The following is a 222,510-nucleotide window of genomic DNA, read 5'->3' on the forward strand; positions in this document are numbered from 1 at the left end:
GGTGCCCATGACAACTCTAGGATCTGAAATGGCTTATCCAGCTCTGCCATTTTCAGGTTTCTTACCTAATTGTGCCTCAGTTTACCTGCCTGCAAATTGGAAATTAGATTTACATCTAGCTGTGTAGGTGAGATAGATAAGTGACACATTGCGGGGACCTCCGCTTGGAGTGGGCCGGGGAAGATGCTGGGTAATGGTGGAACAAGTAGAGGTGACTGAGCTGGGCCACCCCATAATCCTGGGGTCTACCCTCCAGTCAACCCTGGTGGGAAGTGCACTACGGTCACCTGACCCTCTACCCACAGTACTACTGCTGCAAGAAGGATGAATCCGAGGAAGACGAGGAGGAGCCCGACTTTGCTGTGCACTCACACCTGCCGCCCCTGCATTCCAATCGCAACCTTGTGCTGACCAACGGGCCTGCTCTCTACCCAGCTGCCGCCACCTCTTTCAGCCAGAAGTCCCCACAGGCTCGCCCTCTGTGCCGCAGCTGCTCCCAGTACGAGCCGCCCACCTTCTTCCTGCAGGAGCCGGAGGACGAGGACTTTGAGGGTGTGCGCAACGGTGGGGGCCGCGTGGCCTACAAAACCATCAGCCAGGAGGACGTGGATCTGCCCCCAACGAGCTTCGGGGGCCTGCAGGCACTCAACCCCAACCGCCTCTCTGCCATGCGGGAGGCCTTTTCCCGAAGCCGCAGCGTTAGCACCGACGTGTGACAGGCCTCCATAGTGCCTAGGCATCCAACCCCAGAAGGTTCTCAGATCATGGCAAGATCCCCTGGCATGCCCTGGCCCCATGCCCAGACCTCGGCTCAGCCAAGTCTTCCCTGTATCCCTGTCCTAGGGCCTCTAGGCATGGGGAACCCCCGGGCCCTCTGCAAGGATAAAGCCCAGTGAACCAAGTGTGGTAGCTGTGGGTAGGGACAGCTGGCCCAAGAGGGGAGGCAGGGGTCAGGAGGGTAAGGTCAGGCTCTGTTGGGGCACAGGAGCCAGGTCCTGTTCCCAGGAAATGAGAAGATGGCTAATGTCCACCCCAGCAACCTGTCAGTCTCTGGCTTCATGGCCTTAGCCTGTCATTCCCTCACCAGGCCTTGGGCTTCCTCCCCGCTCAAGGGAGCAGAGGTCTCACTGGTTGTCAGTGGCCCTACAAGCATGAACCTTCTATAGAGACCATGGACCAAATAAATATTTGTCCCTTCACCCTGTCTCCCTTTTCCCATCCTTCTCTCCACCCTCTATCCTTCTCCAGCCTTTGTCTCACACTCCTGAACCTAGGTGCCAAGCATCTGCCCCAAGCTTGAATACCCATTGCTCTGGCAGTAGAAGGGAGAATGTAGAAGACAGCAGTGTCCTTGGGACACTTGTTCTACCCCAATCTGCTTTTCTGAGAGAAGAGGCACAGGCGTGGGGACATTACTCTGGGAGGGTTGACACCAAAATGTACACATCCTGTACTCATCCCTAAGCCCAGTCAACTGACAGACACATCCAGCGAGGCTGCTGATGCACTGGAGATGGCCCAGCTATGCACTAAGGGTCTCAGCTGTGACTCTTGGGCAAGCCATCCCATTCATGGGCTTGAATCCTCATACATGTAGTGGCGCGGGGGGGGGGGGGGGGGGGGCGGCGCTGGCTGCAGAAAGCCCTTTGGACTCTGGTTCTCAGTGGGAACTGAGAACCCTGGGGGAAGCCGAGCAATAGATCATCCACTTCTTGTTTTGTGCTTGGAATGAGGTCACAGGCCCAGCCAGCTAGAGCTGGCTGCCTGTGCGTGGAAGCCTCATCTCTACCCATGCTGCTCCAAGCCCTCCACTGGATGAGGAATTGGTGTCAGGTGGCCACCCCTTGAAGGTGCCCCAAGGCCAGAACCCCAGCCATCAGGCTCTGAAAGAGGCACCATTCTTGGCAGCGTAGCCTCAAGAGTCCCTCCTCCTTGGGGCCCTATTGCATCCCCAGGCCCTGCTGTGGAGCCCTAGGGGAACAAGTGCCCCGCCCCCTGTGAAGGTGCCTTCCTTTAGGACAGTGGCCACTTCTGAGCCAGGTACCACAGCAGGGCCCTCCACACTTACTATAGGCAGCTGAACCATGCCAGTGAGGATCTGCTGTCTTTGGCATTCTGAATTTTTTTTCTCCTTTTCTTTTTCCTGCCTCAGTTTGGCCTTGCTAACAGAATCCACCCCTAGAATCACAGAAGTCCCCAAATTACCCCTTTCCTCTCTGCTTCTTTGTCCCAGTCTATCCCATGGCATCTGTCCCTTGCATTACTTGGGGTATGGGTGAGGTAGGGAGGGGTGGGTGCTCTGGGCTGTTCTGTCTTTGTGTCCTATCTTTCCCTCCTTTTTTTAACCTCCATCATCTCTGTATAGACCCATTGACATCTTCAAAGTGAATTAAGCATCCATCCCTACCAGCTCACTCAACACCACCATGGGACCTGCCAGCACTCTGAGAAAAAGCAAAAGCCAATAAATTTGTTTCCCACACCATGGCACTAGGCTGCTTATCTCTCCATCCACTGGGCACCTTCAGGCACAGACCTTCTCTGGAACCAGATGGAGTCCTCCTTCCTAGTCTAGCTGGTGAGTTCCAGCTCTACCCAGAGGGTCTGAGAACAGCTCTCGGGCAAAGGGGGCATCATCACAAGCCACCTTTGTTTACCAGTGCCCCCAGTAGCTTTCAAGATTGTTGTTAACCAGTCTGAAGAGCAGATTGAACATGATGGGCTATGTTTCTTGAGGACAAGTGGCTGGCTGTCCCTGGGCTGGCTGGCATCAGCATAGTGGGGCACTCATGCTACCCACCTCAAAAAGAGATGAAACTAGCCAGTGATGGCATGTGTGACACAGCCTGGCATAGTTAGGTGCACAATAAAGGCCAACAGAAAGGAGTGTGGGATGAGGTAGAGAGGGAGGAAATCAGGAGGGGGAGGAGCCTGGAAGAGAGGTAATGATGGGACTCAGATGTGGCAGAGGTCCCAGCCCCTGAGACACAAGGAAACTGCTCTGTCTGAGCCCAGTTGGTGACCTGATACACAACCATCTCCAAACCACTAACTTCTGCATTTGGGGGACAGAAATAAAATTCTAGGAGCAGCTATCTTGATTCAGTCCCCGTGGTACAAGCACACAGAGAAGCAGTAACTCACTGGGCTGTGTGGCTGCCTCAGTTCCTCCCCAACCCCAAAACCCTGAGCCCTTCAGGAACAGAGCTATATGGCAAACCTGTTGGGGCAGACTGACCTCAAAGCACAGGAGACAGCCACCAGCCTCCCTACTACCTGGGCCCAGAGGACTCCTCCAGGGTCTTGAGACTGACTAGCCATGACCATCTGAGACTCAGCCCTGTCCTCCCTGCCTCACTGGGAGGTGTGTGTGTGTGTGTGTGTGTGTGTGTGTGTGTGTGTGTGTGTGTGTGTGCGCGCGCGCGCACGCGCACATACGTATGCTATTGTCTTTTCCACTGTCCTCCACTCAAGAAAAGCCAGGCTGAAGCAGCACCCAATAGCTGCTTTGTGTCTCTGCACCCACAAGGAGCCACCCTGATGTGGGAAGCTGTGCATACGGCCCCATGGACGGTCCTCAGAGAATGGTAGATGGCCTTACACGAAACCTGAGCCCACAGCTACAAGTACTCATGGTGGCCATATCCTGTGTCTTCTAGCCTCCCTGTTCCCAGTGCTCCTGCAGTGCTCCTATAGCCCTGTGTTCCATCCTGGCATAAGCTCCAGACCAAAGGCAGCTAAAGATGGCTGGAGATTCACACTAGCTTCTACCTCAACACTGTCCTGCTGTCCACAGCGCCCATCCTTGTACACCACCTGCTCTTCTGGTTGCCTTTTGTCTGCTTTCTGTATCAGACTGCCCTGTTCTCACCCATCTCTGCACCCACTGTCCAGCAAAGGACCCTGTACAGCATCACTAAAGCTCCCAAGGCTGCCCACCATCTCTACCCATAGTGAGTGAAACCCCAGCACGCCGCCATAAATACAGCCACTTTATTAACATGCACCAGTGAGTAGTGAGGAGGGTGGCAGGGACACCATGAACAAAGGTTGTCCCTTCCATCCATCACAGGAACTCCAGGAGGGGAGGCAGTGTGGCACTAATGCCTTAGGATGGGGTACCTTCACTACTTCCAGAGACAGGGCAGCCTGGGCTCCTCAGCTGACCCAAGACCCCTCCTTTCTCAAGGCAGCCAAAGAAGGGAGACTCTCTCCTTCCTGGGTCATCTGCAAGTCACCTTTAGAGGGTTCTACCACCTCAGAGAAGGGCCTGGAAATGGGCAGGTACTGCCCACTTTGGGTTCTGGACTCTGGGCCCTCTAGGGTGGGCACAGACACAGGATCCTGGGAGAGCATGTACAGCTTCCTGCAGCAGGGTGGCTCCATCTGAGCAGGGGCCTGTGGGCACTGGAGGCTCTCCCCCAAGGCAGAGACAGTGCCACAGGGTCAAAAATCCCTTCTTGTCAGTTGTGCTCTGTGTCACATCTTCACAGCCCAGGGCCTCCTGCAAGGTGGGTGTCCAGTGGGAGCCCCAGGATGTGGTGCTCGGGTCTCAGGGGCTACAGCACCAGCTAGGAATGGGGAGGCCTGCAGGAGCGACAGCAGGCTTTGCTGTAGTACCAGTGGCCACAGAGGTTCACTTTGATGGCCAGTGCGCAGTTGGTGCCCGGCTGGTCCTGGCAGCTGTCATCTGGGGGTGGGACACAATACGAAAGGAAGGATGAAATGCCAGGAGGCCCAAGGGGAACAGCTCCCAGGGTCGCCAACTCTTGCCATAGTATCTTCTCAAAGGCAGGAGCTCACTAAGGGTTCCCAGAGTCACACTATGAACAGGTCAACAGATGAGCCCCCCAGCCTTGGTCCAGAGTACCCCACCTACTACAGATCTCCAGTTCTATGTCCCAGCTAGCCCTTTCCTAATGCAAGTCCCTCTACAGGAAAATGTGGATCCTACTAGGTAGTTTGATCTGATCACTTGGGTGGTAAAACCCCAGGATTTGGAAGAGGTCTCCGATCTCCTCTGAAAAGTCCAAACCCTTCCAAGGCCTGTGGGTCCCTCTCTCCTTGCCTCAGTATTCCCAAAATAGAATTTACCTTCCCTTACATTTGGCATCCACTTTGGAGACTGGATCTTGTCTATCTGCCCAGGCCAGAGACCATGCCTAACTCCTACCTCCCTGCCTCCTGAGAGTCAGCACCTGCTGCTCAGGCAAGGTCATCTTGGTCCCTGGTCCCACAGCTTCCCCCAACCACATTTTAGGTCAGTGCTTTTTCCATGACATAGGTGTCTGCATGGATTCCCTGAGCCCCAGCTAGGCCCGCCCCCTTAGAGAAGACCTCTTCTGAAGACACGACTGGGTGTCTCTCTAGCTGCTTTCCTTGATGAATGCCTGTTGGTCCTCCAGACCCTGGCTCTGCCCAAAACTCCCACTAGTCTCCGCCCTGTGCCCAGCCTCTTTCTTCTCACCTGGGGGCTCTGTGGGACATGGCTGCAGGTCACAGGCCTGTCTGCCGACAGGCTTCACCAATGGGTCACATCCTCGGACAATGTCAGTTCCCTGATAACACTTCACATCTCGCATCCTCACACCTACCCCACACGTCTTGGTGCACTGGTGTGGGACAGACAGACAGACAAACAGGTACATAACAAGGCTCTCTGTAGTGATTGTGACTGGGACTCTGATCACTCAGCACTCTCTCTTCTGCACCATACCCATCCACATGCTGGCCCAGGACACACCTGCTCCTTGGAATCTAGAGCCTGAGCTAGGTAACTGGAGGAAAGGCATTGTCTGGTTTCTCTACCTCAGTTTTCCCAACTTCACATGAGAGGGTGGCCCCTCCTGTGCCAACTATGACCTGCTGGGTGCTCAGGTTCCATCTGTCCCAGATTAGTGACACAGAGAGTTTGCCATGGGCCAATCAATGTAACTTCCAGAGCCATCACACTGAGTCCAGATGTTCCCCTCAGAAAGCCTGCTGAGCTACCCAGAATACCAGGGACATCTGCTGACCCCAATTACCCTGCTATTCCCCTGCCAAGATCCTGCAGGCAGTGGTTCCCTGATGTGGTGACCCCACATCACCCAGGCATGCCTTGGACCTGAGGTATGGGGAGGCCCCCGCCCCAGGCTCACCCTAGTCTGATTACCAGACACAGAGGAACTGATGAAGGCTGGCATAAGGCCACCCGCCCGTTCACCCGCCCTGAGGAGAGGGGAGGCTGGCTTGGCGCAGGCGACCAGAGGACACTGCCTTTGCAGATGCCCCTGAAGACAAGTAGGCTCCCAATATGTCCTGGCACCTGCTCCTCTGTCCCTGCAGGTGAACGGGACAGAACAATTGGCTGAACAAACACTGAACTGATGCATCATGATGGGGCAGCCATAAAGAAGGGCACTGCCCCAGCCAGGAGCAGAAAGGGCAGACTCCCACATGTCCACTGCTCCTGTGTTCCCTCTGCTCCTGCTATCTCATCAGGGCACTATGGGAGGCACCCCTCCCTCATGGCTGCTTTGGGGATCCTCCTTATTCAAACTCCCCCTTTCTTATTGCCCAACATGGTCTTTGACTTACTAGGCTCTGGCCACACAGCTACCCTAAGACCAGTGTTCCAGCTAGGCTCAATCAGTTCAGAGGGGATCTTCACTCCAGAGACACTTTTATGTCTCTCTGCCTGCTTCCCCTAATGATATTTGCTGGTCCTCAAGCTCTGCCATGCACCCTCTAGGCAATCACAGCTCTACTCCTTCCTTCTTGCCTTCAGGGTGATGGGTATTGGTGGGCATCACTCTGTGTGTGTGTGTGTGTGTGTGTGTGTGTGTGTGTGTGTGTGTGTGTGTGTGTGTGTGTGTGTGTGTATGTGTGTGTGTGTGTGTGGTGTATACAGAAGAACTCCAGAGTTCCTAAGCCTATGTACAAGAAGGGCAGCACCTGGGGCCTCACCCCACAGAGCCCTTGGACTTTCAAGTCTTGGATTTGTAACCCACCCATCCCAGCAGCTGAGCCCAGGGAGAACCTATGTGTTGGGGTATTGAACACTAGAGAATGCCATAATGAAGGCTCTCGACTCCGGGCCCCATCTGTCACTCCACTACTATCCCTAAACATTCAGAGTTGACCTATGTGGGAACCAAAACCATAGATATCTTGAAACCCTATGTTACTCAGCTTGGCCACGGAAGTCCTGTCCTCAGCCTGCCCAGGGATGTTTAAAGATGGCTCTGGACTCCCCTTGTCCTTGCATAGGACAGATGTTGTTGCTATGGGATGCTGTTGCTATGGGATGACATGGAGGAGGAAATGGCATATAGATGTTGATGTGAGTTAATAAAAGCTGACATCTAGGTATGATTGCCTCTGTGGTGTTAGGAAGGCTCAGGATGCTGACAAGCCTCAAGGCGTGGTATGACATCTCAGGCAGGGTGAAGAGCAGCTGAGGTGCAGTTACCTTGCTGTGCCAATCAGAGACTAGACAGGAAGTCCCTCCCACCCTGTGGGTAGGGGACCCTCCCATCCTTCTACTTACTGCTTCTCTGCCTGCCCATCACTTGCCTGTGAGTTGAGGCTACTCATACCCTAGGCTCCTTGCCCCGGACTCCTGGGATGGACTGGTTTGCACCTCCTTCCCTTTGCAGAGTCCTCAGCCCCATGTCTAACACACCTTAAACTCTGGCCCCTGGTTGGAAAGTTCCTCAACTTCAGTTTCTTTCTCTCGGTAAGTGACAATTGGAAAAGAGATCTGGGGACAAGTGCTGGACCACAGCTGCCCCCAGTGACCTCTATGGTGACAACACATGATGGCTCCACTCTTGCTTCAGAGATAAGAGCTCAGCTCTATCCTACCTAGCATGGGAAGGATCCTGTAGACCTGAACAGGGAGTCAGGCTTGGGTCAGGACAACTTGCTGCTCTGCCCACTGACCTAGGGCTCACTTTCTGCCACTTGTATGCCCAAGTCTCATGCCTCTGTCTTAGCCATGCCTCAGCCAATCTTACCCTCTGTATCCATCAGGTTTGGACTACCCTTTGGAGAATATCAGGTACACTTGTTACCAAACACAACACTTAAAAACCTCATCTTTAAGCCAGAAATGACCAGACCCAGACAGGCCCACAAAAAGAGTTGCAGGACACCAGAGTAAGATCAGCAAAGGCTTCTGGGTAGTGGTGGCTCTCCACTAGTTGATCTAGAAGCATCTGGGGACAAGCACCCTGGCTGACTGAGGATTGGAGGAAGGCTTGATGGACATAGGCCAAGATGGATGTTCTGTGGCAGGATCAGAGCCCAGGCCTAGTTTAAAGCAGTTGGGGGGAGGGGGGTTGCTGAGTGCTCACCTCTGACCAGGGGCTGGTGTACCACTTGAAGCAAGGTCTTTCAAAGCACGTGCTCTCCTCAGGGGGCTTCCTGGATAACCCACACTCAGGGCCACTGCGCATCTGAGGCTTCCCATTGGCCAGCTCCATGCAGAGAACCAACCGCTTTTTCACACCACGCCCACAGGTAGTGTTGCACTGTGGGGCCAGACAGAAAGGGTCAGTGGCCAGAAGCCCAGAGAACCAGAACCCTGACCACAGCAGCTCTGGTGGCCAAGGTTTGGTCAATGATATTTGGGTAAAAGTGTAAACAGTTTCAACTGGGAGATTGGCTCTTTGTTCGTAACCGTTTGTGGCCCCATCCAGATTTGATCAAAAGCAATTAGGCCTCAAACCATCTGTTTTGAAACAAATTGGCTAATGTAATTTGGCCAAGGATGATCAGGCCAAAATCAATTCTGCAGAAAGCAATTTGGCCCAAGATTATTTAGTTAGCAGTGGCCTGCCTGAAACCATTGACTGAAAACAATTGTCTGAAATGGCAAGTTGGTGACAAGGGCAGGTTGGGACAGAAGACAAATGGGTTGTGGCAGCAAAAGTCATCACGGCCCTATGGCCTGAAAGTGTGTGCAGCCAACCTGTCTCTGGCTTTGTGTCCACCAGAACAGGGCCCAGTGAGAAGACACTGGGGGCCTGCAGACACCCCTGAAAGAGGAGGTGGGAAGTGGTTTACTACCTTTTTAGCTTTGTCCCAAATTAATCGTTAGTCAGTTGTTCTTCATAGCTTGTCATGAATTCCTCCTTGTGACCAGCCATTGGCACTCAGGCCAACTCTCCCCTATCCCCTCTGTGATCCAGAGAGAGGCTCTGTGCAGGCTCCTGGGTACTCACCCGCTCCCAGTCTTGAGCCAGCCAGTGGGCTGGGCAGTTCTTGTCCCCACAGGGGTGAATGGCCAGAGGCTTTGTCTCCATTTGGCACTGAGACTCTGGGACTACCCGTCCATCGCTGGTCTTACAGTACACATGCCTGATCGTACGGCCCTGCCCACAGCTTCCGCTGCACTGTGAGAGGGGACAACAAGGGCTGGTAAAATAACACGGGCCATTCCACAAGCCCCCGACCAGCATCATCCCCAAGTGAGAGAAACAGCTCCCAGGGCAGTGAAAGGGAAGCGGTTTCCACGGTAACCACTTTTTAAATAACATTTCTGTTCTAATTACAGACATAACACGCTCAGTGCAAAACACGCACAGAGAAAGCACAGCTCAAAAGGTCACTGAGAGCCCCCACCACCAGAGAGGACCTTACCTAGCATATGAGCAGCTCTGTTCCAGGTGAGAGAGACGGATGGAGACAGACAGGGAAAGGCATGCAGACACAAAGAGACAAGGAGAGATGTAGTCAGGAGAGGTGGAAACAGAGGTCGGTAATGGGATGGTTATGTCGACTTTTGTTTCTGGCCAGGGGTTTGAGTCCATGAAAGAGCAGAAGGGAGGTCTTTGTACTTTTCTTCTCCTGTCTTTATTACAGGTAGGTGAGAAAACGATGCACAGCAAAGCAGAGTCCTCAGGATCAGGGTCCTGTCACTAGCCCCATGCCCCAAATCTGCCCTCACCGGTCCCCAGTCTGAGACAGTCCATTGGCGGTCACAGGGAGGCCCTGTGCAGTTCTTCTCTCCCACAGGCCTGGTGCTGGGGTCACACAGCTTCTCGTCCTCAGAACAACGGATGTCTCTGGTCACTACACTGCGTTCCCCACACTTGGCCGTGCACTGCAAGGAAGCCGGTGTGAGAAGCATCATGATACATCTGTTCTCAAGCATGGGCCACCACCCCAGCATCTGCAGACTCTCACCTCCGACCACTCAGACATCTCCCACTGTGGCCCACAGGCCGGGTTACGGCATGTCTTGCGCTCCTCGGGCCGTACGGCCTCGGTGGCCTCACACAGGTCACTGTACACGGAGCTGTCAAAGCCAGGGGACAGCATCTTCCAGCAGCGCACGATGCGGAACTGATGGCCCTCACCACAGGTGCGTGAGCACTCACTCCAGCTGCTGGTCTCCCACCTGCCTCGGGAGCGAGGACAGCCCTCAGTGGCCCCAAATCACACAGGCCAAACCAGACTGGAAGGAGGTGAGACCAACCAGTGGGGACTGTGCCCATGGTAACCCTGTGTTAGGTGGGTGAGTGTTCTGCAAGTGCCCACGGCCTTCAGGGACCTGGCCATCTTCACCTACCCTCATCTCCAGGCCTTCTTCCTTTGCCCTTTCTGTCTGTTCCCATTCCTTCTGCACCTGCCACCTTCCATACTTCAGTGTCCCAGGGCCCCAGGCCTCACTTTCCCTGTTGGGTCACACAGGGGACTGTGGCTCCTTCTGGACTCTGATTCCTCAGGGGCATCAGTGAAAGTGAACCAAAGGTGTGAGTCCAGCTGAATACCCAGAGAAGGGCATCGCCAGTGTGCAGGATGACCACCCATCTCCATCCTGTGCTGTGTGGGGTTATAAAAGGCCGGGCTCCTCCGTGAAGGCCCTCTGAGAAGACATACTTGGGGAAGAATCTCAGTCAAGTGCAGGCCAGCTCTGTGGCCTTTTCCTCCAGAAAAGAACAAATGCTCAGATGTAGCAGCCAGAAGAAAAGAAGGAATGTGACATGTTGGGGAGCCAGAGATTCATGGCTCCTTGGAAGCAACACCAAGGCTCTGCTTCTGCCTTGAAGACAAGATAAGATACACGGGGCTCCCTTCACCTCCCAGGGAGTACTCTTCCCTAGCTTATAGAAATCCTAGCTTTGCAGGTCAGCCCAGGCACAAAGATAGCCCTCTAGTATAGAGTAATATGGAAAAACCCCTGTGGTGGAAAGTGTCTAGTGACCATCCCATGTGCTCTGCTCTGCTCCCCACACAGCCCTTCAGCTCACAGCAGAGGCAAAGCAGAGCCATGGTATGAGCATGGGTGTGTATGCACACACACACACACACACACACACACACACACACACTCATTCTGACACCCAGCTGGGTGCTCAAGGACAGGTACCTGGGCTGGCACTCCCTCCCAGCGCAGAATTCGTGGACAGGCTCAGGACGGGTCAGGGCATCACAGTAGCTGTCATCCACCTCAACACCATCATAGCGAACACACATGGCATATGTGGACATGACTCCTAGGTTTGGGGCAATGCAAGGGTCTGTAAACTGTATGGTTAACAGCAAGAACCTTGGATACCAGCAGATGGGTGAGCCTGTGAGCTTGGATGGGTCACAAGACAACTCAGAGCTCTGTTTCTTGGATTGGGGAGGGTAAAAGCCTAGAGCTGGAGGTGGGAAAGCTCTGTGGGCCAGAGTCCCAGGGTCTGACCTATGACCTCTCTCTTTGCCCAGCCTAGGCATCTAGCTCACCTGCCACAAACCTTGAGGAGCCTTACAGAGGCAGAATAAGTACAGCCAGGTACCCTGGTGTGCATTTGTCTGACAAACCCCACTGTAGGAAATGAGCAGGCAGGCAGAAAAAACAAACCAGCCGGGCAGTGGTGGCACACGCCTTTAATCCCAGCACTCGGGAGGCAGAGGCAGGTGGATCTTTGAGTTCGAGACCAGCCTGGTTTACAGAGAGAGTTCCAGGACAGCCAGGGATACATAGAGAAACTCTGTCTCAAAGAAAAAGAAAGAAAGAATGAATGAATGAAAGAAAGAAAGAGAGAGAGAGAGAGAGAAAGAAAAAGGAAAGGAAAGGAAAGGAAAGGAAAGGAAAGGAAAGGAAAGGAAAGGAAAGGAAAGGAAAGAAAAGGAAAGGAAGAGAGAAAGAGAAAAAGAAAAGAAAAAACACACCATTGCAGCCCTTGACAGCCCTGTCCCCAGATATCAGATTAGGTGCCCCAGCTTTTACTGAAGGTCTCCTAACCAGCACCTCTATGTCTTTAACTATCTGTGTGGCTTTTTCTGGAATTTCTGAATTCTAAAATCACTTGTGGATAGGGAGGGTTACACACATAAAAGACCAGCCTTCTCTTAACCATATGGATTCCCAGGCTACACCACCTCTCCTTTTTCCCTGGACCTAAAAGAGCAAGCCTGCATGTGCGCTTTCTAAAGGGTGAGCATCCCCTGCCCCAGAGCAAGGTATGCCAGGATTGTGCTTAGCTGGGGAAAGCCAATGTGGAGCTGTATGTGGAAAAGCCTCCTGAGGATTTTAGTGTATCTACCTTCCCAGGAGTATCTGAGACCCAGCAGCCTTTGCTGCTCCAAAAACCAGCCCTAGACAGAACCATGGAGTCTGGGCAGAAACTCTGTGTGTGTGTGTGTGTGTGTGTGTGTGTGTGTGTGTGTGTGTGTGTGTGTGTTCCATGAGAGCCAAGCCAGGCGGCAATTACTGGTTCCTCCCCTGCCAGCACTGGGCTGTGTAGCCTTCAGCCTGCTGGTGGAGGAGGCGGCTGCCTGGCCAGGTCTACTTGCAAGATTTCAGGCCTCTGAGACACTAGCTCTGGGACCCAGGGATATACAAACAGGGCTGGGGACTTGTGCAGTTGCCCTAAGTACCTGTTTATGCATTGGCTTGTTGTCATGGAATGGAAACACACAGAAGAGAATCCAAGTCTCACCTAGCAGGGCCACCAGACTCGTCACAGCCCCAGATTGCTCATCTCCAGAATGGGAATTTTCCAGAAAGGCTACAAGATCAAGATGTCACTTTTCTGGGCACCTTTTCCTTACACCTATCTTGAGAAGGGAGCTTCTCAAAACTTCTTAACCTCAGAGCCCTTGCCTTGAGCTGAAGTGAACTTTGCACTCTGATTTACCAAACAGACAAGACCAGATGTCCATCCTCAGTAATGGTCCTACCAACTACCTTGATCCTGGGATGTTTTGCTATGCCCTGGGAGACTGAGAGACAGTCTAGAAACCATACCCCAAGTCCCAAGACCACTTGACAGTACTGTTGTTCCAAAAGAACAAACTTAAGATCCTTACCGTGGTTGGGGGTTCAGGGTACAGAGAAGGCAGGCCCCATAACCTAGCATAGCCTCAAGAACAGATCTCAGCATGAAGGAGAAAGGAGAAAAGTCGGTGCACCCATGATTCTCTACAGAACATCTGCAGACATTGTGTGCATCCACAGCTGGCAAAACCCACATACTGTGGCCTGTCTTCTTCAGCATGGTTGCAATTGTGCACATCAAATTTAAGCCCTGGCAACAGTAGGGCTTTCCAAACAACTAATGAGGCTCTGCCAGAAGGGGCCGAGGCAGTGAATTGTCCATAGTGTGGGCCCTTCTCTGTCCTTTTTGCTGGTGCCACTCAGTGGGGTCAGTGCCTCCAGAGGTGACAGGAGCCTCTCTACTTCTGACATCTTTGTCTAAGGCAGAGGTCATCCCTTCCCTAGTATCCCTATTTCCTCTCTTCCTGTGTCCTGCTCTGTACTGTGGGCAACACCGAACAGCCCTGCTCCCTGGCCTGGCCACTGTCTAAGTGTTGAAAGACAATAGTGTCATGCTCTCCCTGGAGACATCATCTAGCAGGCTCATTCATCAGGCCCCTTGCCACCAAGGCTGCCTCAACCTGGAAACATCTCAAGTGATGTCACCTCCCCAGCCTCCAGAAAGTTTCCACTGTCAGAACACATGGGAAGTTCCACAGCCACAATGGCTAGACAGATCCATAGTATGCCCACACCCAGCTTCAACAGGCTCTGAGAAGCTGAGGCCACAGCACCTGCCCCAAAGTTTGGTCCTGACAGTCCATCCCTATGAAAGGCATGTCACAGGACCCATTTATCTGTTGGAACCAGTGGACAGGCTGCTTCCCGGTTAGGGCTAGCTTCAGCCTTGCCTTGGAACACCATAGTAGCAATACTGCTCATTGGCTGAATTTAGACCAGGCAAGTAGTTTCTTCTCATTTATCCCACAAACACCTTGGCCACGGTACATCCCATTTCACAGGTAAAACTCAGTAGTAGTACTTTGCTGTGAGCCTGGGGTGTGATACAGTGCGCAGTGTGGTTTAAATGCAACCCCACCCCAAGTTGTTTGTTAGCTTCCGAATTGTTAGGTACAGGGCAGCATTGTGTGTTTGGGGGCAGGGCAAGCATGAGCAGACCCTCAAAGCTGACGGTCCCCATCTTTACTCTGAAGAGCCCCTCTGCTGAGATATCAGAGAATAATTAGGGCTGACAGATGGGCCCGTACCTGACTGTCATCCTGCATGCCATGGGAACAAGGATGCTTTGGGGACCCTCCAACCACTGCCATCCCACTCTACCTCCCAGGTGAAGGAGCCAGGCAAGTTCCCCGGGGCTGGCTTGGGGCAGCAAGTACAGGTGAGTCTCCAGCTAAGGCCCAGTCACTGCAAAGGTAGGCTCAGAGAAGGTGGCCCAGTGGTTCCAGGCCCATTACCTGTGGTGCATGTGGCACTGCAGGGCTCATGGGATGAGAGCTTCCACCTGTACATGTCAGCTGGGCTCACACCTTGCTTGCGTGCCTTGGGTCTGGTCCTGAAACAAGGTCAGAGAGTGTGTGTGAGAGAGCTAAGTGCTTAAGGCTTCATTCTCAGACAGATGACTCTCCCTCTGAGGCTACACTCTCCTTAAAAACACACCTTCCTGGGCTTCAGCCAGTACCCTCTGTGAAGACCAGGGCTCCCACCCTCTGGAACAAAAAAATGAGACACACATGTTGGCACTGAGCAGACATGGGCATTTCCCTTCTCAGGAACTGGACAGACTGTGTGGAGGCATTCTGTTCTTTCAGAGGTTCACTGAACAATGTGGGACTCACCAACATTGCACCTGCTCCTTCAACACTCATGGGCTTCTCACTACATCTCTCATTGGTCAGCAGAGTCCTTCTTCCCACCCCTTAGGGACTGAGATGTTCCAGAATTTTCCCCAGCTGCCTCTCTTAGCTGGGGTTCTGATGAATGGGGACACCAGCCATTCAGCTTCCAATTTTCAAACTCACAAAGCCCAGCTGCAGGAGGCAGAGTGGCCTAGCCCCACACTGCAATTCAGGTCAGTGATGGCGGCACAAGCCAGCTGACGGGAAGAGGCACGCTGGGGGCCGGCCAGCCAACAGCTATGATTCTTGGCCAGAACTCTGGTGGCCACAGCCAAGTATTGTTAGGACTGTTAGCTTCTTTGAACTAGCCTCAACACCCCCTGTGCAGGCTATTTGGGACTCTGCAGGGGGAGGAAGCGGCTGCTGCAGCATTACCTCCACCCAGGGTGTCTGCTCCAAGACCTAGCCACTCAAGTAAGAACACAGCCCCTGAGTCTCAAGACCCCCAAAGCAAGAAGAGCAGTTGAAGGACCAGCCCCGTCGATAGCAGCTCCCTTGGGCCACATAGTCCAACTTCACCTTCCTTGGAACTAAGAGGGGGCTAGCTAAGGGCTGTGCACTGATGCCTTTCACAGGACTTAAATGGACCACTCTCTTTCCTGGGGACTATAGTCACTGGAGGATTGTGGGTGTTATAGGCCATTACATTCTAACAGCCATTCTGTGTTGGAGACATCTGTGGGGCCTGCTAGTCAAGTGGGTGAGAACTGCGTCTGTGTTTGCTCCGATTGGCTCATGTTTCCCAAGAGGGTGCTTGGGGCTGAGCGCTGCTCTGATGGCACGTCATGCTCTGAGAACCCAGGAAATGATCTGCCAACGGGAGCTTCACTGTTGTGATTCTGTGAATTTTCAGGAGAGGGTGCCTGCAGAAAGAAGGGAGGCAGGGGCATGGACCACCTCTTCTGGGGCTCAGACCAACTCTTGAGTCAGGCTCTATGCAGGGGAAGCTCTGTCCTCCTCTCTTGTTATGAAGGAAACTTTAACATGGAGGGAGGGCATCCAAGACCCTTCATCTCAAAGCAAAGGATCCTGGACCTGAGTTCCCAGTGGGACCCAATTAGAGCACCAACCAAGGGTGGGTCAAACCTCTCAGCGAGGAAAAACTAGGGAAAAGAAACAGTCCCTAAGGCTTGACCCAGACAACACCGGAGCAGTCTGGGCCCCCCACACTGATTTCAGCAGCCTTAAATTCCTTCCAAGAACAAAAAGAGAGGAGAAGATGCACTTGGTGAGAAGCTCCTCCATCTTTATATAATTACACACTTCCCAGCCGCAGCCCGAATGACTCATCCCTGAGTCAAGAGCTAGCCGCCAGGTTCAAAATAACCCTTTGGATTTTAAGCCCTAAAGGTATTTCTGGAGGGACTGCCTACACCCACTCTCTAGCACGTGTGGGGTGCTGGGTGCCGCCTGAATCGCAGTGCAGCACCTGGACCACGTACCAAGAAGCACCACACCCTGGAAACCATCACTACCCCAATCTGAAAGGGCCCTGCCCTCAGCAATGATGGTTTCCAAGATACCAGTGGCCACCGCTTTTGGGTTTTTGCCCAGTGCCTGGCGGGACACGGGCTCCTGAAATCCCCAGAGAGCAGAAGCTCTGAAATGACTGTTTGTTTATAAGTGAACCAGAAATTCTCTTCCTACCCCGCTCCAGGCTTCAGAGAGGGATGTGTGCCTCTGCATCCCAGACGCCTGTTCCCAAAGAGTCTGGTGACAGCTCCTCCCTGGATTGTTTGAAGCCTTTCTAGAAGATGAAAATAGCCCTTCCTTTCTGGGCTGCCCCTTTGATTTCACCCGCTCCCAGAGCAGACTCGACTTCCTGTGTTTGGACAACATGCCGAGACATGGCTATTTCGGCTTGGTAGTTTCCCCCACGGCCTCTCTCAGCCCATTATCTCCCCAGACCATCTTTGGTCCCCACCAGCAGCATCCTTTGATGGCAGCTGGTTGGGCATCTCACTGAGCTGCGCTTTTCCAAGTGCTGACAACCTGTTTTAATGACTGGCTCTGGGAATCCAGCAAGTCCCACGGGGCTAAGGGGACAGAATAAGAAAAGACGGGCACTTTCAAATGTGGCTTAGGGATTCCAGTGGGACCCGCTTTGAGCACCTACTCAGAGTAATCCAAACCTCTCAGAGGGAAAAAAACAGTCCCTAAGGCTTGACCCTTGAGACTCCTGATTGGGCTACCCTGCTCTCAACAGCTTGTATGTGACTTTGACTTTGGCCTGTGAGGCTTTGCATTGCTGAGCCTCCAGGCCTCTGACAGACAGAGAAGCTGAGGCCTGGAAAAGAATGGAGATGTATCCAGCTCCCATGGAGTGACCTGCTCTTTCACTATTCCACACAACCACCACCCACACAGCCCATATCACAGCCGAATAAAGGACAGAGACTTTGAGCTACCTGATAAGCCTATATAGAGCACTGGTTTGCTGTCACCAATTGGACTGTGGGATCCTGGGAGGTCTCTTCCCCAAGCCTTGGAGGCTCAATGACTAACTAGGAGCATCCATACCTAGGGCCTTTGTTGTGCATCATATATGAAATATATAAAATCCCTGTTGTCCCAAAGGAAGATACAAAGAGAGCCGGCAGCCCAGAGAGACTGGCTGGGTCACAAAGCAGGTGCTTTCTGACTTAGAACTGCCCTGTCCATCACCACTGCCTGTGACTTCTCTCAGTCTCTGATCCTGTGCCCCCAGGGTAAAGGCTGTCATTCATTGCCAGCCACTGGTTCCCCAAAACTAGGCAGAGGCCCCTAGAAGCTTTGATGGTGCCAAGGTCAGAGTAAGTGGCCAGCCCAGAATCCCATCTGGCCAGAGCTCATCAGCAGAGTCCCTGGTGTGCACCAGCCCTTGGAAATAAGGCTTCAGAAGGCGGGCGGTGTGAGAGAAGAGGCACAGCTCCCAGCTTTACTGCTCCCAAACCTAGAAAAGTGGAAGAGGTGACCTAAGCCCTGCCACCTTGAGAGCGACTGTCAAATCTTCCACCAAACCCCAACCTCAGCCTCCCTTAATCCAGGTAGAGTTCATCTCAAGATTTTGAGTGGGTTCCCAGAGAACAAAACAAAAGCCAGTGGGCTGGTTTTCATCTACAGTCCTCATCACCACCAGTGGCTACAATTCCAATCCCAGCTGTTTACACAAGCCTTGCTGCACACCCAGGCACCTGAGAAACAATGTTAGTAACTAGAGAGGTTCTCTAGTACTGCTATGTAAGGGTTACCTGATCCCAAACAACACGAGCCCAGGAGGATGACACCTCAGGCCCCTCTATCCCAGCCCTGGTTGTCCACGCATCCCCAGGCTCGCCTCTTTGTGGATCTCTAGCTTCATTCTCCAAGCAGGTGTCCCCAGCCAGGATTCTATAGGCCTCCCTAGACATAGCTGCTGTCTGCTATGGTGCTGGCTTAATGCATAGGCCCACTATGCTAGTAGCCTATTCTTAACTTTGATTCAGGGTCTCCTTGTTAGGGTGGGGGAACCCCAGGTTCTGCTGTCATCTTCTGTTTGGTTGGGGTGAAGGCTGCTGTTGAGGCTCCACATTCACCTGAGGGGCTGCAGGCAGAGCAGCCATGTTTTAACGGCTGTCCAAACATAGAACCCAGGACCCCAAATCCTTAGGCTCTGTGCATGCAGCAAGGCTTCCCCTTCTGAGTTCCCAGGAGCCTAACACTAAGGGTAGTTGTGATCACTTCCTGATCTATGCATATAAAAGAGTGAGTTCATCCCAGCATCAGTAGGTTGTTAGCAGCACACATCCAGCATTCTTCAACTCATGGTCAGCACTATGAGTTGAAGCAATCATAGCTGGGACACTTAGACCCATAAACCTACCCTTCAAAAAGACATGTTACAGTCCAGGCCCATAAACTCATGTCAGATTCACAGGGTGGTTGAAAGTATGGCTCTCTCCCACTTACCTCCAGGTCCCTGGACCTTCTGCCAGACCCCCTTGTAATGACCCCTAACTAAGATAGGGCAAGGAGAAGTGTCTCTTACCTAGGCTTGTGAGTCCTGTTCCCAGCCAAGGTGGGGAGGCTGGCACTGGTGTTGGGGAATGGGGCTTCAGAGGAGGTGGTGTTGATCCTGTCACTGCTCAGCTCCAGGTAAGACCCGTTGACCAAGTAGGCAGCAGGCCCCTCATTCTCCTCATAATCAACATAGAAGCTCTCAGCTGGGGAGCTTCTTGAGGCACCCTGGGCAAAGATGCTGTTCATGGTCTCGTTGAGAGAGAACTCTTCGGAGTCTGAGCCCTTGCCCAAGAGCTGATCGGAGATGGCATTGGCTGACAGAAGCTCCTGGGAGGTGAAACGTGCATCGACCTCCTGGTCATCCTTGTCCCCTGAGAGAGCTGTCCCAGTGGCGTTGAGGTCTGCAGAGAGACAGGTGTTTCAACATCCATGGCTGGTACTCTGTTGATTTTTGTTGCCCCTCCTCCTCTATTCCTATGTGACAGCTGAGTTACATAATGGGGATGACTTGTTGGGGCAAGGAAAAAAATAGGTACTCCCAGGTTCTACTCCATCAGACACAGTGGGCCAACATCATCAAGCGATAGGAAATCCAGTGGCCACAGCAGACAGCTGGGCAGTGTCCCCAGGGCCCAGGCTCAGCTGGAATTTCAGCCTAAGATCTAGTTTGGAAAGAGGATATTTATAAGCTCATGAAATAATATAACCTGAATTTAGTGTGAGCCCTAAATTTATGACTAGTGTCTGCCTAAGAAGAGAGAACACAGACACATAAACCTCAAGAAGCCCAGCACAGGAGTGAGGCATATATGAGCCTACACATCTGAGGCCACCAGCAACATCCATGTCCTGGGGCCCAGGGCTATCCAAGTGAGCCATGGGGCAGATGAGCTGCCCTTGACTTCCAGTTCCACTGGATGGAAGAATTGTCAAGTTATGTCCTCTCTAAGCCCATCTCTCTGTCAGACTCAGACAACCATATATGGTTTACCCTCTATAGATGTTGGGTCTACATCCTAAGAATCAGATCGTGAAGGATCAAAATACTTTGGAAAAAGGATTGCCTGCTGGCTGGGTCTGGTGGTGCACACCTTTAATCCCAGCACTGGGGAGGCCGAGGCAGATGGATCTCTATAGCCTGGTCTACATAGCACATCCCATCGAGATCCTAGCTCGAGGAGGAAGAGAAGGAAGAGGAGGAGCAGGGAGGAGGAGGAAAAAGAATTACATCTATGTTAAGCCAATTTTGACAGTTAATGCTGTTGTCAATTGACAGGATCTAGAGATACCAAGGAGATAGGCTTCTGCACTTGTCTATGAGGAATTATCTAGATTAGGCCGACTGAGTTAGGAAGACCCACCAGAACTGTGGGCAGTACCATCCCGTGTAAAAGGAGACAGTGAACACCAGCTTCCATCTCTCTCTGCTTCCTGACTGCGGATGCAATGTGAGCAGCTGCCTCATGCTCCTGTCGCCATGATGGACTGTATCTCCTGTAATTGTGAGCTGGAATAAAACCTTCCTTCCTGAAGTTGCTTTCATCAACCATTTTGTCACAGTCACAAGACAAATGACTAATCCACTGATGTATAGGACCTGTCACATGTCACCTTGCCATGATTTAGTGTCATCACTACCCACAGCACACACACACTGCATCTAGTACTGTGGGTCAGCTGTGGTGATCACTGGTACATGGAGAAGAGCTTGGGTTCTTTGCAAACACACCACTATATACAAGGATTTGAGAAGCTGAGAATTTCAGTGTCCAAGAAGAGTCTATTATCGATCTGCAGATCCTGAGCTATGACTGTATACCTCAGACTTCACACTGCCCAGATCTCTTTAGCCTCTTCTGAAGACTTCAAAGGGGACCAACACTCCTCACTTGAAGCCTCTGTACCTGGGGAGCCCTGGCCTTTCCCATATCCACTATTCCTCTTTCTCACCTTGGAAGCCCTTGCCCCTAGGAGGTCCCTCACAGACCCCACCGCTGGCTCTCTCGCACACCTCGTTGGTCTCCTGGCCTCTGCTGGGACCCCGCTCAACTTGAGGGCCTGGAGGCTGAAAGAGCTGGTTGTTCAGGCCCAGCCTGTCTGCGGAGGCTTGGTGGTAGAGGGAGCCATTATGCTGCATGAAGCCCAGCAGCCTGGCACTGTCCAGCCCCTGGCCCTCGGTGCCCTCGGTGCTCTCGGAGGCTGGCTCGGAGAAGCTGTAATAAACAGGCTGCAGGTGGTGCATGTGTGCTGGCTGGAGCAACGTGTACTCAAAGGTGATGGAAGGGCTTTTGCCATTCTGGTTCCATACCTGTGGAAGGAGAAGAAGTGAGACCTGGCTCTTTTCCTAGCCCCCACTTAGCACCAAAAGCCTCTTGAGACAAAAGCGGCCCTGGTCACAGTCGAGTCTTTCCCAGGGAATCACACTTGATCCAAGAATGTGGCCTCATTCAAATGTCTTAGGGCAGCTGTGCCCAGGGATGGTGAATGAGGCACACCACAAGGGGCAGAGGCCAGGTCCCCTTGAGAACGGGGAATTGGGGACATACTGGGACATACTGCAGGTTACTGCCGTCCTAATAGCACTGCATCTACCCAGGACTCCTGGGGTAGCTGACGAGGTACTAAAATCCAGACCATGCGTCCATTCAGGACTGCATTGAAGGATCAGCTGGTCATGGAGCTCCTGGGGGATAGTCAAGGCCTCTGAAGAGACCACAAGCCAATGTGACCTATCCCCTAGGCAGACTTCAAAGCCTTTGACCTGGAGGCCGGCAGGAGTGGATTTGGCAGTGGGATTGGCTGCTCCCGGGGCCACAGCTCTGAACCACCAGCACTGAGCTCAAGCACTGCCCGGCTGCAGCACGCAGCACACCAGGGCCCTGGAAGGGTGGCACCGAGCAAACCACAGGAAGCCAAGAAGTGCCAAGAAAAGCCATTGCAGGATGCCAGGGGAAGAATGACCACCACTGGGATGGCATCTCGAGGGTGCCTGGGGACAGGAGCAGGGACTGTGGAAGGCACGCCATTGGAGCAAGATGACAAGAAGAGCCAGCCAGCATCGTTTCAAGTTAACCAGGTGGCTGCAGGTGTGGTCAAGAGACTCTGATGCCTAAAGCTTCAGGGCAGAAAGGGGGAATCCAGGTCAAGTTCTCACCCTGCTGGGTCTGCTGCACCACACAGAGTCAGGCTGGGTCAGTAGGACCCCGCCACAAAGAGAGATCTGGGTCAAGATGGTGAAATCTCAATTGTCCTGAATGCTCTGGGACTGGGAAGGGACTGCTCTTCCCTCAGCAGTTAATGCTGTCTTAGGAGAGATGGCGTGAGAAGCCCCCCTTCCTAACCTTGTCTTTCCTCTGGGCCTTGCCTGGTCTCTCCCGAGCACCAGACCAAAGGGTCTGGGAACGTCATCTCCTTCACTCACCAGGGAAGTCTTAGAGAATAGACTGTTTCTCCTGGGCCTTCAGGACCAGCACAGCCCTCTAGGAGTATTCTTACCCTCCGGAATAACACGCTGGCCTGCTAACAGGGAGGGTAGAGTGAGTGAGGCCCACACAGTGCAGATGCAAGGGCAAGAGGAGAGACTCGAGGGCAGGCAATTCCCTGGGTGACCACTTCTCCTGGAAAGTCCAGAGTATTCTGCTCACTCAGGGGTGGCCAAGTGACACCAATGTCATTTAGAGGGACAGTGTGGGACACTCTTACATGACAGGGCTGGTGGCAAGATGTGGTGGCAGGCTCTGGACTCCCCCAGCAGCTGCAGATATGAGAAGGCCCTGAATTAATAAAGGTGAGCAGCAAAAAAACAGTGACAGAGAGGTTGGATAGATGGCTTGGTAGGTAAGTGTACTTGCTGGAAAGTGTGAGGACATGAGTTAAAACCCCCAACACCCATGTAAGAGCTGGGCACTTCTGTACCACTACCACTGAAGAACAGAGAGAGGCAGGTCCCTGGAGCTTGCTTGCCAACCAGCCTAATGGAAGTAATGGGCTTCAGGCTCAGTGAGAACCCTGTCTCAAGAGAACACGATGAATGAAGAAGACACCTGAAGTCCTCCTGTGACCTTCCAATGCATTCATGCCCCCTTCTCTCTCTCTCTCTCTCTCTCTCTCTCTCTCTCTCTCTCTCTCTCTCTCTCACACACACACACACACACACACACACACACACACACACACACACACATACACCTTGGGAATAGACAAATGGGCCAAAAAAGACCCTTCTTAATTGGCACTGGCCAAGCTAGAGGAGGAGGTAGAAGTAGCTGTCTAGGCAAGGTTATGACCCTTGCCTCCATTTCTTAAACAAGTTTCTAGACTCAGAATCCACTGAACAAGGGGGGACCCACAGTTCTCCCCTAAAAAGCTGGCAGCTGTCTACTCACTCAACTGTTGCCTAGAGAGAAGGCAGGACATTCTGGAAGCAGGTCTGAGTTATCAGTGTTGACTGTGGGCCCTAACCACCATTGATTGATGTCCTCATTGCAAACATTTGGATAAGTAATGACCAAAGGGGTGGCCTAGATCTGGCTAGTAGTGTGTCTATAGAGTCCCTCATCTCCAAATGTGTAAGTGATGGTCACAGTCCTCTATTGACAATGCTAAGTGGACACAGCTGACATATCCAAGCGAGCAAATCTGAGATACCATTGCTTCCTGGGACCATAAGTGTCAGTGCCATGCATCGTGACCTCGGGGACAAAGGAGTAGGAAATATAGCCTACATTCAGTCCCATAGCTCATGTTGCCCTGAGAGAACTAAAGTGACTTCAGTGATGTGTCATCAGAGTAGAACTGAGTGCTGTAAGCCCAACCAAGCAGTTACCCTTACTGAGGCTTGTGACAAGTGTGGTGACTTTTCTAAAGCAAATTAACATGACCTCGGGTTGAACATATTTGGCCCAGATGTGATAAATAGTCTCCTTCTATTCCTCCAAAAGCAGTTTCCATCCACCTGGGTGAATCATAGCAAATGTACATGGCCATGACCCAGTCACTATATAATAAAACAGCAGGACCATTCTAGAGGACATTGTGCTGGTACTACAGCTTGCAGCCTCTACCATGAGCAGGAATTCTTGGAATGACTCATTCCATATCCAGTAACATCAGTCTAGTCTACAAAGCAGGTAACCTAAAATGTTGCCTATGCTTCGTGGAACACGGCAGAGAAGGTTCTATGCAGACCCAGCTGCCCCCTGGGCAGCAGTAGCAGCAGAGATGCCTGTGTGGGTGGGCTGTGAAAGATGTCATGGAATTTCTGCATGTCCCAGAGATGTCTCCCACACAACAAGGAAGCAGACAAGTGGACCCTGCCCGGGTAGACCTGCCTTCAATATTCTGCAACTTATAGGTGAGTAACTACACAACCCCCTCCAGGTTCTGCACCTACAATAGAGCTCACTGTGGTGGGTTCTAGAAGTCCAGAAGACAACTGGCAGGTCTCAGAGAATGTCACAACTGCTCATTGTGATGACCTTGTGATGGACAACCATTTTGTGTGTCCATGCATCTGGGGTGAGATGCTGGCTGTGAAAAAACACTAGCCACAGAACAGGTCCCAACCCTGCCCTGCCAGCTGCTCACAGCACTGAGAAGCCAGGGGAGGAAGGGGCTACAAGCTATGAAAACACTGCAGTACCACTGGAGGCAGTATGGACCTAAGGGACATAAAGACCCATCTGAAACATGGGCAGTGGGTCCAGCCACCTCTCCTTAGCTTCCCATGAGGTTCCCGATGATCGCAGAATGGGCTGACATAGAACAGTGGTACTGATTGAATGAAAATATGAATGAGAGAAAGGAAGCAAGTGAATGGATAGATGAATTAACAAATCAATGGGAAATGAAGTTAATGAACTAAAACCTGAGTGAATAAATGAATGAGAAAGTGACCAGTGAATAGACAATGAACAAGCCCTCCCCACCCCACCTCCACACACACTACCACCACCCCAGACTACAACAATACTGCTGTGTATTCAGGGCCCTCGAGTCCCAACCTGTAGCTGGATTCTGGGAAGCCAGTGCCCACAACCCTTATTGTCCCCAAATCCTGTGGCACACGCACCATGACATTCAGGCCCTGGTTGGTGGGTCCTTGTGCCACAATGTACTCAATGCCAGTCTCATAGACATCCATAGGCCGGCGGTACTTGACCACTGTACCAGCAATGTTGAAGTTCTTGGGGCTGTCCACCTTGTAGTTGCCATTGAAGAAGTAGAAGCCAGCTTCATCAGCAAGAGCTGAAAGAGTAACAATCACCGAGTCACATGGGCTAGACAGGCTGAGCAGAAAGGAGAGACACAGGGAGGAGCCAGCACACAGGTTCCAAGAATGGTGGCCAGCCTTCCCTCTCCAAAATGACCCAAAGACAGGAAATTCAGTGTCACAGGGAATCAGACAGACACCGTGCCTGGGGCCAGCATGTGGCCCTGGCCAGTGAGGGCCTAAGAGACACAAACACACTTTCCTATCAGTCTAAAACAAACAACCACAGGCCAGTCTGGGTGGTTGGAAGAGCCAACAGGGAAGGCTGGCCCTGCCCTTCTGGCTGCCTCAGATGGGCCAAAGGGATTGCGAGGTAATGAGCTAGCGCCATAGCCAAATAGCCAGTCTGGACCAGGAGGGTCTGTAGCTGTGAACAACAGGTACCAGCCAGATACTAGACTAGACAGAACAACCTGATGTGACCCTGGTTGTGGTACCAGCTCCGTTTCCCCAGCTGAGGAAGGGGCCTCAGTGTCTCATCCAGGGCCCTCAGTGAGTGATACTGTAGCTTAGCCCAGCTGGTGTGGAGTGCTATCCAGAAGAGTTTTCCTGGGACCACCCTAAGATGACCAGCTCTGCCCTTCTTATTAGAATCAATGGCATTCAGTCGTCTGACTTCAGTTACCCAATTAATCTGTCCATCCTGCTGGGCTTAACACCTACTGGGGACCCAATCAGGCAAGAGCAGAGTCTGGACTCACCTATCACCATTTCCCTTGTCTGGATACTTTGAGGACTTGGCTGGAGGCAATTGAAAGCCAGGATCAGAAAGGAATATGCCCATGGCACCCCAATAGCCCATCTCCCAGCTGCCCAGGGCCAAACACCAGCCTGGAAGCTGGCCTTTCCAGAAGCTATGGGGACTAAGCAAAGGTCCTCTGAGCCTCCAGGGCTGGGGAAGAAAGGGAGGAGGCGGTCTCAGCACTGGGGGACATTTTGTCTTCCAGAGGGTGTCCTTAAAGCCGGTTCCAGGAACTGGCCCGCCAGAGGAGTGAGTGCCGTTTCCAAAGGACCTGATGCAATCCAAGCAGAGGAGCCGGGGCAATTAATTTATTATCAGACAGACGCAACAGCAGGATGTGTCTGAAAAATACCCTTAACGTAATAACGTCAGAACACAGCGTCAAGTCCAAGTCAGGCTGGGGCCTGGTTGTCCCAGCTCAGCTTCCAGATCTGCGCCCAGGGCTCAGCTCAAGGCCCACATCCAAAACCTGTTTCCTGACAGCGAGGACCTTCCTTCCTGCGGCTTTCCCAGCCCTTGGTATTTCCAGTGTCTGCTTCAAGAATGAGGGCTTTGCAGCCAGCTCAGAGAACACAACGTCTCCCGGCCTCCCTGCAGCCCAAGTAAGCGAGCAGACGGCAGAGCCACCGGCCTGGCTGGAGGCCCGGCTCTCCATGCTCAATCCACAGATGTCCCCAGCAGTGTAGGCCTGGGGCCAGCCATGTGCAAACTTGCTGGGGTTGGGCCTTCAAATGCTCTGGGAGCCTGGCAGGGGACAGGAGAGTCTGGTGCTGGGCTCAAACTGAGGATCTTCAGTACACACCCTCCTCTTTTCTACATCCCTAGAGTAGAGCTCTGCCACGCTCAACAACCTGAGGAGTGAGATGGGAAGTCAGGTGGGTGATGGGACATGGTGTCAAGACTGAGTTCGAGTTTTGGAGAGCTGCTCCTTAACCTAGCCTAGACCCTGGGTCTGTCCCACACAGGGCAGAGCCGAGGGCAGAATGGCTCATAGGTATTGGTACCTGCCCTTATGGAGCTTCTATCACCAGGTCAGTCAACTCTCCGGCTTCACATACTACCCATCCAAAGACTGTCAAGATGGAGGCTCACCACTGAGTCATCTCCAGGATGTCCGAGGTAGCCATTTCTACTCTAGAGTGCCACCTCCCACAGGAAACTGGACATGGTCAGCATGGCATCACAGATAGACCTGTGACCAAATCCTTCCTCAGCAGCTCATGACCTTGGACTTGCCACCCACCTCTCAGCTCTGTGGCTCATCCTTGCATAGACCCTACCTCTGGCTCCCTGGATTCTGCCTGTCCAGATTCTCTAGTGATGGGAGCTCACTACCCGATGTCAAAACCCTGTCTCTTGTTCAGTACCTCTAAGGACAAGGGGGTGAAGTCAGCATCCTCCTCCCCAATGGTTAGGTACATCTCTGGCTTCCACAGCTGTGCCCTGTCACCTGCCTTATCCCATTTCTCAAAATATAGATCAAAGTTCAGGTGCCCTTTTCCATCCATACACACACTCCCATTTCCACATACCCAGCACGTCTGCTGACTTCTTCCTCTCCACAATCTGGATGTCTCGGGCACCAGCTGGGATATGGGTCACCAAAGAGTAACCTAGAGAATAGGAACATCTGTGAGCAAAGCCAGGGAAGGCAGGACACAGAAGGGACTGCCATTTGTCCCCTGAAAAGCCACTCCTGGGTGTCAATGCCATCTCTGAGCTCCAGATAGGTAAGGGGCACCTGCCTAGAGGTTGTCCAGGATGTCATGTGTGATTTCACCTAGTCCTGTTGAATGACTCATGTTGTCCAGGAAGCTGACCCTCTTCCAGGGACCTTGCCCAGGTACATACACCCTTTCTCATCAAGAACATTGGCCTGCCCCAGCCCCCCACAAGGGACACAGTGGATGGACTACAGGGACTTCACATGCTGAAGTCCACAGATTTAGATTATGTCCTGGCTTTATCCCTTGAGAGACCTTGGGTCTCAGTTTTCTCATCTAGTCCAAAGACATCAATGCCAGCACTATGTTGACACATGTTATTCTCAAATTCCATCTTATCAGAACATCCTGCTGGTGGCCAAGGCTTGATGCTTCCACACAAAGAGAGCGGATGTCGACTCTTCAAATAGAAGCTGACCACCCTACAAGGGCTACTATCTACATGCCTGGACTGTGAGAGGTATTGCCTGTCATTTCTGACCCCATGACCCAGGCCTTGGTATAGTGGGGAGATAGCCACAGACAATTCCAAACACAACAGGGAGCCGGAATTGGGGCAGGGAAAAAAAGAGCCACTAGCTGCTAGTGGAGAGGCTCTGGCAGGAAAGAGTTAATAATAACAGAGTCATCTCCTAGGACAAGAGAGGGGTCTCAGGAAAGGGTTTGGTAGAGTTGGTGTTTCTGTCTTGAATTCTCTGTATGTAGAAGGCAGCAGGGTCCACACTCAGGCCAGATGTTCCTGCCTTGTCCCTGACCCGCCCTCACCTTACAGGTCCTTGAATAGCCTGCCCTGACTGTGTCTCACACTGGGCTCCTTGAGAAGCAGGGGTGAGGGGCTCTGATTTGTAGCACTGAGCTATTTATGTGGTGTACACTGCCCCACTGCAGCTGACTGAGGGCAAGTTGTCCATGTGGTTGGTGTCTCTGGGCAGAAAGCAGGGAAGAGATTCATGATAGCATGGTCATAAGATGAAATACTGATTGAGGCTTAAAGACTGGGAAATGGTCACTTTGCTGAGACATGCTCTCTCTGTGTAAAACCCTGGCTGGTCTAGAATTTGCTGTGTAGATCAAGGTGGCTTCAAACTTGCAGTGATCTTCCTGCCTCTGCCTTGCAAGGGCTAGGATTAAAAGCATGCACCACCACAGCCGGCTTTAATTTTCAAACTAGCAAGTGGTTCACAAAACTCCTGAGCAGTTAACACTTGACTCCCATGAGCTTCAGGATATGGCCTGGTTTTGAGCATAGTTAGGGAGCACAGATCTTTCTGGGCAGATACGTAGCTCTGCAGCTACGACTCAGGGCCTGCTGCCCAGGTTGAGATCCAAGGCCTTAGAAGCTCAGGTCTCCTTAACCTTCTGCTCTCTCTGCAGCTTTGGGCAACAGTAGCAGCCACTGCCGTAATAGCAACGTCCCCAGATGTGGATGAGTTAATACTGGCCAGACCTGGCTCTGTGCCTGGTTGGGAAACACTCAACAGAATTAGAGGGATCGTCTCACTTCAGCCTCAGCCTGCCCAGAGTGGGCATCACCAAGAGCACAGGCCCTGTCTGGTGGGCCTGGCTATAGCATGTGGCATCTGACACGAGCTGAGTGCTCTAAAGGAGAGGCACTGCCTGACCTCTGACCTCTGACTCCTGACCCCTGACTCTAGCTCCACCCTGAATCCAGCGGAAAGTTGTGCAGGCAGGTGTGTGGAAGAAGGGAGGGACAAGCAAACAGACCAGCTTTGCCTCATCCCACCTTTGGCAGGCCTCCAAAGAAAGAGCCTCTGCCCACCACATGCGAGAGACACAGCATGCAGATTCAACCCCCTACACACAAGCCGCTGCTGTGCCCACTCCTCCTTGTCAGCCTCCTCCCTAGGCCCTACCTCAGTGCTTCATTCTCGGCGGCTTCCTGCAGGGACTTTTAGAGCCCACACTAATTCTGTGATCCCCTCTCCTGTGAGCGCAAGCAAGATTTCTTGGCTTTCTGGGCCCTCCCGTGGTCTCAGTAGGACTCCCTTGCCTCCCTAGGAGAACTGGAGCCTTCAAATCCCACACTGGGCCTCAGTTTCATCATCTGCTAAGAGGATTTCAAGTTGCCCACCCCCTTCCTCTATAATGACACAGTTCTTGGGACACAGCAATGTATTTGGTTGAGCATTGGCTGTCACAAGTGATGTATGAAGGTCTGTCTCATGCACGGATCCCAAACATGAGAGCACTAGAGAGGATGAGCCCAGAATTCAGTATGTCCAGAGTCAAGTCTCACACACTCTAAGACTCATGTCTCAGTTTCCCCATTCAGCCCTCCCTGAAGACTGCCTCAAAGGCCAAATGTGATCCCCATGCTGTGTCCTCTGGTGTGCAGGTGATATGAAGGACCCCTTTTATTGCCAGTAGGAAGGAGCCTTACACCTCTGCCTGGGCCTGGGCAGAGAAGGAGAGGGCCTATGACAGGAAGCAGCTGATCCTGGACACCTACCTGGCAGGTGAGATGGAGGGACACGCCCACCCAGCCAAGCCGCCCTTACCCAGATGATTGTTGCCCTTTCGGTAGTTCCCTGTCACGTGGGTGCAGCTGCTCCCGTCCCCCTGGCAGACGCCGCACTTGTCCAGGGTGTGGGTGGAGAAGAGTACTCCGTCACAGCCAATGGGCTGCAAGAAGCAAGGAGAGAGGCTGCTGAGGCGCTGTGGCTGGCACCTGGGCGCCACTGCCTCTGGCAGGCGGGTGGCCAGCACAGTGAGAACGGCTATACTTTTGGTACAATGTTTAACAACCTCACATTTTCCAGACACGCAAACCCCTCTCAGGTCGGTGAGCTTGCAGGAAGTGCCATCACGGGCGGGCACCATGAGCTGCCTCTGGCCATCCACAGTGGTGCAGTGCAGATCACATGGTTTACTGGAGATGTGCACATAGTCATCTGGGGGATGAGGCAGAGAGTCTCAGGGGACAGGGTGGTGGATTCATCCCCCTCCTACTGAGATAGCACCCTTCCCGTTACAAAGATGGGGAAACTGAGGCTTGAAAAGAAGGGACCTGACAAAGTGTTGGTAGCAGGAATGAAGTGAGCCCGGTCCAAGCTCTGAATTCCAAATTCTGCCTCCTTGTGAGAGGGCATCACACCTGAGATCCACAGAAGGGTTTTCCGTGGCAGGGCCACTGGACACCTCAGCACTTCCACAGGGTGGAGGAAGAAGAGAAGCTCATTTACACTGTGCCTAAACAATCTGTTTCTTCTCCCATGGGGACAGGGGGGTGAGAACGGTGGACATGGAACAGAAAGCATGTCCCCAGTCCCATGAGACCTTGGCCAGTCCCCATTTGGGGTTGTCTGGGCTGGTTCCTGTCTAAGCCCTGGGGACAGTGGGAGAGTCCTGATCTCAGAGGGCAGCCCTGCAGGAAACTCAGCTCTATAATCTGTTACCGGTGATGTCATGGGTCATGGGGGAGGGAAGGAGGAAACAGAGCTCCAGGCCCCCTTCTAGAGAAGTGGGATCTGCTCCAGCCTCTGTAGATGACCACCACAGCCCTCAGCAAGACCTGGCTCTAAGCCTCAGTTTCCCCACATGCCCACCCGTAGAGCTTATTCCTAAGGCTCAGGTACCCGGGTAGAGAGGCTTCCATTGGTATGCTCGGCCATCGTACACACGGGAGTTGAAGGAGACACACTGCTCTTCACGGAAGCTCCTCCCATCCGGTGGACACTCCTGAAAGAAGAAGGGCAGAAGCTGAGCATGAAGTGGCTACAACCAGATGATCCTTGGGGGCCATGGTCCATGTTGCCCCTGCTCCCAGCCTCCGCTCCCCTCACTTTCAACTACTCAGAAGGGCCAGTGACTATTCTTCCAATACCGCTGGATATCAGCCTTCCTAATACACTGGATATCACCCTGAACTCTTCAGCCATTTGTGGAGTAGATGGGACACTGGTGGCTCTGCCCATACCCCCATCCTCAGGCAGACCCTGTCCGCATGTGTATATCTCCACATGTGTACACACATGTGCACAAAGTGCCTGCAACTAATCCAGTGCGCTTGATAGCTCTGCATAGGGACTGAATCAGAAGGAGGGCACTCTGTAAGAAGAACCTTGCCGGTACAGGAGGCAATTGCCCATGGTGGAGCTGGAGTCCAAACTAGGTTAGTGTCTGCCTCCTTCAGGAGCTCCCACATGTCCACCAAATCCCGACGCCATGACTGGCTGTGGCCGCTAACTTCCCTTCAGCTTTCACACCCCACATGGGCACTCACAAAGACAGACTTCCAACAGCTCAGCTGGACAAGCCAAGTAAGACTGGCAGAGCTGGCACCTCCAGCACCACACCCTGGTGACTCTTGGATAGGCAGCCAGGTTTCAGACAGACTTTGGTCCCATAGAGGGTGCTCCTGGGAGCCCTGTGCAGAGTCAACGCCTCCTCCCAAGCCTCTGCCACCTTGGTGTCCAGCCAAGGCTAATGAAACAGTGTACACAGGCGCACCTAAGAGCTGAGGCGAGAGGCCTGGGGTGGCCGCCCAGCAAGACTGCTTCATAGGTGGGAAGAAGGAATAGCTGTTGTGGCTTCCTGGTGTGCAAATGTTCAAGGCAGATTGGACTGTGATTTCCAGGATCAGGTGGGAATCCAAGCCATCCTACCACATCCCACATGCAGGGAACAGAACATGCAGCATCTGAGGCATGAAGGGCTCCGTGTGGGCCTGGGCATCAGCCAGCCTATGCTGGACTCTCCCTGAGAGCATAGTGTCAGCCACAGGATCAAGGGGCAAGATCAAGACCTGGGAGCTTTGGGCATCTGGCCTCACCTGCACTCTGCAGAGCTGGTATCGTTTGGATGTGCCCACACAGGTCCTGTTCCCTGCTCCTGGAACAGACTTCCTCCTAGTGGGAAAATGTTGTACCAAGCCAGGGTTGGAATGATAGCTATGGGTCCTGACATCTGTTCTGTCATGCATGTATTAGCTTCCAGTAGCTTCCCAGACTCCTAGGATAGCATCTGATTCTCCTCTATATTCCCAGCACCAGCAGCAGAGCTGTACTGTACAGAACCGATGAGTAACAACCATGTTTGCTGAGGCCTGTGCTAACATGCAAACACATGTGGTATCATGTATGCCCAGAAACATGAGCTGGTTTCATCATGCTTTCCCCAATGATGCCACAGATGAGGAAATTGATGCTCAAAGATTAAGTGCCCTGTCCAAGGTCACACAGCTTAGAAGTAGCAGAGACAAGACTCAAACCCAGGTTCCTCTGAGAGCAAAGGCTCTTAATAACTTGCCTGTGCTCTTCCCTGCTTCTGTAGCTCATGCTTCAGAAGACAAGGGGGTCTCACTCCTCAGTGGCAGAGCCCTAAAAAAACAAGCTTTGCTTTTTGACACTCCCTCTCTGGCACCCCAGAATACTGTTGCCAAGGATCTCTCAGAAGCTCCATGCCCAGTGGAAGTCAATGGGAAGAAGAGACCACATACATCAAATGCAAGCCCGGAAGAAAAGCCACCAAGCCATGGACCAGGCTGCCCCTGCCCACCCACCCTTGGAGGTTTTAACAAACTCACCTCTGTTGCAGGCAGTGGCGTTCCTGGGATGTCACCCCGCCCCCACAGCTTCGGGAGCAGGCTGTCCACTTGGTCCACTCCCCCCACCAGTAGGCAGTGGCATCAGCAACCCCCTCCAGGCTGTTGGATGTGGGGCTGTTGTCCTGGGTGAAAAGTCCCCCAATAATGAGCAGAAGGCTCAATCACAACACAGGAGAACCTGCACCCCAAATACCACAGGGCGTCACTGGTCAGAGACTACAGAATGGTGAGATTCCCAGATCAGCAACTAGTCTAAATGGCTCTCTGAGCAAGTTTCTGGAGCCTAAGGGAACACCAAGACCCCTGGGCTTGCCCACTCTTACTACACAATCCTCCAAAGTCAGCCCACTTGAGAGTGAGCCCAACACCTGGCTGAGAAGCTGGAGTTGGGGGGCACTGGACAATGCTACTCACCGAGGCCTCAGTAGATGCTGTACCCCCAGCCACAACTGCCATGGCCAGCAAAGACCAAGCCCAGTGTGAATTTTGCCATCTGCTGTCCATCCTATGAAGCAAGACCACAGTCACTACCAGATCAGGCCCTGCTGTGGAGAAAAACTCTTAAGGTCCTCCCAGTGCCCCAGGTGGTAAGGTTATCTGGGATCCTATGTTAGTGACTGACATCTGAGAGAAACCGAGCCATCCATCTGGGCTCAGCAAGCAGCTTGGTAAGTGATTACAGATGTCTGCCCGGCTTAGGCACAAAGGGATGGTATGAGTGCCAAGGCTGAGCCACCCTTCATCTGAGATCTTCTGCCAAGCTTTGCCCCTGGAGAACGGCTGTGGAGAACAGAGACGGACAGCTTAGGAGGTTGGAGGCCCAGCCTGGTAGAGAGCTCATTATGAAGAGGGATAGCAACCTGGCTCAGCCCACTGCCTTGTCCAGAGCACCTTGGGAGTTTTACCTGCTTAACATCTGCAGGCCTACTTGAGTGAATGGCCACCCGTAGAGTTCATGAGCTGTAGAAAGGAGTGTCCTCCCTTTCCTCCCTGCCTTCACTTGTCCCCTGCCCTGTGGTCCTCAGAAAATGGCAGCCTCCCCTTGTCAGAGGAACATCCTCATAGCTGGGTATTCTGCAATCTGGCCCTCAGGTGGGGGCACAAATCAGGAGTCTGGACCCTGCTCTCCAGAGAGAACACGGAATTGCAGGAAGTGCAGTAGGAGGCCTGTGTGTGTGTAAACGGCCCACTGTTCCTGACTCCTTCTCAACAAGCTAGCACCTGAAGCCCAAACACCCACCAAGGGTTAAGGTGAAGTAAATGAGGGAGAGTGTCCAGCTCTGCTGCTTCAGCTCGCAGAATCGCTTCCCTGAGTCTCTGCATAAACCTTGTCTTAGAAAGGGAGCTAATGGCCTCTAGCTAGAGCTGGTCTCTCAGGTGGGTATCATCAGCCAGTGAGTTAGACAATGGGCTTCAGGAAACACCAAGCCCAGAGAGAAAAGTCAACTTGCCCAAAGCCACACAGCAAGGCAGCTTATTGTCCCCACACCCCACAGCAAACTTAGGGGCCCAGTCCAGCACCCGATAATTCCAGAGGAAGAAAGTCTGGAGACTGTCTGCACCCTTGAAACACTGACACCAACTTCTCTCTCTCTCTCTCTCTCTCTCTCTCTCTCTCTCTCTCTCTCTCCCTCCCTCCCTCCCTCCCTCCCTCCTCCATTTCTCTTCATCCCTCCCTCCACAAGCACCTGCAGGTGTGTGGGAGCTAACCCAGCAACACCCTTGCACCCAGACGCACCCAGACAGACTATGCAATGATACTGTAAATCCTGAAATGTGGAGCTTCATCCTTGAGACCCCTGCATCCTGCCAGCTGCCCACCACTTCCCCTATCCCATCTGCCTGTTCCTCCACTGCAGGTCTCCATCAACATCCCCATTTTAACTCTAGCACAGAGCCCCATCCCACATAGTCCCATTGGCCTCCATGGTTCCCCAGGCCCTGCCGCCCGCCAAAGACAGGTGCCCAGTCAGCCTCACACTTGGTTTTCATTAAGGCTCCCAGACACTACTGGATTCCAGCCAAGTCCAGCTCAAACAGGATCCATCTCTCCCTAGGGTCCAAAACCTTCAATAGGCCCACAGCAGGGGTTTGCATCACAGACAGCAACTGCTAGTACAAAGGCTGTAGCCAGCCTCAGGGCCACCCAAGCCACAGTGTGGTGCAGGTTGCTCCCCCTTCCCCTAGGGTTGAATACCCTCCCCAGGGGCTAGGATATCCCCCAGCCCCATTCTGAATAGCTGTCTGGCCTGGAGTGGGCTGCATCTCACACCTCCCAGAGAGCACAGCATGAGCTGGGACAAGTATGTGGTGGCCTACCTCACCCAGGGTCAGCAGGTTGTCCTCCCAGGGAAAAGGGTGAGAGCTAGCTGCCAGGTGCACAGGGCGGGCAGATGAGGGCAGAGATGTGCGGGCTCTGCCTGTCTCTCGTCCTGCTTCCCAGCTGCCTCCCTCTCCCACTTCAAAGAGCATTCAAGGGAGGGGGTTCCCAGGAGGGGCGCTCAGCCCAGTGGCTGCTCTGTGGCCGCAGCTGCCTTTATAGCTGTCAGGCAGACGGGGAGGAACTCACACTTCCCACCGCTGCTCCCCCGCCCAGCCTGCTGGCGGCTGGCCGGGCGCACACTTTAACCCGCTCTGCGCCTCTGGAGCATGGCCAGGCTGTCCAGCTGCCTGCTGGCTGCGGCCGCCACAGTCCAGAAGCAGTGAGTGAGCCTGAGACTGGCTTCTCTGGGTCCGGAGTGACTGACCCTAGTGGAGAAGCTAGCCTGAGGTCACGTGGAGAGACATTGGCAGTAGCGGAGCAGAGCCCCCTGCCCCACCCATCTAACTTCAGCTACCATAGGAGGCTGGAAACCATGTGTTGTCCAGGCTGCCAACTCCTGTTCACCCGGAGGCACAGAGGTCTGGAGGTTGTGTGTGTCCAGGCCACCCCCCACCCTCGGAAAACAGATCTGAACAACTGAGGAACTGGGGGACATCAAAGATCAACAACCAACGGCTCCAGGGAGAAGGAGAGGCGGCTACAGCCTGCTGACCAGATGCCTAGGTTGAGGGTAGGCATGGGGTATTCTGCAGATGTTTGGTATCAGTTTGGCTGGATCCCACACCAGCTGGGCAGCTACTGGCAAGCAAGCTGGACTCCAGGGTTCTGGTGCTGCTGAGCTGGAGCTTCAGTCCCACCTGTGGATTCTAGCAGACTTGGAATGATGGGATGTCTGCTCTGACATATCTGGCCCTCCAGAGCACTCCATCCTGGAAAACAGGCGCCTTCAAAGGGCAAATGATACTGAAATATCTCATATGAGCCATTTCATCCATGCTCCTGCCTCCAACTGTATAGACCGGAAGTCCTCTTCCTCCCCCTCTTCCTTCTCTCTCCCTCCCTCTGTGCTGGATGGTGAACTTCTTCAGCTGCCTCTTTGGGCTGCTAAGCATTGTACCCTGTGGACATACTGTGTCTGACCACCAGACAGAGTCCAGAAACAAAGCAATCAATGGTAACAACAAACACCCAGCCTTGTAAGGCTTGTGTTAGGTAACAATCATCTTCGTTATCTGTACTTTACAGATGAGAAACAGAGGCTGGGAAATGGAGTGACCTGCCTAAGGCCACACATCAAAGTTAGGACAAATATAGCTTGCACTACTTCTCTGTCACACACCCTCTCTTTCTGCCTGATTCTTCAAAGTTGCTGGCTGGCTCTTCCAACTTAGACCCTGATGGAGGCCAAGCGATCAGGTCTTACTCTCTGTATGTTCTGTGGCAGCTGACCTTAGGGTATTCAGTTTCTGCTCTTTGGTACCCTGACCTCCCCTGACCCTTACCCAGGCCCACACTGCCCCCTGGGGCCAGTGAGTTGAAGCACAGACATTCTATTACCTGCCATAAAGCACACACACATGAATGCATGTGTACACAGGATCTTACAGACACAGATCTCTCTTATTCTGGAAGCCTCTACTATGATTCTCCTCCATTCTGGCTGACTATTAGGCCCTGCACACCCTGGAACAGAATCAAGCTCTCCTGGCACTTCTGGCTCCACATGCCCCAGTGCCAGGGTGACTAACAGTTTCCCTTGGGAGGGACCCCGCAGTCAACTGACACAGTCACCTAGCATCTTCCCTTGGCCTGGCAATGCACAGGCCACAGCCTGGCCACCTGGAAGACAGACCCATGGGGCCAATATCCTGCTGGCTTTGTGATCTCCACCAGTGTGTGACCCTCTAGACCCTGGCTCCCTGCATTAGCTGTGCCTCCATTTCCCTACACCTGACTCTTTGGAGCTTCTAGATTCAAGACTCTATGGCAGCCATAACATAACTACCTGGTCCACAATGGGCTGAGAATTTCAGAGACAGAAACAGATTCAAAGCGCCACCCCACTCCCAAGTTCTTCCTCCACACAATGATGGCTGCTACTCTCTATCCTCAGTGCGTTCCCTCATACCTGTGAGGGTGGCCTACTTAACTTGTAAGTGCCCTGAGCCAAAGAAGTACAGTGTTAACAAGTGGTAGAAATGTCATGATGTGCCAGGAGAGGTGCACTGAGTCCCACGTAGTCCAGGGAGCCGCTGTATCCACGTTCTCGATTCCACCTACCAAGTTTCTGGGGCCTGAGGTAGCCAAAGTCACCACAGGAGCCAGCGGCTCCAGACCGCTGGTCTGACTCCTGTCTGGCTGCCTCAAGGCCTCACCTCATCACTCTTCCCCACATGCTGAGACCCTCGATGTGCTCCTCTAAGGCTTCTTGCTCTGGAGAGCTCCCGCAAGAACCCACAACTTTATTTGGCTGGAATGGCTTCTCTGATTCGAGGCTGCGACTCCCTCTGAGGTACAGCTCAAAGCTGAAGGAAGGACAGTCTTGAGTCACTGCCCCTCCACCCACTGCGGGCTGCCCAAGAAGGGGGCTCCAGACTTCGGGATGACAAGAAGGTGAGAATGTCCTGGGATAGACCACCACACAGACTTCTGGGTTCCCTGCCTATCTCATCCAGGAATACCGGCTTTTCTGCGAAGTCTACACAGGAAGTTCAAGTTGAGGAACCCAGGCCTATGGCTAGGGAAGACTCCTCAGGCTACTGTGGTCTGAGATTCCACAAGAAGAGGGGTTCCTTTCTCCCTAAATCTAAGCAAGGACAAGGTTAGAAGTCATAAGGTGGCTGGAAGTAAGCTGCCGCTGGAACTCCACAAACAGAAAGCTGAGGAGCTGAACACCCAGGCTAATGCTAGCCAGGGAATGTTGGTACTGCACCTTCACTGCTCCTGGGACATCACAGCTTGTCCACGGTTGGTCTGTACACAGAAGCAAAAGCCAGGGACATCCCAGTAGACCAGCAAATCCAGGAGAAGGCCTCCTGCCCAAGGAAGGGACCATGGGCATCCCAACCAACTTCTCTACCACTAGCCTGTATCTTCTAATCCAGGGATCAAGGGAAGTATACTAAATAATGATAAAGAATTTGATCAGGCCTTCTTGGGTAGTTAGGGTTTTTGAGGTCAAAACGTGAATGGTTGAAAGGGTTTTTGGAATAGCTTTTTCAAGCCAGATTACATCTAGAAGCTTGAGTGCTATATTAAAACCTAGAGTTAGATTTTTTTTTTGGAAGGGAAGATTTACACAGCTATGGGCAAGTTCCTGGGTCCACAGAAAAACCTGGCATGTGGCTGTCTCCTCTGGCCACATACAGTGAATGTCATTTGCCAGCTAGTCTGGGGGTTAGGTAACAGCAGGGAATCTGGAGTTGAAACCCAGCTCAGCTCCAGCACCCAGCTCCAGAAGGTAGCCAGGGTCTTCCCAGGGTGAGAACCCACCAATGTATGGAGCAGACCACACAGTTCTTACTAGGGGGATTGCCTGCCCTGAGCCACTTGGCCTTACACAGTTGCCAGCAGAAGTTTGCGGGGACATAAAGCAGCTAAAGTCTCCATGCTAGGAATGGCAGGCCTTTGCATGATCTTCTGGCACGTTAAGGGGCCACAGTGTCCTGAGGTACTTGTACTTGGTGACAGCTGCCAATCACAATCCTTGTGTTGCACCCAGACCCAGCTCCAAATGGCTGCCTCCGCACAGACCTCAAAGGTAGAATTAGAGAGGCTTGAAGCTTGTTCCTTTCCTCCAGGTGACTTCAGTAGACCCCAGACAGGAACAAGGCCTCTGTGCTCTGGGGTGACCCACTCCTGTGGACCGGGTGTTCAAAGTTTGGAGGAGGCCAGTATAGCAGCTGGCACAGCGCTCCTGAGCTGGGCAGACAGACAGCTGTCCTGAAGGCTGAGAGCTCAGCATTCCATGCATGTCAGCACCTCTATAAAACCCAGCCACTCCCTCAGCTGAGGGGCTAGGGAAGGGGGGACCAACTGGTCAGCCCTCACTCCAGGCTTTGTGGCCTAGAAGCTGACCCTTACATGGTCCCACTGGGACCATGCCACCTGCTGGACAGAGAGGGGATGCCACCTGGGACCCTTGGGCACTGAAGCCTGGACATGCCAAGAGTCCACTGGGCCCACTCATGAACCAAGACATGAAGGCAACAGCTCTGGCCCCTCTGACCTCACAGGACAAAGGAAAAGAAGTGGCAAGACCAGGCAGTCTGATATGGCTGGGTAACATTGAGCGAGACCTTATTCTTTCCTGGGTCTCAGTCTTCTCCTTGTAAAAATGGAGAAGGCAGAGGTTTGCGCTTGCTGGGTGCCAAAAGACCTATGAGGCACAGCATGAAGACCTCTCTGCATATGGCTAGCTCTGGACAAACCCTGAATGTATGTGATTTTCAAGACTTATGTGCACATGCAGTGCCGTGGGGAAACAGCCACACTCCGAACCAGGCTGTGTCTTGAAGGACACTCATGGTTTAGTGGCACAGCTGTTGGGGTCTGTTGGGCGGAAGCACAGAGCTGGTAGGGGGCTGGCAGGTGGGGGCTTCAAAGGTGGGAAGGGCCAGGGTAGCTAGCTCCTCTATCTGCTGGCCTTGAACCTGCCCAGGGGGACCCTTGACCCTTGTCCCTGTGTCTCCAGGGGAACACCTACTCCCAGAGCAGCATCCTGTCTGTTCCACTCTACTTACCTCAACCCCAGCCCCCAGGCAAATAACTTCCCTTGCTACAGAGAGACCCAAGGGTCATTTCAGTCCTGTTCAAGACTGGATGCCTTCTCCAGAGTCAGCTGGTCTGTGGCCAGGCAGCCAGGCTGGGACGGGAGCCACACACGTCCACCCCCTCGGAGGGCAGCTCACAGTCCAGCCTTTATGTGGGGGCTCTCCTGCTGCCCAGGCCCAGCCACCTGTCTCCCTGCTTTGGGACATCTTCTCCTCAGCACCTTCCTCTTTAATGGCTATAACATATGTACAGCTCCACTTCCTTCTCCCCCCCCCCCCCCCCCTCTCTCTCTTCCTGAAGCTTACAGCCAGGCTTGGAGTTCATAGCTGCAACACACACACACACACACACACACACACACACACACACACACACTCATGCACATACCCACACATGTGCGCACACACAGCTGTGGAATGTTTTCCTGCTTCTGGGGTTTATGGCTCTGGGGCATGTGCTCCTTGCCACCTCCCTAAGTACCTGACATCTAGTCTATTCCTTCCCTCCCTTTGAACTCTTGTGGGAGCTGAGGCTGAGTTAGAATGGTGGACCAGTCGGGGGAGAAGTGAGAGTCATGAGAGACCCCACCTGAGTTGCTCAGGGGCAACCATGAACCTCCCCAGCCCCCATCACCAGCGTTCATATAGCAGGGACTGGTTTTCCCATTTGGAAAGAGAACTGGCCCCTAGAAAGCCAGACTGAAACCAGCCCCGCCTCCCTGGATTTTCATTCATTCTTTTAACAGCCATTCATTTCTCTGGTATTTGTTGAAGACCCACAAAATACTAGGTTGGGCCTGAAGGGGTTGTGGCAGAGAGCCAGGCAGACAGATCCCATACTCAAGACCCAAGCAATTCAAAACCGGCATCTCTATCAGATTGGTGAGTGCCAGGATAGGAAGGATGTGGAGTTGGGGGAGGGGCAGAGGAAGAGTGAAGGAACCTCTTGTCTCACTGTCTGTCAATCACAGAAGCCTTCATTTCAGACACACTGTCCAGGCTGGGAGTAAACCAGGCCTTAGCCGGAACAAGGGACAGGAAGTACTGTCCTGCAGCGGAAGCTGGGGGAGAAGCTGTATCTGAGACAGGAGAGTCTAGCATGTGCAAGGGCTGGGGTGTGCATCTAGGTATGGATATGGACAGCTTGGGAATCTCTTTGAGTAGTTAAGCTTCCTCCAGGGACTGAGAGAACCTTGGAAAAGTCTTAAGCAGAAGAATGACAGAACCAGGTGTCTCGAGTTGGCTATTTCATTGTGAGCTGGAGAAATGGACCTCAGATATCAGACAAGGGGCTTCCAGAAAGGCCTCACAGAGACGGGAAGCCCACAACCTCTCCTAGAGGAGACCACTGAGGGTGTATTGGTCCTTTTTTTTTTTTTTTTTTTCTGAGACAGGATTTCTCTATGTAGCTTTGGTACCTGTCCTGGATCTCACTCTGTAGACCAGGCTGGCCTCGAACTCACAGAGATCTGCCTGGCTCTGCCTCCCTAGTGCTGGGATTAAAGGTGTGCACCACCACCGCCCTGTGAGTGTATGGGTCCTTGAGCCTACTACACCCCAAGGTCTAGGGGGAAGGGAAGTAGTATCCGGATAGCTTTCTGGCCCATCCAGCCACCTGAGGCACTGGAGTGAACAGTATGGACAGAGCTCAAGGTCACTGTGCAGGTGAAGCAAAAGGAGCCAAACTCTGAAGAACGCACACTGTGCAGTCCACTATTAAGTTCTAATGAAGTCAGGCCCAGGCAGAAATCAGTAATAGTGGCTGCCCCTGACAGGGAGCAGGGAGCAGCTTACCAGAAAGGGCATAAAGGAATGTCCTCTCCCGGAGCCCTGGGAGTGAACACTGAGGGTCACACAGGTGTGTGCACCTGCCAGAACCCTTTAGCCTATGGGATTAAACCCCACGCACAGTGACAACTGGCAATAGAAGCTGATCGCAAATAAACCAAGAAAGAGCTGGCCTGAGAAGCTCAGACCACACACCCGTTGTTCCTTGGCTGGGGGCTGAGGGGTCCCTGCCAGACAGTTCCCCTAAGACATTTTGCAACAGGAGAAGGTGATTTCCTGAAGTCAGGCCAAGGAGCTGTTGTTAAAAGAGGGAACAAGAACTTAAAAGGCCAGACAACAGCTTTAGAATGGAGAGGGTTCTGTCTGCTAACTTAAGGAACAATGTAACTAAGCAGAGAAGGCGGAGTAAACCATTGAGTAAAAAGGGCCCGTAGGCTGGTGAACCGTGGTGCTTCTCTGTTGGTCCTTTGACTGAAGACAATTGGCTACATTTTAAGTTTTCTCACCCTCTTGCACCCCTTGTGACCCAAATAGCAGCACCCTTGACATGTTCATCCTGGGACAAAGACCTGGATGGAAAATAACAAGAAGTGGAGGATCTCAGTTATAGGAACTTGCCGCCCAAAAGCATTACCTCCAAGGGAAGAAATACGACTTTATTGAGAGACAGAGAGAGAGACAGAGAGAGAGACAGAGAGAGAGAGAGAGAGAGAGAGAGAGAGAGAGAGAGAGAGAGAGAGAGAGAGAGAGAGGTGCATACCACATGGTGCGGTGCATCAGCTGTTGGACCTTCTCCATGTGTCACTGGACACATGCTGGGGCCTGGAGCACTTGATCCCTCCTTGTGGACGCTGCCACAGCTGCTGTCAGGGCTGCTGATGAAGTAAAGAAGTGGGCTCTTTTTCTTCCTGCCCTAGAGACCAAGAAGGCCTTCACTACCTTCTCCCCAGGCAGTGCCTTCCTCCTGGTCCATGGGGGCAGTTGTGGCCAAATTGCTCCTGCCTACCCTCAGCAGCCTGGCCTTCCTCCCCACAGTGAGCATCGCTGCCAAGAGGCAGTTTTACATGGAGTCCATGGTCTACCTCTTCACCATGTTCTTTGTGGCGGTAAGTGGGAACCTAGGAGGAAGACCTCCTGGGGAGGGCCACCACCCCTGATGGAGAAACATGATTTGGAAGAGAAAGGTGTGTGTGAGGGTGTCCTGGTGACTGGAAAGAGAGGGTTTGGAGTCTGTCTTCCTCTACAGACCTCAGTTTCTCCATCTGTGCCATGAATTTGGGAGGGGGCAGTGGCTGACACATGTGACTGAAGCCAAGCCCATGATGGCCCCATGTCAGTTAGTTAAGGACAACCTTTGCAGGTTGCTTCTTATTCTGCTCCCACACCCTCCTCTCTACCAACTTTGTCCCGGGAGTTGCCGAGCCAGGGAGGAAAGGGGGTGAGTGAGCAGTCTAATGGACCCACTAGGTTCAGGGAAGGAAGAGGGCCTGGGTGGATCTGACTCCAGAATTCAGAACTACCGTCGTTGAGAAGGGCCAGCCTCTCTCTGAATCCTTTCTTTCTCTTCCATTATGTGTCTGGCTGGCCAGCGGCCTCTGAGTTCCCTCTCCCGCTCTGTTCCCAGGTAACGTCCTGGAGTGTGTCCTCTGTCTTTCAGGGGCATGTCCGGCACTGCCGGCTTTGCTGAAGCCTTGTGTCAGGGCCTCTGCACCTCCTCACTCCCTCTGCTTCCCTCACTAGTCCTACGTCTAGTTTTGTTCTCTGCTTGTCTCTCCCTTCTTTCTGTCTGTATCCAGCTCTTTTGATTTCTAGAATTACACCCCCATGGAGTTCACTCTCCTCTCTGCTCTGTCTATCTAATTTATCATCTATGTATATATTTATCTACCATCTTCTCACTTATCATTTGTCTTGTTCTAGTGTATCTATTCATCATCTGTCTAGCCAACCATCTCACCCTGTCCATTCACCTACCCATCTCTCTTCCCTCTGTCTTACAGGTTTCCTATCACTGTGCCCCTGAGTCCTGAGTCCCCCTCACACTGGCCCTCACTGCTGTCCTCTAACGAGGGGTCACACCATCTCCCTCACTGCTCTATAACCTGTGTTTCTCTCCCATCACACCTATCCCTCAACAGTTTGTGTGGTGTGTGACCCACACATTGGTAGGATACATGCTCAGGGCTGGCAAGCAGCCTGTTAGTCTCCTTCTTAAGGCAGAGCCAAACCTTTGGAAAATAGTATCCTGTCCCTAGGCCTGACTCTCCCAGCAGCAGGGCCTCAGTGGACAAAAGCATGGAGTATAGAGGGTACTTACTCAGCTGGCACTGAGTGAGGCCATGAGCACACACGTGTGTGCCCACATACTGCTCCATAGCCTGAGTAAACCAGAGTGGTTTCTAGTGGCGGGAGAAGCCACCAGTGCTTGTGGGCTGACAACAGTCGGGCGGGGGGCGGGGGGTGTTGGCACATGTCTACCTCCTGGTTGTGGTGGTCGCATGGATACAGTGAGTTTCTCCAAGGAACTGGAAGCTTTAGGTATCTGAGTTCATGTTAGGAGAGGAGGTCATTAGGCCAATAACAAGCCACAGGCAGCAAGTGGGGTGTGAGGGGCTCAGTATCACCCCTGAGCCCAGGGTAGCGATTTGCATTTGATTGAAGAGGAAGCTGAGTCTCAGAGAAGCTGGGCCACTGATGTCACCATGAACAGCACTCTGAGATCCTGGCCTACCTACAGTGCTTTCCCACACTGTTATTTGTTCCTCGTGAAACCTCGCTAAGGTCAGAGCCAAGATGAGACCCCATGGTCAGGGACAAAAACCAGGTTCTTGTGCCCAAGGCCCATGTTAGACATAGCCCAGCAACTCACAGGCCCCAGTTAGGTCACCCCTGCCTGCCCTCGGCCTGGGCTGGTCTACAGCTGCCTCTGCACCAGCCTCAGAGACCCACCCTGCCCCACCCCACCCAGAGTGGCAGGGCCAGCTGTCTCCTATGACAAATGTCCCCTGGCCTCAAAGCCACAGTCTGTGCCTCTTCTGCCTTCCACGTGGCTCCTCTAGGACCCTCCATGGCAACCACCAGTTGTGTGGTGTGCTGATGCCGAAATACAAGAATGACTCTCGGTGTCAGCTACCCAAGAGTGGGCCTGATTTATCCCAAAGAGTTCTGCTTTCCCTGGTTCTAGCTAATCTTATAGCCATCTAATCTAACAGCAGATTTTAATCTAAGAATCTTGGACAACTGCATCCTTTCCACATGCTGGACAGTACAGCAAACAGGCTAAAAAGAATGGGGGATCTGAGTCTTAATCTTCTGCAGGAGTCTCACAAGGGAGACAGCTGTTTCTCTGGCCCTATTGACTCAACAGCATACAAAGCCACATGCAGATATTCTCAGCCTATACCCATATGTTGCTTTCAACATGCGGTATTTTTTTTTTTTTTTTTGAGGGGAGGAGCACATGTTTTCAATGCCTTGCTGATTTTAACACATGGTCTTAGCCCTGGTCACCACATCTTACACAAACATACTATTCTGAGTCAGGGGCATAAAAAAGTCACAAAGGACAGATGGAGATTACAGAACAATCAAAAGCTTATGCATGCATCTGAGCCTGTAGGACTTGGTTACACTAGAAATTCAAAGATTGATTGCATTGTTTCTCTCGGAGGTAAATTAATTCTGACCAGGGTGAGTACAGAGTTTAAATGATCTCAAAGGACAATATTAATTTGGTTTCAGTTTGGGTGAAAGTTTGATTTGTAAAGGCAAACATTAAACAGCATTTTCCAGAAAAATCATTCCCATGATAACGCTATGGAGTTATCATGAAGGGTCCCCTTGCAAGCCCCACAGAACAGGTGCTCTCACTCAAATGGACAGAGGAGGCCCTGAGAGACCAGCCTCTTTTGTGGACCCCTCTGCCAGATCTGCTGGGCCAAAAAGCAGGGCTGGAGCTCCTGCCACACCCAGCTATGTCCTAGCCCAGCCTCAGTTGGGTCAAATCCACCTGCCTCTGGGGAGGAAGTGTACTCATCACTGCCTTGCCCTTGCCTCCTTGCCATCCTAGGGGATGCCCCAGGGAAGTTCACAGTCACACAGATCCCAAATGAACCTCAGGGCCTGGGGACAGTTAGATCTGCTGTAAAGCCTCCTCCTCTGGCCCTCACACACAGGCGAGTACTCCATGCTGGGATACAGCCTAATGAGGCTCTGCCGCTCCTCATTCCTCCTCGTGGGGAAGGTACTGATGTTTCAGAATCTCACAGCGAGTGAGTTTTACTCATTCTCTCGGGCCTGTACACCAAAAGGGAGCACAGATGTTACAGACGGTGGGCCCAAGTGGGGATGAGTGAGGTGGCTTTATTATAAGGACTAGAAGATCAGGAGCCCCTCCCAGAGCTGAGTCCCCTCCCTTCTCTGCTTGAGAGCCTTGATCTGACCCCACCTGAAGCTTGTCCTCCCCTAAGCTAAACAGTTAGAGCTCACACCTGGTTGGCTAGCCTCCTCTTCGCCCTTTAAAAGGTCCAGGTACCTAAAGCTCAAGGCAGCATCAAAGCTCTGGGTGGGGGCTGGCTGATCCAACACAGAAGCTGGACCACCCCTCCCTTCCCCTGGATGCTCTCAGTTGACTGACAGTCCACATGCAACTGTGATCAGCAGGAGGTCTCTAAGCTTCTAAGTCAGGCCCCACGTGCTTGACTGACACATCCATCATGCAGGGTCCTGGCCCCCTATGGTGCCCCTGCTGCCTCCAGACAGGGCTGTTTTCCAGCTTGCCTGCTCCCTCCTGCTGAGCTGGGTTTACCAAGAGCCGATTGTGCTGGCTCCTGGGCTTGTTTGTGCCAGTTTCACTTGTCAAAATAATTATGTCATGTAATTAAATATTACTTAAAATGATGAAATGTGAAGCAAAGGGAGAGAGAGTTGTTTTCTGTAAGAAATAAGTTGACTACTTGGAAATATTTCATATAGGGCCTTTCGCTTAAACGTAAATCTGTTCAGCTACACGTCAGGAACACGCCTGCTGGAATATGGGGGAGAGGTGTAGAAAAGAGGGTGGCAGGATCAGCCCCTGCATGGAGGAGTCTGAAGTCTTCCTCCTTTGTGAAGAGCAGGGGGTCCAGGATAAGACTCACATCCAAAGATTGACGCGGGAACATGTGTGCCCTTGCAATCAGCCCAGGGACAAAGGGTGTGTGTGAGTGGTATTTTAGGGTCCCCTTCTCAACAGGCTTCATCTACCTGTTGAGATGACTACCAGCCCTGGGCCAGTGGTAAGAGTCTGAAAGTGATATTTACTTCCAGTCCTGATGGTCTCACCTGCTTAATCTCCACAACACCTCCTCAGGGGGAGTATCCAACCCCGTGCCCTGATGACATGGGGAAACTGACCTACAAAGCCATTAAGGCCTCACGCTAGTGAGGGGCCTGTGGCTTGGGACCAGTTCTCACCCATCACCGATGCCCACGGCCTGCTGACCTCATGTGTTTTCCCACAGTTCTCCCATGCCTGTGATGGGCCTGGCTTGTCCATGCTGTGTTTCATGCGCCGTGACACCCTGGAGTACTTCAGCATCTATGGGACAGCCCTGAGCATGTGGGTCTCACTAATGGGTGAGTGGCTATCTCTGCCAGTTTGGGGGAGCCATTCCCCAACACCAGCCAGCACCCAGCCCGTCTCTGAGATCCTCTCCCTCCTTTCTGCTTTGCAGAGCCAGCGGCTTAATCTACTAAAAGAAACATGCACATTTCTTCGATGCCTGTGCTCTGAGTTTTCACATCCTTAAGTAATTCCTGTAATAAGCACTTGTGACATTTAAAAAGCAAAGGCACACAAAGGAGAGGACAAAAGTGTTCCCACACTCAGCCCTACAGAGACCACCATTGCCCTCAAGTCAGGGACTTAGCCTCCCAGAACATACCCCAGGCTCAAGGGAACATTTGCTCTTATGGGTCATCTTCAGCTCTGGGTTTTAGGAAGGTAGGCCATTCAAAATCCTCCCTTTGGACCTGGAGTACAGCTCAGTAGTCAAGCGCTGGCCTGGTGAGCAATAGGGTTCATCCATTGGTTCCATCTCCAGCACTGTGAAAATTTGAAAGAGAAAGAAAGAAAGAAGGAAGGTGTCTTAGTTAGAGTTTCTATGGCTGTGAAGAGACACCATGACCTCAGCAACTCTTACAAAGGAAAACATTTAGTTGGGGTGGCTTTCAGTTCAGAGTTTTAGTCCATTATCGTCATGGTGGGAAGCATTGGCGGCATGCAGGAGGACATGGTGCTGGAGCAGTAGCTGAGAGTTCTACATCTGAATCCACAGGCAGCGGGAAGAGAATGGGACACACTAGGCCTGGCTTGAGCTTCCGAGACCTCAAAGCCCACCCTCAGTGACACACTTCCTCCAACAAGGCCACACCTTCCAATAGTGCCACTCCCTGTGAGACTGTGGGGAACATTTTCTTTCAAAGCACCACAGAAAGGATGGAGGTAGTAAGAAAGCAGGAAGGATGAAGGAAAGAAGAAAAGAAAGGAAGGGAGGGAGGGAGAGAGGGAGGGACAGGGAAAGAAAATAAAGAAAAGGGAGAAACCAAATCAACTCAACCTTGTTTCTCAGGGGTGTTGTCACAGGTGGGCCATGTTACCTGAGGGTCCCTCCTGAGACTCAGCCCTATGCACCACTCACCTGCTCACAAATCTCTAGTCTTAAGTCTTTCATCTGAGGATTCCCAGGAAATACTGATCACTCAGTCTACATTTAATTACAGCCACGCTGATCCGGGGAAGCAGCATCCCCTGTTTCCTCCAAATAACTAAAATTCAGATCCTGTGGGGACCAAGTTGGGCCTTTGGGTCCTACAGACTGAGAGGACATCCCAATGGGTTCCCAAGGGTAGGGGCACAGCCAAGGGGAGGGAAGCAACTCACCATTCCTGTGCCTCTCTCCAGCACTGGCTGATTTTGATGAACCCCAGAGGTCAACCTTCACGATGCTCGGTGTGCTTACCATCGCTGTTCGGACTTTCCATGACCGCTGGGGCTATGGGGTATACTCAGGCCCCATAGGTACAGCCATCCTCATCATTGCTATGAAATGGGTGAGTACTATGTGTATCTCAGCTGAAAGGGCCCAGGGAATCTGCAGTTCTCCCCTGACCTTGGTTCTCCTATCTGGGGGTCCTATACCTCCTACCCTTACATGCAGACAAACTAACATAAGAATTGAGCCCAAACTCCTAGAATCCTTAGAAATGGTGACTCATGCTTGAACCCTATTTGCTGCTGGCTCATCAGTAATTACTGGTCCTGGGTAAAGTCAAAACTCCTTTTTTTTCCCCTGCTATGTGTCCAAATACTCATAAAGAATGCTTCTAAGCATGGGTACATACATGGCTTTTAATGTAACCAGAGATGAGGAGACCACTCATCATCATGACCATCACTGTCATTATCACCGTCGTTATCACCATCATTATCACCGTCATTATCATTCTGAGAGATAATGGCTGCTTACAGCACCGGTTATCTGGAGAGCAGCCTGAAGGAGGCAAGCTTTGGATATAGTTCTCGTGAAGAAGGAAGGTTTGAGGTGTGGGTGAAGAGGGTTTTCAGTAAGACTACCCCAGAGGAGGGCCTGGTACCTGACACTTACTCTGCCCTCTACAGTCCCAAGAACCTCCTGGCTGCAAGGTCTAGAGCCCACCTAAGCTAGCCAACATGAACGGGGTCCTGATAGCAGACTAGAACCAGGGATGTCTCCTGGACCCCTCTCAGAGCAGTCAGGCCCAAAACACAGACCTGGACGGCCAGCAGGCTTCATTCATGCCAAGCAGGTGGCAGCCCAGGCCCCAAGTTCACACCATTCCTCTGCATTTTGCATGTGGCACCACTTTGGATCTTGGGGTTCCCCCTGAGTAGAACCTCAGCAGTGCAGAGCAGGCCAGTCAGTGGTTTGACAGGGAGTGGGAGGGGGAGGCTCTGATCCATCCACAGCAAAGGGAGAACAGGTAAAAGCAGGCAGGAAGCTTCCAAGCACCTCCTACTCCTGCGGGCTCCCAGGAACCCAAGTGTATTTTGCTTTTTAATTAAGGGTGAAGCTAGGGTGCACAGGGGTCAGTAGGCAAACCTGCAGCCCCAGTAGGCAGTGGTTGCTGGACTTGGCTTTTCAGGGGACAATGATTAGATTCTGTCTCGCTCTAATTGGGGTGAAGCTGGCCCTAGCTGACCCTGAAGACCAAAGCCTCTTTGTGGCAGAGGTGCTAGGGTTCTGCACGGTTAATTAGCAAGCTGGAATGCATAAACATGAAGGCTCCTTCTGATGTTGCTTCCTCATCCTGCCCATCATGGCCCCTGTGCTGCCCTTGGTTGGATCTGGATCTGACTGAATCTTTTTTTTTTAAAGATAGTGTCTCGCTTTGTATCTCTGGCTGACCTCCAACTCACAGAGCTCCTCCTGCCTCTGCCTCCTGCATGCTGGGATTAAAGTCCAGCACTCCCATACTGACTGGACTTCAGCTAACCAGGATAGCGTACATGTGTCAGCATCCCTCAGTAAATGCCAGGCTTCCCAGGTCTCTGGAGAGAATGGGAGTGTGAGAGGCTGCAGCACCCACAGATCCCGTCTCCTAGACCACTAAATATGCAGGTGGTTTGGACCTGCTTCTGAGAATGGGGACAGCATTCTTTCCCATGGCTCACCCTTTGGGGGAGGAAGTATGGAAACAACACTTGGAGAGCAGAAACTGAGTTAAACGGAAGATAGGGGTTCCTGGGACAAAGAAGACCCATGGGTGACCTTGGATATTCGTTCCCTCTCTGGGACCCCAGTGTGACAATTGTGAAACTGGCCACATGAGGGCTTCCCAGGCCACCAGCACCTGCACCCAGGCTAATCAGCTGTACCCAGAGCACTGACACCATTCCCCGGGTCCTCAATTCCTGTTAACAATGGCAAGTTTTAGAAGACTGGAAACAGCACCATATCACCACTCATTTGGTGGTAAAGCCAGCTGTGACCAGCTGTTGATGGCCTTGGTGTTTCCAATGTTAGTGATGTGTGCAGTCAGGGCTGCTGTGCCGTGCCCACAGCGTGCATTTGACAGTGGTATGTATAATAGTCCACCCCACTGAAGCCTGAACCATCCTGAGTCTAAAATACCCCTGGGACCCAAGGGTCTGCATTCCACTGAGGAACCACAGCTATTTCATCTCTTCTATGTCATATCTCATCTTACCAAGCTTGAACACACACCAGACACTTGTGTAAGACATCAGGGCCTGAGAAATCAATGTCAATGGAAAAGCACCACTTGGCTGGTAAAGCTGATTATATTCATCTGTATGCCACAGAAGTCCCACAGAAGCCACCTGGAGAGGAAGGAGTGCAGGGCTCATAGGTCCCAAACAAGCTGATATCCTTTCACTGTTAACAATCTCTGTGGGCATGCCCTCTATCTAGTTAGGAGATAGGAGTGCATCAGTGGCCTTGCTACTTCCCAGAGAGGCAACAAGGGCAGTGGGGACCCAGGGAAAACTGGCCCAGAGATTCCCAACCCTATCACTCAGGCAAAGATCTCTGCCAGTTTTGCTTCAGGGGAGCCCAGTCTTTGCAGAACTGACAGAGGTGCTTGGGCATGCAGAGGAAGGGGTTTGGGGCACTTCTCCTACCTGAAGATGGCAGGGTGGTAGGGGATGGCAGTGGGATCATGCCCAGACAACTCAGGAAGGGGCTCTAACCTGTACTGCACCCCAAAAACCTTAATGTTACCACATTGCCCCCACAGCTGAAGAAGATGAAAGAGAAGAAGGGTCTGTACCCTGACAAGAGCATCTACACTCAGCAGATAGGTCCTGGCCTCTGCTTTGGGGCACTGGCCCTGATGCTTCGCTTCTTCTTTGAGGTATCAGGCCTGTGGGGAGGGGATTGAGCCCTCCAGAGCCCTCTGGAAATGGCTTGACTTAACAGACAGGAGAGCAGCTTGTTTTCACAGGGAGGCTCCAAGTCATGCATTCTGTTGTAGTGGGACTTGAAGTTGGTACTCTCCACCCCCAGTGTGCCACATCACAGCCTGCATGGACCCGAGGGTCACAGGGAGTCAATCAGGCTGACTTCAGGAAGCTTGATGCATGTCCTGGAAGAGGCCAGGGGCTGGTGCCCAGAACCCAGAGGACAGGGGACAGAGGAAGGCAGAGAGCCTTTCTGCCATATTCTCAGAGTGGGATGGCCAGCAGAGGCACCAGATGGCTAGAAGGGCTTAGTCCAGGGAAGGGGCTGAGGCTCTACACTGATTCACTCTCCTCCACAGGAATGGGATTACACCTATGTCCACAGCTTCTACCACTGTGCCCTGGCCATGTCCTTCGTCCTGCTGCTGCCCAAGGTCAACAAGAAGGCTGGGAACACAGGGACCCCCGCCAAGCTGACCTTCTCCACCCTCTGCTGCACTTGTGTCTGACCACGGCCCCTGTTCTAGGTCCCTGCCCTCCTGTCTGGCAGTCCCACCATCTCTCCCAAGATACTTCCTATGCTTCCCCAAGTGGTGTGTCAATGAGAAATGGTCTCTTCTGCACCCCAAGAGACCAGCAGACCTGCTACACTCTGCTAAACGATGCTTAGAGACCCACTAACTTCACGTTCGCCAGTTGCTTCACTCTGTTGCAGAAAAAGAAAAGGAATTTTCTCCTCTAGGACTTCATAACCATAGGTGTGCCCGGCAGAGCTCTTGACCAGTAGATACTGGCCACAAGTCCCATCCCAGCAGTGTACACAACAGGGGTGATCTAGTTCCTAAGTCCTGCCTACCTAGATTGTCTGCTTTCTCTAGAAAACTGGTATTGTCACTTGTGCCCTCTGCCCAGGCTCTGCAAGTCCCCTTCCCCCATTTACGAAGCTGGAGCCAGTGAAACCAGCTTTGACCTAGACCCAAGCTTGTATGCCCCTGTCTGGGCCCCATCCCTTTAGCCAGGTCTTAGATCAAGCCATTCAGAGTAAACTCCTGATCCACCACTAGTCATTAGCCTCCAAGAACACCTTATATACATCCGGGTCCTAGAAAAAGTCTTTGCGCTGAGTGTTACAGTTCCGGTCTTGGGGGAGTGCCTGAGTTCAGGATCAGCAGCTGGCCTAAGTCCAGGTGCTGGTAGACACAGAGCTAAATCTGCTGCTGGCCTGGGTACCTGGGCTGGAGGCGGGGTACACTGCTGGTCTTCAGTTTACTCTACACTGGCCTGAAGCTCACTCTGGGGCCTTGAAGAAAAGGCGAGGGCAGGTGACACCCCTGGGCCAGGCCTTGTTGGTATTGCGCCATACTATGAGCAGAACTGTCTATAACAGACTGGGGGTCGGGGCATGGCAGGGCATGGCAGCCACCACAGCAGCTTTCAGACATCACCTCACAAGCCTGCATCTCCCCAGCACCCCAAGCCATACCCTTTCCTGGTGACCCAAGGCCCAGCTGTCAGCAGGAAGTTACCTACACCTGTCTGGGACTTATTAATGTCTCCAGATGGTGCCACTTCAAGGCAGCAGCTACCCACATCTGGTCCCCACCCACCAGGCAGCTGGCAATCTCTCCTAAGTCATCTCCTGTACCTCCTAAGGAAGCCAGCTCCACCACTTGCCTTAATGTTCCTCTCTTCCTAGCTTACCCCTCAGCCTAGCCTTCTGGGTGCCTACCCCCGTGAGCACCCACAACTCTCTGTATCTCGGCCATCTCTACTTGTCCCTTCCCTGCCCTCATATCCCCAGGTCCTGGTGGTAGACAGAGGTTACCCATAGGCCTTACCCCATCTCTGGCCCCAGAGATTCTTAATGATAGAGCAGCCCAGGATGCCACAGGGCACCTCAGAATGTTCAAATCTGGCTCTGAGGGACTAGGCCTCATTTATCAGGTAAGGAAGCCAAGACACATAGTCTGGGCTCTGAGGCTCCTCAGAAAAGGAGCGGAGGGCTGGAGAGGTGGCTAGGTGGCTGAGAGCACTTGCTGCTCTTCCAGAGGACCCAGGTTCAATTCCCAGTTCACGAGCATCTGTAACTCCAGTTCTAGAAGATATGATCACCATGAGAGCCCTCTTCTGGCCTCCAAGGGACAAGGCACATATGTGGTGCACACACATACTTGGAAGTAAACACCCAAACACAAAATATAAAAATAAATAAATCTAAATAACAAATAAAGGAAAAAATTCAGAGTCAGGAGAACAGGAACAGGGCCCTGAGGTATGGAGGCCTCACTCACCTCACTGCTGTGCCCTCATCTGGCCACCAGTCACATAAACACACCACACAGGCAGCTGTAAACACATGCCTGCACGTGATAGACACATATGTACCTTAAGCATATATCCCATGAGCTCACACACCAGGGAGACGCAGGGTGTCCTGGAGCCCAGTCTTCCTTTGGGTTACCTCTTATTTCCATAGGAATAACTACTGAGTCAGAGCTGCTCACCCCAAGTGAGAGGCAGAGATGAAACATGCCAGGGCCCCTCCAGAAGCAGGTGTCTGCAGGGTGTCCAGCGCATCAGTTCTCTTCTTACCCCCAACCCCAAGCAAGCAACCCTGCCTGCCTCCAGCTCTACAGCCACTCTTGGAAAACTGGAGGCAACAAGATGTCCTTGAGCAGGGAGGGGCCAGTGGTGGCCCAGCCAAAGGGCCATACTGACAGGCTCTCCCTGGCGGTGCTGCTGATTTATGAGAGTCTTCTGGGCACCTGGCCAAGTCTGTAAGTCACGGAAGATTAGGAGGTGCACCCAAGCCCTCAGCCTGGCCGCTGCAGCCTGTGCCTGGCCTATAGGGCTCCAAATGTAGCCTTACTCTCCAAACATCTCAGCTCCCATGGCTGCTTGCAGGGGCCCTGGGCACAATCCTGAGCCCAGTTTGCAGATGAGAACACTGAGGACCATGGACACTAGTAACACAGGACAGTGACTGAAGACCTGGCAATGACACCTAGGGCTTTCCTCAGTCACTCCCCTGTGGCCTCTTCTAAAGTCTACATTGACATCTTAGGCCAGGAGGGGAAGACAGGAAGAGATGAGCCACCATGCTCCCCAGTGGCCACTGGCACTTCAGAACTAGCAAGAAAGGACCAGACCTTAGATGTCAATGACTATGAACCCTGCTGCTGTCCAGCCCAGGGTCTCTGTGTCCCTGGAATTTGACAATCATGGCATATGGAGCCCAAGAGGGCTCCCAAGGTCATCCAGCCACATAAGACTCTAGACAGAACTTCTCCTATCTCACATGATGGGGAGACCCAAAAGCATGCATCCTGACACCCCATCTGTAGAGTGCTTAGAAAAGCTCCACTCGGTGCTCCTCAGAGTTGAAGAGCCACACTGCCTGAAGGAACTTGCTGTATGGATGTAGGGTCCCCTCTTGGGGCAGCTGATCGTGTGCACGGTGGTTGTTGGTAAGCTGAGTCAGAACTGTAAGTAGCAATGTCAAGTTGAAATTAGCCATGAGTAGGACTGTAGACACCGGGACGCATCTGAACTCCAGGTACCTGGTAGAGAATTAGACCACACACACACACATACACACACACAGAGAGAGAGAGAGAGAGAGAGAGAGAGAGAGAGAGAGAGAGAGAGAGAGAGAGAGAGAGAGTGAGAGTCAAGGGCATGATATGGGACCCTCAGTCTCAGTGATAGTGGAGGCGAAAGTACAGACTGAACAGGCCAAGTTCTAACGGGGGCGCTCGGATGGAGGAGTTGGGCAGCCAGCTCCGAGAGACATCAAGCCGGCCCCTGACAAAGAAAAAGTTCTTATTTATGTGGGAGGGTGGGCTAATGTGGACAAAAGGCAGATCCTGGGCATGGCATGAGGAAGGGCATCCAGCTTAACTGGGCAGCTGAAGCCCCGAGTCCACAGTGAACACTCGGCCTGTAATAAGAACGGGCTGCTGTGGCTGCTAAGGACCGTGTAATGTGAACACCCTGTGCTCTCACTGGGTAGCCTTCCCTGAGTCAATGCCTCAGCCTTGTACCTGCCCTTGGCCCCTGTGCATTCCCCTGTCTCCGGCCCACTTAGAGAAGACATACTTCAATTCAAAATCAAACACTGTACTTTGGAAGCTCAGTTTGAATCTAGTGTCCTATCCCCCCCATCCTCCAGCCCTGTTTCTAAGTTCACTGGATGTTCAGGTTTGAGGAATCCCAAGTTAAGACAAGAGGCAGAAGCAAAGAGGCTGGGAGTCCCAGATCTGGCTGGGGCTTCCCTGACAGGATATGGGTGGGAGGATGGGTCCCTCCTCCCAATCTATCACATCCAAATCTGGGAAGATGAGTAGGCGCAGACCCATCACAGCCATCCTGGGCCTGGGCATGACCACATTCATCTTAGTGTCCAGCACAAATGCACCTTGGCCTTGGTCCCACCATCAATGTGCCCACATACCCTCCTGGCACACCCCCTTGGGGCCCCACTCAGGGGGAGAGTGTGCCCTACCTTGGACAGCAAGGCAAATGGAGAGGGATAGTATAAACATTTACAGCAAGGCAGACACAACAGTCCATTGTGGCAGCAGCCTGGCTTCCCCCAGCAGGGGAGAGGCTGTTGGGGAGCAGGAGAGCACCTGGGCAGCTGCCAGGACCTGCGCCAGGACCTGCGCGCAGAGGTGTTTTGTCTGAGGCAGTCTGCGTGCTGCCGCCTGCCTCTGTCAGTCTGCTACTGAAATTTCCTGTCTCTGTTATTCTCTTCTTCAGGAAGAGATCTGAAACCCAAAACTTTTATTGCTCCTTTAAAAGGGCTTTACAGCTCCCCACCCGCTTCCCAGACTTGTCCTGCTGGAAGAGCTGGGATTGTAGTTAGGGGCAGCATGCTGGGCACTGGGTCTCTGTGGGCAGGCCAACCACAGGGTCTTGGCTGAGGAGGACCAGAAGGAAAGAGGAGAGGGGGGAGCTGGGGAGCTAGAGTGGCCCAGGATAGCTGAACCAGGCTAACTCCTCCATGTGTCCATCCTGCTGGCTGGTGAGGCCTGATCAGGCACAAGCATGGGGTCCCAGGGCCACATACCCTAACGCTGTAGCTGACCTCAGCCCCCTTGTCTACCTCTGCAAACTGTTTGTTTACCTATAAAAACAGGATCAGCAGCCTCAGCCTGCCGACCCTTGGAGAGAGTTAAGTGAGAAACAAGCCCACTTGGAAAAGTGTTAGGAAATTAAAGAGAATCAGAGAGGAGAGGCTAGGCAGAGAGGCACAGGAGGTAGACTGATCCAGGAAGGTCGGGCTCAAGGCCTCTCTCTACAACCTCAGGCAAACTTCATAGGTCCTCTTAGCCTCAGTTTCCCCATTTTAACAGAACCTGACACCTTTAAATCTTCTCAAGATTCATTGAGACAAATAGATAGGGGCTGGGAAATAGTTCAGTGGGCTTAGGTGCAGTATTTTTTCCATTTTTTAGATTTTTAAAAATTGTGTGTGTGTGTGTGTGTGTGTGTGTGTGTGTGAGAGAGAGAGAGAGAGAGAGAGAGAGAGAGAGAGAGAGAGAGAGAGAAAGAGATGAGAGTGTAGGAGCACATATGCCATGGCATAGGTACAGAGTCAGAGGACAACAGTTGGAAGTGTGTTCCAGGGATTTCAGGGATTAATCTTAGGCCATTAGGACTTATTGGACAAATGCTTTACCCACTGATCCATGCAGTCCCAGCACAATGGTTTTAAATATCTCTCTCTCTCTCTCTCTCTCTCTCTCTCTCTCTCTCTCTCTCTGTGTGTGTGTGTGTGTGTGTGTGTGTGTGTGTGCGCGCGCGTGTGCGTGTGTTTGTGTGTGTGTGTGTGTGTGTGTGTGTGTGTGTGTGTGTGTGTGTGGCCTTGCCGAAGGAAGTATATCACTGGCAGCCATTTGGAGGTCAGCGGACAATCTCAGGTCAACCCTCAGCTTCCGCCTCGCTTGAGACAGGGCGCCTTTGTGGGTTGCTCCTTCCACCAGGCTCTCCAGCCTGTGAACTTGCAGGGTTTCTCCAATCCTCACTTCATGGAGTCTCACAGGCGCCACCATGTCCAGCTTTACAGTGAGGCCCGGGGATCTGAATTCAGATACAGCAAGCATTTCGCCTACTAAGTCATTTCCATAGTCCTTCGAGGACAATTCTCAGTGGTGACCGCTGCCTTTTTCATCATTGTGGTGGTGGTTTGAATGAGAAATCCATCCCCTAGGTACTCGGCCTCCAGGTGGCACTGTTTGGAGAGGTTTAGGGGATGTGGCCTCGCTGGAGGAAGCACATCCCTGGAGGCAGCAGGAATTGAGAGTAACATCACACTGTTTTCAGTTCACTCTGCTTTGTGTTCCCTGCTAAGGACATGACCTCTCAGCTCCCTGCTCCTGACACCATGCCTGGCCATGTGCTGCTGTGTCTCTGCCTCACCATGGTGGACTCTCACCCCTCTGGAACCATAAGCCAAAATAAACTCCCTCTTCTTTAAGTTGTCTGTGCTCAGGGTTTTGTTATTACACTGACAGAAAAATAACTGGTAAAATTGTCAAAGACGAAACAGGGATTTTTGTTTGTTTTGTTTTGGGGGTTTTGTTTTTAGAATTAAATAGAGGATTCTTTCCACTGGGAGATATCACCCCCGTGGAGATACCAAATGCCCCATTCCCACAGAATCAACATGCTCTAAATTAAGAATTTGTAGACTGAATAACTCAGGAAGCCTTCTGGGAAGGGGCAGATTTGAGACTAAAGCAGGGAAAACAAAATGGCAGGTGGATGAACTTTGCACGTGGGCTGTGCTGGGGGTAGTGAATGAACTTGGTCCCAGAATCTGAAGTTTCAGGAGGGCTCTACCTGAGTGGAGATGTGAGCAAAGGGTGGCCAGAAAAAGGTGTGGTCAGAAGCCTCCAAGCAAAAGAAAGCCTACGGGGGCAGAGAGGAGGAGAGATAAGAAGGCTTCCTGGTTGCCCACTGATCTGCGTGTACTGCAAAGCCTAGTAGGTCCTTTGTTGCTGGTGACCCACTAAACAGATGTGTCCACACATTGTCTCTCAGAGCTGTCCTCTTCTGAGAGTATTGTTGAAGCCAGTTGAGACCAAAGTATTTGAGGCCAACTTGTTCTACAAAGCACAGTGGCCACTCTGTCTCTTTGGTGTCTTGCTTCCCCGCACCTTTATGGAATGGGAGGGAGAGGGAAGGGATAGTCCAACACTGAGCACAGATGACACACTCAGCCCACCACCAGGCCAGGGGATGTTTGAGACCGGGGGATATCTGAAAGCTTGGCTGCTGTGAGGACATCACCTCTTGCAGTATGGTCCCAGGCCCTGTAGTGACGTGTCAGGCATAGACAATTGGGTGACAGAGAGATAGAGTCTCACTCTGCCTTGCTCAGGGTGGGCTTCTACCTATGTGATGAGTCCACTCTCAGCGAATGAGTCACTGACCGCAGAGGCCTTGCCTTTGTCCCATCTTGACCTGTGTGCTCCTCACAGCAGAAAGGAGCCAGCTCTGAAGTGCCCACTCCACAACCTCCAGCACCTCATCAGTAGCACCTGCTATTTTTGCCAGAGCCCCCCCAAGAGACAGTGGAGGTAGAGGGACAACCTGCTCTCCCACCCCTAGGACATCCAGAGAGTTCATCCCAACTCTGGGCCAGGTATACATGGAACATCATCTTGCTGGCACCAAATTGTCCAGCTGTGTTTTGTGTGAACCCCACCTCCCCAATCAGCATGCATTGTGGGCCAGAGAAAGGATGGGGGCTCGGGTCTGTCCACAAGATAGACCCTTTGGTAGGAGTTGCTGGGAGACAGCTGAGCACCCTACATTCGGAGCCAAGTATGCAGCCTGGCAAAGGCAGGAAGTGGCTAGGGAAAGAGAAAAGAGCATTAGCACTTGGCTGGCCTGGTTGGGCCATTCTTTCCTTTCCCTTCCCTTCCGGAAGCCGAGTCTCCCTCACCTTTGCGGGGTTTTGTTTACCTAACAGCTTGGCCAACTGGAGTCTGATGACCCCAGACCACAGCTGGAGCCAGGCTATCGAGTGGCTGTGGCTACATCTGGAAGATGTTCCAGTAATCACACACACACACACACACACACACACACACACACACACACCACCGCAGCAGCAGTCAGCCACAGAATAGCAGCTGATAAGCACTGCCGCCAGCTCCAGACTCCCGGAAAGCAGTGGCCTCAGACCAAGCTACTGGAGCCATTGAGAGGAAAAGAGGAGGGAAGCAGGCTGTGGAGCGTCACCTGCCTCCAAGCAGCTAAGTGACTCCAGAAATCACAGGATAGTGGGAACAGAAGACACCCACACCACAGGGTAACTCAGAGGCCCTGGAGGTCTGGCTCATTGCTGTGGGATGTCTTTCTGTATGCTGTGAATATGTGTTGCTCTGATTGGTTGGTAAATAAAGCTGTTTGGCCAACGGTGAGGCAGAATAAGGTGAGGCGGGACATTCAAACTGGAGAGACAGGAAGAAGAAAGACAGAGGGGCGAGTGTCAGTACCGCCAGGAGAAGCAAGATGTAAGCTACAGGGAAGCCACGGCTACATGGCAACTTACAGATGAATAGAAATGGGTCGAGTTATGAGAGCAAGCTAGCAAGAGGCCTGCCATAGGCCATGCAATTGCTAATTAATATTAAGCCTCTGAATGATTATTTTATAAGCGGCTGTGGGATCTTGGGGCTGGGTGAGACTGGAGAAACGGTCTGACTACAGCTCATCACTCCTCCAGACACTTGCTCTACTACATGGGGCCCCCAGGAACCACATCCTGCCCATCATCACCGTCACGCCACAGTGGACTACATCCCTGAGGTGACTCACACTTGTAACCTCACTGGGCATCTCAGCCATCTTGGCTGTCCCATTTTGGTGTACCTGAGACCGTAAGACCGTAACCTGACAGAGCCACAGTTGGTCCTAGTTGGAGGACATTTCTAGCCCTGGTCCTGTCCCCAGCCCCTGGTAACAGATGGAAGACGTTGCTGTGATCATCTAAGCAGTGAGCATTGCTTACAGGATGGTGAGCACTGGGAGAAGTGCTGTCAGGTCTAGGTCGTCGTCTGGGCTTCTCCTCACTGGACAGGAACAGCCCTCTGACCTGGTGCACATCAGGCAGTGCCCTGCAGAAACCCAAGTGCACAAACTAGACAGTGAGCAGCAAAGCAGAAGTGACCACAGGCACCTCCAACTAGAGCCAGCATGGGCTCCCACCAGGCCTTTGAGGGTGTTGAGCTATGTGGATGGTGCCACTCATGTCACGCGGCTCCCTGAAGGACTGGTGACCCTTGTTTAAATGTCATGCAGTGTCTTCTTGCTTCACTTCCAGAAAAGGGAGTTCCTGAACTATTTACCAATGTCAGGTATTACTCACTTCTAGCCAGGACTGAGGTCTGGGAAGAGTCTCCTAGAAGCCAGTCCTTCAAAACAGGCCACCTTGCTTATGACCCTCTTAACTGCCTATGTGATTCCAAAAGAAGGGCTTGTTCTTCATCCTGATTATTTCGTGTGTGTGTGTGTGTGTGTGTGTGTGTGTGTGTGTGTGTGTGTGTGTGTATGCATGCATGTGCACACATTGTGAGTGTAAGCACCTGCAGAGGCCAGATGAAGGTGTTGCATCCATTCACTGAAGCTGGGGTTATAGACAGTTATGAGTCCCATATATGAATGCTGGGGATTGAACTCAAGTTCTTTGGAGGAGCGGTACTAGCTCTTAACCCTGAGCCATCTCTCCAGTCCCTCTGAAGATTTATGTTCCCTACAGAACCAGAAAAGGGTGTCAATTCCCATAGAGCTATAGTTACATCAGCTGTGAGCTGATTAACGTGGGTGCTGGGAACTAAATTCAGGTCCCCTGCAAAAGCAGTACATGCCCTTGACCACTGAGCCATCCCTCCCACCCTATCTTAACTGCTAAGCCATCTCTCTAGTTCTCCACACTCTGTGTGAGACTCTCCCATAGAGCTTTTTGCTTGTGTAGACTACATCTTCTGTGTCATCTCCATGGAAATGCTTGCTTTCTGTCAGTGACTGGGGAGGGTGTAAGACTCCTGGATCTGGAAAAACTTTAAGACAAAAGATACCATGCTGGGTGTGGTGGTGCACACCTTTAATCCTAGCACTTGGGAGATAGAGGCAGGTGGATCTCTGTGAGTTCGAGGCCGGCTTGGTCTCCACAGAGAGTTTTAGGACAGAAAAAAAAAAAAAAAAAAAAAAGAATGATCATAAATATAGTAGTCAACTACTCAGTCATAATACTTTTATTATGACAAAAGAAGAGCTCAGTGAGTTCGAGGCCAGCCTGGTCTATATAGTGAGTTCCAAGACAGCCAGAGCTACACAGTGAGACCCTGTCTCAATAAATGAACAAACGAAAAATAAAGGTGGAGAGGACTGCCACCGCTCAGTACAGAAAAGCGCTTGACATGCAAGCCTGACGACCTGAGTTCAGTCCCCAGGAATGACTTAAAGGTGGAAGGGAGAGAACTGATTCCACAAAGTTGCCCTTTGATCCCCACACATGCGCCTGTGCATACCCACAGCCACCCACACACCTGTGCACACACACCCTTACACACATACACACCTTTGCACATACACTAGAAAACATTTTAAAGAAGCAAAGACTCCTCACCTTTTACTTCACACCAAACTCTAAACTTAACTTTAAAAACTAGAAACCTCTACACGAAAACATAGCAAAGAGCTTTGTGACCTTAGATTACGCAAGGCATCCTAGATAGGATACCAGGTGTGAACTAGGAGAAAACTGTTAAACTGAGGTATCATGATTTAAAATGTTTGTCCTTCAAAACACATTGTAACAAGATTTTTTAAACCTATTAAACATTTAAAAATTTTATTTTGTGTGCATAGGTATGGGGATGTGTCTTAGTTAGCGTTTCTATGCTGTGATAAAACACCATGACCACAAGCATGGAAAGGAAAGAGCTTATTTCAGCTTACAACTTGTAGTCCATCATGAAGGGAAGTCAGGGCAGGAACTCAAGGCAGGAACCTGGAGACAGGAACTAAAGCAAAAGCCATGGAGGAATGCTGTTAACTGGCTTGCTCCTCATGACTTGCTTAGCCTGTTTTCTTACATACCCCAGGACTACCTGCCCAGAGGTGGCACCATCCACAATGGGCTGAGCCCTCCCACGTCAGCCATTAATCAGGAAAATGGTCCACAGGCTCATCATCACACTAGTCTAGTGAGAACGTTTTCTCACCCGAGCTTTCCTCTTTCCAAATGATTCCAGCTTGTATCGAGTTCACACAAAACCAGCTGCTGGAGAGTGCTGGGTTTGCACATGCCTCAGGCGGTGTGTGGAGGTCAGAGGCCAACCTCCAGGAGCTCACTCTCTTCTTCCACCGAGAAAGTCCCAGGGATTGAATTCCGTCAACAGAATTGACCTTAGGTGCTTTTACCCACTGAGCCAGCCATCTTACTGTCCTTTGCTTAAGACTTTTTGAAAAGATAAGCACCAGAGAAAAACAACATATTTGACAAAGGAGTTCTATGCAGATGAAAGATACAAAACGCAATTTTAAAACGGGCAAAAGGTTTGAATAGACATTTTGTCAAAGGCTAACAAATGGCCCAATGTGTACATACATAGCAGAGAGCTTTTATTTTGCTCTTATGGTACTGGAATGGAACCCAGAGCCTCTCACATACCAGGTAAACACGCTGCCCCTGAGCTACATCTCAGCCCTAGCAGCTCCCTTAGTCATGGAGGATGGCACAGAGATACAGCTTCACACCCAGCAGAGCTAAAATCAGAAAGACCATTTTCTCAAGAAAGGAGAACTCCAGAGACCAAAGCAGGGAGATGGGTGTCAGGGCTGCACACGCATGCAAGAGAACTCCTGGAGGTGACAGCGGGGTCTGGAGACTGGATTGCAGCATTGTCATAAAAACATACACATCTCTAAGTGGTGAGCTTGTAGTGTGTATTTCCATAAACCTGTCTTGTAAATGAATCTCCTGCTCTCACAATGAACTTAGAATCTCTTCTTGGAGTGTGTGTGTGTGTGTGTGTGTGTGTGTGTGTGTGTGTGTACAAGTACCCAATGAGGCCATCACCCAGAGCTGGAGATACAGGTGGTCATGGCTGCCCAAAAGTGAATCAGGTCCTCTGCAGGAGCAGTGTGTGCTCTTACCCTCAGGATCATCTCTCCGGCTTCCGCCTTGTCTTTGCATTTGCCTTCTTTCTTTTCCTCCCTTTCCACTCGATGGTTGAGTTTTCTCTCTCCCGTGCTGTCTTAGTCGGAAGCACTGTTTCCATTTTCATAACTACTGTTCAGTCTACGGTAGAGCAGGAGAGAGAGATGACTCCGTGGATAAAGGTGCTTGACGCCAACCTGAAGACCCGAGTTCAAACCTCAGGACCACATGATGGAAGGCAGTAACCACTTCCCACAAGCTGTCTTCTGACCTCCACATGTGTGTTATGGCATGTGTGAGTACAATCAATCTCTCAGGGCTGGAGAGAAGGCTCAACAGTTAAGAGCACTTGCTGCTCTCTCAGAGGACCTGGATCAGTTCCCAGCACCCACATGGTGTCTCACCACCATCCATAACTCCAGACCAGGGGGATCTAAGGACCTCTTCCAATGTCCCAAGGCACCAAGCATGCATATGGTGAACATACACACACATAACACACACACACACACACACACACACACACACACACACACGCACACGCGCACACACACACACACACACGCACACGCACACACGCGCACGCGCACACACACACACACACACACACACACACACACACACACACGCACACGCGCACGCGCACCTGCACGCGCACCTGCACGCGCACGCGCACGCACACGCACACGCACACACACACACCATGATTCCAGATCCACGCTCACCTCTTAACCCACTCAATTTTGAGTTTTCTTCTTCTATAAACCCATTGCATAAACACAAATGCAATTTGTTTTCTCCAGCTACTCTCAGGACTGGGGGATTTTCTCTCATAGTTTAAAGATGAGGAAACAGAGGCATGGGACATGGTCTAATTCACTAAAAGCCAGCAAAAGATCAGTTCATCAGGAGCTGGGCAGCCTGACTCGGGCCTATAGTGTTAGCATTGTCAAATGAATGATTATTGAGCTGATTGATTCAAGTCATTATTGAGCTGATTGATTGATTAAGTCATTCTTTCCCAGCCGGCCTTGCTCCTGGTCCTGGAGCTACATCCTGGATATGGCAGCAACACTCCTCTGTGCTTCCATGACTGTGGGAGGGGACCCCGGGTTGAATGGAAGGCTCCTTGGGGAAGGAGCTGCTGTTGGAACACATGTTCAGGGGGACCCATAGCTACCCAGCCCCAGTCACAAGGTAGTTCCCCTCTGCTAAGTCCCCAGAGACAGAGCCCCGGTGCCCGGGAAATAGCCACATGGAAACCCAAAGCCCAGGGGTGGCTTGCTTGTGGGGGTCCGCAGAACAGCCAAAGACTTTCCCTCTTGCCTCTGAAGATGGATGCTGCAAGCAAGACTCGGGGAAAAGCTCTAGCCAGCAGACTCCTCTCTGTGAACAGTGAGGATGAAGGTCACAGTGGCATTTCTCTGCTGTAACCTTAGAGGGTGGAGACAGGGAGTGGCAGACCTTTGACTGACTTCCTAAGCCTGAAAGAAGGGTACCATCATACAGAGCTGGGGACACAACTTCTGAGCCCCCAATGCCTTTCCCCAAACACTGTGAGCTGAAAGGTCTTTGCCTATGTCCTATGACTCAGGGGTCATGGGTTCCCTAAAGGACCCAGCACCTGCGGTGGGAGACCCCTTAGTCAGCAGAGCTGCTGAGGAAGACATAGACGTCTTCCACTGTCATTTAGGGAACAGCTGGGCACAGCTGCATCCAAGCACACTGCTCCAGCCCTGCCTGGAACACAGGGTCAGACACCATTCCCTTCATGGGCCCCTCTCCAGCAAGCCAGGCCAAGGGACGGCATGTCCTCAGGCTTGCCTGGCCCTATCCCAGCTTAACAAAGCAGTCCCCCAGTCTGTGGTGGGCGGACAGCTCTATCCCAACCAGAGGAACGTGCAGGCTTTTCTCTGGGGCCTTCCCAAACTGGGGCTGACTGTGAGGCAGGGTCAGGGTGCTGGCATTCTCCCAGAGTGGCTGGGGGATAGCTAGGGAGAGCCTGGAAGTAGCTAGAAGTCTCATTGTGGGAATTTAAGAAAGCCATCAAGCTGTCCCCGAATTCTGTTCCACAATGCCCAGCCTTCTTCTGCTTATGAAACAGGGCTTAAGAAAGCTGCCCTCCCCACCATACCACTGGGACACCCCAAACACCCATCCACTCTCCACTCCTGATCCCTGCTTGGAAATTTCTTTGCAGCTCTCTGCTGGCCCACTCAAGCCTGGATGCCTCCTAGAGGCAGAATCCTCATTGGTTCCTATTTCTACATCAAACACTATGACCAAAAGCAACCTGGGGCAGAAAAGGGTTTATTTGGCTTATAGGTTACAGCCCATCATCAAAGGAAGCCAAGGCTGGACCCTGGAGGTATGAAATGAAGTAGAGACCACAGAAGAATATTGCTTACTGGCTTGTTCTTCATGGCTCACTCAGTGACCTTCCTTATTGGGCCGGGCCCTCCTGCATCTATTAGAAATTAAGAAAATGCTCCACAGACATGCCCACAGGCCAATCTGATGGAGGCAATTCTTCAGGTGAGATACCTTCTTCCCGGGTATGTCTAGGTTTGTTTCAAGTTTGCAAAAATTGAACAGGACAGGCAGCTTCACTTGCTTTGTCATTCAGGCCTCAAGGTGTACCCCCTTTCAACTCACAAGCAATACAGTCAGTGATGATTCGGGGTGAGTTCAGAAACTTGCTCCGTTGCCCATGTGTGCTAGAAAACTTCAGGCACACTCATCCACAAAAGGCCATTACAGCAGCCTGCTGACCCTGATGTCTGTCTTTTCGGTCAATGCTGTTGCCAATCCACTGCAGGAAATGGCCCATCTAACTTCTACGATGGCCCATCTTGCCACCCCGATTCCACAGAAGAGGCTTCTAAAAGGCAGGGAAGTTGGATGTTGTGCTCAAGATCAATGGACTTTTTTCTGACCACCACAGGCTTCCCGGTGCACACCGGTGTCCTGTTTCATCAAGGTCCCTAAAACACCCTGAGTCCCTGCAGTGTGATCTCCCATGAGTGCTTGCTTGACATCTGTCCCCTCCCAGACCACCGGGTCAGCCAAAGCAGGATGGGCAGACAGGAGTTCCCAGGAGGGGGCCTGTCTTGCAGGGATGCATGCCCTGTACTGTGGCCAGCCAGCCGCCACCACACCCCAGGAATCATTCCCGGAGGCCTGGCTGCTGCTGGCCAGAGACTGGAGGAGTCAAGGGTTTCAGCTCCCGCTGGGGGGAAGGCCAAGTCAGCTGCAGCTGGGCTGCCCAGAGGCCAGGAGCCGGTTCCAGGTCATCAAGTCTGCACCAGGCCAGCCAGTCTGGGGGATGGGGAGGAGAAATTCTGCAGATGCCAGTCCTGAGCAGCAGTGTGAGCAAACAGAAGCATGTGACACTCCATACAGATTAGATGGCGCACCAGATCTTGGAGTTGGGGGACCCTAGTTATCCAATAGAGTATCTCCTGCATTTCTAAACGGCTACTTGATATGGGGCTAGCCTTCATCTGAGAACTTACAAGTTTTGGAGAATCAGCTACCCAGATAAGTGTGTGGGGCTTTCTACATCTAGATCTGGGAAAGAGGGTGTCTTGTACAGGAGCCCCACATTCCAAGTATAGCTGGGATCGACTTTCAAGCCAGAGTACCACTGAGCTGCAGGCCACCCAATGTAGCCATTTTGCAGCCCAGCCCGTAGGGCCTGGAGGATTTAATGTAGTATGTTGTCTAGACTTCTAAACAGAAGGGACAAGAGCCTAGAAGGGGCAGCATGGAGAAGGACCCATAGTACTACCTAGAGAGAAGAGAAGAGCAGAAGGTATTGGCCCCTCCCTGGGTGCTGAACAATGCTGCACAACCTGGGAGCAACATATCTCAGTGGGCCCTGTGATCAGCCAGCAGCAGAGCTCCAGGCCCAACACAGAGGCGCCCCCTGCTGGCCACAGCTCCTTCTACAGGGCCCTGCTTTACACATGATCGTAGGGGTACAAACCCCAGCACTGCAGACTCATGGGTACAACTCACCAGCCCCTGCACACTAGGGCCTCCTTGGTGGGCAAGGCTCTTCCTCGACAGTACAAGGTAGCCTGTGATTTTTGTCTTACTCTATATCTAGTTGAAGGGGACTCAAGAAGACAGAGAAAGCCAGGGCAGTGTCTTGATCGGGGATCTCCATGACATGCTGCATTAGTATGGCCAGCCCATCTTTGATACTGGGATACTATGTTCACATGGGCACCACCCACAGCACCCTGGAGGACTGTGGCTGAAGAGGGAATGCCAGGCAGCTGTGTATCAGACTGCTGGCCTGGTAAATGCAAGGCTGGGCTATGCTTCACTGTGGAGACAGGATTCCCAGCTCTCTAGTCCCTTGACACTGCTCACAGTGAAGTCTGTGACTGACAGAGGAGACAGAAAGAGGCAAGAAGATGAGGTGGAAAGGGGCTCCTGTGTGGAGTGCACCCATGAGGCCAAATGTAAGGAATGCTCAATAGTGTGTGTACTGTAACGTAGGCTCTCCCGGACCTGGACCAGCCTGGTGGGGCCAGCCAGTGATGCTAAGCACTAGGTCCCAGTACCAACCCCAGGGCTACCACGACCCAGTGTGTCAGGTCACAGATCAGTTCCCAGCCTCCCAGAGCCTGGGTTCCAGGGGTTAAGGATGCTCACTAGTGGGTTCCTATGGAACAACACAAGCCCCGAGGGCAGCCTCCCGCCCACCACTAGTCAGCTAGGGTGTGCTGTCCTTTTAGAACATGGAATTCACCCCCATCTCCCCACCCAGCAGCTTTCAAACGGCGTAAGTAGGCAGTAGGAATCCAGCAGTGTAGACACTTAGAAGGAGATGTCCAACTGTCATCTCAGTTTGCTGGTTAAAGGAGAAGCTGTGGGGGTGGAACCTGCCTGGGTCCTGGGTAAGGAAGAAGGCTTGGGGCACATTCTGTCTGGATTCTGGAGTCTTCAAGCCCCCACCTAGTTTGCCCTCAGTAGGGTCAATCCAACCCAAAGCTCCTGCAGCTTAGCCTGACCTCCCTGCTAACCGGATAAACCCTGACCACCCCAGCTTCCTCTGCTGTAGGTGGGAGGCAATGCCCCCTGCTGGTACCGGACAAAGGACAGGAAGCGTGTACAGGCAGATTAGGCACATCATAGTTATAAATAAACAGACCTCAGTTGCCCTGACCATTTCCATTTTATCAACCATGAGAGGTTCCTTTAGGGGGAGCTAGCGTGCCCACCTCTGCTCCCCCGAAGTGCCCTCCGGCTTCCCGGCAGAACATTTTTTTCGTGTAATCTAAATTGTCGGCAAAACAAGATGAAAATTTAGTAATTGCTCTTGGCTAGAATTCTCAGGCCAGCTCCAGCCAAAAATAATTCAAAGGAAATATCCCAGGCCACCTGTGGCCCCAGAGGTTCAATCTGGCCTCTGTCTGAACAAGGAGCCGGAGGGGTGTTGGCCTGCCCCTGACATTGGCTGGACATTGGCTGGCAAGGACAGCAGGAGATAGGTTGAATATTCAGGGAAAAGGCAGAGTGGGGCAGTGCAGCTGTGGACTGGCCCACTTCCGGCCAGGAAGTATCCAGCCATACAAAAAAATGTAGTGTCATTCTTGAGCAAGAAGAGTAGCTGCAGCCGGGCGGCGGTGACACACTCCTTTAATCCCAGCACTCAGGAGGCAGAGGCAGGAGGATCTCTGTGAGTTCGAGGCCAGCCTGGTCTACAGAGCAAGATCCACGACAGCCAGAGCTACACAGAGAAGCCTTGTCTTGTGGCAGCATTCCCAATGGGCTACCCTGGTCTGGCTCCAGAGAGTAGCACCTAGCCCTAACCCATCTTCTGTTTATCAGATACCCTTTGTTTCTCTTGTTGCCCTATGCTAATCTTGTCTGAGAGTCTCCCAAGGATACAAAGTCTATGCAAAACTCCATTCAGGTACCTGATGAATCGAGACTTTATTTGCACTTGGCATTGTATTTTTGGGAACTTCTTTCAGGTTGTTTTAAACATAGGGAAATCAACAGGCTAAAGTGTAAATATGGGGAAAAATGAAAATGTCCTGGGCAAAGGGAAAGTGCTTCAGTCCTTAGAGGCTGGACCCCCTGCAACCAGGAAAGGCTAAACTCATTCTTAAGGTGCCTCTGAGTCTTTATTCAATGGACACTTGTGAACCCACACGCCTGCGCCACAACACTGTCTTGAAGGTAAAAAGAAAGAAAGAAAGAAAAAGAAAGAAGGAAGGAAGGAAAATCAAGAAAAGCAGCTGCTCTGCTCCTTGGTGGCCACAAAGAGTTGCCATACCCAGGACAGGGTGTCATCCGAGGCTACAAGAAGGAAGACTCCAGGTGGGCAGGTGGGCAAGTGGGCAGGTGAGCAGGTGGGCAGGTGCCGGGTGGGCATGACAGTGGTTTGCTGACTTTGTACCTTTGGAACTCTGCAGGCTTGGCCAGTCCCATCTTACAGACAAGGAAACGGAGCATGTGTGGGAGGGCTCAAAACAGCTGCCATGACAGGCTTAGAGGCCCAGACACAGCTTCTGGCAGGCAACACCTGGACCCAGGAAGAGCCATAAGCTGACCCCACCTGGTGGGGCCTCCATCTAAGGGAAAATACCTGATGTTCCAAACATTCCCTATACCTCTAGACAAAAGTCAGCCAGTCAGGATCCTGAACCCTGGAAATCCCCTCACCCCAACCTCTGCTAAGATTTAAAAACTCCACCCTGCCTGGGCTCAGGGCTCCCTGCTCTTGCCACTGTATCAGGCAGAGAGTCCAAGCTCCAAACTTGAAAATAAAGCCTGGATCATTTGGCAGGGACCCCAGGAGCAAACAGGAGCTGCCCCTGGGGTCCCAGGTACAGTAATGGATGGGACAGTGGAGGTGACAGAGAAGCTTCTCCTTGTCCCTCTTCCTGACCCTATGCAGGATGTGCCTAGGACTTATGAGTAGGTTGGAGTACCGTAAAGGTGTCTGGAGTGTCCAATGAGGAGGGGTCATACAACAAAACAAGGATCTCCCAGGACAGGCCTCCCAAGCCAGTCCCTGCCTTTCAAGGATGACCACTCACCCCTGGCTCCTGCCTCTGTACGATTGCCCATCTGCAGTCTGTGTGCTGATCCCTTCTCCTTCCTCATCTGTCACCCCGTCTCTGTCTCCCTACAGCCCAGTGATCCTCCAGCACTGTAAGTGGACCTTACAGGGGTGGTGAGGTTAGAAAAGAGATGGGGACCGGCCTGAGGCTCTGGGGCTATAGATGGTGCTTGGTATCATATGGGTCGATGACCTGGCACTGCTCACCACCTCTATAGTGATTCAGCTTCCTACCTTGGGCTGCCTTCCTCCTCCTCCTCTTCCCTGTCTGTCTCCTCTCAGATGGCTGCTGGTCCCTAGAGGGCTAGAGAGGCTGTCAGGCAGTCCTGAGTCACCTCCGCCTGCCTCTGGGGAAGGTTACCAGCTCTGGAGCATACCACATGCACCTTACAGTGTCCATGCCCTGTATCCCAAGTCAACAGTCCTAGTCTATCAGATAGAAAAACCCCAGGATGTTTCCATTAAAGGCCTAGAGCCAACCCTGCCGAAGAAGCCCCTGCCCAAGAAGCCAGCCTCCGCTTCATAACCAGAAAAGGCCACAGCAGTATTGAGTGCCCACCTGCCTCCAGCTACTCTCCTGAATGGCAGAAGGCCACCTCTGCCCCATGGAGGCATTGGCCTTGCCCCTCTGTGAGCCCTTTGAACCCTCCCTGTAAATGTTCACCTGTTTGACCTGGCTTGTAGACAGTATATCAATTTCACTCCATATCTAGCTCCTGAAGAGAGCTACACATGCCCTTTACCCACACCCACTCCCACCCCATCCCACCCACCCCTGCTACTGCCGCCACATAGACACATGCATACTCACACATGCATATCCACAAGCACACAGAAATGCACGTGTGCATATACACACACTCAAATACACATGTGCATCCACACCCTCAGTTTCTCTGCAAACCTCTGGAAAACGACTCCAATCAGCCCTACTCCTGGACTCTGACACACCTGGTAAAGTCCCCAAGCCCATCCTGTCACTCCTTACAACAGCCAATCCACCGAAAGTACATATTTTCCTAACCTTGGGCACCTGGCTGCCTGGTGCTCCCTGGAAGAGCGAGAGGCAAGAGACAGGCAGGAAACCCTGAGGCAGAACCACAATGTTTACAGAATGGGCCACTGGATTATACAAAACAAGATTTTCCTTGAAGGTGCAATTTCTTCCTGGCCTGCACTCTCCCAGGTACTTGTGGTGATGACCTGGGCATGTGCGAGTGCGGGAATGGGGCCAGATGGAACAAGCTGGCCACTGGAAACATGAAAACCACGGGACATTTTCACGAGTCTTGTTCAACAACGCATGCACATGCCCTGGCCTGCACAAGTAGCTTGTTGGCACTACGCCTGTGGGTAGAGCCTAGACTTCAGGCAGACAGGCCTGGCAGAGCTTTTGCCCACTGCCCAACTCTCCTGAGCCTGCAGTCTTCACGGCTTCCAGTATGATGCTGGCACAATGCCGCCACAGTGATCTCAGCCATCAAGAGAAAAGATGCTGATGTTCTAGCTCTGTGTCTGCTGGGTGATGTCAAGAGGGATGAGGGGATTGGGATCACACCTGACAGAAAGTGACAACCTGTGCTAAGGTCCAAAGGGATCAGAGTTGCTGTCTAAACCAGCTGCACCCAAGGGGACAAGGGCGAAAGCCCAGAGAACAGGAGGGACCAAGTATCTTGCTGTAGCTTCTCTCCTCCAGCAGGGATGAGGTGAGAGAGAAGATGGCCAGTGGTCTGGGAGCCATACTTGAGGCTCTGTTTCTTCTCACACTCAGCTCCACAGTGGGGGTCAGTCCCACAGTGGCCCCTTGAGAGTCCCACTGCCCCTTTCCCTGAACTCCCTCCTCAGCAGCCCCCTCTAATCCTGCTAGTGAAAAGCCTTCACCCAGCTGCCAGCCTCTGTCCTCAGTCTATCACCTGAAGTGTTGTCCACTGCTTCAAGGACTACATCTCCACTCCTCCAAAACTCTCTGAGGCCTCCTAAAGCCCCTGTCCATTTCTCACCTTGTCCTGACAGACATGGTCCAGATGTTGGACTAAGACTAGTGTCGTGATGGATCAAAGGAGTTTGTCCCCAGTGACTCACACGGCCATGTGCTTTATGTTCCCAGGAAGGAGCAGCACCCTACGCTGGAACCCTGACATGGGCAAAGAGCAGTACAGAAACCAGAACTGCTGTTCAGTCCCGAGAGGAAGGTCCCTTGGAAGTCAGGCTGCCTAAGGCGGGAAGGCACAGTGTCTTGAAAATGGAGCCACCAGCTATCTCCTCCACACATACCTTAAGATAGGGGAATTGCCCCCTCTCTAGAAAAGCCTCTAGTGGCTTTTAGAACCATCACAGAGACAGAGATGGGGAACAGACATCAGTAGCAAATGTCAAAAAATTTCTCACTGGGTAATGGGATCTGTGCTTGTACAAAAATCTCAAAATTTTACACCTAAGAAAGAGAGAAAGAGAGTGAGAGAGCGAGGGGGGGAGGGAGGGAGGGAGAGAGGGAGAGGGAGGGAGGGAGGAAGGAAGGGAGGGAGGGAGGGAGGGAGGGAGGGAGGGAGGGAGGGAGGGAGGAAGGAAGGAAGGAAGGAAGGAAGGAAGGAAGGAAGGAAGGAAGGAAGGAAGGAAGGAAGGAAGGAAGGAAGGAAGGAAAAGAAAGCTGCCCATTCCTGGAACACCCCAAGGGAACCTCTATGCAGGTGCAATCCTACCTTTTACCACCAGGTGGCAGCTGAGACCAGTACATTTTTTGGAGGTGTCGCCTATGAACCTTCTGCTTGAGTACCGTAGAAACAGAGGCTGGCGTAATGGAGGAGTATATATCACAGAGATGACCACAGGAGGCCTTCCCACTGAGCATCTTCCTCAAAATAACCAGAAGCAGGCACTGCCACCCTACCTTGAAGACTGGAGAAACTGAGTCCCCAGGGTGGAGGAGTTGACCACACAATTATCCCCACTCATTGACACAAGTGACTGAAGTCATTCAGCTTTATCTGAATTCCACAGCATGGCTTTACAAAAATGAGAAACAAGAGTAAAGCCAGGCATCAAGGGACGTGGACCAGGTGAGCATGCTGCCACACTTTCCCACAGCATTGAGAGTCATTGACCCAGAGTGAGGCTAGAAGCCCAACGGTCCTGCTGCCCTCCACTCAGGAGTCCACTTAGCAGGAGGCTTGGCAGAGTGGCCAGGCCAGCCAGAGTGACACCAGGAGGAACAATAGGCTGAGAGCTACAGCCAGGGTGACAGAGGGCACCAAGTCGGAATCCTCTGGACCGGCGATGTCATCACCAAGTGCATCTCCAGGGGCACCGGGAGCCACGGACAGCTGGGTGTCAGAGACCTTCTCCTCTGGGGGTCCTAGGCGGCCCATCTGTGTGTGGGAAGGAGGAAGGGTGACGGGTTGGACTTCATCTAGGTAGATTCCCGCTTGCCCACTTGACACTTTCCCTCTGGCTAGAGTCACAGGCCAGAGTGGCCACAAGGTACCCCACCATGGCCCTGGGCGGTGTTGCTGGACCTGTTCTCTCTTTGTAAGGAGACTGTTAACAGCCCCTGGGAGAGCAAGCTCAAGTGAATCTCCCCACCACCACCACCACGGCTTCACGGCTTCAGTCCTTATCTCCTTACCTCCCCTGGAGGTGCTGGAGACCTTAGCCCCAGCAGCACAGTCCTGGAATGCCACTCTGCCAGTTCCCCAGGCACTTAGAGGTTGTCAGTCTGGTCTGGAAGGACCTTGGTGAACCTCGGGAGGCAGCTACACCTCCCCTACCTCCACATACAGGTAAGGCTTCCAGGTTACATGCACCTTATAGATGAGAAGCAAGAAGCTCCAAAGGTCTACAAAGGCATCTGTGGCCACCTGAGACTTGGATTATGGCAAGTAGCTTTCGGGCAACTAGAAGAGCCCTCCTCTGGGCAGGGCAGAGCCCGATGTGGAAAGACTGTTGAGATCTAGTGCCGTGGGGTGGTCAGTGCAGGAGGCAGGAAGAGGAGGTGTTTCCATTTTGTCATCTATTTCTTTTTTTGTTTTTGGTTTTGGTTTTTTGAGACAGGGTTTCTCTGTATAGCTTTGCGCCTTTCCTGGACCTCACTCTGTAGCCCAGGCTGGCCTCAAACTCACAGAGATCCACTTGCCTCTGCCTCCTGAGTGCTTGGATTAAAGGCGTGCGCCACCACCGCCCGCTTGGGATCTATTTCAAGCTAGATTCCGAGGCCCTTCTCTCTACCCACATGAGCCCTGTGTGGTACCTACCTTCCAGCACTGCAAGAGCCCAGAGCACTCACCTTCCAGCCATAGGGGTCTCACCCTGGGACAGCTCGCCCACCCATCTACAGCCTCCTCTGAATGGATCCAGTTGAAGCCTTTGCTCAGCAGTACTCACCTGGGAGGAGCATCCCTGGGGAGGAGCTAGATAGAGCTGGACTATTAGAAAACTGAGAGGCCCTGTCAAGTGAGGTCTATGCCTTGTGGGTGTGTCCACAGAGAGGAAAAGCCAGTGTCTCCCAACAGAGCTGAGACCCCTCCCATGCTAGCCTTCGTGCACTGCCTGTACCGCAGAGTCCTGCACTGGGGAGTGCAGGCACAGGAAGGGAAGGAGATCATGGGTGCAAGTCAGCCAGGGGCTTCCAGATGCTGTGGTGCCCAGTGCTGTGCAAGGCACAAGGTAAGCAGAGGGAAGGAGACCGTCACACCTAACCAGAGGCTAGGTTCCCCCAGACACCTGGCTGAGTCAGACCCAGGCAAGAGACTGCAGCGAGGCCCCAGCAGGAGGGTTAGGACAGCCTTAAAGATCCTTGTAGAGGGGTTGGGGATGTAGCTCAGTGGTAGAGCACTTGCCTAGCAAGCGCAAGGCCCTGGGTTTGGTCCTCAGCTCCAGAAAGAAAAAAAAAAAAAAGATCCTTGTAGAGGTCAATAACCTTCAAGATAGATGTTCCTCAATTTGTTAACTTAAAAAAGGGAAGTGTTGGATCCACAGGCCTGCCAGGCAGGCACCCTGTGGTGCCAGAAGGGGAGGTGCCACTGGATGAGCAAATATGTGGTGGAGAAATGGTAGAGAAAGAGAAGAGGACAGGTTCATGTGCTGTGGAGAGAGGCAGAATTGAAGAAGCAAATGTGGTGAGGAACAGGCTGATGTGGGTGGCCTGCTTGTCGCCCGGAACCCTGGTGATGTCTGGGCCTGGGGCATGTCTGAGTCCATGGTTCTACCCCAGCCAGGGTCTGTGTTGATATCCGTGGCCCATGTTGCCATCAAAGGCCACAGGGATGCCCGGGTCTGGGCCACCACCTTTGACTTATTATTGTCCGAGGGCTGTGCCACTACAGGGGCCATGCTGATCTGAGTGGCCTTCGCTGCCACCCAGTGCCGTGGTGACATCTGGGCCCAGGCTGCAGCTGAGGATCCGCATTGGTGTCTGTTGCTCTTTAAGGCTGTGCAGATGCCCAGGGTCTGGCCCACCACCACCTGAGGCCATGTTGGCATCCAAGCATCATGCTGCAACTGTGCCATACTGATCTGTGTGACCTGTGCTGCCACCAGGGGCCATGGTGTTATCTCAGCCCTAGCTAAAGCCAAGGGCTATGTCTGGGCCCATGGCCCTCCAACAGCCTGGGTTTGAGTTGATGTCTGTGGTTCTTGATACCATTAAGGCTGTATGGATGCCTGGGGTCTGGGCTGCCACCTGGGGCCATGTTGGCATCTGAAGGTCATGTTGCAGCTGGGATCACACAGATGTGAGTGGCCTGCACTGCCTCCTGGGGCTATGCTGACATCCAGGCCTGAGCTGTAGCTAAGGGCCATGTCTGGGTCCATGGTCCTGCTGCAGCAAGGGTCTGTGTTACCACAGGGGGCCATAGGAACATGTTAAAATCTGAGGGCTATGCTGAGCCAGCACTACACTGCAGTAGAAGACTGGTCCTGCCCCTCATGGGAGATCTGACCCCACCCCTCACCACAGGTCTGGGAGAGCTGGCCTTGATAGCATGGGTATAGAAGAGCTGGCTCTGCCCCTTGCCTGAGGGGAGTGGTCCCAACAGCCTGGACTGACCAAATCAGCTACCACCAAAACCCACATCCAGGGCTTTGAGTTGGCCCACCCCAGCATCTACCCCTTCCATGACCTGCCAGAGTGTGTGAAGGGACTGGTCCTGCAGAACCATAGCCACAGGATCTCTAAGACTCAGGCCAACAGCAAGATATCTGAGGATCCAGGATTGATGGTGTACCAGAAGCCAGAGACCTTGAACCAAACCAACAACTCATTGCAATGAACACTTGCAAGTAAAGCTGAGTGGACAAAAGGGTCTATTTCCTGACACACTGTAGCTCCCAAGGCCACTTAGGATGAATGCAGAGGTGTCAGAGAGGTAGGAAAGACAGAGGAGCAAAGTGGTTTTTTATTTGTTTTGTTTTAAATTAATATTTTTTAAATGTTCTTTTCTGGGGGATGATACAGGGGTGAAGGACAGATATGGAGGGACTGGGAAATGATCAGGATTGGAGTTCATGATTGTGAAGTTCCCAAAGAATCAATAAAAAAAATGTTTAAAAGAATGAAGTGTTGAAGCCACACAAATGTTCACAACAAAAGCCACTAGCAAACCAGGCTTCATTCCTCAGGAGAGGCAGGCAGACTGGGACAGCTTAGCAGCTTCCTGTTAGTCCCAAACCAGCAACACCTGTCCACCTAAAGGCACCACCACTATGCCATGAGCAAAGGGACAAGCCTCAAAACCACAACACAGAAGTGCGCCCTTCCCCCTCCCCACCCACAAGAAGACTGAGCTGATGGAGACTGGACAGTTGCAAGTCTATGAAGATTGCCTAATCTGAATCACAGCACACAGTCTAGGGAAGGACTGGTGGGGAGAGGGTGCAGCCACCCAAAAGACCCTTCCAAAGCAGTAGTAGTGTGTGTCTTGGCTGGAAGTTTCTCCAAGTTGTCAAAACTCTTGAGTTAGAACTGAACGTGAGCTCTTTTTATTGTCTATAAATTACACCTTAATAAAGTTGGAGTCTTAGAGGGTTAGTTTGGTTTGGTTTGAGACAGAGTCTTACTATGTAGCCCAGGCTAGCCTCAAACTCAAGAAACCTGCCTACTTCTGCCTCCCAAAGGCTGAAATTAAAGGTGTGAGCCACAACTGACCCAATCTTATATTCTAGGTGGTTTAGAATGTTATTTCTCTGCAAGAGATCTGCAAGAGACAGATCAGAGCCCATTCCTTTGTCTTCCTTCCTTCCTTTGTCTTTCTTTATTCCTTTGTCTTTCTTTCTCTCTCTCTCTCTCTCTCTCTCTCTCTCTCTCTCTCTCTTTCTTTCTTTCTCTCTCCTTTCTTCCTTCCTTCCTTCATTTCTAGATTCCATTCTTTTGACCAAAAAAACAAAATAAAACAAGAAAAACTAAACCATGTAACCAAGTAGATTGAGAGGAAAGGAAAGGATGGAAGGAGGAAGAGAGGGAGAGAGGGAAGGGGTAAAATCTAAAGACAATAAGATGACTCAGTAGGTTAAGACACCTGCTGCCAAGACTTATGACTTGAGTTCAACCCCCAGGACCCACGTAGTCAAAGAAAAGAACTGACTCCCACAGTTGTCCTCTGCCCTCTCTTCACTGTCACTGTACATGCTTGTACACACATACATGTAATAATAAATAAATCTATAGACCAGCCCTGCTTGACAAGAAGGAAATAGTTTTCCATAGTGGGAAACAGAACCCTGCTTCCTTAGCCCACCTCCCTTTCACACAGCATCTTCACTCTTAAGGAGAACAATCAAGATACTTCTCCGTCCTTTAAAAAAAGAATCAGTGTGTTGCCAGGGTAACAGGAGGCAGAGTCCAAGCCTCAATGACCAAGGCTGCTAATGCCTGACTTTTAATAGCTGCCTAACAGTCCCCTCAAGAGGTAGACACTAAAATCACCTAGTGAGTTGATCTGGCTACTGTAGGCTGAAACAGGGTAGAAGGGTCTAGGTCTTCTGTCCTGCTGAACTTCAGGCCTTGGAGGAAGATCAGGGGCCCAGACTGATGGACTTATGTTCTCATAGGACCACCTGAGGTTAGATTAGCTCTCAACATGGGGTAAAGTGGCACTTAATGACACAGATCCAGAGGCAAATGGGATGGGTACAATATTACAGTAGACAGAACCTGTTCCAGACGTTCCAGAGACCTGGGTTCTTCTAGAGCAATGAAGATCACATCTAATTCCACAGATTTATCTATAGGCTGAGTGACCTAGGAAACAAAGCCACCACGACTTCGATGAGATCTCAGGAGATCAAATCCAGGGATGATTTTAATGGCCAGCATTGGGTTTTGCAGGGTGAGTACCAGTTAAAAGCCCACAACTGAGGAATTTACTGATCTGGAGGTAACATACTACTCAGAGTCCAGGCCAGAGAAACACATTCGGGCCCTTTAATCTGCTTATGAAGGGTTTAAACTTTCCCACCTTTACAACTGAATTTAGGTTTCAGTTCTCTAAGAGGGACAAACAGGTATCTCTCCCAACAAAGGGCCATTTATCAACAAATTACATTCAGGGACAAGGAAGAGCACGAACAAGTTCTGAGTCAGCCCCACAATATCTCAAGGACAGTTCCTGAAACCCCTTAAAACTTACCCAAGTATGTCCAAAGATAAAACCTCAGCCAATTGAAAGTATACTAATGTAACTGCTGCTTGCTTGACCAATTATGATTTAGATGACTTAACCATCCCTGAAATTCCCCTAGCTGTGCTCAAAGGGAGTCTGTACGCTCCTCTCGTGTTCATCATCATGTTGTACAAGTGGCTGATCCAGCATACACTGGCTGTTTCTGCAGAATAACTGCTCTTCATTTTCGCATACTATTTGAGTCTGGGGTCTTTCTTAGGCATCTTCTCAGACCCTTACACTTACAGCTGGAGTGGCTACCATGTTAGTAGCCCATAATCAGGATTTGTTGGGGGAGGCCTGTTCACAGAAGATCAGAGTGTCTGCCACTGACAGCCATCTCCAAGAGTCAGAGGCCAGTGTCCTGGTAAGAACTGACTAGAGTGGGTACTATCAAGGAGAGAACTTTAAAGTTTACCCAAAGGCTAGAAAGTTGTTCAGTGGTTAAGAGCACTGGCTGCTCTTCCAGAGGACCCTGATTTGATTGCCAGCACCCACATGGTGGCTCACAATCATCTGTAACTCCAGACTTGGGAAATTTGAGGTCCTTTTCTGGGCACCAGGCATGCATATGGTGCACAGACATGCATGCAAGAAAAGACCCAGACACACAAACACAGACCCAGACCCAGACCCAGACCCAGACCCAGACCCAGACACACACACACACAGACACAGACACACACACACACACACACACACGATTTAAATAAATAAATTTACCAAAAAACAAGTATGGCCTGCAACCCCAGCACTTAGGAGGGGAGTGTCCTAGTCAGGGTTTCTATTGCTCTGATGAAGCACCATGACCAAAAGCAGCTTGGGGAAGAAAGGGTTTATTTGGCTTACAATTCCGCATCACTGTTTGTCACTGAAGGAAGTCAGGGCAGAAACTCAAACAGGGCAGGAACCTGGAGGCAAGAGCTGATGCAGAGGCCATGGAGGGGTGCTGTTTCCTGACTTGCTTCCCATGGCTTGCTCACTCCATCTTCTTATAGAACCCAGGACCACCAGTCCAAGGATGGCACCACCCACAATGGGCTGGGCCTTCCGCCATCAACACTAATTAAGAAAACACCCTACAAACTTGTCTACAGCCTGATCTTTTGGAGGCATTTTCTCAACTGAGGCCCCCTTCTCTCTGATGACTCTAGCTTGTGTCAAGTTGACATAAAACTAGCCAGCACAAGTAGGCAGGAGTGATGATCAGCCATGCTTGATCTTGACAATGTAGTGACTTTGAGCCCAACCTGAGCTACAGGAAACTGCCAAAACGGGGGGGGGGGGGGGGGGGGGGGGGGGAAGAAGAGAAAAAGAAAAAGAAAAAAAACAACTAGAGGTCAGGACGGAGGTGATGTTTGAGCTCTGACTAAGGATTCTTTGATTTAGGGGAGTGGAACGTGCCTTAAGAAGGTACTCTATATCAGGTAATGCCCCTTCCAGTGACCTATATGTCTCCTCAATTCCTCAAACAGGAGTCAGTGGCCATCTTGTGTTGACTGTTTTCTCTCCATCTTTCTCCAATAGCTTTAGCTTCCTCTTGTCTCCTCTGTTCCTTCTCTAGACCTAGATGACAGAAACAGAATTTGCTTGCTTTATGTGTATGGGCACACTGGCTTTACCTTTAAATATATAAATTTATTTCTTATATATATGGGTCATCCAGCCTGGAATACTACCAAAGGAAAAAAAGGAAACTTGTCCCATGGCAGTAGGAACAGCCAGAAATGTCATGGGGTACAGACACACCCCTTTTGGAAAAGTACTTGAGTCAGGTTAGTATGGGTATAGCAGGGGCCAGGAGGACACTGGAGACAAGAGGAAGTGACTGGAGATGAGTCCTCCTGCAAACAGGAAAGTAAGGGAGATCCCAGAGGCAGCAGAGACTGCTAATGTGGAGGGAAAGTGTAAGCAGAAGGCAGCCTTGAGGGAAGAGTCCACACCGTGCCATGATGGAGAAGGAGATGTGTCACTGGAGTGGACCCACAAATGTCACCAGTACTTGCTCTGGCTTTGCTTTGGCTCCCAATCCTTGGCTTTACAAACTACCAATGGGGCAGGAGCCACAGAAGAACAGGGAAAGACGGGGAAGTGTGCCCTCTTGGTGATTTCACTCTTGTTTGGGGAATACATGAAGGAACTGAGAAAAAAGTAGGCAGAGGTGACCCTCTTCATGTTGGTGAAGCAGTCAAGTTCCCATAAGTAAAGGGACAATGACACTTAACTGCTGCCAGGCAGTGGTGGCGCACATCCTTAATCCCAGCACTTGGGACAAAGAGGCAGGCAGATAGATCTCTGTGAGTCTGAGGACAGCCTGGTCTACAAAGCATGTTCCAGGATAGCCAAGGCTACACAGAGAAAGCCTGTCTCAAAAACAAAACAAAACAAAAACCCAAAACAACAACAACAAAAAAAAAAAAACAACAGCAACAACAGAAAAACAAAAGCAAAAAGCAAAAACAAACAAAACACTTATCCATGGCTTAGTCTCAGCTGCCTTATATGTGAAATGTGCTCAATTATAAAAGCAACTGGGGCCAATGAGATGGGTAAAGACATTTGGTGGCAAGCATGAGGGTCTGAGTTTAATCCCTGGGACCCATGCAGTAGAAAGAGAGAACCACCTCTTGCAAGTGCTCCACTGACCTTCACATATGTATCATCACACACACACACACACACACACACACACACACACACACACACACACGACAAATGTGTTTTAATATAAAAGAAACTCAACTGTCCTGAGGCCTGGAACCATACACCAGCACACATGGTCAAGGCAGCACAGTACCTCCATCTTTTGTCATGGGTCTCAGTGCCCAACCTACAGTGCTAAGTTGGGGCAGGCTCCAGCCACTCTGTTTGCCCCCTTCCCTCACAAACAGATAAACATAAAATAAAAATAAATGTACATATCTTAAATTTTTTATGTGTGTGAGTGTTTTGTCTCTATGTACTCTATGTATTGTGCATTACACAAGAGCTGAAGCCAGAAAAGGGCACCAGTGACCCTGGAAATGGAGGTACAAAGGAGAGTTGTGTGCCACGTGTGGTGCTGGGTATCAAACCATAGTCCTCTGCAAGAACAGCCAGTGCTGGGGCTGGAGAGATGGCTCAGTGATTAAGACCAGAGTTCAATTCCCAGCACCCATATGGCAGCTCACAACTGTCTGCAACTCCAGTTCCAGGGGATCCTGACACCTTTGCACATAAAATAAAGTTAAATAAATTTTAAAAAGACAGAATGCCGGGCTGGAGAGATGGCTCAGAGGTTAAGAGAACTGGCTGCTCTTCCAGAGGTACCGAGTTCAATTCCCAGCACCCACATGGTGGCTCACAACCATCTGTAATAAGATCTTGTGCCCTCTTCTGGTGTGCAGACATGATATAGGCAAAATACTGTATACATAATAAATAAATAAATCTTTTTTAAAGAAAAAGACAGAATGTCATTGATTCAAAACAAACAACCAAAAAACAAAACCAAACAAACAAAACCCAGCCAGTGCTCTCAACCACTGAGTCATCTCTCCAACCTCTAAAATAAAATACAAACAAACATATTCTGAGCTTGGATATGCAATGAAATGCCACAGAAAACCCACACTCCCCTGTTAAGTTGCAGACACTCAAGGAAGACATGGGAAGCAAAGAAGAGGTCTGGCCAGGTGGGCTGTGGGAGCCGGGTGGTTTCCTGTCTTCTGCTGTCCTCTGTAGTGGTGTTTCTATTGTAGTAAAGAGGAACTGAGACTTCTACAATGCCCTTTACTGTTTTAATAGCCTGATCACAAAGGGTCAGCTTATAAACGTGACCAGGAAGTGAGTCCACTCCCATGCCTGAAAAAGTCCAAGGGGGAAATAGGCATCATGACAGACTTTTTTCCACCCCCCTGGAATGGACATCCAGACAAGTTTCTGTTTCGATTTTCCTTTATTTTGTCATTTTTATACCATTACTGGAATGGTTTTGAACAGTCCCAGGCTATTTCGACAACTAGGAAATCCCAGGGGCTGGGTATGTCGCTCAGAGATAGACTGTTTGCCTAGCGGAGAAAGGCCCGAGTTCTGCCCCAGCTCTCACCTGCTGGAGTTGCCCCTAATTGTCTCTGCTCAGGCCTCCTCCCCCTGCCACACACACCCAAAGCTATCCGGGTCAAGAGGGAAGCAGTGGAGTGGCAGATAGAGAAGTGACATCTATATGACAGGAGAGGGCACAGAATTATTAGGCCGTGAGACAAAATCCTCCGTGTGACCTTGGCGAGCTTCGCCTCTTTGGGTTTGTTTCCTCCGTAAAGCTGGACCCAGCCACGGATCGGTCCACGCCCTTGACACAAGCCTGGCGGAGTGGGGCTCAGTGGCCTAGGTCGCTGGTTCCAGGCCACCCGGACATGTGTCCGCTCGTGCCCGCCTGCCCTGCGCCCTGCCCTTGGAGCGGGTTTCCCCGGCAGAACCCGGGGCCTCAAAGCGCACGAGGACGGACGCGCCCCAGAGCCCGACCGCATCCTGCATCCGAGGCGTGCGGCCGTCCCATTGGACAGTACGGCCCTGCAGGGCCACCCTGCAGCCAATCGCTGCCGTAGGGCGGAGTTTTGCCTGCCGCGCGCTGGGGGCTCGGGCGGATGCTATAAGCGCTGCGGCGGAGTCCACCTTCTACTCCAGCCTCCGCGCTGACCATGCAGGAGCCCCTGCTAGGAGCCGAGGGTCTGGACTATGATACCTTCCCCGAGGCGCCCGCATCGCCGAGAGAGAGGACGCGGGCCGGGTGAGAGTCACAGGGCGTGGGGGTTGGGAGATTGGGGTGGTCTTATCTCCAGCAGGCTATCGGCACACATCTTGGGCCGTCACTGACTTCTGGTGAGTGGCTACCAAGAGTCATCTGGCTCTTTCTTGCCGCATGCTCGCAAGTCTTATTTAAAGAGCTGGTCCACCATAGAGAAGAGACTCTCTAAAGGAATACTGGGTGGAGTCCCCGCCTGTCACAGATAGGGATAGGATGAGGGTCTTGCCGGAAGATCACAGAACAAGCTTTGAGCAGCACAGCAGGAAGGAGATTCCTTTTCTGGAGAAAAAAGGGCCCCATCCCCAGCTGACACCCTAGGGATTTCCCAGAGCCGCTGCTCAGGCCTCAAGGAGGTATTAACTTGACTGGCCCTGGACCCAGGCTTCTGCCTGCTATCTGCTGAGCTGGATGGCCACGGGGCTCAGGGAAGGCAGCTGTCTGGGAACCCAGGATCCAGTTAAGAGGACTTGACCCTGGTCCTTTGGTTCCACCCCATCCCCCACCAGGGCCTTGCAAAACAGAAGGGTGTTCCTGGCCACCTTTGCTGCTGTGCTGGGCAATTTCAGCTTTGGGTATGCCCTGGTCTACACGTCCCCAGTCATTCCTGCGCTGAAGCTTTCTTCTGACCCAGCACTACACCTGAACAAAATCCAGGCATCCTGGTTTGGGGTGAGGCCTGTTCTCTAAGCCAGGTGGGGTAGTAGGGGAGCATGAACCCATTCAGCCTGTTTACCACAGGGAACTAAAAATCACCCAGCCTTGGCACCTCCCCTAGAGCCCCAGTACCCCTCCCTCACACACTCCTGTCTGCTACTGGTGATGGCAAGACCCATGAGGAAGTGGCATCCTGCAGAGATGTGGGGAGGAGCTGATGGGAAGATTTCCCAACCGCATACCCAAAGCCAGGCTGTCACAGCAGAGCTGGCATCCTCCTGGGTATCTGGAGGCGGGAACACCAGGTGTCAGAGGGATGAGAGGTGTCATCTGGAGGACAGAGTGTGGCTAAATAGAGAAGAGCCCAGGAGCCCAACACTGTAATGTTAGAATGTCAGTAGACCCTGAGTTAGAACTGCAACTTGACAACCACGCTGGAAAGATTTAGGGTTTCCTGAGCATTTCAAATGGGGTGGGCACGTGCAGGGCACACATAGCACATGCCAGATACTTTGTGAAACACTTTCACTCCTGGATCAACCTGTGCTCTTCCCATTACACAGCTAAGAAACTGAGGCTTAGACAAGCCAAGCTGTGTGTCCTAGTCCCACTGCTCATGAGTAACAGAGTCCAGGAAAATCCTTTATTCTACAGCAAATCCAATGACCCTTCCCCCCAAATCTTAAGGTCAGGACCTTCAAGTCACGGAGTTCTATTGGGTAGAATGGGAGCTATGGAGAATGCCTTTAATCTCAGCACTTGGGAGGCAGAGGCAGGATGATCATGATTTTGAGGCCTGCTTGAGCTCAGAAAAATAGTGGACATTCCTGGAGAGAGCCACTGTGTACAGGTGGCCCCACCACACCTCTAGAACAGAACAGTAGTCCTGGTACCCTCATATATCATCATCCACAGGCTGCTGTGCACTCCGACAGGGGCTCTCTACCCATGACTGCCTGGCTGCTGGGTCAGCCCTGGGGAAACCGTCTCTAGGCTCCGATGAGGGTGAGAACGCTTAAGGCCACTGTATCTTCTTGCACCCTTGCAGTCCGTGTTCACCTTGGGTGCTGCAGCTGGGGGCCTCAGTGCTATGGTACTCAATGACCTCCTGGGTCGGAAGCTCAGCATCATGTTCTCGGCTGTCCCCTCAGTCATTGGCTATGCACTCATGGCTGGTGCCCATGGCCTTTGGATGCTCCTGCTGGGAAGGACGCTGACTGGCTTTGCCGGGGGACTCACTGCTGCCTGCATCCCGGTAAGGCTGGATGTCTCCACTGACTCAGGGATGGTCTAGGCCACCCCTTTGCTCAGTGAGAGTGTGGGGGGGGTCCCATCTGGCCTCAGCCCCCTCCACCAAAGAAGCTGACATCATTGTCACCTAAAGCTTCCTATCCTGTGCTTTGACCTCAGTTCAGTGAATTGCTCAACAGAAGAAAATCTGCATTGAGCAAGGGATGTGAAGGGAAGTTCCTTCTCCCCCAGTACCCGCTGCTTACCTCATGCAGTCCTCCATACAGAAACCTGTCCTCTGGCCAAGCCCAGAGGAAAAGGGGGTCACTAGGAGAAATACAGGCACCTGTCCTCAATACCCTGGGCTTGGTTGGGTCCCAACGTCATAGTCCATCTGTGTGTCTCCTTCCCCACCCCCACCCCATCAGAGCTGAGTGCTTCTGCATACTTCTCTGCTAGGGAAGGGAAGGTCAGAGCTCTGGTCAGAACAAGACCCCTGTCAGCTTCTCCAGGCTCCCAGGTCCCTCTCTCACCCCTGTGGGCCCAGGAACATGCATTCCCACTAAAGTCTCAAGTGGGGGCCTGTGCCTTACAGGTGTACGTGTCTGAGATTGCACCCCCTGGTGTTCGTGGGGCCCTGGGGGCCACACCACAGCTCATGGCCGTGTTTGGATCCCTGTCTCTCTATGCCCTCGGCAAGTACCATCCTGCAATCCAGCATGCAGGTTCTGGAGATTAGGAGCCACAGGAATGGAACTCTCCCTGAAGGAACCCAGCACTGATAGGCAGGACACCTGGCTTCCTAGACCCTATGGGTACCACATCTCTGAGCAGTGAAGCCTGTCCAGCAGGAGCCTCAAACCACCTTCCCACAGCACTAAGGCTGTCTAGTATCCTGTTAGTTCATGAGAAAAGCCCATACACAAGCTTGCCAGCCTGGATGACCTGGGGGGGGGGGGGGCAGAGCCCAGCGGGGGGAGAGCCCCATGCCCCATGCCCAGCCTTCTCTACCTTTTCCATCATACTGAGACCATTTAAGGATATCACTCTAGTACCAGGGTCCAGGCAGTCTCTGCAGCATCCCCATTGACCCTACTACAGAGACTTGGGCAATCAGGTAAGGCTAGGCTGGGAGAGCAGTGAGGTTACTCAGAGGCCCAGCCCCTTCACCAAAGCTTCTCTCACCAGGTCTTTTGCTGCCTTGGAGATGGCTTGCTGTGGCCGGGGAGGGGCCTGTTCTCGTCATGATCCTGCTGCTTAGCTTCATGCCCAACTCACCTCGCTTCCTGCTCTCAAAGGGCCGGGATGAGGAGGCGCTGCAGGCGCTGACCTGGCTGCGAGCTGACTCTGAGGTCCACTGGGAATTTGAGCAGATACAGGACAACGTGCGGAGACAGGTGCAGTATGGGTGGGACTGGCTGATCAGGCCCCGACACACAAGGCTCTGTGTGGCCTTGGGCATTCACTAGGCCTGTTGGGTCTTGGTTGCCTTTCCTCAGAGTGGTTCTTGCTAGTGTGCAGAGCCCAGGCAGCCTCCAGAGGCTGGGTCTCTCTTAGAAGAGGGGAGAAGGAGGTCTCCCTTAGACCCACAGGTGCCAAGAGAGGGTGGCCAGGGCTGGAGAGCCTGGCATAGCCCCTCAGCAGCAGCTTTGTGTTCCAGAGTAGCCGAGTGTCATGGGCAGAGGCCCAGGACCCCCGCGTGTACCGGCCTCTTCTCATCGCGGTACTGATGCGCTTTCTGCAGCAGCTGACAGGCATCACACCCATCCTCGTGTACCTGCAGACCATCTTTGACAGCACATCCGTGGTGCTGGTGAGAACCCACCTGGCCAGCAATGCCCAGAGTCCCAGGAGGCTGCCAAGGAGAATACAAGCAGAGCAGCCAGGGAGTTAGGTGGTGCCGAGACCCAGACACCTCTGGTTCACACCCTGCCTTGATTAACATTTTCCTCAATTGAAGTTCAAGTGTTTTAAAATATACAGAATAACAAAGGAAAACGATTTAATAGAATGTGGAACTCTTGGGACCATGGCCCAGGCTCAGATCCCAAGTGGGGCCTCTGAAGTCCCCGAGAGCCCAGTTCCACCTCCAGGTTCTTCCTGCAGTGAAGTTTAAAGATGAGGATGGCTCAGGTCTACCATCATTGTCCAACCAGGGTCTGTGCCCACTAGGATAGTAGATATGCCTGTGCTGGGAAACCCCACAGAAAAGGGTTGGCTGCAGAGAGTACCTAGGGCTCGGTACATGTGATGGCTCATGGCAAAAGAAGACAGTGACCCTAGACTTAGGCCTGAGTACCCTGAAATGCATTAGGGTCAGGGCAAGATATGGGGCCAGGTCTCTCAGCCCAGTGCCCTGCCCCACAGCCCTCCCAGCAGGATGCAGCCATAGTGGGTGCTGTGAGGCTCGTATCTGTGCTGATTGCTGCTGTCACCATGGACCTGGCGGGCCGTAAAGTCCTGCTCTATGTTTCAGGTGAGTGTCCCCACTGTGAGGTGTCCCTCTTACTCCTACAGCCACTGTGTGGACTGTAATCTTCAGGCAGTACCCAAGCTTCCCTAGCACATGGTCCAGGACCTAGCAAATGGCAACTGCTCCAGACAGGTCTGCTAGAGCTCCAAGAGCAAAGGAGCCCACCCACCCAGCTCAGGAGAGTGGCAAGAGAACCTGAGCTTGCCATTCTGGGTTGGGGGTGGGGGCTTGCCCATTTCACAAGCCACCCTTGCCATCCAGCAAGAGGTGCTGTGGGGTTGGAAAGGGGTTCAAGCTTGGAGGATCTTGGTTCTGAGGGGTCCGTGTGTCCACAGCATCCATCATGTTTGTTGCCAACCTGACACTGGGACTGTACGTCCAGTTCGGCCCAAGGTCTCTCACCCCCAACAGTACTGTGGGACTGGAGATCATGACCCTGGGGGACACAGAGCAGTCCCCAGCTACATCCTTCAATTATCTTACTCTGATACCCCTGCTGGCCACCATGCTCTTCATTATGGGTAGGAACACCCTGGCAGTGGTGACACCTGGGATGGGCTGTTGGGGGGCGGGGGGAGACAAGGGTTCTATTACTGTCTTGGTTAGCCTAAGAGGTGGGGGAGCTGGAAAATAAGGCCTCCTTACAACCCAGGAGACACAGGCAAGGCAGCTTGAGCATCCCCAGGGCCTGAGCCCAACTGCTCCCCTCTTCTGGGCAGGCTATGCAATGGGCTGGGGGCCCATCACCTGGCTCCTCATGTCTGAGGTCCTGCCCCTGCGTGCCCGGGGTGTTGCCTCGGGGCTCTGCGTGCTGGTCAGCTGGCTTACGGCCTTCGTCCTCACCAAGTACTTCCTGCTGGCTGTGGTGAGTGTTTGCCCCCCCACCCCCAGCTAGAGTTCTCCATTAGCAGCCTCCCTTCAGCATGAAGAGCCCGGGCCCTTTACAGGCTAAGAATGGCCAAGTGATAGCACAACCAACCAAGGCCATTACAAGAACACCCTGGGAGGAGGGGAGTGTTTGGGGAAATCAGGTTACCTCCCAGCCCAAGGATACAGCCCAGATCAGCTGCATTATCTCTTGATCTACTGGATGCTAGTCTTCTTCTTCAGTGTAACCTTGCTACCTGACTATAGCATCGTGTGAGGTCCTTCCTAAACACACCTAGCTCCCAGCCCTGCAAGGCAGCCAACCCTAAAAACACCTGAATGCTGGCCAGCTCCAGACGCTACCAGGAGAATCCAGCTGGGTCAGCACCAAGCCAGAACCTGCCTCAGTGATGGAGGTTAAGAGGAGGGCTGACACAGCATGCTGCCCACCAGGCCCTTGTAGGCAGTCTGGGAGTAGTAGGGAAGGCTGGGAGGTTTCAGAGCAGAGCCGTGGCCAGATGAAGGCCCCCCAGGCTGCCAGTACTGGCTGAGCCTATGATGTTCTGGCTGGGACTGTGTGTTCAGTGACTCCCTCCCCAACGCCCCACTGCAGAATGCCTTCGGCCTCCAGGTGCCTTTCTTCTTCTTCTCCGCCATCTGCCTGCTCAGCCTGCTCTTCACAGGCTGCTGTGTGCCTGAGACCAAAGGCCGCTCACTGGAGCAGATTGAGGCCTTCTTCCACACCCGCAGGATGTCCTTCAGGCCCTAGTCGGGGCTTGCCTGTGAGGGGCCAAAGACTGACGCCTGCCTTCCGGAGCAGCCGCATCCCTGCCATCAGCCAGGACACATTTCCGCCTTGGGACAGGCAGTTCACCAACTATGGGGTTGGTAGGCCCCGTTCGGGTAGCCCGCAGTGCTGTAATACCAGTTGAGACCTGCAGGGGGCGCAGGCAGCCCAGCCTCAGACTGAGCAAAGGCTATGCCCAAGGACAAGGCTGTCAGGGGATCTGGGGTTTAGTTCCTCACCCCTACAAGGGACACTTCCCATGCAAGGCCGTGTTGAGGACAGGGAACAGGGATGGAGGTGGCAAAGTGGCCCTATACAGGGACATAGTTTCATCATGCTGTTCTGACCAACTGGCCATGAGGACACGGTCCTGCACCCACATGGGTCTGGGTATCTTGGGGCACACTGGACTTCCCAAGGCCAGAGTACAGGACCCAATCCAACCTTGGGCTACCTCTAGTCTGCAAACTGTTCACTGTTTTTCAAAATAAAAGGAATTGGGCCTGCAGCCTCGGGGAGGAAAGGAGAATGGATCTATACCAGGGAGAAACTTCCTACCCCAGTGCCCAGGCTACCCTCACACTCAGCCCGGACTGCCAGGGAACTCTGGCCGTGATCATAGTGCAGAGAAAGCAGCCGACACCATGGGGTTGAATGCCAGCCAGCTCACCCTCTACAGATAGGCTACTGTCTTTGAGACCCTGTGAGCAGGCTGACCAGGCTTGGCCCAGCTGACAGACAGGTTCTCCTTGTCAGTCACAGGCACTGAAGACAGATGACAGGTAGACTGTGCATACCAACTACAGCCTTGCTTTACTCCAAATGTAAGCTAACTAACAAACAAACCAGGGGTTGGGGGCAAAGGAAGTCACAGAAGATAGCCAGACACAGGCGAGCATGGGGCCCAGTCTGGGCTAGACAGTGCCCATGCTCAGAGGGCTCCACAGTCACTGTGCTTCCAGGAACCTCAGAATATAGGTGACTGTCCCACTCTGGTTTGTCTGAGGGCTTCTACCTTCACACCCCACCCCAGGCCTGCCCAGTACAAAATGGGTTTCCCTAGTGGGGTTCAATCTCAGCATAGATGTAGCCAGCGAGTTCCACTGCCAGGAGCAGAAGTGATCTGAATCTCATGCCTACACAAGTAACCAGAAGGGCAGGTAGGGCCTAGCTCCTCCTGGGAGGTAGACAGGTCTTACTGTGAACACAGGCCCCGACACACACAAACATACATACACAGAGCCCTTGAAGCCCATTCCTGCTTGAGAAAAACAGCCTCAGATGAATCCTGAAGATACATGTTCCACCAAGCTAGCTACACTGTGACATCTCTGCTACTCTGGGGTTCAGCATGGCCAGGCTCTCTGGAAAACTACTGCTGTCCCAGAGCCCACAGATCAAAGAGCCTCTATCCTAAATAGAATACTTACTACTCCTGGCCCCAAACACTGATGACCTAAAGAGTCCCTAGAAACTCAACAACTCCGGGACTGGGTCCCATGGAGCAGGCCCAGTTGAAGGTCTAGTGCAGGAGGGAGGCAGGGCTTAGCATTTTCCACATCATCCTCAGCCAGGCCACCAAACATGTGCCTAACAGCTAAGGACCCATCTAATTAGCCGCTAGTGCCAATATCACAGGACAGTAGGAAAAGGCAGCAGAGCAGAGGAAGGATGAGAGACAGCCAGGGTATGCCAGGTTCAGGGTAGCAACTCTCCAAACCCCAGCCACGCAGGCTTACTTGTGATCTGGTAACTGAGACAGGGCCAGCTCTTTGTGAGAGGTGGCTCTGGTCTCTGCCCAGTTCGTCAAAGGCTACAGGATACCAGAGGCAGGTTGGGAGGAATACCTGAGGTTGATCCCTACTAATAGTGAGCCTGTAACCACTGACAAAGAAGTTCTCACTGCAGGCTAGCAGTACACACACACACACACACACACACACACACACACACTTCCTAGCACCAAAACCTGAGCTGGGGGAGAGGCAGAACCTGGAGGTCAGGGTAAGGCCCGTGGGAGATGGAACAGCAAGGTGTCCTGAAATAGCTTGTCCAAGGCACCAACTTCCACCCAACCCTCTGGCCATTGCCAAAGCTACTCTTCTGGCCAGGAGGCTGAATCCTGGAAGTGCTGAAGACCCTCAAAGGACCAGCTGTCTCTCCTGCTCCTCAGGACAATGCTGTACTCATCCTCTGTGCTGAGGACAGTGCATGGGGCAGAACTGGAGCATCACCTGCCAGCAAGCTCAGATCTAAAAAGGATGAAGCCTGAAGTGGCGGGAGCCTGGGTGATAAGCCTCTTAACCAAGTGAGGACCAGTGTGTTCAGGAGTGGCTGCCCTTAGGTCTGGGAAGAGCAACCAGCACAGGAATCTGCACCACAGGCTGACAGGAATGAGTTCATCCTATCCATCCTATGGCCCAGGTCTTCAGTACCAGCGGGGCAGTAGCTCCAGGCTGAGAAGGTCCAGAGAACAGGGTAGGCACAGGAAGACTTGAGGCATGGGGACTTGCAGGGACTCCGCTTCCAGGCCATTTAACAGAGTTGACACTCAGCTTTCTCCAGACTTCACACAGAACCCACTGACAGTAGGCAATGCCCTGCCTCACTTCACAGCTCTCCCTCCAGAGTCTCAGCCAGCCTCTCCTCATCTGCCTGCTGCCTTTGCTGCTGGATCCGAGCATAAGAAATGGCATCACCCCTAGGGAGAGAAAAGTAGGTGTTCCATAGGCACAGCCCTCCCACCGCCAACTCCTGGGTTGCAACCCAGGTATGACCTGCAGGCAAATTCCCCCAGAACTGTGCTCCCCAGAGGCCACTGTCAAGAGACAGAGGGCTTGTTACTCTGATAGGGGTACATGCTGCCTGGCACTGACTGAGATAAAGGGGAGAGGTGGCAGCTGGCTACAGTGTCTGGCTAGAGGGCCCACCTAGGCCCCCGAGTTCTTGCCTCTGTTTCTGAAAGCACAGGTAAGTCACTTGTGGCTACTGTGCATAACTAGACAAAGGGTCCCACTCAGACCTTTCCCACTTGAGATGGGGTAGCAGAGGCAGCGGAGGAGGCCCCACCCTGGGGCTAGGATGCAGACGCACTTTTTGCCCAGGGCAGAGAGTCCATACAGCACTCCGGTGGCAAAGGCGATGGCGTTGCCCAGCAGTGTGGTCAGGGTCAGGCTCATGATGATGGGGACAATGGCCATCCTAGAAGAGAACAGAGGTCAAGGGTGCACTCCCACCCCATGTGATGCCCCTGTGTGATCCTCAAACTTCCCTTCTGGAGACAGAGTTTAAAACCATATCAGGTCTTTGTGGCAAGATCTGTGACCCACAAAGGGTTTAAAAAAAAAAAAAAAGGGGGGGGGGGCTGGGTCTATATGACCCCATTATTCATTAAAACAGAGAGGCTGAGCCCAGAGGACCAGGGGTATAGTCTATGTGTGCAGTCCTGTGACCGAGTTAATGTCTCAGGTCTCCATCCCCACTACATAGTGCGGTCAAACCTGAGATCCTGATGTCAATATGAAGACTGCTGGCCACTTATCCCACACCCACATCACAAGCACTTAATGGTTGCTCTTATCAGTACAGCAATCCTGGGCCAGCTGTATCTCAATAGGCAGCCTCTCAGTCGTCCCGTCCCCCGTCCCCCGCCCCCCCAGCTCACACACAGGGGAACACTGGGTCCAGTGCAGCTCTAGCTGGGGCTTCAGTAGCAGGCCAGCACCACCTGGTGGTGGGTCCGTTCCACCTAAGACCCTCTGCAGCTCCGTTTTGAGGGATAGGATTTTCTAACAAGAGGTGGACCCAGGAAGATTCTGGAGAGGAGGCACCTGGAGCAGGAGGATGACACTGAGCGCCAACTGCACTCCTTGGATTTCCGGTGTAGATTTCATTATAGCAGAAGTGCTTCAAAGTATGGAGGGTCCTGGACAGAGATGGTTGTGCTCATGGTACTCAGCAGACATTGACTAGAGTTCTGAGTCCCAAGCTCTGTGGGCCATGACAAGTCACAATGCCCAGTGTCAGGGCTTTAAGCATGACGAAGGTTGGCCACAGCTGTGTTTGGTAGGTGAGGTGTACTACCGTGTTTTCAATAGGATTATCTGTTTTATCAAAGTGGAAACCCGTCTTAAGTTGAGGATCCTCTATAATAAAATAATAGAAATCTCGAGGGAAAAGACCACAGGAGGAAAACCATTAACATTAAAGGCAAATAGCAGGCTGAAAAACCAGAATGGGAAACATAGCAAAGGATCTGAGGTCTTTAATACTGGGAACACACAGCCTGCAAATCAGACATTAGAGCTCTCATAAGAGCAGGACCAGAAACCTTTTGAGAAATGAATGTGAATACACAAGAGGGTATTCCTTAGACAACGAATATAAGTGTGAAAGTGGCACCAGGCACTGGGTGTAGAGAGGAGGGGCAGGACACCCAGATGGCCTCTCGGGAAAGAAACTGAGTCACGTATGTTAAGATCTTTTGAATGCCCATAACCTTTGGTCTGGTAATTCCACACCTGGAAACATCTCCTAAGGATGTCATCATGGTAGTTTTGGCAGACAGATGTTCACCAGACTTGAGTGACATTAGCTAACAAATTAAGACAAAGGCAGTATGTCCAGAGAATAAATGTGTTTAACATTAAAAAGAATGTCATAATCTTTGTGATAATACTGAAAATGTTGATACCTCAGCAAGCCAAAAAAGCAGGTACAAACCTTATAAGCAGGTATAGCAGTTATAAGCATGTTAAAGATGAGTTTCAAAAGTGTCTGGATTCAGACTAGAGGGACACATGCCAAAGAATTAATGGGTAGTAAGGTCTGGAGTGACCATTTTCTACTTTACAATGACTTTTGATAAACATACATTACGGTGAGCATCATGACAAGACAAGCCAGGTATGGTAACTTATGCCTTTAATCATAGCACTCAAGAGACAGAGACAGATGGATCTCTGTGAGATCAAGGCCAGCCTGGTCTACATAATGAGACTCTCTCAAATACAAAGGCGGGGGGTGGGGGGGAAGGGGTGAGAAGATGGCTTAGTTGGTAAACACCTGCTACACATGCATAAAGGCCTGTTTGGATCTCCATAAAAACAAGTACTTCAGGGCTGATGAGGTAAAGACAGGGGTATTCCTAGAGCTCACTGGCCAGGCAGTCTAGCCAAATTTGTGAGCTGCAGGTTCAGTAAGAGACCCTGTCTTTAAAAACAAGTGGAAAGTGACTGAGGAAAATGTCCACATCTGGATTCTACATGCATGTATACCTACATAAAGATATGTATGCACATGTGCGTGTGTGTGCATACACGCACACATCAAAGGACACCATGCTACACTGATTAGAACTTTGTGATCCTATGATCCCTTTAGATTCAAACACATCAGAAAAATGCCAGCAAGCACATGCTCATAGTACATTCTCACTGCCGAAGCCGCTGAGCCTCCACCAAGCTTTGGTCTAACCTGATCTTAAAGATACTATTGGTAATTGTGATTACTGCTTCGCTGAGCTCTCATGCAAAAGCCCTTCTCTAGAGGTTTCTGTGTATCCCATTTATCTCGGAAGTGGTGCAGTCTTATGACACACTGTACTTGTCTGAACCAGAAGGAGAAAAAACATATTTAGAGGAAAATGGTGTTTTCTGTTCTGCAATCTCATGACATCAAGGTTGGCCACACTCCTTTCAAGGCTGCACAATATCCACACAGATCTACTATGACCTGTCCGGCAACTCCCAGCTGCTTCCCCGTCCCGCCCCCAGCCCCCCTACTCCCCACACACACATGAACTGCTGCCAGCACCACAGATCTTGGAACACCTGTATGGCTGGAGCTGCCACTGGAGCTCAAGAAGGCGGCTCCTGGGTCCTATTCTTTAGCAGCTGTTATTGGATGCGCCAGTGGCTGTGTCCACAGCTATCAAATAAAAACTTCTGCAGGAAAGAAAGGTGTTCCTACCCCACCCACCTCACCAATACCTGCTTTAATCACCAGGAGTTTGGAGAACTATGCCATAGGGCCCGCCCAACAGCCCCTCACCCGCAGTAGAAAACAGCCTTCTGCCAGGAGCGCAGCCGGTCCACCTTCTCAGCCACTGTGTTTGCAAACTCCACAAACTGGCAGCAGAATGGTGCCTCACACAGCAAGAGGATGAAGGCGTTCATGCTACGGGGCAAAGGCAGAAAGGACAATGACAGCTGACAACCTGGGGCTGCAAAAGCCTTCATGCCAGTGCTCAGGAACACCACCCTGCCACAGGCCCTCTGCTTCTGGAAGCACCTAGATACCACAAGGAGCCAGTTTCTGCCAAGCAGTTCAACACCCCACCCCATTCCACTGCTGCAGCAGCATCCCTAACTGCCCGGGCATCCTGGAGGAAGATCCTTCCAACTATGCAATGAAGAACTAAGACCCTTGCCTCGATGTTATCCTGAGCCAGCAGCCATGTTCATCCACAGAACTTAGCCACACTGCCAGTTGCTAATGGCATCATCATAGTCGCCAACACTGTCATTGAGGGCAGGCTGTCCCCAACAGAAGTGCAAGGGCTGGCTGCACCCAGTTGCTGAGGACTACTCATGGCCTGAGGCCTGGGACCATGTGGGTCAGGCGGATAGATGCAAGGTAGTGGGCAGCCCATGCTGGGAGCTTGCACTCAGGTGCTTTCAATCCTTGCCCGGTTCTTGGGAACAGCTGTTACTGGTACTGAAGGCCTTTGCTCCCATAGGTGGGTAACGGTCATGATCAGACAACTGGGCCTGCCAGGCCCCACATTTGGAAGTGAAGTGCCGATGCCAGTCTGATTAACAGACACAGCTCTCGACCACTGCCTACCTCCCTAACCCACCACAGCTGCCAGTCTTCCAAATACCAGCTCACTGTTCCACCAGTCTGTACACAACCTCTACAGTCCCCATTCTTGCCACCTTGGGCCAGCCTCTGTACACATCACCACAAGACCCAAATTTCCCTGGCCTGAAGCCTAAGGCAGTACCTATACCTTCCCCTAAATGACTATGTAGCCCCTTGTAGGCACTAACAAATGCTAACTCACAGTGCTTCCCATGTGCCTTGAGCAGCCCTTACTCTGGTGCCCCTTTTCCTGGGATCCAGCTGGGTGATAAGGAGCTCACCTATGGATGCTATAACCACAGTTCCATCTGCATCTGCCCCAATAACTAGCCCTGCTCACCGCCTTACAGCTGACCATCTTCTCTCCCTCTTAGACCCTCAACTCTGACCTTACATATCATGGCTCTGCAGCTCCCAGAGGGAAGGGCCCATTGTTGTAGACAAAGGGTCTACAGTGTCTGTCTAGGCAGATGCTCAGCAACTGTATCTGTGACCTTATACCCAAAAAAGGCTCAGCTGGCTGTCACCCTGGCCCATAAATGCTGTGGGAGCAGGAAGGGGGATTTGACCTACATCACAGCCCTCAGACCCCACCGGGGCAGACCATTCACAGCTACTCACATCATCCACACGCCAGCTGCGATATTCAGAGGGTGGATGGTGACACAATTGAAGAGTCCAGAGATAGCACAGGCTTCAAAGCAAAAGACATGGGCAGGAGTTAGTGGAGTATGTGGTAGGGCTTGCAGAAGGCTGCTTGGACAGACACTGAGAACTCATGGGGCTCCCTTTAGATGCTAGGGTTTCCCTCAGCATCTCACCATCACTTGGGACAGCTCGGAGTAACTCAATAAGCCTACTTCTGAACCTCAAATCCAGCTACTTTCACACCTAAGGCTCTGATGGGCCAGCCCTTGGTTCCAAGCTATTATCAAAACCTCCCCAAGAGGTCAGGCCTGTTCTGCCTTCAACAAGAACCTTAGCAAGGGCCACCACCTATTGTCAACCACAAAGTAGGCTGCTCAAAAAGCCCTATTTGAGGTTGTTGCTGTTTATGCTTGCTTGGTTAGGGGTTTTGTTTTGTTTTGTTTTGTTTGAGACAGAGTCCTACTCTGTAGCCCAAGCCGACCTCAAACACTATCCTGCTTCTTCAGCCTCCTGGGGGCTGGGATTACAGACATGTGCCACTATGTCTGGCCACAGCTTGAATTTGGGTCAGGATAGAGATGCCTCTCATGATACACTGATGGGCATCAGGTAAGTCCTACATCTAAAACACCAGCCAAGTGACCCTGGGCATGTAGCCTTCTAAGCTCATTTCTCTCCTACTCATGGGCATGTTGTGTCCCAATACTAGAACAGCAAGACACCATGAGGAGACAGTGTGTCCCCTTCTTCCCCATAATATGACTTCACTCCAGTGTGCAGCCTGAGGCTCCTCTCCTGACTGCACCTCAGGGGTGCAGTCTACCACACCCACTCACAACCTGCAGCTGGCTTCACCAGGAAGTCCCTCCCGGGAACTCTGGGAGCCTCTGAGAACATTCCTGGGAGCTGCCCAGCCTGGCAGGACACATGTCCAGGTTGTCGCCAGGGAGGGGCAGAGTGTTTGCCCTCTGAGGCTGCAATTAGCAACCAACTCATTAAACTTGCAGCAGGCCCATGGCACCTGATCCCTCCACTGGTCTGGGATTCTGCCGTTTTCCTCTTTCCTGTGTTACACTATGCAAATGGAGGCTGATGCAGGAGAATGCACCAAATGACTGACTCTGAATGGCACAGTTCCTATGCCATCAAACCTCCTCCTCCAATAAAGAACTAAGCAGCACACATCCACATGTGGCTCTGGCAGCAAAACTTCCAGGGCCACAGTAATGAGGGACTACTCGAGCCTGTGTGTAGCTGAACCTGGTCTCATCTGAGGGGCTGCACTGCTGCCATCTGTATTCTAGCTACAGCTCCACTCAGCCCAGGCTGTCCTACACAGACAGATTGGGGAGGAGCAGGTCACAACCCAGATAAAGGGAAGTCCTTTGACAACCAAGGACTCAAACACATCCACTTGGAGTGCTATGTCCTCCATAAAAGGGAGATGTCACTATACAAGCCTTCTTTCTTTACACCTATTGTCTACAGATGCCTTTGGGACCAGGATAAATCCCTCCAAGGCCCCTTATTCTAAGAGAAGACAACCCTATGTCAGAGTGACTGGCTAAGACACAGCTCTTGTCAAAATCCCTACTGAATTTCTAAAGCAAACACACTTTTTCTTTCCCCCTGTGGTATGCCAGTACTCAAATCCTTGATGTCCCCAAATCTGAAGTCTCAGGGGACAATTGGAGTTAATGCCATGGGTCTCCCCTAAGGTTTCAACTATGGCTCAACCCAGGAGGGTTGGGGAGGCCTTCTGGAGTAGCACAGGACTGGGTGGGATTTCCAAAGCCAATCTATAAGTCACCTGGGTCACTGATGGCATCACCAAAATGGAGGGAGGGTGGTAGCATGTAGGTCACGGTCAGGATCTTCTTTGCTCCTGCACCACTTAATACCACTTTGAAATAGCTAACTGCACTGGAGAGGATTTGAACTCAAGCTCAGCAAATTCTCTCCAGAGCTGCCTTACCAGGGCAGCACATACCTAACCCCACCCTATCCACCTGAACTTTCAGCTGGATCCTCTGGACAGATGGAACTCCAAGATACTCCTTCAGGCAGGAGAGAAGATGGGTCTGCCCACCCACACAGTTTCTGCTCCTGTACCTGGTAGGCAATGGGATCCTCGGACCTTCCTTCCCTGAGACCAGCATTCCCCCTGGGCTTCTAGGAATTCACAATGAAAGGGACAGACAGAATTTAGGAAACACATTCGGTTCAAAGGTCTGCACGTAAGAGGTGGGCCTGCCTTCCTCTTTTATCCTTTTGGAGTTCTCTGGAACCTAAACTTAGGGAGTGTGAACTAGGGATTGGTGTGGAAGATACCAGGCCGGTGAGAAGCATTAGCAGAGCGTGGACAGCTAAAGAGGCGAAGTCTAAATAGACAGTGAGAAACCGATGAGAAGCCGCCTCTCCCTCACCCCCTGCCCAGCCAGGGGGCCATCTACCCCCTGGCACCATCTGACCCTCAAGCAAAGCCTGTGGCGACCTGCCCCCGCCCCCACTTATGAATAAGCTTTGCCCAAAGGCTGGGAATTAGGCAGTCCCACCCCCAGCCCAGGTGAGCTTCACCAGGACGGAGAGGACCAGGAAGAGGCAGACGCGCGTCCTCTGTGAGTCTCCGCTCCTCTGGACAAGGCCAGGTCAGCTTCGCCTCTGGCCATCGCGCTCCGGGAGGCAGAACGCAGGCCCGAGGCCAGGAGCCATGGCAACCCCGGGGACGCCCACTCCCAGGCCGCGGTACTCACACACGGCCCCCAGCACGCCCGCCAGGCGGCACAGCCAGCGGTACCACCACGTCATGCCCTCATCCTGAGCCGGCGGGGCAGGGCCGGCGGCCGCTCCGGCTGCCCCCGAGCCGCTCATGCTGCCGGGACGCTACGCTTTAGGAAGCGCGCAGCCCCAGGCGCGCACAAAGGGACGTGTCCACCCGCGCGCGGCCTTGTGGGAGAGGCGGCGATTAGCATAGGGGCGGACCCGCAGGCCAGTAGCGGCAAGCGGGGGAGGCGGCGGGCGGGTGGGCCGTGGGGGAGGGGGGGCGAACTGGTGTATATTGGCATAAGGGGCATGTTTACAGTTCGTTCAGCTTTCCTCGCCGCCGAGATCCAGCATATGATCTGCATTCAGACTGGCCTTTTCTCTTCCCAAGATTGGAAGACGTCGTCTAGAAGTGGCGAAGGCGGCCAGAGAACCCCGCCTTACCATAGAATGAGCTCTCAAGCCCAGCTAGGGCAGGTTATGCGAGGAAAACGCCAGCCAGGTTTCCTGTATCCTTTATTAGCAACTGGGGCTGGGACTGCTTGTCCGATCTCCACCTACCAGCCACCTAGAAAAGGTCCCTAAAAGAGATTCCCTAAGGCCGGCAGGCGTTAGACCCTCTCAAGAGGCTAGTGTTGCACCCTCCAAGACTGGTCACGTAAGTGTAGGGTTGCCTCTCTTTCCGGCGGTTGGAGAGAAATCTGAGATAGAGCCAGGCTGTTGTCCTGTTCTGGTGTCCTCAGTGGGATGGTCCAGTACTGACCCTGGAGGCTGGCATGCGCCTCCAGGAAACCAGGGCTAAACTCCAATTCAGCCTCGCTGCCTTCCGACTCCCAGTAGAGTGTCTGCTGCCCCCAAAATGTTGTGGTCCTCAGACTGTGGATATCCCTGATCTGGGGAGAAGCAAGTAGCCAGGACAAGCTATGAGTGATCATTATCTAGAATTTATAGACTCTTGGCTACTTAGAATCATGTTTGATTCTCACAGGAGCCCCGAGGGACACTATTCTGTCCAAGAAACTGAAGCTCAGAGACTTTGGGCCCCTTCCCCATGACACATAGTCAGGTACCAGAGCTGGAATCCTGCTCAGGTCTGATTCTGGAGTGATCTGATGCCTTGTAGAGCGTACAAACCCTCAACTCTACCTATGCTCTTCTGGGAAAAAAAAAAAAAAAAAAAGCCAGGCATGCACACGATGCTTTCACCCTGGGTCAACAGGCAGTCCACCCCAGGAAAGGGTAGATTTCCTTCTTGCAGGTAGAGCAGCAAGCAGTTGTTGCTGGTGAGTGAGTGGAGGAAACCCTCCTTCCCATTCTTTCAAATAATTTTGAAGTTTGGGGTGAAAAACTGAAAGGGTCCCCTAAACCCAGCACCCCCATCCTCCTTCCTAGGCACAGCTCTCCAGAATCATATTAAAAGTCACCCCACTTCTGTCCCCATCCTGGTGACCTCACCGAGACATAGTTGGTGTTGGTCCTCTCGGAGGCAGTGCCCATGTCACTGGCCAGGGCACGGATGGCAATGCGTGCCTGTGGGGCCACACTGATGAAGACCCGGCAGCTCTTTGCATTCCTCCCATCTGGGCTCCCTGGGGGACTCACAATTTCACCGCGAGGTCCGAAGAGCTGTCTGTCACATTCTACAGGCAACAACAAATGGACTGACTGGCTGTGGCCCACCTCAGGGAGACTACTGATACCAGGGTGGTCCCTAGCAGGCTCTCCTCTCCCTGCCGCTGCGCCTCCACGCTGACCGATTCTAATAGACTGGCTGCAGGCAGTGATCTGAAAGGAGCAGGTGGGGATGGCTCAGCAGATGAAGTGCTTTTACAAGCCTGACAACTGGAGTGTGATTCCCAGGACCCACATGGTGGGAGAGAACCTCTGACACCACCCCCTGCCTGACAATACACACATGCACAAAATTTTTGTTTTAAGGAAAGGAGGGCAGATGGGATGGCTCAGTGGATAAAAATATTGGTTCTTGCCACATAAGCCTGACAACCTGAGTTCAATCCCAGGAACCCACATAAAGAGGAAAGGAGAAAAGTAGCTCCATGGAGTGCCCTCTGTCCTCCACACCCACACCATGCACATGCCCACACACGTCCATCGGACACACATGATCATAATAAAGAAAATGATTTTTAAAGGAACTGAAAGGCTCCAAGCTTTTGGAAGCTCCACTGTGAGGAGAAGGGAACAGTGGCGTGCTTTAGGTCAGGGATTTTAAAAGAGGACTCAATGAACTTGTGCTACAAAGTACTTAAAATACAAAGCTGGCAGACCAGTTGAGTTCCGAATATGTCGTCTCCTGCTATCCTCAGTCGTCCGTAAGAACCCCACTTGCCTACACCTCCTAAACCTCCCTTAGGGCTGCTGATCTGCATGTGAGCAGTGAGAGGCAATAAGAATGCAGCCAGCGGGCTTCCCAGCAGGGCCCGCAGCACCTATGCACTTAGCCGTCAGCACAGCTTACTGCTGGTGGCAGCGAGGGCAAAGGGTGACACAGTAAACCTTTGCAGAGGCAATGCCCCTGCTGTACCACTGTCACATGAGGCCTGGGTCGTGCAGAAACGTCTGGAATCAGCAAGGTAAAAGACATCTTCAGTCACTTTGGACTTCTACATCAACCCCCTGAGGTGATCAAGAGGGTTCTTAGAGGATACTGTTTGGGCTCTTGGGTAAAACAGGAATCCATGAGATGCCTTCTGTCTGAGGAGTATGTAGTGCAGGCATCTTACTTGTGAGGGCCAGCATATACATATAAGCCACCAGAAGCAGGCTGAGGGAAAGTGGCTCACAGACCCGAGAGGACCTGGAAAGAGCTAAGAACCAAGGTCAAGGGAACGGGGGGCAGTGGCCTGAGGGATGGGACAAGGACATGGACCATATCTATGTCCACCCATCCAGCTTCATGGCCACAGAGGAACCCCATCCTGACCATTCGGAAGACATTGCCTGCTCCCAGTTTCCATCTTGGCCAGCTCTCTCCTGGCCTGCCCATGACCCTGTTGAAAATGCCCTGTCCACAGCAACACAGGCATAGCCACCCAGTGAGAAGGTGGGGGAGGCCCAGGCAGCCCCACGAGTAAGATGGCTGCGCTCCCTACCTCTGTAGACGGCCCCTGGGGCAGGTTGGCTCCTGTACTGTAGCAGGGCTCCTCCTCCTGGCAGCACACGGTGCTGCCTCACCACCAACGTGTTGGTTTTGGTGCTGAAAGTCATGCCAGACATCTTCCAGCATGTCTTCCTCCATGTGAACCTACCCCAAAGCAGCAACAGCTCCCCTAGAAAGGGTGAGGCAATGAGGAGCCAGCACCCCCACTCCAAGTCAGCAGCAGTGGCTCAGGGCTGAGTTCAAATCACCACTCTTACTAGCTAATGTGACTAAGTGGGGGCTTGTGACCAAAGCTCTCATCCCCCCAGTTTGCTATGTTATAAGAGATTCCCACACTCCAGGCGTGAAACAGCCTTAAAAATGCCAAGCAGGGGCATCCTGCCAGAAATGGGGTACAGTGGAGTTGTGCTGCAGGCCCCCAAGCTCAGCAGTTGCCCCCTTGCCTCTGGATGTACCTGCACTACACTTGAGGGTGCTCTCGAGGATTTGGAGGGTCACCACTTCACCTAGAGGCCGCCCAATGGCCACCACGCAGTCCTCCTGCCCTTGACCTCGCATGTCAATTGTTCCTGTGGGCTCCAGGTACTGCCTTCCACAAGCACCTAGAGGACGGAAGAGGAGTGAGGTGACTGGAGCAGAGCAGGGCTGATAGCTAGGGCTGGCAAAGGGTGAGAAAGGGGCTGTAAGTCAGAGCATCCAAGCACGAGGCCACTTCTACATGCTTTGGGGAAAGGGAGGCAGTGTGGTGTGTGGGCTTGGGGCTGCCTGGACCTGAGCTCCTGACCCTGCAACCTTCAGGTTATTTGAAGGGAACGGAAGTAAAAGTGTGGCTTCTGAACTGGAGAGATGGCTCAGTCGGTAAAGTGCTTCCTTGAAAGCTTGGGGACCCGATTCAACCCCCAGAACCTACATTTTAAAGGACAGGTATGGAGGTGTGCATTTAGTCCCAGCGCTAGGGAGGCAGAGACAGGTGAATCCCTGGGACTCGGCCAGCCAGCCTAATCTACTTGGGCAAACTCCAAGCCAATGAGAGAACCCTGTCTAAAACACGATCGATAGCTCCTGAGGAGTGACACCCAAGGTTGTCCTCTGGTCTACACACACACACACACACACACACACACACGCATGCACATACAAACATGAAAAAATGTGGCTTCCCTTTGCCAGATGGGAAGGAGGCCCTGAGCCCAGTGGCACATGGTTTAGTGCCTGAGTGCTTGTCCAGGCATGCCCAGGTCGAGATGCCAACCTCCCCAAGAGGAAGCAGGAATAAACCTAACCAGACTCTTCCAGGTTTTCCTGGAGCCCCAGAGACTGGGAGGCTGGGAAGAGGGTGCGGGCTTGGCCTTGGGGCTGGGACCACTCCAGAGAAGCAAGAGTGACAGCAGCCTGTGTCTGGCTGGGAAGAGTAGCTTCCTCGTGGGCTAGTGAGCTGGGGGTCTCCTGCCCTGCACAGGGTCCAGCCCAGCAGCCCCTCACTGTCACTGGCTTGGGTAGGTGCTGGCAGAAGCTGGCTGGCACAGGCACTTGGGCCTGGGGTCCAAGGCAGGTGTCATGCCGGCGCTGGATGCCATCTCCACAGGAGACAGAACACTGTTAGGAAAGAAGGAGAAGATCATGGTGACCCTCCCAAAGAGGAGGGTCCTGACCACAGGACAATGTGATGTAATGTCATTCCTTCACACCCTGGAAAATGGCAGGTGTCTCTGCTTTACAGATGAGGAGACTGGAACTAAAGAGATGCCTTTGTGGGGGCTCACATGTGTCTAAGACCTGAGATTCTGGTCTCGGTGTCCATCCATCACTGTCTCAGCCTCTTTGCCCCTCGGAGCCTTAAAGAAGGGACCAGGGTGACCTGTACCTATGTTTGTCCTGCCCTCCTGCAGTTCCTGTCCTCATCTGATGCCCAGATTCCTTCTGGCCAAAGCTAGGTGAGGTGGGGAGCAGGCCTCTGAGGACTGCAGTTTATCCTAGCTGTTCTGTCTCTATGCTGTCTCCCACTGTGCATGAACTCCTCCCAGGGGAACCAAGCTCTACCCCTGGTCTCTCTAGTGACTTGCTGGGTGCTTGTCACAAGGTGACACTGGTCTCTGTGGTAGCGAGGATTCCAGTATCTGCAGACGCCAGGCTTCTCTCAGCCCAGCCGCCTGGGTCTCCACGCCTTGCTGTGACCCTGGCTCCGAGTGTACACCATAGCAGACTCTCCCCTCCTTCCATGGGTCATAGTGAATCAGGACCACAGGCCCCTTCATGCACAAAGCTGGTGCTTTCCTTAGCCCCAACTAGAAGTCCCGGCATCAGTATCAGACCACCCTTACCTCTGTCCAGGTGCTGATGTGCCACCGGTAGGCACAGTCAGCAACGAGGCAGGGGACACTGGCCTGGGGCCGCACCAGAGCCTTACAGAAAGTTTCATCCACTTCACTGTCACGGCCTTGGTCAAGCTGCGTACAGGCCACTATTCGTGTGGCAATGCCAAGGCCACAGCTGGCTGAGCAGGGGCCAAGGGACAGGATTTTCCATCTGCAGGAACAGAAGATCCCAATGACAGCTGGGCCTTTATGAAGGCTGGATCACTGTGGGGGACTCTTGAAGGACCCTCAGCTCCTTCAACAATGGTTTGCACACATTCCCTGGCCACTGAAATGCCTACCTGGCCCTGGGTTTCCACTGACCTCACAAGCTGCAATGTTGCCCCTCATGCCCATGTCATTGGTTGGCCTGGTGCTGCTCTGGGACCCTGGGACCTCAGGGGTGTATGGTTTGCACCTTGCCGCCACTGGCATGTGACCCTGCATGACCCTTTGTCCTGGGGGGGGCTATCCTGTGCACTGCCAGACAGGCATGACTAGCTTCTGCCCAGTAGGAGCCAATAGCAAGTGTCCGTAATTGTGACTATTAAACTGAAGTTGCCTTCAAGACAGAATCATACCTGGCTGAGAAACTAGGGCCCTAGAAAGGAGAGAGACCATAGATGCTGATTACAGGGTGGCCACACAACACCCCAGGGGTAACCAGAACTCATGTGTGCATGCTGTCCCCATTTAAATGACAAAGAAGGAGAGAGACAGACAGACAGACAGACAGAAAGATTGATTTAGCTGGATGTAGTGGCACATGCCTACAATCCCAGCACCTGGGAGGTAAAGGCCTGAGGTTCAAGAATTCAAGGCTATCTTCAGCAGCATAGAGAGTTTGAGGCTAGCCTGACCTACATAAAAAGAAGGAGGAGGAGGAGGAGGAGGAGGAGGAGGAGAAAGAAAAAGAGAGAGAGAGACAGAGAGAAAGAAAGGAAGGAAGGAAGGAAGGAACAAACAAACCCTAGGTCATTCATAAATATGACATGCAGAAAAAGCAGACACATAGACCAGAAACTTTAGTGAAAACGAAGAGGACAAGACACATGTACTGTGGGTGTCAAGTAGATTCTAAGCTACAAAGTTTAAAATCATTACATACACGGAAGGAAAAGTCAACCTGATAAAAACCTGACAGTCTGTGGTGGTAGCGCTTCCGTTTCTGCGGGCAACGGCATCCCTGCTTTCCCATACACAGAGCCTGCCGGCCCCCCACAGCTGTGTTTGTAGAACTGACAACCCACCGGCCATTGTAGTTGAACCTCTTGTCCCATATCCAGCATGGCCTGCCAAGCAGCCCTGTTTTTCTACAGTGTCTCTGAGCTACTGCTTGGCCTTGAAATCTCCAGGGGTCTGCCTGGAGTTTGTGCACTAGGCATGCCCCATGCCTCTACCCACCTCCCTTACCTGGGAGGACAGGGCTCTGGGCTGCAGGCCTCATGGGACTCGGGGCGAGGCAATCCCTGGCACTGAGTGTCAGGCAGAATCTCTTCGTCGTCATCCTCACCACGAGCCTGGGCACAGTACAGGATTCTCCGTGCGAGCCCTCCCCCACAGCTCACACTACAGGCCGCCAGCTTGTAATGCCACCTGGGAAAAACTGAAGTTAGCGGGACCCAAAGGGCAACATACCTTCCTCTCATTTCTCCAAGGGGAAGAAATAGGTTGGAAAGGGCATGGAGAGCTTTTGCCCCACCAGGAGGTTCAGGACGGTGGACAGAGTTTTCAAAGCAGCCCACTTCACAGAAGGGGAAGCTGAGGGTAGAGGTTGGGTCCAAAAGGCTGGAGGGGGAAAGTCAGAGTACCCAAAGGAACCTGCAAAGGTATCTGTCTGTAATGGAAATCCTAGCACTGGCCTCACCCTGGAACCTGCCACCAGCCCTGCAAACTTTCCTACCTGCCATGGTTGGCTCTGTTGCCCCAGACACTGCTCACCACACTGTCTCATTCATTGTCCATCACCCCCAATGTCAGTTCCAGGAGGGCTAGGACATCTTTTTACTTTGCCATTACTGTGTCCTCTGACTGCAGATAGCGCCTGGGCATAGCAGGTGTTCAGTAAAGAATGAGCAGTGAATAAATGTTCCATCAACTTATGTGCCTGACTGTGCCAGGTAAGACAAGCCTTGGGAAGCTGAGGCAGAAGGGTCATAAGTTAAAGGCCTACCTGGGCTACATAATGAAGTTAGTGAGCAGCTTAGCGAGACCCTGTCTTGACATAAAGGGAAAGGGAAAGGGGCAGGAATATAGCTCGGTGGTAGAGTGCCTGTCTAGATGTACAAAGACACAGTATTAAAAAAAAAAGTGGACAGGAGTGGTAGCACACACCTTTGAGGCAAAGGTAAGTAGACCTCTGTGAGTTTGAGACCAGCCTAGTCTACATAGAAAATTCTAGGACAGCCAGGGCCACATAGTGAGACCCTGTCTCATAGAAATTAAATAGACAGATTTTTTAAAAAAAAGTGCCCGTGTCATCACCATCCCAGATCCTACAAATGTACATCATCTGGGGGTGGTGGCAGAGCTGAATGCATATCCGGGGCTGCCTCTCTCCCAGGCAAGGTGCTCACCTAGCAGGACAGGGCTCAGGGTTGCAGTCCTTGAAGGGGAATGGCCTAGGCACTGGCCAGCACTTGGAGTGAGGTAGAAACACAGGTCGGCCATGGTCCAGCTGCATACAATGAACAGCCAGGGGCACTCGTCCCCCTCCACAGGACACGGAGCATGGTGCCAAGACTTGAGTCTCCCACCTGAAAGAGAAGGCCAAGGTTTGATAGGAGACCAACCCTGGGGTCAGACTCCTTTCTCTTCATTCTCCTTCCCCAACTCACCGAGCAGGACATGGGCCAGCCCAGCAGACCTCCCTCCGGCTTGAGGGCTTGCTGGCCAAGTCACACAGCTCTTCCTGGACAGGCATCTTGAGGACAGAATCCATGCACAGAAAACGCAACTCCATCAGACCTATCCGGAAGAAGCAAGGATGCGATTGACCCAGTAGGCCAGCTTTGCAAGGACCACAGCCTTTGTTCCCAGGTCAGCTCCAAGGCCAAGGTCCATCTGCAACGTTCCAGGTGTGTGCACATGAATAACTGACTTAATCTCTCTGATCCCCTGGTTTCTATATCATGGTATCATTTATAGAGACTGAATAATGAAAGGTGTGAGATGCCTGCTGCCCGAAGCTGCTGTTGTTACTGCGAAGCATGGTGGAAACTACTGTAACAGTGTCTCTTGACCTCTAGCCATGCTCATGTGAGCAAGCCTGCTTATATGTGGTAGCCACAAACAAACAAACAAACAAAAAGATATAAAAGTTGGAGGGGGACTTGCTGTGGAGAAAATAACGTGTGTGTGTGTGTGTGTGTGTGTGTGTGTGTGTGTGTGTGTGTGTGTGAAAAGTGGAAGAAGAAGAAGAAGAAGAAATAAAAGCCAAGTGGTGGTGGCACATGCCTTTAATCCCAGCGCTTACTTGGGAGGCAGAGGCAGGCAGATCTCTGGCCAGCCTGGTCTACAAATCTAGTTCCAGGACATCCAAAGCTACACAGAGAAATCCTGTCTGGAAAAAAAAAACCTGGAGGAGGAAGACGAGGAAGAAGAAGAAGAAATAATTTTTTAAAAAGAATGTCTCTTGAGGGGCAGGGGTGTAGCTCAATTGGTAGAGTGCTTGCTTGTCTGTCATGCACAAAGGCCTGGATTCAACCCCGGCACTGCACAAAAACTGTGCATATGGGCAGGAGAAAAGATGGTTCTGTGGTTAAGAGCTCATACTGCTCTTTCAGAGGACCCACATTCAACACTCAGGTTAGGCAGCTCATACCGGCCTGTAACTCCAGCCCCAGGGAATCTGATGTCTTCTTCTGGCCTCTCCTGCACCTTCCCTCAAGTGCACAAATCCTTACACACATACACACACATAATTAAACATCCATAAAAAATAAGTACTGTGTATGTTGGCATAAGTCTACAACCCCAACACTCAAGAGATGGAGGCAGGAAGATTAGGAATTCCAGGTCATCTTTGGCTACATGGTTAGATACCAGCCTGAACTACATGAGATCCTGCTGTATCCATCAAAAATGTTTTAATAGGGTTGGTTTTCTCCATCCCTTAGGAATCTCTTCTGGTAAGTTCTAAACAGGTGTAGGTTTGGGTAAGCAAGTGGTTAGGGCTGTTTAAGGACATTGTGAGTCTCCTTACACCCTTCTCAATCCCATAGAATGGCTATTGAAAACTCAGAAAACAGCAAATATTAATAAGGATGTGGAGAAACTGGAACCTTGTGCCCTGCTGGTAGGGATGTAAAATTCCATTCTGAAAGTGCAGAGGAGCCTGCAAAAGTTAAACATAGCTTGGCAACATGGCTCTGCAATTCCTCTTCCTGTGCACACCAGAAGAACCAAAAGCCAGGCTGGGGAACATAGGCACATGTTCAGAGCAGTGCTGCTAACAAAAGCTGGAAGGAGGGTGCTAGTGTGTGTCTACTTACAGGTGACAAAAATATCACAGTCCAGATCTACAGTGGGGTCTAGACAGGATTCTGACACTATTACAACATGTATGAACCTGGGTGACAGAAGCCAGTCACAGAGTGACACATTCCACATAGATGAGGTAAGAGTCAAATCCATAGAGAATGAAATTAAAGTGTAAGTGGTAAATGCTGGTGTTTGATGAATACAGGGTCTGGTTTGGAAGGGTGGAATGTTCTGGAGATGGATGGTGACAATGGCTTTACAACAAGGTGGATATGATTAATGCCACTGGATGAAACATTTAAAATGTTTAAGAGTTGGGGCTGGTGAGATGGTTCAGTGGTTAAGTGTACTTATTGCTCTTGCAGCAGACGTGGGTTTGGTTCCAGCACCCACATGGCAGCTCACAGCCATGTAACTGTAACTCCAGTTCTAGGGGATCGATCTGATGCTTCTTTTGACCTCATGGCCACACACACATGATGCACAGACACATATACAGACACACACACACACACACACACACACACACACACACACACACAAACAAATAAATATTTTTAAATGACTAAGAGGTATGTGGGTGTTTTCCACAACAGAGAAGACAGAACACTTTTTTGTTGTAGGATATTTAATCACACTATGAAGCCTGAGATTGCTTTAATTAATTAAATAAAATCAACCTTGGGTCAAGAGGTGGAGCCAGCAACAAGTTGGCAGGAAGTAGCCCAGGGAGTAAGAGGGAGTCAGGAAAACATAGAAATGCACAGGAAGTAGTAGGGAGGGACTTTGAGTTTGGAGGCCTTTTTGATTTGGGTCTGTGGAAGAGAAGCTATGTTTTTTGGGACATTGGCTATTAGAAGGTCAGCCAGCTGTTGCTCCTTGGCCTCCCTGAGCTAGCAGGCTTTCACCCCAGCATCTGACTCCTGAGTCTTTATTGGTAAAATTGTAAGATTGAGATGTAGCTTTTTGTTTTTTTGTTTTTTTGTTCTTTTTGGAGCTGAGGATCGAACCCCAGGCCTTGCACTTGCTAGACAAGCGCTCTACCACTGAGCTAAATCCCCAACCCTGAGATGTAGTTTTAAAACGACACTTTTTTTTTTTTAATGTACCTTTAAACTGACTTTTTGGCTTTGGTGGTCAGTTTGCACACAGCTCTGTGGGACTTAAGGGACACACTCTTGGGCACCAGTCTTTCTAGGATTTATCTTTATCTTTCAGGCAGGCATGAAGCACATTTAGGGGACTGATTGAGTGCCATACTCACATAGTTTGGCTTTCTTGGCAGCCCCCTCTTTCAGCACTGATCTGGGCAGAAGGTGGGTAGATCAGAGAAGTAAGAGAGGTTTCATGAATGTCCTCAGGGTCTCACCTCGTCCACAAGAGGTGGAGCACAGCCCCATCAAAGGAGTCCACACGTGTGCAGCCTGAACCCCTGGCTTGTCACTGCCCGCAGGGGTTGGAGCCTCCTCTCCCAGAGACATGGTGTCTGGCTAAAAAGAGCAATGAGCAGGTGAGTCTGACATTCCCGCTTCTGCCTCTCACTCAGCTCCCTGCTCCTCTCCTTTTCAGAAGAGAGAATATTCCAAACACACCAGGGCTGCCTCCCTCCTGTTCTCTAAGGAGGCCTGTGTCCTGCCCCTGGTGAAGCCCTCAGCATGTGCCTCACCTTGGCCTGTGCAGGCTCCTTATCATTCCAAGTATTCTCTGTGGGAGGGGGCTGAAAACTAAGGAGCAGGAGTGGATTTGCAAGCATGCTTGGCTCTGCTGTCCCATAAGAATCCAGGGCCTTCCAGCCTGAGAGCAACATCATCAGCCTGAAGGCCCTGCCTGGGTAATGGGCAAAAGATGGAAGAACTACTGTCTAGCAGCTGGAAGAACTCTTCCTTTGCTGTGCTTAGTGGCACAGGTCTGTGATCCCTACAACTTGGGAGGCCTAGGCAGGAGGATTGAAAGTTCAGTGGTTATGTGGGCTATAGACAGAGTTCAAGGCCAACTTCAGAAATTTAGTGAGACACTGTCTCAAAATTTTAAATATATGAAGAAAAGGACCAGGGGTAGCTCAGTAGTAGAGTGCTTGCCTAGCATGCTGAAGGTGCTGGATTTGGTTCAAAATGATCCCCACTCAGCTGCTTCTAACAGGCTCTATTTTCTCTCAGCCTGGCTTGCCACTTTCAGAGGCACTCTGTGTCCTTTGGTGGGGTGTTCCTCAAACAGCACCCTGAGAAGTCCTCATTCTGGCCTACAGGAAGATTACAACTTAGGTTTTTCATTCTCCCAGCTAAGAAAGGACCTGGGGGTCCCAGTCACCCTTCTTCCCTCCACTCACCTGACCCCAGCCTGGAGAACACGTGGTCCTGAAACAGGGCTCCAGCATCGGTGGCATCTCATCTGTGAGGCAGGGACCTGCAGTTGCTGGGTTCTCCAGGTCACTCACTCTGGGCACACATGTCACATTCCCTGAGGCCAGATCTTCACAGGTGGACACGCAAGGGCCAGGGTGTGACACCTCTGGTCTGAAGATAACAAATGCATGACTGTCATCAGGCCATGCCTCTGCTGGCTAGTGGGAGGTGCAGCCTAACTCCCGAAGGTGGATGGGGTGGTGGTGTCTAAGAGCCCAATACATAGATCCCATTAAAAAGCAAAGCTCAGGGGCTTTCTCTGAAGCACTGATTCATCACACCTCAGGTTTTCCTCAACAAGAACTCTGTGTTGGGAAAGTGAGATGGGCAAAGGTATCTGGCTCCAACCCTGACAGTCTGATCCCGGGGTCCCATAAGGTAGAAGGAGAAAACTGACTGCTACAAGCTGTCCTCTGACCTCCATGTCCTTCTTACACCATGGCTCACTCACACACACACACACACACACACACACACACACACACACACACACAGAGGAGAGAGGAGAGAGGGAGAGAGAGAGAGAGAGAGAGAGAGAGAGAGAGAGAGAGAGAGAGAGAGCTGTAATTTAAAGATAAAAAATAACTTTATGCATGCCAACCACACACTCTACCTGTGGCTAGGGATGGGAAGGCAAAGCCGTACTCAACTGCCATGCATAGGTAACAGTAATCCCCTCCACAACCCACCAACAACACACTTCATGCCTGGTTGTAGAGGATGAGAAACAAACAGGTGCCATGTGCATTCACAGTATCAGTTGAGGGGTGACAAATGGTTCACCATATGCCACCCATGCATGGTGGCTGCCTAGAGCACCATGGTGTCAAGGATGCTGAGGCTGGATCATACCTCCACAAGTGTGGTAGTTTGAATAGGAATAGCCCCTATAGACTCATGTGTTTAAGTATGTGGTCCATAGGGAGTGGCACTATTATGAGGTGTGGCCTTGTTGGAGGAAGTATGTCACTGTGGAGGTGGGCTTTGAGGTCTCCTATGCTCAAGCTACACCCAGTGCCACAGTTCACTTCCTACTGATTGTGGATCAAGATGTAGAATCTCAGCTCCTTCTCCAGCACCATGTCTAACTGCATGCTGCCATGCTTCCCTCCAGAGGACTAAACCTCTGAAACTGTAAGTGTGGTGGTATTGTGTTCCTCACAATATTGTGCACCCTAATAAATTTATCTGGGGTCAGAGAACAGACAGCCACTAGAACAAAGCCAAAAATGGTGGCTAGAAAATGGGTCAGAGCAAGCCATAGCAGAAGTTGGGCAGTGGTGGTGCATGCCTTTAAACTTAGCACTTGGGAGGCAGAGCTAGCCAGATCTCTGAGATCAAGGCCACTTTAGAAACAGCTAGGCATGGTGACACACGTCTTTAATACAAGAAATCCAGCCTTTAATCCCAGGGAGTGACGGCAGAAAGTAGAAAGATTATATAAGGCGTGAGGACCAGAAACTAGCAGCATTTGGCTGGTTAAGCATTCAGGCTTTGGAGCAACACAGTTCAGCTGAGATCCATTGGGATGAGGACACAGAAGCTTGCAGTCTGAGGAAACAAGACCAGCTGAGGAACTGGCGAGGTGAGATAGCTGTGGCTTGTTCTGCTTCTCTGATCTTCCAGCAGTCACCCCAATAACTGGCCTCAGGTTTGTTTTTATTAATGAGAACTTTTAAGTTTCCTGCTACATGCAAGCCAACCCCAATTGCTGTGGGATGGTCTTTCTGTATGCTATGAATATATGCTGCTATCATTGGTTAATAAAGAAACTGCCTTGGCCTATGGCAGAGCAGGTTATATCCAGGCAGGAAGTCTAAGCAAAGATATAGGGAAAAGAAAGGTAGAGTATGGGAAGACACTGCAAGTGCCTCCTGAGAAGCACAATGTAATGGAACTCAGGTAAAGCTATAAGACGTGGTGACACATAGATTAATAGAAATGTCTTAATTTAAGATGGGTGAGATAGTTAGTAATAAGCCTGGTCCATAGACCAAACCATTTGTAATTAATATTAAACCTTGGGTTGGGGATTTAGCTTAGTGGTAGAGTGCTTGCCTAGCAAGCGCAAGGCCCTGGGTTTGATCCTCAGCTCAAAAAAAAAAAAAAGAAAAGAAAAGAAAAGAAAAAGAGGAAATTAATATTAAACCTCTGAGTGATTATTTTATAAAAACAGCTGCTTCCCTGGGTGGGACCGGGTGAGACCAAGAAACTTCAGTCTACACCCCATTAAATATTTTCCTTTATAAGAGTTGCCATGGTCATGGGTGTCTCTTCACAGCAAGAAAACCCAAGGAGAACAGGTAAGAGAAGGATTGCAATGTTGGCCATGTGTGAGAGAAGAGGAAGGAGCCAGAGCCATAGGTAGGCCACCAATAATCTAGGGCTCTCCCATTGGACAGACAGCAAGCCTGAATCCAGAAAAGGAGGGGACTCATGCTAGCCATCCAGCCCATTGGTGATAGGCAGACCAATAAGCTCGGATCAGCTCGGACATGGGATATAAGACAACTCCATGGTCACTGAAGGAGGTGACTGTGATGATTGGTGATGCAGTTTATGTTCACAGTTTCATGTCATCATCACAGCCCTCATCCCCACGTCACCCAGGTGTTAGAAATAGATGAGCAGTCCAGCACCTCTTGAATAGTGAAGAAGCTGATGTTCACAAGACTAGGCACCACCATCTGTCACAGGATGGAGCCGATGAGAGCCCTCAGGAAGAGAGGCCCCTCTACAAGGGTGGATCTCAGTGAAGGGACAAACCCTGCCAAGGGGCCTGCTGCACCAGCCTCGATATGCTCACCTGGTGGGACAGGGCTGGGAGTTGCAATTTTCCACTTCTGCTGCTGGCTGCTGGGCTACCTCTTTGCACCGGGCTGGTGGCAGAGTCCTTAAGAAACCATCTTGGGCCTCCACACAGCGCACTAACCGCTCCCGAAGACCCCCGCCACAGGACACGCTACATGGGCTGAAGTCTCCAGCTGTCCAGCTAAGGAAGAAAGGGACAGAACATCAGGCCTGGGGCACGTCTCCCAGCTGGCTCAGGGGCATGGGATGGAAGGCAAGCAGGTCTATCTCGCTGATCCTGACGACACATTTCCTCTAGTCTGGTCTAGGCCCTGTGTATCCAAGCCACTGTTCTGAGACCAGTCTTGGAGACCTCTCCTAACATACTTCTGAACCTGAGGCCAGGTATTTTATAGTGATGGCTGGGGGTCTCTGTAGCCCCATACTCAGCAACATAGCCTTGTCCTAACACAATTCTGTTACCAGTTGGCAGAAGCCAGTAAAGGTCAGGTGCTGGCCCTACCACCATCCTCCCTGGTAGGGTGGTCACCACCATCTTGCACTGAGAACCTGAGCTCAGAGAGGCCTCAGGACATCCAGACAAAGTGACAGCAGATGTGACCAGACTGTCTCTGTGACTGTGTGTACTCAAGTCTTGGTGTCCTCACTTGCAGAATGGGGACACTGACAGAGCCCAGCCCACAGAGTTGCAGTTAAAACTGAAAAACAACACATAGAGATGCTTTCCAGTCTGCTCAGGCCACAAGAGTCATCACAAACCAGGTGACTGGCCAGCTTGGTACTTACTATGGAGGGCAGGGGGCAAGGACACAGGCCTCTTGCCATGCAGGTGGCTGTGGGCTCCCTTGGCACAGGGCACTATTCACCCCCTTTTGAGCTTGATCTTGGCAGCTGTAGGTCACCCAGCGCAGCCCTGGAAGGGCAGATCAAAGACTCAACCATCTCCACATGAGGTCCAGCAGAGCTTTAGGCAAGCCTTGCTCTGGGCCTCACCTGACCCACAGCTCACTGAGCAGGGTCCACGCATAGCAGTCCATACCCAAATGACTTCCTGCTTCAGTTGAAAGTAGGTAAAGGTGATGTCTGGGTGTGTGAGATCCCCATATTCCTTTCTATATCGTCTGTACACCTACATCAGGACAGATGAGAGCTTGGGCCCTGAACAGGCACACCCTGGGGTCTCTGCCACGCCCACCTGTCCCAAAAGCATTCCATCACTTCATTTATCCAGTTCCCATGTTCCCAGACTCCAGCAGACAGAACTTGAGTGTCAAGGAGCTTTGAGTAATGTGGAGCAGAACAGGTATGTACCAAAGAGGTAGTAGGTTTGGGTAGGGTATTATAGGAACGTTAATGAGGTAGAAGCAGTCTGCAACCAAGGAGGTCAGGAGTAGTGTCAGGGCAGAGAGTGGTTCAGCAGAAAGGGTCCAGGCCAGGATGGAAGGTGAAGGCTCAGGCCATTTTAGCTTTGGTCCACTCTTGCATGCCTTTTTTAGCAGAGCACACAGGGAACACACACAGATGAGGCCCTTCTTTGGGGACATCCCTGCATGAAACCTTTCAGGGCCTCACGTGCTTCTGCCTCCCAAAGAAGAAGCAAGAGCCATCCTCTATCCCAAGAAGGGCACCACATGCCAGCTGAGACAGGGACTCCTTGCTTGGTCTACTCCTCACTCAGAGGCCTGCCCGTGGCCCATCCTTCAGCTTCACCATGCTTTCCTGGTTGGAGGGCAGTCTGATTCCAGCAGAAATCTACCTTCTTTGACTCTCAGACCTCTAGGGCCTTCCGCAGGCCCTGGATACAGGCACATTTCATACTGGTTTGCAATACACTCATCCTGTGAGTGGTCCCTGCTGCATTTCGCCTTACACAGAGCCCCACTTGTAGTAGGTCCCCCAAATAACTACTACAAGGACTGGTGAGTGAGTGAATGGATTACAGACAAATAAGCAGATATTCAGAGCCACCATCAGCGGCCTGCTGACTCCCCACCCTGTACCCCCTAGCCTGGCTGATCGGCGACCTGGATCTCCATGTCGTCCTGGACAGGTCCCCGGATGTGAATCTCTTCTAAGTGAGGCAGCCGGTCCTCAGTGAGAGTCACTCTGTACTCCACACGGCAGTCCTCCAGAAGGGAAGGGTATATGATGCTAGGTGAGATGCTGGTCTTCCCTGCCACAATGTAGTGTCCCTGGATCCTCACCGCTTTGAGAACAGGGCCATCAGCACTATGGAGTAGTCACCATCCCACCTCAAGGCCAGCAGTCTGTTTAGTGGGATAGGGCCACCCTTGAAAGGACAGGGTTAAAGATGGTAGCAAGACAAGGGGCAGAAGCATCTCTGCCAACAGGGTCTAATCCCCAAACCACACAGCCTTAGCTCCTTCCACGGTTCCAAACCCGCCCCTAAGGAATTGGCCCTTCTCGTGTCTCAGTCAGATGGCATCTTCATTCATCAAACCCCTCCTGGCACATACAACCCACCCAGGAGGCTTTTCCACAGTGCTTGCTCCATGCCTTTTTCTGGAAGCTGGTGAGGGTAGTGACCTCTGCCTCCGCTGAGCATGCTCACATAAGGGTTCAGGCTCTAGGACCCAGGATCAAAATCCCTCCCATGGGGTCTAAGATCAGAAGCTAGCCTCTGAGACAAAGCAGAAGTCTCCCAGGACAGGATCTTCAAAAGGAGTCCTCTGAAAAATTCTGACACTTAAAAGGTCAGATTCCTGGGATGGTCATCCTCTGGGAATATGTTATGCCCAGGTGCTGGAAAGCACCAGTTCCTGGGACTGGAGCTGTCAAGCCTGGTCTCCTCTATGCTTAGTTTCCAGATTCCTTTTCAGGCAGTTTTAACCTGCATCTTCCCACCCTTCACCCACCCTGGGATAAGCTTAGCTGTGAGTGCAGCAGCTTGCGACAGGGGCTGGGTTGGGAGTCCCTTCCATCTTGCAGTTGTATCAGGGGTGAAGGCATCTCAGAGACTGAGACATGGATAGCTAAGTGCAGGAAAGGGTCCTTCAGTCATCTCACCCAAGTGTGTGAAGAGAGGCCTGCGGTTCACGATGTACACGCTGGTCATGTTGGGAGTAACTGTCAGGAATGTGACATATTCTGGGGATAAGCAGAGCAAGAGGGCTGCTTGAGTTTCATGGTCACCTACACCAATGCCAAAGAAGACAATCCTAGCTGGACAGAGACATGAACAGTGTCATAGGGCTAGTTTCAGTAACAATGAATCCACATCATGGTAAGAGGTCAACACCAGGCCAGAGGACTGTCTGAAGGGTCCTGCCAAGTCCAGGAGCATAGACCAGATCCAAAGTTCTTGGCTGCAGGCACAGCCAGAGAGGCAGGGCCCAAGTTCTCTGCTGATCTTGCAACTCAGTGCTGGCAATTGACTTGTTTTGTTTTGTTTTGTTTTTTGAGACAGGGTTTCTCTATAGCTTTGGAGCCTGTCCTGGACTAGCTCTGTAGACCAGGCTGGCCTCGAACTCATAGAGATCCACCTGCCTCTGCCTCCTCACAGGCTTGCGCCACCACCGCCCGGCAAGGTAATTGATTTTTTACTCTCTCTCTCTCTCTCTCTCTCTCTCTCTCTCTCTCTCTCTCTCTCTTCCTCTCTCATTACAGCTACAGTGAGGGAATTACTGAGGTATTACAATCTTGTTTGCAGAGGCAATGTTATTGGAGTTTGAGCCTGCCATGAGAAGACATCAGAGAAGGAAGAATGAACTGAAATACTCAGGAAGGTACCCAGAGCTGAGCCAGCATGTGGATGCTGTGGCCTGAGTAGCCCAGGTTAACACTTTGGAGGCTGGGTCCCTGCAGACTGCGGGGAAACCCACCCTCCATTCAGGGCAGCCTACCTCTGGCTCTTCCAGCTGTGAAAGAGCCATTCTGTTTACTGCACGTGCTGTTGTCTCCTCCGCACACCTGGCATGCATCCCAAACCTTCTGGGAGTCCATCTTGCCGTCACAGCCAAAGGTCTATGCAAAGGGGCGTGTTTGGAAGGCCCGCGTTATTAGGGTGCTGTTTTTTCTGGTGCCACAACCCTGCTGGCTGTGAGACTGAGATTGACATAACTCTGTAGCTTCCCTACAGCTCCTGGTGTCTACATAGCAACTGCACCTAGGGAGCTCCCATGATGACTTGCTCAAGGTCACAGTTTGGTCTGTAGTATAGGCTGTTCCCAACAATACTCCCCAGCAGACACAGGGCAACTCCATTGTACTAGCCACCATAGACCAACCTCCCCCCTCCCCTTGCCCCAGAGCCTTCTATGGGGACAGGAAAGCCTTGACTACAAAGACAGAGGGGCACCTGGGTTGTCCACATGCCTACCCTGCAGCTGCCCAACACACACAAGCTCAGGGCCCCATCTTCCTGGGGACCACTTGGCACACAACGGGTTCCATCTAGGAAACTGTCTCCACGGCTCACAATGAAGCTCTCTCCAACAGCCCAGCACATGTGTCTGCACAGAGTGTCCCCTAGGAGGCAGAGTGACAAGGAAGTCTGGTGTTCAAGGTGAACAAGGAGGTCAGTGAGGTAGGAAGTTCCTCTGGGACCTGCTATAGTAGCTCTGCCAGACAGAGTGGGCTTCCTCCCACCAGCCTCAGCTAACTACATGCTTTGTACATGTAGCCAGGACCACTGTTCTACCTCCAAGGCCATATTATATTCTGGTCTCATAACCATAGCTCCTTGATAACGAGCCAAGGATCACATTGGCATTTCCCCTGAAGTATCTCCCTGAATTCCTCTAGTGAGCCCAGAAGAAGACACTTCTAAGATAGAATTTCACTGCTTATTATCTGGGGAGGCAGACCAAGCCAGAGAGCAATACATGGCCTGTGGGATACCAGAGCATGAGTCAAGTCCTGCCTAGCCACCATAAGAGGTAATCTGGATTAGGTTAGCTTCTGGTCCTACCTGTGAGGGACTCTCTTGGTTAGATTAATTGAGGGGAGACCCATCCTAAAAATGGGCAGCATCATTTTACAGGCTGAGGTCCTGGACTACTAAATAAGGAGAAAACAAGCTGAAAACATCTCTCTGTCTGTCTGTCTGTCTGTCTGTCTCTCTCTCTCTCGTATGTGTGTGTGTGTGTGTGTGTGTGTGTGTGTGTATCTGCCTGTCTCTGTCTGTGTGTGTGTCTGCCTGTCTCTCTCTGTCTGTCTGTCTGTCTCTCTCTTGTGTGTCTGCCTGCCTGTCTGTGTCTCTTTCTCTCCCTCTCTTTCTCTCTCACACACACATGTATGTCTCTGTCTCTCTGTTTGTTTCTCTCTGTGTGTCTGTGTTTGTCTGTCTCTGTCTCTCTGTCTCTCTCTGCTTCCTGGTTTCAGGTGCAATATGACCAGCTGCCTCAATCTTTTGCTGATACAAGTTCCCTGCCACGATGGACTGTACCCTGGAACTGTGAGTCAGAATAAGCCCTTCCTTCTGGAAGTTGATTTTGTTGGGATATTTTATCTTTTATCTCAGCAGCAGGACAAATAACTAAGACACTGACCAAGCCCAAGAGCTCTGCCTTGTTCCCTCAGGCGCCACAGCCCACCTTGACTATACTGCACGGCGGCGTCCCAATGGTAGAAGGAGACATTGCCTTGGGAAAGGTGTAATGGCTGGCTGTCAGTCTGGGAACACTGCTCGGACATGAACTCCAGCTGAGTCTTCTCACAAGCCTGGCCGGAGGAGGCAGAAGACAGGTACAGGCAGGGTTCTTGCCAATGGGAGACAGCATGCACCCTGCATGCAGGGTCAAGAGATGGGGATAACTTAGCCCAGGGTTGTGCCTTTATCTCCGCTCAGCAGTCTGTGGGTGACCAGATCTGCCTCTCTTTGCCCATGGGAAAACTCCAGATAATCTGTAAAGGACACAGCAGCAGCAGGAAGGAAAAACAGGAAATAATGTGGCACTTGGAGCCTCTGGTTCCAAGTCCTGAACCTGAAGAAATGTGGTTGAGCTGTATATTCTGTTCACAGGTGTATGTAGGGCAGGAAATGAGGAACCTTGACCCTGAAATGCCGCATTGCCTCACTGTGCTGGGAAGGAAAGGACTGGAGTTGACTACATAGGAAGAGATGGCAGCCACAGCTCCCTCCTCTCAAGGTCTGATGAGGCCTTGGGCATTTAGCAGAAGGCAAGAAGTAGGACAGGGGTGTGTTACCACGTGTTGAATGCTCCCAGCAGCCAGCAGCCATCTGATGCAGAGAATAGATTCTACTACCTCATGACAGCTAGGACAACTAGACTAAAAACTCATGTGCAGGAGAGGACATGGAGACCCTGGAACCCTCACACAGTGTTGGTAGGAATACAAAATGGCAAAAATGGCCCCGGTGTAAAGAGAAACAGTTTGTTAAGCTTAAAGCTAGGTGTGGTGTTGCATGCAGAGGCAGGTGGGTCTCTGTGAGTTCAAGTCCAGCCTGATCTATAGTGAGTTCCAGAACAGCTAGGCTACATAGTTAAACCCAGTCTCAAAAAAAGGGGAGTGGCCTGGAACGATGTCTGCCTCAATCTCCTGCTCAGCAGTTAGACACACTTACTGTTCTTGTAGAGGACTCAAGTTTGGTTGCAAGCCAGCACCTATGTCAGGTGATTTACCTGTAACTCCAGGGGATCCCACAGCCTGTTATGGCCTTCAAAGGTACTCACACACACATGAGTATACACACAGAGAGTCATGCACACATAACACTTGAAAAAGTTAGACATGGCTTTTTAAAAAGAGGAAAAAGTATAAGTTAAGCATAGAATTTCTATACAAGCAGCAACTCTACTTTTAGGCATTACTGTGCTTTTCAAAACCCATGACGATGCTTGGTGCCCCCATGAGGAAGGACCAGGAGGTGTGGCCTTGAGAGGTGTTGAGGGCTCAAGGCCTCTGCCTGAATAATTAGGGCTGGACTCTCCTGAAAGGGCCGAGGGCTCTGATGTAGGACTTCTGCTTCTGTCACATTTGTCTCCTCTGCTGTGAGAGTGCCGAGCCTCTGGAGGACAGGGCAAGAGGGACCATCTGGGAAGTGGACACCAAGTCTGCCAGGACCTTGTCTTGGACTTCTAGACTCCAGAATCATAAGAAATTATGTTGTTGATAAGTTACTCTGTCTGTGGTGTTTTGTCACTGAAAACTCAAGCCAACTAAAGCCAACTCATGCATGGGTGGTTCGGTGGTAGAATTCTCGTCTGCCAACTAAAGCCAACTCATTGACAGCAGCTGGATTCTCTGAAAAGTACAAATGACCCAAACAACAGAAATGATGACAGAAAAACAGAGGCATTCTGGTCATATCATGGACTGTTCTTCAGGCCCCCCCAAAAGGAAGGGAAGTACTGACTCATGGTACAACATGGACAACCTGAAAAATGTTATACTATATCACAGGAGCAGGCTCTTGCATGATAATGCTCACACAAGATGTTCAGAACAAGTAGTTGCATGAGGCAGAAAGCAGCTTGGAGCTGATGGGGTGGGGAGAGGAGACTGCTTACTGGTATGGGGTGTTCCCCTGGGGTGAAGTTTGGAACCAGATATAGGCAGTGGTTACACAGCACTCCCAGGGTGCTCAATGCCTCTGCACTGTGAACTTTGGAATGGCTGACTAAACAGGATGCATTTTACATCAGTGTCTGAATGAAGCCCTTCTCATTCAGAAGTGTGCTCCTGGGGCCTCATTCCCAGAGTCAGCTCTCATCATAGAGATGTCGTCTCAAAGATGAATAGAAACTCTGGGAAGGAAGCAGTGACATGGGGGCTTTGCTAACCACCATTTCCTTCAAAAGGGAGGCATGAGCCAATCAAATGGGAGGTCAGCCAATCTGGTAGCTAGTTCTTATCCACCATCCCAGCTAGGAGACCCACCTACCTGTGTATTGCACATCTTAGCCTGGAGGTCCTCACCTACACATGTACGTCCCCCAAAGGCAGGCCTGGAAATGCCCACAAAACAAAAGGGGGTGCAAAGTGACCACTGTTGCAACCAGAGAATGGGGTGCAACCACCCTCCCTACAGGGAAACCTTCTGTAGGTACCTGGGATTGTTGCACCACCGTCTCCTGGTAACCACACCTCCTCCACAGGATCGAGAGCAAGGACTGTGGGGGCCCCAGCTAGACCAGTGTCCATGTACTGCTGCCACAGGGGTTAGCTCGGCTAGGGAGAGGCAGCGAGCCTTGGAGCACCACTGCAAAACAAGACAGCTTTGTCTCCCTTTCCCACAGGGACCCAGCACACACAGGATGTGGCTAGCCTACACAGGGACACTATCACCTGAGGGATCCTCCAGAACACAAAGTTCCCCATCACACACATTGACTTCCAACACAGGGACCATATCCCTCATTAGAACCTCTAACACATGGAGATCTTACTGACAGGGAGCACCCCAACCCATAGACACACACACACACACACCCAGTAACAAGCACTGCACACAGTGTCTTCCAATAGACATAGAGACCTCCCAAAGCATACAGAGACTTCATACACAGGTACCCTCCACAGAGGGACCTCCAACATTGGGCACACAATCACACACATCATTTTGTTTGGGAGTAAATGCTAAGGGAAGACATCAGGCTTCCACCAGAGGAAGGGTCTGGATGCCCAGTGAAGATGGAAAATTAATCCTAGGGAGATGGAACAGGCAGTGAAGGCAAGGGCAGTCTGAGTGGGGATGCCTGGAACTTGTCGTCACTCAAACTCTTCTCTGTATGAGAGAGGGCTGGAGAATGGAAGGGGTAAGGAGTGGCACCGTGCCCTGGAGTGAGAGCTCAGTAAGACTCCTCAGGAAAAGCATGGGGAGTGAAGAGCAGAGGCTCTGGGTGTTCTCTCCCCTCTCTCACCCCCACCACCACCCCAACACAGACTCTCTCTCTCCTTCTCCCTCCCTCCTCTCTCTTCCTCTAGCTCCATCCTTCACACTGCTCTAACCTTCTCCACACCACATTCTGTCCCATCCAGGAGAGGAACAAGGAGGCGGCTGCAGCTGCTTTGGTCCAGGGGGTCTGTGTGGCAGGATAGAGCCTGGCATACATCCTAAGAGAGATGGGCAGGTGGTCCACTGAGAGGCTGTCTGCTTAGTGTCCCTTCCAGACCAGTCAATAATACCCTGCTCTGACAAGTGGCCTGGGAGAAAAAACACAGCTGACTGATTTGTCCATCAGAAGCAAGGACGGACCTTGCCAGGGCCTGTCATCATGCTTCTAGGGGCCATGAAAATGTCTTAATATTTAAAACCAGAAGAGAAAAAACAAACTTTTAAATAAAAAGTGAGCATTCTGGGGCTGGAGAGATGGCTCAGTGGTTATGAGTACTGGCTGCTCTTCCAGAGGACCTGGTTCAATTTTCAGCACCCACATGGCCTCTCACAGCTGTCTGTAACTCCAGTTCCAAGGGATCTGATGATCTCATACAGATACACATGCAAGCAAAACACCAGTGCACATAAAATAAAAACAAATTATTTTTAAAAAGAAAAGAAAAATAGGCATTCTAACACAAATCAATAAACATAATAATTCAAAGATTTTGCATTTTATAAAAATACTAAACATAACTTTTTAAATGTAAGGTCTGTAGCCCAGGCTATCCTTGAACTCCCTGTGTAGCCAGGGATGGCCTTGACTTTTCTGATTCTTCTGCCTTCATCTCCAGAGTGCTGGGATTACAAGTATGTGCCACCATACCCAGTTTGTATGGTCCAAGACCAAATTTGGGGTTTTGAATACGCCAGTAGAGCAAGCACTTTACCTTCTAAATTGCATCCTCAGGCCCTAAACATAATTCTTAATATGTGGAGGGAGGGAGAAAGGGGCTCACCTGGACAAAGGGGGAAGGTCCTACACCTCCTAGGGAGGAAGTCTGACTTGGGAGACCCTGGCCTTTCCATTTACCACCTCTTTGTGAGCCAAATTCCTACTCTGTATGGAGCCTGGAGCCCTCTATGCTGAACCTCTATGCTGAGCCCACCCTATAGGTTAGATGCCTTTGTGCCAGGTACCACTACATAATCTGTAAGGCAAAGTCAAACAAAACTGTGGGGACTTCAGTTTTAAAATGTCTAATACTTCCAAGAGGTGGGTGAGGGAAATGGGTAAAAGTGATTATGACTCAAACCTAATGGCCTGAGTTTAATCCCCATAACCCATGAGGAAAGGAACATCCCGCACAGATATCCTCTCATCTTCACTAGTGTACCGTGGCACACTCACACACATGCATGTGCACACATTTCTTATTTAACAATAAGCTAAACACAAGCATTAGACAAGATCGGGCACATAGCTGATGGTTGCAAACTGTGCGTTCAAACCAAGTGAACCCTGGTGTGGGTCTCAGTTGTGCATGGCATCCAGCAGGTGGGGCCATTGTACCAGGAGGAACTGAGTAAGGTCATGTGAGGCTGTGTTAGTGAAGGGTGGACTCACCAGTCCCTCCCTGGAGAAGGTGCAGGCGACAGCCCCAGAGCCAAAAGCCACACGGCACTGATCATCTGCACTGTAGTAGAGGCCAGGCTGCACCACCAGCTGGGGCCATGAAAGTCCTGCTAGTAGCCCAGGTGGGTCCCAGAAGCAGTGCATTTGCCCTGTGCTGTGACAGATCGGGCAGGGCTCAAGACCTGGGTGGACACCAGTGGGGTCAGGGTGAAGGAGTAGATGTGGGGCTGGAGACTGTTAGCTGGGTAGAGGCCCAACAGAGATGGGCATAGAATAGAGCAGGTGGAGGGCTGAAAGAGAGATGGAGAAAGTCATGGACCAATGGACAGGAAATGGCCTGGCATGGAACGGTGGAAATAGGAGGTAGGGGAACAGAGAACAGGGGCAATTGAGGGATGGGCCCAGGAGTGGGATGGAATAGAGGAGTGGGTTCAGGGAAGTGGAAAAGAATGGTGGAGAAGGGATGGGAGGGGATGGAGAGATCTGTGGGGGAGTAGAGTGGGCTCTGGGATAGGAAGTAATGGCAGCAGAACGGGATGGGGTAAAGGCTGCTGGGCAGGATGAGTGACAGCCAACCCTGTCTAGGTGGAGGCTGTACCTGAGCAGGTGTTGCAGCTGCCTTTGGCTGCAGGTGGACCACTCCAGGGCCCCTCCAGTAGGCACTGCGCCATCAGACGCCATCACATGGCCACTGGCCTCACAGGTGCTGCCACTACCTGGAGTACCATCATGGTCCAGGCCAAAGCTGTGGGGAGAAGAAACTCAGAGTAGCCAGCTGGAGCTGGGGCTGGGCCAGGGCCACCTTTGTGTCCTCTGGACCTGCTACTAGCTAAGCCAGCCCAACAGGCATCCTGGAGGCCCTGCCTCAGTTTCTCACCTCTATGAGGAGGAGAGGAGAGCGGGTTCAGCAGGGTGAACCTTTGGCTAAAAAGCATTAATGATAGAGTAAGTGACCCAATCCATGGTTACAAGTCTAGGGTGTAGAAGTGGGAACTGGGTGCCAGGTAGAGGTCTGAGAGCCAGCAGATTACTCTTCTGATGGCTGATGGCCTGGGTGTGTTCAGTTTTGGGAAATCTACACACACTGCAGCTGTCTGTGGTTAAGAAGCCCAGAAGCTGTGACTGTTTTCCTTTCTGTTCCTAGGTAGTGGGTTTTTCTGTTTTTGTTTTTGTTTTCTCAGGCAAGGCCTGAATATCCTCACACTTCAAACAAGCAGACCCCAGGAGCCTAAGAGACTGGGGGTGGGGCAGTGCAGGAGCTGCTGGGGTCAGATCCTCTGGGAGATCTGGAGAGCCTGGCTTATGCCCTGGGAGCCTACACCAACCACTTCAGAGAGCTGGTGGGCTGTCAGGAGGGAAACTAATTTTTTTCACTCTGCAAATTTCCAGATCATTTGCTATATTTACAACAAATGGATTTTATTTGCCTAACTTAAAAAAATCCTAAAAATCAAAAAGAAAAAAAAAAAACCATGTCTCTCTAGAGAAAATGATAATACACAGTAATAAAGATTTATTTGCCCACAAGAATACACAATGCACACAGCAACAAGACTCAGAAACACTAACTGTCCAACCAGAGGAGATTAAGTTGTGGTATGCACAAAACAAAACAAAACAAAAAAGTAAGAGATCTGTGAGCTGAGAAACATTTGAGATATATAGTTATATTAAAAAGCAAGAGTTATGTGGCATGGTGACACATACCTGGAATCCCACCCAGCATATTGACGGATGGCCAAGCAGCCATGTGAAACTCCGTCTTACAAACCACAATAGAATCAAAATAACAGCCGGACGGTGGTGGCGCACACCTTTAATCCCAGCACTCAGGAGGCAGAGGCAGGCAGATCTCTGTGAGTTCGAGGCCAGCCTGGTCTTCAGAGTGAGTTCCAGGATAACCAGGACTGTTTCACAGAGAAATCCTATCTCAAAAAATTAAAAAAATAAAAAAAAAATCAAAATAACAATGTTTGCCACAAGCCTGGTGTGTGCATATTAGTGACCAACATTAAATCTGAAGAGACATTTCCATAAGTGGCGTGTGGTAGTTTAAATGAGAAAGCCCTGTCTCTCCCCACCCCCACAAATATATTTACATGTTTAATCCCTAGCTGATGAACTGTTTGGAAAGATTAGGAGGTATGGCCTTTTTAGAGTAGTTGTGTTCTTGGAGGAAGTGTGTGTCTGGAGGTGGACTTTGAGGATCCAAAAGTCCATGCCAGGCCCAGTGTCTCCCTCTCTCTGCTTGCCTGCCTGTGGATCAGGATGTAAAGCTCTCAGCTATGCTCCATGCACCATACCTGTCTGTGTGTCACCATGCTCCCTGCATGGACTAACTAATGATCATGGAACTGAAACTGTAAGGAAGACCCCAGTTAAATGCTTTCTTTTGTAACAAGAGTTCCCTCGGTCACCAGGCGGTGATGGCGCACGCCTGTAATCCCAGCACTCGGGAGGCAGAGGCAGGCAGATCTCTGTGAGTTTGAGGCCAGCCTGGGCTACCAAGTGAGTTCCAGGAAAGGTGCAAAGCTACACAGGGAAACCCTGTCTTGAAAAACAAACAAACAAACAAAAAAAAAAAAAGAGTTCCCTCGGTCATGATATCTTTTCACATCATTAGAACAGTAACCAAGACATGGCAGGATTTAGGATAATCTTCAGTCTGTTTTTTTCTTTACTGGAATTTCCTACAAGACTTATTTTCTGGCTGTCTTGGTGGGTGAAGGCACTTGCTACCTGCTGACCTGAGTTCAATTCCCATAACCTATGTAAAAGTAAGAATCAATTCACTCTGACATTCACATGCATGCTGTGGCATGACCCTCACCCCACATCTACACACACACACACACACACACACACACACACACACACACACACTTTTTTTTAACTTTAAAATTTAAATTAATTTCTAATTGCTGTTTATTTTTTAAAAAGAGCTTATGTTAATCACTCAGTAACATCAAGAAGTAGCAGCTTTCCCCTGCCAAGACACTTGGGCTGTAGGTACAGGCTTCTGACAGCTCTGCAGAGGTTTGCTGCCTGCCTAGGCCACAGCCCTCCACCCTGGGGCTGAGACCAGCTCTCCAACCAGTCTGGGGATAGCTGGTGAGACCACATACCTGTGCCCAATCTCATGAGCAATGGTGACCCCTAGGTCGAAGCCAGTGTCCTCAGTGATGAGGCAGCTCCAGGAAGGGGAGCAGGCACCTCCAAGCTGGGTGACCCCCCGAACCTGCTTGTTTCTGTCAGGCAACTCCAGGTCAAACCTTGGTAAGAGAAAAATAATCACATGAATGGCTCCACCAGCCATGTTGCTGGGGCGGAAAGCAGAGAAGGTCACAGTGTAGCCCTCGTAAGCAAGCAGCACCCTGTGGGGATCTCAGATACCTGGTTATATAAAGAATCAGGTCAGCATGACTGGGATCCCTGTCATCGTGGGGGTTGACTGTCTGGCTCCACTCACAGACACTCATCAGGGATGAGGTGATGTTGGTCGTGATATTTGGAGTAGTCTAGAAAACAACCAAAGAGCCGATTTCTACGGAAGTGGTACCAAGGATGGTGCTGACTGTTGCCAGCAAGCTTCTCAGTTGGTCCATATTGTAACAATCTTATTGTTACCCCCCCACACACATTACAGATAGAGAAAGCAAGGCTCTGAAAAACTTCAGGAGAGCTGTCTGTCCAGCTGAGACCCACAGTTACCACCCAGTCTCCAGTTCTTCAGGAAAGGATGAAGGGAATAGAGTCAGGGTTCGTACCCACCTCTGAGTCAGAGAGAATGATAAGCTTTACCAGGTGCACCTGGAACTGAACCCCCAGGGATGAGTCCCTCAGCAGTTCTGACCCCTACAGAAGGCAACAGGGGAGGGGGTGAAGCAAGACACGTGTTGAGAGTGGGTCCAGGAGCCCCAGTGGCAGGGTCAGTGGTTAAGAGGGTGCTCCATGGAGGCTATGGGGTGGCAGGAAATTTTGTTTGTATGCTGGGAGCCAACTGTAGATGGTCACATGAGCCTCTCTAGCTCAAGCCTTGAGAAAACAAACTAACAAAAAGAGCTGATTGCTGGCCTGAGTTTGCATCTAAACTCTGCCTCTTCCTAGCTGTGGGCTCAGGTTACTAATCACTAAGTCTCGGTTTCCTTATAAGCTTTCTGTTTTATAAGATGAGATCAAGCCTTGACTAGTTAGCAGATTCAGAGAATAAGACTATATACTCTCTATATACTCTGGTTCAGGTATCACCTGACCAGCGCTCCTAAGACAGAGGTTCTCAACATTCCTAACACTGTAACTCTTTAATACAGGTCCTCATGTGGTGATGACCCCCCAATCATAAAATTATTTTCATTGCTACTTCATAACTGAAATTTTTCTACTGCAATTAATCATAAAGTAAATATCTGTGTTTTCTGATGGTCTTAGGTGATCCCTGTGAAGGGGTCATTTGATCCCCTCCCAGAGGGGTCATGACCCACAGGTGGAAAACCACTGTCCTAATGGCATGTGAATAACTCAAGGGAGCCTGGGTTTGGGGCAACTTATAATTGGAGGGAGGGATCCCAAAATTTAAAGACAATGGTTTCTAATTGGCAGAGGTAATCATTTCACGGAGAAAACATCACCTACACAGGGTTGTCTGGACTTAGACCACACCTGTAAATGGGAGGGACACACTGGGTAGACAGCGTGGTGGCCGGGGACCTTTGGCCCTGAGACTGGTGAGGTGGATGCAGAGAGGACTTTTCCTTTCACCTGAAATGGGTAACCAGGCTGATACTGAAGCCATTCTAGAGAAAGCAGCAGTGGCTGCGACAAATGCTGCCCCAGCACCACAACCAGGATCTCTTCATGTCCCATCCCCACCCCATCTCTGCAGCAGACCTGAGAGGAGGAGACTGGAGCTGTCAATCACTGCCTGGAACTGGTTTCTAGAGTCCTAGATTTTTTTTAAATTTTATTTAATTTTTTTTTTTTTTGGTTTTTCGAGACAGGGTTTCCCTAGATTTTTTAAAAATTGTTTTACATTTTTTTTTAAGTGTATGTGCACACATATGGAGGTCAAAGGACAGCTTGCAGGAATTGGCTGTCTCCTTCCACCATGCGGGTTCTGGGATTGAATTTAGGTTGTCATGCTTGGTGGTAAGCTTCCTTTTTTCTCTTTCTTTCTTCCTTCCTTCCTTCCTTCCTTCCTTCCTTCCTTCCTTCCTTCCTTCCTTCCTCCTATCCTTCCATCCTTCCTTCCTCCCTCCCTTCCTTCCTTCCTTCCTTCCTTCCTTCCTTCCTTCCTTCCTTCCTTCCTTCCATTCTTTCTTTTCAAGACAGCCCAACAAGACCAAGCTGGTCTCAAACTTGTGTCTTCCTTGTCTCAGTCTTCTGGATACTGGGCATATAGGTGTGTGCTACCACACCCAACTTAGTTCATCATTATTTTGAAGACACTGCTCCAGCAAATGAACTCAATCACTTTCTTTATATCATATGAATGCTCATAAATGCCATTTGTACAGTGTGAATTCCTGAAGGCCTGGAACAGTCATATCTCACATGTGTCCTGTGTGTACTGTATTGATGTTGGTACAGTGTTTCATGTCCTCTCCAAGAGAAACTTGATATTACTTGGGTCTTGGCTGACAAATTACCTTTTTGACATAAGGGTTAATGGTGTGAGGCACCTCTGCTCTCCCAACCATTAGGTACAGGGAGGAAGTGCCCGTAATAAAGGGAGCCTCATATCTTCAGCCAGGATAGCATCTGTTCACACCTAGAGTGCTCATCTAACCTGTGCCTCCCTAAGAGATCTGAAGAGAGAGCAGTGTGTGCAGACTGCACCCACTGCTGGCCAAATGAACTGAGAGGCAATGGGAGGACTCTGGTATTGAGAGGGATTCCCTGACTTTGTCCACCTCTATTGCAGTGGAGACAGGGATGGGGGTAGGGCAGCTGTGACCTTTCTTTCTCTTCAGGGCCATGAGCTCCATCAGACCCTCAGCTTCTGTGGGACAGTTCAACACACTGAATTCAAATGAACTGACTTTGGGTCACAAGCCCTGAGGGTGGGGCACTATGTCTAGAGGCTCAGAGGGAAAACCCACAGACCCACCAGAGGCCCTGAGCCCACCTTTCTGTACCAGCCATTGCCAGCCCACCACCACTCACGATATTGAGGTTGGTGAGCACATAGCGTTCTGTGTCCTCCTGGTGAACCTGGTAGACGTCGGGACCCACAGCTACCAGCAGTTCCAGGTGCAGGATGTCCCCCAAACTCCTTCTCCATCTCAGTCTCTGGAGGTTAGAGGAAGGATGGCCTAGAGAGGGAGGAGAAGGCTGAGGACAAAGGTTTTTAAAAACAGATGCTGGGGAGCCAACATGAAGTCAAAAGGTCGATTTCATGTCCACACCCAGTTCTCATCCTGAAGGAGGTGGTGAGGGAGTGGGCAGGAGGCCCAGCTCAGGCTAGAAAGAGGTGGTGAAGAGTTCTAGGACCCCACAACATGGCTCCCCAAGCCAGTTCTCATCAGGGCCTCAGTTAATCGAGGCACTGAGAAGACAGGATCCCCCTCCCTTTCTCTTGTTCCTCCCATCTGGGATCCTCCTGCTAAGGAGGAGGAGTCTAGGATTCTTTGTTTTGTGAGAAGCAAGGAGGAATACAGGCCTGCAGGCAGGGTTCTGCATTAGAGGCCTGCTCTTTCAGGCTCCAGAGTGAGCAGACTGCAAGTTGCTTACTGTCTTTGAGCCTTGCCCAGGGGCTGGATCAGTTCTTGGCAAAGTAGTCTCAGCCTCAGGTGTTCCATAAACAAGCCAATAGAAAGAACACATCTGGTACTGGGCTACAGAGTCCAGATTAGTGCTCACTGTCTTCTGGAGCACAGGACTAGCAGCCCATGCAACAGTGTCCTAGCCCTTCAGGAGCCCAGCGGTAGTAGGACCGGATGATCCAGACATTGTGTATCCCAGGCAGGCCACAAAAAAAACTGGTTGCAAGTGGAAGGACATCCCCTAATCCTCAGTACCCTGACTGCTGGCCCCATCAGTCTCTGGACCTTGCCAGTGTCTGTGGTGTATGATGGAGGCCAGAGTCAACTTCAGAAGTCGTTCCTTGGGAGCCATCCATCTTGTTTTTTAAGACAAGATCTCCCACTGAGACCTGGGGCTCATCAATTAGGCTAGGCTGGCTGGCCAGCAAGCCCCAGGGATTTTCCTGACTGTGGTCAGGATAGAAAGGATTAGGAGATATACCATTTGTGATCAGTTGTTTTTTTTTTTTTTTGTGGTCTTGGAAGGATGCACACTGCGTTCTGCCTCTACTCAGCACTGGAATTAAAAATGTGTACTACCATGCCCAGCTTTTCTATATGGATGCTAGGATTAGAACTCATGTCCTCGTGTTTTCACAGAAGCACTTTACTGAGTGAGATAGCTCCCCAGTCCACCCTCCAACCATGATTTTAATCAAAATCACCAACTGCTCTTCTGGGAAAAGAGATGGCATCCTGAGAGACAGGGCCATAGGTCATGGGAAAGCTTTCACCATGAGGAGATCTACAGGAAAGGAGTCAGAGTTGCTTGGCCTAGTACCTACCTTGTTCCCATAGAAGGAATAAATATTTACAGCTATGGCCAGAAGTGACAAGTTCCTGAAAATCAGCCAGCCCCACAAAGGGCATCCACAGGCCCAAGAGGCCAGCCAATGAACGCCCCCTCCCTTGAGATACTAAACAGAAGCCTGGAGTCAGGACTCCAGTGCAGCCAGAACACCCAGAACGGCTTTTATCAAGTTGGCAGGAAGCAATGAAGCTAATTAACAGAGAGACTCAAAGCTTCTTTGGCCTCTTCCTTCCATGACCACCAGAATACTCACAGCACTGACTCAGTGGGAACTTCCTCAGTCCCCCACCCAGGGCTCAAGAAATTCCCCTGCCTCAGAGCAGCTACCTGTGAGTGCAGCAGCATGGTGGCCAAGGTAGGAGGATGCCTCCTTGGGTTTCAGGCCTTGAAGAAAACTCTGCAAAACAAAAAGACATAAAGGGAGGAGGAAGGAGACAAGGCCAAGGAAGAGAGGTCGAGGGAGATATAGGGGCAAAGAATGAGGGGCCATGCCTAGTCAGGGAGCAGAGGAGAGCGGTCCAGTCCACACAGGTCTGCAACAAAATGGAGCCTATCACCTCCACCAGAGTAAACAAATTTCCTTTTCTGCCAGTAGAAAGACCACAGCCACTCCACCCAAGAGCTTTGGCGGTCCCTTCTCCCAGGTGATAGGAATACTCAACACGAGATCTTATGTAATCCACCTTCTGGAAATCAGGGAGCCCCCAGCAGCCCAGAATCAAGAAGGCACCAGTGAGGACTCCTCTGATACTGGCAGCATGAACAGGTTGGCATGTCACCCATAGGCAAAGCTGGCTCATCCTTAGAAAAGGCAGGCGATGGCTGGACAGGAACCCTGGTGACTGGGAGTCTGGTTAGTGTGGAATGTGACAGACTTCACTTGCTGGCTGGGCGGGACATCAGGCAGTGTTTACTCTTGGGATCTTCCTCCCAGGGTAGGGCTATGGGGGAGGGGGGCAGCAAGCAGCTTCTGCTAGGAACTTGCCTAGGATGGCTCCCTGTGCAGAGCACCCCAACCATGTCCTGTACCGGGAAAGTCCTCCTGCTGTGCACACCTAAACTCCTGGGAGGGTCTGGTCTAGCAGTTCAGTCTGAACAGGAACAAGCTCTGGGTAGGACTGTCGGGATATGGGCTCATGTGAAATGACAGGCCCTAGATGGCTGGAATCTTTGACTGACCAATGAGAGGATGCATTAAAGATGTGACAGCTCTGGTCCCTCAGCCTGTCTTTCCTCTGGCACCTCGTTCCCAGGCCCTCTCTGGATCTCCTGTCCCTTTACCTTTGCAGAGTCTGTGCCTCGCACTGCACTGCACTGCACTGCACTGTACACCCTGTGCCCTCACCTCATTTCTCTGCCCTCATCCCTACCATTTTGACACTGTCCACCTGGTCTGCACCTGCACCTGGTGGGAGAGTCATGGAGCGGGCGAATGGCACCACATCTCTGCAAGTATTGTCACGAGCTGCCTGGCATCCCACGGCACCTCCTGGGAACTTCTCCTTCACTTGCTCCAAACACTCTTGCATACCCTGCATCCTGCCAGTTCCCTATTACAGTTTGGGTCTTTGGGGGAGTCAATCTTACTTGTCAACAAGACTGGATCTGGAATAGACTAAGAGACACGCCTCTGGATGGATCTGAGGACACTTTCTGGGACGATTAACTGAGAGAAGACCCTTCTCCAGAGTGGGCAGCACTTCCTGGCAGCAGCCCTGGTATAAAGAAGTCCAAGGAAAAAGCAGAGCTGTTTTTGCCTGCCACTTTCACTCCTTGCTCATGAGTACAGGCATCCTGTTGCTACTGCCGCCACCACCACCCTTCAGTGACATCAGAATCGGCCTCTTTGACATATATGTATCTTATTTAATGTACATTGGTGTTTTGCCTGCATGTATGTCTGTGTGAGGGTGTCAGATCTTGGACAGTTGTTAGCTGCCATATGGGTACTGGGAATTGAACCTGGGCCCTCTGGAAGAGCAGTCAGTGCTCTTAACCACTGAGTCATCTCTTGAGCCCAACCTTTTAACACCGAATGAAGACCAATGGCTCTCCAGGAATCCCCCAGACTTTCAGTGCCAACTAGAACTGGTGGCTCATCCAACCTCATGGCCTGAGCAGTTACCAGGTTCTCAGCTTCCTGAGTACACAGACGGCCCTGATTGTAACTGTGGTGGCTATTCTTGGTTGTCAACTTGACTACATCTGGGATTAACTAAAAACCCAAGTTGCTAGGCACTCCTGTGAGGGGCTTGGGTTAACTGGATCATTTGAAGTAGGAAGACCCTAAATCTGGGTCATGCCTTCTCATGGCAGCCTACATAAAGGACAAGGGAGAAAGGAGCTTTTGCTCTTTGCCTGTGTGTCCTTGCTCTATATTCTCTAGATTTTGATGGTGTACACTGAAGACCAAGACTGGCTGAGACATTCAGCCTCATGGCTGAACAACTACTGGATTCTTGGACTTTCTGTTGGGAGATAGCCATTGTTGAACTGGCTAGACAACAGCCTGTAAGCCATTCTAGTAAATTCCCTTTAGATAGATGATAGATAGATAGATAGATAGATAGATAGACAGGTAGACAGATAGATAGACAGATAGACAGACTCATTCCATCAGTTCTGCTCCTCTAGAGAGCCCTGACTAATACACTAGCCCACATTATGTAAGCCAATCTACTAAATGACCTTTGTGATATATATTCATGCCACCTGTTCTCTTCCTCTAGGGAACCCTGACCACAAAGCTCTCAAATATTCCTTGAAGGCCCATTAATTGAAGGCTTGATCACCAGCTTGTAGGAGCTGGTGGAACCTTTCAGAAATGGGACCTAGTGAGAAGAAGTTGTCATTGAGACTGTGGCCTTTAAAGATATGAGGTTACTGGTTCTTTTCTCTCCAGCTCATGGACTTTTGATGGTCATGAGGTAAGCAGCTTTTCTCTGTCATAAACTTCTGCCGTGATACTCTGCCTCACTACAGGCCCTAAACAAGTATGACTGAAACCATGGGCTAAAATTAAACTTCCCTCCTTACGACGTTGATTACCTCAGATATTTTGTCACAGTGATAGGAAACTGACTAGTACCTCCCAAGGAAGATGACCTTTGTGTCCCCAGCTAAATCCGAAGCCTCTCTCAGCCACTGTACAGGGAGGGTATGCACCCTCTGTGGTGGGCCAGACTGCCTCTGGGTCCTTTCCTACATTCTTGCTTCCTTGAGGTATATATTTTAATGAAAACATTTTAGTTTATTTTTATTTGTGTGTGTATGTGTGCCTGCGTGTTTGAATGTGTACCAACATGTGAGTGTAGGTGTCCACAGAAGCCCAAAGAGGGTGTTGAATCCCCAGTATAGGTGCTGGGACCCAAATCCTATGCAAGAGCAGCAAGAGCTCGTGGCTACTGAATCACCTCCTCCACTCCTAGACTTTTGAATTTTCATTTTTGAATCATGTGTGTATGTGATCACTATGTGGGGGTGTGCATGTGAGAGCAGTGCAGGAAGCATTCTGAACTGACGACCCATGTTTCCAGTCCCTCTCTCTGATGCTTTGCTCCTCCAGCACTCCTCTTTCCAACTTGCATTCTGCCTCTGCCCCTCCACTAGGTTCGCCCACTCACTCATCCATATGACATATATTTATCTGAGCTCCCGCAATGGGTAAGAAAGGCACTGTACTAAACTCCAGAAAAGTAGCTATGAGCCAATCAGAGAACCACTTTGGCTGCTTGGGGAAGAGAATCAACAGCCAAGTAATCAGATATACATACTATACAGCATACATAAAGGACCCCAAATAACACCTTGCATTCTAACTGACCATAGAGATTAAAGCTAGACATCAACAACAAAAGAAGTGACAGAGAATGTACAAACTCAAGGAAGTTGAGCGGCTCACTACAGAATGAAAACTGGGTCAAGACAGAAACCAAGAAGGAAATTTAAAACTTTTTAGAACTGAATGAAAATAAAAGCACAACATACCCAAACCTATGGAACACAATGAAGGTGGTGCTAAGAGGCAAGCTCATAGTGCTAAGTGCCTTCATAAAATAACTGGAGGCATCTCATATTAGTAACTTAATGCCACATCTGACAACTCCAAAAAAAAAAAAAAAACAAAAACAAAAACAAAAAAAAAACCACCCCCCCCCCCCCCACAAAATAAGAAGAAATAATTGCCAGGCAGTGGTCATGCATGCCTTTAATCACAGCACTCAGGAGGCAGGGGCAGGCGGATCTCTGAGTTCAAGGCCAGCCTGGTATACAGAGTGAGTTCCAGGATAACCAGGCCTATTCAGAATAACCCTGTCTTAAAAAATCAAACAAATGTGGGTGGTGGTAGTGCACGCCTTTAATCCCATCACTCAGGAGGCCGAGCCAGGTGGATCTCTGTGAGTTCCAGGAGGCCATCCTGGTCTAAAGACAGGCACCAAAACTACACAGAGAAACCCTGTCTCAAAAAACAAAAAACAAGCAAGAAGGAGGAGAAGGAGAAGGAAGAGGAGAAGGAGGAGGAAGAAGAAGAAGAAAAACAAGAACAAGAGAAGGAAATAATAATAATAATGAAAAGAATAGCTGGGGGTGGGGTGGTGGTGGTGCACACCTTTAATCCCAGCACTTGGGAGGCAGAGGCAGGTGGATCTCAGTGAGTTCAAGGCCAGCCTGGTGTACAAAAGAGAATTCCAGGACAAACACTGACTCGAAAGACAAAAAGTAGCCAGGTGGTGGTGGCACACGCCTGTAATCCCAGCACTCGAGAGGCAGAGGCAGGTGGATCTCTGTGAGTTCGAGTCCAGCCAGAGCTAGTTCAGGACAGACACCAAAGCTACAGAGAAACCTTGTCTTGAAAAACAAAACAAACAAAACAAACAAACAAACAAAAACCCGAAAAACAAACAAACAAATGAAAAAAAAACCCACTTCATGTATTGTTGAGATTACATAAATCAAAGTATGTAAAAGCAGCTGTCACACAGTAAATGTTCAATAAAAGAAAGGTTTGGTTACTACCAAGAGGTCATACCCACAAGGCATTCTGTAACGAGAAATGAGTAATCATGAAATGGGATTGTGTTTTAGGCATATAGTGCCTTGAGGGAAAAAAAAAAAAAATACTTGCTTCGATTCTAGACTTCAGACTACCATGGATAACTATGTAAGTGCTAACTTTGCATTTACAAAACTTAATTTCTCTCCTAGTCATTGAAGTCATCTGGATTTCTTGGGTCTTTAACTTAAAGGGGAAGAGGGATGCCAAACTGTTTTGGCACACGGGCCCTCACCACCACCACCACCACCACCAAGTGGCTCCCTGGCCTTCCTAAGTGGCCTGTGGACTTGCCGTGCATCTCTAAGCATAGAAAACCAAAAGTAAACTATATGATTGTGGAGGCCTCATTTGGGTTATTAAATATCGCACCATCAGGGTCAAGCATAGATTGCCAGTCATATTAACACGGCGGTTAAGAAAAATATATGTACATTACAACTAAAAATCTTGTTTTATCATTATTATCAGAAATAGCTGGAGCGCCTTTGCAGCCCTAAGACTGGGTAAACCGGGAACGGAAAGCTTGAGAAAAGCCACAGTTTCCGCAGTGTCTAGCTGCGCACAGGGTAACCGGCACAAGTTCCGCCCGAGCTTCTTCCGGTCTCCCGCAGAGTGCCACACAGAGAGTGGTCCCCCGGGCCTTTTCCGGTGTCTCTGCTTCTTTTCATTCCCGCCTTGTCATGACTCCTAATCTTGGAGAAGGCCTGGAGTCCCTTCTGTCAAACTCTAGGTCATCAGCTGCGGCGCCGCTCACCAGGGCGAGCGCCTGTGTGGTGTTAACTAGCGGTCCGGCTGCCGAGTTCGCATCCGTGCGGAACCAAAGGTGCAGACTCGGTTTCCAGCAGGTCGCGAAGAGAAGTGTCACCCGGGTTGCCTCAAGCACTGGGGAGGTGCGCTCGCTCCCTAGGGTCCGCTTCCGCCGTTGCCAATGAGCCCGAGTCTCTTCCCTCCTGGGTCGGGCTGCTGAGAGCGAGAAGATGAAGGCGAAGGCCACCACCCCGGTGCCCCAAGCAGGGCCTATCAAGAAGCTCTCTCGGAAGAAAGCCAGGAAGAGGGGCAGGAAGAGCAAAGCGCAGGGAGGAAGCCCCCCGGCAGCTGTCGCAGGCCGACCGCCGAAGGTCCCGGAGAACTTTTCTCAGAATTGGAAGGCGCTGCAAGAGGTGAGACTGGCGACAGGCTACCTTCATCCCGGACTTTTGGTCATGTGGCCACAGACCACGAAGGAGAACTCCGGGTGGTTCCAAAACGTGGAAGGGCCAGTCAACACTGCACGGACTCCTCCACAGCAACTTTGGCCTATAGGCACGGCGGTAGTGCAGTTGTGACTGGCCTTTTGTCAATTTTAGTAGTAGCCAATGCTTCTATAAACTATAGAGGTTGCTCTCCGCTTTACACACATACCATAAATTCCATATTTCGGTTGCCATCCTGCCAACGTCTTAAACTATGTTCCAGAATTCTGGCCCAGGCTGTTTAGAACTCGTGTAGCTCAGGATTTCTCCCGCACTAGTGGTAATCTTCCTACTTTAGGTAGCCTCCTGAATGCTGGGATTATGGGTGTGCGCCACTATACCCACCCTCATTCATAAATTTTTACATTCTAGTTAGGCACTTTTACTTTCTTTTTGTTTTTTTTGAGCTGAGGATCGAACCCAGGGCCTTGCGCTTGCTAGGCAAGCTCTCTACCACTGAGCTAAATCCCTAGCCCTGTCCTTGTTTCTTAGATGAGGAAATTGAGAAACAGCTTAAGGTGTTTGGTTTAAGGATGGTCACATAGCCTATAAACAGCAGAACTGGGATACTGACCATGCTTTTTGATCTGTTGACCTCCAGGTAATCCTCTGGAGTGTATGCCAGGGAGCCTCAGTTAATACAAAAGAGAGTATAGAATTTCTTGAACTCCATAATGCTCCACCTTGTTCCTTAGTGTGGATTTTCCTGTCTGGACACACAGGACCAACTAAACCCTGTGGACAGCTCCAGCTCTGTAAGCCAGCTCTTGTTCCTTTTCCCTTGATAGCAAAGTAAAATTAAATGCATGGATTGCATATTTATCATAGGAAACTTGGAGTTGGCTCTGGTTTCTACAAGAATCTAAACTCTTCAGGTCTCTTGACTATTAGGGGGAGTGCGTAAGTAGAAACCCACTACATCGTTTCTCAGTTGGTTGCCATCTTGCTGAGGTCTTAACTGGGGATTTGAATATAAGGAAGAAATTGCTCTCCTGGACCTCTGCCTCTGGCTGGATAAGATCAAAGCTGTGGCTCTTCTCATCAACCATCTCTGGGTTGACAGGATTTTTTTCTTTTCATTGAACTTCCTTCCTTTGGGTCTTCCTTAGACCCTGAGCTGTAGTCAACCTCCAGAGATAGGGTAAAGGAAGTGATCACTGTGTTGACCATGGAAGTCACTCTAAATGCAACTCCAAATTTAAGAAGTGAAAGTGATGCCCCTGCTCTGGGGCGCTAAGTCACTCGGGTACACATGGCATAGAATCTGAAATGCAGAGTGAAGAAACATTGCCAGATTATGCATTGTAATAAGCAAAGGAAAAGAATCTCAATGCCAGTGATTTAGGAGCATACACAAGGCTATTCCAGGGGCTAGAGAGATGACTCAGCAATCCAGAGTGTGGATGCTCTTCCAGAGGACCCTGCTTTAATTCCTGGCACCCACATGGTGGCTCACAATTGTCTCTAACTCTACTTGAAGGGGATCCAATGTCTTTCTGTCCTCTGTAGGCACCAGGCATGCATGTGGTGCACAGACACACATGCAAGCAAAATACCCATATACATAAAAATAAATTTTAAAAATTAAAAAGGCTTTCCAAATAATTTTCTATCAGTGATGGATGGTGACTGGAAGTGTGTGTGGATGGTGGATACATGTTTGTATTATACATTTACGTATAAGTTTCTTTAATCTGTGGTATGTCAGTTCAAAATTTAAATGTGGCATGTATTTAATTTTGATCCCATTAGCTGCTGAAACAAAAGTCACAAGCTCCAGAAAAACCTCTTGTCTCTCAGATGGATGACAAAGTGCATCCCCAAATAATCCAGCAGAAGAACAAAAAAGAGACTACAGATAAATCACAGGGAGAGAGGAAGAGGACAGAAAAAGACCAGACCACTAGGGGTGCCGTTACATCTACATCTAAGGACAGGAAGATACTGGAACCTCCCACAAATACCTCTGGAACAGAACAGAAGAAAGGAGCCAAGAAGAGGACATATAGTGACACATCTTCTCATCAAGGGGACATCAAGCATAAGTGGAAAGCTAAGGAGGCAGCTGTCTTGAATCAGTCCACACCCACTGAGTGAGTACCAACTCTGCTGTGGTGACTGGTATGTCCTTTGCTGCTGGGGCCACAGATGCAGATGGTCCTTACTGCACATCTAGTCTCCACTGTCTTCACCACTAAGAGGAAATGAGCATTTGGGCCTGGTGCAGTCTTTCTTACCCGACCCTCTGATGCTTGTCACTTGTTTCCCCTAGAGTGTGGGTTGCTGAAGGCAGACCCTTTTGTACAGTCAGTGCTGTGTCTTTGGGCCCCAACACAGAGCTTGGCACAAAGTAAATGCCAACAAAAACTTTGGCATGATGTGTGCTGGAACCAGAAGGAGTCCTATGAAACCCAGTCCTGCCTCTTGCCAGTTGATGGCTTTGGGCAGGTTTCTGCATCCTTTCTTCCTCAGTGTGGCCCGCTGTATAATTAGGGGGACTGAGGTGCAGTATGTGCTGCTTAGTGTCTTTTGGCTACTTAATGAGCACTGTGGTGACGCTTCTCCTGGAAGGGATATGTTTAAAAGGCAGGTTGGCTCCTGCTATCTGAGCCTTTCCTTCCCTTTAGCCAAAAGAAAAGCTTGGCTCTGGATTGTGGGGAAAGAAAACATCACCCTGGGAACCAGTATGGGAAATGTGTTTACGACAGCTTTGTCAAGTCAAGCTAAACTGAGCCCATGACAGACTATAGCACATAGTGCTGAAGGGTAAAGTGGTGTGGGTTTGGCTGCCTCTTCTGAGTCGTACAGGCAGGCTGGATTAGAGGGGCAACAGGGCCCTCCTTCCTAAGGCTGATGTAAGCAGGGAGACACAGATGTTTACATTAGCATTTGTATGGGGGTGGGGTGGTCAGGGTAGCCTAGTAAAGAAGGCAAAGGAACACAAAACAAGAGGCCTGTCAGTTGAGTGCTTTTTTGAGTAATGACATTGAGATCAGGCTGAAAAGCTGGAGTTTACAATATCGACTCTTGTCTTCCTCACCCTTCCAAAATGTGGAGACAGTGCAGGCATAGGTCCCTGTCTGTCATGCAGTCCTCCTACCTGTGTGTCCTGGTTGATAATGCATCTATTGTTTAATTAGAAAATGTCAGCCGGGCAGTGGTGGTGCACACCTTTAATTCCAGCACTCGGAAGGCAGAGGCAGGTGGATCTCTGTGAGTTCGAGGCCAGCCTGGGCTACAGAGTGAGTTCCAGGAAAGGTGCAAAGCTACACAGAGAAACCCTGTCTCGAAAAACCTAAAAAAAAAAAAAAAAAGAAAGAAAGAAAGAAAGAAAGAAAGAAAGAAAGAAAGAAAGAAAATGTCAGTGGTCATTCTACTGAAGTGGGTCATGTTTCTGTTTTACATTCTTTGTGTTTTATGTGTAGTTCCTAAGTCTTAGATAATAGGTATATTCGCAGATTTAAAAGAAGGACAGTGAGGGGCTGGAAAGACGGTTCAGTGGTTAGGAGCGCCGGCTGCTCTTTCGGAGGCACGGATTCCCACATGGAAGTGCACGACCTTCTGAAACTCTAGTTCCAGGGAGTCCCACGCTTGTCCTCTTCTGGCCCTCACAGGCAGCAGGCATGCCAGTAATACTGCCGGCGAAATACCCGTACAAATAAAAAGTAAGGAGAGAGGACAGCAGTGAAGGGAAAGGACAGCAGCAGGCCCAGCCGGACTGAGTGTCCTGTCAGCCCTCATGGTGCTGCCCCTCACTGCCAGCCCTTCTGCTCCTCACAGCCTACCAACTGGGCAGAGAGAGTCTTTCAGCAGGCGTCCAGTGCCCACGTCTTTTCACAGCCAGCTGCATACACTCATCTTTGCCCCATAGGGAAGACATCTGGTTTGATGATGTGGATCCAGATGATATTGAGGCTGCCATAGGCCCAGAGGCAGCCATGCTGGTACGGAAGCGGCTAGGGCAGAGCAAGAAAACCATCTCCCTGGTGAAGGAACAAGCCTTCAGCGGGTAAGCTGGGCTCAAGCAATGGCTGCTGGGGATGTTCTGCCTTCTGGGGCTGGAATCTCTCAGGGGAGGAGGAGCAAGCACTGAGCCATGACTGCCTAGCAGGTCTTACGGGTACAAAATGGTGATGAATGGGCTTGGCTCACTGGCCTAGAATCCCAGCCTGTGATATTTATTACACTGGGGCCTTTGGTTCCCCTCAGCCTGACAAAAGCCTTGGCCCTGGATTGTGAGATGGTAGGCGTGGGCCCCAAAGGGGAAGACAGCATCGCAGCCCGTGTGTCCATCGTGAACCAGTATGGGAAGTGTGTTTATGACAAGTACGTCAAGCCAACTGAGCCCGTGACAGACTACAGGACAGCAGTCAGTGGGATACGGCCTGAGAACCTGAAGCAGGGTATGATGCCCATAGGATCTGAGTGTAGCCATGGAGATGGTGGCAGGACTCATCAGGGGCCCTGGCATGTCTTACCTCTTCCTCAGAGTAGCATACTTTGCAGATACAAAAGGTACCTGGCTGTTGTGTGTTTGTGTCCTGTGCTTCTCTGCCTCCTGCCCAGGACAGTGCTCTTAGATTGCTTTCTATTGTATGGAGTGGGGAATAAAATGGAGTGTGTTAGGGACCAGGAAGGAAGCCGTGAAGGGTGAGTAGGTTACATGATGGGAGCTGGGGGACAGATCACAGGGTCTGTTTGGGAAACTCTAGTGCAGTGTTAGCAGTTCTGGATAGAGATCAGGAGACTGGTTCTGAGGTGGGGGTTGGATAGGGAGGTGGCTGGAAGAAGTGACCTAACAAAGCAGAGGCTAGGTCTGATTTGTAATAGGAGAGGACATCTAGGATGTTCTGAGCCTGCCTCCTAGAGAGACCTGGATACCACTAGAGAGTCAACCTTGTAATCTCTCCCTAACTCCTTACCATACTGCCTGTTTGCTTCTCTTGGTATCCATGGCCAACAAGGTGGCCTGTTACTCCTTGAGCCATAGGCTGACCAGCAGCTCTTGCTTTCTGTCTCGATAGGGAGGCTGTCCTATTAGCTCTGAACAGAGTGGGGAAGTGAAGTGGTTTTGGTAGGAGTGGGGGCAGGGTGGTCCCCAAAGGATGTCTGCTGGGAAAGAAAGCAGCAGAGCAGATTCTAGGGTCCATGCAGCTCTCCTTGCACCATCTGAATCCACTTTGGAAGTCATAAGTATGAGTTGTATTGAGTGGGAAGCACATAGTTAGGTGTTCCTGACAGAGTCTTAAGTGCTCTTGTGCTTCTGGGGTTTGCTGACTGGTGCCAGTCCACTGACAGCGATTGGCTTTGAGTAGCTTGTCATTTTTTTATTTATTTTTTTTAACTGTCCCAGAAGTGGGAGCAGAGCACAAGGCACAGTGGATCCCTCCTGTCTTTGCACTTCCCTGGGGTCCAGTGCGACACTTCTGGGGCCTACCTCCCATCAAAGCTCTGTGTATCATTAAGGGCCTGACCTGTTGTCATCAGTCTGGCCAGGGAGTGGGAGGAACTTCCTTTAGAATCTGGGTGAGTTGTGTGTTGTTAACCACTTCTTTGGTTTTCAGGAGAAGAATTTGAAGTTGTGAAGAAGGAAGTGGCAGAGATGTTGAAAGGCAGAATCCTGGTGGGGCACGCGCTGCACAGTGATTTAAAGGTGCTGGGCTTGGGGCCAGGTCTTCTCACGGGAGCTACACACAGCCTCACATGCCTGGCTCTAGAAGCACTACTTGGGGGATTTTTCATTTTGAATTTTTATCTTGACTTGGAAATTCTCTAGGAGTAGTGTCGGGTATTCTGAGCCCTGGCTGTATTCAAGAGACCACATTAGGTCCTTGTTTTTAGAGTTCTGACTATACTGTGGTTCCAGTGCCAGAGTGCTGACAGCTCTATGTAGGGGCTTTGAGTGTCACCTGTCTGATCTGGCAGATGGCCTGGTGTCTAACTGTGTGCCCCATGACCAGAGACAAATTTCTCTACACCGTCAAAGCCCTGGGGTTCTTGTGTGCCCAGTTTATATCTATCTAGGCATTGCTGCGATGCTAGAAGCCCAGCCTCTCGTTCTCTGGCATCTGAGGAAGACCTAGCCTGGGTTTATTGCATGAGTCACTTTAAGTTCACAAGCAAACTGGAGTCTGGTCCATTTGAGGGGTATCGGGAAAACGGAAGCATAATCTACTTGACATAAGGGACACCTCCGCTGCCATCTGGTGTGGTGGACCTCTAATGCCAGACATCAGAGCCTTACTAGGTGTCACCAGCAATCATACAGTGTAAGCATGTCTTGTTTAGTCCTTTGAAGGTAGGGATCAGGCTTGTAGGTGACAGAACTGGGTTTTAGGGTCTTGAGAGAAGGCTCCAGGAGAACAGTGGGTATGCACCAAGATACCTCCCCCACTGCTTCTCAGCATCCCAGGTTGGCAGAGCTGACTGTTGCTGCTGCTACTTCAGCTGTCCCTAGAGGTGAGGAACTGGGTGGGCATATGTTTCCTCAGGGTGTCATTCTAGCTAGTCACCTCCTTCAAAGGCTGGCCACACATCAGCCAGTTAGTTAGGTGATTGAGCTCAGAGAACTCCACCTAGTGCTGGGCATCTGACCTCCAGCTTCTGCCTTTTTAGATGCCTGCTGATTAAACAGTGAACATTGTCCTTCCTGGGTATGAACTGTGCTGTCACTATTCATGTGTCTCAGGGACCTTTAGATGGGAGTTTAATTCCCATTCTGATGTATGGGGCTAGGGATGTAGCTCAGAGGCAGAATGCATGCTTTGTGTGTATAACACCCTGGGTCTCAACCCAGCACCAAAGAAATAAAAATAACAAATGTTTAACAGTTGAAAATTGACTAAAGTCTCCTGCTATACAAGACCTACTGATACGTTGTGTCACCTTAAAGAAGATTGTCACCAGGGCCACACATGCTTCCTCTAGTGGGTTACTTTTTTTGGGCTGTGTGAGTCCAGAAGTCTGCCCAGTTGCAGGGTAAGCTGTTCAGTTTCATTTTTTGCTTCCTCATGAACAGACTCCACTCAGATAGAGAAGGCAGTTGCAGGTTAATTGACTTTTTCCCAACATCTTGATGTCAAGATTCTATTCTATTTACTTTTTGATCCACCTACCTCCACCCCTAGAGTGCTAGGATTAAAAGTGTGCACCACACCTGGCCAAGATTTATTTTTATTAACATGGTTCTTAATTTTGGTTATTCACCGTAAGTGAGAGTGATTAATCTGAGAAGCTCTGCCCTTTTCTGAGGGTTACCCTGTGGTGCCCTGTGAGATGTTCTTTGGGAAAGAGGGCTCCACTGCTGCAGACTGAAATGAAGATACTTGTCATCATGTTCCTCTAGGTACTGTTCCTTGATCATCCAAAAAAGAAAATCAGGGACACCCAAAAATTCAAACCTTTCAAGAGCCGCGTAAGGGTACGTATGTAATGAATGAGTCTTCAACCCTTGTTGGTCCCTGCCACTGACCCTGTGGCTAAAGGGATTTAGTTTGTTTTGGTTTCTCATTTTAACCTTTAAGAGTGTTTGCTGCATAAGTTTGATCCCTGGAACCCACATGAAGGCGGGAGAGAACTGGCTCCACAAGGTTTCCTTAGATGTGGCTCCATGATTAAGGGCACTTGCTGCTCTAGCAGAGAACATGAGTTAAATTCTTAGCACCCATGTCACGTGATTCACAGTCATCTATAACTCCAGTTCCAGGGGACCTGACACCTCTAGCCTTTTCAGGTCCTGCACTTATATGCACATACCCACATGCAGATAGACATACCTATGAATCACTAGTAAAAATGTAAAAACTAAAAGCCCTCCACCACTTGGTAGAGCTCCAGTCCCTGACTCCTGTATTGGCTGATAAGCAGTGTCATAAGTCACAGCAGGCTAATGGTTGCAGCCCTACATGCCACAGACCTCCTGGTGAAAGGGAAACTGGGTGACTTAGGTGTGCTCAGTAGCCAGCTGTGTCCTCCTTGGGCAGAGCCTGTGAAAGCAGCACATTCAGTGGTATGCACCTTTTCTCTACAGAGTGGAAGACCATCTCTGAAACAACTTTCTGAGAAAATTCTGGGGATCAGGGTCCAGCAGGCAGAGCATTGTTCGGTAAGTATCATTGGGAAACAGCCCCTGACCTTAATACCTAGGTATGTATCCCTTGACAGTAGACAAAGAAGAGGAACCTAAGCAGACCAGGCTTATGAAATGTTGAGTATATCTTAAATATTTACATTTAGCTTGAACTCAATACTTAGAATAATATACTGTAAGAATCTGGAACAAAATTCACCAGTCTAATTGAAGGCTGTTAGTATACTTTACAGTTTTTTACTAAAAATCTGAAGTTGAAGTTGAGAACTTCATGGTAATGAGGCTTAGCTGACCAGAGAGATACCAAGGAGGGAAGAGTAACAGTTCACTCTTGGAGGAACTGACTGGTGTCTCAAGAATTACCTGTGTGTTTCTAGCACACTTTGACCTCCCACTAGGCCCCAACTCTGAAGGTCCCATTACCCTATACCGCCAACCGCCATGCTGGTGACTTAGGCTCCAGCACTGAGCCATAGGGACTAGAGCCTGTCCAAACCTTAACCAAGGTGCTTTAGCACTTTATGGCTCTGGGCTGTCCGGTGCCAACAGTCGCCTGTCCCGTCTGTCGTCCCTGTCCGTCTGTCCTTTCCATATGTGTGTGTGTGTGTGTGTTCCATCCACCCCCCCCCCCCCCGCCACGTGTTCTCACTGGCTGGGTAGTCAACATTGTTGTGTGTCACCCAGGTCCAGGATGCCCAGGCAGCGATGAGGCTTTACATCATGGCAAAACGGGAGTGGGAGAGCATTACTGCAGACCGGCGCCCCCCAGCCACCACCCCAAACCACTGCAGCGAGTATGCTTAGCACCAGCCTGCTGCTCTCACCGTCCTCCATCCCTCAGCGACTCCTCAATCCAATGACCGTTGGGGTGGGGTAATGGAGGCCCATCAGGTCTCTGCCCAGCAGGGACTCACTCTGGTGAGCATTTTCAGAGCTATGGCTGCAGGGCTGTGGCATGTGAGCTGCTGGAACTTCTTCCTCCTGGACTCTGCTACCAGGACCTGGTCCTGCACCTGTGTGTCGAGGTAGACTAGTCAGATACCAAGACAGAAGTCGGGGGTCTGATGTAGGTTCAGGGGAAGGAGAGCAATGGAATGGATGAGTGTGCTGCAGTGTCTACATCTACTGATCCCCTGTACTACCACTTAACAGTGAACACAGCTGGATTCATCCAGGGAGGGCACTCAGCACCTTCCCCTAAGAAGCAAGGAGCTAAGCTGGTGGACCTAAGCGATCCAGGCTAAGGGCCTTCAGTTTGCTGCAAACCCTCTGGCCAGCACAGCAGCCGCCCAGTGACGACTTGATTAAAGCTACTAAGGTGGGGGTACTTTCTCACTCCCATGTCCCTTGGCCAAGAGTCATCTAAAATGCCAACACCCAGTACAGTATGGTGTTCACCACACAGTCCTTGGGGTGAGACTTGGGGCACAGGTACACCCAGAGGTGTGAGATTCTACTACTTGGGGCACTCACAACAGAACTGTTGTCTGCTAGCAACAAGTCAGAGTGACCAATGAACTTTACGGACCTACCTGACAACTCTTAGAATGGCGCTGTGAACTGAGGTGTGACTCAGAGCACTCGTCCACTGTGTGCAAGTCCAGGGTCCCATTCCCAGCACTGTCAAAAATAAATGGATGGGTAAATGAAGTTTGTGGACGTTTGGTTTCTTCCCATCATCTAGGATTTTCCGAAGCCCTGCAGTGCAGGACCGCTGAAACCACAGCCAGGCATGTCATGAACAGCGTAAGGTTTCTTTATTAGTCACCACAGAGTGCAAAATACAGTACTGGTCCTTGTGATACTTTCCAGGACCAGAAGGGCAGCGTTTCAGGGGTGGAAGATAGGATCCTGAGGTGGGGCGGAGACCTTGGCTTCCGGCTCTGAAGCAGGTTCAAGCTGCTGCTCCTGGGGGTTGGGGTGTGCAGCCGCTTCTAGTGCCTGAAGTACTATGTCAGCATAAGAAATCAGCTCCTGGAAGGAGGAAACAAGTGAACCATTTGTTACAGTGGCTTCAGGATCCAGGAGCAATTACTTTGATGACACCCCTGGCTTGATGGAATCTTTAAGGTGGTCTAACTACCCTTCCCCCTTGGGACTGGATTCAGCCCAGCCACAGGAAGAGAGTAGTGGAAAAGATCACGAGGAGCTCTGGGTCAGTGCCATGTAAGTGTTCCGGCTTGATAGAGGTGTCACCATGACTTACCAGGCTAGAAGTAAAACGTCCCCGGATCACCTGCACTAGGTCCTTGATGCCTCCGGACTCCAGCTCTGGCAGGATCTCCTCTGCAGGAGCAGAGTAGGTGATGAGGTTCAGGATCCCTGCCCACCAGCCAGATAAGGTCAATCGGGTGCTACTTTTGCTTGGAATGAATGAGTGGGAAGTCACAGGGGCTTGAGACCAGGCTCTGGGGCTCCTTCCCTTCCTGCCAGGGAAAGGACAAGGAAAGAGTCCTCACTGTAGGAAGCCAGGTGGGCCAGCAGCATGCAGAGGTTCTCAACCACCTCAGGGTCGTCCTTGTAGAGCTCGTAGATATCTTGGAGGAGGTAGAGGCCGCTGCTGCCCTCTTCCAGTACTGCCACTTTGAAGGCCACCAGTTCTGGGAGAGGGAAGCCAGGGAATTTGGGTTTTTAGTAGTCTAGCATAGTTCCTTTGCAGCTGCCCTTACTTCTCAGCCCCCTGTGCCCAGTGTCCCTGGAAAGTTGCATGACTATGGTCCTGGGGTTGCTGGGAGAGCTCTCTTTGGCCAGGAATCCCAGCCTGTGGAGGAAGCTCCTCAAGTCAGCGCTGTCCCCTGCTCTGTGTGAAAGGTTGGAAGAGGTGACTGCGCCACTTTGCCTCTCTACAGCATAGCTGTGCACCTGCTGGCCGCGAGCCCCATGCCCAAGGGAAGCACAGCACTTGGGTTCCTCTTCCCGTCAGAGAAATGGAGGCTCTGATGTGGCACTGTGGAGAAGAGCTCTAGTGGCCCTCCTGCCCTGCAGCAGTTACCAAGGTTCAGAGGCGCTGAACCTTCCCCACAGGCTGCTGCTTTGTATAAGGGTGTCAGGATAAGTCAGGGGGAGCTAAGATCCCTAAGTGCTTCCAGGGGCCCCACCAGCTTGGGTAGTCCAGTAGAACCCAGCAGGAGTGAAAGCAAGGAGGCAGCTCTAGAGCAAGTGAGGTAAGTCGTCAAGGGTGAGAGCACCCCTGCCATTCACTACCAGTGACCATGACCCATTCCTGGGCCCAGGGATCTCTACAAAGGACAGCTGTGCCATTGTGCCAGTGCTTAGCTAACGTGAGGCCTGGCATAAGCCTGCACTTGGAGACAGACCTAGATGTAGGAAATTCATGCAGCTGTGGGATGTGTATAGGCAGAGATGTCCCAATGTCCCAGTGGTATTTCCTGAAAGCTGTTCTTTCCTGTTCCAGTTTGGGGTCACTAGGTGGACATCACTGGAGGGAGCCAGCTTTTTTTTTTTTTTTTTTTGGAGCTGAGGATCGAACCCATGCCTCTACCACTGAGCTAAATCCCCAGCCCAGGAGCCAGCTTTTGTCCCACTTCCATGGTGGCAACCTGTCTTGTTCCAAACTTACCAGATACCTTTGCGAGGCTGGCCAGGCCACGACAAACATTGTTCACCAGCAGTACTCTGTCAGGGCACAGCTGGATGCTTCTCAGAAACAGCTCTACCACCTTCTCAAACTGACTCTCCTTTATGCAGCCTACAGAGCACAAGCCTTGTTGCCTTATGTGTCCAGGGTCACCCTCCCTGTTACCAAGACTTCAGGCTGCTCACCCATCAATGACAGCAGCCAGAGCACTGCACAGCCAGCCTCAGCTATTTCGACATCCTCAGGATGCTTGGCCAGCACCGAGATGACCACAGCTGAGAACTTCTGCAAGGGCTCTTTGTCCACAGTAGCAGCTAGAACCAGGACAAGGATGGGAGGCAACAGGCCAGGTATGAGCAGAAGTACCTGCTGTCTATGTACCCCTCCACACTGCTCCCTCCCACCAAGAACAACAGAGGAGAATCAAGGGGACAGACGTCCTCAGAGATGGAAACTGGGGCTTTCCAATGCCAGAGTCTGCAGTAGATTTATCAGTAGAGATGAGGACTTTTTCCATTTGTGGCATCTGCAGTTTTCTGGGGTTGCCATGGCTTGGAGCCCTCTTTCCTAGGGTAAGACAGTATCTAGAATGGGGAGGGCAGACCTCGGAACCTTCATCATAAACCAAAAACCAGAACAGAGCATCAAGTTCTGGCTGACCTCTAAAGCCAGGGGCTGCCTACGCACAAGGTGTCCTGAAGGCCTTCCTCTCTTACCTCACTATGTCTCACTGTGCCCATGTGCTAGACTCTCAGAAAAGCCCCATAGGGGCTGGGGTTGCCCTCCTGTACTTAAGGGATAAGATATAGAGCAGCAGCTTTCAACCTGTGGGTTGCAACAGACTGAGAACTGCTGATATAGAGGCTCTAGCACAGTGGTTCTCAACCTTCCTAATGCTGTGACCCTTTGATACAGTTCCTTGTGTTGTGCTGACTCCCAACCATAAAATTATTGGTGTTGCTACTTCATAACTAATTTTGCCACTGTTACAAATCATAATGTAATATGAATATGAATATGTTTTCTGATGGTCTTAGGTGACCTCTGTGAAAGGATTGTTTGACCCCCAAAGAGGTTGTGACCCACAGGTTGAGAGTTACTGCTTTAGCAGGTCTCATGAAGTGGGGCTTGTGGAGGGAGGGCCTTACCATCTATCAGAAGGGACCAGAGCAGGCTTAGGATAGCGAGGCAGATGTCCCTGTCCTCCTGGAAGTGGTACAGTTGCTCGTGGGCAGTCTGAAACAACCCCTCTTCCTCCAGCTCTTCAGAGAGCAGCCCTGCGGGCAGCCACAAGCGTTTGGAGGAAAGGTATCCAAGAAGCTTTCCCCAACACTGCCTTTTCCCAATGGGCCAATGCAACACCTGGTCTGCCTGGCTGGTCTATTTTATGCCTACCTCTAATACCGTTCTCACTCTGGTGTACTTAGTGTGGGTGAGAAGTTAGAGACCTGGAGTGGCCCAGTGCCTAGCCTTTTTTTTTTTTTTTTTTTTTTTTGGTTTTTCGAGACAGGGTTTCTCTGTGTAGCTTTGCGCCTTTCCTGGAACTCGCTTTGGAGACCAAGCTGGCCTCAAACTCACAGAGATCCGCCTGCTTCTGCTTCCCAAGTGCTGGGATTAAAGGGGTGTGCCACCACTGCCCGGCCCCAGTGCCTAGTCTTGACTTATTAGCCAGCCATTTGATTCTTGGCCGCCGTCCTCAGCCTTCAAGTAGTAGTGCCCATGGCTGCCATTGAGAGCAGAGAACAGTATGGCTATCCATCTTGGGAATAAGCCCCTCTCCTGCCCAAATCCCAAGGCCTCTGTTCTGTTCCTGGATTTTCATAGCAGAAAGGAAGGGCAGAAGGCCTGCACACTCACCTTGGCTGGAGATGATACTGAGCAGGTTGTAGACCAATATGATAAGCCTCTCAGAGTTGGGGTAGCTCCTCAAGGCATTCATCAGGAAAGAGATGATAAAACTGCCCCTCGGGATCTCTGCTTCCGAGTCTTGTGCCAGTGCTGATTGGGCCAGAGAAAGAACATGGTTTAACCTAACCCACAGTTGAGGCTCTAAGGTAGACAAGTGTCCTCCCTCCCTAGTGGCGACAGCATCACCTCTTTGTATTAAAGAAACAGATCTGCCTATTCTCTAGGCACTGGGCAGGTCTTTGTAAACATGGGACTTTGCTCGCCAAGGATGTTGTGTTCCAGTTCCAGCCTCTAAGATCTTCCTGGGTCCTTCCCAATGACTGGGCATGAACATTTAGTATAAAGTATTTGTGGGCTCTTGCCCAGTGGTAGAGTGCTTACCTTGTATGCAAGAAGGCCTGGATTTGATTGCCTCCCTACCCCCCAAAAAAGACACAATCTGGTGGTTAGGCCTTCAGTATTAAGACAGAAAGGTAAAGGGGTAACTAGATTAGATGCTCCAGGCTTAAAGATGTAGCTAATTTTCTTCCTGTTCCTGAGAGCTAGGGGAGGCTTCTACTAAGGACTTTAGTGCAGTGCTGTCCCCTGCTGGCAATCACATACTTCAAGCCTCTCCTGGCTAGGAAAGCACACTAGACCATCCTGTCCAGCTCCTGGGACATGGCTGGAATATAGTTGAGAGGTCCTAGTAGGCTGGGTCAGGCCCCATGTAGACCTTGTGTAGGCAGACATTCATTATGCCCTCTATCACTCTGAGATGGAGTCACATAAGCACAGAAGGGAACAACAGACTGGAAAGGCAGATGTTGGGGATAGGTGGGAAGTTGGAGGAGCTGCTGAGGCTGAGGACCCAGGAGGGTGGGGCTTCTCCATCCAGTCTGGTGCCCACCTTGGCCCAGAATACGCAGCAGCAGGGAGCAGGTGCTGATCAGAATGTCCAGGATCCTCGCGTGCTGTTTCATAATGCTGATCAACTCCTCCACCAGCTCTGTGGGCCATGGCAGGTCTGTGGAGCACACAGCACAGGTGAAGCTCAGGAACAGCTGGGCTGTGTGACCCAGACCTGATACCCAGAGGCTGCTGGGAGCCCACTAGTGAATACAGAAGGTCCAGGTGAGTGAACACAAGGGCAGAGAAGGATGACCAGCCCACGTGTTCACAGAGTTTGTGAAGCACACCATCTGCCAAGGTCCACATTCTGTGTTGTCCAAGCTAATGTGGAGTTCCTGGGCTCTGGCAGTTCTCCTGCCTCAGCCTCCTGAGTGAGGGACCACAGGCACAATAACACCGTGTCCAGCTCTGCCAATGCATGTGCTTGGAGCAGCTTCATGAAGCAGGTCTCAGCCCTTACTTTCAGACAGCAAAGCTGAGAGTCAACGTTGAGCATTTGGCATTAAAAGGCTGTGTAAACCTAGCCTGTCTGAACCCCGGGCCTGTGACTGTGACTGTCTTGAGACTTGGCTTGTCATAAGGACATCAGATTCAGGAACACTGATGCCCAGGAAAAAGCTGTAGGAAGTCCACTCTGACAAGGCTGAGGAAGAGGCACCTCTAAGGTGGGGGATGAGACCCACTGTTGGGATAACAGCCCCTGTTTTCCGGGAAAGCAAAATCTACCTTATCCTGGGCTTTATCTTGGTCACAGTTTAGCTATAAAAGGGACTTTAGGAGAGTGATGGCTAGTATGAAGGGTCTGTTAACTCACTAGGAGTCACACCTCAGCCTCCATGTCATCTCTGCTGTCCTAACTACCAAAACACATCTTTGGTATCCTTTGGATGTGTTTTGTGGATAGATAGACAAGTAGGAATGGATAAGACGGGTGGGTGAACAGATGGAAGGTTACAGGAAGGAAGGGATGGAGGAAGTGGTGAACTAGCTGGAGGGAAGGGTATATGGATGGCATACAAGTATGATATTTGAGCAGGAGAGACAGGAAAGCATGTCTGCGGACATTTATAATTTCCCAAGAAGCTTAATACCCATCAAAGGTGATGCTGGTAAAGAGCTTTTCTTAAACATTCTGGTAGGAAGGCAAGTTGGTGTGCTTATGGGGGATATCTCTGTTATTCAGAGGTACATCTGACAAGCATGTACAGCCACATATGCCAAGTGACTAGTATGCCAGGTGATCAATCATGGTGCTGTTTATAAAAGCAGGAAACAAGAAGCCCACTCTAGAGATGATGGGACATATGGATGAGGCTCTTCAACCAGGTGTGATGGTGCACACTTGTAGGTACTCTGGGGGCAGAGGCATGAGGAGCATAAGTTCAAGGACATTTTGGACTACACAGTGAGTTTGAGACCAGCATGGGCAACTTTGTAAGACTCTTTCCTAAACTTTAAAACACAAACAACAATAAAACCCCCAAAGAGCTGGAGCATTGAAATGGTTAACCAGCATTGTACAAGTCTCAGTCTCTAGTACCTCTACAGCCCCCAAAAGTGGTCCATCTTTTTTTTTTTTTTTAAACAAAGCTTTGTCTCCCTATAGGTCAAGCTGACTAAGTCTCCATCCTCTTGCCTCAGCCTTTCTAATGCTAGATGGATTTCTTGTTGACCTTTTGAAATCATGCCTAGAAGCCAGCCTCTCTCCTACCCTCCTCTGCTAGTAAGCATGGGACCAGAAGAATTCCAGTTAGCAACACTGGCCAGAAGAGCCTTTAGTGAAAGGCTGGCAGTTCCCACCTCCATCCACAATGCTCCATTTCCACCTCCCAGCCTTTCCTGGGAGCCTCTGGAGAAGGTGCAGGACCTTTACCTAGATCTTCCTCTGGCATTGTCAGAAGCTTGTTAAGGGCCCTGAGCTGGACCTCTGGTCGGGTAGAGAAATTCTGCATGACATCTGCAGAACAAGAGGATATAGGAAACCCTACTGAGGGCCAAGCCATGGGGTGCAGTCCCTAGCCGTGCATCATTTAGGCTACAAGGCAGCACTCTGATCATCACTTTTCAGAGGAGGGTGCTCAGGCCCAGGAACTTACCTAAAATCAAACCCAAGTCTTTGGGAGCCTATCTCTGAGCCATAGTGCCTGCTGTCATACACTCTGGCACATAGGAAGCACACAACCTGAGTGATGAAGACACCTGGTGTCCAGGGCATGGAGCCAAAGGGACTCTGAAGAACATGGGCAGTGAACAGGTCTTAACTACACAGGGGACATGTCCAATGAGAGCAAGGGGGCAGGGCACAGGCAGGTCCAGGATACTGAGAGCCAGGGAGGGTATACAGCATTCCGGGAGGAACCTGGAAACTGTTCCCACTCACTAATCATGCATAAGCAGCAGGTCTAAGCCCAAGTTGTGGGAAAGAGACACTAAGCCTCTAAAACTAATGCCAAGGCCACAGCAGCTCCCAGTACTGTCCCGTGTCCCCACTGTCACCTAAGATGTTGGCCATGTTGCCTTCTAGTAGCACATCAGTGATGAAAATGGGAACCGCCTGCCGGTGCATGTTCAGAGCAACACAGGAGTTTCTGAAGGAGGTGCTCATGAAGGTGATTCGGATCACATCCCTGGCAGAGGGACAGAATACAGGTGGCTTTCCATAAGAGCTTCCCTCTGCCTTGGGCTATGGGTGACCCACAGTGGCAGATACTGAACACCAGCGTTCCTGGTGGGTGGGGGCTCTCTGTCCCATGTGTATCTAGTAACCGTCTTTGTAGTTCCACTTCTAGGGACCTATTCTGTGAAGTCATAAGACTCCCTCTGTGGAAGGGCCCCAAGGATGGTCCTGGGTCCAGCACTTTTCTCTCCATTACCCCTTCTTCCTTAAAAACATATGAACATTGGGCGGTGGTGGCACAGGACTTTAATCCCAGCACTCAGGAGACAGAGGCAAGTGAATCTCTGAGTTCTAGGCCAGCCAGGGCAGAACAGAAAAACCCTGTCTTGAAAAACAAAAAGAGAGAAAGTTGAAGGAAATGAGAATAAATTAGCCAGGCATGGTGGTGTGGGAGACAGAAGCAGGTGGATTTCTGTGAGGTTGAGGCCAGCTTGGTCTACAGAGTGAGTTCCAAGACATCTAGGGTTGTTACACGGAGAAACTCTGTCTCGAAAACCCAAAACAAAACAAAACCAAAACAACAACATGAACAGGTTTTCTGATTGACATTATTAGAACAGAAACTTCTCCTAGATGTGTGTGTCCTTTCCTAAATGATGTGTGTCCTTGAGGTTGTTCTCTGGTACCCACTGGGAAAGTAGGGCTTCTTGTGTCTTTTTTTCAGAGACATATTCAAGCCAGGTGCACACACCTTAATTCTAGTAGTCCCAAAGCTGAGGCAGGAGGATCACTATGGATTCAAAGCTAGCCTGGGCCACAGAGTGAGACTCAGTTTCAAAATCAAAACCCCAAATCCCCAGCATATATCTGTTCAAGATTAGGGTTGCCAAGTAGCTAAGGAATGTGTGTGGACAAACAAGACAACTAACTTCCTGTGGGTGGAGGTGAGGAGATGCTCAAAGGTACACAGATGGGTTAAGAGAAGACCCAGCCCTGAGCTCACTTGATGGCTAGTCGATCTGAGGGTCTAATGTGCAGCATGAAGGGCAGAAGCAAACAGAAGATCTCTGCTCCAGGGATCTGCTTCTCCTCCATGGTCTTCAGGATGGGCTTCAGGCAGCCTGGGTGATGGCGGATGCCCTTCCTCAGATTCATGGCTTCTGTGTCCTTTGAGGAAAGAGGGCATCTGACTTGGAGTTTCCTTAGCCATGAACAAGACTGCTGCTGTCAATGTTCCCTCACCAGGCTGAGCAAGAGTTGAGGCAGGGGTCTGGGGAAAGTGAGCATGCCTACGTGGAACAGAGGGAAGGTCAGGATGGCATGGTTAGTAGGATGAGGGCAGGTGGCTTCTCCATGGGAAGCTCACATTCAAGAAGGAGCAAGTGGCCATGTCTAGAATGATGCAGCCCAGGGACCAGATGTCAGATTTGCAGGTGAAGGAGAATTTGAGAGCTTCGGGGGCCATCCAGGACTTCTGGCAGGGGTCTGTGGGCAGGACCAAGGAGGGAGAACTACTGAGTCCTATGCTCACTCCCTGGGGACAGGGAACAGAGCAGAGCAAACCTGTCCCAGCACTACCACTCCCCTTTTTAGTGTTTTGAGAGAGGATCGCCTGTACCCCAGATTGGCCTTGAACTCCTGATCTTCCTGCCTTCCCCTCCCAGTGCTGAGACTTCAGGCTTGCTCCATCACACAGCTATACTGTCTCCATTTTAGTGGTCCTTTGCGGACTTAAGTCAGGAGCCCATCAGGAGCCCTCCTTGGGTGAGGTGAGAAGTGCAAGCGGCAGGCAGCTGAGGCCACTGTTACGACAGACCTTAACTTTACCAAGGAGGCTTGTCTGTCCGGGGCAAGTGTCTGCCAGGCTTGCCCGAGGGCCTGCCTGTCTGTGCGGCAACAGGCAGGAGATGGGAGAGCCGTGTTCCAGAAAAACTGAAGTGCGGCCCTCTTTGAATAGCTTATCCCCTCTAAATGTCAGGACCTCAGGGCAAAGTACTGGCTGCCCTGCCTTCTTCCTAAACATAAACCCTGCAGAAAGAACCGAAAGTACAGCGCCCTTGCCCTGTCCTATCAGCGTGCCTGGACTCGGGTAGTCACTCCATTTCCCAGCCAAACGGCAAAGGGCTAGACTCCAAGGACACACACCAGTGACACCTCCAAACAACCCTTCCATGTGCCCACCTAATCACCCATCGGCCTGCCCATTCGTCTACTCACCCACCCATACTCTGTGTGCCAAGGACAACCACTGCCACCACAGGACCCTGAATTCCCTTCCAGGGTTGCTCTGTCTATCTGGGACAGCTGTTACAGACTTGATTCTCTACCCCTTTTACCCAACCATCTTTTCATCCCCTGGGCTACTGTGTAACATGCATGGTCAGTGCCTACATCCCCGAGGACTTCTGTATCCCCAAATACAGCTTTTGTCCTTCTTGGGTGCTCTCTTCCCCACAAGAATCAACATCTTTGGAGGACCACAACTGTAGCTTTGTTCCCCCAGGGCTCTCTCTTACATGTTGGTGTTCTTTGGACCCTGCACCTTACCCCCAGAGGCATGTCTATTGTTTTATACCCTTGATAGGAAGTCTCTGGACCTTCTGAGCCAAAGAACCAAGCCCAAGGGTAGCCACTGCCCTCTGGGTGCCAAGAGCCACCACCTCCCTTGCCACTCATTCCTAGTCCCCCCTCCCCCCAGCCACCTTCTTCTGCTCGGACATTCCACTTGGCTTCATGGGTCATCAGTGCCTGGGAGCTCAAGTCCTGCAGTTTACAGTAGTTGTCATTGATAAGGGCGATGTTGGAAGGCTTCAGGTTCCTGCAACCAAAAGCAGGGACCCCTGGTGCCATGCAGCTGCCTGGGAAGGGCTAGCACATGCCTGAGCCTTAAGCCTGTTCTCCCAACCCAGTTCTAGCCCTTTTCACTCTTCAAGAAAATGCCCTGCTCAGCCCACTTATTAAATAGTTATTTCTTAAAACATGACGTCTACTCAGTTTCTATACATTAGGGAAGACCGCCTCCACACTGTAAGTACAAACACCCAAACACTGAAGTTCCTCATTTAGAGAAGGTATCCATTATTCTGTACATCTGGTGACATTAACATGGGAACCCATTCTCTTTGCACATATGGCCCATGTAGGTGAAAGCTATTTCCCAGATTTTCCCACCATAGATCTTGGGCCTGAAGCTGGGTTCAGGGGTCAAAGGCTGGACCTGGATTGCAGCAACTTATACTGGCCTGTCCAGAGGCTGTGCCACTGCAGGCAACCTCTCCTCTCTTCCTTGGCATCTTATCTCTGTTTCCTTGCCCTTTAGAACCACCCTGCCTGGCCCCCACACTCCCACAGCCCTGTGCCTTTGGGATGAGTCAGGCACTCAGAGGCTTCCTGGGGAGGTGCCCTGTTCTTCAGAAAAGAGGAAGGGGAGCTCACAGAAGACCTCCATCCTGCCCAGATCTGTCCCCCGGGCCTTGGCATCTGGACCTAGGGGTTTGGTCAGTCTCCAGAGAAGGCCCCATCACCTATGAACGATGTTCAGCTGGTGTAGGTACTCCACCGCATCCAACACCTGGCTCAGCATGGTATGCATCCACTGAGGAAGAAGTCAGGGATGTGACATTGGAGGGGGCCTGGGAACAACCTAAGGGGGGGTCTCTGCAGAGCTTTGTATGATCATACAAACAGTCAGTGGGACAGTGACAGTGCTGGAGATGCTGGGTGCTGTGGGGTTGCCAGTGGCCACTCTGTGGGCCACGCTGCTCATGGAAGGTGGCCCCTGTGGATACTACATATGCTGAAGCCTCAGTATCTGTCAGAGCTTGCACTTGATGCTGTCAGAGTGAAAAGAGCCTGTGAGAATGCCATGGGAGTGACAAAATGCACCTAGTGCTTGGGGCTATTGTTTTCAAACAATGTACCTAGGACTTCAGAGTCCCACATTAGGATTCAGACACCCTGAGGTGTCAGAGACTGGCTGGGTAGCAGGAAGCCCACATCCTCCCGCTGTGTTCCCTATCCTGATAGAGGAGCTCACTTGATGGTTCAGTGAACATCTCTGTTTCCCAGATTTCCACCAATGACAAAGGTGCAAGCCCATTCCAGAGCCTTCCCCCAAGGCGCAGGCAATGCAATGAGCTACATGCTCCCTATGAGTCTCTCAGGGAGATGGTGTTTGGCCCACAGGAGCACAGAAATTCTCAGTAAAGTGTGCTCATATCATCTCGGGAGGGCACTAGACCCAAAGGTAAAAGTGAAAGTTTATAAGCTTCTAGAAGAAAACTAAGGAAAGCCCTGTGACCTGGGGTAGGGAAGGCTGTCTAAGCCAGGACCAAAAGGTCTTGACCACAGGGAGGATATCCATCAACTGGCCTCCATTACACCGAGAACTGCCTTTCACAAGGTGATATCAAACAAATGAACTGGCAAGGCCAAGACTGGGTAGGGATTTATGGACACTGATCTACCATATGTAAAGAATGTCTACAAATCAATAAGAAAAACAATTTGAATGGACAGAGGATTCAAACAGGCACAGAAGAACTCTGAATGGCCAACATGTTGCTGGATGTGGTGAAGGATGCCTACAATATCAGATCTGAGAATGTGGAGTCAGGAGTATCAGTTCAAGATCATCCTTAACTACTGAGTCCATGGTCATGTCAAAAAACAAAACAAAAAACACAACATAACAAACAAAAACACATAACTAAAATATGCTTGCCAGGTCTACTGATAGGGAGGTGCAAATAACAAAATGTCACTAACCCCTGAACTCTTGACAGGGAAAAGACAGGCCCAATGATGATTGGCCAGAGGGCCATATGGAAGGGGAACCCTCTCTGCTTCTGGGGAAACCCTGACCAACCAGATTTTGCTAGAACCTCCTGAAGCCACATACCCTGCTGTCTGACCCAGCAACCCAGTCCTAGATGATTAGGCAAGAAACACTAGCCCTCCACAATGTTCCTGGCAGCCTTACTCTACAGCCTGGAACTGGGGGTGATCAAAGGCTCATCAGTGCAGGAGAGGCAGACCCACTGAGCACTGCCTTGCCATGAACAAAGGTGTCTAGCTGACCACAGGGAGAATCAGGACATGGCTAGACCTCAGAGGCATGGGGCTGAGTGGACAACGAGTATTCAGTTTTGAGCCACACACTGAACTCATCTTGATAAATTTTAGGAAGTGCATTACAGTCTTTGGAGGCAGAAACCCATCAGTTGCTTCTGCCTTAGAACCTTCTGGGTCCTAATGATATCTAACCCTTAGCACAGGGTAGTGGCAGCAGCTGCTAGTGGTGTGTGCACATTTGCAGTGCATCAAGATATGCAATTGAGATACATGCATATAGTGGCATAATGCCTCTGAACATGTAAGAGAAACCTAAGGCCAGACCCTTCAGTTCCTCTGCCTCCTACTACAGGGGCCTTAAGGGGTATAGGTTTAGGTGGCCCGCAGCCCTGGTGGCCCAGAGTGTCTCCTACCTCGGAGTCAATATTCTCGTTCATCTTCCTCTTACTTTCCATGATAGTCTGGAAGGTTCCTTGGGTGGTATAGTCCATTACCAGGCAGAGGAACAGAGAGGAGATCTGTCAGAACACAAGGCCCAGTAACCGGCTGCCCAAAGTCTGGGCCTGGGGGGTTGTGTAGGACCTCTTGCTCCAGGGCATCTTCCAATGGCCATCATCTATGGTGGCAATGGTAGCACTGCCCAGTGGGGACCCCTTACTCTCTTGCTCCCATTCCTGTGCTGTACCACAGCAGGCCTTGTTAGTTGGCCTTTCCTGAAAGTTGCAGATGTTTCTGGCCTCTGCACATGCAGAGCCCTTTGTGGAACGGTCTTTACCCCTCGATTGCAGGACAGTTTCTCTCTTAAGACTCTGGGAGCTCCTCTGAGTATCCTACCCTGCTCAGAGCCCAACCAAGGCCAGCTCTGTTTCCTCCAGTGAAACATCCTCTCTGAAAGCTTCAGGATGCTTGGGAAACTCTAGAGGATTCATGCAGGGGGTGCCATCACTAGCCCCGAGTTGTCAGCCTAGCAGGGAAACTGATGTGGAGATGGGACACAGTAGAGGCCCCTCAGTCCCCTCTGATCCCTCTGGAGGTGTGATTTAGGAGAACCCTATTCATTGCAAAGACAAGAAGTCCTGTTGCCATAGGGCACAGGTCTGGGAAGCCCCACTCAGGATCCACTAACTGTGAGGCATTGGGGCTTCAGACCCCATCATGAAATGAAAATAGTGTTCCCACCCTGCTCTCCTATCTAGTAACCTGTTCTGGAGCCCGGGGAGTAAGGAGTCCACAGCTTTGGGACAACTTGGGGAGGAGGCAGAAGAGCAGCTTCTTAGTTTCAGCCCCTTCGACAGAAGCCCAAGCCCCACCATTAAAGATGCAGTCTGGAGCCTAGTACCTGACCTCCAGACTGTCTTCTACCTGTGGGACCCAGAAGTAGTTGCTCTTAGCCTCAGCTTCCTATTTTGTGAAATGGGCTGACAGGCCTCCCTGTGGTGAGGTTGTTAGGGGATCATTTGAGACTCAGGACTCAGGCAATGCCGGCCTCTCAGTGTGTTCTGTGCTGTTAGCTGCGGGGCTGTAGGTGTTCCAACCCACCTCACTGTTCCACATGATGAACATCTCATGGTACAGAGAGATGTTGGGGTGCTGGAGCTTCAGCAGGGGCATCAGCTGTACAGAGAGGGAACAGAGTGTGTCTCAGCCATTACTGCTCTGCTACCTATTTCAAGCTCTGCTACATATTTCAGCCAGGAGATGGGCCACCAGCTGGGGGAAGGAGGAAGATGTGGATGCAAGGAAGCTGTGCAGCCTGCTGGAGAGAGGCCAGGAGGCTGGTGTGGGTCTCCAGAATGGGGTGATCGTGCTATGTGACAAAGACTATGCAAATGGTGACAGGCTGGGGTGTAAGTTCAGTAATAGAGCCCTTCTCTAGCATGCATAGAGCCCCAGATTTGGTACCCAGCACAACCCCAACCACCACTGAACTGGTGCAGACCCAGAGGGGTGCCAGGAGAGGAAACAGCCAGGCTAGGCTGGAGAAGGTGCTGTGCAAAGTCACAGTGAGAAAAGTACTTAGGTGGAGTTGGGGATTTAGCTCATTGGTAGAGCGCTTGCCTAGCAAGTGCAAGGCCCTGGGTTCGGTCCTCAGCTCTGGAAAAAAAAAAAGTACTTAGGAAACAAACCCAATCAGGCAACAGAAATGGCCTCCTGGACATATTGCCAGATGGGCAATAGCTTTGCCTGGAAGCCGGATGGGAAAGCACCCGGCCTGGCAGATGTGAAAGGGAATGGACAACCATGGCAGTGTAATGGTGGAACCTCCCATGCTCTTTCCACATGTCAGAATATGACTAGGTCCTTCCCTGCCCCACTGACACTGTGTGTGACACATGAGATGTTGACTGACAACATGCAAGGGCAGGCAACTCCAGAAGGAAACCAACTCACGTGTGACATAATGGAGGAGGAGGACGCCTCTCACTTCAGGTGAGATTTCTAGAAAGGCTCAAAGAAACTGCTCTGTTCATAGGTGCTGTCCATAAAGCTGGTAACTGCTGTCACCTGTGGCTGTGTGCGGGTTAATCATCCTCTCGCCCTTCCCTGACTCTGTCCTCTTTCCCTGCCTTGCATATTTGAGGCTGGTGCTTTACCACAGAGTCTCATCTCTGCCCTTGGGCTGGAACCTCACAATGCAGTCCAGGCTGCCCTCAAGATCCAGTCAGTGCCAGGACTGTGGGTGCGCACGAGCACACCCAATTCATTAACTAGTTTGCATTTTCTTTGTAAACATTTTCTCCATGTGTCTCCCAAATTTTGTACTGTTCTTTTATAACTAGAAGAAAAAAATTTTTTTCCAGTGCTGGAGATAGTACCAAGGGCTCTGAGCAATTGAGGCACATGCCCCACCACTGAACTACAGCCCCAACCCTTCAGAAACCGTGAGATGGCTCAGTGAGTAAAGGCACCAGGAGAGAACCAACTCCCCAAAGATGTCTTTTGAATTGCTCAAGTGTGTTATGAGTCACACATACGCACATGAACACACACACTAAACAAATGTAAAGAAAACAAGAATATGCTGGGCGGTGGTGGCGCACACCTTTAATCCCAGCACTCGGGAGGTAGAGGCAAGTGGATCTCTGTGAGTACAAGGCCAGCCTGGTCTATAGAGCGAGATCCAGGAAAGGTGCAAAGCTACACAGAGAAACCCTGTCTCGGGGAAAAAAAAAAAAAAAAAAAACCCAAGCCAAAACAAAACAAAACAAAAAACCAAAAACCAAAACAAAACAAAACAAAAAACCCAAAAAGAATATATATTTTTTTCCAGACAGGGTTTCTTTGTGTAGCCTTGGTTGTCCTGGAACTAGCTCTGTAGAACAGACTGGCCTCGAACTCAGAGATCCACCTGTTGCTGCCTCCTGAGTGCTGGGATTAAAAGCATGTGCCACCACTGCCCAACAAGATTCTTTAAAAAGATGGTTACTGGGGATCGTCAAGATGGCTTAGCAGGTTAAAGTGCTTACTTTGAAAACTTAACAATTAAGCAAGGTATAGTGGTGCATGCTTTTAATCCTAGCACTCAGGAGAAAGCAGAGGCAGGCGGATCTCTGTGAGTCTGAGGCCAGCCTGGTCTACATGGTGAGTTCCAGGACAGCCAGAGCTACATAGTGAGATCCTGTCTCAAGAACAAAACAAAACAAAAAGAAATCATGGCGCTCAACCTCCAGAACCCACATACGGTGGAGGGAGAAGCGACTCCACAAAGTTGTCCTCTGACCTCCACACATGGCTGACCTCTGACCTCCACACATGGCTGCACACTGTGCTTTTTTCTCCCCCTCCAACAACAGTAATAAATAAATACAATTTAAAAGATGGTTAGTGGAGAGTAGCCATTGGGGGATGGGTGTCCCAAGTGGTCATTAGGCTGTGGCTGTCCTGAGCATGGACTCCCTTTCTGACCACTGCAGGCTTCCCTTCACCCTGTCACTCAGCAAGTGAGCACCAAATGTAGTTCCTGTATTTGCTGAGTCCTGATCCTCTCTGGGGAACCACTGATTATTACCTCCTCCAGGGCCTCGTTGGCATGATGCTCATCAATACACTCCACCTGTAGGGCAGAGGAAGACAAGCTCAATAGTAAGTGTGTAGTGAACAGTGGCTGCAACTACCTCTGCTGTCGTGATCACTGTCACCGTCATTATCAAGTCACTGCCACCCCACCTCCACTACCACCATCGCCATGTCTACGACCACACCCCTACCTTCACCACACCACTACCACCATCGCCATGTCTACGACCACACCCCTACCTTCACCACACCACTACCACCATCACCATGTCTACGACCACACCCCTACCTTCACCACCACCTCACCTCCACTACCACCATCGCCATGTCTATGACCACCACCCCTACCTTCACCACCACCCCACTACCCCCAGCTCTACCACTCTACCTTAGCTTTTACCTCCTTCTCCACCGCCACATCAACTACCAGCTCCCACACTAGTACCATCATCGCCACCACTGCCATTTCTAAGACAGTCAAACACAGTAAACTCTTTCACTGGGCATGGTGGCATGTGCTTATAATCTCAGTGCTTAGGAGGCAGAGGCAGGAGATCTCTGTGAGCTTGAGGCCTTCCTGGCCTCATGAAAAACCTAGTCCAGTCCTGCCTCAAAACCAAACCAAACCAAAATGAAACAAAAAACCCGAAACACTTACTCTACAATAACGTAAAGAACGAATTGAACCAGTGATGTTGGGGACAGGATTTAGCTCAGTTGTAGTGGTGCATGCTTTTAATCCCAGCACTCTGGAGGAAGAGGCAGGCAGGTGGATCTCTGTGAATTTGAAGCCAGCCTGGTCTACACAGTGATTTCCAGGACAGCCAGGACTACATAGGTCCTCAGACAAAACAAAACAATTAAACCAGTAAAATCTTTCAATAGTTCCTGAAGTCCTACTCCATGGATTTTTTTTTTCCTAGGGAAGTTATATATGCTCAAGAAGGGAAGACCCTATAAAGATCTCTGAAGATGTTTATCACAGAGGTTTATACTGGTAAAACACAAGGCAAGCATCCGAGGGAGCAGGCTGGGCCAACTACAGGACTCGAATGGGACTTGTTGGGAGGAGACACAGATATCAGATAGAGAGGAGGAAGCTGTGGTGACGTGAGACAGTGTCACTCGAGAGATATTATCAACTCAGAACCGTTCTTACAATCATGCAAGAGGCCGGAAAGACACACTGACGCCTGCCTATAGCCCCGACCTGATTTTTATTTAGAAAAACCAGGCAGCTAGTTTTGCTTGGGTGTTTGTTGAGACAAGGTCTTACTGTGTAGTCCAAGCTGGCCTTGAACTCCAGCTCTACTAGTTAGTCTTCCCCCCCAAATGATGGGAGTATAGCAGCGTGCCATCATGTCTGGTGTGGCTAGCTTTTAAAAGACTCTTTTAATTGCTCAGAAGACAGGCAGCCACTTTGGCCACTGGCCTGTGAGACAAGGCAGCTGACCCCACAGCTAACCAGCAATAGAGAGAGGTACATAAATACTTCAGCCCCAGCCTGGCAGAATATGGTCAGGCCCCCATCCCCAAGGTTCCTGTCACCCACCCCAGAGGAAGGTGTACAAGGGACTTATACAGCAGCCACCTACACCCCCCCCCCCAGCTGTGCTAGTTATGCGCCCTTTGCTCAGTTTCTGTGACCCTCTATCCCCCTCCTCACCCCCTTGGTGAGACAAAGAACTGTGCTACTGTGATTCAAATTCAAATCCTCTCAGAAACTGCCACACCGGGGAGGATGGGACTCCTGAGTTTCACTATTTCCAGCTCTGGAATGAGGGTAGTTGTTCCGGGTTGGCAGAATGATAGGTCCAGTGAGATGACAGCAGGCATGCAGTCAAGCATTGTGGTTAGTGGAGTAAAACTTAGCATTTCTCCTCCCCAAGGTGTGTGTTTTTCGGGTGGGGGCGCAAAGAGGGAATTCCAGGAAGTCTCATGGTACAGCCTAGCCCAAACAGGCTTGTCTGGGGGCCTTCTGGGAGTCTGCGAGACCTCTCTAAGCTGGGATGGTGAGCTTGGATTTGGGAGAGCCATTGGTACAGACTGTGTCCCATGGCTCATGGGGCTCTGTTCCTTACCTGTTTTACCAGGTACTTGGTGTCAGTTTCCATTTCCTCCACCACCAGGTTCACTCCCAAGGCCCCAGGACTCAACTCTTGCAAAATCTACCCTCAAGGAAGAGAGAGACTTTGAGGAAGTGCACACGGCTCTCTATTTCCCATGTGTGCTGACTGCACACTGGCCCCCCAAAGCAAGCATCTTCTCTCAATTTTGCTGTGGAGGAAATGGCCTCAGGTGACTGAGAAGCCCTCCATGGTGGTGGAGCCAATACAATCCCCCTCGAAACCTATTCTGAAACGCTTATTCTATAGCCTCATGACTCTCTCCTAGACTGCAGGGATAGCATGACAGTAAGAGCAAGCTGCCCTGGGACAAGGGGTTTAGTGGTCCTAAACCACAGTGACACCACCTTCCTGCATCCTTCTCCAAAGAGAGCAGCATCCCAACAAGGCCCTGTACTTGAAGCTGGTGCTGCCATAGCCTCCGTCAGGGCTCAGCACTGCAGAAGGTGGCCTGTACTGGTGCTAGCTACCTACAATGAGAGATACTGAGGCCTAGGGAGCAAGGTCCTTGCCTGAGTCTAGCACTCTGGGGGCTGAGCCAGAGCTTGTGATGGAAGCCACACCCTCAGAGCTGGCTTGCAAGCCAGAACTCTGCGAAGGTCAGGGCTGTGGGAGTATAGGTGACTGAGATCTCTGAGTGCTGAGACAGTTATCAGGGTGGGGGAAGGGGACAGGATACCTAAAGGCAGTACAGGAAGGACAGATAGAATCAGGGAGTCCTCAGAGACCAGCCCAGGCCGGTAGGCAGTGGATCAGACCACAACATAAAAACTAATTTTATTATTTATTATTATTTTTTTAATTTCTTAACTTTAAAGTTTCTGGCTAGCAGAAGTGCATCTGCTTGGCTAATGCCTGGAAGCCTTCTCAGAGAATACCGCAAAAGGGAGGAAGATATAACCCATGAAAGCAAAGCTTTTATAGCTGAGTCTAACATTTAATGAGGCTGACACGTAAGGTAAACGGCAGTTTTTAAAAAAATCCGATCCGCTTTTTTGTTCCCAGTGTTCTGCCACTAGACCTCAGCATACAGACACACGGAGGGAAGGACACACGCACCATTCTCCAACCAGAGGTCAGATTGGGGGTTGGTCATCATTTTGGAGAGGGAAACTGAGGCCCTGTGAGAAGGGCCTGGAGAAAGCCACTGGAGGGACGGACTATGGGGTCAGATTGTGTGGCCCTCAACCTGTCCCCGCTGCCCACGGACCCTGGACAGCACCTGATACTTTTCCATGGTATCTCGAGGAGACACTCTATGCCTCACTGTCCCTCTGCTGGGTACACGGAAGACAGTCAATGCCCTCGAGCCAGGCCGGTAGTCGGACCCTCAACTGAGCATGCTCAGTAGTAACTACCCCGTGTGCCCACCCAACCCCCCTCAGCTCCACTCTCTGACTTCGATGACTCTGGGCGTGTCTGCCTAGCCCTTTGGCACGCACACAGCGTCTTCGGACTCCGCCCCTTAAAGAAGGCGCAGAGAATAGGGCGCCACGAACGGGCCGAAGGGCGGGGCCCGGTGTGTTGCGTCGGGTGGAGGGCGGGGCATGTACTGTGACGACGAGGATAGGCGGGGCCTCAAGCTCCCCAGGCGGGAGCTGTGGGTGGTGGCAGGAAGTCTAGCGCGGTAGGCGGGGCCTGCTGTACCGTGAGCGAGTAAAGTGGGCAGGGCTTCGGGTTCCACGGGAGATAGAGCTGGAGGTGGCCCGCAGGGGCTGTAGGGGGCGGGGTCTGGAGCGCAGGGGGCGGGGCATGTCAAAGAAGGGCGGAGCGTCGGCGGTCGGCCCCTCGAGCGTGGAGGGCGGGGTCTGGAGCGTGAGGGCGCGCGGCAGGCGGGGCGGGGCGCGGCGGGCGGCGCGGCCCCTTTAAGGCTTGGCCTACGTGGCAGCCGCTAGAGCCGCCGCGGCGCAGCGAGGCCGGCCGCCGGGCACTTCCTGTGGAGGCCGCAGCAGGCGCGAGCGCCGAGGACCAGCCAGCTGAGCCCGCCGCCGCCGCCGCCATGGGCCAGAACGACCTGATGGGCACGGCCGAGGACTTCGCCGACCAGGTGCGGCCCGCCCCACAGCCCTCCAGCCCTTGGGGCCCCACGGACGCTCGCCCTCGCCGTCCTGGTTAGCTCCACGGAGAGATCCGCGGGCGTCTGGGCGGGGGTCGGCCAGGGAGGCTCCCAGGGCCCGCGGTGCTGCGCTCTGCCCTCTGCCCTCTGCCCCACGGCAGCCCCTTGGGGACTCCTGGGGATGGGGTACTCTGTGCGCCCCGCTGCCCTCCGTCCGGGCCGTGCTGCCCCTCCCTCTTCTCGTGGACCGTGCCCTGGTTGCCCGGCCTGGGTCCACGACGCCGGAGGAGAGGAGCCTGCCCCTCGGCTCTCCTTCCCTAGTGTGCAGGTGGCGAGTGAACCACAGGGAAGGCCTGGGACGAGCTTGGGCCCGAGCGATTAGCCGGCCAGGATTAGAGCCCGAAAGAGGCGCAGGTGGCACCACTTTTTAAAATTAAGTTCGAAAGGAATGGGGTGGGAGTCGTGTAGGTGTGAACCTTTAACTCCTGAAATGACACCGTTAGGTCTGCGAAGTGATAATGGAGCCTGGACTAGCACTCAGTGTAGGCTGAGTGGTGCCGGGCCCATCCGCCAGCCTGATCTGGTTCACTTAACGTGTTCGTGGCTGTCGGTGATACGAGGAAGCATTTTGTGGCCTAGACTACTAGAAGGCTTGAGTGTGTGAACATCTTCAAATGAGCTGTGGGTCAAATAAGCTTCGCTACCCCTCCTTCTGAGGGGAGTCCTCTCTCATGCATTCGGTTCTGTTGAATTACTTTCCTGTGAGCTCATGTTTTTTAAGTCATTTAACCCCCCTTTTGGAAAAGTTTTTTTTTAAGGTCATGATTTTGCATTAAAGACACAAGCTTAAGATTGTATTCATCACAAAGACACAAAAGTTCTCAAGGACCGAGGTCTTCCTCGTGTGCTGGGTTTCCTTGACATAATTGTCAGTGACCCAGTTTTATCTCCCTGAGTAACAGCTCTCTAAGAAGATGGCTTCATAGCCAGGGGAAGTTTGTGAGCTGCTCACCTCACAATCTTCTGCTGGAAAACCCTCCATTTTGCAAGTGGATTTCACAACCTGACCCAGATAAAATATCTCCAAGCAGCTGCCAACTATCGAATGATAGATTTCAACTAGAGGAAAAGTTCATCTTTAATGAAGTCCCCCATGCATTTTGTTTTGATTTAAGCGAAAGAAGCCAAAGTTTGGGACTGGACACTTTGGTGAGGAACACGGTGTCCATCTCCACCAAGTGTTTGGTTTAGGCTCTTGGACTTGGCAGTGTCCACCACCCAGCAAGAAACTCTGGGTCTTCTACTGCAAGCCTGGTGTTCAGGGCAGCTTGCAACCCAGGCCTGGAGTTACATTTCAGCTACACATCAGTGTGAAGATGCCAGTGCTGCAGATTGCCTGTTGTTTAAAACCAGAATTCCCAATGAATGTCAGCAGAAGCTGGCAGGGATTAGCCTCAGAGTCTACCTGGAAGATAGCAGAGGACACCACAGGAGCGTCTGTAAGGCTGCTGGGAGATGTGACTCCTGCTCTTCTGAACTAGTGTCAGGACCTGTGTTGCCAGTGAGCAGGCAACAGGGATCCTTCCACAGGCTTCCCCATGGCCTCAGTGTGACCAGTCCTGGGAGCTTTTGTGTTGAATATTCATCTGTCACATAGAGGAAGGTGCTGATGATCCAGCTTTTTAAATGAAAGGATCTAATGTGTTAGGAATCAGGTGTTACCTCTAATGTGTTGTCAGATAGTATCGCACATCCATGTTAGGTAGCCTTGTCTTTAGAAAACAAAAGTAGAACTGACTTTGCAAAAACTGATTTGCCCAGAAAATCAGGCTTCTCATCCGATAGGTGTTCCTGACAGTGATGACAACACTGAGCCATTAAGTGGGCATTCCTACCTTCCTGGGAGACTGGCCATCAAGGCTCCATCTTCCCAGGGCCATAGAGGTTTGTCATGATCTGCACAGTCCTGGTCTTGTTACGCTGAGGTCAGCATCCCTGTATTTTGGTAGAACTCATCCTTTCCTTTTAGTGTGGTGGAGGCTGGTCCCTTGGGATATACACAGCCGGGGCTCTGCTGGCAGGCTCCTGTGAGCTACATCTCTGCCCTTGGCAGTCAGGGGAGGTGTCCTCTTGCTCCCAGGAAGCCAGACCCTGAAGAAAGTGCTGAGATCTAGGAGGTAGGCCTTCAGAAGCCATAAGAAACCAGGTGGGAAAGAGCTGGGAACTCAAAATCAGACCTGTGTCCTGTGGCTGCGGCTTGATTCAAGCTAGACAGATTGTAGAGTAGCTTCCAAGTGAATCCACACCAGGAACATTAGTGCTTAATGGATTCTGCCTCATGGCTGTTACCAGGGTGACAGGAAGGCCTCACAGGGGGCCTTCCTTTCCCAGTGTGGACTTTGGTGTGTTGACCTATCCTTAAGAGTGGCAGAACTAGACCAAGGAGCTGATGTGGGCCTTTGTTGACGTAGTGCCAGAGTGGGCCTGATGAGGTTCCTTGCACCTTATGTACTTGTTTACTTGTGATTAACACCATATGGCCGGGGTAGAGCCTGGTGGGGGTGGAGGGGCAGGCGGAGGGCTGAACCTTCCCTTTCCCAATGCTTTGTCTTCTTGTACCTCAGACCTTAAGGATTGGGGTAGCTGACTCATGGCTCTGCTTGCTGGTCTTGACTGGAGATTGAACAGTGCCCCCTTCTGGAGAAAAGTGGTAGAAACAAGGGAGACTTGGTAGTACCTGGAAGATGAGGCTCCTGTGCCTGTGGTGCAGTGGATACCTATATACAGTGTTTGGGGGAACTTTCTAGGGGGCCTAGAGTCCAGGGAAGCCACCCAACTGTTGAGCTGACTTTGCATGACTGTTGCTGCTCTCAGCTCCCGGTCTTATGAGTCTTTTGAACGGGCAGGAATCTAACGTTTCCTTAAAAGTTCTCCAAACTGAGGGCAGCAGCTGCCTTGGATCCACGGTTGTGCCGAACATGAGAAGGTTGGTGTTGCTGCTCTGTGTGTTGGCGGTAGCACTGTGTGATCCTGACCTGTTTCCTGGGTCCTGTCTCAGGACAGATAGGATTATGTCCTAAATCCCCTCAGTCCTCTCACGTGATGACCCCCTGAGACAGACTTGACCCTCCTCTTTTTTTTTTTTAGTTTCATTTTTGCATGTGTATGAGTGTTTTGCCCGAGTGTATGTCTGTGTACCACTTGTGCCTGATGCCCAGAGAGGCCATGTGAGGGCACTGGATCCCCAGGAACTAGAGTTACAGGTGGTTGTAAGCTGCCATGCAGATGCTGGAACCAAACTTGGGTCTTCTGAGCTCTTCATTCCTGAGCCATTTCTCCAGTCCCACTTCTCATTTCTTAAGCTGCTGGGCTGCTTTACTGCCTGTGAGCAAGCACATCCTGCTTTTTGCAAAGCTCATGAGAAGCCTGTTTGTCAAGGTGGGTTGATTTGACTGCCTTTCTTCCCACAACCTTTCCTCCTCAGCATCCACCACTGGCTTTCCCAGGCTCTTCAGTGAGAACTGTGGTTAATGGAGTTTCTTTGCTCTTGGTAGTCATGGCCAGTATGAGCTGGGACACTGGTAGTGGCCTGCAAGCACAGAGGGGATGTGGCTGCAGGAGCACTTTGCAGCAGCATGGTGTGAGCTGTGAACAACATGCATGTGAAGGCCTCTTTGTTGTTAAACTTGGCTTTTCTCCTGTGTTCAGACACACATCAAAGGAGAGCTGTCGACTGGTGCCCTGTGCCCACCTGACAGATGCTTGTCTTTAGAAAGCAGAGCCCAGCAGATGTGCTTAGTTCAGCACATATTACCCGCAGCTCTGCACTTTCCCCTAGAAGCAAACCACTGTATCGGCCTCCCAACTATGCTGGTTTGGAGGGAGGTATGACTTGCCCCTCCCTCCATTACTGTCTACTCTTTAATCCTCTTGACCCAGACACTCCAATTAAGAGGAGCAGACTCTTAGGCACATTTTAACTACATCTAGTAGATTGTGCTGGATTATGTTTGTAGCAAATGAACTTCTGTGGTGAGGTTCTTGAGGGAGGAGCAGACTGCAGCAGGGCTGGGCTGGTTCACCCAGTGGGTTCAGCCCCATTGTAATTGTGCCGGGGAACAGTTCTCATTTGGAAGCAAGTCAGAACACCTCCAGTGTCTGTGGCTGCCTGAGAGTCCACACCCTCCTGTGGTCTGCACAGCTTCCGTTAGGTGCTACCCAATGTGAGGGTCATTTCTCAGGAGCGTTCTGAGATCGGTGGCGGTGGTGGTGGTGGTGGTGGTGGTGGTGGTGACTCTTTGGTAGGTACTGGTGATTGCATCACTGCTGGCATATTTCTGGAACACAAGGGCCATGGGGCAGAAACTGGGAGGATAAGTGGAGTCACTTGTCCTTCACCTAACAAGATGTGTGTGTATTCTCTAAATCTCAAGCACATTCGGGATCTTTTCTTCTTGTATTTATTGTGAGATTGGGTCTCTATGTTGCCAAACATGGTCTTGAAATACTAGGCTCAAGTGAAGTGATCCTCCTGCCTCGGCTTCCGTAGAAGCTGCCATTGCAAGCATTGTGTCATCGTGCCTGGCTATTTTTCCTGTTAGAGCATGTCTTCTCTTTTTACTCTTACAGATTTTTTTCACTCTGCAAGTTGGGAAGGAATCTTAGCAGCTAGTAATTGTGTGGTCCTTACTTGTTGAAGGGTAACAACTCCCCACCTTACCTCCCCAAAGTCACTGGCTCACTGTGACTAGAGCACATTGCTGGCCAGGGTCAGACAGGCTTGGTTGGACAGGGTGAAAACAGTGGCCTGGCGGTGGTAGCACACCCCTTTAATCCCAGCACTCGGGAGGCAGAGGCAGGTGGATCTCTGTGAGTTTGAGGCCAGCCTGATCTACAAAGCGAGTTCCAGCACAGCCCCCAAAGCTACAGAGAAACCCTGTCTCGAAAAACCAAAAAAAAAACAACAACCAAAAAACACAAAAAAACAGTGGCCTGAGTACCTGTGCTCTGACTCCCAGAGCTGCTGGCTGGTCTCTGGTGCCATCTGTGTGGCTTCTGCTGACTTTTCAGTAGGGCTGAATAAGCACATGCAGACACACACGGGGGGGGGGGGGGGGGGGCACAGGCTTCGTGTCTGAACAGTGCTATGACTTTTTTTGCTGTTTCTTGTCCCAGGTGCAGCTTGTCTGTTCTGACCATGCCAGGCCTGGACAACCCCTTTGTGGGCTAAAGGTTGAGCTGATCTGACCACCCAGGTGCTCTGCAGCTGAGATGGCAGCTTTAGCAGTGTCTTGGGCTTTGAAGAAGCTTTTTAAAGTGCTGAGAATTCAGAAATACTCCTTATATACATACTCATCTATTTCAGCAGCTGGTTTAATAGCCCATGTTCACTCTGCTGCCCTGGTGGGGTCAGATTCTGCCCTTTAGACTCTTCTTGACACGTCAGTCCATGGGTAGCTCCTTGATCTTTCTCCTTGGCCTCCATGATACCCTTGGATTTCTTCTACCTGCGGCTCAGCTCTCAAGAGAAGTATGAAAAAGGATGGGGTTCACTTAAATGGCATTTGCACCTAGCTTCAATAGGGTGTGCTGGCCTCCTGATCAAGCCATCAAATGCCATCTTCACAGGGACAGAAGGGAGCCACGGGTGTGCATTACAGAGCTGCCCTTTGTGGTGGTTTGCACACTTGAGTTTCTCTTCAGTCATTGTCAATTCTCATATTGGCAGTTTTAACCTTGCTTTGGGTCATGCATGCTGTGAGAACATCCCAGGGCTTTCTGTTTCATAGCACAAGTGTTCATCTGTACCACAGTTCCCCATAGGATATTGAACTTTCCGGAAGGATTTTGTTGGAGTGAGAAATGATGGCAACAATAGAGGCATTTATTTTGGTGCCACAGTTGGGAATGCTGCTTGTGGCATCTTGTGGGTGGGGGGCAGGGTGCTCTGCTGATTTGTATTCTTCAGTGCTGAGGAGAACCCTGGATGTGAGGGGCCTGAGGTGTGAGAATCCCTGGGCTGGAAGATCTCAGAGAGCCTTTCAATTAGTGTCTGTGCCTCCTACTTGTTGATGCCCCTCACCGGGCATGGAAACTGTGTGTCTTGTAGCGTTTCTCCCAATGGCTCTGGAGCAAAGCTGGTAGATAGTACTGGACATTGCCTTATGGTTCTGTGCCAGATGCATGTGATGGTGTCTTTGTGTCTGGGACTGGATGTTGGATCATCACATGTGTCCAGACTTAAGAGGGGAGCACCTAGATCTGCCCTGGGAAGGCACTGGAGCTGCTGAGAGCTGGCTTGTCTCCCTGCCCTGCTGCCCATATAATGAGGCTGCGGCCACCTCACCAGTATGTTCTGTGATCCTGCAGTTCCTGCGAGTCACCAAGCAGTACTTGCCTCATGTGGCACGCCTCTGTCTGATTAGCACCTTCTTGGAGGATGGCATCCGCATGTGGTTCCAGTGGAGTGAGCAACGTGACTATATTGACACCACCTGGAGCTGTGGCTACCTGTTGGCCTCATCCTTCGTATTCCTCAACCTCCTGGGACAGTTGAGTAAGTGGCTCTGAGCCTCTCTAGTATACTTCTGGGGCATCCTGTTCCCTTGAATGGTTGTTGGCCATTGAGAAGCTGTGTATGAACTTGAGGCCTGAGCACCTTCTTCTCAGGCTGAAGACTGATGGTGATGAACACTCAGGCGCTTGTCATCTGAGATTACAGCTTTAGCCATGCCCTGGCCTTTAAAGCATGATAGCCATGGTTTATTTTTGTGGGCCTTTTTTTTTTTTTTTTTTAAAGATTTATTTATTTATTAGGTATACAGTGTTCTGCCTACATATGTGTCTACATGCCAGAAGAGGGCACCAGATTTCATTACAGATGGTTGTGAGCCACCATGTGGTTGCTGGGAATTGAACTCAGGACCTCTGAAAGAGCAGCCACTGCTCTTAACCTCTGAGCCATCTCTCCAGCCCTTCTGTGAGCTTTTGGATGAATGGTCCTTCCCCAGTCTTGTGCTCATTTCTTTTGCTATAGACACAAGCCTGGTGTGGTGACTCACACCTTTAATGCCAGCATTCAGGAGGCAGAGGCAGGTGGGGGCTGCCCTTTTTGAGTTCAAGGCCAACCTGGACTATGTAATAAAGCAAGTTCCAGGGCAGCTGGGTCTATATTGTGAGACTCTGTCTATAAATAAACAAAAAAGCTGGACATAGCCCCTGCTTTGTAAATGTTAGATGCTAGGAGATGCTAGAGCTTGGGCAATTAAGGCAATCAAAGAAGGAGGTATCCATAAAGGACAAAAGGTTTTAGTCAGCAGAGAGCCAAGGCATTTGGATTCACATCGATTTTCTGACAACCCATCATCTGGTGGCAGCTTTCTTACCTTTGCATGTTTGGAGGTGAGAAAGGACTTGTGCTTTTTCTTTTTTTTTTCCTTCCTTTCTTCTTCTTCTTCTTCTTCTTTTTTTTTTTTCCTCGAGACAGGGTTTCTCTGTGTAGCTTTGCGCCTTTCCTGGATCTCGCTTTGTAGACCAGGCTGGCCTGAAACTCACAGAGATCCACCTGCCTCTGCCTCCTGAGTGCTGGGATTAAAGGGGTGCGCCACCACCGCTGCCTGGCGGACTTGTGCTTTTAAGCATTGCTGGATGTGCTCCATAGTGGAGCAGTCAGTCCTGCACTGGTGGCCCTTGGCACAAGGAGCTGTGGCTCTCCACAGCAAAGTATGGTCTGGACTAGTGTTCTTCAAAAGCTGGGCAGGCTCCAGAGGGCCTGGGCCTTGCCTGCCATTAAGGCTCTGGGAAGGTGCTTTGCTTGAGGTGCTGCAGCTCAGCAGCACTGGAACAGAAGTGTCTTGTTGCCCTGGATACACCGCAGCCCCTAACTCTGTCCTCTTCCTAGCTGGCTGTGTTTTGGTGCTGAGCAGGAACTTCGTGCAGTATGCCTGCTTTGGGCTGTTCGGAATCATCGCACTGCAGGTACACAGACACCTAGTGGTTCTCACCTTGGGTACATGGGGCGTGGGGTAGGTCTCGCTTTGCTTTGGTGGAGCTATATATTGTGTCTGGCATCTTCCCCTTCCTGCATATTTGGCTGTCCAGAGCACTTTCCCTTTGGAGAAGTGGCTAGTCTTAGCTAGGGTTTAGGAGCAGATGGCCTAAACAGGTGCTAGCCATAGGTACTGAGCCGTCACCCCTTTCCTGAACTGCTGCGACAGGGAGACATAGGCCACAGATTGGCTGCAGCTGTACATGGACTGGGAGGCACTGCATCTGACAAATAAGAATACCTAATTACCCAGAATGGCATGCTTACGCAGGATAGTTGAGCTGTACTGGTGGTCTTGCAGTGGCTTTGTGTTCTGGGACATAACAGCACAACTTTGGTAGTCAAACAGGTTTAGAGGTTACACTGCTGTTAGAAATACTAAGCCAAGTTGTCCTAGTGATCTGCCTTCAGTGTCTTAAAGTTTGCATATCTTATGTTCTTACTCCATTGGATGATCCTGCCTCATACTGTTATGAAATCTATAGATATTAGTGTGAAAATGCTAATTCAGTTTTCTCTCTGTTCCTTCAGACGATTGCCTATAGCATTTTGTGGGACTTGAAGTTTCTGATGAGGTAGGTACATTTTGGGTGGTAAGAGTAGAGTTCTTGGCCCTCTCACCTGAGCACCTGTAGGCTAGTGCCACTTTCTGTAGTTCCCACTGCCTCCGAGAAGCAGGGTTTCAATGGGCACAGCAGGACTTTCCCCCACAGCTGGAATCCTGGCTTGATAGTGAGGGGTCCTGTCTTCTATATTGCATGGGTGTGTGGACTGAGGGTTGAGTAGAAGTGGGTAGAGACCAGAGCTTGGTTCAACTTGTTGGTTCAACTTGAGGCTGGTCCTTTATACTCAGACCAGTCTGGTCCCATTGAGTGGTGGTTTGTTGTAGAGAAAGGGAAGGGTGAGCTTTGGTGTGCTCTGGCTTGGTGGACAGATGCCTGGTAAATGTAGGTGACATTTCTGTTCCTCAGGAACCTGGCTTTAGGAGGAGGTTTGCTGCTGCTCTTGGCAGAGTCCCGCTCAGAAGGGAAGAGCATGTTTGCTGGTGTTCCTACCATGCGTGAGAGCTCCCCCAAGCAGTACATGCAACTTGGAGGACGGGTCCTGCTGGTCCTGATGTTCATGACCCTCCTTCACTTTGATGCCAGCTTCTTTTCTGTGAGTACCTGTCAGCTGAGCACAGCCTGGGATGAGCCCATGCTTGTAAATGAGCCTCCCCAGCTCTGTTAGGGAGAGAGGCCAGTGCCCTCTGCAGACTCCTGACTTCTCTCCTTCAGAGTTCAACTCACACTGTTAGCCAGTCCATTCTGGTTTTTATATGTCACACCTGAGAAGTCGGCAGAAGGGCATTGTTGGAGGAGGGGGAGGAGTGTTTTCCATCATGGGTGTCTAGGTGGTGTAGATGAACTGAGCTCTCAGAGTTATGATATGGAGACCAGGGTAGCACTTCAGCTTTTACTCATCTTCCCCAATTATTTTACACTGAAATATGTTGTTTGGGGGCTGAGAGATGGCTCAGGGCTAAGAGTGGTTTCTCTGTGACCAATTAGGACCAGAGTTCAAATCTTAGCATGAGAGTAACTGGACAGGCATCCAGCAAAGACTGTAATCTGGCCTTTGAGGAGAGCAGAGGCAGGATTGTTCAGATTGCTGCTTCTACTCTAGCTGAAATGAGCCCTAGGTTCAGAGAGACCCTTCTTCAAAAAGGAATAACTGGAGAATGATAGAGGACATCCAACACCCTCTTCTGGCCTCTATCCTCCTGCACATATACTCAAACACAAATACAAACAAATCTTTTTTTCTTTAATGTTGCTTGGCCAGATGTAGCACAGACCTGGAATCTTAGTGCCTGAGAAGCAGAGGCAGGAGGATTGTAAGTTCAAGGCTAGTTGGGGTTACATAGAGACCCTGAAAAATTATCTTTCATTCTCTACCACATGGCCAGAGAACTTTTAACATGTTTCCACATTTTCAGCCTTTGTACCCTTGTTTTACTGTAAACAATCACGATCAAAAGTAGCCACGGATCAAGCTGGAGAGATGGCTCAGCCATTAAAGGCTAGGCTCACAACCAAAAAGTAGCCACGTATCAGCCTGAAATGCTTTGCTGCTGATAGGTTTCTTCTGCCAGATAGAAGTTCTGTATTCTGTAAGGTCCCAGGCATGGGCACAATGCAGCTGAATTCACTGCAACTTCTTTCTTTCATTATTATTATGGTTTTCCAAGACATGTTTTCTCTGTGCAGCCCTGGCTGTCTTGGAACTTACTATGTAGACCAGGCTGGCTTAGAACTCACAGAAATCCACCTGCTTCTGCCTCCTGAGTGCTGGGATTAAAGGTGTATGCCACAATGCCAGACCTTCATTTCAGTTTTCTAACAAGAATGATCTTTGCTCTGTTTTACAAACCCTTGTTTCATGTTTACTGTTCATACTGCAACAGGATGCTGGCCAAGGCCACTGAACATTACCAGCGAAGTCCCAGTCTTTCCTTTGTCTTCTCAGCACCTCCCAGAGTGGCTGTTGTTGCTCTATTTATGACATTATGCTCCTCCAAATGTCTCCAGCTTCTGACCATTACCCTGTTCCACAGTCTGGTGCTACTTTAGCAACAGCCTCACTTCTTGACACCAGTTTCCTGAGTTCATTCTCTATTGCTATAACTGAATACCACAGAAGGGGCAATTTACAGAGAAGGATGTTTTATTCAGCTTACAGCTCTGGAGGCAGGGAAGCCCAGGGTGAAGAGGTCAGATCTGGTGAGAGTTTTGTAAGAACTCTGTAGAGTCCCGGTGGAATACAGGGTATCATACAATGAGACTGAGGAACAAGCCTTCATTCACAGCCTAATTACTCACCAAAGTTCTAACTGGCAAACACCACTGACAGGATTTGGAGGATTTTCCAACACATGGTATTTGGGGAGTACATGTAAAGCCATAGCATCTTTAATACAGAGTTCTTGGAAGATCAGTATTTAGTATGTTTTAGGGTTTGTGTGCTCCCTCTGCCTATAGTTTTCAATTTTCATCATGAGAATTATACAGGTTATACAAGTGTGCACAGCTTTCTTCCTGACCTTTAATCTGAATGTTTTTCCTTTGAATCTGTGCAGATCATCCAGAACATTGTGGGCACGGCTCTGATGATCTTAGTAGCCATTGGTTTTAAAACCAAGCTGGCAGCTTTGACTCTCGTCGTCTGGCTGTTTGCCATCAACGTGTATTTCAACGCTTTCTGGACAATCCCGGTCTATAAACCCATGCATGACTTCCTGAAATACGACTTCTTCCAGACCATGTCAGTGATTGGAGGCCTGCTCCTGGTGGTGGCTCTTGGCCCAGGGGGTGTCTCCATGGATGAGAAGAAGAAAGAGTGGTAACAGACAGACCCCCCTCCCTGCCTGAGGCACAAGGCCCTGGACTGGTTCAGGGTAGAGTCAACAAACTGCCAGCGTTTATGTGTCCTCTTCCCTTCCCTTCCCTTGGTAAAGGCACAGATGTTTTGAGAACTTTATTTGCAGACACCTGAAAATTGAAGGTAAAATCTGCTTTGGAAACAGTCTGGAGTCTGACTGTCCAGGGCTGGCCAGCTGGATGGTCATTCCTTAGCCGAGGCTTTGAGTAGACAGTTTGGTGGGCTATGGCCTCAGTCCTGTCTTTTGGGGGGTTGAGGACCTTCAGGTTGTACTGAGCTGTACTTTACCATTCAGAGCAGTTTCCCTTTTAGTTTTACGTTTACATCCTTAGCTCAAATTACTACATGACTTAGGATGGTCCAGTCAAACACCAAACAGTTAAAACCTCGAGTTCAGAATCCTACCAGTGGCCCCAGCATTTTATAGGATCAATGAAAATGATAGAGAAACCCCAAGCCTAGAGAACAGTACAGTATTGGAGAGGTGGCTGCTGCTGCTGGCCCAGGTCCTTGATGCCAGCTGGCTGAATGCTGTTTACTGGGTGAAAGGTACCCTGGGAGTTTTGATGGCTCCAAGCAGGGATGGGGTCGGGGCAGGAAGTTCTTGGAAAGCTGCTGGTTTGGGTACTGCTATCCCCTCAAGCCTGGTGGTGGGAAGGGCAGGAGCAAGCTGCTCATGTGATGGTCCACCATGGAACCAGCCTGGGGAGCAGTAATGCCATGGGGCCCAAAAGTGAGGAGCTCCAGTACTGAAGACACCCAGGCTTAACCCAGTTACCTCACTCTTGACCTTCTCAGAGCAAGGCCTGGACCCCACAGGCCGTGTTCACCCCAGCTTAACTCCCTGTTCCAGACTGAGTTCACCCCATCGACAGCCCTGATGCCACCATTTCCCTAAGGCTGTTGCTTGCTCAGATTTTTGTCAACTTGCTCTGCTGGATGCAGCCAAGATACTTTTTACAATTTGTGATGCCTTACCAATTTGATCTCAGTCCTGTATTTAAAGTTTTCTAACATTGCCTTACACCGTGTTTCTCTTTTTGGGGGGTCGGGGGGATGTTTAATGCTGTGGTCCTGCTCATTTGCATGGTAGTGCCATGAGGGTAGTTGGGCTCCTCCTGGACTTCCCCCAGGTCTATTGGAGAGAACAGGTAGACAGGCTTGGAACCCCTGGAGGGGAGCTGGCAGCTCACCTCACCCTTGGGTGCAGCCCTGGAGGTCCTTTCTGGCATCAGCTGGGTAGGCAGGACTGTGTCCCAAAGAGTCAGTCATCTTGGGTCAGTCCTGCCTCTTCCCCTTGCCTCACTAGTTCTGCAGTCTGAAGCTACATTCTCAACACCCAGCCCGTGTTCCGCAGCCTTACGGCCTGCCTACTCCTCCCTTTGTGAGTTCCAGCAGTGGCTCAGGCTGTGACATTTCCTTACCAGCCAGTCCCTTGACAAGCAGAGCTGCCTCTGTACACCCACCTGCTCCGTTACTTGCAGTGGCAGCTCCATGATATTCCAATTTGTGGAATAGGGCGCAGACTCTAGGAGGCAGGTACGTGCCTCTCGGCAGTGGCCCCCATCCCAAGGGTGCCCTGGCCCATCCACCAGCTTTCTGTGGGCTATGCCTGGGATGGGATAAAGAAAAAAAATCTACACATTGGTTTGGCAAAAATGGTTTCTGAAAATGCTTTAGCTTTATGTGGGAATAGGTATAAACCTCATTTTTATGCTGTATTTTATATCTTAGTTGTGTTTGAAAATGTTTTGATCTTTGGAAACATCAAAATAAATAATGGCATTTGTGGTATCTAGTGTGATCCTATGTGGTGGCCAGCCAGGTGGGGGCCTGGCCAAGCTCAGGGTGCTACAGTGAGCTACATCAGCAAGGGTCACTAAAAACCACAGAAAAGCCATGAAGAGAGAGAAGTCAAGTCCATGCTGCCGCCATCTTCTGAACAGAACCTCCAGGCCCACTCTGAGCAACAGGCAATGTCAGGACATCAGCGGTCAGTTCCAAGGACACCCAGAGGCTTTCTCTGTACACTTCATTTCCCCAGCTGCTTAAAGGAACTGAAGTTCTTGGGCTTGTGGTGATGATGGCTCTTGAACTTCTTGGTCAACGAGGTGAACTGCTTCTGTGAAAGCAGAAAATAGTGACTAGGGCCTTTGCAAGTCCACAGGGAAGGTGCTGTGTGTCTAAGGCTGAAGAGCAGTCTGCTTTCTCAAAAAGTTTCCCCTTCTCTGCTGGGTCAGTGTGGGGCCAGGGAGAGGGCAGCACAGTTCACTAGACTGTCCACCCTGGCTTCCCTGACAGAATCCTCATTCCTGTCGCATAAAGAAGTGGTGCCCAGCAGCTAAGTTCCCTGACTCCTGTGTGTAGGGCACCCAACTCAAATGCTGAGAAGCCATTGGTCAGGACCTGCTGCTAGAAACCTGAAGTAGCCTTGGCTTCCATATTGATAGGCTGTTACCTGACAGTGCACTGGAGTAATTTGCTAAAGCCGTGGGGAGCACTAGCTGTGCAGCCTCACTCGGCCTGGACAGTGCAACCCTCCTGATCTTGGCACTTGGCGGCACACCACTCACCTTCTTGAGTTTATGGCCCCTCTTGTGGCCCGCTTTGGCCTCTCTTCTTTCCCCAGTGCCCTTCTCTCTGGACTGCTTTAGCGTCTCTTCCTCTTGGTCTGTCAGAAAGCCTTCAGGAGTGGTGGTCTCAGACGTACCCAGATCTTTTTTTGTGAATAGCTCAGCTGGAAGGAACACACAGCCTGGCTGAGGTAAAAGCGCCACTTTACTGGGAAACATGGCTAACAGCAGGCCCACAAGAAACAGCAAGAGACAAGCATGGGGGCAGGAACCAGGTTGTACCTACTTACGTGGGTATAGATCTGTCATGCTGTCGTCACTCAAGGATCCTCCCTCGTCACTGGACGCTGGCTCCCAGAAAGCTCTGCTCTGGTCAGGTAGCCCATCTCCGTCCATGTGGTCCTCCCTCTTCCTCCTCTTGTGCAGGAGGCAGGCTGGGACATACTCCACACCTTGTTTCTGACACTCCTCATCTAAGAGACCAGCAGACTGAACACTGGTGCCCTTGGTGCAGCTGAACTATGGACTGTATTGTGGTAGGGCTCCATTCCTTTATCCTACTGGACATGCATGGACAACCTGGAGGCTATAGATGGAGCTCAGGGGAAGTTCCTGGTCTCAGCTCTCCTGAGCTTGGAGCTGGAATGAGACTTAATACAAGGAAGGCCTTCCTAGGGTCACCACTACTGAGGCCTTTTCCCCACTTCATCTCTGCCATCCTAATGAGTACCAGCACAAAGTCTCCTCCCAGTCACTCAGCCAGTGACTTCCAGCCCATCACCCTGCAGTGGTTTCACTGCTGTCTGGCTCCATCTTAGCTCTTTGATACATCTCTGTAATTCTCTCATGGGGATCCCTGCCCGATACCTCCCTGTCACAACCCAGGAGATGACAAGGCTAACAAGGGCACATCCAAGCCTTAGCTGCCACGTGTCAGTGCAGCCTAGGTACCGACTCCAGGAGCTCCAAGAAGTGTGGGAATACAGCCTGCACATTCCTTACCTTCCCATTCTCTGAAATCTGCCTGTTGGGCTGGACAGACGTAGTGCAATCCCTGAAGCCTCCCACTCATTCCGTCTCTGCACTATGCCCCACCCCCTGCCCCAAGTCCTTGCTAAGGCCTGGCTCTGCCTAACTCCTTCACCCCAGTGGCCTCCAAGTTACCTAATCTCAGTCACTTTCTTACCCTCATTTTGTGGTGACATGGGAGGCCTTCCTTCACCTCCCTTGTCCTTAAGCTAGCCTCAACTCTCCTGGCCTGGCACTATCCACCCTAACCTACCTAGAAGTTAAATTGCCACACTCTAAACCACTTGGGATGCCTTCCTACCCCTGGCTCTACCCATCACCTGAGGTCTGTGAGTCTCATCCTCTGCAGTGTAGAGGACTGTTTGCATCAGTCCAGATCCTGATAAGTCCCCAAGGCTCCCCTGCAGTATCAGATGACTATGGACCTGTCCTGGAGTTCTGGCACTACAGCCTCAGCCTGAGAGCCAACTGGAGGTGGCTATGCCACAACAGGCCTCCAAGCCATTCACCATAACTCCTCAGCCCACTTCTGGCTTTACAGTGGTAAGGTCAGGAGCCACTGGCCCTCTTCCTCACTGTGCAAGACCAACCAACAATGGACAGTGAAGGATGATCAAGGCATCTTTCTGGCTTTTGGGGGCAGGGGACATGCATCCTAAAATCTGAACCTCTGGTGGTGACTTACATTGCTGAAGTGCTCTCTGATACCTCCGGCCCCGGGTATGCCTCAGTACATGCTCTGGGGACTTGTTGATGTGCCTCAGGGTGAGTTTGCAGAAAAGTTGGTACCTACAAGGTAAACAGATGGAAGGACAGTGCACACCATGGACCAGACTTGTGGGCTCCACCATGACTGAAAGCTGCAAACACCTGAAGTTTTGCTGGGGATGCTCTGCCTCTAGTCTCAGCTACACAGGCGTACTTTCAAAAACAGCTTCCCAAACAATTCCACTCAGCATCTGGGATTAAGGACCCAGATTGTTACCCAAGAAAAAGAAACCACAGTTTCACACTGCTCCAGGGTGTTTGTATGGGGAAACAGCTCAGGGAGTTCCATGTGAGGATATATCAACCACTGTCATGGGGTCCCCAAACGGTGAAAGTGGTACTGTCCAGCCTGCCTGGCCTCGGGTGACTATATGCAAGGGCACTTGTCAGTGGAAGGTCATTATATGCTCAGAATAGGGGGCACAGGCTCTGCACCCAGGCACTGGCCGGCCATCTACATACGGATTCTTTGTGCTGGGCACGATGTGTGGCTCGAACGCTGTGTAATCGAATTCCGAGGAGGCTCTGGACAGTCGCTGGTACTTCTTGCCGCGAGTGTAGACCTGAAGCTCCGAGAGACGACAGGGTAGCTCATGGCCAGTTAGGGAGCAGCGCACCTGTGGGTGGGCCGCCTGTCAGCAGGTGGTTTTGCCAGCCCCGCCCTTCTACACTGTCGTCCTCCGGGGTCCCACTGCTCTCCAGAAACAGTACTCCCGGGTCCCACTCCTCCCCTGCACGGTCCTCCGGGTCCTACTCCTTCCGGGTCCCGTTCCTTCCTGGCCGTATTCTCCCCGGCACGGTTCTCCCCGGACCTTGTGAGTGTTGGGCAGCAGCCTCAGGCTGGGGTGCTGGCGCAGGAAAGCCCGCAAATCAGCGGGAAGTTCGTCCATGATCTGAGTTGCCCATCTAAGGCCGCTGCTACCACGTGGGGAAGAGCGCCGATCCGGAAGCAGATTTCTCGGTCCCGGAAGTGTCAAAGATGGCCGCTGCGATGGCTTTCTCTGTGCTGCGGCAGCGGATGACGCGGTGGCCCCAATGGTCCTGCGCGGGGCTGGTGAGAGCCGGACCGGGGAGGACCCTGCCCAAGAAGAGGGGCCGGGAGGATCGAGCCCAGAGTGGAATGGGGCTGAGGAGGACCCTGTCTAAGGGGACTTTGCCCGGGGTGGAGCAGGGCCAGGGTGGACCCTGCCTAAGAGGACCTAGCCTGGGGTGGTGCGGGGTCCGGAAGGCCCCTGTCCCGGACCTAGCCCGAGGTTGAGCGGGACTGGGTTGGACAGTGCCAGTAGCTTGCGCTTGGCAGCCTTGAGGTTCCTGAGCTTAGCCCGGCGGATGTTCGGTCCCCGCAGGCCCCGCCCCGCGTTGCCAGAAGGAGCGTCCTCGGGCTTGCTTTCCGCTCAGGTGAGAAGGGCTCAGACCTGGTTGCGGTTGGGACACCTGCCTTCATTCAGCCCGCAGTGGTCTACTAGGTGTGTTGTACTGGGAGCGGACTGAGCACAGGTGCTATTAATTGCCTTTCCCCCTACATCCTCTGTGAGCATAACCTAAGTCTTGTGGTGAATTGGCGACCCAGTTCTGTTTGTTCTAGGGCTTCTGACCCCATGCCGGTATTGTAAAATTCCCTCCAGGGATTGCTTGGAGGCCAAACAGGTGTAGCAGTTCTACTGCTGAAGCAGCCACCGCTAAAGCAGAGGACGACTCTTTTCTCCAATGGTTCCTGCTTCTTATCCCTGCTACTGCTTTTGGCCTGGGGACCTGGCAGGTGAAGACAGGGGTCTAATTTATTAGATGTCTCTAACTAAGCCTTGGACCCCACTGCTGTTTGCTTAGCTCACGTTGTTTCTGTAGGTCCAGCGTCGGAAATGGAAGCTCAAACTAATTGCAGAATTAGAGTCTCGAGTCATGGCTGAGCCCATCCCTCTGCCTGCGGAGTGAGTGCGCTGCCCACCCAATCTATCCCATTTACAGAAGCAGTTGGGGGCCCTGGCTTCTGTTTGGTGTCTTCTCAGTAATTTCTTTGTCCATAGGCAGGAGCCCTCAAAATTTCCCACTAGACTGGCTGCTGATTTGTCTTTATGAAGCTGCCGAAGGGCATGTAATATAAATAGGAAAGATGTATTTTTCGATGCCAGATTTCCCTTTTCTGGTCTTGAAGGATCGCCCCATAGTGACAGTTCCTTGTACATTGGTGGTTGATAATGTAGGTATCAATATGGTGACAATTTTTTATAAGTGTCCTCTAATTTTTTGTACTGCTCTCTTGAATTTGCAACAAGGGTTAATTCAGGGATAACAGGTGGAATTTGGACTCACATTTTGTTAATTTATGTAAAGTAGCCATACAGGGACACACACTTCCCTTGAAAAGCTGGGTTTGGTAGCACAGATCCACATACTCTTGTGGCATCGAAGGCTGGTGCCGAGATCACCCCTCTGGAGGACACAACCTGTAATCTGATGAGCCTCACTGCGCCTTTCTTACCCTTCCTACCTGGTGGGCTTGGCAGCTTGCAACCTGCTTAGAAGATTCTGACAAGCCTTGCTTACCTACAGCCCTTCCCCCCTTCTCCTTGTAGCCCAATAGAATTGAAAAATCTGGAGTACAGGCCAGTGAAGGTCAGGGGGCACTTTGATCACTCCAAAGAGCTGTACATGATGCCTCGGACCATGGTGGACCCTGCCCGAGAGGCCCGTGATGCTGGCCGAATCTCCTCCTCAACAGAAAATGGGGCCTATGTAGTTACTCCTTTCCACTGCTCTGACTTAGGGTGAGTAGGCCATGCCTGGGCCTGGCAGTTTCTCTAACTGTGCTCAACCAACCTTTAGATCCCTGGGAATCTACTGGATCCAATACTGCCTAATAGTTTAAGATCTCTAATTCTGACATTTCTTAATTAGTCAGTTCATTGATAGGGTTTGAGTCACTGAGGCTTGTGTGTTGGACTGGATACACAGAACAAGTATATCTATCGAACTGTCCTGTAGATGTTGCAGTGACCATTAGTGATCATCTGTACTGGAATCCTTCCTCACCCCAAGGGACACTTTTATTATTGCTCCAGAGTCACCATCCTGGTTAACAGAGGGTTTGTCCCCAAGAAGAAAGTGAATCCTGAGACCAGACAAAAAGGCCAGGTAAGAGATATGGCTCTTCAGTCTGGAAGATTATAGTCAATTAATCCATTCTTCACATAGGACTCCTGTAAAAAGTAATCTCATCTTCCTTTGTAGGTTCTTGGAGAAGTAGACCTAGTTGGCATAGTGAGGCTGACAGAAACCAGGAAGCCCTTTGTCCCTGAGAACAATCCACAACAGAATCACTGGCATTATCGGGACCTGGAGGCTATGGCCAAGAAAACAGGCGCAGACCCCATTTTCATTGATGCAGATTTCCGTATGTTGTGGCACCTGCCCTGGGAGAGCAAGCACTGTTGGCTATTAACTGTCCCACCTCCCCTTCTTTCCCTGGCAGGTTTTCATCCTGCAGGTTGGTATGGGGGCAGAAGGAAATATGATAGGTTCTGAGAAAAGTGGAAGTGCTGAGAATCACCACCAGAAGTGGACATTAAATCCTACTGTCTCTACAGAGAGTACAACCCCTGGAGGACCCATTGGAGGGCAAACAAGAGTCACTCTTCGGAATGAGCATATGCAGTACATCATCACCTGGTTAGTCCTGCTGTCCCTTGTTACAATATCGTCCCCCCCCCCCCAACTGTATAGGCTGACAACTAAATTCTTTCAATCACAGGTATGGACTGTGTGCAGCAACATCATACTTGTGGTTTCAAAAATTTGTGAGGCGGACACCAGGTGTATGAAGTTAACGAACCTGTTCCTAACCAAGAGATCTACACATAAATAAAGATTGTTATTTTTAAAACCCTGGCTCAGTCTCAAGACATTTTATAGGGGAACACCACCAATAATAACCAAATAACCAAAGACCATTAGATGGAAGGTAAGTTTGTAATTATATTTATGTACAGAAAACTTAGCAGTGTACATTTAACCCAATTTAGTGGCGAGTTCTTTAGCCTTTGCCTTTTCCAGTTTGGCAATTCGAGCCACAGATTTAGGACCCAGGACATTGCCTCCCCAGTGGCGGCGGATCTGAAATGACAGAAACAGCAATCAGTTTTGGCCTGACACCCTACCCTCTAATGCATGCATCAGCTAACATCCTACATTCATTGGTTCCAAGTGGGTACTTGAATCCAACTGCTTACAGCACTAACCAACACCATGTTCTGTACAGAGCTGCTTACCTCATCGTATCTGTCGTTGTAATTGGTCCTAATAGCTTCTACCAGCTTAGCCAGAGCACCCTTGTCTTCCCTGGTAAGGAAAGGGGAAAGGCCTTGTTACTCTTTGAGAAGCAGGAGTAATTTTTCCAATATAAGCTTCTGTTTTTGCCTCAGACACAGTATGACCACACAGCTGATTCAGGTGAAGAAATTCTTAGCCATCATTGGCAAATGGTTCCCAAACCTGGGAGTAAGGGAAGCTTAAGGATAGGCACAAATACTCACGAGTTAACCTGTGTGAAGGCTACAGTGGTGCATGTCTTCCTGTGGACCAGCCGCCCCAGCCTGGCCTTTCCCTTGATGATGCAGTAGGGGACCCCCATCTTTCGACACAGGGCAGGCAGGAAGACCACCAGCTATAAGCAAGCACAAGCTGTAGGCATTTGGAGCACAAGAAGCAGGAGCTACACTGCTACATTGTGGCAAATGCTCAGGGTTAAAAAGCTCATGTAACTGCACATCAAAGCTACTTCAGTCAAAGATTCACATCATTGCAAGAGCCACATAAACTGATCAAAACTCAGCGAAACTGACTCCGCCCTTCCAGAGGCAACAACACAGGACCCTGGTTCTGCACTTTATGCTAAAAACCATCAGACCTACCTCAATGGGGTCTACATCGTGGGCAATCACCACCAGCTGAGCTTTCTTGTTCTCCACCAAGGTGGTGACCGTATTGACCCCTGGAACACACAACCACTCTGACTGAGTGCTTGGGCCACTACAGTCACAAAAAAAGCAGTCCCACCACGCTGTGACTCAGGGTTAAAAAGCTCGATTTCACTCTTCACAGTGATTTCAGGTGAAGAAATTCACACATCATTGCACAGCCTGCCCCACCACCCTTCCTTTCCCAGGGGTCACCTACCCGCTCGAAGGACAGGTGGTCTCTTAGTTGGGACGTCCCCTTTGCCAGCAGCTTTCTTCTCAGCCCGGGCCAACAGCCTTTGCTTTTTCTCCTGCTTTGTCTCTGGCCTGTACTTGTGGGCAAGCTTGAGCAGCTGGGTAGCTGGGACAATAGTTCTTCAATTAGACTCTGGGCTTGAGTATTTTTTAGATCTGCTCTGTAGCTTCCTGAGTGCGGTTGTTACTCGGCAAGCAATCTCTCGCTCAGGCTGATTTCTAACTTATCACTTAAAAGGCATTACAGGCCTGTGTGGAGGGTCCTGAACCCCTCCCTGTACAGCTGTGGCATAAACTCAGAGACTTTTTTTTTTTGGTCTTTTGAGACAGTTTCTCTGTGTAGTTTTGGAGCCTGTCCTGGAACTCGCTCTGCAGACCAGGCTGGCCTTGAACTCAGAGATCTGCCTGGCTCTGCCTTCCCAGTGCTGGGATTAAAGGCATGCACCCCCGCCGCCCGGCCCGAAACAAATTTTTAAAAAGCTAAAAACCACCACCATCCTTGTGGCAGATGCTTTTAATCCCAGCACTTGGGAAGCAGGATCTCGAGTTCAAAGCCCGCCTGAGTTCCAGAAAAACAGACCATCTCTACACTCCCCCAACCTACCCTTGTGTGGTATGTGCAAGGAAGAATGCCAGGGGTCAGCGTTAGGCATCTTCCTCAATTGCTTCCACACCTTACTCTTGCTGGGTGTTTCAGGCAGTGACTAGGGACCCCTTTCAATCCGCCCCTCTCCTCCCACATATATGGATGCTGAGAATTCTCAGCTCTCGCACGTCCTCAGCAAGTACCCCTTTTCCTTGCGAAACCACCTTCCTGCACCACCATTGTTTTGATGTGACGACACTCTAAAAAGGACAAACTCAGGCCCAATTTCATGCCCTGGAAACACGAAACTGGGCCCGACACAGAACCTCACCTGTTTGCCGGTCCAGGGCCTGTGTGAACTGGTTAATGGCAGGAGGTACTTTGAGCCGCTTATAGAGGATGGCTCTTTGCCGCTGCAGCCTAATGTAGCGAGGCCATTTGACGAAGCGTGTGAGATCTCTTTTGGGCTGGATGTCCTGCCCTGGGAAATAAAGAGTGAGACTACGAATGAGGAGTCACCGTTGTGCCAGCCGGCACCTGGGCACTTAGGAGGGTGTTGGTGCATCAGAGATCTTGGTGGTTCAAATGTCATCACCACTTTTCTGATAGCAAATATTCTTTTACATCATCTGCACACAACACAACGGAAAGCCACGGCCTGCCAGCAAGCACAACAGCCCCAGTGCCCGCAGTGGCTGTCTCAAGGCCAGGGCGGTCCTCGAGGGCCACCGTGCCCGTCGGTTCGGGGACGGAGCCCGGTTCTCCGCGGAGAACATCCCACCCCAAGTCCCCTGGATCCACCGCGCTGACGTCGGGAAACACTTCCATCCCACTTACCGATGCCGAAGTTCTTAGGCCTTTTCTCAAACAAAGGATTCACCACCTTCTTGGCCTCCTGTTTCTTCACGACGGCGGGGGCCGGGGCCACCTTCTTCCCCTTGGCCTTCTTTCCCTTGGGCTGGACAGAGGAGAGAAACCCCGTGAGGCTGTGTCTTCCGCCATCGCCGTCCCATCGGACAGCAGGGTCGTTCCCGGCGCGCCGCTCGCTGCCGCTCCCTTGCCGCGCAGGGCCCCGAAGCGCCAAGGGAGTCCGCAGACCCCGCGAGACGGCGGCGGGTGGCGGATGGAGGCGGATGACGCGAGGGACCGCGATCACTCACCATCTTGCTCGGCTGGAGGAGAAAGAAAGGAAAGGGAATTGTGGGTAATATGTAAGCAGTCGCGGAGATCGCGAGAGCCGGCGCCTGCGCGGGATTTCGGATTTAAAGCGACGGAATCACTGGGCACTCGGTCGGCGGGGGCGGGGCAGGGGGCGGGGCGGGGGCGGGGTCTGAGCGGGGGTGGGTGGGGCGTGCGGAGACGCGGCTGCGCGTTCGCTGAGGGCGGCCGGACCTGGCAAGGTACCGCGGGTCCGGAGTGGCGGCGGGCGGTAGTGGGGAGTAAAAACCGCGCGCAGGAGTGGGTGCTGTGCGCCTGCGTGGGGAGGGCCCGCTGCGGGCCTGTGTTCGCGGAGGGAGCGGATGTAGTGAAAGCCCTCCCTACCGTCCCCCAGGTCGGACCAGACTGTGGCTCTCACCCAGGGTCTGTCATGGCCCAGCAGAGAGCCCTGCCCCAGAGCAAGGAGACACTGCTGCAGTCTTACAACAAGCGGCTCAAAGACGACATCAAGTCCATCATGGACAACTTCACCGAGATCATCAAGACGGCCAAGGTGCGTGGACACTGTTCCGAGGCCATACCAGAAGGCAGGAACTGGTTTTCCCTGGGGTCTGGGTACATGTACTAGATTCTGCTGCGGGGGTGGGCATGCAAAGGGAATGTGATCAGTCTGGTGCCGGTGGGAGCGACGAGGCGTCCAAAGTAAAGATAAGTAGAAAAGCCAAATAATGACAATCGTGGGTAGAGCAGAGTAGAGGACTCTGGACGAAACTGCTAGGGCTCTACTTTAGTTACTGGGCACTGGCCACCTGGGCTGAGCGTCCCCCATGCCGCACAACGTTGTGATGACCGACGAGTTTGATCCTTTAATACAGTTCCTCATGTTGTGGTGACCTCCAACCATACATTAATTTTCATTGCTACTTCATAACTAATTTTGCAACTGTTATGAATCGATATGTTGAGAACTGCTGCTCTATTTCTGAGATGCCTCAAGACCGCTGAGATCTGTCAGTCTCTAGCTGGTCCATCTGTAAGCTGAGAACGGAAGTTCAGGCTTTTGTGAGGAAGCCCTCCTTAGTTAGCTGCTCAAATATGGTGCCTGCCCAGGAGGGGGACTTGAAAAGACACTTTCTGGCTGGGGATGTTGAGATTGTGAAGTGCTTGCCTAGCAGTTACAAAGCCCTGTGTTCGGTCCCTAGCACTGAATAAACTAGATGTTGGCACAGCTCTTTAATGTCAGGATTTAGGAAGTGGAGGCAGGATCAGAAGTTCAGGGCAGCCTGGGTTACATGAGACCCTGCCTTAAAAACAAAGATTTTAAAAAATCTTGTCTTATGCTGGGCATGGTGGAGCACGCCTTTAATCCCAGAACTCGGGAGGCAGAGCCAGGCGGATCTCTGTGAGTTCGAGGCCAGCCTGATCTCAGGACAGCCCGAGCTACACAGAGAAACTCTGTCTCAAAAACAAAAACAAAAACAAACTAAAAAAAAAAAAACCAAAACCCTTGTCCTTTAACTTCTTTATTGAGCATCTTATTTCGCGTAAACTTCCTCAAAAAGACTTGGCAGTGTCCTTTTGATGTGATGGAGTCACCTGTTGTCACCCACAGAACAAGAGGGGGTTGGAGTGGACATTGCCAGCTGAATAGACAGCAGGTAGAGTGCTGGGTGTGCAGGAAGGCCTGATAGGCAGGCAGGCTGTGGTGATGGCACTCAGGGTGGGGGTGGTGGCTGTTAGTTGTTGGGTTCCTGTGAACCAGGCTAAGCCAGGTGGCTGCCTGGGCTGATTCTAGACTTTCTTATTTGTCCCCAGATTGAGGATGAGACACAGGTGTCGCGGGCTACTCAGGGTGAACAGGACAATTACGAGATGCACGTGCGAGCTGCCAACATCGTGAGTGGCAGGGGTAGAAAACACCCCTCTAGGGGTTGTGAATGGAGTCCAGAGCAGCAAACGAGAACAGTGGGGTGGGGCAGAGCACATTTTAGGAAACTGCCCCTAGTGGTCACTGGAGGGGTGAGGGGGGGGCAAGTAGACTGTAGTAGTCAGGAGGAAGGCAGCCCTTCTTGCTGACATGAAGGTTCCCCAAGGCTGGTTGTAAATGGAAAGGCAAACGGCCTTTTGTCATATGTAAAATGTGAGCCTCTCTTGATCTTACAGGGAAAGCCCAGTAGGCCAGTGTCTGTGCAGTGGGTACCAGTAAATGACAATGTGTGGGGCAAAGACCCCAGTGAATCCTTGGAGGAGGAAACCCAGGGCATAGTCTTCTGTTGGCTTTGAGTGAGTGCACAGGATGTGTACATGGTGTGAGTGGTTGGTTGGAGGAGGGAAAGCTCCTTGAAGTAAGCAAACCTATTCCACCTGTAGTCAGGGTGGGTTCTGATCGTGCCTTCCCAGTTCCTTCTCTGTCCTCACAGATGGCTCTGTGCAGGCTAGTACTTTTCTTTGTGGACCATGAAGTTGAGATTTCCAGAGAACCCACTGTTGGCCCAGCACCCGTTACACAGAGCAGAGCCACCGTCTTCCACCTCCTCTCATAATGATCCCGATTATGATGGTGGCAGGTCCGAGCTGGCGAGTCACTGATGAAGCTGGTGTCTGATCTCAAGCAGTTCCTGATCCTCAATGACTTCCCATCTGTGAACGAAGCCATTGACCAGCGAAACCAGCAGCTGCGAGCCCTGCAGGAAGAGTGTGATCGCAAGCTCATCACCCTGCGGGACGAGGTCTCCATCGACCTGTATGAGCTGGAGGAGGAATACTATTCGTCCAGGTACAAATAGGGCTGGACTCGCATGCAGGTGGTCCCTGCTGCCTGCCCAGGCCAGCTAGGGCCTTCAAGAGCCTTGTGTTTTTCCAGTCCTCCTTGGCAGCAAAACCCCTGACTAGAGCGTTTGATGGACAGCCAGTCACAACCAGCCACCAGCTGGTGCCCAGGCCTTCCCCTCAATGAAGTGGGGTGAAAATCACAGGACTTGGTGTCAGCAGCTGAGGCCAGAGAAGGGCACCCCCCCAGGGGGCAAGGAAGCCCTCCTGGGCAGTGCAGTCTGCTTTACTGCTCTAAATCTCTGTCTAGACATTTCAGCCCAGGCTGGATTGGCCTCTTGTGGCCTTCTGGGTCTCTAACTATGTCCAGCTCCGGGACACCACTGCCTACTGCTTGCCCAGAGATTCAGTTCCTTGTGGGTATCCACGTCAGATTCCACAGTGTAGAGATGGTGAACATTGGCACTGGGGAAGGAGCTCAAGCAAGGTGGCTTTGAGAACTGGCTTTGAGATACTTGGATGTCCTCATGGTCCTGGAGCCTCCTGGTATCAGACCTATGCTTGCCACGCAGAACAGCAGTAGGTAGGATCTATCACCTAGTCCTCTTCAGGGCCACTTGAAACCGGATACTTTCCTAACCAGAGAGGCCTTGAGAAATAAATATGCGGGAAACTGAGTCTAGAGAATGGTGGCCTTGCTTGCACCCCCTTAGCTTGATATTAAGGTTCCATCCAGCAGCACCCTCTCCCAGGCAAACCTTTCTCCCCTACTGGTAGATTTGCTGCTCCTGCTGCACAGAAGCTGCAGCAGGAGCCACAGGTGTCCATAACTGGGTGGTGTGTGGTTTTCCCATGCAAGACTCAGCGTCACTGCCCAGCTGGAGTGCCCAAGTTTTCCAGAGAGTTCTGGGGACTATCCTTGGTCCCAATATTGATCAGCTTAGCAAACAAAGGGGACCATATCCTCTACCCCTAAAAGGCAGAGCTTTCCAGTCACCCAGGATGAATTCCTTCACATCTTCCTGTCACTACCCTTTGGACATTTACCGCTTCAAGGGCTGCTAGGTGGATCAGTCTTGGGACAGTGACTCAGCCCTGCTACAGGGGTTGATAAAGAAACCCTGGGGATGAAATTGCTTAGGACAGAAACCCAGAGTATCAAGTTTCCAAAGCCTCAGTCTCTCTGTGTCCCCTCTGGGCAGTCACCTTTTCCATATTCCTCATGGTAAAGCAGTGCCCCTCTGCCTATGAATTACCTTAAATGTCCAGGCTCTTCTGTGCAGGGGCCAGTGGCTTTCTTCTGCCCCTGTCAGCTTCATGCCCACACCACCAGCAGCTGCCCAACTTCCCCTCTGCACAGCTACTCCGGCCTATATACTCACTGCTTGCTAATTCTGTCTGCCTCCCCTCCACTCTTCTGGGGATGCTACTAGTTCTGAGAGGGGCTGCAGGGGGAGGTATGGGGCCAGGGCCTTGTGCATATTAGACAGCTGTGGAAACAGATGTGCTCCAAGTAGCCACTGCTATGACCACTGAGGCTTAGTCCTTCCCTCTTTCCACCTCTGGTCTCCCCTGTGTAATATGGCGAAATGGAGTGCATGACGCTATAGGGCTGGAGCAGTGGAGTGTAGAGACATGCCTGGACTTCTTTCTGTTCCTGACTTTTTACAGTTAGGCCAGTTCCCTGATAGGGACAGACACAGGTCTCTGCCACCATGATCTTTGTAAAGTCGTACCACTACCCTGCTTGTAAAGGGTGGGCGGTCAGGATGGGAGGAGACCCACAGGGACAAGGGGAGTCCTAAGTGTCAGGAAGGACATGTGGCCCTTGGGGAGAGCTTGCCTAAGTCACGTGGCTTGTTGACGCCTTCTGTCTTTGGATGCAAGGGCAGCTAGAACTGGTAGTCGAGGGCCAGCACAGGTGAGGAAGGGGAGGCAGTCAGGTGACGTTCATTTCTTAACTCTGCATCTGTCTTGCTTTCCCCTCCCTGGCTTTCCTCTGCCTGCTCCTGTCACTCCTGGGGTTTCTTGTGGCAAAGCTCAAGTCTCTGCGAAGCTAATGACCTACCTCTATGTGAAGCTTACTGGAGGCTGGACCTCGACACAGATTCTGCTGATGGCCTCTCTGCCCCTCTTCTGGCATCCCCGGACACTGGTGCTGGTCCCCTGCAGTCTGCAGCCCCTGCCCACTCCCATGGTGGTGGCTCTGGCCCCACAGAACACACCTGAGCCTCCTCAGGGCCCTAGTTTATCAGAAAGGAAGTCCTGTCAGTCTCAGCTCCCACTTGGGGACTTTGGGATCAGGAGCCACTGTAGCCTCAGGAACGTGGCCAGGCCAGGGCCAGTTCCCTATGATAGTTGGGAATGATGTTCAGTTGTTTACAGGCAGGTGGCTCTTCATCTCTAGTGGCTCCCTTCCTGACTGCCAGATGGAAAGTTTGTCCCTTTGAGGACCTTGAGTAGGGAGGGTGGCTGGTGATAGAAAGACAGCCCCAGCTTGTTGTTTAGAATTGGCAGGTGCTCAGTGGACCTTAGCCAAGTCCAGCCACCCATCCTTGGCTCAGGCTCCTGTGTAGAGAGCCCTGTCCACTGCCTGGTGCCTGCAGCACAATTGTCTGTGCCATCTCTGACAGTCCTAGAGGACTGAGAGGCAGCTAGCCAGGGCATCTTCCTGGGTTCTGCACCATTTTCATTCTGCTGCTTTTGTGATAAAACTCTTGAATAAAACATTACGTTTTTGTGTTGTTCATCTTTCTTTTCTGATCAGTCCAAGATTGCCCTTGGGTTCCTTGAGCTCCAGAGTGACCCCTCTCCCATTAGCATCTACTGGGTCCTTGACATTTTGGTAAATGAATGAAAAATCTGCCATTACTTCAAGATAAAAGACTGAAGCACCTGTACCTCTGGTGCCACCCATCTCTGCCACCTTCCAGCTTAGCGCTATCATTGTCTGCATCTTGGAGTGGGCATGGGCTTGGAAGGGGCGTGTCTAGAGCCACAGGCTGAGTGGCAGAAACAACTAGGAACTCACACTTCTCTGTACCAGGCTCATCACTGACATGCAGAAGTCATGGTACTGGCCTTCAGCCTGTCACTCATAACTACCGTGAGCAAGCTTCATTCATGAAAGTAGTCGGCCGTGAGGAACACGGGCTGGTCACCGGGTGCCCAGCACCTACATAGCCAAACAAGGTAGCACGCAAGTGGGTAGCTAGGGGGAAGTTACTGCCCCAATGAGGGAGTTTTCCATCAGTGTCTGCGGTATGTTAACTGCTGGGAGAGCTTGTAAGTGTCACGGAGAAAGCTTAGTCACAGGGTGGAGGAGTTTGGGGGAACACTAGGAGCAATGGTTTGAAGCAATGGGAAGGAGCCAGATAGCTTCCGTTTTGCCGTGGGGGAGGGCCGGACTGAAGTCCTGACGCTTGGCCGAGCCGGTGCGTTCTCGCGTCACAGGTTAACTTTTTCAGAGAACCGCCTCCACGTTCAGGACTAGCCGGCCCCTCAGGCCTGGCCAATCGAGCTCTGAGTGGGCCGCGGCTGCGTACACTGGTTTGGACGGAGACAAACACTTGGGTGGCGGCTTCCGGTGCTCCTGAGCTAATCGCGAGCGTTGGCCTGGCGGCGCCTGCGCACACAGCACTTCCGGCGTGGTCAGGCTCGGCGATCGAGCGCTCGGCTGTCAGTGCCTGCACGCATGGTGCTTCCGGTGAGCCTTAAGGCCGTGGGAACCTCCGAGCGTGGCGTCAGCCCTGGTCTGCAGCCATGGCCTCTCTGCAAGCCAAGGATACCTATCTGCAGGATTTGGCCAAGAAGATCTGTGCACAGCCTGGCCCCGAGCGGCGGAGGAGCGAGTGGGGTAAGGCAGCCTACCCGAGCAGCCTTTGGGAGTGGATGCCTTGGCACGGGCACCGGCCCGCTGTCCTAGCTTGGAGCCAACCCTCCACACGTGGTACTAGATTGAGCCGGTACTTGCTGGGACAGCTACGGCTCCTTAAGGCTCTGGGCCCTGATGGAGGGGAAGGTGGTTAGGGAACTACCAGACTCGAACGGAACGAAAAACGTGCTCGCTAGTCAAGTATGAAGAGGTCGTCGAGTTCTCTCACTGGCTTGTGTTGTCTTTCAGTTCTTGTCCGTGTGTGTTTCATGCGTTGAGAGTACGTACACTCCATTCTTGGACGTTTAGTTTAAAATGCTAACATTTCCTCATCGTTGGAAGTGAAAGTACATCTTTCATCAGAAAGGGTTCATTGCCGCTGGGCCTGGTTCGTGGGGAGGCTGAGGCTCAGACCCTCGAGGGTAAAGGCCCGCCACAGGCCTGTCGGGGCTGTGTACTTTGCTAAGTTCACCTTTGCATGGGCAACTTCAGGAAACCCTCCCCAAAAGTGAAAAGAACTGGAGAGACGGCTCAGCGGTTAAGGGCACTTGCTACTTTTGTATAGAACCCATATTCGGTTCCCAGCATCTATATGGCAGCTTACAACAGTCCCTTAACTCCAGACACGGTTATGATACACAGACATCCATAACTTACAATACTCATAAAATGAATGAATGAATGAATGTGCCTTTTGGGGCGGGGGACAGTGGCAGGCATGGTCCACATGCCTTTAATACCAACGCTTGGCAAGCAGAAGCAAGTCAGATCACCGTGAATTCCAGAAATCCACAGCCCTCACCTTAAATGGAGCCCATTTTGAATGACCGTGCCCTGGGAACACGGATTTAGGTTACCCCAAATTTCACTTTCCAACATAAAATGTTCTTGAAGCAGTTTCTTCAAGTTTTACAGAACAAAGAAAGCCAAGGCAAGTTTAAAATACATTGGGGTGTACATCAGGTAGTTATAGCAAGATGTAGGAAGCTTTTCTAGGCCCAGATGCTGAAGACATTTTTGTTTTTGTTTTTGTTTTTTGAGACAGGGTTTCTCTGTGTAGCTTTGTCCCGGAACTCTGTAGGCCAGGCTGTCCTTGACTCAGAGATCCACCTACCTCTGCCTCCATCTCCAGAAGTGCTGGGATTAAAGGCGTGTACCATCATGCCTGGTGCAGATGACGTTCTTAACTTTTAGGTTGATCTGCTAAGTTACTAGATTTTAAAAAGCTTTTTTTTTTTTTTTTTTTTTAAAGGTTTATTTATTTATTATGCATACAGAAGAGGGCGCCAGATCTCATTACAGATGGTTGTGAGCCACCATGTGGTTGCTGGGAATTGAACTCAGGACCTCTGGAAGAGCAGCCGGTGCTCTTAACCTCTGAGCCATCTCTCCAGCCCCCTCTAAAAGGTTTTTATCTATTAGTCACAGATATAGAGATGGATAAGAAATGGATTATTCATGGGACTGAAGCTAACTTGAGATAAGATAATTATCCTCTGGACCTCAGTCTTTGCAGACACAGCAATGACAGGCCCGAGTATGAATACTACTGTATCACCAAAGCCCACCCCAACATGGGTGATGGCTCTCAAAAGCTAGAAACCTGGAGTGCACTGCACAACTTGTAGGCAGCCCAACAGCTTGGAGAGTGTCTATTCCATGTGGTCCTGCTTGACTCAGAGTCACCTGGCCTTCCTCTTGTATATGCTTGTGGGGAAGAAGGGGCTAGTGAATCTGGTAAGTTCCAGGACTTCCGGAAGCCTTGGTGTTTAGTTCCTGAGCTGAAGGAGCTTCCCTCCAAGATGGAAGGTTTTTATCCAGGAGGAAATTGCTATACACAAGCCAAGTGTTCCGTTTTGGGTAGTAAGGAGAAAGTGTCGTAGCAGGACCATCATTTGTTCCTGGAAGTGGGTGTTTATATTTAGATAATGTGGTAATGACCAACCTGAAACCTGGCTTTGTGTTCTATTCCTCATGCACATGTCTGCTGGGTCAGGTGTGTGAGTGTAATTTAGATTTTTTTAAAAATTGTTAGTTTATTTTTGTTTTTTTGAGACAGGGTCTCGCTATGTAGCCCAGCCTGGCCTCAAACTCTCAGTAGTCTTAGTGCCTTAGCTTCCAATGCTGGGATTACAGATGTGTGGCCACCTGCTGCCCAGGCAGTTGGTGGTGCTAAGCTCAGGACAGGTGGCACTGGCTTAGCCACCTGGTCCTTTGCATCACTGGGATCAGTGCCTTTGCAGGATCTTTCTTTGCTGAATTAATTTGGTCAGAGAGAAGGGATTCAGCCAGTTTTGCATTTCAGCTGTCAGAACAAAACACTTGGAAGCTGCCGGGCCCCCGAAAAAGAAAAAGAAGAAAACACAAAAGAAATCTCAGGAGCAGGGACAGAAGGCTACAGAACACAAGACTAAGCCCGTAGGGAAGACGGTTCCCACCTCTTCTCAGGCTAAGAAACCAACAGTATCCAAACAAGAGAAGAACTTCAGCTCCCTGGAGTCTCCTGAAGGTGAGGGGCTCCAAAACATGCATGGTCAGAGCTGGGATGGGACCTAGAGGCAAATTTCCCCATTGCTCAAAAGTACCAACAGGTTTATGGTAATGATACAAGACTTTTTTAGTGAGCGAGATCATAGGAGCAGAGTAGCAGACAGAGTGCATGAAGGTCCAGTGCCACATGACAGCCAGGTGACATGGTGATAATTCTCTTTTTCTTTTTCTTTTCTTTTCCTTTTTTTTTTTTTTTTTTTTGAGACAGGGTTTCTCTGTGTAGCTTTGCGCCTTTCCTGGAACTCATTATGTAGATCAGGCTGGCCTCGAACTCACAGAGATCCGCCTGCCTCTGTCTCCCGAGTGCTGGGATTAAAGGTGTGCACCACCACCGCCTGGCCAAACACTGTTTTTCTAATGTCATAGTGACCAACCTCATGCAATTGTTAGTTATCTGTCTTAAAGGAGCTGGGTTGGAACTTACTGGTGGCCTGTAAATCCACAAGTGGCACTGGGGAAGGGAGGGAGGGAGGAATGGAAGTGGGGGAGCTCCTCTTCCAGCCTCGTCTCCTTCCCTGCAGAGAGCCAAGTCACAGCACCTGATTCTGTCTTTGCACTGGATTTCCTGCGACAGCGGCTGCATGAGAAGATCCAGCTGGCCCGGGGCCAGGTAAATGGGGAGTCTTCCCAAGCACCTGGAGCAGGCTTGTAGAGTGTTTTCCCTCCCCATTTCTATGCCAGTGTGGGATGTGAGGTGGTGTAGTTCGTTTTTTGTTTTGTTGTTTCTTTTTGGGCCCACCACCCAGTTCCCAGTTCAATACTCAGAGACTTATTCTTATGAATGTCCAGCCTTAGCTTGGCTTGTTTCTAGCCAGGTTTTTTTTTTTTTTTCCCACTTAAATTATCCCGTCCAGCTTTTGCCTCTGTGCTTTTACCTTTCTTTGTTCTATATACTTCTCCTTACTCTGTGTCTGCGTCTGGTTGTATGGCTGGGTGCCTGGCCCCTGGCGTTCTGCTCTCCTCCTTGCTCCTCCTCCTCTCTTCCTGTTTGTTCTGTCTGCATGCCAGATCTGCATGTTTCTCTCTCCTGCCTTGCTATTGGCCATTCAATATTCTTTATTAGACCAATCAGATGTTTTAAACAGACACAGTAGCACAGCTTTACAGAGTTAAACAAATGCAACATAAAAGAATGCAATACATCTTTGTATCATTAAACAAATATTCCACAGCGTAAACAAATGTAATGCATCTTTAACTGATATTCCACAACAGGGCACCTCTTGGTTGAGGTAGCAGATATAGTTCCTTTCTTGGAATACCTCAGTCTCCAGAGTCATCCGCCTCCTCAATGCTCTGTGTTCCCCAGAGAGAAGCATGACCTCCTTCCTTTGGGGAACTGCCTCCACTGATGCCACGTGGGTAGAGTATAGCCTGAATTGTCCCTCCTAAAGTCAGTGTCCAGAAGTGAGGTGACCTGATTAGCCTTGACTTAGTGTTACATGGTGCTGGCTACCATGCCTTGTCGCACCTCCCCACCTTCCTGCACCCCGATTTCTAAGGCTCTGTTCTTGAGTTTTAACTTCTCTCTCTCCCAATATATGCCACTCACTGACTCCAGGTTCCTCAGGGGCTCAAGGCTCAAGGCCCTCTGTCCTGCTCACAGGCCTGAGTTGGTCTCATACACAGCTGCTCTCTGGCTGTCACACAGGAAGGGATGCAGACAGCACTCAGCCTGCGTCTGTCAGGAGTAGAACACACAGTGGTTAGGACAGGCACTCCATCATAGAAACCCAACCTAAGTTCTGAATTCTAGGACAGTGGATGACCACGTGCAAAGTGAAGTGCTCTGGTATGTTGAGGGGTCCTGGGAGCTGGAGCCATGATCCTTTCTAGGGGTTCCTCACCACACTGGTGCTGTTCGTATCCCAGTAACAGGTTATATACTGGTGAAACATGGCCGCCATGGACTCGTGGCCTGCATGAGGATTTCCTCTCATCACAGCCGTATGCCAGACAGAGGACTTTGAGATTGAAAAAGCCCTAATGAATGAACCCCGACCTTTTCTCTTACCCTCAGGGCAGCCCCAAGGAGCTGTCTGCGGCCACTCTAGAGAAAAGACAGCGGAGGAAGCAGGAGAGGGAGCGGAAGAAGAGGAAGCGCAAAGAACTTCGAGCAAAGGAGAAGGCTGCAAAGGCGGAGACAAAGGAGGAGCCAGCCGAGGCACCCCCAGAAGTGGCCTGCAAGGAGCCGCAGGAGTCGAGGCTGATCTTTAATAAGGTGGGGGTTGTCTGGGCTGGGTGCCTTTGGCCCCGCTTTGCACCTTGCTGATGGTGTAGGTGCATGCTGGTGACTCCCATCTAAGGGAACAGAAGTCATTGGTCTGTGTCACTGGTGAGATCTGTGTGCCATCTCATTGGTGTGCCTTTACCTGTAGGTGGAAGTGACTGAGGACGAGCCGGCCAGCAAGGCGCAGCGTAAGAAGGAGAAGCGGCAGAAGGTGAAAGGGAACCTGACGCCGCTGACGGGCAGGAACTACAGGCAGCTGCTGGAGCGTCTACAGGCGCGGCAGGACCGGCTGGAGGAGCTGCGAGATCAGGACGCAGGCAAGGCCCAGGAGCTGGAGGCCAAGATGAAGTGGACCAACTTGCTGTACAAGGCGGAGGGCGTGAAGATCCGTGACAACGAGCACCTGCTGCAGGAAGCCCTGAAGCGCAAGGAGAAGCGCAAGGCGCAGCGGCAGCGCCGGTGGGAGAAGCGCTCGGAGCACGTGGTAGAGAAGATGCAGCAGCGGCAGGACAAGCGGCGCCAGAACCTGCGCAAGAAGAAGGCCGCGCGGGCCGAGCGGCGGCTGCAGAAGGCCCGCAAGAAGGGCCGGGTGCTGCCACAGGACCTGGAGCGTGCTGGCCTCTCCTGAGCAGCTTGCACCTGCCGGGTTCCTCCCTGGGCACCTAGGTGACAGACTGGGTCTCCTGCGTGAGATGTACACATTCTTGCACCACACAGCAAGTGAGGGCTCCAATTGTGTGCCAACAGGATGTTTGGCATCATCCTTAAGTAGGATAGTGTCCTAGCGTCCTCCAGTCCCCGGGAGGGATAAAGGGGAGCTATGCACAAGTTTTGTGTGTGTGTGTGTGAGAGAGAGGGTGGGGGGAGAAGAGAAGAGAGAGAGAGAGTGTGTGTGTGTGTATACATGTTTTTGAAGGCTCCAGAATTAGGGGAGTAGAGATTGGGGTGAGGCACCCTACTGACCTCTTCATATGCACCTGTATTTCCAGTGGCCATGAGAACAAAAGGCCTTGACTACTGCTGTGTTCACAAGCTCCTGGCAACATAAGAGAGCCCACAGGATTCCTGGGAGAATCGGATCCAGTCAGGCATGTGTCTGGGCCAGAGCTTCAGAGTTACAAAACCAAGTCCTTCTTGGGTCCACAGGATGTGCCTTGGGTCACATGGCCACCTGTGGGCCAGTTGGTGGCAGAGGCTTGGGATGTAGTGGTATATTGGTTAGTTTATGTCAGGTTAACACAAACTAGAGTTACCTGAGAAGAGGGAGCCTCAACTGAGGAGAAAACCAGTAGACTGGCATGTGGGCAGGTCTGGTACACTTTCTTTACTGGTGAATGATGTGGTAGGGCCCAGTTCTTTATGGGTTGGTGGTCCTGGTTCTCTAAGAAAGCAGGCCAAGCTAGCCATGGGGAGCAGCACTCTATGGCTTTTGCTTTAGTTCATGCCTCTAGGTGCTTTCCTCTAGTCTCTTGGTGATGTACTGTTACCTGGAAGTGTAACATGAAATAAATCTTTTCCTCCCCAAGTTGCTTTTGTCATGGTGTTTGTTTATCACAGCAGTAGAAACCCTAAGATAAGAGTCAGCGTGCTTTTGGTGGCAGGGAGACTGGGCAGAATGGCTCCTAGGATGCTGGCCAGGGCGAGGTTGTGAATGGAGGTAGGGCTGCTGTTAGCCAGGTGAGAGGAATGGACAGACTATAGGTGCGGAGTCTCCTTCCCGGATGAGGGTGTGGGTGCAGGAGTGGGTTGGTGGGGCTGGAGAACCTTTGTCATTATGAAGACTGAGCAGAATTAAGTGATTGTTGAGTGTTAAAGTGCACGCCTTTAGTTCACAGTACTCAGGAGGCAGGTGGATCTCTGAGTTTGAGGCCAGCCAGGGCTACAAGAGACCCTGTCTCCAAAATAAAAAATAAAAATAAAAAAAGCCATCTAGACAGAAGTGGTGGCACACTGTAATCCCAGCGGCTGAGGCAAGAAGATAGTAAGTCTGAATTGCAGTAAGTTCCAAGCTGGCATGATCTTCAGAGGGAGACTCTGTCCTAAAGTGAGAGCTGGGGAGGTGCCTCAGCTGGTGAAGCAATAGCTGTGCAAGCCAGACAACCCAACTTGAATCTTTGGAGTCCTTTTTAAAATCCAGATGTGGTGTGCACCTATAATCCCAGCACTCACTGAGAGATGGCAGGTAGAGATACTTGCCCTGAGAGCGCCTAAGCCAGCTAGCCTGGAATACACAGTAGCAGAAGGAGCAGAGCCCCTGCATCAGCAAGATGGAATGTAATGGAAGGCAGATCCGACTCCTGTGAAAGTATCTCAGTACATATACATCCCCACTCCAGCAAGAGCAAACCAAAACCATCAGGTGAGATTGCTCAGTGGGTAAAGCACTTCCTGTGTGAGTCTGATGACCTGAGCTCAGTCTTTAGCATCTGCAATTAAGGAGAGAGCACTGACCTCAACACTGGTGTCATGGCCCTCATCCACTGGAATAATGGGGGAAAAGATCTAGAATAGTGGGCAGCTACAGTTAGGTGACTGGAGTCTAAGTTTATGAAGTGGTAAAAGAAATGCATATTCTAAAATATCCCAGGAAAACTGCTGGCTGTGGTTTGAATCCACAATGTCTTCAAAGGCTGTGTCTGAGGAGCTGGTCCCCTAGTGGTTGGTATAGGTGCTTTGTGGAAGCTTCCCTTGTGAAAGCGTCTTTGTTTTTCCTTACCAAAGGTGGTGATCCTGATGAGGGCCTTATTTCTCTGGCATGCTCTTCCCCTTGGTGCCAACTAGCTAATCAGATTGTAAAGTTGAGCCCACAAATGAAATTAGTCATGGCCTGAGCCTGGGATAAAGGACAGGCAGGCTTGTCCATGTGTACTCAGCCCCATTTGGGTTCTGGTGCACCTGTTTTTACAAAGAAAGTGCTTTGTTGAATTACTTTGACTGTATGTGTTCCTTCATGCAACACTGAAATTATTTCCTAACAGCATGGCTGGCAGAGAAGGGACATTAAGATGGGCCTTGAGGGTTGTAGCCTACCTTGCTTCAATCCTGTTCTCTGCTTCTTGAATTTTGCCATGATGTAACCACCACCTACCTCAAACAGCAATCCTTCTGCCTCAGGCTCCTGGGATTACAGATATCCTCTACCATGTCTGGCAAACAATAAAACTTTATCAAGAGCTCACAACTAGGGCTGGAGAAACGGCTCAGAAGTTAAGAACACCTATTGTTTTTGCAGAAGACCTGAGGTTTGGTTACTGGCACCCACATGGTGGCTCACAACTGTCTTTAACTCGAGTTCCGGGGATCTAACACCTCTTCTGGCCTCTGAAGGTTCCAGGCACACGTGCTGCACAGACACAAGCAGGCAAAACACCCAAATATGTAAATAAATAAATAGCTCACAACTGACCCACTCCTGTGATAATACTGCTATAGTTGCTAATAGGGTGAATGCCCTCCTGGCCCTCTTTGTAGAGTGGGAGATTTGTTTTGTTTGAACAGTGGTTTTAACATGTAGCCTAGCTTGGTCTTGAACTTAATCAGCCTCCCAAATGCTGGGACTATAAGTGTATGCCACCACGCCTGGCTCCTTTTTTGTTTTTGTTTTGTTTTTTAAAGACAGGGTCTCTCTAACCCTGGCTGGAACTCACTCTGCAGGGCAGGCTGGCCTCGAACTCACAGAGATCCACCTGCTTCTGTGTCTTCCCTAGTGCTTCGATTAAAGGCTTGGCTCATAATTCTTCACACACACACACACACACACACACACACACACACACACACACACACAAGGAGGACACTCAAACTACAGCAACCACCCAAAGGCAGAGGTGGCCCTACTAGGGGAGGAGGGCAGAGCAGCAGTCCTCCAGGGCACAACAGCAGCAGGGATTCACGACCCATTCCACAAAAGCAGGAAGTGCTTCCAGGGAAAAGAGGACGCTGTGAGGGGTGAGGAGCATGGAGCATCTCAAGGATGGTTTTTGCAATGATCCCTCCAAGTGTTACAGCTTTGGAGGGAAAGGTATCCTGATTGGTTGGGAAGTCAGACTATACTTACAGCTGTGAAGGGAGATGTCCTGGATACCTATGGCTATGAGGAGAAAGGGTATACCTGAAGCTGGGTGCCATGGGGGATGGTCTCCCTGCAGGATGTAGCAATTCTGCTCTTCTCAGAGAGAGTACCATTCCTTTACTGCTGAGCTCTGCTCCGCACCCCCCTGCTCTCTTCCCCCCTCCCCCTTTAAGCGGGCTTCCCAGCAGAGGTAACCGTTTCTTCTTAGCTCTGGCCCAAGATGTTACTTCTGCTTCACTCTGCTACAGGGGAAACCCAAGTAGAAGTGTAGCAATCTCCTCTGGCTCCAGCCCCACTGAGGGAATGTCCTAGTAAAGTTTCTGTGCCATACCAAGAAAAGATCTTCACCCAAAACTCTTTTGAGAAAGGGATTTATTTGGGAAGGAGAAGTAACTGCCTCTACCAGGGTGGGAAAGCACAGTCCCTAACTGAACAGGCAGAGGGGCTTATATAGGGCTTTTAGGGGCGGGGTTTCTCTAGGGAGACAATTTTCTGCTTGGGGATTAGTTTTCCTGCTCAGGGATTGGTTGGTTTCTTTGGTCAGAGGTAGAGTTGGCTCTGGTTTCAGAGCCAAAGCATATTTCTTTCACGGTCCCATTTTAGCCTTTTGGCCCTAGTTTGGGGACCAGGGAGTATTTCTTTTACTGACTCTGGGTTCAGGGCTAAAGTGTTTCTTTCACTGGCTCTGTGTTTCAGGGCCAGGGTGTGCTTTTTCACTGGCTCTGATTTCAGCGCCAGGGTGGGTTTCTTTGGCTGGCCTTTTTACCGTTTTACCCTACAATCCCCAAACATAACAGCAGCTGGAAGTAAGAATGTATATTCTTGGGCCTGCGTGGTGGCACATGCCTTTAGTCCCAGAGAAATCACTCTGTAGACCAGGCTGACCACAAACTCACAGAGATCAATCTGTCTCTGCCTTCTAATTACTGGACTAAAAGTGTGTACCAACCTGGCCTAAAAATTAACTCATTAAAAAACAAACAAACAAGCAAACAAACACCGGCTTGGGGATTTAGCTCAGTGGTAGAGTGCTCGCCCTGGGTTTTTTTTGAGCCCTCAGCTCAAAAAAAAAAAAAAACCAACAAAACAACAAACAAACAAAAACCCACCACAACAACAAAACCCTTCTAAGTTTTTGTTTATTTTTATTTTTTGAAATTAAAGTATAATTACATCATCCTTCCCTTTCTTTTTCTTTCTTCAACCCCTGTGTAACATCCCCTTGTTCTCTCTCAAATTTATGCTTCTATTTTTGTTGCATATGTATGTATGTATGTATATGTTTTTATTCATCTATCTATTTTACCTCCCAGCCTCAGCCTCTCTCTCGTCTCCTCTCCAAGTCCCTCTCCCCCAGTCTCCCCTCCTATCTCCCAATCCCCCCCTCTTCTGTCTCCATCCAGAAAAGGGCAGGTCTCCTATGAGTATCAATAAAACTCATAGGCATATCAGTTGCAGTAAGAATAAGGACCTCCACATGTATTTTTTTGATTTTTCAAGACAAGGTTTCTCTGTGTAACAGCCCTGGCTGTTTTGAAACCCCCTTTGTAGACCAGGCTGGCCTCAAACTCACAGAGACCCACCTGCCTCTGCCTCCCTAGTGCTGGGATCAACGGCATGTGCCACCATGCCAGGCTCCTCCCCATGTGTTAAGGCTGGGCAAACTGATCCAGTATGAGAAGTAGGAACCTTAAAGCCACTAAAGAGTTGGAGACAGCTCCTGTTCAAGCTGTTAGGAGTCCCATAAGAGGACCAAGTTACACACCTGTATCACATATGCAGAGTGCTTAGCTCAGTCTCATGCAGGCTCCCTGGTTGTTGGTTCAGTCTCTGCAAGTGTATGCATTTATTTCTAGATATATAAATACAACCTGCTTAGTCTGTATAATGCTACTTGTACATATGTGATTTCATGGCTGACTACTTGGTATTGAATATCCAATTTGGGGGCTCTTTGTGAGAGCCAAATTACATTTTAAGTTTTAATTACTATGCCTTAGAGATCCATGAAACAAAAATATTTCTGATCTACAAGCCCCTTGCCCAAGAACAGTTCCTGAAAGGCTGGAGGCTATTGTATGTGGGAGATAACAAGCCATGTTTTTTTTTTTTTTTTTTTGAGACAGAGTTTCTCTGTAGCTTTATGCCTTTTCTGGAACTCACTCTGTAGCCTAGGCTGGCCTTGAACTCACAGAGCCTGGCTCTGCCTCCTGAGTGCTGGGATTAAAGGTGTGCACCACCACCCCCTGGCTTCTCAGCATTTCTTAGTTGCCCGTAAGGTGCCGTGAGATTTCCCTTCCATGTTAGCCTATCAATTGCTGTTCTTCAGCTCTCGTGTAGGCAGCCATGTTGATGAGATTTCAGGGATACAGCTTCTAGGAGATGAAACCTCGCCACAAACTTCCCGTTCTGACTCTAACAGTCTTTCCTCTTCCTTTTCTGCAATGCTCCCTGAAACTTAGGTCAGGAACTGTGCTGCAGATGCAGCGACTGGAGTGGAGTGCCACATGGTTACCTGTTCTTTGCAATTTGATCAGTTGTGGCTTTCTGTTATGGTCTCTGTCTGTTTCAAGAACATGTTTCTGTGATGAGGGGGTTATTTTCATTTTTTGTTATTATTTTTGCTTGTTTATTTCCGCAAAGATCACTTATTTTTATTATGTATGAGTGTTTTGCCTGCATGTAAATGCACTGTGTGCATGCCTGGTGCCTGTGGAGGCCAGAAGAGGGTGCTAGGTCCCTCAGATTGGTTGTGAGCTACCATGTAGGTTCTGGGAATTGAACCCTCGGCAAAACCAGCAAGTATTCCTAACCACTGATCATTTTCTCTGTTCTTAATAATTAACCCTTGGAGATCTGCATTTTAGCTAGGAAAGTTTTTGCAGAGTGTGGTGGCATATGCCTTTAATGAAAGGCAGAGGCAGGTGGATCTCTGTGAGTTTGAGGCCAGCCTGTGGCCTACAAAGTGAGTTCTGGGACAGTCAGAGCTGTTATACAGAAAAACCCTGTCTCAAAAAACCAAACCCAAAACAAACAAACAAACAAAAAATTAGTTTTCTTAGTAAAGGGGTGGGGGGCAACAAACGAATAAACCCAGATGCAGAATGGGTGATTTTGTGTTCCTGTGTTTTGCATAGATGTTTCTTACCCTGCTCTGCACTAGATTACTTATACTTTGGCAGTACTCTTCAAGTATCAAGTCCTCTAATGGCATTTCAGTGATAGTTGTAAGAAAGTTCACCAGTTCCTGGTGATCTAGTTGGCTTACCAGGGTGGCTGCTGTTGCTGGGGAATGCCAGGGAAGGTGTTGAAGTTGAAAGACCATACTAAGGTTCTTGCCATGATTAGGGGGTTCTTCATAGGTGAGGTACAGACAAGAATTGGGAGGGAGTTTTATTACACATTGAAAGTACACAAGAGACGGGGGTGGGGATGGGGGGTCATTCTTCAAGAGAGTCATATCCCCTAGGATTTTGATAGCTCTGTCTTATGGCAGACTTTAATACTTTAATAGAGAGGAAGATTATTCATGAGCTAAGATAGGAAGAAAGACAGAGAATTCAGGAATTTTTCCTTAAGATTCTTTCCTGTCTTAGTATTGATTCTTCAGATGTGTCACAGTGTCAGGTGCATGATGGGAGCAATTCACAAGACTAATTATGTGGAGACAACATTATGATAAAGCAAAAGCACAAGATGGTTAGTGGTAAGTCATCTCAGTTGGCCATGTTGGTCCCAGTCAGTTTTGGTTAGTCTAGTGTCTTTACCGTCACTGGAGTTTTTAGGGATAAAGTCTCGGCTCAAGCTATCCATCCTAACACATTAAAGAGATGAACCGTGATGAAAAAAGAGAAGAGGTTTATGCAATGCAGCCACATTGGGAAGGGCACAGATAAAAGGGTCCAGTGGTCCCAAGCCCTTCTTCAGGGTAACCATCATGAGGTTTGGTTTGAGGAGATGAAATGGTTAAGCCGTGTTGACCAAAGTGTAGTCCTACAAAACATTATCTCAGCTCTAGTCCTGCAAAGAGGTCTGATGAGTTGTTATTCTGTTGCTAGCTGTCTTCCCCTGAACTAACCAATCTGGTTTCTACAAGACGGATTACTTCTGTTCCAGAGTAATCGTGTTCCTCTAAGGATTGTGGGGGATTTATCCTGTGAGGATTTGCTCTTCCTGGAATCCAAAGTAACTCTAGAGGGAAAGGTTAAAGGCAACTTAAGTCTGGTGTGGTGGCCCACGCCTTTCTTTAATCCAGCACTGGTGGGGGTGGGAGGGCAGAGGCAGGGGGAACTCTGTGAATTTTTTTTTTCCTTTTTTTGGTTTTTTGAGACAGGGTCTCTCTGTGTAGCTTTGCGCCTTTCCTAGAACTCACTTGGTAGCCCAGGCTGGCCTTGAACTCACAGAGATCCACCTGGCTCTGCCTCCCGAGTGCTGGGATTAAAGGCGTGTGCCACCACCACCCGGCCAACTCTGTGAATTTAAGAGAAGTCTGTTCAGTCTACATAGTGAGTTCCAGGACAACCAGGTCTATATATAGAGACACAGTATCAGAACAAACAAACAAACAAACAAACAAACAAACGGACAACTTATCTCTGTGCCTTCTGCCCTAGTGAGGAGACAGACACCAAGACAAGGCAGAGGCGCCAGGATTTCACCTTGTGTTCAGTCACTTTGTTTGCCCAAGAGCATGGTCAGTACTTTTAGCAAAAACAGCACAGAGTTGGTTCAGTACTGTTCAATCAGTTGCATGGTGCTGGGGCAACACGGCTCTGGGGTGACATCATCCACTGGGGTGACAACACCTCACGGAGTCCTTTGTGTCATCTGCCTATTGTCACTGTCAATCTTCAACTTGATTTTGTGGGGAATGGAAATGAAATGTGCTGCTCTTCCCTCAGAGAGAGCTTTGCCTTTAAAGTGGCAAGCAGGGCTTTTTAAGAACTGGCCCCATGTGTATCTTCTTTGTGTCAGGTTCACTCTTCCTTGAGGGGCCTGTCATCTCAAAGAGCTGTGCATTCGGGACAGGTTCCTAACCTGGCATTTGTCTAAGGTCGAGCATTGTGCAAGTGCAAGGTTACATCCTGTTCTCAAGTGTAATTGCACTTTGCTTATCAATTGTACTATTTTTAAATTTTTGTTTGTGTTTTGACAGATCACATGAGAATATGAGGCCAAACTCTCACCCACAGTGAAGTTGTATTAGCAACAAAAACCCAGTAGTGGCAGTGGTGGAACATGCCTTTAATCCCAGCACTAGGGATGCAGAGGCAAGTGGATCTCTGAGTTTGAGGCCAGCCTGGTCCACAGCAAGTTCAAGGACAGTCAAGGCTACTGTCTCAAAAAACTCCAAACCAAACCAAGACAAAAAACCAAAAACAACAAACAAACAAACAAATAAACAAAACCAGAAAAAGACAAAAAACACACACAAAAAAACTTTTTAAAAATTTGGTTGTGTGTGTTTCATGTATATTTTCACACATAAATATGGAGAGGCCAGAAAAGGGCATTGGATACCCTGGAGCTGTAGTCACATGTAGTTATGAGCTGTCTGATATAGCTGTTGATGTAATGGAGTTTCTTGTAGAGAGCTGCGTGTAGCCGCACCCTAAAGATGGTGCTGGCTTCTACCCTCTGCCTTCCCGATGGCAAACACTCTTTATGGGTAAACAGCTCCTTATTTGGCTATGGCTGGATTCGTGTGTTGCTGGCATATGCGTGAACCTGTGGACAGTGCCCACGTGGCTGCCTGGGTTTGGCAGCCCAGCCCTACTTAGGTGCTGGGAGAGGCTTGCCCCAGCGAGAGAGACACAATGAAACTAATCAAAGGTCTGAATAAACTGTGATGAGAAGGATCCCGGTGTCGCGTCTTCCTTGCTGGTCGAGGCGGGTGCGACAAGTGGTGGCCTCCTACGGGGACAATTACCACGGCTCTCTCTGGATTCAGAACTCATTACAGTCAGGCGGTATACCGGTAAGTCCTCAGGAAAAACTGGGGATCCGCGACAAAAGCGGGTAACGCTCACCTGTAGAAGGGAGAGCGGGATAGCAGAGCTGTGATAAAAGCAGACGGGTAATTCTAGAGCCGTGATAAAAGCGGACGGGTAATTAGACAAAACAAACAGGGAAACTGGAGGGCTGGAGCAATTCTGCAGAGGCTCTGAGAAACCTCCGAGAAACTTCTCAACTTGAGAAAAAAAAAAAAGTATACTAACATGGGCGCTTCCTCCTCGCACCCAATTTCTCTCTAAGAAACTGAAAATAAAAAAACGCACCCTAGAGCGATTTCTGGAACAGTGTGATGTAATTGCTCCTTGGCTTGCAGTTTCAGGAAGCCTCACAGTGCCTTCCTGGGAGAAATTGGGAAGAGACCTAGATTTGGATACTGGAGCAGATTGCAGGTGCAGATCACAGTATCATAGCTAGCAAAGATTGGCCTCGAGGTTGGCCTATACAGGCTTCCTCGCAAACATTGCAGGGACTGGGTTATGCCAGTGTTCCAAATGTTAGTGCAAATTTGTTAAATTGGCAAGATTCCGAAGGTCACTCTGGCGTTATACAACCCTATGTCCTTGAGCTTCCAGTGTCCCTCTGGGGGAAGGATCTTATGAAATCCATGGGCTTTCAGTTAAGTAATGAATACTCCAAAGAATCTAAAAATATTATGAAAAACATGGGGTGTCATCCTGATTTTGGCCTGGGAAAATTTTTACAAGGCAGAAAGGAGCCAATACAAACAGTACCTAGGAAACCCAAACAAGGGTTGGGTTTTTCCTAGGGGCCGCTGAGGAGGGCATTCCCATAACCTGGGTAACAGAGGAGCCAGTTTGGGTTCCTCAGTGGCCACTCTCCTCTGAGAAATTACATGCTGCATATCAATTAGTAAAAGAGCAATTAGAGAAAGGGCACATTAAACCCCCTCTTTCTCCCTGGAATACACCCATATTTGTCATCAAGAAGAAATCAGGAAAATGGAGATTGTTACATGATCTTAGAGCTATAAATGAACAAATGAGAATTATGGGACCTGTACAGCATGGTCTTCCATTGCTGTCAGCCTTGCCTGAAAATTGGCCTATTATTGTGGTAGATATTAAGGACTGCTTCTTTTCCATTCCACTGAATAGCAAAGACAGTGAGAGATTCGCTTTCACTTTACCGTCCACTAATCATGAGGAACCTGATAAAAGATATCAGTGGGTTGTATTGCCACAAGGCATGGCCAACAGTCCTACAATGTGTCAATTATTTGTAGCAACTGCTTTAGAACCTTTGAGAGCACGTTTTCCAGGCTTAAAATGCCTCCATTATATGGATGATATACTGTTAGCAGCTAAAGAAGAGAGCATTCTTCAAGAAGCATATAGCTCACTTGTAGAACTGCTAAAGCAAAAGGGACTCTGTATTGCCCCTGAGAAGGTGCAACAGAGCAAAGTTGTCAATTATCTTGGCTCTAAAATAACTAAACATCATATCATGCCACAAAAGGTAGAGTTAAGGAAGGATCATCTTTGCACATTAAATGATTTTCAAAAATTATTAGGAGATATAAATTGGATAAGAGGAAGTTTAGGAATGGCCAATTATGAGTTGAAACCATTATATGATATTTTAATTGGAGATGCAGCCTTGGATTCACCGAGGCAATTAACCAGTGCAGCCTGAGAAGCCTTAACAAAATTAGAAGATAGACTACAAAGAGCTTTTCTTCAAAGAGTACAAAATAATGATGATATTACCCTGTGCATTCTGCCTACCCAGTTACAACCTACGGGAATTTTATGGCAAAAAGGACCCTTGTTATGGATTTATACTAAAATCTCACCTACAAAATCAATTGAGTATTATCCTACTGCTGTGGCATTACTTGCGCAACAGGGTATTCAACAATGTTTACAATATTTTGGGACATCACCACAAACGCTAGTTGTTCCTTATGATTCTACTCAAGTCAAGGTATTATGTGCTGCCATAGATGATTGGGCAATTCTGCGTTGTACCTATCTAGGACACATAGATTGCCATTATCCTAAACATCCACTATTAACTTTCTCTAAAGAACATCCTGTAGTTTTCCCTAAAGTAACTGCTTCAAAGCCCATTCCAGGAGCAAGTGTTATATTTACAGATGGGTCTAAGACAGGCTGTGGTGCTTATATGGTGGATTCTAATGAACCTGTAAAGCATCAATTCTTGCCAGGTGCACCTCAACAGGTGGAGCTTTCAATAGTTCTTGAAGTTTTCAAGGCTTGTCCATTTGCATTTAATTTAGTGTCAGATTCTAGTTATGTTGTTAATGCTTTGAAAAGCCTTGAATGTGCAGGGCCCATCAAATCTTCTAGCCCGGTTAGCTCATTGTTTGGCCAATTACAGAAACTGATCTGGCAACGTAAAAATCCCTTTTTGGTGCAACACATCCACGCACATACCAGTCTGCCAGGTCCATTGGCTGAAGGCAATGATATAGTGGATCAGTGTACTAGACAGGAATGGATGTTTGTGGCTTCTGCCATACAACGAACACATGCTTTCCACAAAGAATTTCATGTTAATGCAAGGACATTACAACAAAAGTTTTCTATCTCATGTGCGGAGGCACAAAAGGTGGTACTAGATTGTCCTCAATGTGTCATTTTTCATCATCCTTCTAGATTAGGAGTTAACCCTCGTGGTTTGCTCCCCCTAAAAATATGGCAAATGGATGTTACACACATCTCTGAATTTGGACGTGTCAAATATGTACATGTATCTGTTGATACCTGTTATGGAATCATTCATGCCACCCCAATGGCAGGAGAAAAAGCCTCTCATGTCATTGCTCATTGCTTAGAAGCTCGGGCAGCATGGGGCAAGCCTCAACAGTTAAAGACAGACAATGGTCCTACATATACCGGACAGAAGTTCACTTCCTTCTGTCAACAGATGAATGTACAACTTGTACATGGCCTACCATATAATCCACAAGGTCAAGACATTATGGAGCATGCTCATCGCTCCTTAAAGGAGTTGCTTCAAAAACAAAAAGGGGGGATAGGCTATGGCCGTACCCCTAAGGACAGACTTTCTCTTGGATTATTTACTCTGAATTTTTTGAATTTGGATGCTTCCAATTGTTCTGCTGCAGATTTATCTAAAAAGTTGTCTAGTTATCTTTTAGGTAATTGGACCAGAGAGTTCGATAACCTGATGGACCAGCTGAGAGTGGCTATTGTCACGGTGAATTCGACTCGAGTGGATACCGGACTGGTGGAGGGATTGTCTTCCTGGATTGCTACAGCCATGGGCCACATGAAGGAGTGGGCGGGAATAGGAGCCCTAGTAGGCTTACTGGTGCTCACCTCCCTAGTATGCTTGTGGTGCATTTGTCGCATTAGGATCTCACAGCGTCGCCATGCAGCCATGATCGTCCAAGCCTTTATGGCCATTGATTTGCAGGGCAGTCCCCCCAAGCCTGGTTGGCTACTTTAAAAGATATTTAGACACAGGATGCGAGGCCTGCGCACTGCACTTGAGGTTATGATATGCTGACCTCAAGAAGAGCAAGTCTGATTGCATGTGGGTTGGTACCCTAACTCCCACCTCTGTGAAAAGGGTATCGGACGGGTCTAGTGTTCTCTGGGTGGACGACGCCTGGACAAACATTAGTACATGTTCCATTTTAGCAGAGATCAGACCTCTACTCTTGCCTGTTGCTTTGTAAAACAAAAAGGGGGAAACTGTAGAGAGCTGCGTGTAGCCGCACCCTAAAGATGGTGCTGGCTTCTACCCTCTGCCTTCCTGATGGCAAACACTCTTTAGGGTAAACAGCTCCTTATTTGGCTATGGCTGGATTCGTGTGTTGCTGGGATATGTGTGAACCTGTGGACAGTGCCCACGTGGTTGCTTGGGGTTGGCTGCCCAGCCCTACTTAGGTGCTGGGAGAGGCTTGCCCCAGCGAGAGAGACACAATGCAACTAATCAAAGGTCTGATTAAACTGTGATGAGAAGGATCCCGGTGTCGCGTCTTCCTTGCTGGTCGAGGCGGGCGCGACAGTTTCTGACCCCTGAGTAAAGAGCATAGACTAAATCCAATTATAATTAAAATATTTTATTGATTAGCTGGTAACAGCACTGCAGCCTTAAAGCCAAATCTCAGGCATTTCCTGAAGGAGAGGTATGGGGAAATGTTTTTAAAGGGGAAAACCACAACTTCAATATCTATACAAGCAAGCAACAATTAGTCTTTTCATAAGCAACAATTGGTCTTTTCTGCCAAGTTAAGTGGTTAGAGCAACTCAAAACAATCTTAGGGTACCTGTGTAAGCAAGTTACAGAAGCCAAAAAAAGCAGTTAGTCAGACCATAACAAGTAGATGGTTATGGCTGTGCATTTCAGTGTGGGTCACTGAGTCAGGGTTACTGGGAACTTACCTTCCAGGAACTGGAGTGAGAGAGAAACTGCTAGTGGGCACCAAGATGGATGCCTGGCAAAATGGAGTCTCTTTATCCATCACACAAGGAACCAAACTCAGGTCCACTGGGAGAGCAGGAAGTGCTTTTAACTGCTGAGCTATCTCTCAAACACTCAGCCTTTTCATGTACCTCTTGATGGTATCAGTAAAGCTTAGGGTTATTTATAGAGTAAAGAAGTCTGGGAGTCTGAGGCATGGAGAAAGAGAGGGAGGTAAGGAAGGGAAACTAATTTGTGCTCTGAGATTAATCAAATTTTACAACGCTCCACAGAAACATGTCTAGTAAACCAGAAAATGGGTACTGGCACTCTAGGGGTGAAATTTATAATCCTGTTTTCAAAAATGCCACGTGAAGGTCAGAGGACAACTTGCCAGAGTCAGTTTTGTCCTTCTGATGATGGAGCAAAATTTAGGGTCAGGCCTCCCCCCCCCAACTCCCCCCAATGAACAGTGTTATTCTCATCCTTGGCCAAAAACAGGACTGTCTTTGGTTTTGTCTTATCTGCAGGTCAGGAGTCAGGGAAGGGAGCTCTGATCTTACAACCCCACAAGTGAACACCCTTGCTTTGAGGCTGTATGTGAGGGTGTGATGGAAGTGTTCAGATCCGTTCTGGTCTCGTCCCACGGAGATGGCTCCTTCCCCGGGTGTTGGGATTAAAGGCGTCCCTGTTCCAAGCTCTGATTAGGAGCTTGTTTCCACTAACTGCTCAGCCCTCTTTCTTTTTAAAAAGAGATTTATTTGATTTTTCTGTATGTGTGCAAGCACCTGCGTGTGGGTGCCCACAGAGGCCAGAAGAGGGATCCCTGGGAGTTACAGGTGGCAGTGAGGCACCCAGCATGCGTGCTCTGAGCTGAACTCAGGTCATTAGCAAGAACAGCCTGTTGAGCCATTTCCCCAGTCCCCTGCTTTTCTAACTACTCCGAAAAGGAGAAGAACCTTTTTTCTCTTTTCTCTTCTTTGTGTCTGTTTTTTATGAGCCTAAGGCTCCCTTTCCTGAGCTTTGGGCTTGCTCACTCTTGTTTGGGTTTACTCACTCCCAGCCACTTTGTTCACCACAGGGTGCTTACAAATGGCGAGGCTTTCTCTCTTCCTCTTCTGCACCTTCCTCCTTCAGACAGCCGCCAAGACTCACAATTTGTCTGCCTTTGTGCTTTTCTTTCAAATTCCAATAAAACTATTCTTAAGAGTCCCTGTGAGTCCTTTTATAAATTTTTTTTTTTACAAATGCTACTGGAAATCCAAAAGAAGAGACCCCAATTTCTCTGGTAACACATCTGGGTTCTGAGGTGTGAAACTCAGGTTGTTGGGCTTGGCATCAATTGCTGCTGTCCACTGAGACGTCTTATCAGCCCTGAAGGTCATTCTTAAACACGTGTGCAGACCCAAAGGAAAGGTCAGTGGTTTTTGCCAGTTTAAAGCAGATAAAGCTATCTACAAACCTCTCCCAAACAGCCAGTCTTGTGCCAGGATGGCATTTCATCGTGGTTGCTCGGCTGGTTTGAAGGAGAAGTGCCCCCATAGGCTCAGGCTTTTTGAGCATTTGGTTCTCAGTTGTTGGTGCTCTTTGGGGAGGTTCGGGAAGGGCAGCCTTGCTGGAGGAAGTGTGTCACATGGGTGGGCTTTGGGAGTCTAGAGCCTTCTCCTGCTTCTAGTTCGCTCACTTGCTTTGTGCTTTGCACTTTGTTGGGTGCAGGAAAAGATGTGGCACTCAGCTTCCTGTTCATGCTGCCATGCCTGGCGCTTGCTGCTATGCTTTCCTGCCGCGATGGGCTCATCTCTCTGGAACCAAATGCCAAAACTAACTCCTCCCTTAAGTTGCTTTTGGCCACAGTGTTTGATCACGGCAACATAAAAGTAACAAAAACAGTTAAAAATACATTATTGTTTATAAACATGTGAGTTGGGGAGTGGGGCAAAGCAATCCTTCCTCACACCTTGTTACCTGAGTCACAAAGCAGAGGCCTGATTCGGGCACACTGACTAGATTGATACGTTTATCCCAAATTATGAACTAGTGAGGAAACTGATGGTAACTTGGGAAAAAGAGCTTTAATTCCAGCTGGGAGACAGGCCTGAGGGCTGTCTTTTGGGTATTGGTAGCAATGGTTTGTAATGGGGAGAGAACAAGGGCAAAAGTGGACGTGGTTTTCTTAGCTCTGAGTCAGGGGATCGAGGCAGCCACTGGTTCTGGTGAGGAGGATAGCCATTAGGCTGAGGAAATTTCTTCTGCTCAAGGACAGTCTCAGTTTGCTTCATATTTGCATATGATAGCGGAATCCAAGCTGAACTGGGAGGAAGAGCAATTCAGAAACAAAACAAAACAAAACAAAAACCACCAGATACAGACAAATGAAGCACTACCACCACAGTTTCCCACTCTTGCAGGGACCTCCACTCAGGGAAAGCTGGACCCTGGACTACAAGGCAGAAAGGAGTTTCAAGATGAGCCAAATGATGTGAAGTTAGTGAGTTTATTAAGTATTTAGGAGGCTGCAGAGATGACCCAGGAGTCAGAGTGTTTGCCGTGCTTGCGGAAGACCTAGGTTTATTTCTAAGCACCAGCATCTATTGGCTTACAACCACCATTAACTGTAGTTCCTGGTAATCTGATGCTCCTTTTGGCATCTGCAGCACCCCCCACCTATGTG

General features: G+C 50.8%; 14 protein-coding genes and 3 non-coding genes across 25 annotated transcripts in view; 8 read left to right on the forward strand and 9 right to left on the reverse strand.

Annotated features, from left to right (window-relative positions):
* Fam163b (family with sequence similarity 163 member B) overlaps positions 1 to 2,487 on the forward strand; it is a 16,892-nt gene extending 14,405 nt beyond the window's left edge. Inside the window, exon 3 of the mRNA XM_036186367.1 lies at positions 306 to 2,487. Within this exon, the coding sequence (XP_036042260.1) occupies positions 306 to 716 (411 nt within the window). The 3' untranslated portion in view covers positions 717 to 2,487. The remainder of the gene's footprint in view (positions 1 to 305) is intronic.
* A 1,492-nt stretch (positions 2,488 to 3,979) lies between these two features.
* Adamtsl2 (ADAMTS like 2) lies at positions 3,980 to 35,981 on the reverse strand. 2 transcript variants are annotated; one of them, XM_036186264.1, is made up of 19 exons: positions 35,759 to 35,981; positions 33,849 to 33,939; positions 33,414 to 33,556; positions 32,661 to 32,736; positions 31,465 to 31,567; positions 30,635 to 30,780; positions 30,388 to 30,511; positions 27,677 to 27,757; positions 25,202 to 25,377; positions 21,082 to 21,439; positions 19,160 to 19,532; positions 14,713 to 14,810; positions 11,360 to 11,486; positions 10,174 to 10,387; positions 9,935 to 10,090; positions 9,210 to 9,380; positions 8,340 to 8,516; positions 5,468 to 5,612; positions 3,980 to 4,690 (listed from the first exon to the last, which is right to left on the reverse strand). In XM_036186264.1, exons 2-19 carry the CDS (start codon positions 33,936 to 33,938, stop codon positions 4,572 to 4,574), a joined length of 2,877 nt encoding a protein of 958 aa, XP_036042157.1. In that variant the 5' UTR covers position 33,939; positions 35,759 to 35,981; the 3' UTR covers positions 3,980 to 4,571. The 2 variants fall into 2 exon arrangements, with proteins under 2 accessions (XP_036042157.1, XP_036042156.1); XM_036186263.1 differs by having other exon boundaries at positions 35,754 to 35,981.
* Positions 35,982 to 43,288: 7,307 nt separating this feature from the next.
* Mymk (myomaker, myoblast fusion factor) lies at positions 43,289 to 52,766 on the forward strand. The gene is made up of 5 exons (XM_036183399.1): positions 43,289 to 43,423; positions 47,819 to 47,933; positions 49,261 to 49,409; positions 52,095 to 52,211; positions 52,617 to 52,766. Exons 1-5 carry the CDS (start codon positions 43,289 to 43,291, stop codon positions 52,764 to 52,766), a joined length of 666 nt encoding a protein of 221 aa, XP_036039292.1.
* Positions 52,767 to 84,780: 32,014 nt separating this feature from the next.
* Slc2a6 (solute carrier family 2 member 6) lies at positions 84,781 to 91,475 on the forward strand. 2 transcript variants are annotated; one of them, XM_036183592.1, is made up of 10 exons: positions 84,781 to 84,938; positions 85,463 to 85,625; positions 86,659 to 86,865; positions 87,436 to 87,535; positions 88,029 to 88,237; positions 88,501 to 88,653; positions 89,208 to 89,316; positions 89,649 to 89,834; positions 90,033 to 90,178; positions 90,794 to 91,475. In XM_036183592.1, the coding sequence occupies exons 1-10, from the start codon at positions 84,850 to 84,852 to the stop codon at positions 90,947 to 90,949; spliced, it is 1,518 nt and encodes a 505-aa protein (XP_036039485.1). In that variant the 5' UTR covers positions 84,781 to 84,849; the 3' UTR covers positions 90,950 to 91,475. The 2 variants fall into 2 exon arrangements, with proteins under 2 accessions (XP_036039485.1, XP_036039486.1); XM_036183593.1 differs by lacking the exon at positions 85,463 to 85,625 and having other exon boundaries at positions 84,875 to 84,938.
* Positions 91,476 to 91,761: 286 nt separating this feature from the next.
* Cacfd1 (calcium channel flower domain containing 1) lies at positions 91,762 to 101,423 on the reverse strand. Of its 3 annotated transcripts, none has more exons than XM_036183594.1 (5): positions 101,233 to 101,423; positions 98,453 to 98,525; positions 97,019 to 97,144; positions 93,990 to 94,168; positions 91,762 to 93,668 (listed from the first exon to the last, which is right to left on the reverse strand). In XM_036183594.1, exons 1-5 carry the CDS (start codon positions 101,348 to 101,350, stop codon positions 93,367 to 93,369), a joined length of 798 nt encoding a protein of 265 aa, XP_036039487.1. In that variant the 5' UTR covers positions 101,351 to 101,423; the 3' UTR covers positions 91,762 to 93,366. The 3 variants fall into 3 exon arrangements, with proteins under 3 accessions (XP_036039487.1, XP_036039489.1, XP_036039488.1); XM_036183596.1 differs by having other exon boundaries at positions 93,514 to 93,668; positions 94,061 to 94,168; XM_036183595.1 differs by having other exon boundaries at positions 93,603 to 94,168.
* A 365-nt stretch (positions 101,424 to 101,788) lies between these two features.
* Positions 101,789 to 135,262, reverse strand: Adamts13 (ADAM metallopeptidase with thrombospondin type 1 motif 13). 2 transcript variants are annotated; one of them, XM_036183269.1, is made up of 29 exons: positions 135,146 to 135,262; positions 134,790 to 134,859; positions 133,014 to 133,162; positions 130,623 to 130,706; positions 130,245 to 130,369; positions 129,977 to 130,123; positions 127,450 to 127,596; positions 126,843 to 127,005; positions 125,347 to 125,451; positions 124,446 to 124,597; positions 124,280 to 124,343; positions 121,968 to 122,094; positions 120,752 to 120,900; positions 120,276 to 120,396; positions 119,440 to 119,520; positions 118,437 to 118,618; positions 117,406 to 117,541; positions 117,199 to 117,325; positions 116,408 to 116,593; positions 113,522 to 113,634; positions 112,569 to 112,685; positions 109,555 to 109,684; positions 109,294 to 109,473; positions 106,685 to 106,889; positions 105,647 to 105,959; positions 104,819 to 104,965; positions 104,356 to 104,532; positions 102,698 to 102,882; positions 101,789 to 102,135 (listed from the first exon to the last, which is right to left on the reverse strand). In XM_036183269.1, the coding sequence occupies exons 1-29, from the start codon at positions 135,260 to 135,262 to the stop codon at positions 101,872 to 101,874; spliced, it is 4,263 nt and encodes a 1,420-aa protein (XP_036039162.1). In that variant the 3' UTR covers positions 101,789 to 101,871. The 2 variants fall into 2 exon arrangements, with proteins under 2 accessions (XP_036039162.1, XP_036039161.1); XM_036183268.1 differs by having other exon boundaries at positions 113,522 to 113,712.
* Positions 135,263 to 140,180: 4,918 nt separating this feature from the next.
* Rexo4 (REX4 homolog, 3'-5' exonuclease) lies at positions 140,181 to 150,489 on the forward strand. Its single transcript, XM_036185703.1, has 8 exons — positions 140,181 to 140,678; positions 142,503 to 142,843; positions 144,622 to 144,759; positions 144,960 to 145,153; positions 146,315 to 146,403; positions 148,096 to 148,170; positions 148,780 to 148,854; positions 149,524 to 150,489. Exons 1-8 carry the CDS (start codon positions 140,496 to 140,498, stop codon positions 149,641 to 149,643), a joined length of 1,215 nt encoding a protein of 404 aa, XP_036041596.1. The 5' UTR covers positions 140,181 to 140,495; the 3' UTR covers positions 149,644 to 150,489.
* Positions 150,490 to 150,668: 179 nt separating this feature from the next.
* Positions 150,669 to 170,345, reverse strand: Stkld1 (serine/threonine kinase like domain containing 1). Of its 2 annotated transcripts, XM_036186152.1 has the most exons (19): positions 170,292 to 170,345; positions 169,025 to 169,111; positions 166,936 to 166,980; positions 164,466 to 164,540; positions 163,340 to 163,444; positions 161,378 to 161,448; positions 160,556 to 160,671; positions 159,220 to 159,338; positions 158,857 to 159,020; positions 157,733 to 157,863; positions 157,110 to 157,193; positions 155,235 to 155,351; positions 154,295 to 154,435; positions 153,586 to 153,714; positions 152,623 to 152,751; positions 152,420 to 152,548; positions 151,299 to 151,439; positions 151,046 to 151,125; positions 150,669 to 150,813 (listed from the first exon to the last, which is right to left on the reverse strand). In XM_036186152.1, the coding sequence occupies exons 1-19, from the start codon at positions 170,304 to 170,306 to the stop codon at positions 150,670 to 150,672; spliced, it is 2,022 nt and encodes a 673-aa protein (XP_036042045.1). In that variant the 5' UTR covers positions 170,307 to 170,345; the 3' UTR covers position 150,669. The 2 variants fall into 2 exon arrangements, with proteins under 2 accessions (XP_036042045.1, XP_036042046.1); XM_036186153.1 differs by lacking the exon at positions 153,586 to 153,714.
* Positions 170,346 to 170,898: 553 nt separating this feature from the next.
* Surf4 (surfeit 4) lies at positions 170,899 to 184,386 on the forward strand. Its single transcript, XM_036183334.1, has 6 exons — positions 170,899 to 171,116; positions 177,495 to 177,681; positions 179,026 to 179,102; positions 179,704 to 179,747; positions 180,144 to 180,330; positions 182,291 to 184,386. The coding sequence occupies exons 1-6, from the start codon at positions 171,069 to 171,071 to the stop codon at positions 182,555 to 182,557; spliced, it is 810 nt and encodes a 269-aa protein (XP_036039227.1). The 5' UTR covers positions 170,899 to 171,068; the 3' UTR covers positions 182,558 to 184,386.
* Positions 184,252 to 188,062, reverse strand: Surf2 (surfeit 2). The gene is made up of 6 exons (XM_036183336.1): positions 187,775 to 188,062; positions 187,425 to 187,579; positions 186,880 to 186,983; positions 185,456 to 185,638; positions 185,166 to 185,329; positions 184,252 to 184,714 (listed from the first exon to the last, which is right to left on the reverse strand). Exons 1-6 carry the CDS (start codon positions 187,850 to 187,852, stop codon positions 184,625 to 184,627), a joined length of 774 nt encoding a protein of 257 aa, XP_036039229.1. The 5' UTR covers positions 187,853 to 188,062; the 3' UTR covers positions 184,252 to 184,624.
* LOC118581309 (surfeit locus protein 1) lies at positions 187,754 to 190,847 on the forward strand. 3 transcript variants are annotated; one of them, XM_036183333.1, is made up of 9 exons: positions 187,754 to 188,016; positions 188,309 to 188,360; positions 188,548 to 188,721; positions 188,808 to 188,890; positions 189,536 to 189,727; positions 190,022 to 190,094; positions 190,191 to 190,353; positions 190,547 to 190,628; positions 190,711 to 190,847. In XM_036183333.1, the coding sequence occupies exons 4-9, from the start codon at positions 188,862 to 188,864 to the stop codon at positions 190,778 to 190,780; spliced, it is 609 nt and encodes a 202-aa protein (XP_036039226.1). In that variant the 5' UTR covers positions 187,754 to 188,016; positions 188,309 to 188,360; positions 188,548 to 188,721; positions 188,808 to 188,861; the 3' UTR covers positions 190,781 to 190,847. The 3 variants fall into 3 exon arrangements, with proteins under 3 accessions (XP_036039226.1, XP_036039225.1, XP_036039224.1); XM_036183332.1 differs by having other exon boundaries at positions 188,588 to 188,721; XM_036183331.1 differs by having other exon boundaries at positions 187,778 to 188,016; positions 188,588 to 188,721; positions 190,191 to 190,446.
* A 62-nt stretch (positions 190,848 to 190,909) lies between these two features.
* Positions 190,910 to 193,987, reverse strand: Rpl7a (ribosomal protein L7a). Its single transcript, XM_036183335.1, has 8 exons — positions 193,916 to 193,987; positions 193,593 to 193,713; positions 193,087 to 193,236; positions 192,135 to 192,275; positions 191,870 to 191,949; positions 191,492 to 191,622; positions 191,228 to 191,297; positions 190,910 to 191,072 (listed from the first exon to the last, which is right to left on the reverse strand). The coding sequence occupies exons 1-8, from the start codon at positions 193,916 to 193,918 to the stop codon at positions 190,968 to 190,970; spliced, it is 801 nt and encodes a 266-aa protein (XP_036039228.1). The 5' UTR covers positions 193,919 to 193,987; the 3' UTR covers positions 190,910 to 190,967.
* On the reverse strand, positions 191,692 to 191,763 carry LOC118583272. Its single transcript, XR_004944858.1, has one exon. It is a non-coding gene; the product is annotated as a small nucleolar RNA SNORD36 (small nucleolar RNA).
* On the reverse strand, positions 192,020 to 192,094 carry LOC118583271. The gene has a single exon (XR_004944857.1). It is a non-coding gene; the product is annotated as a small nucleolar RNA SNORD36 (small nucleolar RNA).
* On the reverse strand, positions 193,316 to 193,389 carry LOC118583278. The gene has a single exon (XR_004944864.1). It is a non-coding gene; the product is annotated as a small nucleolar RNA SNORD24 (small nucleolar RNA).
* Positions 193,988 to 194,103: 116 nt separating the features above from the next.
* Med22 (mediator complex subunit 22) lies at positions 194,104 to 199,420 on the forward strand. The gene is made up of 5 exons (XM_036186262.1): positions 194,104 to 194,155; positions 194,308 to 194,466; positions 195,729 to 195,809; positions 196,481 to 196,689; positions 198,722 to 199,420. The coding sequence occupies exons 2-5, from the start codon at positions 194,344 to 194,346 to the stop codon at positions 198,909 to 198,911; spliced, it is 603 nt and encodes a 200-aa protein (XP_036042155.1). The 5' UTR covers positions 194,104 to 194,155; positions 194,308 to 194,343; the 3' UTR covers positions 198,912 to 199,420.
* A 917-nt stretch (positions 199,421 to 200,337) lies between these two features.
* Surf6 (surfeit 6) lies at positions 200,338 to 206,861 on the forward strand. The gene is made up of 5 exons (XM_036184665.1): positions 200,338 to 200,538; positions 202,862 to 203,065; positions 203,628 to 203,716; positions 205,127 to 205,327; positions 205,485 to 206,861. The coding sequence occupies exons 1-5, from the start codon at positions 200,445 to 200,447 to the stop codon at positions 205,962 to 205,964; spliced, it is 1,068 nt and encodes a 355-aa protein (XP_036040558.1). The 5' UTR covers positions 200,338 to 200,444; the 3' UTR covers positions 205,965 to 206,861.
* The last annotated feature ends 15,649 nt before the right edge of the window (positions 206,862 to 222,510 follow it).

The sequence above is a fragment of the Onychomys torridus genome, chromosome 4 (genome assembly GCF_903995425.1).
Source record: "Onychomys torridus chromosome 4, mOncTor1.1, whole genome shotgun sequence".
NCBI classification, from domain to species: Eukaryota; Metazoa; Chordata; class Mammalia; order Rodentia; family Cricetidae; genus Onychomys; species Onychomys torridus.

Excerpts from the sequence above, each read along its gene's own strand:
- Rpl7a (XM_036183335.1), bottom strand. Across the intron at positions 192,276-193,086 it reads GGCCCTGGACCGGCAAACAG|CTACCCAGCTGCTCAAGCTT; the intron begins GTGAGGTTCTGT and ends CTATTGTCCCAG. Across the intron at positions 191,298-191,491 it reads GCCTTCACACAGGTTAACTC|GGAAGACAAGGGTGCTCTGG; the intron begins GTGAGTATTTGT and ends TTTCCTTACCAG.
- Med22 (XM_036186262.1), top strand. The coding sequence starts at position 194,344 with ATGGCCCAGCAGAGAGCCCTGCCCCAGAGCAAGGAGACACTGCTGCAG. Across the intron at positions 194,467-195,728 it reads AGATCATCAAGACGGCCAAG|ATTGAGGATGAGACACAGGT; the intron begins GTGCGTGGACAC and ends ATTTGTCCCCAG. Across the intron at positions 195,810-196,480 it reads ACGTGCGAGCTGCCAACATC|GTCCGAGCTGGCGAGTCACT; the intron begins GTGAGTGGCAGG and ends TGATGGTGGCAG.
- Stkld1 (XM_036186152.1), bottom strand. Across the intron at positions 155,352-157,109 it reads AATGCCAGAGGAAGATCTAG|ACCTGCCATGGCCCACAGAG; the intron begins GTAAAGGTCCTG and ends TGTGCTCCACAG. Across the intron at positions 150,814-151,045 it reads GACGTTTTACTTCTAGCCTG|GAGCTGATTTCTTATGCTGA; the intron begins GTAAGTCATGGT and ends TCCTCCTTCCAG.
- Surf6 (XM_036184665.1), top strand. The coding sequence starts at position 200,445 with ATGGCCTCTCTGCAAGCCAAGGATACCTATCTGCAGGATTTGGCCAAG. Across the intron at positions 203,066-203,627 it reads CTCCCTGGAGTCTCCTGAAG|AGAGCCAAGTCACAGCACCT; the intron begins GTGAGGGGCTCC and ends CCTTCCCTGCAG. Across the intron at positions 205,328-205,484 it reads CGAGGCTGATCTTTAATAAG|GTGGAAGTGACTGAGGACGA; the intron begins GTGGGGGTTGTC and ends CTTTACCTGTAG.
- Rexo4 (XM_036185703.1), top strand. The coding sequence starts at position 140,496 with ATGAAGGCGAAGGCCACCACCCCGGTGCCCCAAGCAGGGCCTATCAAG. Across the intron at positions 144,760-144,959 it reads AAGGAACAAGCCTTCAGCGG|CCTGACAAAAGCCTTGGCCC; the intron begins GTAAGCTGGGCT and ends GGTTCCCCTCAG. Across the intron at positions 148,855-149,523 it reads AGCAGGCAGAGCATTGTTCG|GTCCAGGATGCCCAGGCAGC; the intron begins GTAAGTATCATT and ends TGTGTCACCCAG.
- Surf4 (XM_036183334.1), top strand. The coding sequence starts at position 171,069 with ATGGGCCAGAACGACCTGATGGGCACGGCCGAGGACTTCGCCGACCAG. Across the intron at positions 179,103-179,703 it reads TCGGAATCATCGCACTGCAG|ACGATTGCCTATAGCATTTT; the intron begins GTACACAGACAC and ends CTGTTCCTTCAG. Across the intron at positions 180,331-182,290 it reads TTGATGCCAGCTTCTTTTCT|ATCATCCAGAACATTGTGGG; the intron begins GTGAGTACCTGT and ends GAATCTGTGCAG.
- LOC118581309 (XM_036183331.1), top strand. The coding sequence starts at position 187,942 with ATGGCCGCTGCGATGGCTTTCTCTGTGCTGCGGCAGCGGATGACGCGG. Across the intron at positions 188,017-188,308 it reads AATGGTCCTGCGCGGGGCTG|GCCCCGCCCCGCGTTGCCAG; the intron begins GTGAGAGCCGGA and ends CGGTCCCCGCAG. Across the intron at positions 190,095-190,190 it reads AGACCAGACAAAAAGGCCAG|GTTCTTGGAGAAGTAGACCT; the intron begins GTAAGAGATATG and ends CTTCCTTTGTAG.
- Cacfd1 (XM_036183594.1), bottom strand. The coding sequence starts at position 101,350 with ATGAGCGGCTCGGGGGCAGCCGGAGCGGCCGCCGGCCCTGCCCCGCCG. Across the intron at positions 98,526-101,232 it reads GGGCGTGCTGGGGGCCGTGT|CCTGTGCTATCTCTGGACTC; the intron begins GTGAGTACCGCG and ends TTTGCTTTGAAG. Across the intron at positions 97,145-98,452 it reads GCAGCTGGCGTGTGGATGAT|CATGAACGCCTTCATCCTCT; the intron begins GTGAGTAGCTGT and ends TTTGCCCCGTAG.
- Adamtsl2 (XM_036186264.1), bottom strand. The coding sequence starts at position 33,938 with ATGGACAGCAGATGGCAAAATTCACACTGGGCTTGGTCTTTGCTGGCC. Across the intron at positions 21,440-25,201 it reads ACCAGGGCCTGAATGTCATG|GTATGGAACCAGAATGGCAA; the intron begins GTGCGTGTGCCA and ends CTCCTTCCACAG. Across the intron at positions 4,691-5,467 it reads ATGTCCCACAGAGCCCCCAG|ATGACAGCTGCCAGGACCAG; the intron begins GTGAGAAGAAAG and ends TCCCACCCCCAG.
- Slc2a6 (XM_036183592.1), top strand. The coding sequence starts at position 84,850 with ATGCAGGAGCCCCTGCTAGGAGCCGAGGGTCTGGACTATGATACCTTC. Across the intron at positions 88,654-89,207 it reads ACAGCACATCCGTGGTGCTG|CCCTCCCAGCAGGATGCAGC; the intron begins GTGAGAACCCAC and ends CCTGCCCCACAG. Across the intron at positions 89,835-90,032 it reads CACCATGCTCTTCATTATGG|GCTATGCAATGGGCTGGGGG; the intron begins GTAGGAACACCC and ends TCTTCTGGGCAG.
- Surf2 (XM_036183336.1), bottom strand. The coding sequence starts at position 187,852 with ATGGACGAACTTCCCGCTGATTTGCGGGCTTTCCTGCGCCAGCACCCC. Across the intron at positions 185,639-186,879 it reads TCAGAGAGCACTTCAGCAAT|ATGAGGAGTGTCAGAAACAA; the intron begins GTAAGTCACCAC and ends CTGGTCTCTTAG. Across the intron at positions 184,715-185,165 it reads GGGGCCATAAACTCAAGAAG|AAGCAGTTCACCTCGTTGAC; the intron begins GTGAGTGGTGTG and ends CTGCTTTCACAG.
- Adamts13 (XM_036183268.1), bottom strand. The coding sequence starts at position 135,262 with ATGAGCCAGCTTTGCCTATGGGTGACATGCCAACCTGTTCATGCTGCC. Across the intron at positions 118,619-119,439 it reads GCCTCTCTTCACACACTTGG|CGGTGAGGATCCAGGGACAC; the intron begins GTGAGATGACTG and ends CTGTTCTCAAAG. Across the intron at positions 117,542-118,436 it reads AGGACGACATGGAGATCCAG|GTGTACAGACGATATAGAAA; the intron begins GTCGCCGATCAG and ends GTCCTGATGTAG.
- Mymk (XM_036183399.1), top strand. The coding sequence starts at position 43,289 with ATGGGGGCAGTTGTGGCCAAATTGCTCCTGCCTACCCTCAGCAGCCTG. Across the intron at positions 43,424-47,818 it reads TCACCATGTTCTTTGTGGCG|TTCTCCCATGCCTGTGATGG; the intron begins GTAAGTGGGAAC and ends GTTTTCCCACAG. Across the intron at positions 49,410-52,094 it reads TCATCATTGCTATGAAATGG|CTGAAGAAGATGAAAGAGAA; the intron begins GTGAGTACTATG and ends TTGCCCCCACAG.